General features: G+C 48.3%; 1 protein-coding gene and 1 pseudogene across 3 annotated transcripts; one reads left to right on the top strand and one right to left on the bottom strand.

The window, feature by feature from the left end:
• Window positions 1–40085: 40085 nt before the first annotated feature.
• Window positions 40086–177318, top strand: LOC147700411 (uncharacterized). Of its 3 annotated transcripts, XM_086935825.1 has the most exons (6): window positions 40184–40353; window positions 54688–54814; window positions 55907–56017; window positions 96419–96523; window positions 140965–141075; window positions 175522–177318. In XM_086935825.1, the coding sequence occupies exons 1-6, from the start codon at window positions 40330–40332 to the stop codon at window positions 176382–176384; spliced, it is 1341 nt and encodes a 446-aa protein (XP_086791951.1). In that variant the 5' UTR covers window positions 40184–40329; the 3' UTR covers window positions 176385–177318. The 3 variants fall into 3 exon arrangements, with proteins under 3 accessions (XP_086791952.1, XP_086791951.1, XP_086791953.1); XM_086935826.1 differs by lacking the exon at window positions 140965–141075 and having other exon boundaries at window positions 40086–40353; XM_086935827.1 differs by lacking the exon at window positions 54688–54814 and having other exon boundaries at window positions 40187–40353.
• On the bottom strand, window positions 43631–45442 carry LOC147700412 (uncharacterized; annotated as a pseudogene).
• Window positions 177319–238487: the final 61169 nt, after the last annotated feature.

Here is a 238487-nt window from a genome sequence, read left to right as displayed (position 1 = left end):
AAAAGGCTCAAAGCCGATCCGCCAAACCCAGACTCGCCCACCAAAGGTAGACGCAACATTAACGCATCAATGGACACCATATTAAGCAAATTGGCGGAAGTACACGACTTAGCAAAATCAACAAAGGAAGAAATCTCTGCAATCAGACAAGATATGAAAGAAACAAACATTAAACTAAAAGAAACTGAATCTAGAATCCGTCAACTAGAAGACACAGAGACAAAAGTTTGCAACTCCCTTAAATGCCTAACGGTCACGATGGACTCTCTAACGAAATGTTTGGCAGGGCTCGAAGATAGAAATAGGAGAGGAAACCTAAGAATTTTTGGTATTCCTGAAGGGGAAGAAGATCGATCAGGCTCATGTATCACCTTTTTAGAAAGCTGGTTCACACAAGCCACCAACCTAACCTTCACAATACCCCTAAAATTCGACAGAGCCCACCCGGTGGCAACCAGAATTTTACTGCACCAAAAAAACCAAAACCAATTATATGCAAACCTCTCTGATACCAGCACGTGGAACAGATCTTGGCTTTTATGAGAAAAAACAATCACATCCTCTGGAAAAACAACAAAGTTTTTATATTGGCAGAATGGCTGCCTGCTAAGGGAGCTCCGAGCGCCAGAACAATTACCGGGCAAATACCATCCTTGTAGACCCCTCTGCGTGCTGTGGGTCCCCCCCAGGGCACGAATGTAGGGCAGCGGAGCAGTTTGGTGAGGTCTGTGGTCTCCTAGCTCAAACGCAGCTCCCGTATCGGGCGAGGCCTAGTCAGCGGATCGAAATGCAAATGGCGCCACTCTGAAAGACAACTTGCATGAGCTGAGGAGGTGGGAGTTGCGGCGATTCTGCTACCGGACGGCGGCGGCCTCAGAGAAGCACACTACCATGAGGTACAGGAGCGGTGTGCAGCTGGTCGACGCTGGACACGAGCGTGGCAGTGATGTGATTGTGTCAGAGTCCCGGGAAGTACACAGATATGGCGAGCGGCCCTCGGCAGGAGTGAGAGGCGTTTTCCCTCTGAGGCGGCTGCTGGCTGGGGCTTGACGCGCTGGACTGCCTGGGGTGCGCTCCTGCCGGCGATCCGAAGTGGCACTGCCCGACGTAGAGAAGCTGGTACGGACAGACAGGCGGAGGCGGAAAGCTGCCGAGTGGAGTTGATTCTATGCGGTGAGTGAAGCACTAGAACGGGCCAGGCCTGGTAAGTGCGGGTCACGCGAGGTGCGGGACCCAGCTGGGTGGCTGCGCCTTATGGGGACCGCGCGGCCCGGCCGCGAGGGGTTGCGGCCTGTGCAGTTCTCCTTGCCGGGATTGACCGGCCCCTGTGCTGTTCCTCGGCCCTGGGGGGTTCTTCCGAGGGTCTTCTCCACCTTTCTCTCGGTCACATACTGGACACGTGGAGGTGAGGGGTCACAGGGGGCCTCTCGGGTGCGGGGGCAGTGGGGGTGCCGACCCCGGCACGAAGCTGCGGGCAGTGCAGTGCACCATAAGCAGAGCTGCGGAGGGCTGGACGTGCCTGGAACTATTTGGGCGCAAAATTTAAAAGTTGATCTGTTGAAGGAGTTCTGCTGAGCGGAGCGGAGACACGGAGCACAGACAGTGGGACCTTTGTGAAGGAAGTGTCCGGAGGCTCCGATCTATTGCAGGAAGACGCCTTTTGCGAGCTGAGAGCAGGCATGCTGCAGAGGTGCTGACGGGTGCCGCTGTGGGGGGGAGCTTTGTGCAGTCCAGTCGGGGCTGATCTGCTTATTACCAACGCAGCGGCTCTGTGGCCTTGCGGGGGCATCTGATCACAGTGTCTTTCAGCATAGGCAAATCAGAGCCAAAGCAGGCAAAACTCCAATTTGAAAATAAAAGGTCAACTCGGACTGCAGATGGCATGGGCGACCAGAGTGACTCTAACAGTGCCTCAGGCCTTGCAGAGGGAGCTGAGGACGATACAAGGTCCATATTATTGGAACTGGGTGCAGGGATGAAGACAATAGATAGTAAGATAGATGCTCTGGCAACGGGACTTGATATAGTTAAGAAGAAAGTTGACAAACATGAGCGATAAGACGTTCTTGAGAATTGCTTATCGGATGGGCACGATGCGCAAGCTGAGACACGCACACAGTTACTTCTGATGGAAAAGGTACTGGAGGTGATAAGTGCTAAGAACGAAGAATTAGAAGCTCACTCGAAGCATAACATGCACAATCCTGGTCTATCGTAAACCACGCTCATATCCAAGATGGAGACCTTTATAGATGGAATGCTGCGTAAACTTTTTGGGCCAGCTCTTTCTACGATGATGATACTGGAGAGGGCGCACCACTCCCTGGGGCTGCGGCCTAAATCAGGCTCGGCGCCGCGTCCGATCATTGCACGGCTAGTAAACAAACGCTGACAGGGAAGCCATTTTGAGACAAGCCAGAGCCAAGGATTCAGTAGTTTATAAAGGGGACAGGCTTTCGTTTTTTCTAGATTACACTCCTGCAGTGCAGTCGGCGAGAAGAGAGTGCCATGCCCCAACGTCCCTCCTGCTCTGTACCTTTAAGAATATTACATAAAAGACGCGTAGACCATCAGAACGTTGCTTCACGTTCTTGCGTCTAGCTCCCTCTGTTGTGGGTTCCGTCCCAATCTGTTTTGCCTGACTTCCGGTTCCTGCTTGTTCCGGTTTCTCTTCCTGTACGTTCCTGCCTGCTGTCGGAGGATTGGGAGTCCTTTTCATTCCTTCGGATTTGTCGGCGGTATTTCTCTGGAGTGAAGTCTTTCGTTACCGCTTTCTCTTCGTTGCTTCTTCCCGCCCTATCCTTGAGCCCCTCCCGGCGGCCGGGTCTATTCCCCGCCATCTGGCTGGGTTCAGCATTCACTTTCCTTTCCCCCTGTCCTTAGGTGCTCCGCCCGGCGGCCTGGGGTCCATTCTCCGCCATCCGGCTGGGCGCCCATACAGCTCCTGTAGTTAGTTAGGGTCCCATTTAGTTTCCCTCTTATTCCTGGTGCTTCGCCCAGCGGCCGGGATTGGTTCTCCGCCATCCGGCTGAGCACTGCCTTTGAATTCTTACTGCACACTGGTTGCTGGTTTCCCTGGTGCACTGGTTAATCCATCCATTCCGGCGCCATCTATATATATTGTGGGGATTTATTGTGGACCAGAGTTTGTTCCTATCCAGGCACCTTCTCACAGAATCACGGTAACAGCGCTGTGCGCTGCCTTTTTTCAATAAATATATTTGGTGATTATCTTGCGTGAAGAACTGAATGTATTTTCTGTATAACAGATGTTAATGCAAGATACAAGTTATTGGCTCAAGCACGTATTCACAAGAAAACTCCAAGGTTATCCCCAGAACATACAGAGTAAGAATTACCCATTGGATATTGATACTTACCAGCATAGAGTGGGAAATAGTTATTAAAGATTTTTCCTGTCTTGTTTACAACAGAAAAAACGACACTCCTAATGCTACAATACTATATGTTCTACCGGCTAAAGAATCTAGTGTGGTATGTAGTGATTTCATATGTCAGAAGTGCACAGTCAAGCTCTATTGTTTTCCCCCACTTTCCTTGTTTTGTTTCCCTGTTTTCCCCTGGCGAGCCATACAATACTCTAGTGTTTGATAGAGTCGGAAGGCCGTAGGGGAAGGCTGAGGACTACTCTTCGGATTCCTGACGCTCCTGGGGAAACTGGCCGTGAAACCATTACAGAGAGTTTGTGCCAGTGAAAAAATTGCTGAGAGAAGCATCAGTGTCCTACGCCATGTTATACCCGGCCAAGTTAAAGATAACTCACGAGGAACAATCGCACTTCTTCACTGACGCGAAATCGGCGCTGAAGTTCACCAAACATATCTGTAAGGCGAAACCTCGACAGAAGTCAGTAGAAGAGAAGATGCTGGAATCAGGGCTGGACGAGGCGGATTAGGCTTAGGAAGGCTGAGTCGGGGTGTGGTGGGTTACCCGACGGAACCGGTACAGCGCTTGACTTGGACTCTGACGAGACATCGGGGCTTGCTGAACGGGGGCGGGGGTACAGGGGTGGGGGGATGCAGATTCACCAGCCTTATACTGTTTAGATGCTTTTTGGGACGGGGAGTGACCATTGCTTGTTACGAGGTGCAGAAGACATGCAGAGGGGGCGGACAGCAGTTCTGGCAGCCGCACCTCGGTGCAAGTCCACGTTGCTGACCCTCTCCCCTACGCGGGTGTTCCCCTTATGGTATAATTGGTAACTGGGAGTATTGGTTTGCGGGGGAGGTGAATGGTCTCGACCTGATTGGGAGGTTGAAGTGGGAGGAGGGTGGGGGCAGGGTGCTGGGAGAGGGACGTTGTTTTTTGTTTTGTATTGTGTTCTTTTCTTCAAGTGATGCACGCTCAAAGGTTGCATGTTCAAGAAGATAACACTGTACCATGATGATATACCTAATGTCCCTCTGATGATAGATACGGTACCACTGTTCACGCAACTTACCATACTTGATGGCAGGTAAATGTAGGCTGTGAACCTGGAATGTACGTGGCCTCAATTCTCCTAAAAAAGTGAGGCAGGTAGTGGCATACTTGAATAGGCACATGATACAAATTGCCTTGCGACAAGAAATGCACTTGACCAAATACACTGAGCGGGAGGTGGCGAGTCGTTGGGCGGGTTTTCGGTTGGCTGTGTCCTATTCGCCCTATGCGAGAGGAGTGCTGATTATGGTTAAGAAGGGGGTTAGTTCCAGCCTTTGCACACATACACAGATGAGGATGGGAGATGTGCGATGGTGTGTGGGAGGATGCATGGCAAACAGGTTACTATTGTTAATATGTACGGGCCGATATTAGATGATCCGTCTTGTGTGGACTGCATATGTGGGAAATTGCGCGAATGGCCCGACGCTCCTGTAATATGGGGGGGGGGGGGAGATCTTAATACATATTTGAATGCGACGCTGGACAAATCTACCCCCATATCTCACCGAACCCCTAAGGTTGCTAAGTGTGTTGCGCGAGCCATGGAGGAATTTGGGCTATATAATGTGTGGAGGGTGCGGCATCCGCAGGTGAGGGAGGGTACGCATGCGACGCCTATGCATGGCAGCTGGTCACGACTGGATTATTGGCTGATTGGAGGGGAGATGATGGAATGGGTTGAAGATGTGACGCCTTTGGCTAGAACGTTTTCGGATCACAACCCAGTGAAATTGGATGTGGGGTTTCTGGGGGCTGTACGACGGCCCTTTATGTGGAGATTGCGATCTGAGGCGCTGCTTGACCCCATATATGAGATGACGGTGCGAGAGGCCATAGTGCAATACTTTACATTCAACAAGGGAACTGTGAGTGAGTCTTCAACGCGGTAGGAGGCTTTTAAGGTTACTATTAGAGGGGTGTGCATTGGGACGGCAGCGGGTATACTAAAAGACATAAGAACTCAGCTCCAAAATGCAGAAAGTAAGTTACGCGATTTGGAAAGAGAATACTCGGCTAAACCGGAGGTGGGAACATTAGCCCGAATACAGGAGCTAGTCAGGGAGTATTAAGACCTGGCTGATACGGCGGTAAAGTATATGTACAGATAACACGCAGCAAGGAGGTATGGGGAGGCGGGTAGACCGGGACGCACGCTAGCGTTCAAAATTAAGGAGAGACTGGAGCAACTTCGTGTGGACAGGATAGTTGATGACCAAGGGGGCGAGCATTATGCTCCGGAGGACATTGTAGAATAATTTCGTGGTTTTTACACAGAGCTCTATAAGTCACGAGGTACAGCATCGGAGCAGGAGTCTGAGGCATACCTAGACAATATATATATATTGCTTGTGCCTGGCTCTCTGATGTGCAGAGGAAATATCTATGTCTGCCTATAGATGTGCAGGACATTAAGTTGGCGATTGCTGCGTTGTCCAATGGCAAGGCGCCTGGCCCAGATGGGCTCACGGCTGAATTCTATAAGAAATATTTTGACCTTCTCGCACCACATCTATTGGAGTTGGAGTTGTATGCCGAGGCGTATGACAGTGGGATACTGCCACCTTCCCTGAGAGAAGCATTGGTTATCACTCTCCTTAAGAAAGACAAACCACCGGATAGATGCGAGTCCTACCGCCCGCTGTCGCTCATCAATATAGACGCCAAGATTCTAGCAAAAATCTTGGCCACCAAACTGCAGCCGTTGCTACAGGGCCTGATGCTGCCTGATCAGGCGGGTTTTATTCCTGAAAGATCCACCTCACACATCCTCTGTACGATTTTTTTCCATGTTTCATGTTCTGGAGCCGAGTTTGGAGGCGGTAGCGGTACTATTGGATGCGGTCAAGTCATTCGATTCAGTGGAATGGCACTATATGTACCGAGTCTTGCGGCGCATAGGTTTTCCCCCCCTTTTTATACAGTGGATCAATGTATTCTATACGGCGCCAACTGCGAGGATACGAGTGGGGGGGCTGACATCTGAGTTGTTTTGCATTGCAAGAGGCACCCGGCAGGGTTGCCCGCTGTCGCCGTTGTTGTTCGTGATAGTTTTGGCGCCTTTAGCTTGTGTACTTCGTCAGCGGCACAGGGAGACTGCGCTTAATTTTAATTACAGATCGGTGGCGATATCGCTATACGCGGACGACATGGTTCTCTTCGTACGTGAGCCGACTAAGTATTTAACGCAGCTACTTCGGGAATACGTCCAGTTTGGCTACCTGTCTGGCCTTCACCTCAATTGGGATAAGTCGTACATAATTCCCTTGACGATATGTACTACCCAACCTAGCTTGGAATTCCCGTTGGTGTGGTCAACAGACCCCGTTAAATATCTGGGTGTCTGGATAGGACGAGACCCGGTAGTGGTGGTCAGAGAGAACTATGGGAGGGCATGCTCAAAACTAGAAGATTTGGTGGACGTCTAGATTGCGCTGCCACTCTCGTTAGCAGATTGCATTACGCTTGTCAAAATGGTAGTGCTGCTTAGATTTCTCTATTTTTTTTATGAATATACCGATAGCACTCACAATGGAGTTTTTTTTAAATCTTCGCGGTCAGCTACTCCGTTTGGTATGGGGAGGTAAAACTGCGCGTGTGCAGTGGTCGACTCTCACCAAAGGGTATGAAAGAGGAGGTTTTGCGGCTCCAGACTTTTATGTATACTAATCTGAGTGTGCAGGTCCAATACGTGTACTATTGGTACAGACCCCACACGTTGCAGTTGAGGAGGGAGACGCCCCTCCCATCCCGCTTCACAGCATAATTACTCATCACGTAGGTGGTACTCGGAAGTCGGAAATGAATGCGGTTGACACCGCGGTCTCAGCCTGGCAGAGCATAGGTAGGTTAGCACGGAAGCTGCCGCTGTATGCACCGCTCATGCATCTGGAGCATCATGCCGCTATGTCGGTCATGCATGAAGGTCCCTCCGTGAGATTGTTGCCGGAAGCCGGTATTGTACACATGCGGGATATTTATCCACAGGGTTCGATCATCGCGCCGGAGGCGTGGCAGTATGTCAGTAACCAGTCACTTCTCTTCCGATTTGCTGTGCATAGGTTGCAGCACGCAGCCAAGAGGCGCTACACCACGTATCCACAGGGGCCCCCGAGCTGCTGCCCTTGCAATTCGTGCCTGCCACCCCCACTAACAAAAAAGTTGATATTGAGGCTCTATAGTCTATAGGATGATTAAGGATGAAACTGTGGAAGTGTCAGATGAAAGCTGGGAAAGGTGGAATGAATGCCTGCCGAATCCTATTATGGAGGAGAACTGGAAGTTTATCTGTGGCTTGACAGGGAAACTCCGTCTGAACGGTAATCTTCGAATTCTGCATTTTAAACATACACATCAAGTATACTATACCCCAGCGCGACTGCACAGGTACGGTTTACGTGGGAATGCGTGTTGTGACAGGTGTGGGCAGGACGGGCAGATTTCATGCATCTGGCATTGGGCTGTCGGAAAGTGGGTGAATTCTGGGACGCAGTGGTACGTTGTATACAGGAGAGGATAGCTGTGGATGTACAGTGCACTCCGCTAATGTGCCTGGTCTGTTGTGTGCCGCATGTTAGGGGGTGGATGGTGCTTTCGTACGCTTAGCGTTACCATTGGCAGCGCGGAGAGTGGCAAGCACATTGGGCAATAAATAAAGACCCACGATTAAGGCAAGGCTGACAGATATGGTCTATTGTCGAGATAACCTTACTACGTATGCAGAGGAGTTGCCGAGTAGTTCGAGGCCAAGAGATCTCTGGGAACCTTTAAGATTATATTTACTCCATAAGTCGGTATAATGTCCAACTCGCATAAGACGTTTGGAGGGGTAGGGTGTGTAGTTGGAGTTGCTGCTAGGTACATTTAGACATGTTTACACAAATTGGGGGTGCAGTATGTTTAGGATATATGTCCTTGGGAAGTAGATGTATTGCTTCCTTTTTTGCTGTTTGATATATGTTGATTTCTTAAGTATGTCTTTATTTTATGGCTCGAAGGTGCAAGATTATTGCTCGCAATGCCGGAATCGTCCTTTGGAAGTTAACAGAATCTATGTACGGTTTGCATTTGCGATAGGTGATTATGCTATGACTAATATGTATTATTCATATTTTCTTTTTTCTGTTCCTTATTTATTTTGTATTCTGCTTATTCTTCTTGTGTAATGTCTGAGATGGTGTGTTTTTTGCTTTTCTTTGTTCTGCTGTTTTTTGAAATAAAAAAATAAAAAGTTTTTATATCACAAGACTACATCAAAGAAACGGTAGACACCAGAAAAGGACTTCTAGCACTTCGCCCAAGACTAAGAGATCTGAATTACCAGTTAGGCTTGGCAGGCCAAGCGAAATTTCGTGTATCGATCCAAGGGTCTCATTTTTTCACAGATCACCTACAATTGAAAAGATTTGTCGACGGCTCGGAGGACTCTACCATGGACACGACAGCTGCAAGACCTTCTCCTTCCGTAACGTGCTAATCCTCTGGTACATCAAGGTGTATCTTAAATCTCTCATAATTAAAGTGCATCTTGAATCTCCCATAATTTCATACAATAGGTGCGGCTCAGACCTCTGTGAAATGGCATGATTATATACCAGTCACTCCTAAAGTCCCTGTATAACTTGATGTAACTTACCGTAACTTGTTGTGGTAGTTGATGTAATCCCCATATTGAGATCGGGATAACCCCCTCTTGGTCAAGGCAACCTTTGGATATATATTCCTTATCTAACTCGATACAACCTACTGTAAAGGGTTGCAGTAACTGATGTAACTTCCACACTTAGATCTGAATAACTCCTCTACGAGCACAACGAACTCTAGAACCTGTTGACAACGCCACAAATTCATTACTCAACAAAGAACAAATGGCCAATCTATGAATAGTACACTAATGCTCCTGCAGTGGTACCGCTGGACCACTACAACCCATATGACCTGTACTACACTTGACATCACTCTCTATATACAGAGTTGCACCTACCCACACTCTGCTCACATCCTGTTCACATTCTGTTCGTAACTAGTCCTCAGTTCACAGTTATCAGTTCATAGTACGCAACTCTTAGACTTTAGAGTTTAACGTTTAACCCCTTCCATGCGGCCGCGATTCCCCTGGTGTGCTGTAAACAACACGAACAGGGGCGGGCCGTGACGAACCCCAGCCGTCATCAGCACACGAGCACCGTAGTGCATGACGGCTGGGGTTCGTCATCAGCATGGAAGGGGTTAATAATACTTAGTCACAATGTCTTTTAATTCCTAAGACAGAATTTACATCACAATCTGAACTCATTCCTGGACTTATGGGTCCAAGTAATCTCTGTTCTGGCTTCCATAGGAGGAGAGCTCTCTTCCCATGTCACCACGCCACGTATCTACTGTTGGGGCGGGATGGGAGGGTTAGGGTTGAGGGTGGGATGGAGTAGGGTACTTATTTTATTCTCCTTTATTTGCAGTTCTGTCCATGCTGATCATGTCTGTTTTCTTTTCTCAAGTGCCTTGCCTATTTCTTCAAGTGTGAAATTTCTCTGTAGCTTTTGCAGTGATATTCTTGTACATGTAGGTTCCGCTTCAAAGAGTATGCTTTGCATGCATTTTGTATCCTTTTATCCAACTGCCAGGTTTCATCGTCCAAGTGTAATGTGTTATAATGTTACCTGTGTATACTCACAGTTGGCCTTGACGTATGATATTTGCTACAGAATTGAGATGTTCTTGTTGTTTGACGCCAGGTATCTTTTTCCAAGTATCACACTTCGACATGTTACACTTGCACATAAAAGGCTTAATCCAAGAATTCCACATAATGTTACTCTTTATGATCTTCTCTCAAGCCGAATACAGTACAGTGACATCTTTGTTCATATGTGCGGTACCTTCTCTAGCAGCAAACCTTGCATTCATGACATGGGCTTGCACACTTCGGTATTCACCTCTATGCAACTGGACAGCTACACTCATTGCAAATACTAAAGGAGAACACATCCCTTGCTCATATAGTGAGTCAGCCTCGCAAAAAGTGCGTCAGACTTACAGAATCACTGACGATGCTCATATTGTTCCTGTAATGCCGCAAGTCACCTCGGGCTCATTAGCCCAAAACAATCTCAAAATTGTATCACTAAATGTTAAGGGATTAAACCACCCTATCAAGAGAAGAAAAATCCTTGACTATTTATATAAGCAAAAGGGGGACATATTCCTACTACAGGAAACGAAGATCGATTCTAAACAATGTAAAACCCTTAGAAATAGGTTTTACAGCGATGTCGCCGGTTCTGATGCTGTAGGCAAGGAAAACAGTGTTCTGACCCTAGTAGCCGAAAAATCTAATATAGAAATTGTGGCTAGTACATCTGACACCAAAGGGAGATGGGTCACATCAAAATTGACAAAAGACAACACGGAATTCTACATTACTAATATCTATGCCCCTAATAAGGATGAAGTGGACTTCTGGGAGGACCTAAGAAAACAAATAGATACAGTTCCAGATAATGCCCTGCATGTAGTAGCTGGGGACTTCAACCTCCCACATAATCCGACTCTAGATAGAGTTTCAAGATGTCCTTTCTGTATAAGCAAATCACACAAAGCCTTTGCGAATCTTTCGGGACAATTCAACTTAATAGACACTTGGAGGCTACATAACCCTACAGGGAAAGAATACACTTTTTATTCATCTCCGCATAATTCTTATTCACACATTGACTATTTGTTTATCACAGGTAATGCCATAGCTAAGATCAAACAAACCTCGATTGAACAGAGGGTGATCTCAGGCCACTCCTGCAGTAGCCTATCTATCTCTGACGCAAAACCTGTCAAGAAACAACCCCTTTGGAGGCTCAACAATGAAATCTTAGAGAAAGAAACCCATAGACAAGCCATAGAGAATGCGATCCAGAACTATCTTAAAGATAACAAAGCTGAGGAGATGTCGGACCTTACAAGATGGGAGGCATTAAAGAGCACCATTAGAGGAAAACTCATTAAAATTAGAAGTGCCATGAATAAGGACTTCAATAGCAACCTTGATAAAATAGAAACATAGATAACTATGCTAGAGGGACAACATGTCAAATCCAGAGACACCATACTTTTAAAAGAAATTATGAAACAGAAATACGAGTATGATAAAAATAGTCGGTGAAAGAGCAGGGATATGGATAAATAAACAGAAAAGCATCAAGATCTGCGAATCAAACAAGGCAGGGAAAAGCCTAGCTTCATACTCAAAGTTTAAAATGCAAAAAAACACGATCAAAAATCTTATGGCTCAAAAAGGTGTGACACATTCTGACCCTGAGGAAATCGCAGAAATGTTTAAGAACTTCTATAGCACTCTGTATAGTAAAAATAAAGACTTGGAACCTACAAAAACGCAGGAATACCCAAATAAGTGTTCATTACCTACCCTGTCTGACGTAGAAAAAAGAAGAAATTAACAGCCCAATTACCGCCTTAGAAATTGAGAATTCGATAAGGGCCCTAAAAACCAGGAAGGCCCCGGGCCCGGATGGGTTTAGCGCCAAATTTTATAAGTGCTTCTCATCTATACTGTCTACCCCACTCCTAAACTTGTTCAACAAATTCAGTGACTCTGGCAAGATTACTGGGACACCAGGAAAAGCTATCATAGCAGTAATCCCCAAGGAAGGGAAGGACCCAACACTCCCAAAAAATTGCAGACCGACATCCCTAATCAATTTAGACTGCAAGCTCTATGCTATGATCACCGCTAAACGCCTACAATTTTTTTACCCAAACTCATCCACCCTACACAAGTTGTTTTTAAAAATAGGCTATTGAATGATAATACCCGCATCCTTGCCCATGTGCTAGAGAAAGCCAAATCCACTGATTCACCGTCGGTCGCCATCACTTTAGATGCCGAAAAGGCTTTTGACAAAGTTGACTGGGCCTACTTATAAACTGCACTAGAAAGATTTAATTTGGGTGAAAATTTTAAACGTATAGTCATGGCACAATACTTCAACCCATCAGCCAGGGTACGGGCGGGAGATTGCCTCTTATCCTCTTTCAAGCTGGAACAGGGAACAAGATAAGGCTGCCCCCTTTCACCATCTCTGTTCCTCCTGGCAATTGAACCTTTCCTCTACCACCTTAGGAACAATAAGCAGATTACAGGGATCCGTTTTAACAATTGTACGATTAAGATTACTGCTTATGCAGACGATGTCTTAGTTGTCTCCGAGAATGGAGAGGCTACAATCTCTGCACTTATGTCCTCAATCGATGAATTTGCTGCAGTATCTGGATACAAATTGAATAAAGGTAAGACAGAGGTAAAACTGTTGAACAACCTCATGGGAAAGAAATTATTGGTAATTCCGGTCTGGTTTGGCAACCTAGGAGCTTCAAATACCTAGGCCTACAGTTCACAAAAGATCTGATCACCACCCTACACACCAATGAGAATGCGCTTGTTAAGAAAATCTCCTCACTCCTGGAGGGTTGGTCGCCTAAGTTTTTATCCTGGTGGGGAAGAGCCGAGACATTAAAAATGATGATTGCTCCTCTGGTCAACTACCTAGCTAATATGCTGCCAATGAAGCTTTCAAATTACTTCCTGAGCAGAATCTATAAAATCTCTAGTACGTTCCTTTGGCAGGGTAAGAAACCCAGAATATCTATGAAAAAACTACATTAACCCAAAGAGAAGGGTGGTCTGGGTCTCCCGAACTTTAGGAACTATCAAACTGCTTATCTTTGTAAACAGGGGGCCAATTGGTTACTTCCCCCAGACTGACTATACCCCAGTCTGGCTGGACATAGAAAGATCACTCATCAAGAATATGCCTTTACCTGCTCTCCTCACCATGGAAGAATACTCTACTGGGAATCCTGGACAAAAAACGGTATAAATCTAATCAAAGACCTGTATACTGGAGCCCTCCCAATGGCTTTCTCAGAACTCCAGTCTCGCCACGGGCTAAAGCCAATGGACTTTTATGAATTCCTAAAATGTAAATCTCTCCTCACGATCCGCTCTATCAAACCTTCAGATCGATTGATACTCTCAATGATGCTACAGCTACTAACATCAGGACACACAGCCCCCAAAAATATATAAACTACTTTATCCCAAACCCCGCAAATGCCATAAGAAATGTGAAGAAAAGTGAGAATCCGAGCCAAATTCTAACAACATCCCTTTCGACTGGGAAAAGATACATATCACTCCATTCTTGAACAAAATTTTCCCAATACTTTCACAAACCAAATTCATGTTAATAGACCGGTCTTACTGCACACCAGAAAGGATCTTTAAACTGAACCTCGGTGACAGCCCTACATGTTGGAACTGTAAGTCCCATGTAGGGAACCTTGCCCATATGCGCTTCCACTGCCCTATTCTTCAAACATACTGAGACAAGATTTACGATTATTTAGGCAATATGTTCAATATAACCCCTCCAAGGGAATTATCTTACCTACTTCTAGGTGCTCTGGACTCTAAGATCACAGATGTAAATGACAGATACTTGCTAGATCTCATGCTTACTCTAGCTTGGAAAATTGTTTTGACTAAGTGGAAGAACTTTAAGGAGGTCTCATTTAGGTTGTGGTTCCTTCCTAAGAGGCGCAGACAAGGTTGCACTCCAGACTTCTCTCTGGAGTAAATCACATAGGAAGTTATGGAAGTCCCTTGACGCCTGTTCCTTCTCATATGACCCTCCGTGAAAAGAGCCTTCACCTCCCATAATGCATTAGGATTATGTATACTGTATTCCATCATACTCTAACACTCATGTAAATGTACTTGATGTCTTACTTGTACTGTAATAATTGTTGATATTATCCAAGTATACATCACGACGCCACTGTGACTGCCATGGCAAGGCGCTTGAGTAACTCAGTTATCTATTTAGTTATTTATCAACATTTATTTATCTTATTTTTACTACTACTGTCTGTTTCTTATTATAGGTTGTCTAATTTTTGTCTCTTTTGTACCTTTTGTGGAAAACCAATAAAAACTATTTGAATTAAAAAAAGAAGATAAGATTGTAATGTAATGTAATGTATGTATACTTGTAAAGCGCACTGTTACCTTGTTACGTGGTGTCCTGGCGCTGTATACCGCTGGGGAACCCGTCCTGACTTTCCCTGTGAGAGGGCACCCCCAAGGTGAAGCCAGGCATCCCCGGCGCTGCTGGGGCCGTTGTGGAGATTAAGCAAGCTATTGCCCAGAGTTGCAGAGTGGGACCCATGATTAGAGTAGGCACCGAGGCGAGAATTATCGAGTCCGCGGACATTGACCCAAGACCCTGCCGCGTCGGGAATTGAACCCTAGTCCCGGGCCGACTTCTGCTTCAGGGTCTGCCGCTTCTAACCAGTGAGCCACACTTCTCCACTTGTGATTCTCAGGGGAGGTTCTGCAACATTTGCGTTGAACTGGGCGCTTATGCCGTCAGAGTTATTTAAGCGGTCAAAAATGAAGCAGCACTTTTGAAACTGCAGAGGAAATTCCCCTTTACGGAAGGGATCTAGAACTTGTACAGAGTACCACAAGGAGGTCTCATTGACTTCAAATGCAATGATTGATGAAGAGACATTTCCATGCATCATTTCAAGCCATTTCTCATACATTATAAAATACAAGTTCCTGAATTGCTCTTCAACATTGCTTTGCTTGTCAAGTGGCAATTACTTTAACATTGAACATGTTGCACTGCCAAAGTCACTAAAGGTGTCTCCCAGCCTACTCTAAAGGTGATGTTTCGAATCTACACCAATTATGCTGAACACTTGGCAGACAAGGGTGTTTCCAGACTCTAGTTAGGTCGAGCTGACGTAGCATTCATGCGAAAGCATGAATGCTGTCAGCAAGACAACTAATGCTATCCATATTTGGGAAAGTGGACAGCAGAGTGCCACGCGCTTTCCCAGTGTCGGATTTCACCGCGGGAGCGAGCGCGCTTGCGCAGACCGCAGGGCTTGCATGAAAACACGGCGCGCACACAGGCAGGCCCTATCCCCTGCACGCACAGGCACACGCGCGCGCACACACACACACATGCAGGCACACGCAGGCACGCACATGCAGGCACACAGCCCCCCCCCGCCCCCTCCCCTCTTACCTCACCGGAGTCGGGCTCGCACCATCTGCCAAGGGAGCCCCGCAGAGCACTCGAGCTCCTCTCCCACTCTACCAAGAAGCGGAGCTCTCCCCATAGGCATGGGGGCTTCGCAGTCTCCCCGCTGGTCTTCACCCGGGCCCCCTCCTGGGACCCGGGACTTCATGCGGCACTTCTCATCTCCGGGCTCGCGCTCGCCAAAACGAAACTGCAGAGTGGCGCGCATGCGCAGGCAGCCCCCGCCCTCCCATTCATCATCGGCTGCAGGGTGGCGCTCGGCTGATTCTGGTTTTCCTTTGCATTGAGCACACCCAAAACACCGCCCCCATGCCTGCCATAAGCAACTGCTTCTTTGCGATGCTCTTGTTTTCGCTCACTCCCCCGACCCCCACCCGACTTGTTTTCATTTCGCGGCCGATTTTTGTTTCGCCGCTATTGCTACCCTTGACTGACCCTCCCCATGCGAATGCCTAAAAGGGTGACAAGACTGCACCCAGCCGCCAGCAATGGGATGCCTGCGCCAAAAGCCTACCACCGGCCGATGCGGCCTTCACAGGTTGCTTGCTCCGCGCTGCGGTCTGAAGAGTCAGAAGCCACAGCCCATGTGAGCGGGCTGCACCCCGAGGCAGGCAGCCCCGACGAAGGTGCCCACTCCTGGCCCTGTCACACAGCGGAGCCAAGCCAGCTATGCCCCAGACTGCCCTTCATGTAGACTCACCGACCAGCCATTAGGCGCGATGACAGGAAAAGAAATGCCAGCCCGTTGACAGTGAGGCGCGCACCCGATCCTCACGAGAGTCCAGCCCACTGCTGCCAAACCTCGAGGCCACACCGGCAGCTTTGCACAGAGCGCGCAGGACATGGAAAGCCTGCAGCCTTGGGTAGTGTGACACGGCTGTGGCACCACCTAGTGGCTGCACTGATCACCGCCAGCAGGAAGGCCTCATCACAGAAGCTGCCACCAATAATAAAAAGAAAATACACAAGTTCTGCACCGGCATCTCGAGCGGGTGTCACGGCCCACGGTCTCCAAGTGACTGCAGCACTCCTACGGGTGGCCTGCCACACTGCACCCTCACCAGCAACTGACGGAAAGCGCTCCGGACCCTCAGTCCAAGAATGCCGTGGTAGAAATGCCTGCAAGGAAAGCCGGCACAGAGCTCCCTGAACAGAGGAAGGTGCCTGGAACGTAATCCACTGTAAGCAGCTCCCAACACTTGCCCCAGCTGCTGGAATGCATACAAAGGAGTCGGCCGGCCGTATCACTGGAGAAAGGAGAGATGAGGGACGAGATGACAGCATGGCAATGAAGGCATAGCCCAGCACAGTGTTTTTGCCCACAACAGCCAAACCATTCCCCGCTCCCCGAGGCCTGACGCTTCAGGAGGCTGATCCAGCCTTGTGTGATGGTGCCACCACGTAGCCATTTAGAGGGAGCAGACTGAGAAAAGAGACTGCACTGTTAAACTGCCTCCAGTGGCAGAATTGGTAACATGAACAGCTTATCGTGCCAGGAGTATGCCTAATGCCCACACATACAGGAGTACATGCTGCAGCTACCTTATCCCAGCGCAAACTTAACAATGGAGTGTTCCCATACAGCAGCAAAAGACAGTCAATCCCTGTAATGTCCCCACTCCATAAGCCACCAGCCACCACAAAAGATGCAACTTCGGGAGGGGAGAAACTGAGAACCACACAAGAAGCCACAAGATGCTCACTGCTTCCCCAACATATCCTGTGCTCAGCACAGTACACCCAAAGACTTTGCCAAGAAACCAAAAGTTGCCCTGGACAGGCAAAGCAGTCAAGCTCCAAGAAGAGGCAAGGGGAACACGCATAGAGCACACAACCCCCGGTGGCCGTGTGACGCCACCACAAGCAAGGAAATTGCGCCACCCACCCTCAGTGGTGACTGGACACCATTCCCAAGAACAAGGAACAAGCTCACCAAGCGCCAGTGGAGGGCGCCCACGAAGAGGATGAAGCGCAGGAAGTCCCAGGTGCACCACACATGCACCCAGTAGTGTTCATGAGCAAGAGACCTCTCCACAGAGAGAGTACTGAATGACCAGGTATTCTGAAAACTTTGCAACCCACTGACAGGCACCATGTGAAACTCGCTTTGCTGTGTCTGCTGCTCTCACCCTTTCCCTTGCAGCGGCCTGTGAGCAACACCGTGAGTCACCTCCCTCGCAGCCCCCCCTCCACGCCACTGTTTATATTTAACTATGGCGGGCTGTGCACTGCCCTTCCCCTGCTATCATCTCCCACAGCATGCCCCTGTTTATTGTTTACGGCGGCTAGTAGTGCTGTTAATGGGACAGTCCCAGCAGTTTATGGCACTGCGTGAAAGCTTGCACGGTGCTTTGATAAATCACATAAATACAAAACATGTTGCATTACAAATGCTATAGGTGTCACATTTGCAAAAGGTAAAAGTATTGGCATTGTAAATGACAAAGCTATTAATTTGGCTATTTTCAAAACCAACACATAAATAAAAAAAATGTCATTTACAATACCAATAGCTCAAACTTTCCTAATGCGAGACCTATTGCATTGCAAATGCTTGTTTTTTTATTATGTCCACTACAGCAGTTATGTTTTCCTGTAAGAATGCAGGAGAGTGCACTTTTTTCATATCACTATCAATATGCGACCAAAGATCCTCACATTTCTTGCCTTTGGCGTCATCACTCAGCAAAAGTTCGGTAAACATGGATAATATAGCATTCATGGCCCCTTGGGCTGAGATCCATCAGCTAAGGGACACAGTTGGGATGACGCTTTCTTTGATGCCACACAAACACGAAATGAGAAAAATTTGCATTTTAGTTCCTGTGCATATGAAAACTGCACCAGAATGGACTAAAGTGGCAATAGCATTCTTCATTAACATTGAAGATCGTAAAGATGCTTTCAGCATACCATCTAACAAGGGCAAGGATCTCTTGCAGGGAAGAACTTCAGCTCAAGTATCGATTTTGACAGGTCATCACACAACTTTTTCATATACGTAGCTGAATCACTGCAAATACAATTAATATCACTCCAATCTTTGCTGAACTTGTAAAGAACCTTTTTGCAGAGCTTTCCAAGTGACACTGGGTTCCAAGTCTGGGGTCGTGTTTTCACCACTATCCCAGAAGCTTGGTGATAGCACTCTTTTCACATATACTTGTAATTTTACTTTGCTTTGAATGTTTAATGCCTGGGGCGTTGGCAATTTACCTACTATCAATACTGACTCACTAGAAACTGGGGGCTGATGTATCAAGGGTTTTTACCCATCTCTGTGGGTAAATGTGATGACATATATTGGGAAAGAGTGGCAGCCATTTTACCAATCAGTGAAAGAATCAAACGCAGCCAAAATATCAAATATGATGGTGATATTTCCTGATTCTCTACAGTGTATAAAATAATTAAACAAGACCTAAAACATGCTTTTAAACCCTGTATCTTTAGACAAAGACCACAAACCTGAAAAAAAACCAAAAGGAAGAAGAAACAATATTTTAGCGGCATCCCCAAACAACAAAACTCAAGCAGAATAATATTATCCCAGTATTTTTTTAACTGATAGCTTGTTTAACAAAGCACCATTGTATTGGCCCCGTCGGGAAGACTAAAATGACTTTCACCCTCTTTTTTTTTTGGAATGGCATTTAGTTTAAGGTTGTGCAGGTGTTTTTTCAGTGTTTGTATGTTTTCACTGGTGAGGGCTATTTTTCTTTCAGTGGTGTTGTATCAGTTATTATAGGTTTAAACTTAAAACCAGACAGCCTATATTCAACAGGTAATGAAGGCCCTTTACACACTGGGCTTCTCAGTGAACATGAAGACATCCTCTCAAGAACAGGAGAGGACCTACTTTGGAGCAAGAACCAACTCAATACAGAAGAAGGCATTTCGCAACGAAAAGAGAACACAATCTCTATTGACAGAAATTCACCTTTACCGGTAGGGGCAAGGTCTGACAATGAGGATAGTGGGGAAATTGTTAGGGAAAATGACGTCATGCATCCCTTTAATCCCACATACGAGACTTCACATGAGACCAATTCAAGAATGACTACAAAACCAATGGTCACAAGCAACTGAGATTTGGGAAGATCTAGTGGTTGTCACGCAAAAGGCACTGAAAAAAATTGTGTGGTGAAACAGATCACACATTGCTCAGGGGAGAAAATTTGCAAAGATGAATCCTCTAGTGACAATAACCACAGACACCTCACATATGGGCTGGAGAGCTCACATGGGCTCACTCAAAGTACATGGAGTCTGAAAGAAACAGGATGCAGTACAACACATCAACATCCTGGAATTGAAGACTGTCTTTCTTGCCTTAAAAGCTTTCCAAAGAGAAATATTCGGAAAAACAGTATTGACTCAAACAGACAATGCAACAACAATGTTTTGCATCAACAAACGCCGAGAGACTCAGTCCCCACCCTTATCATGACTAGCCCAAGAACTCTGGAAATAGGCAACACAGAGAAGATGGATATCCAAGCAATCCCTCTGCCAGGGAAGGACAGTGTTCAGGCTGACAAACTGAGCAGACAAGCCTCATGCTCCCACGAATGGAAACTGAACCAGAATGTAGTCGAAAGGATCTTTCGGAAATGGGGAACGCCAACAATAGATCTGTTTGCTACACCTCAGAACGCAAAATGCCAATGCTTTGCCTCTGGACAGTCAAACCACCTGTCCGTGGGGCATGCACTGTTGATAAACTGGTATGGGGCATTTGTGTGTGCTTTTCCCTCGATTCTTCTGCTGCACACAGTGATCAGCGAATGCAGAATGAGCAGGATGATACTAATTTTAATTGCCCCGCAGTGGGCAAGACAAACCTGGTTCTCAGAGATGAGCACACGGAAACAAGCAAAAATTTCCAAAACAACAGGGTTTGTTGTCAATGGATAAAGGAATGGTACTACATCCAGAACAAAAGGTTTGGAGTCTGCCAGCAAGGCTCCTGAAGAATTAGAATTCAGGCATGTAAAGAAGCCGGAAAGCATAAATTGTTGTTCTAAGGAAAGCAAGACTGCTTCCAACAAGAAAATGTAACATGGCAAAATGGAAGAGATACTCATTATGGTGTATTAAAAAATGACTAGTTGGCAAGAAAACTAAAGACAATACAGTATTAAAGTATTTAACACATTTTCAACAGGAAAGAAGTCTTGGACCGGTCTTCCCCGCCACCTCCAAACAGCATCCTCTCTCACAGAATTCAGAAAGGGACTCGAGACCCGGCTCGTTGACTGATCACAGCAGGATCCTAGCACCTGGATATCCTCATGGGGGTTCAGCAAATCCTGATCAATTGATGAAGAGAAGGGCATAGATAATAGGGAGAAGAAATGAGGGGGCTGCAATGCATGGAGCAGACATATCTCACTTAACCTGGAGCTGAAGCCACCCCGTGCCATTCTGCTGGCTTCTCAATGCTCCAGATCCTGCTATCTCCTCAGTCATCGAGGCACCCTGGCCAGCCCTGCCATGATTCGTAGGACCATGCGTGATGTGCTGCTGTAGTCCAGGATTTTTGTTTGAATTCTCAGACTTGTAGTCTTGCTTTGTCTAATTTGAGAATTAAAACAGGATACCAACCCCAGAATTCAAAGAAAAAAACTGAACTGGCACAGCCATCACACATGGACCTGGGAAACGTGGTAGCTTTACTTTGCTGTGACTGGCAGTGGGCACTGCTGAACCAGGACAGGGGAATGGATATGAGATCCCGTAAGAACCCTCTTTTTCGCCAGAGCTGGTGGAGGGTTTTACGTGCTGGTAGATCGCACAGTTGTACTGCACTGAGCAGAAATCAGCGAGGGCGAGGAGATTACAGCTGTTTGTGTTTCCAGTAATGATAAATGGTTTGCAAAAAGTTCTTCAACAATGCATGAGGCAACAAAAAAATGGTTCTGCAAACAAGAGGGCATCGGTGCTGTGGGTGGCACCAAACGAACCATTGATGATATAAGTACGCCCTGGTATGACTTACTGTCTCGTCCCAAAGAGAAGCTGACATGGAGAATCCCTGAGGCTGGCAAGACTTACCGTGGCGTAGCTAGGCCATTTGCCGCCCGTGGCGGTCTCTGCGTTTGACGCCCTGCGGCGGCCGCATGTAAGAGCAGGGAGTGCTGGTGATTCCTGCGTTTGCTGCCCCGCAAGCACTGCAGGTAAGAGCGTGGGTGCTGGCAATTCCTGCGTTTGCTGCCCTGTGAAGGGCGCAGGTAAGACTGGGGGGTGCTGGCAATTCCTGCGTTTGCTGCCCTGTGAAGGGCGCAGGTAAGACTGGGGGGTGCTGGCAATTCCTGTGTTTGCTGCCCCGCAAATGCCGAAGGTAAGACTGGGGGGTGCTGGCGATTCCTGCATTTGCTGCCCTGCGGCGGCTGCATGTAAGAGTAGTGGGTGCTGGCGATTCCTGCATTTGCTGCCCTGCGGCGGCTGCATGTAAGAGTAGGGGGTGCTAGCGATTCCTGTGTTTACCACCCTGCGGCGGCCGCATGTAAGAGTAGTGGGTGCTGGCAATTCCTGTGTTTGCTGCACCGCGACAGCTGCAGGTAAGAGTGGGGGGGAGGCCGCCGCACCCAAAACTCATGCTTCCTGGGGCAGACTGCCCCTCACCCCCTTGCTACTGCCACCAGAAATCTGAAGGAGGAAATGATCGAAAGCACTGTTGCCCCGGAACCAGTGTTGGGAGTTACAGACATCCACACTTGTAATGTTCCTCCTGCAAATAATGGTTAGAAATTCACTTTTCATGTTCAAAAACACACACACATGTGCTTCATTCATATTAAGGTTTATTAAAATTGTCTCACATATTTTTAAAAGCGGACAAATGTATGCATTTTGTATAAAATGATTAACTTTAATACACTGATGTTTAAAACTACAAACTCCATAATGCATTTAAAATATGGAATCGTTTTAATACCATTGTGGGAGGGCAGGTTCGATGAACAGGCGTGGAGGCTGAAGTAAAGGTTTAAAAGATGATTTATTAACAAAAGTATGAGGATTGGTGAGATACAGTTATTGGATGCTCTTTCTCTTCATGCGATGAATCCTGTGAATTGGAATGTTCTGGTGAGGATAAAGGTGTTGTCCTGCTTTCTGGCTGTCCTTGACCGTGGTGGTCACCCCGGAGGCTCATAGGAGGATAAAGAGAGGAAAAGGAGCCGTCAGAATGTGATATGGCACTATATTAGGGGTATACTCCCATCACCACACCTTGGTGCACTAGATTTGTTACGGTGCCTCGAGAGTTCTAACAGCCATGGATGAAGAAAGGAAATAGGAAGAACGAAATCGGGGAAAGGAAAAACGATAAATCTCCTTTGGAGGAGTTAAGTTTAAGTGCCTAAGTCAGGAAAAGAAAGAGTGCACACTCGTTCAACAATAAGGGTTCTTTGTCTGCTGGCGTATCTAGTCACAAAAGGGAATTAACACTATTGCCCCACTGTTATACGCTTCTGTCCCGCTGTCCCGATATTTCCCCACCTACTTCTTCTCCCACCCTCTCCCAGTTATCCCTGAGCCACAAACACTCACCTGGCTCTGCCGTAACTCTCCTGAGTCACGGCCGCTCCCCAGCCACCTCCGGACACCACCAGTCCTCGGACCAATCGTCTTCACCGTCCTCGGTATTCTCCGCCGGCATCCAGGTGTTCTCTGTGTCGGGTCCCGCGTCTTCTCTCCGCAAACCGGGTTCCGCGTCTTCTTTCCTTAGGTCGGGTCCCGCGTCTTCTCCTTTCCTCAAGCCGGGTTTCGCATCTTTTTTCCGTTGGTCGGGTCCCACGTCTTCTTTCTTCAAACCGGGTCCCGAGTCTTCCTTCCTGGCAGTCTCTTTCCCGCGTTCTTCCTCCTCTCCGTCACACTCATTCCACTCTGCTATTATTGGTCCAGAGCATCCTCTTCCGGTTCGCAAAGGCGGGACTTCCGGGTTGTAGCTCTGATCGCGTCCCTGTGGAAACAGAGTAGAGGAGTCTGGATCTCGTGGTTTTGTTGGAACTGTCACCCATTTGGTAAGGGTATCACTCCGCTCGGTATCTTTCTCACAACCATATATGTTTGCTAAGATATTAAAAGAGAATTTTATAAAATCTATTTTTAGTTAATTTTTGGGTAAACCACAATGCATTATGGGAAATTTGAAAGAAACAAGTAATAAAAATGACAAACTCTGAAAAAAATATATTACATGGAAATAATATGTGATTTTTCTGCAGAAATCACTGTGGAACAAGAAGGTTGGGAAGAGGAAGGTGATATGGGGTGGGGGGGGGGCCATTGCAGACTTTGAACATCTGATACTCAACATTTAAGACCAAATTTAGATAAAGAACCACCTCCATTCTCAGGGACAGGAATGCGCCTAACGACACATACATACTCATATTGTTATAACTACTTTTCCTTCATACAGATGCCTAATGCAAAGAAGATTGCTTCAAATACTCAGGAAGAAGGTGAGGCCTATGTCCAGTATGGGTCAAAAACAACAGGGGTATACCCAAATGACCCTTATATACCTGAGCATAGAACATAATTATAAACAAGACAGATGGTATAAAGGAATAAATACACAAACAGTTACTGGGTAGAGTACATTTAATTTACCCTCACCACACTTATTATTCACAATGAATATATCAGACAAAGTTATATCATTCATGGACAAAAGCACCTAATCAATGAAAAACAGAAAATGACATATATCACACCATTCTGTACATGAACAAGAACAACGGATGCATGACGGTACAACGCGTACTGTTACAACGCGTCCCTTTACGACGCAGTTTTAACAACGCAAGTCGTTACAACGACTTGCGTTGGGGGGGCACTGATAGTGAATAGTTTAATTCACTATTCCAACACCAGTCCCCGTGGATAGTAGGGAAGGTGTTGGATAGTAAATTAAACTATCCCCTATCCTAGAGCGCCCTCCAGCGAAAGTCGTTGTAACGACTTTCGTTGTTAAAGCTGCTTCGTAACGGTACCTCGTTGTACCAGTTACGTTGTAAAGGATGTTTCCCAGAACAACATGCAATATAACAAAATAACTCTACAAATAAATATTTACTAGTGTCTTCATACAATTTTGGACAGACCACTAGTAGTAACACACTTCAAAGTTAGTCAAATGATCCAATTTTCTCTAGTCTGGCACCCTATAGTTTTAAAGCGTCACTACAGTTCTATGGACTCCTCCTTATTAGTGCCGTCAAGTCACAACCTAAGGATTTCATTACATTTGTGATTCACAGGAGGCAATGTGTACTGAAATCAGTGCCTTCACTGGGGCAGTCACCACACGCCCACACACTGTGGGTTCATGAGTGTGGATAGAGAAGATGGACAGACATCAGACATTGAAGCAATAGATTGTAAAGTTCTGGGAGATCTATGGATCACCTTGCTACTGCTATGAGTCTTCTATCTTGTAGATCTGGTGATCTACAAATTGAGCTTGGACACATGAGGGGAGATGTTGCCAGAAGGCTTAACCCCTCCCACGCTTGTGACGGAACCGTTCCGTCACGCCCCTCGGGTGGGCTGTGCTGGTGACGGAACGGTTTCATCACGGCCCGCTTGCCGCGCCTGCGCGGTGCGTTCTATTGAGCGGGCGGGGCCAGGAAGGAACCGTTCCGTCACAAGCACAGCTCACCCGAGGGGCGTGACGGAGCGGTTCCGTCACCAGCGCGGGAGCACCCGCGGCCCCCCCACGCCCCTTAGCACTGCGGCGGAATAGCCGCCCCAGTGAAAGGGTTAAAAAATGCAAATGTTTTGTAAGAGATGGAGCTACACATGCTGGAAGGGTTGTGGAGGTGGTGTGGAAGACAGTGAAGAGGTGTCAAGCCACAGCAGTTTGTCTGTGCAAGAGCAGGGAGTTTAAGGCACAGCACAAGGCACATCTGAGGTGTGAGGATGTTTTCACTTCTATCTAGAGAGTGACTGAAAGGCAGATGAAGAAGGAGCGTCCTCTGCTCTAGCTCTGATGGATGCAGGAGTGTGAGCGGGGGAGGCAGAGTGCAGGAGTCTGGACGTTGGTGGTAGTTCGGGAGGTGGTTGATGTATACTAGTCCTTGGTTGTGGAGGGCCTTGTAGGCATGTATCAGGATCTTGAATCATGCTCCACACTATCTGCCCTCGTCTACACCACCTGTGCGTTCAGCTCCAATCATATTTCCCTCCTTCACTTTCTGCCCCTTTCCTTCATGCCCACACTGCTCCTGGCCCAATCTCACTTTTGTCTACACATCTTTCTGGGCTTGCTCTGTATATCTTTGTTCACTTCAATATGTACCACCTCTTTTCTATATGTCTTTGTCGCTCTGTTCCTCCCCTGTGGTGCTCTAAAGTGCCACTTCTAAATGCCACGCATAATGCAGTAAAATGTCACATGAAAATGTCACACACAGGCAAACTGAAAACTAGGCAACGGTGCTTATAGTGTAGGAAGCTGGCTCTGTAAGTTATATTGCCAGTAGGTGGTAATACCGTGCAAAGAGTCCAGGCGTTCACCTGGCTACGCGTTGGCTTCCGCTGCATGACTGGGCTAACAGGGGATGGTCTGATACAGCCTTCAGGTTGCAACTCAGTGAGTTGGGCTTGTCCAATCTCCTATCGATGATGTACGGGGTGCCTGTCCTGTCTCGTCTATCGGAGGTGACGCGTTCTGTGTTCCTGGCCTGGCGGGCCGCGCTCCGCCACACCAAATGGACTCGCACGCTGACACAGCGCACACCCTTGTGGAAGGGTACCTGGCTCAGGGAAGTCAATGTGCTACAGGGCTTCTGGTCGTGGGACCTAATAGGTATTTCCCAGCTGGGTGAAGTCTGGGTGGGTGACCTCATGCGCTCCTTTCGGGACCTTCTGCATCACTCGCAGTTTTACAGATATTTACAGCTGCGCCACGCCCTTCAGATGCACCTCACGACTGGTACACGTCTCCCGGATCACAGCCTACCGGACACTCATTAACAAGACTCCCACCTCACTTGATCGGCTGCGGACTCTGTGGGAGGAATGGGTGGGCTCCCTGGAGGAGGAAGACTGGTGCAATGCCCTTATGGCACCCAGGACGTTCACTGTCTCTACCACATTGCGTATGATACAGCTTTACTTCTTACATGCCGCCTATTTGACCCTGGCACGCCTGCACCACGATGGGTTACAACCGACCCCCGCCTGCACAAGATGTGGTCACGAGCCAGACGACTTTTTTCATATGGTATGGTCGTGCCTATGCTCGGCGCGGTTCTGGGGAGACATTGAGGAGGAACTCACTGAAGTACTGAGGTGGGAGGTCCCACACGACCCGAAGCATGCGATTTTGGGTATCAAGGACGGGTTGGATGGGTCCAGGAATGAAAAATTATTTTACACTACAGCGATGGTGGTGGCGAAGAGGGACATAGCTTCTGTCTGGAAAAGGTCTGACCCTCCCACTGTGGGGAAATGGCGGGCCGGGGTTGACTGGTTCACCACGCAGTTGGGAACAATGTATGCAGCGCGTGGCTGCCCCAAAAGTACCATAGGGTTTGAGGGAAGTGGTTGGGGGGCATGGCTCAGTTTCGTAGGGGATGCTCCGAAACTGTCCTTTTGATTCTGTATGTAATTAACCTTGGATTGTCCAGATCGTTACACACATCCTTCTGTTATGGCATCTTGATGATTGGCTGGTATTTTGTTAAAATCAAAAAAAGAGTCCAGGGGTTCCCCAGAAGTGTACAGGGCCCTCCCTTCCCAAAAACACCTGGGCCCGAAACTGGAACCGAGTGGATCTGCCCTCTCTCTGTCCCTCTTTAGCGTCCTCATCTCCTGTTTTGGCTGACAGCTCGCCTAATTCTCAGGCGGCCGCCATTAACAGTTGGCTGCTTGCTGCTTGTGACCAAGTTACCCCCCTTAGACGGATCAGAACATGTCGCTCCCATGACGCCAATAGATGGTTCAACATCAATCTTAAAACTCAGAAACTTGCGCTCAGGTAGGCTGAACGCCACTGGAGGCGTAGGTACTGTCCTGATCTTAAGGCTCAATACTCGGCCCTCCTTCGTGCTTATAGAAAAGCTATACTCTCAGCCAAATCGGAATATTTTTCCCAGAAGATTCAGCAGGCGGTCAATAAACCTAAAGAGATCTTTACGATCGAACATGAGCTTTCAGCTTCTGATAGAGTCGCCCTTAAGCCCATTCCCTCTCAATCCCTCTGCAATGCCCTCAACGACTACTTCATTGAGAAGATTGCCACGATTAAGCGTAATATTCCCTGGCCTCCGCCTTCCTTCTCCTGTCCCTCACTGCCGCCGACCCTTCCTACCCTTGACCACTTCCCCTTGATTTCCAAGGAGGCCTTTCTGGCTCTGCTGGGGAAAGTCAAGACAGGCTCTCCCACTGACCTTTGCCCTGCCTAGATTCTGAGCGAGATTTTCTCCAGCTGCCCGGAATCCCCCCTCACTCTGCTTAACTCTTCCATCACTCAGGGAACTATTCCAGACCTGTTTAAAGTTGCCACGGTTATCCCCATTCTCAAAAAATTGGGCGCTGACCCCACTCTTCTTTCGAACTTTAGACCCATTTCTTTGCTTCCACTCCTGGGTAAAATCCTGGAGAGCTATATTACTTCCTGTCTTTCCACCTTTATCGAAGCTAATCACCTCCTGGCCGCTAACCAGGCCGGTTTCCGCCCTGCTCACTCCACGGAGTCCGTTGTTCTCTCCGTGGTGGATGAGCTCAGGAGGGGTGCTGACATCAATTCTCCTCAGGCCCTGGTCCTCCTCGATCTGTCTGCCGCCTTCGACACGGTCGACCATTCCATCCTCCTTGACCGTGTCGGGGGCGCCGGCGTTCGGGGATCGGCTCTGGCCTGGCTTACCTCCTTTTTATCGGACTGCACCCAGGCCGTCAGACTGGACGGTTTTTCCGCCCCCACTTGTCCAGTCTCCTGCGGGTTGCCCCAGGGCTCGTCTCTCTCCCCCCTCCTTTTCAACCTCTATATACACCCCCTCATTGCTGCTCTGTAGGAAATGGAGGTCACGGTGTATAATTATGCCGATGGCCTTCAGCTCATTTTTAACCTTTCCTCCTCTCCTGATTCTATTCTTAAGTTCCGTTCCACTCTGACATTCATCTACGACTGGATGAACCTTAATCAATTAAAACTGAACCCTGATATGACAGAGTTGGTCCTGATCGTTGGCCCTTCTAACCCTTGGACTCCGGCCTTCTGGCCCCCTGCCCTTGGCTCCCCCCTTTACCCTCCGCCTCTGTGAAAACCCTGGGGATTAAAGTCAGTCAAGACCTCTCTATGCGTCCCCAGATCAGCTCAGTAGTCTCATCTTGCTTCCTGACCCTCAGAATCATCCGTAAAATTTCCCGTCTCTTTTCTGCTGAAGCCCTCAAACTTATCATTTTGCCATGATTCTATCTCGCCTGGACTATGTTGGTATTCCCGCATACGAGCGCTGTCGCTTGCAGCTTATCCAAAACCAGGTAGCCGGCCTCATTTACAGACTTCTGAAATTCCATCACATCTCTCCCCTGCTAAAGGCCCTTCACAGGCTTCCCATCTTGGAACGTTCCCTATTCAAGATGGGCTGCCTGATCTTTATGTCATTGGCCGGTACGGACTTCATTATGTCCCTAGCAGAAGCCTTCGCTCCTCTACCCAGATCCTCCTTAGCGTACCTCACTACCGAAGGAAAAAACTTGACGGTTCTAGCTTTTCTACCCTTGCCCCCCTTTTCTGGAACGCACTTCCCTTCAACATTAGATCCATTTCCATCTACATGGACTTTCGCAAAGCTCTTAAAACTCACCTCTTCACCCTAGCTTACCCACTGTAGTTCCTCCCCTGCTTCCCTCAGGTTCGTTTTTCTGCAGCGCCAAGAAACCGTTTGGTAGTAGAGCGCTTTAAAAAACCCTTCAACTTCAATGTTAAACCCAAAGTGCTCTATTAGTGGCAGAGTGGGCGAGCAGCCTTTGGCCTAACACAGAGGAGTGCAAGACATTTATTGCACAACAATGATCAGTAATGGACACACAACTCAAGAAGGAGATCCAGACCAATGTTTGAAAAATGTACCTTGTTTGTATTTTATTTTAAGGCCAAGATCTTCATAATGAGGTAAGTACGTTTTGATTAAAAATACTTTTCACTTTGAAAAGGCGACAGAAACTTTTCAGTCTAATCTAATGTTATCCTATGGGGAAAACAATATTGCGGTTAAACAGGTAAGTAATGCACTTACAATCTCAGTCTTCAGAGACAAAAGTCAGGAAGGACCAGGGGTCAGGTGAATACCAAAACTGTACCACCAGCGGCACAGGGGCGGCGGGTGAAGAGCTCAAAATCGGAGTTTGGCCCAATGCTTTTCAATGGAGAAAGGGGGTGCCTGGAGCCACACTGCTTGCAGGTAAGTAAATCTATTGTAGGGGGCCAGGCTTTGAGGGTTAGCCCAAGGACATGGGGGGCCACAAAGCAGCAACAAACATACACCACCAGTGGCACAGGGGCGGCCGGGTGCAATTTCGATGTCAGGCACCCATTGCTTTTCAATGAGGATTCTTCTCTCGGCAAAGAGGCTGCAGGCGTGGCACCGGAGGTTGCAGGAGGAAGACCAACAACAGTGGAGGGAATTTGAGAGGTAAGGTGTTGTAGGGGCACCATCGGTTCAGCTCTCCAAGGCCCAGGGGCTTCGGATCAAGGGGTGCCTTTTAACGTCGGAGTCTTCTTACCGGAGCCGATGGTGGTCAGAGGGAGCCTCAGGATTCACACTGCAAGCACCGTCGTGGAGATCAGGAGAGGTCAGCCAACGCTGGACATGAGGTCAGGATCACTAGGGAGACTTCACTGCACAGGTGAGCCACTCAGACTCAGGCCGTGGGCATCGGGTGCAGAGTGGGCAGGAGACGCAGATCCGCCTGGTTCCGGGGTCCTTGGAACTTGTATCTTCTTGGACAGGTCTGCTGTCCACGGAGGGTTGGAGTCTTTTTCAAAGACTGCAGTCCTCCCAGGGTTTTTAAAGGCTGCAAGACTGGTCACAGGTTCCCAGAAGCGGAAGACAGGCCGGTAGGACTGGGGACAAGGCAGTTGTTGTCTTCAGTCTTCTCTGCATTGTCTTCTTCTTAGGTCGTCACAGATCTAGTTTATAGGTCTGGGGGAGCAACCTAAATACTAGATTTAGGGGTGTTTTAGGGGAGCAGCAGGCAGGGCCAATAGGTACCTTACCTGGGGTGACTACACCCTCTATTATGCCATCCTCCTATAGGAGGCGAGATAGGCCTAGTCGTGATTGGAGGGGTCCCGCCATCTTGAAGATGACGAGCACTGAAAGGTGTGCTTCACCTCGCTTCCCCCACCTTAGGAGTGGAGTTGGCAGAGGGGGGCACACCTCCATCTGGGGCTGCCATCTGCTGCCAGCAGGAGAGGATGGGGTTTGCATTACAAAGGTGGCAGGCCTTTGAAGCTTCTTTCTTTGAGCATTGGCCCATCCTGGGGGAGGAGGTGTGACACCTCTGCACAGAATGTGCATTGTAACTGGTCTCAGTGAGCAGAGGCAACAGGTGACTCGGGGACTTCTTGATCTGATATACTTTGGAACTTCTTTCCCGTTTCTTATTTTTGAATAAAAATGAAGGCATTGAGTATTTTCGAAAATTGAGAGTGACAAATTGGTTTAGGGAGACCCTGTTTACTGGTCATAACATCACGCAAGTTTACCATTTAAGAATGACGACGTTGAGTCGGCCGGGTGTGTTGTAGTCCGTTAACAGTTTCTGAGCCACCACTCCATTTACATCCGGGTTACATGAGACGTTTAAATCTCTTGCGCGATTTCACTCTGCTCCGATACAGGAAACGGGCGTTGTGAGGGTGCCGTCACAACGAACGGACGACTACTTTGTGAGTACGCTCACCTGTTGCCGCTTTATGATGCGGGGGACCCCATCGCAATATAACCGCTAAATGTCGTATAACTTACTTTGTTAGACATTTTATTGATTATTCAAAATAATCTTAGACAAATGCATGGGGTGGAACCAATGGGAAGGGCTTACAGTGGTTTGATGTGGCACAGTGACACGATAAGATAGTCACAATATCATAAGCTTCCTGTTTGTACGGGACATTTTAATCTAATTATGTTGTTCATAACCTGGAGTGGTTGGTTTATAATATGGAACTGGCGAATATGTCTACCTGGGATCCAACAAATATTAGTCACTACGATATATACCGAAGTTAGTGTAGTAGGCCATAGGTATCGTTCACTTACTACGGATACTGTGACTCTTTATCTAAGGTTCTCATTTTTTTTTTTTTTTTAACATCGTTTTTATTGCAGTACCAAAATAATTGCATAGACAACATAATGATGAATAGCAGAGCAACATAGCAGTAAGGCACATAATCATTTCGCCCCCCCCCTACCACGTTATTCAAGTCTCCAGGTAGAAGACTGAGCAACAAATATAATGAGTCCATTTCCTGCTTCAATGTCCAATGTCCATAGCCAGAAACACAGGAAGACGTGGACTGCTTTTAAATTTTCGCCCCTCCCCCACCCCCTATCAACCACCCCCCCCCCAACTCCCCAAACTCCCTAACACCCCCCCCCCCGTGGCAGCGCTACAGTGAAATCCTAGAGGAAAGTAAGGCCTGGTGTGTGCAAGGAGGAGTTAAACATTCGCTAACCGTGTGCTCCCAGGCGTGCTAATGGGGTCGGCCGCTCCAGAGTCCGCATCCTCCCCATCCTCCTCATCATTATCATCCCGAAGTGCCTGCACCATCATTTCCCATGCTGTCGCCCTCTCCATGGCTTTCTCATCATCGGTTCTCCTAGCCATCTGGTATCGCAAAGTGCTTTCACAGGCTGCCCATCTCAGACATTCACCATACCAGCGCTTGTACGTGGGCCCCACTTTCGACTTCCAATTCCTAGTTATTTCTCTCTTCGCCAGTATCAACCCCATATCTATAAATCTGCTCGTTGTCTTATTTTTGGATGTGTGCGGAAACCAGTGCAGTACCTCCACTGCTTTGGTGTACTGTATCTCCCTATCCGTGGCGTTATTTAAAGCCCTCCCAACCTCCTGCCAGTATTCCCCCAAGGTAGGGCAATCCCACAGCATGTGTCCCAGATCCGCCCCCAGTGTGTTGCACCTAGGACAGGCCGCCTGTTCCACTCCAAAGTATTGCCGTAGTTTCCCTGGCGTGAGGTATGCCCGATGAATAATATAAAAATGTATTAGTAGGAATCTAGCGTTCCTCGTGCTCTTCCGCGCCCTCCGCAACAATTGACCCCAAGTGGCGTCAGGAATCTCCAATTGGAGGTCCAGTTCCCACTTAGTTTTTAGAGCTGTGAGCGGCTGCAAGGCCTCCCGCAACATTCTGGAATACAGACAAGTTACCACCTTAAAGGTTCCGGCCGCCATCATCGCATATTGGCACGCCATGGAGGTCGCAGGTTCCTGCAATCCCTCTCCCCAGTGGTCTTGCATGGCGCCCGCTATCGCCGCATGTAATAAATAATCGCCTCGTGGAAGGTCAAACCGCTCCTGTAACTCTTGAAACGTAAGCAATGCACCGTCTTCATACAAATCGCCCAGCACCTGAACCCCAGCCTCTTCCCAACCTAGCAGTCTCGACCAATCTCCACCATGAGGCAGGGCTGTGACCATTCCCAGCGGGATCTCCGGAGCGTACATACAGCGGATTCCCGCTCGTTTGCGCGCCCTGTTCCAGAAAAGTCGGGACGTCTGCTCTTCCACTGTCAGATCCCTGAGCAATAACTTCTGATGCAGCGTGATGTACGCCAGCACATGCCGCGGGGTACCCTCATCTCTAGAATGCTCCGGCCCTCGATACACCCTCGCAACCTCCTGGGTGAAAGTCTGCAGTTGAGCCGCCAGGTAATAGCATTCGAAATCAGGCACCGCCATGCCTCCCTCATCTTTGGGTCGCAAGAGGGTATCCAGTGCTATTCGCCGCCGACCCGTGCCCCATAAAAACGCTATGACCAGCGATCTTAGGCGCCGAAAGACTGAGCCCGGCACCCATATCGGGAGAGTCCTAAAATAATATAATAGCCTAGGCAGTGCCACCATCTTAAGCAAGGAGACCCGACCAGCCAGTGAGAGTGGGAGAGTAGCCCAGAAATCCATACACCCTTTCAAGGCATTAATGCAACGAGTGATATTACCATCTAGCATATCTGCTGGGGTGTGGTATACATAAACGCTGAGGTAGTGCAGGCAATGAGGTTCCCATCGTAGTTCCTGCGCTGTGAGAGGGCACGGCTCTCCCCGTCTCAACGGGTACAAACAAGATTTGGGCCAATTGACCTTCAGGCCCGACATCCGCCCGAATAGTTCCAGCAAACGTCTCGCTCCCAGCAACTCCTCCTCCGCATCGGCCAAGAACATCAACAAGTCGTCCGCATATAGCGAGATGACATGTGGCCTGGCCCTGTAGACCAACCCCTTATAGTGGCGGCCGGACCTGGCCTCCGCCGCAAAAAGCTCCATTGCCAACGCGAACAAAAGGGGGGAAAGGGAACACCCCTGCCTAGTGCCGCGTCGTACCGGATATTGATTCGAGATCAGTGAACCCACTCTAACTCTAGCCGTGGCTTCCGTATACACGACTTTGGTCCAGTTAATATAGCCCTCCCCCAGTCCGAATCGCTTCAACACTCCATACAGATACTCCCATTCAAGACTATCGAAGGCTTTCTCGATATCTATGGAAAGCACGAATGGAGTAGTCCCCTCCGATAACCGAGCCCCCAATAGCCTAGTCAGCCTGCGAATATTGTGGGTAGTATTTCGCGTTGGGATGAAGCCGCACTGATCTTTATGAATCAAGTCTGTCATGTGAGTCAACAATCTATTCGCCAGGATTTTGCTCAGTATCTTGTAATCCATCGTGAGCATAGATAATGGACGGTAAGATGAGAGGGCATCACCCGCTCTACCAGGCTTTAGCAACGGGATCATAAGGGTCTCGCACATTGATCGCGGGAGTCTACCTTGCGATTGCGCCTCGTTGTAAACCAGTTGCAATTGTGGGGCCAGGCACTCCAAGTATTTGCTATAGAACTCTATCGGCAAACCGTCAAGCCCTGGGGTTTTGTTCCTGGCCATCTGTTTTATCGCACTCCCTATCTCCCCGACTGTTATAGGCCGGCCCAACTCCTCTGCTTCCGATTTCTCTAGCTGTGGCAGCTGCAACCCTCCAAGGAAGGTTTCCAATTCTTCCGCCCCGCCCGTCAGCCCGCTCTCATACAGACCCTCATAATATACTCTGAACCTATCCAGGATCCCGGCTTGGGTGTGGCAAAGCCCGCCCCCCTCCTCCTGAACCGCCATGATTGGGGCACCCCGCCTGATCGGGTTGGCAAGCCACGCCAGCATCGACCCTGCTTTATCACCCTCCGCATGCGCTCTCGTCAGATACACCTTGTGGTCGAAGCTACGCAACCGCTCTAACTCCACCGCTAGCGCTTCTCTGGCGCCACTAACCCCCTCCTGGAGCTCAGGATGATTTGGGAGCTCTCTCTCCTTCTCCCTCAACCGCCGCTCCACTCTTTCAAGATCATCCAACAAAGTCTTACGAGCACCAGCAGCGCTCCCGATACAGTGACCCCTAATCACAACCTTAAACGCATCCCACTCCACAGCCCTAGTTGAGGTGGAGCCACTATTCTCCTCAAAATAACGTGTCACTCACTCCCCCAAGGCCTCCCTAAAAAGCAAATCATCCATTGTATCAGGTTGCAGCCGCCAGGTTGGGACACAGTTGACTTCCACCATCCAGTTCAGGGACAACAGCAGAGGGTTGTGGTCCGACATCGTGCGGGCCAAATATTCAGCGCTTCCCACTGCTGAGAGCACATGCGAAGAGCACAGAAACACATCCAACCTAACATGCAAGTCATGCAAAGTAGAATGAAAGGAGTAATTCCTCGTGGTAGGGTGTAGTGCCCTCCAGGCGTCCCCCAGGTCCCAGCTTTCTTGCCAGTCTAGTCGGCGTTTCGCCACCCTGTGTACAGGGGAGGCGTGCAATGGGGTATGGGATCTATCCAAATCAGTATCCACCACCGAATTGAAATTTCCTCCCATGACCATCGGCCCTGCCAAATAGCTTGCCAGTTTGCCCGAAAGCGCTGTCAGGAATGCGGGCAAATCTACATTCGGAGCATACACACTACAAAGAGACACTGTCCGGCCCCTGAGTCTTCCCTCCACAGCCACAAATCTACCCTCTGGATCTACTACTTTTTTAGTAACCTGGAAGGGAACCCCTGCCCGTATCCAAATCAATGTCCCCCTCGCAAAGGCTGAATACGTTGTGTTAAATAGCTGCCCCCTCCACCTCCTCTGTAGCGCTATTCCCTCCTGCTTGGTGAGGTGCGTCTCTTGCAGAAAAGCTATATGCACGCCCCTACGTCTCAGATACGCATGGACCTTGTGTCTACGCACCATGGTATGGAGACCCCGCACATTCCAGGTGACACATTTCAAAGCCCCCGTATTAGCCATACCCCCCTGCACCCGCAGACAGAACAATAACAGTCATTGACCATGCGCTTGTGCCAACATAATGCTGCCCCCACTCCCACTCCGAACAAATGAACCCCACATTCCCCCAAAACCAACCTGAGCATCCCCAACTACTCTCGGTTCCACCCCCCCAGGACAGGCCCCCCCGCAATTGGAAGTGAACCCATCCAAACTGTCACAACTAAATTCCCCTCGAAGAAAGGCACTAATACTCGCAGTCTCCACTGCGATGACCGTAAGGGCCAGTAGGGCGTGGACCGATGCCGGAGGAGTTCGTCAAAACAAATCAGTCCTGCATATCCCGCCCCGTGATCCCCCCATGAAAGACTCACGAAGTCCCATACAGTGGTAAACTGCGCTCACGGGCACAGCGCCCCAGTGTCTGACCATCAGGTCACTCCTCAAGTCCAGCGTTTCATGCCTCGACTATCTCCCCAGATATTTGAGGTGTGACGATGGGGCCCTTGGCACCTCCGAATTCCGAGAGTCCCATCTCCGAGCCCGTGTACTGCTCCTCCGAGTCCGTGCCCTTCCCGGATTGACTCCTTGCCGTGCCAGAGAGGTCCAACACTGCCTGTAGGGCTGCCTTCCTCTCTGTCTCCGTCTGTGACACCGATGGCTTCCCAGTTCTCCGCCGATTCTTGCGAATACGTTGCGACTTCCTGATCGGCTGTTTCTCTCTAGCCTCCTCCGCTCTGGCCCTAGCTCCGTCCGTACCAGCCTTGTACGTGTCCCACCAGGCCCAAGCGTCCACCGAGGTAGTAAAGAAAAGCGACTTGTCGTCCACCACTACTCGCAATTTTGCTGGAAAGAGAAGGGAGTATTTTATGCCCTCCCCACGGAGCTCACGCTTGAGCGACAGGAAATTAGCCCTGAGTCTTTGGGTCTCAAAAGTGTAGTCCGGGAACAGGGTGACTCTGTTATTGTCGACTTGAAAGGGTCCTGCTTCCCTCGCCCTCAGTAGTAGCCAGTCTCGATCTCTGTAGTGAAGTAGCTTAATCACCACCGGGCGAGGTGGCAGGCCCGGGGCCGGAGGTCGGGCTGGAACCCTGTGGGCCCGCTCCAGGGAGAAGAAAGGGGATAGCCCCTCTGGCGCCACTTCGGTGCGTAGCCAATTATCGAGGTAGCCCACCATGTCATCGCCCTCAATTTTTTCCGGAAGGCCCACAAGGCGAACATTGTTGCGCCTACTCCTATTTTCTGCGTCCTCTGCCCTCCGCTCCAACACCTTCAGCCTGTCCAAAGCATCCGCCATCTGTGCTTTCACTGCTGCGTGGTCCGGGGCCAATTCCTGGATGGATATCTCCATATTCTTAACTCTGTCTTTAAGCTTGTCATGGTCCGCTTTCAGGAGACCCAAGCCCGTCGCCACCTGGGCGATGTCCTGTTGCAGGGCGTCTTTCGTGGTCGTGATGGCCTCTAGTATATGGTCCTGCATGCGTTGGAGAGCAGAGTGGTCTCGATCCGCTCCATCCATCGTTTCCGATTCGGCCGCTCCGTCCCCCTTCCCTTTCGGCTTCACCATCCTGGCTGCGGTAGGCCCTGGCTCCCAGGACCCCTTTTGTTCTCCTCGCTGTACAGCAGGACCTCGCCTCCGGATAGCCTCCCGGGCGATAGGATCAGGGATCTAAGACACCTGTAGGGTACTGGACGCTGCTCTGATCGCACCCGTGGGGTCAGTTCCCGGAAGTCCTCTGCCACAACGGGGTCTCGAGGTGCCAGGCTATGCGCGGAGAGTCGGGGTCTTCGTCACAGAGCCGCCGCCATTTTGGGGCCTCCCCAGAGAATTAGTTTGTGGTCGTGTGTCCCCGCAACTCGCCACCAGAACGAGGAAAGGCCACCTGTGCCTGCTGATAAGGTTAGGGGAGGCCCTCCGATCTGGCAATCACCACCAGTACTGGATCAACAGGAGAAGCAGGCCTCAAACCACCTCCGCCGACTGCGACAATGGTCCAGGTCTCAGGGCGCCATCTTAGATCGATGGCTATCACACCCGATGCAGACACTCGAGGTCGATTTTCAGGACGAGGAACAGCTCCAGGTCATTCACCCTGAACGCCGCTGCCTCTGTAGCGTCTTTAAATCACGGATTTTCCAAGTTTTACTGGAATTCGCGTGGATAATCAGGATGATATCTGGGATCGGGCACGGAGCTCCGGGCTCACGCAGCCTACTTCCTCGGCATCCAAGCCACGCCCCCTTTATCTAAGGTTCTCATGTCTTTACATTCTTTTGGTTTATTTTTTTCTATGTACCTAGGGTCTTATCACAGTTCCCATCCAAGATGCTTTCCCCATGCTTCCTGATCTACTTTACGGGAAGACTCTAAAATCGTGTTTATGTAAGTCATCTTTGGATGCATTTTTTAATATTGTTCGAAATGAACATTCATTGCTAAATTTTATGTGGTCAATTTCACTTTCTACATACATGTATTAAGATTTCTTTTATATTTTTTCTACTATTTGACATTAACTAATCTTGCTTGTATAATTTCAGTTTTTCTGCTTGTAATACTTATTCCGGATTCTACAATTGATGAATATTAGGAGACGCCAATTGGATCATTTCTTTTCGGGTTTATACACCTTCAACCTAGAGGTGAATAATCTTGCCTGTTTTACCTTGCATAGTATATACCCTTAGTCTAAATTGGCCATGCTTTCAGGTTTTTCGACCCGAGAATATTTACTTCATCATATATAACACATGTTGATATTTCCTAATATATTGTGTGTTCTTAGCACTGACAAGAGATCCACATTGCTCTGTAACTGTAGAGCTGCGACTGAAGTTTCTTGACGGGTTCATCTACTACTTAAGCAAGGTTATTTCACATTCCGTTACCCAAACTATTTTCTCTTAGACCTTTTGTGAGGTTGCTCTAAGATTTCGAGAATTTCACTTGTCACTTCTGATACTTGCACAGGTCGTTCTTTCTTTTCCTGAGTACTGATTTCATAGCTCTTTGTCATCTGTTGAGCTAATTATTTGGCAGCAACTTGAGTTTTTCAAGCTGTCTCAGTAACATATTTAGTAAACTATGTGATTTCAAACTGCACATTTCTTTTCACTTTTGCGAATTTCTCTTCACATCTCTTTCTCTTTTGCTCTTGGTGTTGCTATTTTGTGGCTTTCAGGTGTAAGACTATTTTCTATTGCACTTTTTCCTTTTTCCCTTTCTTTCACGATATAATTAGGAAGTATGAAGCTCTTTTAAATTCATACGTCAACTGCTGTATTTCATGTTTACTTCTTACAGCCTTGAGGAAGTCACGGTTGTGACGAAACGCGCGTTGGCTGTTTCTGTGCGACCAAGTCAAAGAACTGAAACATCATCTATACCATAAGGAGTTGTATAATTTTTGGAAAATACTAAGATTGTCTGAAATACTTTTACTTGTGTTCTTTGATGTAATAAATCACAATCTAATCATATGATTCTATTTGGTTTACTAAAATCCTTACTTGGAAAGTATTTTCTCATTGTCATATGGTGCTTTTCTTGCTAGTTTAAATTAATTTATCAATTGTATTTATATTATTTAAGAGTGCCGGCATTAGGAATCTACATCAGAATCTTTTGACATTTTCAGGAACTGGGAATACACAGTCACTTTCTTAATTTATTCATGTTTATATTTACAATGATATGAAATTGATGAAAGCATGCACAAGAAAGCCTCCCTGGAGTCACAGTATTAATTGCTTTGAGAGTTGATAAAATTGTAACATGTGTTTTACATTTACATGCATTTTTTTGCAGTTTTATCGAACACGATGAAAAGTATAGACTCGGACACTCCACGGATGGCACACAGCACTAAGCACGCGCCGCACACTATGAGCAGTTGGTCTGCAGAGCATGCGCAGTAGAGCTGTATCGTTCACTGAGCATGCGCCTTGGAGGAGTTAAACCGGTCCTTGCAATCTCTGCGCATGCGCAGATGAAACGAATGGCTCGTGGTCGCGAAACCTCCTCTGCGCATGCTCAGTGAGGCGTCCTTTCTTTGCGCCTGCGCATTTCACTCCGTTCCGTTGGGCGGGAGAGGGCAGTCTCCGAGGGGAGGCGCCGGGGCTTTTGCTTCAGTTGATGTCGGTGCTGCGGCGTTTATAGGACAGAGAGAGAGGGAGAGGTGTGACCCTTGCATCCAGTGACAGTTCACATCCCACCTGTAAAGAAATGTCGCGCCGGGGCTCGGAAACCGTGAGTAAGAGTGTGTACACAGCCCCTGAATCACAAAACTAAGTATGATATGAGGAAACCCAGACTCGGCCTAGGACCGGTCATCAATAGAAGTAGCACTAGAGCAACACGTCGCAATAAAAACACTTCTTAACATAATATTTCAAAAAGGTACTGCTAGACCAATGCATACCTTTTAGAATCGTGTTTCTAATGTAAGTCCTTTGTTAATCCTTAAAAGATAAATATCATTAGCACTCCTTTTAAAAAGATTGTGAAAACATCAGGAGGAGTTACAACAAATTTCATTTTAAAATACCAGCAACCAAACTTATTATAATAATAATAATAATAATAGTTACATTTGAAAAGCACCTGGTTACACTAAGACCAGTGTGTCCCCGCGCTACGGTATCAAAGGAAAAAAACAGCAGCAGCAACTAAAAACTGGCAATAATTAAGAAGCTGGAAATAAGTGCGTCTTCAGACCTTTCCTAAAGATGGGTTCAGAGCAGAGGCGCAACTAGAGCCAAATTTGGGGTGGGGCTAAGAAAAATTTTCGGGGGGGGGCGGAACTTTTAATCTGCAGGCAGAGTGGAGCTGCGGGGGCTCTTAGAAGGGGTGAAACAATTGCAAGGCTAATTAGCATTCAAATGGTCTTTTAAAGACCTGTGAAACGTTCGGGTGTGGCTCTGTGTGCCCGGGATCTGTCTCATCCCGGGCTGCCACACACGACGGGGGGGGCTGAAGCCCGGTGGGTCCAATGGGTGTTGCGCGCCTGGTTCAGAGCACTCCAGCCGGAGTGCCTGAGGAAGCGAATTAGACAACTGGGCTGCTAGATAACAAAACGATCGTCCACCCATCCTGGCTCTTTTAATTTTGGGGACCTGCACCCTGCCTGTTCCCCTGGACCTTAGCAATCTAGTAGGTGCATAGGGAGTTAAAAAACCATACAAGTATGCAGGTTCTTTTCTTTGTAAAATTTGATGACTCACACAGAAAGCCTTGAATTTTACTCTTTCCCTGATATGGAGCCAGTGCAAGGAAGCCAGCCCACTTGTCGCTGAAGCACTCTTAGGGAGCATGAGAATTAATCTTGCTGCTGCATTATGAATCCATTGCAAGCGCCGCAGGCATCTGACAGTAGCACCCAGGTACAGAAGATTGCTGTAGTCCAGGCAGGGGGGTTACCAGAGCATCAATCAATCAAGGCATTTGTATAGCGCACAACTCACCCGGAGGGTCTCAAGGCGCTTGGGGAGGGGGGTCCGCTACTGCTCGAACAGCCAGGTCTTGAGTTGCTTCCTGAAGGTGAGGTGGTCTTGGGTCAGGCGGAGGTCGGTGGGGAGGGAGTTCCACGTCTTGGCGGCCAAGTAGGAGAAGGATCTTCCTCCCGTTGTGGCTCTTCGGACGCGGGGGACGGCGGCGAGGGCGTGGCTGGTCGATCGAAGCTGGCGGGTGGGAGTGTAGAAGTTGAGGTAGTCGTTGAGGTATCTTGGGCCTTGGTTGTGGAGAGTTTTGTGTGCGTGGGTGAGGAGTCGGAACGTGATTCTCTTGTTGACGGGGAGCCAGTGCAGGTTTCTTAGGTGTGCGGAGATGTGGCTGTGTCGGGGGATGTCCAGGATGAGTCGTGCTGAGGCGTTCTGAATCCGCTGGAGTCTTTTCTGGAGTTTTGCAGTGGTTTTGCAGGGAGTTGCCGTAGTCCAGTCGGCTGGTGACGAGGGCCTGGGTGACTATCTTCCTGGTTTCGATGGGAATCCACGGGAAGATCTTCCGTAGCATGCGTAGGATGTTGAAGCATGACGAGGAGACGGCGTTGACTTGTTTGGTCATGGAGAGGGAGGAGTCCAGGATGAAGCCCAGGTTGCGTGCGTGCTCCGTTGGTTTGGGTGCGCTGCCCAGGGCAGGGGGCCACCAGGAGTCGTCCCAGGCGGATGGCGACGATCCCAGGATGAGGACGTCCGTCTTATCTGAGTTCAGTTTCAGGTGGCTGTTCATCATCCACTCGGCTACGTCTTTCATCCCTTCGTGTAGGTTGGTTCTGGCGGTGGCGGTGGCGGGGTCGTTAGTGAGGGAGAGGATCAGCTGGGTGTCGTCGGCGTAGGAGATGATGTTGAGGTTGTGTTGGCGTGCGATGGCCGTAAGGGGGCTCATGTAGACGTTGAAGAGGGTGGGGCTGAGCGAGGAGCCTTGAGGAACGCCGCAGATGACTTCGGTGGCTTCTGATCTGAACGGGGGGAGGCGGACTCTCTGTGTCCTTCCGGCGAGGAAGGAGATGATCCATTTTAGTGCCTTCTCTTGGATTCCGACGTTGCTGAGGCGCTGCACTAGGGTGCGGTGGCAGACAGTGTCGAACGCCGCGGAGAGATCCAGGAGGATGAGGGCCGCTGTTTCACCGTTGTCGAGCTGGGCTCGGATGTCGTCAGTGGCTGCGATGAGGGCGGTCTCGGTACTGTGGTTGGCCCGGAAGCCGGACTGCGAGAGGTCGAGGGATTCATTCGTCTCGAGGAAGGCGGCCATCTGTCTGTTGACGGTCTTCTCGATGACTTTGGCAGGAAACTGGAGGAGCGAGTTGGGGCGGTAGTTTTTGAGGTCGTGGGGTCGGCTGATGGTTTCTTCAGGAGGGCGCTGAGTTCGGCATGTTTCCAGCTCTCCGGGAAGGATGCGGTGTCGAAGGAGGCGTTGATGATGTCTCGGAGATGGGGTGCGATGACGGAGTCGGCCTTGTTGAAGACGTGGTGAGGGCAGGGGTCGGTTGGAGATCCGGAGTGGATGGAGTTCATCATGCGTATATGGTCTTTTCGGTGTTGATCGGGGTCCAGGCGCGGAGGGTGGTGATGGGGGGCGCTGGTGCGGTCAAAGGGTGCGTCGGCTGTGTGCTGAAGCTGTTGTGTATGAACAAGAATCTTCCTCGATTCCGTGGGGAGGGCGTCAAGGGTTTTCCGAAGTCTCCTCAGGATACCAAAGCAGGCGCCTGCCACCCCCGATATGGTAGTCGAAGGACAACTTATTATCCACCCAAATCCCAAGATTCTTGGCTTGTTCGCATGGTATCGGGGTGGGGCCCACTTACTGGGGCCACCACGCCGAGGACCATATTGATGGGGCTTTGCCTATCACCAGTACCTCGGTTTTACTGCCATTCATCCTCAGGCAGTTGTTTGCCATACAACCCGCCAGTTCTTGAAGGCAGGATACAAAATTGGAGGCAGCCCCGGCCTGGGCCTGGGTCAAAGAGACCACCAGTTGGGTGTCATCAGCGTAGGACAGGGCATTAATCCCAAATGTATCTGATATTTTAGCCAAGGGGGCGACATAGAGATTGAATAACGTAGGGCTCAAATAGAGCCCTCGGTGTAGCAGGGTCCCTAGGCGAGCCCGACTGAATGCAGATCGACACCTTTTTTAGAATGTCCTGGGAGGGCACAGTGAAATTATGGAGACCTTGTGTTTCAGACACAGCCACACATTTCTTAACAACTCTTTTACCCTCCCGATTAAATAGAACCCTCGGTGTAGCAGGGTCCCTAGGCGAGCCCGACTTAATACAGATCAACACCTTTTTTAGAATGTCCTGGGAGGGCACAGTGAAATTATGGAGACCTTGTGTTTCAGACACAGCCACACATTTCTTATCCACTCTTTTACCCTCCCATATTGAGTCAGGAAAAGAGGAATAAATCTTTTCAACCTTCTCTGAAACATATTCAGCAACTCGATTACATGACTCTAGAGAGCCCGCAGTAGGCGCTGCAGCAGATGCAAGTGAGGATATCTCCTTAAAGATCTTAAACAGCTCTTTTGTAGAGTTTTCCGCTGTTTGTATCCTAGTATTAGAGTAAGTTGCCTTAGCCTTTCTAATGAGCGAATGGTAGTGTTTAAGGCTGACTTTGTATTCGGCTTCCAGGGCAACAAAAAAATGCTTTCTCCAGCGCCTTTCTAGTTGTTTACAAGTTGATTTAGCAGCTTGTAACACTTTAATGAACCAAGGGGCTGATTTATGTCTGTTAGTCGCCATTTTAGTTGACCAGGGTGCAGTGCAGTCGAGAGCGTCAATTATACACCCCTCGAGAACTTTACACACCCCATTTACATCCCAGCTAGAAGGCGGACCATCCCTTAGTAAGGCCAGGTTGAAGGCCCCTTGCGAAAAGCCCACCCACTTCCTTATCTTTATATCAGACCTAGCTTTCTCCTGCTTTTTTTGCAGGGGCAGCTTCATCACAAACGTGATCAGAAAATGATCTGACCACAACACCAGAAGCGGAGGCTTAATTTCCAATGCGTCCCAGTTGGCGAGGATAGGGTCAAGTAGATGTCCCAAATTATGAGTCGGGAGTTCTGATTTTAACAATATTTGCAGCACTGCAAGTTCCTGGCGCAGCTCATGTGCCCCAGAGTCGAGTGCCTCATCAAAATGTAAGTTTAAATCCCCCAGTACCAGTAGCTTTTCGTACCGGAGAGCTGGTTGAATGAGATAGTCAACAATACTGGGTATGAAACGTGAGTGTGGTCCCGGGGTTTTATAAATCAATAGCCCCTTCATAACATGGTTAGTGGCTGGCCTGATAGTAAAAAAGCCAGCCTCCCCAGCATCTATGCCCGCAGGTACAAGGGAGCACCGAATGTCATGCTTATAGGTAATTGCGATGCCCCTCTCCTTCCTGACATTCTGTCCACTCTCATGATCCCGTAGCCACTAGGGAGTGTCTCCAGAATTTCAGGTGCGGAGTCAACATCCAGCCATGTCTCAGTGAGAAACATAACATCAGTTTGACCCTCTGATAATATGTCGTAGATCTTAATCCTATGTTTTCACAAGGATCTGCAGTTAATTAACGCTAACCTGAGTACAGGGCTTCCCTCCCTGCTGTCTACTTGTTCTGGCACCCTAAATGAGCAGTACTTACATTGCCAGCCCTCCCCCTCCACATTAATACTATGCTAACAGTTGGTGTCCATCGTTGGGCAGAGAGTTCAGAGTTTCTGGGAGCTATAGTAGCGTCTTGACCCCAAACCAGCAGGGGTTCTAGCCCCTTGCCCTGGTCGGGCAGGGACGGGCGGAGACGGGTTTGCCTTTGGCGCGCCAGCGGCACGGCCGCTGTGGCATGTGGAATTCAAGGCAGAGCCCTCCCAGCAACTAAACCGCTGCCCTCCCCAACAGGAAGTACCTGGCTCTGTCTCCCCCGCCCACCGCACAACGGCAACGCCGCGTCGGACCGAGGCAGGGAGACCAGGCAATCGAGCACAGGTAAGCGTGGCCCTACTCACACACACACCCAAATGTATTTTTAAAAAGAGAACAGAGCAATACTCAATGTTAAAATAAGGTTGTTTTTAAAAGTGCTGCTGCTGTCCAGATTGAACTGTTTTCTTTGGCACCCGTATGGCATAATATACAACACTCCAAACCTTCATCCCCTTGTTTCTGGACCCATTTTGATGTATTTGAGTTTGTCTGTAATACCCCGTATCGGAATTTCAAGTATAAAGATTTTGCTAACTGGGGCTGCACCTTGTTGTAAAGAGGATCGAAACTCCAGGTTGGTTTCATCGAGAGGAACCGTGTTGTTAAAGTACCTGTTGCTCGATTATGATTGACACTGTCTCGGATGTAGGCCCAAAAAGTTAGCTTAAGTACTTTCTTTGATGCCATAGACAGTCCTAAAGGTTCCTCCCAAAAATACTTAAGTCCTAATTTATGAAACCAGGAATGAACATGCTTCAGCCATGACAACCATGTACCATTTTTTAACCTTAGAATTTCCTCCAGCCCTTCCTTATAGTAAACGAGCTCTACTGTTGACCACAGTCGCACCCAGAACAATAGTGGTCGTAAAATTGCCTGGCAGTCTATACAAAGCGATACAAAAGGGGATGATTGACAGAGCGTTTGAGCAAATCAAACACTCACCCCCAGTCAACTGATCTGGGTTTAATCCATCACCATTCTTTAGCTCACTCAACCACCCCAGTTCAGACATGGCCATATGCAAATCAGTCTGACCCTGTGCCTCATGGGAACAGTCCAGCCCGAACTGCGAAGCCATGTCTTCCCTGGACCGGAAACAAGCATCCTGGGACCGGTTTCATATGGCCATGTCTGAAATGGGGTGAGCAAAAAAACGATGGATTTAGGCCCTGATCTCTGTACTGGGGTGAATGTATGACATTGTTCTGCATTCTGTCCATCAACTGTTATTTTTGCATTTGGCAGTCTATACAGCATATATTTAGGTCCATTACAATTGTTATGAGTGGTGTGCGCACTGGAAGGCAAAACAATCTTCTAAAAAACATATATTTTTTCCCACCACAAACGTATTACTAATTAAAGGTTCCTATAGTTCTGCCTCATATAGGGATGCCAATTGTGCCCTATACTTGTATACCTCAAGGGCAGGGGATACCGCTTTAGATAAACTGCTCTCATGCTTCTTTACTATTGGTAGAGCCTTTTGGAGTAGAATAGACTTACTTTTCTCCAATTGCGGTTTCCAAGTAATATTGTTGTCCAAAGCAATACCTAGATAAATAAAACTGTGCACATACTCTAGCTTTTAATTTTTGACAGTTAACTTTTTAAAAGACTTTTGTGGATTAATTGCCATGAATTTTGCATTAAGAGTTTTATATTTATTGGGCTGCAAACACGATTCTCCCAATCTAGGGGGGTGCCAGTACCTGCGCTCTTATTTTAAATTCCCAAACACCCAAAGGCTTACAATGTCTAATAGACACCTTTGGGGTATACTGTGAAGCGAAGGGTCTGGAAATAAACTCTAGTATACCATCTTCCAAAATGTGTAAATCTGGAGATTTACATAACCAGGCTTTGAGTTCCCTTTGCTATCTAGAAGAGGCGATTGCGCCAGAAACACAACCTTTAAGGTCAACCGCGTTAATTCCACAATACATAGAGGTCCAAAAGGAAACCCTTGTAAAGAAGTGAGAACTAACAGAAGATCCCATGTAGGACAAAAGCATCGAGTCATAGGTCTGAAGAGCTCAAAACTCTTATGGAGTCAAAATGCAAAAATGTCATAATCCGGAAATTGCCCAACTGAACTACGAAAGGCCTGAATAGCAGCCACTTGTGCTCTTAATATAGCGACTTAAAGACCTTTATGAAACCCATCAAGGAGGATTTGTAAAACCGTTCCAATTTCATAAGTAGAGGAAAAGTGCAGATTCCCATCACGTCATATTTGAAAAATTATCCAGTGCCTTGAATAAGATGAAACTTAGGCTGTTGAGTAACCAACGCTGAGTGATCAAGAACCCTTTTCTTCCTCAACCCTTCCCTTTCGATTTCTAGGTTGAAAGAGATAGAGGAGTCATTGTTAAATTTTATTGTTCGTTAATAAAAAACGTAACTAAAGGATTATTTCATGTTACATTGTCGGTACAGCTCCCATTGAAGACCACTTTTACTGAGGGATGCAATTCATTATGCTAGTAAAATAATTTATAAAAGCACAAAGTGCATGTCTGTCACCCAGGGATGTAAAAGGTTGGTTGCAATAAAAAAATATATACTAGAAACAACAGTTTAATTGCCTGATAGAGGATGATAACAGTGCCGAGTTGGAGATTGTTGGTCTGGGGCATGGATAGGAGTTAGTCAGAGCAGCATTATACTAATGGGTTGTTTCGTGCCACTGGATATTGGCAAATTTCTTAGTACAGTCAACAGATATGGAGTTTTTCTACCGGCTCCCAAAAAAGTGAAATTAAATAATAAGGAAATTGATTAAAATGCCGTATGAGCTAAAACAGACAAATATCACTCTGGGCAGAGTAGTTATTGACAGTCATTTTGACACAAGGGCTATTGTCCACCCCATATGGCTATGTGTTTCATGGTCTGATAATTGAGTCTATGAAGCTGCTCGATGCCATGGGAGTTGGTGGATCAGCAATGAAGCTGAGCTTTTAGGACTTCCCGCACCTCGACAGGGATCTTGCCTCAGAGTGAAAGAAAACATACAGCAGAGGCCTCCAGACAGACACTCGACCCTTTCAAGAGGAAGGTTGGTTTAAGTACGGCCCTCCTTGCGGCATCTAGAGATGGGAGATTGGCAACAGCACAGAATGTGTGGTCATAATTCCCGCTTGAAGTTACATAGTCTGCATGCCCCACTGCCACAGTAGTGATCACACCGCGTAGTCCAGTCTCCGAAAGATCTTTACCGGGAGGGAAAAGGGTGAGTTTTGCCATAGGTACATTATTTTATATAGTGCAGCCGCAGTGTGCCACGTTGTCATGCAATTGATCTAATTGATGATGTACATTCAGCTGTAGAAATAGTTGCGGGTCTCGGGTAATATGAATGCCCAAATATCGAAACTGTCTACTACTACTGGAGCCTCACAATCAGACGGCAGTTGGTCAACCGATCTGAATGGACGTGTGACATAGAGGAGAACATCATCAGCATAAATCGATATGTCCTCTTCCCACCTGTGAGGTATTGGTATTCCCCTGACAATGGGGTCCCCACTATCCAAGTTGCAAGCGACTCTAGGGCCAGTACGAAGCTCATTAGTGACAGGCGGCAGCCCTTGCGTATCCCTCTACCCAAAGGGACACCTGAAACATTACTCCATTAACCCGTACCCAGACATGGGGTCCCTGGCACAAGAGCCTAATCCACCCACTAACGTTTGGTACATAGCCTATCCTAGGTAATACAGTAAAAATATAGTTCCATAGTATGCTGTCAAAAACCATCATAGCGTTGAGGGCAATCACTATTGCCTTTTCTGAGAAGGGTGGCACGGTTTGGCTCAGGACCCCCTAGAGGCGCCAAAGGTTAAGTTGGGTACTGCGATGGGGCATGAAGCCAGATTGATCGTATGAATTATGGACGTAATAACCCCTCTCAGCCTTGTCGCCAGTACTTTGTCTAGCACGTTTGCCTACACGTTGAGGAGGGAGATTGGTCTATATGAAGTACAGAAGGGAGGCTTGCGTATCTACCCTGCGGGTCATTCCAAGTGTGGTGTACTGTGAAGGGAATATTTTTTTTGTGTAACCTGAATGAGCAATCTGAGCCGGCCACATGCTCGACCCCGTCTTCTCCTCCAGCAACCACGTCTCGTTCAACCACGCCACCGAATTCCACTGGACCGATCACTGCTGCGTCCATTTCAATTTCAGGAAAACAACTACCCACCACCAACCACAACAAGCCCCCCGTAGATGCTGGAGCAAGATCACCACCGACCAGCTCACCACCTCCCTGAGCCAAAACCCACCCACCAACACCACGGACCCCAACGAAGCAGCCCGCAACCTCACACAGTGGATCACTGACTGCGCCGATGCCCTCGCACCACTGAAGAACCCCCCAGCAAAAAAGCCTCTTGGTTCACCAACGACCTCAAAGACTCCAAGAAATCCTGCCGTGCCCTCGAGAAAGCCTGGCGCCACGACCAATCAGCGGAAAACATGATATCCCCCAAGAAGCCATCCGCAAACACCACCAGCTCCCATCTCCACACCTCTCTTCAGTTCACTCATGAGAGAACTGACCCTCCTCTCCCGTCCCCCACATCAAAGTCCACGGTTCACTCAAGCAGTTAATATACAGACTGTTCTTAGTAGCCCCTCTGCAGTCATGAAGGTCACCTCTGGCCCCGGGCCAAAGGTATCTAGTCTAGACAGAGGTAGTATGCGAGGCCTCTGGGCTGGGCCACAACGTCGATTCCTGAGACTCACAGATACTCTCCACAGCTGCCACCGCCTTGGCTCTCTCTGATCTCACCTGTGACGTTGAGGGGCAGCTGGCCAACTGTGAGGTTGTTCTTCGATGTCATCTATGTAGCCTCTTGCCAGCTTGTTTCCAAATCATTCTCCTCCGATGGCAGCTTCCTCAAATTTCAGCCATTGCCAGGCTTCTACCAGGCTTCTACCAACATCGCAATAAAGTGTGTTGATTACGCACAGATTAGCCGGGCATAGGAGTATGTAGTGCAGGCCCAGTTGCCTCAGTTTTCCCTTCGTAGATGTTAGTGAAGAACCACTGTTCCAGGAAGCGATTCCAAAGGGGATGATCGACTGAGTGCTTGAGCAAATCAAACACTCACCCTCGGTCAACTGATATGGCTTTAATCCATCATCATTCTTTAGCCCACTCTGCCACCCCAGTTCAGACATGGCTATATGCAAATCAGTCTGACCCTGTGCCTCATGGGAACAGTCCAGCCCGATCTGCCAAGCCATGTCTTCCCTGGACCGGAAACAAGCATCCTGGGACCGGTTTCGGATTCATAATCCTCATCAGCCTGGCTATCTTGAATACAGTGGTAGAGTGAGCAAGGGACCCACGTCTGGGCATACCCTGCCAACTCAGGGCGAACATAGCGATACCAAAGGGGATGATGGACGGAGTGCTTGAGCAAATCAAACACTCGCCCCCAGTCAACTGATCTGGGTTTAACCCATCACCATTCTTTAGCTCACTCCGCCACCCCAGTTCAGACATGGCCATATGCAAATCAGTCTGACCCTGTGCCTCATGGGAACAGTCCAGCCCGAACTACCAAGCCATGTCTTCCCTGGACCGGAAACGAGCATCCTGGGACCGGTTTCGGATTCATAATCCTCATCAGCAGGCTATCTTGAATCCAGTGGTAGAGTGAGCAAGGGACCCACGTCTGGGCATACTCTGCCAACTCAGGGCGAACAAAGCGATACCAAAGGGGATGATGGACGCTCCGTCCATCATCGTCCATCATCCCCTATGGTATCGCACTGTTCCAGGAAGAGCATTGCCAATTGACCCTCCATTTTCTTGAGGAGGCTTGTTACCTGGATGTTTTTGTGGCATGAGCAGTCCTCGTTACTGGAGCCTCTCCACTGTAGCAACCAAGTCCTGAAATCTGACCTTCGTCCCCCCCCCCATTTCCGGAGTCAAGTGAGCCCATGGCTCCTTCCATCACAGTGACTCTGGCGGGCAGTTTCCTCTGGTCCAGCCTGAGTAGCCCCAGGTAAAGTGCCATACCATCAGTTTTTGGACCTGATTTAGATTTCAGCAGATGGGTTACTCCGTTATAATGGTCACGGATATCCTGTCAGCCAAAATATAAATCCCACAGGAGGGGGCGCTAGAGGGCGCACATCGAGATGGCTGCTTGGTAAGCTGCTCCGCCGGCCGAGCTCACAATCCGGCATTAATCTTCTATATCCAGACTTGCCTTCTGCATTACTGCATCGCTGCAGCCTCCCTGACTGCTGTGGAACACTCTGGCTGAGTGTTGAAGACGGGAACGTCGTCATTGCAGAGATAGCTGCCTGTCAAGCGCCGAGCCTGCGCTGACAACGTGGCTGCTCGGGCTGCATACGGACCGGACCCCTGAGGTAGGCCGCTGCTGCGCTAGTGGTGGGTCGGGTGTGCTGGGTGTCTGGTCCGACATCCTGGGCTTGGGATGGAGAGGACTGTGCGGGGGACCTGGGTGTGCCGGTGTGTGCCAGGCCGCTGTATACCCCGTTGTGCGATAAGCCACATTGCCTCTGGGACTCCGCTTGTGCGGGCCTACGCCGTTAGGCCTACTGGGGCTGCGCTGGGACCCTTGGCCTCGCGATCGATTGTGGCGCGGCGGCGGGCCTGCACTGGGCAGTTACAGCGTGCCGTTTTGTGCCCGTATGCCTGCCTGCAATCAATCCTGCGCTTGCTAACCCTGCAGCTCACACTTACAGTTTTTTCATCATCATCATCATCATCATCATCGGAGGGCCCCCCTGCTGTCATCCGCTAAGTGTGCCTGCCATCTCTGCTACCGGTATTGCTGCGACCTGCGGCCCTGAGCTCTGTGCTACGGGGCTGATTACCTGCTGACAATACTGCTGGTCTGACGCCTTTTGGGGAGATCTGCTGGTGTCATTCCTAGCTGGGTGACCCACTGCTGGGGGCAAGCCTGCTCCTTTCCTCCTGTCTCATGAGTGCTGGTGCCTGCCAGGTGTACAAGACCTCTAACACCTGGCACGTGGTGCTTTCCACATCCAGACTTGGTGCAGCTTTGCGGTCTCAGTCCTTTGGGCATTCAATACCTTGTGGGAGCTGCGACCGGCACATACTGCGACTGCCACAGGGTCTCTGCTACCCCGCTACATAAACTCTCAGGGGGGAGTGCTACGTCTACTCTAATTACTGGGACTGCGCCCTATCTGTGGTACTGGGAAAGCTTGCGCTCCGCTGCTGTTGGACGCCCTGTGCTGCGTGGCCTCTATGGGGAAGAGTCGGCCGCGCCTCACTTTTGAGCCTCGAAAAACCAGTAGGTTGGCTGCGCACGCGGCCTCAGACTCTGAGGCGGACTCTCCCAGTGATCATCTTACTAGCATAGATAAAACGCTCCTTGCAGTGCAGGCTAGTCTGCAGTCCATCGATGGCAAGATAGACCACCTCAACCTTCGCATGGATCACATGGCATCCAAACTAGACAAACCAGCGCAGCGTCTGGGGGAAGCCGAGATGCGCATCTCAGACGCCAAAGATGGACTGCAACAGATTACCAGTTAGACAACATCCATGGAAAAAGTCCTCGCCGTCATACAGGCCCGTAGCGAAGATTTGGAAGCTAGGTCACACCGCAAAAACGTGCACATTACGGGCCTGCCGGAATCCACGAATACAAGACACCTCGATACTTATGTGGAGAAACTTCTCCGAGACATCTTTTTTGTCGGAAGAGCTATAACAAGTCCTCATTGTGGAGTGCGCCCATCGCTCATTGGCTGCAAGACCTCCCACCCCCCGGGGTGCTCCACCTCGTCCTATCATCGCCCGCTTTCTCAATTATAGAGATCGGGATGCAGTTCTCCGCCTTGCTCGAGAAAAGGGCACTATCATGCATGAAGGTAACACTCAAATATAAATCCCATAGGATATTATGGGATTTATATTTCAGCGGAAGGGATATCCATCATTGTTGTGCCGGAGTAACCTGTCTACCGAAATGTAAATCAGCCCTTTGTCTTCAGGGAGTTTTTAGGTCTGTAATTGCACCCAGGATCTTCTCCAGCTGGTCTGCCTGGTTCACCAGGCCCCCCCCCATGGTTATCAGTGAGGGCTCCTCTCAGTCATGTATCCCCTGCCGGTGGTGATGCTGGGGCCCTTTGACCAGCTGCACTTTATTTTTATCTGGCCTTGACTTGACCATTGTCCGCCTGTGTCGCAGAGGGTCAGGCTCAATCTGTTCAGGCTCTATTGGGTGCCAAATCCAGTGCCTCCGAGACCATAGGCTTGCTGAAGCCCATCACCTCATGCCACACATGGGTTGGCGGGCCTCGCCCGTCTTGGCAGTCATTTATAAATCTGGTGGGCGGAGTATTCTCAGCCTGGCCGACCAAAAGTCATCCTCCAGGCCAATGGAGATTACTCCATCTGCCAGAATATAAATCTGGCCCTAAGTTCGCATAACTCCATATGTATTCACAATATGTGTTAGCCAATTTTTTTTCGGCATTTTTAATTTGTCGTGCAGTGTAGTACGCTAAATTGGCATCACAGTGCCGTATAAACCCTGCAGTGAAACATGTTTAAGTAAACAAATGGGCTGGTATGAGGAATATCTTCATTTGGACTTTGGAGTTTTATTCTGGTCATAGAAGCCAGGTGTAGATAGGGCAGAGGAGATACACACCATATTTCATCTGGCACTGTGGGCGTTGCACTGCATTACTGGACCTCTGTAACCCAAGACCTAGAGGTTTAAATATTCCTTGTTACAGGAGCAGGTTTTGTTCTATATCATGCCTGACTGTTCAGTGTGAATATGACATAAATGTGTGTAATCACAATTCTTTTAGATGGGAAACAACACTTACAACGCAACTTTTACAACGCACTACCTTTACAACGAAACTTTTACAACGCAACATCCATTACAACGCATGCCATTACAACGCTACCATTACAACGCATACCATTACAACGCATACCTACACTATCTGACACTTACCCTACTGTTGCACCCCCTGGAGTTAGAATAGTAATTGTTACCCCTACACTATCCAATACTTACCCTACTGTTGCACCCCCTGGAGTTAGAATAGTAATTTTTACCCCTACACTATCCAACACTTACCCTACTTTTGCACCCCTCTGGAGTTAGAATAGTAATCTTTACCCCTACACTATCCAATACTTACCATACATGCAATGTAATGGTGTGCGTTGTAATGGTATGTGTTGTAAATGTAGTATGCGTTGTAGTGGAATGCGTTGTAAAGGTAGTTTCAAAGAATTTGTTGTAATGGCATGCGTTGTAATGGAATGCGTTGTAATGGATGTTGCGGTGTAAAAAATGCGTTGTAAAGGTATGCGTTGTAACGAAATACATCCCTTTTAGATGCTGCTTACATTCCAGGATGCTGTTGCTAGTTTCTCACAACAAGAGCGGGAGCTGTTACACAACTGGCAAAAGGATCTTTATGGAAATCTGATGAAAGAAATTCACCAAGTCTTGATGTCACTCGGTAAAGTTATAGTGACTGCATTTTTTTAACGTTTGCTCAGCCTATAAATTACATAACTGTTTGCCTTATTTTGTTGTCTTATAGGTTTGAAAATAATATTTTGCATTTCCCTTCACTATTTGAGTTGTCATTGGGCTTGCGTTTTGTTTATTTGATTTTAGATACACAAGACAAGAAGTACTATAGTGAGCTAGTTTGGAGTTAGGATGGGAACCCACCATCTATGCATTGAACTTGTGATTAAAGGCGGGAGGCATTCAGTTAGAGTTAAGAGTTAGCTTTTGCATCATGAGTAGTTTTTGTCAGATTCTTTCTTTTGCCCACTGTTAAGACGACTTTATTATAACACTGGGAGATATTATAGCAACTCTGCCATGTTTGGAATTAAATAAATGATTTTTTTGCCATTCACATCTCATTTTTGTCTAAGGACTGTTTAAATTTACTTTGGGCTTGCTTTTTTGTTTAATTTATGTAGTTTTATATATACACAAGAAGTGAAGTGCTATGGCCAGCTAGAATGGAGGAAGGATAGCAGCTCACAACCTATACCTTGAGCTTCCGATGTTATGCAATCTTTTAATATCAAACCCAAATATATTGCTTCAGCGGTTAGCACTCTAAGCTCATTTTGTCCGCTTACTTCTTTTGTCCAGTGCTGGGAAGGGGGTCTATTATAACCTTATCAGACGTCATGGCTAGCAGCTCTGTCTTATTTGGGTTAAATGTGAGGACGTTTGTTGCCATCATGTCTCATTTTCTTTAAGGACTCTTCTAGTAGCCAGTTCTCTCCAGGGAATAGCCTTCTATACTGACTCGCCTGCACACTGGAGCCCCAACATACCTCCCCCACTTAAAGACACTAGTAAATACCCCACCTTGTCTCCTTATCTGCTCTGCTGTACACTACTCATGCCTTTTAAAACCCAGGCCCACTAGCATCCCTGAACATCAGCACAGTGGCTGCTATCTCATTAACCCTGTCACAGATTCTGCCTTCACCAGAGAGGTTCCCTACACAATTACTCAAATATAGCAGATAATTGGTACAACTGCAGATCACTTACACATTCCCATTTTTTTTTTTAACAGGTCCTGTGATTGCTGCCACAGTCTTTTCGTTAAGAGCGAAAGAAAATTATGGGCTGTTCCCTGTGGATGTTGGGGACCCTGACAAAAGTCAAAGTGATGACCATTCCCCAAGTGAGTGTGAAGGGTAAACATATTTCTTCATTAATTCTTTTTGCATAGTCCCACAAGTGTAGCAGTGCTTCTCCAATATTGGATCTTTCATAGATTCACATGATTGAATCATCCCCATCTTCGTAGTGGGAGTCCCATGGTATACATATAAAAGCAGTATATAATACTACCATAGGCTACAATGCAATGAACAGTCGCTGCAATAGCCTATCCATTTTCTTTTGGAAAAAAGTAACAAACGTATGTAGCAGCAAATCATATGACTCAACCCTCTAGAACAATCCCAAGAGAGGCTAGGTTCCTCAGATTTTCTACTGCACGTCGTGTGAAAAGGAGTCTCCCTGGGCTCTGCTCAGTGTCTTCTTCAGTTTTCCAGATTTCTACTCAAAATGTCGGATTCTTAAAAAGAAAGGTCTCTTCAGGTCGTGTGGAGCATGCAGTGAAAAGAGACTGCATGCTGCGGATACTCTCAACATAAGGTAAAAGACTGCAAGATTTGTAGGACTTTTTCAACCAAAACCCTTAAGGACAGAGAGGGTATGTTGTAAGTCGTCTCTGAGGATGAGGTGAGCTCTACCTCACAGGCTTCTTGGGACATCATGAATCTCCTGAAGTGTCCAAGAAAAAGGCTTCTAAAAAGTCTCGTCAGGAGGATGCAGGTATCTCACTAAAAGGAAAGCATTAATTTCCGACTGAGGAGAAAAACCATAACATGAAAAATAATCTTCTGAACCACCCATGAAGATTGCAGTCTCTAGAAACCTTATATCGTCGACTGTGTTATCATCTGGGTCTCCGGCGACACAAAAATCACCATCGGAGCGCATTTCATCTACCTCGTCGTTGAGGACCTCATTGTTGAAAACGACATAGTCGACGACAGATACGATTATTTGTATTTGCAGCGTGCCATGCGTGCTTTCACTTTAACAATGGCTGCCCCCACACAGCACTCGCGGGGCACCAGATTTTTCTTTTGAGAATCTGGTCACCCTATATTATACCCTCATAAAATGTGCTGCACCACACTGCATAATTTATTCAAAAATCTAAATGTTAAGAAACACTGTCTTACAATATTGAAAATGTTTTTGGAACAACTCCTCTCTGACTAGCCCTATCTTTTCACCCTCAAATTGAACCAGGTGGCTCCACAAGTTGCCTGTTGTAAAGCGCTTCAATGTATCGCCAGGAAAAGTAAGCACTATATTAATTCATTTACAATAAAAGATGAAATGAGATTTGAACGTTTGACTCTTCTATGTCTTTAGCACCGATGTGCGTAATTCTTTTGTAACCAATTTGGAATTAGGTGTCACTTAACAGTACAGCAGCTTTGGATTACCTAAGAGGCGACCAGGATGGGGGCAACCATGGTGGAGCATGTTGTGGCAGACACTTAAGCTTTTTTAAGAGGTGCCCCGCTGTAGGCATGGGGGGTGTTTTTTGAGGTGACACATTCATTGGAATACTGATGACAATGACTGTCTTTCAGAGACTGTCAGAATTCCTTTACCTGCAAAGTGTGAGGAAGCCCAGCAATAATCTGTGAGGATGTACTGTGTGGGGTAGAACAATCTCAAACCTTACTGTGCCTTGGGAGCCCGCACATACCGTCACTGTCTGCGAGCTCTAATGTAGTCTGCCAGAGTCCCTTCAATTTGTGTGGATTCCTCCACCATGAGTTCCTGCACAGTTAATTGTCCCTACAGTCTGAGATTGTTTTCTCAGCCTCTGAAGAGCAGTGCGTTGCAGCATCTGGGAATTGCTCTTGCAATCGTCAGGCTCCCCACCATCTCTAATAAATCGACCACCACACTCTGCCATTAGTCCTCTACACTCTGTGGTGTGGAATCCCCTTTTGGTGTAGTCAGCGAGCAACTATAAGGTTATCAAGCGACTCCTACCTTCGGAGGCGTCATGCTATGGTCCTGGTTTATTACAATTAAGTGCATTCTGGCAGTTCTAGCCTGGGTTCACATACATTGAACCAATCTGATCACAGCTCTGAGCTGTAGTATTGAATATTGTGGACTTGATGACATGGCGTCTTCTGGTACCTTTACTTTGATGAGCCCCATGGCACTCTTGGGAAGCCTCTTTTCCTAAAGTCGCGCCGCCGCTTGTCTGTCTTTGCCGGCCACCCTTCTCCAACCTTTAAGGAGCCTCCGGCATTCTCTTTGTGTTTCCCTGCTTTTTATGATGATCACATGCATTTTGTGACCAATCCCTCCAACAGAAAAGCATTTAACGAGAATCTGTCTTGCAGCCTGCGAGAAGCACCCCCATCCCCCACATTCAAATCGTCAGTAGTGCCCTAGTAGTTTGAGTATTTGTTTTCGGGTCCGTGGCTCCCAGTAGTGACAACATGGGAAGGTTCAGGCTGGAAGACAAAGAGTTATGACTTAATTTTGATAAACGTTGGATTAAGAGAGATTTTAAGCACATAACACCTTTGCTGTTTTTGTAATTTGGTAATACTTTTATAAGCTGAATATATGTGATGAATATGTATAATTTATTACAGCCCTCAGGACTTTAAGTGGTTCTGGTCACTCCTGGTCTCGGATCCAGTAGTAATTATATATGGACATCCAAACGGTGCCTTTTGGGCCCTAGATTCATGTCCTTAACAGTACAAGGACCATTTCTGATAAATAGTTGAATGATTGTTAAAAACATTAAGGCAATCCACGTCCGCAATTTAATTCCCGTTTGTATTTCACATGTTTTACTTAATCTTTCATTTCAGGAGTGTTAGTTACTTGCACTATGTTGTGCTTCTGCATTTTTTGTGTAGCATATTACTCTTCTGTAGTGCATACTTTGAACTGAGTTGCCCCCATGTGTACATACCGGACCACAATTGAGCGCTCTGTAGTTGATGAAAGCATTGAGAGTTTTTCAGTACCTGTCAACACTAATCCTTTATGGGTTTCGGAGTGGCGTGCTACTCACCAGAAAAGCGCTTCAACATCCATCAGGTGTAACAAGTGCTATATGAATTCAAACCTTTCTTCCCCTTTTATTCCTCCGCTATCCTTCTCACTCCAAATAACTGACTAATATCCACCACTGAAATTGCTTATTTTCCCCATATTAATTCACCACTAATCCATTATGGGCTTCCTGAATAGCATGCTTCAACACCCCATCAGGGGTAACAAGCGCTATATAAATACAAACCTTTGTCCTCCTCTATCCTTTTGCTATCATTCCAAATCCAAATAACTGACTAACCTATCCACCACTTGAAATGTACTTGCATGTTTCACTATACTAATTCAACACTAATCCTCTATGGGTCAGGAGTAGTGTGCTACGCGCCGGAAAAACGCTTTGACGCCTCGTCAGGGGTAGTAAGCGCTATATAATGCAATTACAATGTAATATCCAATCCTTGGCCTCTCCAGAGCGCACAGAGAAATGGTAACATATTCCAGTTGCAATTATTTTTTTTTTTAAACAGATTTTATTTGTCATAGGTCACATTTTTTGCACAGCTCCGGGGTCCGTAGTCTGCTGCACACGTTAATAGATCGGCAATAACATCTTAGACTTTTATAGATAAACAAACACCCCCCACCCCCCCGGTTTGTGCTGATGCTGCCACTTATTTACAGTATAAAATCTTTAAAAAAGCATGCCAAGTCCATCGAGACACTCTATTCTCTCCGCCAACGAACCATCTGTCAAATCGTGGGGGAGGGCGGCCCTCTCTGGCGGCGGGTCCAAGTCCAGCCCACCTCTTCCAGATCTTAAAGTGCTTACGGGGGCACCCCCTAGCCATGAATATAGGTTGATCAAGTCCTATGCAAAAGTCCATGCCATTTTTCCAAGCAGTCAATGGCGGAGACTGAGGCGCCTTCCACACCTTGGCAATGTCTCTCTTTGCCAGTGTAAGGCCCAACAATAACAGGTGGCGCTTTTACCTATTGCCCCCAATCCCGTCCATCACATGCAACAAAGCCAATTTTGCCGCGAACGGGAGCTCCCATGCCAACACCTCAGATAAGCAGGCGAACACCCCATTCCAGAATCTATGCAACGCCGAACACCCCAAGACAGTATGCAAAAGTGTACCCTCTTCTGTACTGCAGCGGAGACAGTCGGGGGAGCGAATCATGCCCGCCCTCCATAGGCGCTCTTGGGTAAAAAATGTGCGATGTAGATATTTAAACTGTATTAGTCGCAGGAGTGTGGAAATTGCCGCCCCCCTCGGGCTTGCCAAGGCCTCTGCCCAGTCCTCTTCCTCCAAGTCCCCTATGTCTCCCCATGCAGTCCTAAGTCTGTATAGGTCAGTGGAGCAATGGTGGACTAACGTCTGGTAGATGCATGAAATTTTCTTATCTGGTAATTCGCCCATAAACACTTTGGCCTCTAGCGGACTAAACTCGGGGAGGGGTCCTAGGTCCGTCCGGTATGGCGTCAATGCGTGCCTAAACTGAAGGTATTTAAAGAACTGGGATCGAGGCATCCCATATTCGTCTTGCAGATTCTGAAAGGACTTCAGGGTTCAGCTCGACATTACGTCCCCCAGGGAGGAGATTCCTATTGCGTCCCAGCCCCGGAAACCCTGCAAAGCATCTAAGCGGGAAAGATGACCATTTCGCCAGAGGGGAGTCTCTCGGGTAAGCACATTCCACCACCCCATCCAGCCCAGTGTTTGCCTCCCGACATACAATACCCCCTGCGTGGCGGAAGGAAGGCACTTCCGAAGCGATGCGGAGTACAACAGTGTATGCACGGACCGTGAGCCCATTAGGTGCCACTCGACCGCGTAGGCCGGGTCACCTCTATCGCCATACCATTCCAGTTGCAATTCTGATTCTGTGCAGTATTTGGTGTGTGAAGCCGGAACATTGTTGTCAAAATCACACCACATTCTCCACTCTACTCCAAACAAAAATACTTTTTAAAAAGACATTGTTATGTTACAAAACCAGTTGCTCTAACTCTCGCAAATGGAAGACCTATTGCATTGCAAATGCTTATTTTTAGTTAGATTGAGGCAGAGCATGGAGATGTTCTTCAGCGTTTTACTCCTCTGTTTGCAAGGACATGAGATAACTGATGTACGTGACTTCTGAAAGTGATGGACAGAGAGCACAACTCCAAGCTGTGAGAAAGTGCCATCTTTCTTGCATGGTATGCCCCCACTTTTTGCTGAATTGCTGATGTACTTTGACTGAGTTAGCCACGGGCTCCTGCCAATCAGGTGCCCAGGGCCTGTGTTCCTTCCCTAAAGCTGTATTGAAGCTAAAACCCAATTGGCATCTTTGGCCACATGTCAACCCCTGGTAAATAGTACCATGGGTACCCAGGGCATTGTGACCAGAGAAGACCCCTAAGGGCTGCAGCACTTATTGTGCCACCCTTAGGGGCCCTGCACCCTGACACACACACACTGCCTTTGCAGGCTGAGTGTCCTGTTACAGAACTAAACATAACTAAACCTGGGTGCCATTCCCACAAACCCACTGCCCTGGCATACATCAATCACCCCTCTAGCTGGGTGCCCTATGCTTGTGGTGTGGGCACAGGTGCATGAGCCTCGTGCCCCTACAGTACCCAGGGCCATTCCTGGGCACTGTAAGTGCAGTGATGCCATTAAGAGTATATGGTGCAGGGAGGTTGTCATTACGAATTCCACAGCACCATAATGGCTACACTGAAGACTGACAAGTTTGATATCAAACTTCTTAGCACACTAATCCCACACCGATGCCAGTGTGGAATTTAATGTAAAATGCACTACAGAGGAAATCTTAGAGATGACCCCTGAAACCTAACCTACAATCCACATCCTGTCTGAGAGGCTGCCTAGGCTGCTACACAGCAAACATGTTGCTGGACCCCTGGGTGGAGAGCCACCGCTCTCTTGGGCCTGCAACAATGCACATCCTGGGCGAGGTGCTAGGTCTCCTCCCCTAGGATGGGCAGGGGGAAGCTTCAAAGGCATACCGCCTTTGTGAGCTTCTCCAGGCCACTTGCTGTACTCATCAACTGGCCACCACCGGTTCTGACCCCCACTCTGGCGGGAAGACTGGTGGGAAACCCTACATGAGGAAAGGGGGTGTGACAGCCTGTGCCAACTCCACCCCTCCGGTGGGAGAGGCGAGGTGAAGCATAACTCCGGGCTTCGGCTATCTTGAAGATGGGGAGCCCTGCCCAATCAGAGATAGGCCCCTGCCCCCCTTCCACAGGAGAGGAACAGGATAGGGGATACTCACCCCAGGGCAGGGACCTATGGGTCCCTGCCCTTGCCCTACCTGTAACGCCCCTAAATTATGTGTTATGGGGCACCCTGAACCTTCCTTCCTCAGATCCCGATTTCGAAACCAGAAAGAAGCCCAAGAAGATGAAGACCTGCAGTGCAGCTGCTAACAAGAGGACAACACCAACTGACTTGGCCCCCGCCCTAGTGGCCTATTGATCCTTGAACCTGTTCCTGCTAAATCCCCGCGTCTCCTGAGGACAGCAACCTCGAGAATCCCGGAGCACCTGCCTTCCTTGACCCTCTTAGAGACTGGGACTCCCATGAGCAGTGGTTCTGCTCAAACAGCAATAATCCTGGTGCCAGCCAGGAACCGCGAATCCAGCACACTCAGCACCCGCCGAGACCGACCTGTGCCTGAGTGGACAAAGACCCAGAGGACGTCCCTGGCGATTCTGACCTGGAATCCAGATCCCAGGGACCCTCCTCGACGGCCCAGATGACACCTGCAGCCTCAGAACCAGGGACCCCTCCAACCGCAACCAGCAGAGGGTAAGATTTCCCGACGTCCAAAAACACCGCTGCACCCGGCGCCCATCGGCTTCCTGTGCCCAACTCCGGGGTGCCTACCTATCCTCCAAGATCCCAACTTACCCCTCAAAGTGTTGGTCGCTCCCGAAGAATCTCCGTCCCGAGCCTGCAGCCTTTGTTCCCTTTTTTCAAGATCTCCATTGAATAGCATTGAGCACCCAACGGCTCAAAATCACCCTGCACCCAGCCGCCCGAGTGCCTTGGGCAGTGCACCCTTTGCCCTAATCTACTTCCCCATTTTCCCTGAGCAAGTGACCAGGAGCCCAACTCCCACAGCCGCGTGGCCTGCTAGCCAGCAGCCACCAACCGGAGGCCCCCTGGCCCCCATTGGATAGCATTGGGCCTAACTACCTCTGCATCTGGCTGTCCCTGTGCCGCTGAAGGTGTACCAAATGCACGAACCTGACCCTGGAAGACCCCTGAGTCTATGCCCAGAACCTTAACTCTACCAGTCGAGTACTTACCTAAGAGCTGATAACTCACTTTTCTTCCATAGGCTAACATTGACTGGTTTCGCTTGGAAATTCTTCAAAGTGTGGAGTTTTGGAACTTTAAAATATTCATCTGAAATCAGCCGAACCACGAATTCCGAATTACTCACCTGCTATCAGGAAAGACTTCAGTGCTGCATCTTTTAGCTCAGTACTGACCCTGCAAAGTAATTTGAACCGTACTTACCAGTAACTTGAATTTCCTTCCGTAAGATATCATTGCTTGCTTTTTGCTGAAAAAGTTTCTGTTGATTTTTGAAACTTACAAATATTCTCTAAAAATCATGTCAACGATAAAAACGTAATTACTTGCCTGTTTTAGATAGATGTCCCAGTGCTGAACCTAGGAGCCCAGCACTGGATTACAAAAGTAACGCAAACATACTTTGCCTGCAAACTGAATTTCCTTCAATAGGATAACATTGGTAATTTCACCTGAAAAAGTTTCTGAGTGTCAACTTTTAAAATACAATAATATTCCTTTAAAATCACTACTGTAACCAAAACGCTTTTACTTGACTGTTTACAGGACATGTCCCAGGACTGAATCTAGGATCCAGTCTTGAGGTTAGAAAAGTAATCTACAAAGTAACTAATTGGATTTAACTTGAAATTCACATTGCTTTCAATATTGCATTGTGTTTGAAATTGTGCTGCCTATTGCAACGACTGTAACTGTTCTAATCAAAAAGTCTATTGCCTATTTGAAAAGTATTTAACTAAAGTAATTCATTCTTAGAAAATATATTTTGATACCTTGTTGGTTCTAAAATAAAAACAACTATATCTTTTGATACAAAACAATTGCCCTAGAGTTCAGCTCTTGAGTGTGTTAGACCATTTTCTGACTGAGTGTGTACAACAAATGCTTTACACTGTCCTCTGATACTTCCTTACTGCTCGACCAAGCTACCACTTTAGAGAGTAAGGTTATAGCTAACTTTAGCCTCTGCCAAACCTCTGGGGACTGGGGACTCTGTGCACACTGTACCTTACTTTGGTCCAGTATATACAGAGCCACTTTCTTACACATGCAGCTGCTTGATAATGGAAGCGTGCTGAGCGTTCAAGAGGGCACAGGCCCTAACTTTCAGGACTAATAAGTATAGACACTGAACAATAATGTCATAGAGTGATGACACACAGTGTGGTGACAGGAAGTGAATCCAGAACCCTACCATATCCTTAATGGTAGGGGGCCTATTCAGCAGTCACGTGTCAGATACAAACTTTGCTATATGCATTAGCTATAACGTTAAATATGTGGGCAACATGGCCAGGGAGGAGACCAGGCAAGACGCGTCTCCCATGAGCTCTGCTGAGAGACCCTTTTCTCCCTCACGTAATGCAGAGGTTCCCAGTGGGAGCAGGCCCAGACGCAGCCCCCATGCCTAGAAGGCAGAAGTCGGGTCGGGGCTCGAATATGGCCGACTGGGCAGAGCAGAGGTGTATACTCTGCACACTTGCAGGGTGAATGGCATCAATCTTCCCTGCAATACTGTGCTAGGCCTTGACTACAGCAATGCCAGCCTGTAGTCTGTGGAGCCGCTCCCATGGTGGAGGCAATGGGCGTTTGGCGGTGCAGGGCACCAGCGGTGGGCAACCCACCTGGACGGCTCGTGGGGTGGGGTACTCCTGTCTGGGCCTCTTCCTCCACAGCAAAAAGATCGTGGAGCAACCCAGTGTGGGTCCCGTAGTTGCAGCGGTGAGAGCGGACCCTGGCCTAGAATACGGGTCAATCAAGTGTCGGCTGAGACTGCCAAACGGCACGTGGAGCAGCGAGGGAGCGGGTGGGCACAGGGCATCAGAGGTTAGGCTGGGCACTGGATGGTGGAAGGGCCCCCCGAAAGAGGTAGAGGAGGCCGGGGTGATCTCCCGCCGGAACTACGGTGGTGTGGACGGCCCTAGCCTGGCGGAGGGCCTGCCAGCTGACAGAAGACTACCCTGGGAGAACCTCCAGTCTGGGTGTGGCGGCGTGGAATGAACAGGGCGTAAACTGGGTCAAGGTAAGTAAGGTTTTATTTGCTTTAACACCCGTTTCTTTCTACTTGTCAGTCTCACTGCTGCAAACTTAGCTGGATCCGTGATGGCAGAGGGGTCCCAGGCGTACCAGTGGCCGGTTCTTCTAGTGGGCTTCCTCGTCTGTCCCAGGAAAGGAGTGGCCTCTCAAATGGAAGGAGACAGAGAAGAGGCCATCAGGGAGACTGCTTTCTGATACCCGCTAATTAACAGGGTGAGGGACACCTATTTCACTCGTGAGCTTGAGTGCACAAGTCGGTAGCGCTCTAGTGAGGGAGTGAAAGTGAGGGAGAAAACTGGGTTAGGAGGGAAAACCAATGAGGGAGGGGTAGAATTGTGTGTTAAAGTCCCTCGAACACTTCAGGCACCATATGGAGGTCAGTGATTCACCCGCCTCCCAACCCAGCCCGAAATGCGGTTCCGCACCTGTACTAGCCACGCTCCTCCGTGAGCGTGGCTCGGGGATGAGTGGAAACGTTGGGCTCCTGGCACTGCCTCCGCCGTCCTGGTCTCTCCTCCCGACCGCTGTTCCTCGCTGTCCTTCTTCAGACTCCTGCTGCACTCCAGGATCGCTGTGGCTCCTCCGCTCTCTTCCACGTCGGTGACGTGGCACGCTGTGTCCTGTGTTTCCTGCTTCTTATCCAATGTCAGTGACGTTCGTAGGGGGCGGGGCCTCGTCGCAGTAGTATGCCCAATTAAAGGCGCCTTGTTCTATTTCTGCCGGTGAGCTTCGGTCGAGTTCCCAGGACCAGTCCTCCTGTGTGGAGTTAAAGGGAGAGGGCAAGTGCTGCCATTAAGAGTATATGGTTCTATGAATTTCTCACTACAAACTCCACAGCACCATAATGGCTACACTAAAAACAGAGAAGTTTGGTATCAAACTTCTCAGCACATTAAACTCTCACTGATGCCAGTGAGAGATTTAATGAAAAATGCACACAGAGGGCATCTTAGAGATGCCCCCTGAAACCTAACCTACCACTAGTGTCCAGGCTGAGAGGCTGCTTTCAGCTGCCACCACCAGACATGTTTATGGACCCTTGGGTTGGGAGCCTGCTGATCTCTGGGGCTTGAAACAATGCACATCCTCGGATGAGGTGCCAAGTCTCCTCCCCCAGAATGGTCTGGGTTCACGAAGGGGATGCTTTAAAGACTTGTCGCCTTTGTGAGCTTTCCCAGGCCACTTGCTGCTCTCAGCAACTGGTCCCCTCTAGTTCTGAACCCCACTTTGGGCAGGAGTACTGGCGGAAAAAACAAGTGCCAACTCCACCCCTCAGGTGGGGGAGGCGAGGTGAAGCACAACTCTCAGTCCAGCCATCTTGCAGATGAGGGGACTCAGCCAACCAGGGACAGGCTCATGCCCCCTACCAATGGATGGTGGCATAATAGGGGGTGTACCCAACCCAGGGAAGGGACACATTGGTCCCTTCCTATTACCTACCTATCACGCCCCTAAATCTAGTATTTAGGGGCACCCCTGAATCTTGCTTCCTCAGACAAGAAGAAACTATAAGGAGAAGAATGACCGAACAGCTGTGCAGCAGCTAACAAGAGGAAGACCCCCACTGACTTTCCCCAGCCCTACCGGCCTGTCTCCATCTCGATCCTGCTCCTGGGAAATCCCGATGAGTCCTGCAGTCAGCAGCCTTGAAAACCCCGGAGGACCTGCCTGCCTTCATCCCCAAAGACTTTGTCTCCCGTGAACACTGGATTTGTTCATCTGCAACCTCTGGCCCTGGCCGGAAACCGCAAATCTGCACCACTCTGCACCCGCCGTCCACTGCCTGAGCTCGAGTGAGCAAACACCACGAGGAGGTCACCCCGCGATCCAGACCTGAGATCCTGCAACACATAACCTGCCTCCAGCCGACGCCTGCAGCCTAAATCCAGAAAGTCCCCCAACCACAACCAGGAGCTGATAAGAAGATCCGACCCCAAAAGGCACCCCTGCAGCCGACGCCCCACGGCCTTGGGGTGGCCAAACCAGCGGTGCCTAACCAATCCCCAATTTACCTCTCGAAGTGGTGGTTGCACCCAGAAGACCCTCATTCCCAAGCCTGCAGTGCTTTTGCAAACCGGAGACTCCCCATTGTAAGCTACAGGACTCCGATGCCAAAACAGCACTCTGTTCCCGGCCGCCCCAGTGCCGCTGAGGGTGCAGTGTTTGTGCTGGACTAAACCCCATTTGCCTTGAGCTTATGTCCAGGAGCTTTGCCCCCACAACCCAGTGTCCTGCTCGTCAGCAGCCATCAACTGGAGGTCCCCTATCCCCCATTGGATAACATTAGGCCTCAGCACCCAGCCGCCCTAGTGCCGCTGTGGGTGTAACAAGAGTACATCCTTGACCCTGGAGGACCCCTAAATCTACCCGCAGAACCTCAACTCCCACTACCAAATGCTTACCTTTAAACCGATAACACTATTTTCCTCCATAGGATAACATTGACTGTTTTTCTTGGAAAAGTTTCTAAGTGTGAAGTTTGAAAACCTAAAGAAATTCTTTAAGATTGCACTAAATGACAAAAATGATTTTAGTTACCTGTTTACAGGAAATGGCCCAGAGTAGTATCCAGGAATACTACTCTGAGTAAGAAAAGTAATCTCCCAAGTAACTTACCAGTCATTTTATTGAAAGGCCTATTCAAGTCTATGTACTGTATTTACAAAGTATTGCATTTCTCTGTAACCATCCTCTAAGTCAAAACAAAGTGCATATACTATTACAAATCCAAACTGTATTACAACTGTATATTTACTGCAAAGTACTTATCACTTACCTGTTCCAGGCCTGCTTGGTTCTTGAAAATAAAATAGCGAAAAGAATATTTTTATACAAAAACAATTGGTCTGAATGTGTGAATTCATTTCTTGCCTGAGTGTGTACAACAAATGCTTAACACTGTCCTCTGATACTGCCTTACTGCTGGACCACACTACCACAATCAGAGAGTGAGGTGCTATCTAACTTTACCTCTGCCTACCTTTGGGGTTCCACTGGACTCCGTGCACACTATACCTCACTTTGGTATAGTATATACAGAGAAAGCTTCCTACAGGGGTGAGCACAGCAGCTGGGTCCTTGTTAAGAGGACTGCCAAAAGAATACGAGAGGCAGAGCAGGGAGACGCACATCGTCGGTGACTAGTGATATTGCAATGGGGCCCGAGGTGACTACCCCCTGGCTGGTGTCGATTGAGTTGCCGGCGGCTGACACTGGTTGACCCTTTCATGCACACGAGCTGCCAGAGATTGTGTGAAGCGCGAGGAGTGAGACTGGAGCCGGATTCCTTAGGCCATGGGTCCAGCAAGCTGATAGCAGATCGGGGACTAGTGAGGGACAGTGGGCTTTGAGTCCCTGGGGAGACCCGTGCCAGGGATTTTGCTGGCGGGAGGTGCACCTGATGCGAGGTACGGCATGCCCCAAGTGTGATGGTTCCCTCGATCCGATGGCAGCAAACAGAGCGAAGACCTATCTCTTCTCGTCAATCCAGTATATCCTACAGTGGCCCAGCCAGCCCCCACCCAACACATACACACACACACACCCAAACACACAGGCACACACAAACACACACTCTCTGCCAGGGAAGGTGCTACCCAGGTATCCCAGGCTTACCCCGAGAGGAACCATGAACCACCTAGGCCCCAGCAATGTCCCTTCTCTTCGCCTGGACTTCATTTGGGCCTGCGCCAAACGGATTCCCGCCTAGAACAAGTGGAATTAACGGTAGCAGACCATGTTCAGGATAACATTATATCTTCGAGCACGCATTCAAAATTTGGAACAAGACCAGTTAGTGCTCCAGCGATCGCTCGATGATCTTGAAAATCGAATATCGTTCCAGGAGGAACAATATATGGATCAGGGGTATTGCATCCACCATTCTCCTTCCCCACCCCACAGAACTAGAAGCTCGCGTCCATGCTTTCTTCGCCCACATGCTTCTGCCAGCCGGTCCTCTTTGTCCGCACACACATTGTGTACTCGGCTGTTAAACAGCAAAATAATCTTTCTCCTAATGCTCTCGCCTGGGTCCTCGATTTCCATGTTAAGGAGAAGATCATGCAAGCTGCCAGGGAACACGAACCAATAATGTTTAGAGAGATACCATTCCCTTTTCCAGGATGTTGCTGCCCAAACACTTTCTCGGGGTCGTGTAGTTCCTATAGAAAATATACATGATCTGCGTGTTTAGAAAACATACCCTGTCGAATTGGTGGCAGACTAACTCTGATCACCTTCACCGGGCCTGTTAGCCTTTCTGTATCCGCTAGCTCACAGTGCCACCATAATATCCTCTTACCAAGGAGAGAATAGTTTCTGGCAGCCTCAGAACATGACAACCCTGATCCCTCAGGACCGTGGAAACAATGTACTTCCTTTCGCTCAGTCACTCATGCTTACTTAGTTTCCCTCAGAGATGCACCGAATAAAACAAGCTGGGCGTTCTCAATAATCATTTATTGAACAGATGATAGTCTTGTGTAAAATTGATGTGCTGCAACAACCTTTAGACAGTATAGGATATATATGATTAACAGTACTACGAACGTAAAATCATGTATACATTCAGGTATATAAAACACATGATAAAAGATGCGTTCTCCTTAGATGCCTCCCTATCTAGATGTACCTAAGTGTACCTAGTATGGGGGTAGGTGTTAAGCCAAGAATTCCTCCAGGATCTAGTCAACCCCATTACCTTAAGTGAGACTGCGGGACCCCGTCCTGGTCTCGTGTTGGACACCCCACGGTCTCCTCTAGCTTTCTTAGCAAGATGTGATGTATGTATACCCATAGGTCTCATACAAAAACGGAGAAGGATGAGGGGGGGCCCAAGGGGAGGAGTTATTTATAGACCAAATGGTATCTTGTCCCCCAACTATACAGTTAAACACAAGAGAGATGCCACAGGTCTTTGTCTTATTCAAATCTCATGCCGAACCCTCACAGTATTCTGCATGCATAGATAGAACCAAAAGGTTACTATAGTTGAGAAGAGACACAGGAGATAGATAGTTGTAGATATAGTTCAAAAGTCAGAACCCATTGGAAAAGTACCCATCAGCCCACTCAATAGTGGAACTTCGTCATCTGGGATTTCGTATTTAGAATGTGGTGTCCAAGACAGCCCTTCCTCAAAGAAATCCTGAGGCTAGCTGTGGACCCAAAGGTTGAACCTTCAACCATAAAGGATGACTGAGTTTAAGGCTGATAGTGTTTAGTTGCAGTGCTCAAGAAAGTTGTGAAAAAATGAATATAACAGATAGGAAAAAGGGTGATCCAAGTGATTAAAAATACCTATCTTGATGTCAATAAGAAAACTTTATTGGGTTTGTCCATCAAGTTGGTATTGTTAAAAGCAGAGTGATAATAGCGAGAAAAATTGCTATTTACCAAAGATGTTTTGTGGTCAACATGTTTCAGCCTTTGTAGGCTTTCGTCAGGACCTAGTAATCACTACTGCAACACTTACTTGTGCTGTGATAGACTACAGACATTCTTAAAAGTGATGTATCATCTCCTGTGAAAAAGGCAAAAAAAGGGGGGGAAGAACACAAAAAACCACACAGAGAGAAGTTATGGTTCTTGAGACATCTGTCACACACATATATATACATTAATACGTGAATTCTTCTTCCACTTACCCCAATTTTAGGGATTTGGAACCTCACCTCACCTGGCAACGGCTCAGGATAAAGGAGGCCACGCACTGTAAGAAACCAAGTTAAAATCATGTGATTTAGTTCATCTCCAAAGTCGGATTAGTGAATCCAAACTACTTTCCAGTTAAATACAAACGGCAGGGCAGAAGGCCACAGGAAGAGTGATGTTTCTGTGGGGAGCGGAGTGGAGTATAGAGATACAACTGTCGCTTATTCATTGGAAAAAACAGAGTCTCAAAACTCACTCCTTTTCTTGAGTGAAAATTATATATGAATATTTAGAGAATATTTAGAGAAAAAGGGACAAGCTCTTGTGCAAGCGCATTCTGTCTTTCCTCTTTTAAATACACAAAATGCTTAAAATACCCTTCAGAAAGTCTAAAAACCCTTCAGACTCATTTCAATCTTTTTAGACAAAAGAACGCGGTGCGGCGGAATAAAACATTTGCCTGCTTGTCGACTCCCTTTCAGGTCCGCAGGCAAATGTTTTATTCCGCCGCACCGCGCTGCACTACTACCTCCCCCTCGGCTTAGTACAGCACGAGGCAACGACGGAGAGGTAAGTGCGGTCGGGGTTGCCTTCGGAATACCACAAGATAAAGGAGCCATGACAGCGCTCGAAAAATACCCGTTCTTTTGTCTAAAGAGATTGAAATGAGTCTGAAGGGTTTTTAGACTTTCTGAAGGGTATTTTAAGCATTTTGTGTATTTAAAAGAGGAAAGACAGAATGCGCTTACACAAGAGCTTGTCCCTTTTTCTCTAAATATTCTCTAAATATTCATATATAATTTTCACTCAAGAAAAGGAGTGAGTTTTGAGACTCTGTTTTTTCCAATGAATAAGCGACAGTTGTAGCTCTATACTCCACTCCGCTCCCCACAGAAACATCACTCTTCCTGTGGCCTTCCGCCCTGCCGTTTGTATTTAACTGGAAAGTAGTTTGGATTCACTAATCCGACTTTGGAGATGAACTAAATCACATGATTTTAACTTGGTTTCTTACAGTGCGTGGCCTCCTTTATCCTGAGCCGTTGCCAGGTGAGGTGAGGTTCCAAATCCCTAAAATTGGGGTAAGTGGAAGAAGAATTCACGTATTAATGTATATATATGTGTGTGACAGATGTCTCAAGAACCATAACTTCTCTCTGTGTGGTTTTTTGTGTTCTTCCCCCCTTTTTTTGCCTTTTTCACAGGAGATGATACATCACTTTTAAGAATGTCTGTAGTCTATCACAGCACAAGTAAGTGTTGCAGTAGTGATTACTAGGTCCTGACGAAAGCCTACAAAGGCTGAAACATGTTGACCACAAAACATCTTTGGTAAATAGCAATTTTTCTCGCTATTATCACTCTGCTTTTAACAATACCAACTTGATGGGCAAACCCAATAAAGTTTTCTTATTGACATCAAGATAGGTATTTTTAATCACTTGGATCACCCTTTTTCCTATCTGTTATATTCATTTTTTCACAACTTTCTTGAGCACTGCAACTAAACACTATCAGCCTTAAACTCAGTCATCCTTTATGGTTGAAGGTTCAACCTTTGGGTCCACAGCTAGCCTCAGGATTTCTTTGAGGAAGGGCTGTCTTGGACACCACATTCTAAATACGAAATCCCAGATGACGAAGTTCCACTATTGAGTGGGCTGATGGGTACTTTTCCAATGGGTTCTGACTTTTGAACTATATCTACAACTATCTATCTCCTGTGACTCTTCTCAACTATAGTAACCTTTTGGTTCTATCTATGCATGCAGAATACTGTGAGGGTTCGGCATGAGATTTGAATAAGACAAAGACCTGTGGCATCTCTCTTGTGTTTACCCAGAGGTCTCCCCAGGGGTCTTACCTTGCTATGTTACTATATCGGCCTAAGGATGACGTAGGGCCTGAACTTTGTACATAGGTTTTATACAGGAGATGGTAATTCTGCTGTGCTTCCAGGAACCCTCATGCTTAATGTATGAGATTTCGAACTAAGGAAAACCCGCAAATGCAGTGTAATATCTAGGTAAAAAGTCAGCCCTTGTAAACCGTGACAAGTATAATGTAGTATAGAATATAGGTGAAGGGTAATGAATTTACCCTATATTATAGTACCTATATGGAATATAACACCGGAGGAGGGAATTCAAAGTGATCACACAACATCTGCAAAAACATAAAATTCATTACCCATGGGGCTTCCCCTTCCGTCTGCACTGCACCTTTAAGGAGAAAATGGTCGCAGTCCACAGGAACCAGGAGGTCCGAGAGACACTGGGCATGCTGCCCCCCTCCAGACTCAGACCCTCCCTCGCAGACTAGCGGCCTTGCTCCGGGTGAGCTGGCATTTCCAATCCGCACGCTCCACCCGAAAGAAATCACGCAAGCAGCAATGTCAAGGCAGACGGGACCATGGGCTAGCCGCATCTGAAGAGGATACTCTATCATAAGCCTGCGCTGAGGGGACTCTGGCCTGGGCTGGGTTTACCATGAGAATGTTCAATTGCATACTGTCTGCTGGAAGTTGGCTCACTTTCTATGAGATAATTACGGTGTGTTAGGGCTCTTATGTCCACTACAGGAGCCTGCCCCTATTTGTCTGGATAGTATCTTGTATCTCAACTTGTATCCTTTTCCTTGTTTTTGACAATGATTTCCGGGACCCGGGTCTCAGCCGAAGCCTGGCAATCCATTATAGTTGTTTTTCAGGTCATGTACTGTCTTCAGTTATTGTTCTGTCCCCCTAGACCCTTGTTGACCACTCATTAGACTCAAATGTCGCATATTTCCTTGTTCCTATCTTGCACACAGGCAGTGGTACACCACATAATTCACCATGTCCACTCTACACATAGTGTAATTTAATATCCAGGGTTTAAACTCCCTTATTAAGTGGCAGGCCTTGTTGCATTGGCTCAGGCAAAAAGAGGTGGAAGTGGCGTTACTCCAGGAAACCCATCTCTTCCAGGTAGACACCAGACGCTTCCATTCATATTGGTATCCAACACAGTTCTACTCTACATATGCCTGCAGGCCTTAAAGTGTGGTAATCCTCCTCTGTAGAGACCTATCTTTAAAGCTAGACAGTACATACAGAGACCGGGAGGGACGACAGGTGAGAATCCGAGGCACTCTAGGCACTACTCGGATGACTATTCTATTTATGGCCTAACGAAAGCAGGGTGGAGTTTTACATTGATCTGTTTCGGAGAATTTCCCACTTCGCAGTTGGTGATATTATCCTAATTATCCTAGGGGGGAGGAGTACAGGGGGGCAGGGCGGCAGGGTGACCGTAACACCCCGTAGACCTGAAGGTGGATCAATCCCACCCCAGATATGGCAATCCTTGCCCCCGTGGGCTGGTGCAGGGATTACTGGACCTCATGATGGTGATGTTTGGCACCATAATTATGTCAAGACCAGGGCTATACGTTCTAATCCAGTGTTCACAAAACCTACTCACGCTTGGACTACCTCTTGGTATTGCAATCTCTGATACCCAGACGATTCCAAAATTGATTTCAAAGTCTTAACCGATCATGCTGATGATGGTAGGGCCCAGACTTGCAGAGACCATTCTCAATGCCATGAGTAGTGAACGAGGTGGTGCTTCAGGACTCAACGCTGCACGACCACATCAAAGACACAATAGAAAACTACTTTGCAGCAAATGATACTGGCTAAGTGTCCCCTGTAACCTTTTGGAATGCGGCTAAGCCGGTTTTCCAAGGGGAGTTCATGTCTTGCACAGCAGTGTTCAAACGTGCGGCTAAACTTCGCGATCAAGAACTTGAAGTTCATATATCACAGGCTGAGGTGCTGCACAAGAAGGGGGTTTCCACAGGTCTCTGCAGGAGCTCTGCGGGCTTTGAGGGGAACCTAAACAGGTACTGATAAAAGAAACAGCCAAGAAGTTACTGTATGTCAACCAAACTTACTATGAGCGAGGTGACAAAGCTGACAGGATCCTGGCCCATACGCTGCTGGTGCTAGTGGCACACAATCATAGCAGGGAGAATAGGGATGAGGAGGGCCAATTCCACTAAAAGATGGTGGATGAGATTCATTTCGAGCTCAAGCCATAGACGGACCAGTAACTTCAGGACGAATTTCTGAGTGACTTCACACCGGACATGGTAGCTGAATTGAGCTTGCTTGAGGAGGACATCACGCCTGAGGATGCCCGGTCTAAGACATGCTTCTCTACTGATATAACCCCTTGCAAAGGTTTTCAGCTCCTTTCTGGTGTCCGGGGTGGTGATACATGCCATTCTAGGCTCACACTTTACCCTTCTTTTGAAGCCCAACAAGCTCCCAGCACTCTGCTCATCTTACAGGCCAATTGCGCTGTTGAAGTGTGATGTCAGCAGTTTTACGTCGATTCTTGTGTTCCGGCTCAATCCTATATGACCCACCCTGATCGCTACTCAGCAATCGGGCTTCATTCACCATAGGCAAGAAAATGAAAACATGAGGCTGGCTGTGGCACTCCTGGAGACTGCTGAGCGTCGCTGACAAGCAATGGCCCTTCTCTCCCTGGATGCTGAGAAGGCTTTTGATAGAGGGGTCTGGGCTTACCTGTCGAGGGTCTTAGACAAGGCACGCCTGGGCCCAAAAATAAAGGCCTTTATCCGCACCAACTACAAAAACCATCCGCCAAGCTTTAAATTAATGGTGCACTCTCTCCCGACATTCCTTTGACAAAGGGTACGAGGCAGAGCTACCCACTGTCCCCCCGATGTCTTCGCCTTGGTCATAGAACCATTGGTAGCTAAGATTCAGTACAGTACTTCAGTACACAATGTGGTGGTGGAGGGTAGGGAGCACAAACTATCCCTCCTTGCCAATGACATACTATTTTTCATAACCGAGCCTGCCACAACCATTAGGGCATTACTGGAGTAGATAGACCGCTTTGACTGGGTATCATGCTTTAAAATCAATTACTCCAAGTCCCAGGGCCTGGGGCTGTCAGAGCCTCTGAATATCTTTGGCGATCCTGTCCAACAAAGGAGTTTTACATTGGCGGAGTCTTTTATCCCAAGTCTGGGAATTCACCTCCTGGCTCAAACGAGCGCCCTTTAAAACAGTATTCTGCCTCCATTGCTCACAACCTTGTTCAAGGATCTCTACTGCTTGGGCAAGCTATAATTATTTTGTCTGGGTTGACTAAATAGCCTCAACATGAATTTCATGCCCTGACTTACACATCTTGCAAACCCCCCCTCTTCTAATCCGAAAATCGACCAAATATCTGATCCATAGCAAAATGCGTCATTTCGGTTAGGAGGCAAATCCCCACGGGTGGCAAAGTCTTACTTACCACAACCCACGACTGAGGGGAGTCTGGTTTTCCCAGAAATTTCAATGTACATTCTTGTGGCCAGATATGTACTTTCCTTAAGTGGAACCATGATCCCGAAGGCAAACCTTGGGTGTTGATGGAACAAGCTTTCTCGCCAGTCCCCCGTCGGAGAACTTCTGTGGCTTTCAACCTCGGCCAGGGTAGGCTCCCTCCCCCCCCCCCCCCCTCCCCCCTTTACCACTGATGGGCAAGTTGCTGATTCACTGCCGATTTGTACAATGAAAACATGCATCCCCAGCCTACCCATTCCGCTTGACCCCCCTGGCCAATCACCCCGACTTCTCAACTGACAGATCGGACCCGGGTCCCTTTTGTTGGGACCAGGGACAATCACCTGCCTTGAAAGACTTCTATAACGGGGACCTGAGGACGGGGCAGAAACGCATTAAGAAAAATGCATTGACCCGGTGGGACACCTGTAGAGTTGCGCAGGTGCTACACTGGGTGGGAAGGAATCCTGCTTGTAGAGCATCACAGACGAGTAAACCTCAATAGAACCCAATATACCAATAATATTCGACGTAAGGGCATATCCTGGCTGTATCTTTAAATTTGATATCTCATCCCTTCTAAGAAACAAGCTTATGTGGCACAGTTGGAGAGGGAACTGGCCATAGACATCTCTTTGGAAACCTGGGGGGCTATTTGGCAGAGGGCTTCCAAATCCTCCATTTACCTACTCTATAAAGAAAATGTCTGCAAAATACTGACACGCTGGTACCTCACACCTGCGCGCCTTCACAAGATGTTTTGGGGTTCTGAGCTGTGCTGGAAGGGTAGCAGGGTTAGGGGTACCTTGTATACATGGTGGTCATGCCCAAGAATTCCAAAATTTTGGAATGAGGTCCTCCATCACTAATGTCTCCTTGCTGTCAGAGCCACTATTTGTTCTCTTGGAAGACCCAGAGACCTTCAGCTATCCCCCATGACAACCCCTTTGGGCCACATGCCTGAGTGTGGCCCAGATGTGGAAACAACTGCAGGTCCCTTCGCTTCATAGTAATTGTCTGCGATGGGGCTTGACACTACCTGGCATTCCTTCACTACATCTACGAAGAGACAGCAAGGCTCCGGAGGGCTACCTATGATAATGTCAAAGATTGCCAGCTTCCAGGGTTTGTGAGATGCCTTACTTAGCGACGAGGGGCCAGTCACCCCCAGGAAAAATGGACTAGAGGTTACTATATTGCACTGTGGTTTTGTTTATGGTTTATTTTCCAGTAAAAGGTAGGGGTGTTTCCTTGTGCAACAAATTTGAGTCGCTAGACGGTGTGACTGTCTATGTGCAAAACATTGAAATGTTGAAAGTATCCACTGCTGTCAAGTTCAAGTTCAAAAGACCTTTATTCGAATTTCATAAAATCCATAAAAGTACCGATTAGAGCAACAATTCATTAAAATAAGATACATACAAACAGATAGAAAAAGTTTTTGTGCAAAGGAACGTCCCAGAATTTTGTACAGTACAATAAGTTTCATTTCATTACATTAGATACAAAGCGCAAAGTGACACCTGTTATCGATAATTACTGATATCAGGGGTTTTCCATCGTCTTACGTGCTCGTATAGCCATTCTTAAGAAAGTGCTGGTGCGAAAAGTCAATTCTTCAGTGTCCAAAGTAAGCAGCATTATATATGAATCTTTGAGGCTGAGTGGTCTGTAATTTTTAAAATAGGGGGTTAAAAGCCATTTGATGAATCTCATATAAAATTTACAGAAAACCAAAAAGTGCAAATCATCTTGAGTACTCATTCCATCACAGGGACATGGGGTGAGATCAGCACTGTGTCGATACCCCAGAGGAAATTACAACAAGAATTTAACAGTTCCCGCCCTCAATCGGAACAATAAAGCTCTCTCCCAACTGGACATAGGGAGGGAGAGATAGGGCGGGAGGGTTTGCCCACACAGTCCATTTCCAATATATTTCGTAACACTTGATTTCTGGGATTCTCTTTCGAAGCGACAATTTCTGTAAAGTGCATAGAGTGCTTTTTGAACCTCCACCTTGTCCTTTGGTTCAATTAACATTGAGTCAATAAACAAGGTACCTCTGTCAATTTCATTAAGTGATTTAGAAACTTCTGTAAGCCAGGGAATGTTCATGCCGTGTTCACAATTTAGGCAGTCCTTGATAATATTTTGTGTGAGGACAGCAGCTTCATTTCTCCAGATCCTGATCCAGAAAAGAGCCGGTCTGGCTCTGATAAAATCACTTATAAATGGAAGATTTAGTTCTTTATGACAGATGAAATCAGATGAGGAGATCGGGGCACCCAGCACTTTTCTACAAAAGCGGTTTTCCTCTCTTTGAATACATGTACTGCTTCCTAACCCCCACACCTCTGCTCCATACATGGCAACAGGAGAGCACTGCAATTTAAAAATCTTTAAAATAGCCTTAGTGGCACCAATTTTCTTTGGGCGAGGGAGGCTCAACACGGAATTGTTGGCTTTCGAGAACTTGCTCGTGGCGTGGGCCAAATGCCCACTCCAAGAGCTGTTCGCAGCGAAAACCAACCCTAAGTAAGGAAAGTGGGACTGACAGGAGAATTTTGATGGTATGACATAATGCTTCAAAATCTGCTATTAGTTTCTCATTGTTACCAGTGGGGGACAAGCAAGATTTTATCAAATGTGGGTATAACGTTTGTACGCTATCTAGAATAGCCCCACAGTCAACTCCTCTCCATTTCAATCTAAGACCATCAATTGAGGGTGTAATATCCCTTGCCCCGTTTAGATTCATGTAAATTGGGCTAGATACAAAATTTAAAATCACCAACAAAGGATTATGGTCACTAAAGGAAGTTTGCACCACAGAGGTGTTTGCTATGCGATCAGTTAAGAGTGGTGATGTAAATACATAATCAATAGTAGAGCTACTATTCCCACTGATAAACGTGGGAACATGGGGGAAATTCGTATTATGCCCTTCCCTCATAGCATCAGCAAGGTTAAATTCAGTTAGTATTTTAGACAATTCTAATCCCCTGCGATCTGCTGAGTCAGAGCAAATGGGAACATCAGACCCGTAGTTCTTTGTTAATTTCACATTAAAATCGCCCCCTATTAGAATACCAATGTTAGTGTCTACTATTGAAGAACATTCAAGCATACTTAAAACCTTTGATAAAGCCAAAAAATGTTTGTTCGGTACACAATAGAAATCATTATTGTAAAAATTAATTAAATAGATCAAGGTCTTTGACTTTAGCTTGTATTCGAGAATTTGTATGTTGGGATTATCAGAGTTATCAATCTGCAAATCTCTGATTATACCACCTGCCAGAATTCTAATCCCTATGAATAAGCCACCCACTGCTCGACCAAATCTAGGTTTGGGTGATGTTAAGCTGAAACAGTGGTATCCCTCAATATGCAAATTCCCCACAGCCCATGTTTCTTGAAACATAAGGATATCCACATCATTAATCACCTCAATCCATGCAGGGTCCAACAACTTAGCTTCCAGCCCTGCAACATTCCAACTTAAAATCGATAAACCATAAGCATTACAACATTTACCCAATCGACTCCCAGTATTCCTAATTTTGTGATGAATTGGCTTATTTGAGGTGGGCAAAATGGGCAAAATGCTATTGGTAGGCGTGATTTCTGTAAGATCAATCAGGTCACGACAAACTGCATCTAGAACCGGAGGTCCCTCCAATGTAATAGTTGCAGCCTGTCCATGTGCATGTGTTTCATTGTTGTCCGCTGTTCCCAGTCAGTCCTGATCATCTAAATTGGAAAAATATTCAAAACGATTGTAGGTTGGGATGTTGAATGTTGTTGGTGTGAACTGATAGGGATCAGGAGCTGGATAAGACCTTTCTCTATAATTTTGTTGGTGCATGGCTGGGAACTGTGGATAGTGAGGAAAGTGAGGGGCGGGAATTGACATGAGTGGCTGGTTCCGCAAATTGTGGCTATTCATATGATTTACAAAGGGCTTCTGATTCTGGATAAAAAGCGGTGATTTAATCCTTGCTCCAAAATTCATGTTGTGATAAGGGATTACAGGATGACTTGCCATAGTCTGTTCAGGAGGTATCAAATGCCTATAAAAATAACCTAATGGAAGGAGTGTGGTGTTAAATTCCCAGGGAGAGGGCGATGGGGCGCTGGCAAGTGTTTTTTCTGCCCATTCTGGGTTTTTAAAACTTATGGTAACACGGTCACCCTCAAACTTTTTCCTGAGTGGGCCTATCCAACCTACTCGCTGAATGTTAATGATCTCCCTTGCACCATCTATGGGAAAATTGCAATTTTCCAATTAACCAGTGGAGGGTTTTGTTTTTAAGAGATGAATAAGTTTCATCCTGGTCCTTCCGTAATTTGGTGACATTTACCAGCACCAGCACATATGCTCCACATTCTGGTGGAAGATTGATACGAGAGGGAACTTGCTTGGTTGTTTTTTGTGGTGGTTGTGCCACAGAGGAACTGCTTGCGGAATTCTCAGGTTGGCCATTAGTAGTCACATTTGGTTTTTTAATATTCTGGTCCGTCCTTTTATCCAGAGCGGTGTTATTAGTACTGAGGGTAACTATTGGCTGGCTAATGGATGGGCCTTTCGATGTTACTGATGTAGCTGATGGAACTTTAGGTATAACATTAATGTTTGTGGTTAGTGCTTGTGGAATATTGGGTTTTGTGGCAACTGTTTTATTTGAACTAGGGTTTGTGGCACCATTTACAGCGCGTTCTTTATGTAGATTCTTAATAGGAATACTCAGCTCGGCTAATTGCTTTTCGATTCGAGTAAGCCTACTCTCAATCGGCGATAAATAAATACTCAGTAATTCAGCCAACCTTTCTAGCATACGGTCATTGGCACTTTCAGGGTTATCATTGATAGTATCATTGTTAACTGACATTCTGCCCTGCTGCTCGATCTCTCTGTCAGCCTCCTTAGTAATGTCTGTAGCTCTGGTTATATTTTGGTTAGGGTTGGAGTAGGATCCTTTCCCGTTTTTTCTTTTAGTCGGGCCATGTTTCCTAACCTTTATGGACCGGGGCTTTGATGCATATGCCTTATGTTTTTGGAAGGCCCCCTCACGTCTACCTCTTAATTGTCTTGTGTTGTCGACAGGTATTTCTTCTGGGGTGGGGTTGATAAGTAGATCTGGGGTCTTCTCCAAGTCCATGCTAATATCTGTATCTGAGTCTATCAAAGGAATAGAGGCTGATAAATTAACCTCACTTGGTATAGTATGGATCTCAGCACAGATATTTGCTAAGGGTCTAATATTGTTTGGGAAGACCTGAACGGGTGTAGTGGCAGCAGCAATAAGGCCAAGGGAAGAGCTTTTAGCGTGGGCCAGATCTTGAGAGATCCTGCGCTCTAAAAGTGAGATACCTTGATTTATGGCATCATTAGCCTTAGTGATGAAATTATCTATGGGGCCGATTACTGAACTGCCCCCCGCAGCAGCTGTTTTGCTGCGACTGCCCCTTGGAGACATAATGATGGATGCGTATACTTGGCCGGATGAAATAGAAGCTAACGTTTGGTGTACAAAATAGTAGTAATGTACAATGAGCAAAACAAGTATGTAAGAGCTAGGGCGAGTGAGAGAACAGGATTACCACTCAATTGACACAGTAAGATAATTGTGGACCAGCATGCAGGTACACCCAACTGCAATATGGGACAAAGTCAAAGTCAGTCAGTGGCACACGTTTCTCATGCAGAGTGTGTCTTTTGCAGTCCAAAACGCATAAACTAGAGTAAAAGTACCTTACGGGGAAGATGTTAGGGGGGTAGCCCCGTCCCGTCCTCTTCGTGCCACTTAGGGCCACAGAGGGCCCGCCCTTGTCCCGGGCTTCTCCCGGTCGCTCCCGCGCGCGTCTCGCGGGGCGAGAGGGGTATCAAGCTTTTTCTAGCGCCTCCGGGCGCTCCGGGCGCGTCACGGGCGCGCTGCCGCCCCAGAGGCTGCTGGGGAGTGTGGTTCCGTCCCTCCGTGTGCCTCCCGGCGTCTGGTGAGGAAGAGCGCTGCTGCCGTTTCCCTCACGGCTCGCCCTATGGCGAAATGGCAAAGTTTTATGGCCTCCTGGTGTTCCCCCTTGGCTCCCGGGGGTCAAGCTTTTTCTAGCGCCTCCTGGCGCGTCACGCGCTCGCTGCCGCCCCAGAGGCTGCTGGGGAGTGTGGTTCCGTCCCTCCGCGTGCCTCCCGACGTCTGGTGAGGAAGAGCGCTGCTGCCGTTTCCCTCACGGCTCGCCCGATGGCGAAATGGCAAAGTTTTATGGCCTCCTGGTGTTCCCCCTTGGCTCCCGGGGGTCAAGCTTTTTCTAGCGCCTCCGGGCGCTCCTGGCGCGTCACGGGCGCGCTGCCGCCCCAGAGGCTGCTGGGGAGTGTGGTTCCGTTCCTCCGTGTGCCTCCCGGCGTCTGGTGAGGAAGAGCGCTGCTGCTGTTTCCCTCACGGCTCGCCCGATGGCGAAATGGCAAAGTTTTATGGCCTCCTGGTGTTCCCCCTTGGCTCCCGGGGGTCAAGCTTTTTCTAGCGCCTCCGGGCGCTCCTGGCGCGTCACGGGCGCGCTGCCGCCCCAGAGGCTGCTGGGGAGTGTGGTTCCGTCCCTCCGTGTGCCTCCCGGCGTCTGGTGAGGAAGAGCGCTGCTGCTGTTTCCCTCACGGCTCGCCCGATGGCGAAATGACAAAGTTTTATGGCCTCCTGGTGTTCCACTGCTGTCAGTAAGTAATCACTGTACACCTTAATGCCAAAGTGTGTTTAATTTCTCAAAATTCAAAATAAACTGGTGTAAAAAAAAAAAAGTTATGTAAATGTATTGGCATTTATATAGCGCACTACTTACCCGTAGGGTCCCAAGGCGCTTCGACCGCTGCGAAACCCTTCCTGGCTTCCCTGAGAGATGGTCCCTGTTGGACTTTGGCCCTTAGGGCAGGTTCACCCCTAGACTTTTTGCGTGAAATGGTGACCTGGCAATGATGATTTTAGGGATTCTGCGCACTTTCACTGTGTCCCAGTGGAAAGTGCGTGCGCACTCTGAGTGCATGTGCTGAGCTAGGCCTGCCCGCCCATAGGAATGCATGGGGAATGTATGTGTCCCTGGTAGTTCCTGATGCGTGGGGTGCACAGGCTTGAGTCTGGTATGTGTGAACTCGTGAGAGTGAATGCTGCGAGATGGTGTATGCAGCATGTATGTGTCTAGTAGGGAAGCGCCATTTCTAGACATGGCTGTACGTGTGCTGTGAGGGTGCTGTCGTGTGATTGGCTGGAGCTGGCTGGCATGCCAGGCTCCAGGAAGTCTGGATGGGTCTGCCCGGTGGTGAGTGGGAGATTAGCATGAGTGATGTGTGGGAGGAGTGTACCTGTGTCCTGGAGGGGCTGGGTTTTCCCCACACAATGCTGGCTCCGCCCCCCTGTGGTGTGTCTAATGACCCAAGCCCTGCCAGTGAATAGAGAGGGTGGTTGAGGTAAACAGAGTACTCAAGAACCAGCTGCGACTGGTTCCGCCCCCACTCTGCACCCTCAGACAAAGGGAAATGGTGTATAAAAATGGGGCTGTGTCCCCACAGATGTTGTTCTCTTCTAGGATCCTGAGGGGGCTGTTGCTGCTGCTGCTGGGCCAGAGGACCGCCACTTGGGGTGTCTCCCTGCCTGGAGACCCAGTGTGCTGGCTCTGGGCCCAGCCTTGCCCCCCCCTGCCCCCCTGGAGGACTTTTGCTGGACTTTGGGCTGTCCTCTAGCGCTTGGAGCGCTGGAATTGCCTCTTAGCGCTTGGAAGCGCTTTTGTTCTGCTATAGCGCTTTGGAGCGCTTTCTTGTGGCTTGTAGCGCTGGGGAGCGCTTTATTTGAAGAGGCCGGTGCCCACCCGGCATTGGCCGCCCCAAGCGAGTGCCACCTCGCTTATTCTCGAGTGTTTTGTCGCCTGGCAGGTGCCCACCCTGTCAGGGACCTTGCCGCTGTTTTTATAATTTACCTCGAGGGAGGCCACCCCTCGGTAAATTCAGCCCCCGCCTAGAAGCACCGGAGACGGGCCGCCGCGCTGCCCGCGACGACCCGGAAGTGTTTCTGCCGGCCGGCCAATCCAAGAGCGGGCCGACCGGAAGTCCCGCCCCGCACCCGCGACCTGGAAGTCAGGCAGGCCGGGGGCAGGAGAGAGGCAGGCGGAAGCTGCTGCCTGCAGGGAGAGCCCCGAGGGAGAGACAGAGCCTGGACGTGTGCCCCGGGCGGAGCACGAAAGAGGAGTTCCCCGCCCGCCAGGAGTCAGAGGCAGAAAGTGCTGCAGCCTGCAGAGACCGGTGAGTGCCCGGGAGGGGAGGGGGCGTCGGGGCGCATTTTCGGTGCCCGCCCCTCCCCCCTAGTAAAAGGCTCGTGGGGGCCTTACCTGTTGTTTGAGCCTGCGAGGCTCAGGGCAGCAGTTGTTTTCAGAGCCCGAGAGGCTCGTGTGGGCATTACTTGGTTCGCTGAGTCCCCAGGAGGGGGACTCCAACTACGCCCCCATTTGGTGTTCAGAGCCCGGAAAGGGGCTCCAGGCCTTGTGTGCAGAGCCCAGTGGGGCTCAGGGGGGCATTTGTTCTTCGAGCCCACGAGGCGCAACGAGGCTGCATCTGTGCATTCAGAGCCCAGAGGGGCTGCATTGATTTACTTGGAGCCCTGAGAGGCTCAGGGGGCCAATTTAGTTCTTGAGAGCCCAGCGAGGCTCCAACATTGGCCCCATCATTGTGCTACCCAGTTGCCCAGCACTTTGTGGGCAACTGCCACGTTTAGGCCCTGACATTGGGGACACATGGACAGTCACAGGTGGTGACTTGTGAGATTGGCGCAATTGATATTGTTTTTACACCTCTGAATGAATGTCATGCATTGCATCATGGGTATGTTCTTACACCCCTACAGGTATTGTGATACATAGGTGGTTGTTTTCTCCCTAGTGCAGGTGGTGCTAGTGAGGTCCTGTTACCAGTAGTTACTGGTTGTGTGCTATTTTGTGCTAAAGTAAATTTATATTTTACCCTCTAAGTGCTATTTCTGAAAGTGCTACTTCTGATTCCTGACAGTGGTCCAGGTGGCCCTGTCTTGTACAATATCCCCTGTAAATTCTGCCCGTGCCTCTGGCACATTGTAAAGTGTGTGTTTTATCTAATGTATTTTGGTGTAATACAAAGGCTATTTTTATATATAACCTTGTGTGGAGTTTCCTTTGTGGTGGGCCTTGGGTGTTGTTGCTGGGGTGCGTGCGCAAATACTTAGCCTACATCGCCTCCAAGTTTAGCCTTGCTGCTCGCGCCACGTTACCTAGAGGGCGAGTAGGGGTTATCTTGGCGTGTAACTCCCTTGCCCTGACCTTAGGAATGGTGATCCCTGACTGACCTTGACGCGAGTCTTGGCCAGCCAGGATCCCATTTCTAACATTGGCGGCAAGCGGTGAGGATAAGGATTTGTGTTTGCGTTGTACCACAGTGGCAACTGGCCACTACAAAGCTCTGCATTTTAGATGACCACATTTTAGGGGATTATTGTTTTTTGAAGTTCCATTATTTTCTCCTCCTGAAGGTATCATTGTGCAATTGTGTCCAGTACATTTGTTCCCCTGCCCCGCGCCCAGAGTTTGGTACCTGTGTCACGTGTGGTCAGGTTGAGGAATCAGGGGTGGTAGAAACTGCCTTACCAGTCCGAGGGGGGGGTTGTGTGTGAATGAATGGTGTGTGGCACTAGGCAAGTGAGTGTGAGTTCTCTGGGAGAGAGAGCTTGCTGAACCTTTGTGAATTGTGTACTCCTGTGTTAGCTCAGGCCCCTAGGTTCCCTGTGTAATCTTTTCACCAGAACGTCCGCCAAAATGGAGCCTGCTTTTGATTTCTGTGATCTGTTTGGATACAGTATGGGAGAGTTGGTAAGGTTCTGTGGAGAGAGAGGCATAGGAGTGGATGAGTCAGATACTCAGTCTGAACTTAGGAGCAGCCTGATCCTATGGCAAAAGGGTCAGTGGGATCTTGCGCGCAGTGAGGAAAGGGCCCGGGTCTCACACCATGAGGGTGGTGGGTCTGTGGGGAGCCCTGAAGATTCAGAAGAGGAGGAAGAAGATGATAGCACAGGGATGCCAGCAGATAGTGAGGACCCCATAGATAGGGAGTCCCTTGCTGGGTCCAGTGTAGGAGGCAGCGCCTCATCCCTTTCCCTGTCCCCAGAGGAGCTGGAAGATAGGAGGAGAGAAAGGGAGCACCAGCTGGCTTTAGAAAAGCTCAGGTTGGAGCATGCCCAGGCTATGGCACAGCTGGGTGTTAGAAAGCAACAGCTGGAGGTTAAGAAGCAACAGCTAGAGACTGAGAGGGTCTTAGCGCAGGAGGAGGCTGAGAGGGCCTCCACCAGAGGCAAAGTAGCTCTGGAGGGTGGACTATCCCCTGCGCGCAGTGTTGCTTGTCTGGATTCTCCAGGGAGGGTTGAGTCCAGTGGTGGCAGCTACATAGATTTCAGTGTAGGAAATCCCACTCCCAGTTCCCCGAGTATGGTTCCTGTTTCCCCAGAGGAGGAGAATAGGTTGAGGTTTAGGAACCTTAGGAAACCGTCTCACCAGTCTTGGGTAGATTTTGAGGATGACTGTTGTGGAGCCCTGTGTGATTGGGTACGGGAGCCCACGAAATGTGATTGGGACCTATTGTTTGATATGTTTCTCAGAGAGCAGTTGCTCAGTGTTGTTTATCCAGGATTGCGCCAACACCTAGTAGGGTGTGGATTGTCTGAACCATACGATCTTGCAGAGGAAGCAGACCGCTGGGAGAGGGCCAGAGGTTCTTTAGAGTCCCTAGTGAGTGAGTCTAACAGTAGTGGTATAGGTATCTTCCAGCCCAGCGTGGTGGAAGAGGCTCAGTGTAGCCCAGCTAGGTCCCAGTATAGTGAGAAGGGTGGAGGGGCTGACTACCTGGCTCAGTGGAGCAGGAGTCAGTGGGTGGCTGAGAGCCCCCAGAGGCCCGAAGCCCTGTCTCAGAACTTGGGTGGTTTCTTGAGGGAACACCAGGTTGGGGACCTAGGCTGTCCTGTTAGTACACTTGAGGAGGATCTCCTAGTGAGTAGAGAACCTGGAGCGTCTGTAACCAGAGCTCCTGTGGTTCTAGAGTCCGGCAGTGCTACTCCAGGAGGGAGTGCACAGAAGTCCGAAGTGAGGAGTGATTGGGGGATGAGTTTCCCAGTGGATGCACCAGTGGACCAGAGACTAGCCAGTTGGGCTAGATCTTCTTGGGGGGACCCGGGTGGCGCCACTTCTGTGCTGGGGGATCTTTGCGCACTGTCAGGTGGACAGGAGGCGGGAGATCTGCGTCAGGCAGACAGTCACACGACACATGGGTCATGTGCCAGCCTCAGGGGGATTGCGTGTGAGTCCCCAGAAGTCCTGGAGTGCCAGGCAATTATTCCGCCAAAGGTTTTAGACCGGAGGTTGGGAGGCCAGGTTCAGGTTCAGCCTGACCTGAAGGGTAGGACGACTGTAACCAGTGTCCTGACCGGTTCTTCCAGAGGAACTTCTCCAGTTGGGAGAGGGCAGACCTCTGGAAGGGGGTGCAGAGGGTGGGAGAGCCCACCTCTGACCCCGGTGCAACCTGAGGGGTTAAACCCTGGGTTGGGATGGCGTGCTAGGTGTACCCCTCGCCGGAGGAGGAGGAACCCTAGAAGAAGAGGTAGGGGGAGGAGAGCCTTCCCTGAGACTCCTGGTCCACCTGAGGTTGTAGACCAAAGGCTGGTGAACCAGTGGCAGTCTAGTCCTGTCTTGCAGACAGGAAGAGTGGAGAATGGCTACTACGTACCAGGGGTTACTACCCCCCACTCTGTGAATAGGCAAGGACCGGTGGCACCTGGGTGGCCCAGGGCCTGGTCCTGGCCGCGGACAGCTTGGGAGTACCAGTGGGGTAGCCCACAGGGGTGTGGAATTTAATAAAATATCTCCTTGTCCATGGGGCAGGTTGCTTCATAAAACTACTTGCCCTGTAACAAAATCCACTTGTCCCTTTTGTGCCATGTAATACGGTGACAAATTACGGCAGCAATCTCATTATATAAGAGTTCTGATATAACCTCTCTAATTATGCCAGGGCTCGTACCATAGTAGGGTTGCATACTAGCAATTCCCTTATGCTGCCACGTTTCTGCAAGTCCACATACTGGACTGAAGGTATTGGTAAGAAATAGTTCAAGGGTTGGAATGCCCGTTTGAGTCTGTGCAAACCTACTAACGTGCGTGTTGGGTTTGCACCAACTCTTTTCAAATATTTTCCCGTACTGAAAAAGGTTGGAAATTTACTCCTGACAGTCGCAGACGTAAATCCTCTTCCAGCGCTGGGAAAAAAGTGGTTAGAGGAAAAGTGAACTTGAAACATTAAGATTTTCATATGAGCCAATCTACACATGCACATGTGCTCATGCTAAAATGCAGTTCACAAATAATTTCTAGGAGTACTATTTCTTGGCCTACTTCTGTAAATTCTTGTGAATTCATGGAAACTATATATGCACTTAATGCAGGGATATATGCCATGGATGCACATTTGAGACTTTCGTTAATAATTGGGCTTCTAATTAGGCCTGGCGTTAACCATGACCTATTGTGTTTAGTAAAATTCTGTCTCTCTCTCGCTCTCTTTTTCTCTCCGTCTATCAGATGACTTCACTGTCAGTGACAGTATTCTGCTCTTTGACAAGGAGCATATTGGCACACAAAGTAGTTGTGTTCAGTGCCTGGAACTGCTGTGGCAATGTGTGCTTTTTGAGACCAAAAACATTTTTTGTTTTGCCAATGCTTGTTAGAATGGTGAGGGCCCAGCAGCTCCCACACGGATACAATTTTAGCAAAAACCATGCCTGAACAAGTCACGCACTGACAAAACCAAAAGGCTGACCACCAATTTCAGACCTACTGGCTTTGCCAATGCTTGTTTATTTTTGTTTCCGGTAATCGTATTTTAACTGGTTACACTGATTTTCCATTATGAATATTTTTTGGGAAATACAAGCATACATCAACATGTTGCTAAATGATGCTGCAAAGATATGGTATCTAAAATCTTACAGTAGCAAAATGTTTTTTTTCCTACTTGCATTTTTTTTTAAACATTTTATTTTGAAAGCAAAGAATTATCACTCTAGCTTTGAAGCTTCAGAACATATTTGCATATAATCAGAGAGCATTCTGGGAGCATTATACATAGCCTCATATTACTAAACTTTGAAAACATGTATACACATTTATACTGAAACCACCGTCAGTAGTGCAGGCCGAGCTTACAGCGTTTACTTTTAGTGCTCACCCTAATAATAAAGGCTTTGCATTAAAGAACCATAAATACAAGCTTGAACAGCATTTAACACATGGACACAAATATTACCTTAACTGCAGACATTTCCCTTTCCAGATCCATAAAGTGATACTGTAAACTGGCAGCCAAAGGGTTTGTGCTGTAGGGGGTTGGGCCTACTTGTCCCAAGGACAAAATACACTTGAAAACTTGTTGCCCTTGACCCCAAACAGTATGTCCTGGGAGTCGGGCTATAGGAATTCCACATCCCTGAGCCCAGTTGGTCCAGACAGTGTGTTGAGAAGGAATCCCATGGGTTCACCGTGGCATAGAACAGGAGGGTGTCCCTGCAGTTGCGGGCCCGCGTCCGTGTTCTATCGCCCCAAGCAGGGAAGTCCATCACGGTGGTGATTGTTCTACCCTGCGTTTTGGCTGGAAGGGGGTTGTGTTGGACTTTGGCCCTTAGGGCAGGTTCACCCCTAGACTTTTTGCGTGAAATGGTGACCTGGCAATGATGATTTTAGGGATTCTGCGCACTTTCACTGTGTCCCAGTGGAAAGTGCGTGCGCACTCTGAGTGCATGTGCTGAGCTAGGCCTGCCCGCCCATAGGAATGCATGGGGAATGTATGTGTCCCTGGTAGTTCCTGATGCGTGGGGTGCACAGGCTTGAGTCTGGTATGTGTGAACTCGTGAGAGTGAATGCTGCGAGATGGTGTATGCAGCATGTATGTGTCTAGTAGGGAAGCGCCATTTCTAGACATGGCTGTACGTGTGCTGTGAGGGTGCTGTCGTGTGATTGGCTGGAGCTGGCTGGCATGCCAGGCTCCAGGAAGTCTGGATGGGTCTGCCCGGTGGTGAGTGGGAGATTAGCATGAGTGATGTGTGGGAGGAGTGTACCTGTGTCCTGGAGGGGCTGGGTTTTCCCCACACAATGCTGGCTCCGCCCCCCTGTGGTGTGTCTAATGACCCAAGCCCTGCCAGTGAATAGAGAGGGTGGTTGAGGTAAACAGAGTACTCAAGAACCAGCTGCGACTGGTTCCGCCCCCACTCTGCACCCTCAGACAAAGGGAAATGGTGTATAAAAATGGGGCTGTGTCCCCACAGATGTTGTTCTCTTCTAGGATCCTGAGGGGGCTGTTGCTGCTGCTGCTGGGCCAGAGGACCGCCACTTGGGGTGTCTCCCTGCCTGGAGACCCAGTGTGCTGGCTCTGGGCCCAGCCTTGCCCCCCCCTGCCCCCCTGGAGGACTTTTGCTGGACTTTGGGCTGTCCTCTAGCGCTTGGAGCGCTGGAATTGCCTCTTAGCGCTTGGAAGCGCTTTTGTTCTGCTATAGCGCTTTGGAGCGCTTTCTTGTGGCTTGTAGCGCTGGGGAGCGCTTTATTTGAAGAGGCCGGTGCCCACCCGGCATTGGCCGCCCCAAGCGAGTGCCACCTCGCTTATTCTCGAGTGTTTTGTCGCCTGGCAGGTGCCCACCCTGCCAGGGACCTTGCCGCTGTTTTTATAATTTACCTTGAGGGAGGCCACCCCTCGGTAAATTCAGCCCCCGCCTAGAAGCACCGGAGACGGGCCGCCGCGCTGCCCGCGACGACCCGGAAGTGTTTCTGCCGGCCGGCCAATCCAAGAGCGGGCCGACCGGAAGTCCCGCCCCGCACCCGCGACCTGGAAGTCAGGCAGGCCGGGGGCAGGAGAGAGGCAGGCGGAAGCTGCTGCCTGCAGGGAGAGCCCCGAGGGAGAGACAGAGCCTGGACGTGTGCCCCGGGCGGAGCACGAAAGAGGAGTTCCCCGCCCGCCAGGAGTCAGAGGCAGAAAGTGCTGCAGCCTGCAGAGACCGGTGAGTGCCCGGGAGGGGAGGGGGCGTCGGGGCGCATTTTCGGTGCCCGCCCCTCCCCCCTAGTAAAAGGCTCGTGGGGGCCTTACCTGTTGTTTGAGCCTGCGAGGCTCAGGGCAGCAGTTGTTTTCAGAGCCCGAGAGGCTCGTGTGGGCATTACTTGGTTCGCTGAGTCCCCAGGAGGGGGACTCCAACTACGCCCCCATTTGGTGTTCAGAGCCCGGAAAGGGGCTCCAGGCCTTGTGTGCAGAGCCCAGTGGGGCTCAGGGGGGCATTTGTTCTTCGAGCCCACGAGGCGCAACGAGGCTGCATCTGTGCATTCAGAGCCCAGAGGGGCTGCATTGATTTACTTGGAGCCCTGAGAGGCTCAGGGGGCCAATTTAGTTCTTGAGAGCCCAGCGAGGCTCCAACATTGGCCCCATCATTGTGCTACCCAGTTGCCCAGCACTTTGTGGGCAACTGCCACGTTTAGGCCCTGACATTGGGGACACATGGACAGTCACAGGTGGTGACTTGTGAGATTGGCGCAATTGATATTGTTTTTACACCTCTGAATGAATGTCATGCATTGCATCATGGGTATGTTCTTACACCCCTACAGGTATTGTGATACATAGGTGGTTGTTTTCTCCCTAGTGCAGGTGGTGCTAGTGAGGTCCTGTTACCAGTAGTTACTGGTTGTGTGCTATTTTGTGCTAAAGTAAATTTATATTTTACCTTCTAAGTGCTATTTCTGAAAGTGCTACTTCTGATTCCTGACAGTGGTCCAGGTGGCCCTGTCTTGTACAATATCCCCTGTAAATTCTGCCCGTGCCTCTGGCACATTGTAAAGTGTGTGTTTTATCTAATGTATTTTGGTGTAATACAAAGGCTATTTTTATATATAACCTTGTGTGGAGTTTCCTTTGTGGTGGGCCTTGGGTGTTGTTGCTGGGGTGCGTGCGCAAATACTTAGCCTACATCGCCTCCAAGTTTAGCCTTGCTGCTCGCGCCACGTTACCTAGAGGGCGAGTAGGGGTTATCTTGGCGTGTAACTCCCTTGCCCTGACCTTAGGAATGGTGATCCCTGACTGACCTTGACGCGAGTCTTGGCCAGCCAGGATCCCATTTCTTACAGTCCCTTAATGGGTATCTCCAGGGTGAGACCAGGCATCCCCGGCGGTCTGGTGGGGCCGTTAGTGAAGATGAGGCAAGCTAATGCCCAGAGTTGCCGAGTGTGATCGCTGATCAGAGTGGGCACCGAGGCGAGAGAATTATCGAGTCCGCTGACCCTGGTCCAGAAACCTGCCGCGCCGGGAATCGAACCCTGGTCCCGGGCCGTCCTCTGCTCTCGGGTCTGCCGCCTCTAACCAGTGAGCCACACTACTTCACTGTAGACAATGCGTGCATTCGAAACTAAATTGTACATTCGTGCCTATCTCATTGTGAATATTTTGACAATACAGTGATTTATATGTAAAATTGTATTGCATGCAATTATAATTGTTTAACCATATATGTGTGAAATGAAGTAATTAATAAATACATAACCCGATTTACAATTGAATATCTATTAAACAACTGAGAACTTGCTTCAATGAGCTATCCAGTGTTGACCTGTTAACATTTATACATCAACTTTTTCACATTGATATCAGGAATGACAGCTGATGTTAAAGTCAGTTATTTGTGATACGTTATGGGAGGTTTGAGATTATTTTAATTGTTTTCATCTCCTGATGGAACGATTAAATATACTCAAAAATAGAAATGTGAAAAGGACATTTTAGGTTTCATTTTAACTTTGGAAACTCACATACATGCTTTCCCCAAAGTAGCTAAAAATAACTAAAAATGACAATATATTTCAGCGGAAAATTGATACTTTGTAGTTTCTCATAAAAGGCACTGACTGAGCAAATAAAATGTGTTTAATATATTTTTCTTTTTGTTAAGAGTGGTTTGTGATACCCATTAGTTACCTAGAGTAAAGGCGTAAGACATCCTCCCTCTACCCATGTGCAGTTGCCGATCAGACTCCTGCCCCCCTGATGGCCGGTGGGCTCTCTTGGAAATGGAGCTCGTACGACTCCCAGGGTTTTCTCACCGCCCTGGCCGACTCCTGCCCAGTCATCCTTGACTCCCAACGATATCGATGGTTTAGAACAAGACATCGGTTCCTGGCTAGAGTCGGCTAGTAACCTGTTTGCCCCCCCTAGTAAAATTTCCACGTACCAGACATCGGAACTCCCATAGGTGGTTCTCTGACGACCTAAAGCCCAAAAACTAAAAACACGCCAGTTAGAACGCACCTGGAGACATGATTACTCTGACTCAGCCAAACAGTTCTATCTGGCTGCACGTAAAGATTTTAAAGCAGCTATCCGATCAGCTAAAATGGAACATTATTCCAATAGGATTTCCTCGGCAGCCGACAAATCCAAGGAGGTATTCAGAGTCCTGAATGAGCTAACTACAGACGACAGAACCCTCCCAGCCCAGACCGCCACTCAGGAGGCCTGTGACACCCTGAACTCCTTCTTCCTAGAAAAAAATCATTACAATCAACAAATCCATCCCTCCCCTTCCCCAATCACCACCACGGATAACTCTTCTAACAACCCCTCGATCTTCACCACCTTCCCTGCTCTAGATTACACCTCCTTAGCGGAACTAGCCACCCGCGTGAAATCTGGCTCTCCGAACGACTGTTGCCCACCGTCTGTCCTGCGCAGCATTTGTCTTAATTTGCCAGATTGTATCACACTCTTACTCAACAGATCCCTCAGTTGCGGCATCTGTCCCATTTCCTTTAAGGAGGCCATCCTGGTACCCCTTTTAAAAAAACCTGGTGCTGACATGACGGAGCCGTCGAATTATCGCCCCATCTCCCTCCTCCCATATTTTTCCAAACTCATGGAGGCACATGTCACCCGATGCCTGTAAAGCTTTATAGAATCCTCCTGCTACCTCGAGCCGCCTCAGGCTGGCTTCAGACCTGCCCACTCCACAGAGGCCATCATTGTGGCAGTCCTTGACACACTCGGGAGCAATGCCGACGCAGGGATCCCCCAAGCCCTCGTCCTACTGGATCTGTCGGCCGCGTTCGACACGGTGGATCATAACATCCTTCTCCGCCGTGTCGAGCAGGCAGGCATCCAGGGCGTTGCTCTTGAGTGAGTCAAATCCTTCCTTACTGGAAGAACACAGGCGGTTCGCCTGGGCCCTTACACTGCCAAAAAAACTCCTACGTCCTGCGGAGTCCCCCAGGGCTCCTCCCTCTCCCCGCTTTTATTTAATTTATACCTTCGGCCACTGACTCAGTCTCTTCTGAAATGGGACATCGTCACTTATAATTATGCCGACGATCTACAAATCATTTTTTCTCTCAATTCAACAGACGCCATTAAAACCTTCCACGGAGCCATGATCCACATCCAACTCTGGATGAACCAGAACCAATTGAAGTTGAACCCTGGTAAAACCGAGCTCCTCCTCCCTGGACTCAGTCACACCTACTGGGGCCCGCAGTTCTGGCCTCCGGAGTTTGGCTCCCCCCCCACCCCAGCTAAAATAGTAAAGAGCCTGGGTGTAATCATCAACGCCGAACTCTCCCTTAAGGCTCAAGTTGGAGCGGTGGTCTCCTCCTGTATGCACCAACTTCGGAGGATCCGCAAAGTTCGTCACTTTCTTCCCCCTGCAGCACTTACCCAAACTGTCATTTCACTGGTACTTTCCCGCTTGGATTTTTCTAACGCCATCTATCACGGTCTTCCACAATTCTTGATGCAACGTCTCCAAGTTGTTCAGAATCAAGCTGCCCGCCTGATTCACGGAACCCCCAGATGGCTATCTGCCAAGCCTCTGTTCATCAACCTCCATTGGCTTCCAGTCGACCGAAGGGCCGCCTTCAAGGTGGCTTGTCTCACCTTTAAGGCCCTTCACTGCTCTGGCCCCGCGTTCCTCAAATCTCTCATTCTCCCTCACTGCCCAACACGTAACCTCCGTTCAGCCCGCCGCGATTTGCTAGTCACCCCTAAAAGCAAAACTAAGAAATTCGGTGGCCGTCGTCTTTCTACCTAGCTTCTGTCCTCTGGAACCTCCTTCCCTTCTCAATCAAATCCTCCCCTTCCTTCCTGAACTTCAGAAAACTGTTAAAAACTCACCTTTTTCCAAAACCTAGGTAGAACTTTGCCATCTGTGCTCCCCCCTCATTTGCTCTGTCTATCAGCGCCAGGAAGCTTCGGTGTCAGTGCGCTTTATGAATTGCACCTAAGATAAGATAAGATAAGTATTCACGCCTACGTTATGTGATGCAAGTGTATATATGCTGAGCAGGTCCCAGTGCAGGTATGAGCCCCACACATGGTCCCATCCTGTGTCGTTCACAGACAGAAGGTGCTACACAAACCTCGCGAGGCCCCGTTGCAAGTGTATGTGATTCTGTGACAGCAGCCTTTGATTATTGTTACAGATAGTTTTTGTGGTGGTTCATTAGATACTCCCACAACTCTGTTCTCAATGAAGGTGACACGTGTCATCCCCTCAAGCGGTAGGGAAGATGGGTACCTGCTGTAAAATGTGTAAGGGGATACCGTTCACTCATTTCCACTGTGACTTGTGCACTGGTGTCCAAGCGTTCCGCATTACAGAACCAACCTTTTGGTTCCTTCTGCCCCAACCTGCATATGCCTTCTGCAGTGAAAACAACACCGAACCTTTAAAGAGGGAATGCAACATGCAAGACACCTCTGTATACCTTCTGCAGTGGAAACCATGCTGAACCTTTCGAAAGAGGAAATACAACAGGCAAGACCTTGATGAATAGAATTGTCATAATAAGATTGCGCAGGGTCTTGTATCCAGAATGAAAATGTAATGTTTCATAAAATCAGTGTTTCTTCACTTTCAAAACAGTTCCTACATCAACTTAATCTCGTATTCTAATGATATTTTATTTCCATTGACATTTTTCTTTTTTTAATTTCTTTTTTTATCTGTAGCAATGTCCCCATTGGACGTATTCTCCATCAGCGCACAGAAAACCCAGTTTCTGTGTAATTCTCTGAAAACAGACGAGAGAGAGAGCCCTGATCTCCTTGACACAGGTAAGAAGAACTGGTGTAAAAGTTGTGAGTTTTTCAGGTTCACAAACCTGAATTTCAAGATAACACAAGAGTAGGAAATTAAATGTCTGTGAAACATGAATGTAACAGAATTTATACAGCGCACAGCTACTCAAAAAGTGTGTCCTGGTGCTATTCACTGCGAACAATCATAACCGATAACAGTTTAAAACTGTCCAATAATGCTTTTTTTTTATAACCAACTTTATTGCGGCAAGACACATATCACCACAGTGCGCAAAAGTTTGACGTACATGTACATTAGTACAGCAAGCCCAGACATTCGGATTACATAACATTACAAGGTCAAATCGACAAACCATAGTAGCTAAACCATTTCCCTCATATTCCGATATGCTTGTGGGGGCAAACACTAGCCTCTACAATCAATTTCTCTTGGTGCGCGCACACATCTATCCCCCTGCGCCAGCTTCTGACAGTCAGTGGTTTTTGCTGTTTCCAAGCACAGCCTACGTCCCGTTTGGCGACCAAACAGGGCACCCCTAAAAAGGTTCGCTCAGCCCTGGTGCCACCAAGCTTCTCCATCAATCCTAAAAGCACAACACAGGCGGTAAGATCCAGGGTGTAGCCCAGGACACAAGAGAGCACTCGACCCACCCTCTCCCAAAAGGGCGAGTCATCTGTAATATCCTGTGCCTGCAGAGCCTGGTGCAATTGGAGGTAATGGAAGAACTGCGAATTGGACAGGGTATATCTAGCCTTCAAGTCCTGGAAGGCCACAATGCTACCTCCCCTGTAGACATCCTCCAAACATGAAATCCCAATACTGTCCCAGGGGACAAAGCCCTCCAGGGTCTTGAGTTAACTAAGCCAAGTTAGCAGAAGAGCCACACTCCAGCAGGTACAAGAAGGTAATATAGTGGGCAGATGCAGAGTATAAGTTGTGTCAAGGGCTCTATCACCAGGGTGAAGAGCAGTGGGGATAGAGGACACCCCTGGCAAGTGAGAACACTGTCCCGGGCACACGTAATTAGGATAAAACAATGATTGAAGAGTCTCGTCTTGTACCAATATCCGTGGTCGACACCAGAATGTTATTCAAATGTATTTAATGATGCAACAACGAACAACAACCAGCCAACACGTGTTTCGTCACATGAGGAAACTATCCCGTGACTTCTTCAGGGCTGTGTGGCGTTGCAGAGTATCATTTCGGTGTCAAGAGGCTGGCGAAAGAATCCAACCCGGCAGGTGGGGTCGGAAACTGATACAGAACCAGTGTCTTCCCCCCTACAGCACAGATACTAGAGATCAGCTCCAATAGTACGGTGTACCCGCCCTCCTACTTTTGTGCGACACTAAACGGATCTAAATAGTATTCCTCACGGCTACTCAAATATTGCCATATCTTACTCCGGCACACCCACACGTCTTATCCAGACGTGTCACACTTGTTTAGAGGTCCGCCTCCAATTAGTGGCCACAACGCCCTTGTTGTAGCCCTGTCCCGCAGGGGTCCACCACTTTGGGATCCCCTCCTAGCAAGTTCTGCTACGTTGATCATTTGGTCCTCTCCGACCCCCTGGTCGGGATGGATACTTTCGCTGGCCTCTAGACACTGAAATGATAGTCTGCAACGCCACAAAGCCCTGAAGAAGTCACGGGTTAGTTCCCTCATGTGAAGAAACACGTGTTGGCTGGTTGATTTTCGTTGTTGCATCATTAAATACATTTGAATAACACTCTGGTATCGACCACAGATATTAGTACAATACGAGACTCTTCAATTATTGATTTATTCTAATTACGTGTGCCCAGGACAGGGTTCTCATTATTGGTGTGGGTTTTTTGACTCACACATTTACGGGGGTTACAGGGTATTTCCCCAGACCTGGTAGCAACGTACACACTTTAGCCTGAGCGCCAATCTTCCTGTCTTTTCTAAAAACCCTACACCGAGATAACCCTTGGCACGTGCCACGTTCAATTGGAAACGCAGAAGACCGGACCCCATTTACACGGACCCAAGCGATCGGGCATGGTAGAGAAGATGAATCATTCGGCAGAACCCTTGTCCTATCCTGAACTGCTGAAGGACCCTACCTATAAAATCCCATGACACTGTATCAAAAGCCTTGGTGAAATCAACAAACAAGACAACCAGGGTGCTGTCAAGGTCCTAAGCCCAGGATAGCGCTGCATGGACCCTCCTAACAAAATTAAGCGTGCTACGACCCGGGATGTATCCACTTTGATGTGAATGGATCAAATACGGTAACGCCGGGGCCAACCGTGTTGCTAGCGCTTTCGCATAGATCTTGCTGTAAACGTTAATTAGGGATATCGGGCAATAATTTGAACAGTGGTCTCTAAGGAGATCCTCCTTAGGCAAGACCACAATTTTGGAGCTAAGTCAGGCGAAAAGTACCTCTGCTGCAGTGCAGCTGTATAGAAATTCAGACGATGGAGAAATAGTATGTCACAGAAGCGTTTGACATATTCAAACGGATACCCATTGGGCCCAGCCGTCTTTCCGGCTTTTAGTCCCGACACCGCGAAAGTTACCTCCACTAGAGTAGGGTCCTGGTCCAATTCTGGGGCCAAAGCATAGGACGGTGGGCTGGGTTTGCCTAGACAATAAAAGCGGAGCATAATCGGAAATTCTCCGCTGGAGAATGTGCACAAATTGGACCAAAAAGAGATCCACTGCCGACAGCCACAGCAAATCTATGCCGGATTCCGCTGCATGTGCCACTGGTTGGTGAGTATAGTCACGCTGGGTAGGATGCCAGGAGCGCAATACATCGCAGAGGCCCAGTGAGTCCGCCCACGAGAGCAAACGGGTCGACTAGGAACACCTACCTGAGTATGGGGCAGTTGAGGCATTCGGATCAGGATCGGGGACTGCATTAAAATGTAACCCAACCACGTAAAGCCCGGACGGAGAGTCAGGAGGAAGAATTGCAGTGAATGCAGGGAGGGCCGCAACAGGGGAGAAGGGACATAACAGGACACGAAGTTGTAATACCTAGATTCCAGGCGGCCCTCACTACCCACATAACATCCATGGGTGTCCGTGTGCTGTGCCGTGACTGCCAGGGTGAGGGTTTTGTGCAACAGTATGGCAACTCCTCTAGATAACACGCATAAAGCTGGAGTGGTAAATCCTGTCATAGCCGAAACGGCCCAAGAAGGGGCAGCTTAGTGCCAAGCAAGTGCTTATCCTGCAAGAAGACGACCACTGGTCTATATCTCTTGATATACCGGAATACTACAGAATATTTAATCTGGTTCAGCAGGCCATTCCAAAGAACACTGTCAGTTTAGGGGGTTCATGACATAGACGGTAAGCATGAGGTGAGCCCGGCCGAAAGACACGATAGCTTGGGAACCTGCAGTGCTATCCACATATATATGACAGTAGTAATGTGTATGCTTGCCGTAAACAACCTGAAAGGAAAGAACATTGTTGTAGGAAAGTAGGATCTGCTTTCATGGTTAGTCCCACTTATTGCTGGTGTTGTTCTGTTTTCTGACTAGTCTGTCTGGGATCCTGCCAATCAGGAACCCATTCACTGTGCTTCCTCCTTAAATTTGACACTGGTAAGTACTTTGGTACCTTCCCAATTGGCTACTAGTGTACCCATGTAAGTTCCTAGTATATGATACTAAGGTACCCAGCGCAAAAGTACACCAGAGGTCTCTCATGAGCTGCAGCATGTTTTATGCCACCCATGAGAGACCACTCAAACTGTGACTGCCATTGCAACCTGTGTACCCCTTCGCCTGCTTCCACGACCCAGACAGCCGGGAAACATCATTTTCAACGAAGGCTTTTCTACGCGTGACGTTTACTACGAGGCACTTACCTCGCAAACGTCTTTTCCACGCGTATGCCTTCAACGACAGTCTTTACCACGCATATACGTTCTGGCTAGGGGGGAGGCGTGGAATTTCTTCCAGTCGTTCAGCGTGGGATTGGGGGGGTTGGCGGGGGTCGGCTGGGGGAGGGGCTGGGGGGCCTGGGGGGGTCTCCCCCCCCAAAAATAAACAAAGGAGCGGGTTAATTAAATAAAAAAAAAACGCCCTTCAGTACCACTGAGGTAAAAGGAAAGTGCCTCCCCCAAAGACGTGCCGTTACGTCAAAATAGCAGTCCTTTTTTGATTTTGGAAGACGTGTTTTGACGCTTGTTTCGATGGTGGATGGAAGTACGGGCTGCTGGTGAAAGACAGGAAGGTGTCAGGTAAGAAAATAATCTTTAAAATTTGTGTTTAAAGGACGTTAAAATGCGTGGTATAATCCTTCGTTGCAAATTCCAGCGTGGTAAAGCCACTTGCGAACTAAAATTCGCGTGGTATTGCCATGCGTGGAACTTGTATTCGTGGTAAAATCATATATTCACCCATGAGAGACCACTCAAACTGTGACTGCCATTGCAACCTGTGTACCCCTTCGCCTGCTTCCACGACCCAGACAGCCAGACTGCCTCCGCTGATCGCCCCCTCCTTGCCTCGCGTGGGGAGTGGGACGGGCGGCCATTACACCTTGGGCGGGTCTGGGCTGGGCGTGCAGTCCTCTGGCTCCTCCCCCCCTGGCAAACTGCTTAAAGGGCTGACGGCGGACTACCTGCAGTGATTGCAGATCTCCCGAGGCTTCGCCGGGAGCAACGGTGTTTCTTTTATTCCCTGCTGACACTTTTAATTGACTTGTGCCTACCTGTGCATTTCGCTCAGCGCTCAGGAACCAGCGCCTACTAACTTCTCGGCTGCCCCTTCGCCTGCTTCCACGACCCAGACAGCCAGACAGCCTCCGCTGATCGCCCCCTCCTTGCCTCGCGTGGGGAGTGGGACGGGCTGCCATTACACCTTGGGCGGGTCTGGGCTGGGCGTGCAGTCCTTTGGCTCCTCCACCCCCTGCCACACCCCACTCGAAACTCCCCCCACATGTGTCCCTATATAATCACTTCCCCTTACCGACGGCGCAGCGGGCGCGACGAAGGCGCGCCGAAGTTGCGCCTAAGTTAAGCCCGTCTGCGCCCGTCCGCGGCCGACCGGGGCTAGGGGCACATCACCCTGCCCAATTTATTTCTTACACTTCTTCCCAGCTTCACAAACTCCAGGGTCCGTGGGCTTTACCTTCATCTATACACGCACGGATATCCCAGCTTGATTTATCCTCTGCTTCTCACTGTTCCTATTCATTTACTTCTCCCACTCTGGTCCCTCCCTCTATAGAGGCTGCTAACACAGCACCAGTTAAGACCCTCAAGGCTTATTATCTGAATACCAGATCGGCGGTGGCTCATTCACATGAACTATCAGTGCTGTTAGATCTCCACGCACCAGATCTTCTCCTCTTAACCGAGACATGGTTCTGTGATGATTCCCTACCCACTTTGCTAGCCACTTTGCCCCTCCCCCTACTACGCACTCCGAGCGGATCGTTCATCTGGCAGAATGGGGGGTGGCGTAGCTGTCATTGCCCGTTCTGATCTTCTATTTCAACTGCTCTCTCTTCCCGATATTGCCACCACCGAGTATCTTGCTATCCGAACCACGTCCACATCCCCCCCTCTCACCTGTGTTCTCATTTATCGTCCTCCCCAGTCACCTCTACGCTTTCTCCCTGATTTCCAGGAGGTGCTAGCTACCCTCTCTGTCAATAACTCTTCTGTGCTACTACTGGGTGATTTCAATTTCTGGCCCTCTGACCCAGCAGAGTGTTTATCTTCGAGAGAGTTCTCAGACACACTTTTATCTCTTAATTTTGTTTCTCACGTATCCTCCCCAACTCACGTCAAGGGGCATATCTTGGACCAGATTTGGTCCTTGAATTGCCCTGTCGACTCCCTCTCTATTTCTCCTTGCACTTGGTCCGACCATCACCTGATTTCTTTTGCTCTTTCTATTAGTTCTACAGCTAGGGCCCCCCTTCCTAAAAATGTCTGGGTCCGCTCGTGGAACAGAGTTGACCCGGCAAATTTATCGGCCCTTTTAAGTGCTTCCTACCCTGCCTTACACGGTCTTTCCACCTTGGCTCAGGCTAACATCATTGAACAATGGCTTTCCTCAGCCAGCGAGTCTATTGCCCCCTTGAAACGATTGACCTCCAAGCGGGAGAAAGATGCCAATCTGTGGTTTACCGATGACCTTAAAACCATCAAATTATCGGTACGCCGTGCTGAGAGGGCCTGGAGGAGAAACTACTGTCCCATCTTAAGAGCTGATTTTACCACTCTATTAGCTCACTATAAGAATGCTATCTTGGCCGCCAAAACGGCCTATTTTTTCTCCAAGATCCTCACAGCCGAGAACCAATCAAGGGAAATTTTCTCGATTGTTCAGAACCTAGCCTTCTCAGATCGCACCTCCCTTAAGCCCTCTCCTTCCCAAGCCCTCTGTCACTCTCTGAATAGTTTTTTTATCGAGAAAATTGCCGCTATCAAAGCCAATATCCCTTCACCTTCCCCCTCTTTTGTTGATCCTCAGTGCCCTCCTCCGCAAGGACAATTAAACTCTCTCCCCCTCCTGACCAAGGAATCCTTCACATCTTTAATCCCCCTTGTAAAATCTGGCTCTCCCCTTGATACCTGTCCCGCTCACATACTTCGTCATATTTACACCTCTTGCCCTGATCCCCCCCCTTCACCTTCTTAACAGCTCCCTTTCTCAGGGGGTTGTCCCTAACCCCTTGAAATCAGCTATTATTTTACCCATTTTAAAAAAACCTGGCGCAGACCCCTCGATCCCAGCCAACTATCGCCCCATCTCTCTCCTACCATTTTTGGCCAAGGTGCTCGAGCGCCATGTCACCAGGTCTCTGAGCACCTTTGTGGAAGAGAATGGGGTATTTGCTTCCCGTCAGGCTGGCTTCCGCCCGCACACTCTACGGAGTCCGTAGTCCTTTCGGTCCTTGACAACCTCAGGGAGGGGAGGGATACCAATCAATTCCAGGCGCTGGTTCTCCTCGATCTCTCTGCCGCCTTCGACACGATGGATCATACCATCTTACTTTCCCGTGTCGCGGCGGCGGGGATCGGGGGCACGGCCCTGGTTTGGTTATCCTCCTTCCTGAGGGACCGCACCCAGGCAGTTCTCCTGGGTGATTTTTCTGCGGACTTTCGGAAGGTTGTGTGCGGGGTCCCCCAAGGTTTCTCCCTCTCACCTCTTTTGTTTAACCTTTACATTTCTCCCCTCATTTCTTCTTTAGAACAAATGGAGGTCGCCGTATATAACTGTGCGGATGACCTCCAACTTGTTTTCAATCTGTCTTCTTCTTCTGCCTCTATTTCTAATTTCCAGTCTATTATGATTTTCATCAGGGACTGGATGGATTTCAACCACCTGAAACTCAACCCTGATAAGACCGAGTTGGTGCTGACGGGTGGTTGCTCCAGTCCCTGGTCTTCACTTTTTTTGGCCCCCTTCCCTTGGTCCCCCTCCGGTCCCCTCTACCTCTGTCAAAACCCTAGGTATCAAACTCAACTCCCACCTTACCCTTCACTCCCAGGTTAGTTCTGTGGTTTCTTCTTCTTTTCTTTCTCTTCGTACCATCCGCAAGGTCTCTCGATTTTTCACCTTCGAGGCCTTGAAACTGATCGTCCTTGCGATGGTCATCTCCCGCCTGGATTATGGCAACGCCCTATATGCAGGTATACCTGCATATAGTCTCAGGCGGTTGCAGATGATCCAAAACCAGGCGGCTCGGTTGGTCTTTAACCTTCCCAAATCCTCACATGTCACTCCCCTCCTGAAAATCTTACATTGGCTCCCGGTTCGGGAACGTATCCAGTTCAAGCTTGCGACTATCACCTACCAGGCTAGATTGGGCACGGCCCCTGCATTCATTTCCTCGGAGATTATCCCCTACTTGCCAGCCAGGGAGCTCCGATCCTCTTCCCAATTCCTTCTGACAGTCCCCCGGTTTCGCCGGAAAAAGTGGGGGGGCTCAAAATTCGCCACCCTTGCCCCAACCCTCTGGAATTCATTACCCTTAGAGCTCAGATCCCTAACCTCATATCCCCAGTTTCGAAAGAAACTTCAAACTTATTTCTTCAGTAAAACTTTTATTTAGTCCCCTGTGACCAGTCCTCTTCCCCTTGTTCCTTGTGGAGATCTGCCAGTTACAGCGCCATGAAACCGCTGGTGTAAGAGCGCTATATAAGAATTTTTAAACTCAAACTCTGTGTAAGTTGGTGCTAGCACCACTTACAACTGATATAAGTTTCCTTATATCTGAGGTCGCTGTACTTAAAACCTTTAAGTAACACCTATGGCAGGCTCTTCAGTCCTGAGGACAGGGTGCTTGCTTACAAGTATGAGGGTGCCCCTCTACAAACCCCAGAGTCGATTCGCCAGGATTTGTAAATGCTGTCAGCCATTTAATACATATAGTGGACATCAAGTCAAATACAGGATGTCTAACTATATATTGGCTGCACCGAAACCGGTCATGCTTGGTTTTAAACCTGTTGGAATACTACCTACCTCAACACTGATTCCAGAATTGGATGTAGGATCCAATGTACTGTGGGGCTACCCTAGGGTACCCCCCTGTATTCCCGGTACCAGCCTTTTAGCGTCTAACAGCAAGCTAGTGCTACTGCTGACCACAGCCACTGAGCTGAGCTTGAGCAGGGGAAGGCAGGACAAACGGTTTCCTGCCACAGGGATCACCTACCAGAGAGGACTCAGTGTATTGGGTTGTGGTGGGGGACTTTGTCAGCGTCACCAGACTGCTTTGAAGGGCACATTTGGTGCCCTCCCTGCATACTCCACTGTGAGCCAGTTCAGGAAGCCATTGGCTCCCGCTCTGGCACAAAACTAGACAAAGGACATGGGAGTATCCTCCCCTCTCTCCAGCCCCTCCTCTGGGAGGGAACCTTGAATCGTTCCAACCCTTTCCCTAGGCTACTTAAGGGCTTACCTGTGGGTGGCTGTTCAGATTTGTCGCGGGACAAGATTCATACCCGAAACACTTCAACTTCTAGAGTCTAGTCACTTTGGACTTCAGTGGACTTCGCCTAGGAAACAAGACAAAACCAAGGAAGACTCCTGCTGCTCCTGGTCTTGTCGTCCTGCCTGTGCTTCATCCAGGTTCCTCTCCAGGCCTGTGGGCATCAAGGACACCCGGAATAATCTCCCCTGGAGTGAAGGAGTCGCTCCCCTGCATCTGCAGGCACCACAACAAAGCTGACCGGTCTGCTGCTCCTGACGTCCCACGGACTCTGAAAGGCTCAGCAGCACAGGTGATGGTTCTGCACCTCCCTTGAGACATGACCTGTCCTCCAGCAAGTTTGAGTCCAGTATCCCTCGTCGGAACCGCTGGAACAGAACCTGTGACCTCCAGAGATCATCGGGCTTCAAGAAGCTCCAGCCTCTATTCGTACCAAGATCTTTCTCCACACTGTGTCCTCTGCACCGTGGGCCTGAATCTTTGGGGTGCTGCTCGAGGTCCTCTTGCAACTCCTGTGCCTTAGGCCTGTGGGTCCTATCGAGGGTCTTCTTTGGCTTCAGTAGGCTCTTCTGCTTGCTCAGTGCCTGCTCCAACGCTCCTGCACTTGGTGAGTCCCTTGGACCTTGCTGGTCCCAACGCTGCACCTTTTTAGTTTACCATGTCTGTTGCTGCTGCCAAGGCTTGTTGGTGGTGTTGCCAGACACCAACAGCCTACTTCTTGACTTTCGATGTGGGGCAGCTCGTGAACGGCTCCTGGTATTCCACAGCGTCACCTGATCCCCACAGCTACAGCGACAAGGTCACAGTAATCCCTCCTGCATTATTATTATTATTATTAAATGGAATTTATAGAGCGTGCTGACACCATGGCTTTCCTGGCGCTATGAGACATCGAATTCCGGAACTGAGGTTTTGTGCAGGGTTAGCAGGGTGGGGGAAAAAAAAAAGTTTTTAGCAACTTCCTAAAATGAAGGAGGGAGCTGCTTGATTTGATATTCAAGGGAAGGGAGTTCCAGAATTTCGGAGCCAAAAAGGCGAACCTTCGTCCAGCGAATTTGTTAGTTCTAGTTTTGGGTGTGATGAGTGATTTGAGATGGGTAGAGCGAAGGTTGCGGTTTGGACACTAGGGGGTGATCAGGGAGATCAGGAAGGCAGGACTGGGGCAGTTGAGGGCTTTATACGTGAGACAGCCCAGCTTGAAGGCCACCCTTTGTTCAATTGGTAGCCAGTGGAGTTTGTACATCATGGGTCTGGCAGATGGCCATTTTGGAGATTTGAAGATGATCCGGGCTGCCTGGTTTTGGACCACCTGAAGGCGGTGGAGTAGGGTTTTTTGGAAGTCCGTGATAAATGCTGTTGGAGAAGTCCAAACGGGAGAGCACAAGAGAGATGACAACCTGAGTCAGGGCAGGTGTGGGAAGCAGATGGCTGACCTTCCGGATCTTTCTGAGCTGGAAGGAGCAGGATGAAATCACGGAGCTAATATGAGGTCGGAGGGAGAGTTCGGCGTCGATCATTACGCCAAGGCTTTTTACAGAGGTGGAAGGGGTCGGCGGAGGGCCCAGTTCGGAGGGCCAGAACTGGGTTCCCCAGGAGGAGAGGCTGGAGCCCGGGAGGAGGAGCTCGGTTTTCCCGGGGTTTAGCTTCAATTGGTTGGAATTCATCCAATCTTGGATATGGAGCATTGCAGAGTGGAAGTTGTCTATTGCATTGGGGGAGTTGAGTGGAAAAATGATCTGCAAATCGTCGGCATAGTTAAAAACTGTAATGTCCCAATTACGGAGTGAATGGAGAAGGGGACGGAGGTACAGGTTGAACAGGAAGGGTGACAGGGAGGGGCCCTGAGGGACTCCGCAGGTTGTGGGGGTCTTGGGTGCTGTGTAGGGGCCCAGGCGGACGGCTTGGGATCTGTCAGACAAGAAAGACCGGATCCAGCCGAGTGCGGAGTCCTGGATGCCAGCCTGTTCGACACGGTTGAGCAGGATGTTGTGGTCAACCGTGTCGAACGCGGCCGAGAGGTCCAGGAGAAGGAGAGCCTGGGGGGTTCCTGAGTCGGCATTTCTTCTCAGCGTGTCGAGGACAGCTAGGATGACGGCTTCAGTCATTGGTCTTCCGTTCCTCTTGGTCACTTCCGAGTGGCATAGACTCTGTCCCCTCTGCTTGAAGGTACTCCTCTTCAAGAATCCACCCTTGGATTCCACCAGACTCTTTCATCTTCTTCACCTGCTGCGTCTTTTCTGAAGTCCTCAATTGTGGCCTATGGCGGTTTCCGATGTCACTTCACACCTATGCACCCGGCTTCCCTGGTGTGGGTATCCAGGTTCCTGGGATATCCAGGGATGGGATGACTCTCCAACCTTATGTCTTCCATGGGGTATCTTCATGGTCCACTGGGAAGGGTCCTTTGTCTTAAAAACTGCAACTGCGACTTTCCCATTGACTTGCATTGCATAGGCGGCTGTGTTGTGTGTAAGAAAAGGGGGTATCCCCGACTAAAGTTCCTAAATCGGGATGATTGATTCGTTTGGAAAGACAAAAATTTAGGCGGCTGTGTTCCACTCTACGCACAGGTTTCGTGGGGTTTCTGGGTACTTCACCTCAGGTGGTTCCTTGTGTCCCCAGCTCTTCTGAGTCTTCTGTCCAAGTCCCGACTTTGGTAGCAGTTCGCATTCCACTTCTTTAGTATATGGCTTGGTCTCCCCCTGGAGACCACTGTGTATTTGTGCTTATCTACCTGTTTTACATTTTGAATATTGTGTGTATTGTGTTGATATCTCCGGGTAGGAAATATACCAATATATTAGTGCGTGTGTGTATAATAAATATAACTATTTTTATAACTACACTGTGTGGTTCTTTTTCATCTGACCTACACTATATGATTAGTTCAGGTAAAACAAGCTGCTTTACACTCCTTCTGGACTAAGCATGTAGGCTGCTCTCCACAGCTACCATTTAGAGAGCTTTCTATGGTTGTCTGAGGCCACTAAAATCACCATAAGGGTTGTCTGGAGTAGTGCAAGGTGCTTCCCTTAAATAAGTGTGCCCCATATGTAGGAGAGTAGGGTCTACTTCCTATGGTCACCCCCACTTTTTGCTGTGATTTTCTGGTTTTTCGACTTTAGTGTGGCTGTGGGACTGCTAATCAGACCCACAGCCCAGCTGTTCTCTCTCTAAATTTATACCTTGTACTTTAGGTACATACCAGATTGGATATTGGGTCACCTTTGTGAGCCCCTGTATAGTGTACCATATGTACCCAGGGCATAGGTGCATCCAAGGCCTACCTAGGGCTGCAGCATGTATTATGCCACCCCTGGGTGGCCATCTAAACTGAAACCACGGGCAGGCCCTAGTGCTACTTGATCTCTCGGCCGCTTTTGACACGGTCGACCGTGACATTTTGGTCGACCGTGTCAGAAATGCTGGCATCTCGGGCCTGGCCCTGTCTTGGATTGTGTCCTTTCTCCAACTCCGCTCCCAATCGATACACCTGTCTTCCTTTTCTGCTCCCCGTATTTCACTTTCCTGTGGTGTTCCCCAGGGCTCCGCTTTGTCCCCTCTTTTGTTTAATCTACCACCTTTAACTATGCAGATGATCTGCAACTTATTTTTCCCATTGACCCCTCCCCTCTCTCCTGCTCTAATTTCCAAACCACAATGCTTACCATCTATGAGTGGATGAACTTCAGCCAGCTGAAGCTCAATCCTAGCAAGACCGAGCTGGTTTTGATTGGCGGGCTTCCACATCCCTGGACTCCCAATTTTTGGCCCCCTGCCCTTGGTCCCCCTCCCTGCCCAGTCAACTCTGTGAAGAGCCTAGGTGTTACTATTTCTAGTGACCTTTCGATGCGGCCGCATATCAACGCTGTTACCTCGGCCTGCTTTTACCATCTTCGCAGAATCGGGAAGATCCGAAGGTTCCTATCACCAGAGGCTCTCACTCTTGTCATCTTGGCCCTGGTTACCTCACGTTTAGACTATGCCAACTGTCTATACGTGGGGATTCCTGCATACCATCCTCAACGACTCCAACTGGTGCAAAACCAGGCAGCCAGATTAATTTTCCAGCAGCCCAAACACCAACACGTCACCCCGATAATAAAAACCCTACACTGGCTCCCAGTTGCGCAACGTTGCATCTTTAAACTGGGATGCACCATTTTCAAATCTCTTTTTGTCTCCCCCCCTGTCTTTATTTCTCTCTGTCTGCACCTCTATGCTCCTTCTCGACACCTCAGATCCTCTGCCCACAATCTTCTGATCACTCCTAGGTTCAAACGTAAGAAGCACGGTGGTGCCTGTTTCTCTTTTCTTGCCCCGTCCACTTGGAATTCCTTTCCTCTCTCAATCCGGCTCACTTCCGATTATCCTACTTTCCGTAAATCCCTGAAAACATATCTGTTCCGTCTTGCTCAAGGCTAACTGTACCCACTCCCTGTGTCTTTTTCCACTGGTCTTCGAGCGCCAAGAAACCAATTGGTGTATGTGCGCGGTATCAAACACTTTTAACATAACATAACATAGCAGATCACTCAGCTTGAGTAAGGTGGTGTAATCACCCCTTACTTAGATATAGTATATCTATATCTACCATATATATAGAAACATAGTAACCTATAAGTCACTCCTATGGCAGGCCTTAACAATCCTGGAGGCAGAGTGCTTGGTTTTATGTGAGAGGGTACCCTAGCATGAGCTGAGCCCCTCTGCAGCTTTCGCAACCATCTCCTTATAGCTGTTCTATGATATAGCCATACCATATACTCTTAAGTGCATTATAATCCTCGCGGTTAATGCTAACTTTGGTTTGGCTTTATCAAAACATGTCGTGTAAGGTGTCAAACACTTTGGAATACTACCCCCCGCGCCAGTTCTGGCGGCAGTGGGAGCATTCCACCCTTCTAGAGGGAAAAGACATGTATGTTACTGCTTTACCCAGTTAAAGTTAAACAGAGCCCCAGCATCATAATATGGATGCTGCTGCCACAGACACAAGTCTGACCTCCTGCTGCTGGGGGAAACTCACTCCAGCAAGGGAGGCCTGGACAATAGGTTTCCTGTCGAGGGAGGTGCTAGCACCTCCCCAGACAGCCTGTAGTGTATTGGGGCAGGGTGGGTTGAATGGAAAGATGCTTTTCCAGACACTGCCTGGGGCACATAAGATGCTCCATGCATAGCCCGGTTCAAACCAGTTGCTGGGGCACTCCAGCCCCGCTGTGGCGCGAAACTGGACAAAGGGAAAGGGGTGTAACCACCCCCTTTCCAGGTCCACCCATAGGAGGGACCTAGCAGGTAATCCAGCCCCTAAAATCAGTATAAGGATAGGAGCTGTGTCTGGATACTTTAGATTATCCTGGAACGAAACTCTTTTATGAAACTCTTGAACCTTCGACGTTCTATATCGACTAGAAGACTGAAGACATCTCTGCAAACAGGCACCACCAGTAACTTGCCGGTTCGCTTTGTCGACGCTCTTGCCGGAACCCGAAGACTTAGCGACTCAGGAACTGGACTTCCAGACTTCTCCGATCCACATCCACAGCAAAGCTGAGACCCGTAGCGGGCACGAGAGACGTGGGACCGGACACCCTGCACATCCTGCATTTTGCTAACTGCTCGACTCCCGAGGTACCCTCGCAGTTGTGCATTGGAGAACGAGAAGCCCCAGACCCAAGCGCCATTTGCACCAAAGCTCAGCCCTCCGCATTCCACGAGTACCGCGTGGGGCCTGCTCCTGCATTTCAGCTCGACGCGTGTTCCCGGTTGCTAGCCTGCTGCCTAGTTAGCCCTCTGAAGACTTTCTTTTGAAACTACACTGCTTTCCTGGTTGCTCCAGGCTTGCTCCAGCTTCCCTGCAAAGGAGAAGCTCCCCAGACCTTGCTGGTCTGACTCGAAGCCAATCTTTACTTCCTGCGTAGATTGTGTTTGCCAAGGCTTGTTGGGTCCAGTCCGGCTACCGACACCGCAGTCAACTAGATCCTTCGTGGGACAGCTCAAATACAGCTTCTGGTCTTCGTCGACGTCTCCTCTCCTGGTTCTCGTGGCTGCAGAGACAAGCTTCACCTGAAATCTCCTCGACATCGCCTAGTTCCTGGCTAGTGACCCAGACTCTGTCCCCTCTGCTTTTAGGTTCTTCAGTTCTTCAATCGACCCTTGGATCCACCCGGACACTCTTCCTCTGGTCGCCTGCAGCACTTCTTCGCAGATCTCCATAGGAAGCATCGACGAAACTAGACACCAAAAGACACCTATGCACCCGGCTTCCCTGGGTGAGGTAACTCGAGTACTCCGGTGCTCCCGTGGATATTGACTATCCAAGTGTCCTAGTCTACAGTGGTTTTGTCGTAGTTCATCCGGAAGTGCCCTAAATCTATAACTTTGTAACTTTTACGTTCTCCATTCTAAGTCAATGGTAACTCGCGACTGTGTTTATACACTGCACGCGTCTCCCATGGGTCTCCTTCTTCCTAACCTTAGGTTGTCTAGTGTAGCCCCAGCGCTTCCCTAGGCCCTAGGCCTATTCACTATTTCTGAAGTGGTTCTTATACCACTTACTTAGTATACGGTTTGTGAGGCCCCTAGGGCAAAACTGTATGTTCGAGGCATATGAGATGCAAATCGTACACTTTTGCAATAGATCGCCACCTGGTGTTGGGCTCGGATGATTGCAGGTTGTTGTCTTCTTGGAAGAAGTCTTTGTAGTCACGAGATAGGTGACTCCTCCCTTGGACAATATATATATATAAATCTTTATTCGGCTTGTTCACAGTGGAAAAAACCATAAAAGAACACAGAATAACATACATTGTAAAAATACACAAGTTACAGACAATTCAGATAAAATTCATTTCATAGTTAAAAAAGAGAAAATTATTCAAAGTGTGCAAGGTGCCGGTTGTGATAGATATGACATGGTTTTTTAAAGGTTTTTCCTATGTTTCACGATACACTTTAGGAAGCTGCTGACAAAATAACAGACATTCACTGTTTCTAACATTTGCAATCTTAAAAGAGCAGGTCGACACTGTCTCAGTCCCCAAGATTTGAGTATCGGTAAAAGCCAGATCTTTCTATGGGCTTGATGGTATTTACAAAGCAGGATCACATGCAAGTTCGACTGCGCTGACAAGCCGTCACAGGGACAAGGCGGCAATATAGCATCCCAACAATTTTGTGTCGGAAAAGTGACCATTCTAAAAAAGATGTTTAGCCTAAATCTCGTAATTAGCATTCTCTCGTAAGTTGTTAGCTGTAGTTCAAGATACGGGTGAATGACAAAGGCTACTTGGATCATATTTGCATGGATCACTGCCGTCTTCGAGGAATTGGATGTAAGTCTTAACAGTTCGAGGTGACTTAGAGCTTTCTGTTTCAGATCTTTTTTTGAAATGTCCGTAATGGAAGCCGGGTCAAGATAATAATTCTCAAGGCCTAAATCATTGAAAAAATTCCTGACATATAAGAGCCACTTTATTTTCACAAAATTATCCAGGCTCATTGAGTCTGCGATGATAGCTTGTGACAAGGCATTTTTATTTGACAACCAAACGCGGCGCCACAGCATCAGGGGTTCTATTTTAATTAGATCCTCCAGATAAGGAATGGCTAATTCTAGGTGCATTGCGTAGATTGAGGTGCCTTTGGGGGTAGCTAACAAAAATCTTAAGAAGGTGTTTTCCACCTTCTGGATGGGGCTGGTGTCTGTATACCCCCAGACTCCTGCACCATATGTTGCAATTGCCTGGCATTTGGCCTTGTATATCTTGAGGAGCTCTACTGATGGTCTTTTGCCTAATCTCTGAGAGAAAGATATTAATGCGGCAATTGATCTCCTAAATAAGAGTGCCCTAGTGTTAATTGCTTGCTTCCAACTAAGTTGATCATCTATCATGACCCCCAAGTAGGGATAGTGGGGGGTACGTTCTAGCTTTTGATTATTCAGCAAGGTAGGGTGTGTTCGTTTTTGACCTCTGCCAGCTGTCATGACGAACGTTTTTTTCACATTCACCTTTAAATCTAAGTTGCCCATAAAGGACGTGTATCTGCTCACTGCTTTCTGGAGTTCTCTGGGGGTTCGTGCTAAGATAACCGCGTCGTCCGCGTAGAGCAGGGCGGGGATCAGGCGGTGGTTTATGCGTGGGTTTACGCGTCTCCCATGGGTCTCCTTCTTCCTAACCTTAGGTTGTCTAGTGTAGCCCCAGCGCTTCCCTAGGCCCTAGGCCTATTCACTATTTCTGAAGTGGTTCTTATACCACTTACTTAGTATACGGTTTGTGAGGCCCCTAGGGCAAAACTGTATGTTCGAGGCATATGAGATGCAAATCGTACACTTTTGCAATAGATCGCCACCTGGTGTTGGGCTCGGATGATTGCAGGTTGTTGTCTTCTTGGAAGAAGTCTTTGTAGTCACGAGATAGGTGACTCCTCCCTTGGACAATACTGCGCATGGTCATCGACTCCATCCTCAGATTGTTTTTTTCCGCCACTGGGTTTGAATGAAAGTTTTCCGCTCCGGCTAGAAAAGACTTTTTCAGCAACTTCGAAGCGTGAAACTTTATACAAACATTTTCGACATCGAATAGACTTTTCGACATCACCAGCTACATTCCGGTGCGTCGACGCGGGCCGTTGGGCCTATCTGCGCCGTACGGCCTACGCCTCATGTCGAGCAAAATTCCCTCATAGCGACCATCACGGGGTCTGCAACCTCTGTCTATCGCCGGAACACGACGAGTCGACCCTCAATCGAAGAAGACCATTCGGGATCGGAGAGCACGTCGACACGAGATGAGGAGATCAGCGCCAGCACCAGAGGCCATCTTTGAGGAGGAGATCATCGGAGAGGACGTCTCCGAGGACGAGGATCCACTCGAAGATATCTCCGAGAACGAGGCTCCACTCGTCGCTGAGGAAGACTCGCCTGATTTCCAGATCATATCAGGGGCAGAGGACTCAGACGATTCGATTCCATTTCAGCAGCCTGTGAGTACTCTTGCCCCTGCACAACATACACTACCCAAGCCAAAGGCAACGGTCGGCACTCCGCCCATGGGGCCCAGTCGAGACTGAAATTTACCCTCAGACGCCCCACCTTCTGGCTCGTCTCCGAGGAAAAACACAACGCCTTCCGGTGCCTTGGCACCGACGAAACCACATGTGCCAATTCCACCTCCTCCATTGGCACCGAAACATCCTTCGACACCGAAGCCAAAACGCCCTTCGATGCCCAAAAACAAAGATCCTTCGGCACCCAAATGACTCATTGGTGCCTAAGCCAAAGACCGTACCGGATCCGAAAGCTTCGACTCCGAAACCTTCCGGTTCCAAGAATAAAGATGGAAAGCCAGAGTCCGGCGCCGCAGGGCCAACGAGACCTTTCTCCACTCCAAAATCTCCAACCTCGGTACCAAAGACTCCAAGGCCTGATATAGAGACACCTAAACCCTCTAACAAGCCTACCAAGCCGAAACCACCTTCGGCACCGAAAAATTTGCCACAGGACTCGATAACGCCTCCTACAGCAAAAAACACTAAACAACCCCTATCGGCACCGAAAAAAATCGATGCCGAAGAAGATTGTAGAGGAGGAAGAACTGTTTAGACCAGATCCTAAAATAAGAAAGGTCCATATCAATCCAAAAACTGGACATGTGGAAGCAATTCCTTACAAGAAAAGACCAGCAGACACACCACTTCTACCTGTGGTTCCTGCCAAAAAGAAGGATTGTGCAACTTCTCCAATGCACCCTTCCTCTCCTTCACTTTCTTCCTCTCCTATCCCTCCTTACATTGAACCTACAGCTTCTCCTGTTCAATCTCCTGCATCATCACACCACACTGACGAAGAGTATGATCTAGGGGGGGGGGGGGGGGGGAATGACGTACCAGAGCCACATGCATACCCTTTAGATGAAGATATCAATCCAGAATATCCTAAAAATGACGATATATATGGTTTTCCACCACACAATGTGCCAGACATTCCTGATCCTCCGTACTACCCAACAAAACCTTCCCCTCCAGAAGATAGTATTGGGTTTAATCATCTATTAAATAGAGCTGCCCTTTACCACGGGGTTCCAATGCACTCTGATGCCATTGAGGAGGATTTTTTACTGGATACATTTGAGCAGTCACAAAGGTCTACGCAAATACTACCCATGATCAAAGAAGTCATTAAACATGCTCCAGAAATATTTAAAGACCCGGTACGATGTAGGATATTAAATCCAAGAATAGAAAAGAAGTATAGACCAGCACCAGCTGATCCAGTCTATATTAAGAGACATCTGCTGCTAGACTCTATGGTAGTGTCTAATGCACGTAAAAGAGCCAATTCCCAGACCTCAGGGGACACACCCCCGCCTGACAAAGAATCTAAAGTTATTGATGCGTCAGGGAAACGGATTGCTGCGCAGGCAACAAACATATGGCGCATAACAAATACACAAGCCCTACTCTCACGCTATGACAGGGCTCACTACGACCAATTAGGAAAACTAATGGAGCACCTCCCAGATCAATACAAAGATCTGGCAGCCGAGCTCATAGAAGAAGGCAAATTAATATCCATGCCTCAATTAAATGTGCACTAGATGTAGCTGAAGCATCCAGAGCAGTCAATACTAGTGTTATACTCGGATGACATGCGGGGTTACGCATTTCAGGTTTTAAACCAGAGGTACAGACTACCATCTTGAACCAGCCCTTCAATCAAAACCAATTGTTCGGGCCGGAAGTAGACAACACACTATAAAAGATGAAAAAAGATACAGACACAGCTAAGTCTATGGGTGCTTTACAATCCACACAGACTAGAAGTTCTTTTCGCCGCTCCTTTTATAGAGGAGGCTCTGAGCAAACCGGCACATATACAACATCATCTTTTAATACGCACGCACAAACCTCCTCTAACAAAGGCTACTTTAGAGGAGGATAAAAAGGCAATAATAACAAGGGAAGAGGTAGAGGTAATAACAATAACCGCTCCTCTTCCACTTCCAAACAGTGACTTCCCTCTGCTTCCCCTACAGCATTCCACTCCTGTGGGGGGCAGACTATCACAGTTCCTACCTGTCTAGAATTCCATCACAACAGACAGGTGGGTAAGGCAGATTATCCAACATGGCTACTGCCTAGAACTCACAGCAAACCCCCCAAACATACCACCCAGGCAGCGTCCAATGTCCACAGAACATATGACTCTGCTTCAACAGGAAGTTCTAGCACTTCTACAAAAGGATGCTATTCAAGTAGTTCCTTTAGAGGAACGGGGAACAGGAGTTTACTCCCTGTCCTTCCTAATTCCCAAGAAGGACAGGACACTAAGACCAATTCTCGACCTCAGGCCCCTCAACTATTACATACAATCAGATCATTTTCACATGATCACTCTACAACAAGTACTCCCACTACTACAACAGGGAGACTTTATTTCAACACTAGACCTAAAGGACGCCTACTTTCATGTTCCTATACATCCTGCTCACAGGAAGTCTCTAATGTTTGTCATACAAGGACAGCACTATCAGTTCAAAGTCCTTCCATTTGGGGTCACAACAGCATCACAAGTGTTCACAAAGTGCTTAGCAGTAGTAGCAGCACATCTCAGAAGACAACAGATACATGTCTTCCCTTACCTCGACGATTGGCTCATAAAAGCAAAATCATTCAACCAGTGTGTCCAACACACAAAACAAACAATTCAGATATTGCACGACTTAGGGTTTACAATAAACTACACCAAGTCACACCTAGAGCCTTCGCACGTTCATCAGTATCTAGAAGCTACCATAGACACATCTACAGCTCTAGCGTATCCCAGTCCAGCCAGGATACAGAGCATTCAGGCCTGAGCCTCCATTTTTCAACACCAACAGTCTCTCCAAGCCAGAGTGTTCATGAGACTGATAGGCATGATGACGTCTTGCATCTTCATAGTTCCACACGCAAGTCTGCAAATGCGCCTTATTTATTTTATTTATTTATTTTACAGATTTATAGAGCACATGGCTGCCCATGGGCGTCCCAGCGCTGATAGACAAGAACCTAGTGAGAAATGCTTTGTGGGAAAAGCCATGTTTTAAGTGCTCTGCGGAATGAGAGAAGGTTAGGTTGGGCTCTAAGGTTTGAGGGAAGCGAGTTCCATAGTTTAGCCGCGTTAAATGAAAACAGTCGGCCGCCTGAGCGGGCTTTTCTGATCCTGGGTACCGAGGCTAAATTGCAGTTAGAAGAGCGGAGCGTTCTTAAGGTGGTGTGGGGTGAGATAAGGTTTTGGAGTATGGGAGGGGCCTTGCCGTGCAGAATCTTATGGGTCGTGCAGAGTGCCTTGAATTGTATTCTCTCTTGAATGGGGAGCCAATGTAGGGCCTTCAAGGAAGGTTTGGCTGAGCATCGACGATGGGTTCCTGTAAGAATGCGGGCTGCCGCATTTTGAGCCGTTTTGAAGTTTTGCTAGAACTTTTTTAGGGGCCCACAGGTATAGGGCGTTGCCATAGTCCAATCGGGATAGTACAAGGCCGTGGATGAGGAGTTTGCGGGATTGTGCCGGAAGCAAGGGTAGTATTTTCCTTGCTGATCTTAGCAGGCCGTGACAGGTTCCAGCAGTTTTCCGTGCTTGGGCTGAGAAGTTGAGCTCTTCATCTAACCAGATGCCCAGGCTCTTAATTTCTGATTTGGACACAGGGGGAGGGCCCATGGCTGACGGCCATACGGAAATGGAGCTGTATAGAGATGTGTTGCCTAAAAACATTATCTCGGTTGTTTCGTTGTTTAACTTGAGGTGGGAACTACTCATCCATTTCGTTATTTCGATCAAACAGGTGTGAAGGTTGGGAATGGAGTGGTCTTGCTGGTTAAGGGAGACCACCAGTTGAGTGTCGTCAGCATAGGTCAGTAGTTTGATACCGTAAGGGGCGACGACTTTCTCGAGGGGGGACATATAAACATTAAAAAGGGTTGGGCTCAGAGATGAGCCCTGGGGTACCCCGCAGTTGATGGCTGTAAGTCTGAATGTAAAGGTGCCCTCTGTCACCTGGAAGGATCTGTTTTTGAGGAAGGATTCTAACCAGGCCAGAGCCGTTCCTGTGATTCTAAGATGTTTCAGTCTTTGGATCAAGATTGAGTGGTTGACGGTGTCGAATGCAGCGCTGAGATCCAGGAGGATCACTGCCACTGATCCCCCTGAGTCTATGATCTTCCTTGCCTCTTCGACCACCGCCAATATTGCGGTCTCGGTACTCTGACCTGGCCTGAATCCCGTTTGGGAGGGTTCCAGTAGTTTGTTAGATTCGAGGTATTGGGAGAGATTTTGGTTGACATGTTTCTCAGCTATTTTGCTGATACCTGGGAGTAGGGAGATCGGCCTGTAGTTGCCGAGTTCCAGTGGATCAAGGTGGGGTTTTTTGAGCAATGCTTTCACCATTGCTCTTTTCCAGCTGGGAGGGACAATGCCTAGGGTGAGTGAATTGTTGATCCGTTTTGTCAGATAAGGTAGAATAGTAAATCCGACTAGTTTCAAAATGTTAAGTGGAGCAGGGTCAGTTGGGCTACCACTTTTAATGGAACTGAGTATGAGGAGGGTGGTGTCCGTTGTAAGCGGGGTGAAGGCTGACAGCTGAGTGGTGGGCAGGTTGACGTCCGGGGGGGCAATAAGGGCGTCCAGGGGGGTAGGGGGAAGTGAATTGATGATGTTAACAATTTTTGAGTTAAAAAATTCTGCAAGTTCATTGCAGCGAGTAACTGAGGGTTCCACCGGGGGGGGGGGGGGGGCTCTGGTATTTTGAGGAGTTTCCTGGCTATTTGATACGTTTCTCGGGCTGAGTTGAGGGATGATTTAATTTTCTCCTCAAAGTAGTTGATTTGTGCGGCTTTGATTGCTTTTTTGTAGTTGAGAAGGGTAGTCTTGTATTCGATTTTCCTGGTGTGGTCAAAATTTTTCCTTCATTCTCTTTCTGATCTTTTGCAGGCTTTTTTTAGGAGTCGCAATTCATCAGTGAACCAGGGGGCGGTGGCTTTGTTCCGTGGATTACAGGAGATTTGTTTGGGGAGAGTTTTGTCTAGGGTGTTGCCTATTACAAGAATGTCTAGCACAGCAGTGGAATCAGGCTCAAGGTCAGCTCACAGACCTGGTGTTGGTAGACAGTCGTACATATCGCTCTCTGCAATGGTGGAACACCAAAAACTTGACAAAGGGACGGCCGTTCCTAGAACCTGTTCCACAGATAGTGCTCATGACAGACGCATCCCTCACAGAATGGGGAGCCCATCTCTTACACTATACCACACAAGGCCAATGGAACAACCAACGAAAACAGTTCCATATCAACCATCTAGAGCTGCCAGCAATTTTCCTAGCACTCAAAACGTTTCAGGTACAAGTACGAAACAAAGCTGTCCTAATCCGGACGGACAATATGACAGCCATGTATTACATACAAAAACAGGGGGGACACACTCTCTTTAACTGTCCCAGCTTGCACAGAACATTTGGAGATGGACCATTCCTCAAAACATACACCTGACAGTAGAACACCTTCCAGGAATTCACAATCAGATAGCAGATCTGTTGAGTCGACAGTCACAACAGATTCACGAATGGGAGATACATCCACAAGTTCTTCAACCATTCTTCCAAATGTGGGGGCATCCACAGATAGATCTGTTTGCCACCCACAAACATGCAAAATGCCCAACCTTCGCCGCCAGGTTTCCACACCCACAGTCGGAGGGGAATGCGATATGGATGAACTTATCAGGCAGATTTGCGTACGCTTTACCACCTCTCCCACTCATTCCACTAGTAGTGCGCAAGCTCAGACAACAGTCTCTCAAACTAATACTAGTAGCTCCCACATGGGCACGTCAGCCGTGGTTCACCACACTACTAGATCACGCCATCCCTGTTAACACAGAACCATGGAGAAATAGGACACCCAGAACCAAGCCAACTGAATTTTGCGATCTGGCGCCTGAAGTCTTAGAGTTTGGTTACTTAAACCTACCACCAGACTGTATGAACATAATTAAAGAAGCTAGAAGACCCACTACCAGAGCATGTTATGCCGCTAAGTTGAAAAGATTTGCAATATATTGTAACAATAATCACATTGATCCACTGGATGCTTCTATCCAAAATATTATTTGCTACCTTCTACACCTACAAAGGTCCAATTTAGCGTATTCTTCCATACGCCTGCATCTGGCAGCAATTGCAGCCTATTTACAGAATAGACAACATCTATCTCTCTTTAGAGTACCTGCAATCAAAGCATTTATGGAAGGATTAAAACGAATAATCCCACCTAGGTTACCACCTGCTCCAGTATGGAACCTAAACTTGGTCCTTGCAAGACTTATGGGACCCCCTTTCGAGCCTGTTCACAAGTGTGAATTGCAATTCCTAGCATGGAAAACTGCTTTCCTTGTTGCCATCACCTCTCTCAGAAGAGTTAGTGAACTACAAGCATTCACAATACAAGAACCATTTTCCAGATACATCCTAACAAAGTGGTTCTTAGGCCTAATCTTAAATTCCTGCCAAAAGTTATTACTCCTTTTCACCTTAACCAATCAGTAGAGCTACCGGTGTTTTTCCAAAACCCGGACTCTGTTGCAGAAAGGGCTTTACACACCTTAGATGTTAGAAGAGCTCTGTTATACTACACAGACAGGACTAAATCCTTCAGAAAGACTAAACAACTATTTGTATCTTTCTCTCCCCCACACAAAGGCAACCCCATCTCTAAGGGAGGAATTGCCAGATGGATTGTAAAGTGTATACAAATATGCTATCAAAAAGCTAAACATACAATAACGGTTCCTCCTAGAGCGCACTCCACTCGCAAACAAGGAGCCTCTATGGCTTTCTTAGGAAATATACCACTAGAGGACATATGCAAGGCAGCAACATGGTCTACACCACACACCTTCACTAGACACTATTGTGTTGATGTGCAAGCCAAGCTGCAAGCTGCAGTAGGCCAAGCTGTCCTTAGAACACTGGTTCAGAATGCTGCAACGGATACAAGCGACCACCGCTAGGGGAGACACTGCTGCACAATCGATGCATAGTGTACGATCTGCAGCTCATATGCCTCGAACGGAAAATGCTACTTACCAGTATGCATCTGTTCTTGGCATGTAGAGCTGCAGAGTCGTACACGCCCTCCCGCCTCCCCGGGACTTGTATCCGTTCCAGTTCTCATCTTACTTAGATGCACACGCATGGACATCCTTTCTCTTTACTTCTACTAACTCCATCATTTCCCATCATGGCGAAAAACAATCTGAGGATAGTGTCGATGACCATACGCAGTATTGTCCAAGGGAGGAGTCACCTATCTTGTGACTACAAAGACTTCTTCCAAGAAGACAACAACCTGCAATCATCCGAGCCCAACACCAGGTGGCGATCCATTGCAAAAGTGTACGACTCTGCAGCTCTACATGCCAAGAACAGATGCATATTGGTAAGTAGCATTTTCCTTGTGCAACTTATCGTATGCTAATTGAGTAACTTGTGATGTACTTCGATCTCTGACTTCATAAAGAGTGCAGAGGGGTTGTGTTAGAAATAAATACTTATATATTTGATATATACCTGGTGTGGTATCCTTTCATTTGGTATTCAAGGGATTATAATTGGTAAACCAGCTTGCTTCACATGCTCTCTGACGTTTTAGCCTAAGACTGCTGGTCCATGCTACCACTAGGATAGCTTGTCTATAAGGTTGACTTTACAACCACCATCAATAAGGGTCTTTTAGATTAGTGCAAGGTGCCACTAGAATAGTGGACATCATATGCCAGGCTAACTTCTCACACCATATACTAAGCCAGCCTCCTACAATTGTTTAGATAAAACAGTAAAAATAAATAACCAGACCGTAAGCCTAGCAAACATACTCCCCCACGAATGCCCCCCACCCCACACTTCACCCCACCAAACATCTGTCAACCTAAACAAATTACCCAAAACAGCAAAACGGGGGTGGGGCAGGAGGGGAGGATTTCTGTGACCTTTAAGCACCCATATGTGAGGATCTAGTACCTGACAATGTATTTCAACATATGCAAGTGACATTGCAGTGAGGAACACAACAGAAGCAACACAGATGGCCAAGACAGGACCACAATCTCTATGGCCCTCTCAAGGAGGAGGCGATGTCAGCCAGCATCACAGTCAGATTCACTCGGCCAGCCTCTCACAACAAAAAAGAGCAACCAGAGAAAATATATGATAGTTGAGTCATGGCATTGCGGACAGCTGAGAGGAAGAACCCACGTCCACCTCAACAAATGAAAGTTCATGAGAGTATGCAAAAGGTTCTCGCCTGCCATCGTTGAGGCAGTATCCTCTAGAGCGGAGACAGATCCCACCATATCAGGATAACGTCTCAATCTTTGAAATTAAGCACCCTCAGAATCACAGGCCGCAGAGGAGATTTGTACGCTGCAATCTAGTTTCGGCATCTTCCGCTCTCTTAATTAGCGATGACACCGAAGCAGACAGCTTAGACATCTGTCTTTTAAGGGAGGTGATCTCGTCTTCAGCACTGGAAACTCGTGTCTCCACCTCTGTAGTTCTGTCCACCACATTCCGGAGATCCTGGCACAACAGGGAGAGATCCACATGGAGGCTGTCCACCTTAGACTTCACTGCATCTTTGGAGTCTTGTATGGCCTTAAAGACCACATCTAAGTCCGCTGCTCCCCGCTGTGCCAAGGCGGTCGCCCGGTCCTCGGGCCCCTCTTCTGTCTCATGGGGGTCAGTCGATAGGACCGTATATTGGCCCATTTTTATCTGGAACGGAGTTTGCAGCAGTACTTTCCCACATCCCATTCTCCAGGGCTAGGAATTCAGGTCTCTGGCTGATGGGGGAGAAAAGCGTGGTCCCACGCCAGCTCTGGGGTGGGGGTGGCACAGTCCACCCTAGGCCAAACAGGCAGCAAGTCTTCGATAAGCAGGGAGAGGGGGGACCATGGGAGGGCAAGATGTTGAGCACAAGCAAGGATGTCAAAAATGATGGCCCGCGTCCCATCCTCCATCCACCATCCACACAGCACCGCATCACCCCATGGCACTCAGTGGCAATGCCTTAATCCCTTGCTGTTCTTCAATGACTGGGTACAGCCCCGGAGGGCTCTGATCCGCTGTGTGGTTGGGAGGCCGGTCCACATTCCCCAAGCCCTCACCACCAAGGGCCGGTGTGTAATGCTGCAGCTGAGGGCTCCGGGAGCTGCAACCAGGTTCCAGTGAGCTCATCACCGCTCCACCAGGTCCAACCAGGTAGGCCATTCACACCTTCCCTGGCTCCCGGGAGTGTTGTTGGGGCACCACCGCAGTCACTTATAGCTCTTCCCTCCTCCGACTCCCAAGTGCGCTCTATAGTTGGCCAGCGTAGATGTACGGCCTCAGCCCCGAGGGCCAAGCTTGGCAGACTGCCACTACCTCCTACGCATGCAATCGTCCTCTGTCCACCGCACTGGCCGCACCACAGTAGCCCTGTACATCCAAGACCCAGGAGAGAAGAAAGAACAAAAAAAAGGGGCCTCCGCCCAGCCGAATTGCGGCACTGCCCTCACTCAGCTCTTGGGCTCCAGCAGCATGCCCCTCCACCTCTACCCCGAGCCCATCCACAGCAAGGAGCACCGCAGGCCAGGTTCCACTGAGCGGATTTGGGAATTTCTGGCAGCGGACGGACGAAGGGGAAGGTCTGCCCCCACAGGGACGGGCCTCAGCAGTCAGGAACCTTGTGGTGCGTCCGAAGCCAGGCCCAAGTGGCCAGTCCCACCGCAGGCCACCACAAGGCCTCATCAGAGCTCGGGAAGGCAGAGCTCGCTCCCAGGCTAATTTCCGCTCCTCTGCTTGCCAGTCGCCCAAGCTGGTCAGAAGACTGCCTTGCTACGCCGGGAAGCAGGCCCGCAGCTCTGCAGAGCTCGGTGTTTCAGCGGAAATGCGGCACAATTCTAGCGGCTTGATTCTCTGGCAGGCCAACGTGCTGCAGGTCTCCTAACAGGAGGCACTTCATAGGCCTGGACGGAGGCCCCTCGTCACCGCTGGGCACTGCGATGAGTCCCGGTGCCCCACTAAGAAAGACGTCCGCGTTGTCGGGTAGGATGGCAGCTGATAGGCAGCAGGCGACGGGAGCGGTTCTAAAGCGCAATCGCCCCTATAATGCATTTTAGTGGCTGCAGTGATATCATAAGTGAGTAGACCAAAGGCTGTCATTTATAAATATCCTCAGAATTCCGAAGTGGCAATATAGTATGAAATACACATGTGTTTTTTTTATATTTTTGTATGAAATGATTTATAAATTGGTTTTGGTACTTTTCAAGTAAGGATTTAGCAGTTTAGGCTCAAACTCAATTTAAATATTTGTATTTTTCCTGAGATTGTAGGTATATCTGTCAGTGTTTTTAAGATAACCGTTTTTTTTTCTGTGAGGAAATAGATGGAAAAGTTACTTATCTGTAATCCTAGTTCTCTGTCATGAGTTCACAACAACAGACAGCATTTTATTGTCCTGAAGAACGATTTTTTGAATGAACAAATATGCCCCTTATGACAGTCAACATTTTATTGTCCTGAAGAACAATTTTTTAAATCAAGAAATATGCCCCATAGTGGCATATTCCCATGTTTGAAAAATCCTATTAACCATATATATAAAAAATCTACACATGACTGACAACACCACTGTTGTGACAATGCTGGGGGCGTGGTCTGGCCACGGAGTAAGATGGCCGCCTAGGAGACGAGCTCCGCTCCGATGAAAACTCGGAGCGGGGAATGCGGCGTTTCGGAGGCGGCATGCAACACCATCTCGGTGGCCCTAGATGCTGGGTCTCTCCCAGACTGCTCCAGTATTGTCATCATGGCGGGGGAGTGCGGGGACGGCGGATCAATGGACGATTACTGGGCCTGGAGGCGTGGCATCCTGGCGAGCCGGGGCTGCTCCTTGCACTCGGTGGCGTCCTCCACCACTGCAAATACTGCCTCCCTCCCGCCCCAGAACTATCACCACGTCTTGGAAGTTTGCGGCGGGGACAGCGGATTGACTGACTACTCTCGGGCCTAGAGGCGTGACACCAGCCTCGGCCTCGAGTGGCAGCCCGACCCCACCTTCCATTCCCTTAGCAGGATCGGGCTATTTCTGGTGACCGTTGGCGCTCTACGACACGTCGCTGCACTCACTGCCTCACCCAAATCGAGCCCCCCGCCGGGCGCGAGCGATGGGCACCAACCGGCCCGCCAGCAAGAGTGAAGGCTCCATAGCCCCCAGCCCATATCTGGCACGGTCAAGGGCCCTCTTCTTCATAGCGTGGGGCAGAGGAACTAGGAGATAAGCGTTGGAACCCCTGCAGAAGATACAAAAGCACCCCCCCTCACATCGCCGCACGGACTGCCCCCTCACCCCGGCGCGAGTAAGAGGCGTGTTCGTAGACACCCGCCAGCAAAAGTGAGTATGCCATAACCCTCCGGCCCCTCTCTGGCATGGGGGCCGCTCCACAGCATGGGGTAGGGGAAGTGGGAGATTGGCGGTAGAATGTTCACCGGAGTTACAAGAGCTCCCTCCTGAGGTGGGACCCATCTCGACGGACTTAGGAGATGGGGCCCTTCTGGTTTGTTGTTTCGGAGCAGCGAGACTGACTAGCCCCACCCTCCACAACTGCACCAGACCCGAAGAAGTACGAGCGTGTCATACAGGCTGCCCCCTCCGGCGCGGAAGGTAAGCGCTGTCATCCCACTTAGCAGCACTACGCCCCACGGAATACAACCAGGGAGCACAGTTCTCGGCTCCCGGCGCCTAGAGTGGGGACGTGGACGCATGAGACCAGCAAAAGCCCCCTTCTCAGAGGTGCAGGAGCACACTCTTGAACTGGGAGGGGTGCGACAACACAAAGTACCGGGCACAAATGTCCACGGCAAAACTAGGAAGCAAGACCTCCAGGCAGCTTTTATTCACGGATGCGCTAAAGCAACAACGGTGCACCATGGCTGAGAAACTGACTGCCTCCCGGTGAGCGGCTCCCCAGCCCCCTCCCCCCCCCATCATCCATGACCCCGGCAGCAGAGGTCACTATGGACCGCATCCTACAGGAGATTTTCACAGTCAATCGCAGGTTGGAGGGTATGGATTCTAATATCTCTAAACTGGAGGATGAAGTCAAATCCATACGAGCGGACCTGGCTGGGTTCCACTCCCGTGCGGAGGCACTGGATCAGAGGCTGACTGTGGTGGAGGGCCAGCTGAACACAATGTCAGACAGGGATCAAGAAATCTCTTTCCTCCGCAGCAAGCTCGTAGACTTGGAGGACCACTGCCACAGGGATAAGGTCCGCTTCCTTGGATTTCCGGAATCCGTCGAGTGCCCCAACGCTTCTGAGTTCTTGTAGGGCACTCTCATCAAGTGTCCTACAAGTGTCCTACAAGAACCCCCCCTGGAGATCCAAAGGGCCCACCGCTTATAACTGCCCCACAAGGACTCTGACGTACACCCACAGCTGCTTAGTGCTGGTTTTCTACGCTACGATCAGACGAGGCAAATCCTAGCAACAGTGCGTGCACAAGGATAGTTCACCAAGGACAGCTACGGCATCTGAATGGCCGCCGACTTCTTTAAAGAAACATATGTTACAGGATTCCAACATATCCTGCCTGTTCCTTACGGAAACTTGGCTGTCCGATTCATCCTCTCCTGATTTGGCCAATGCCGTACCTTCCGCCTATAACATTTATAGGAAAGATAGGTCATCCGGTAGAGGTGGTGGAGTGGCTATTATAGTTAAGAAGAATATTGTATGCCATACGTTCTCAGTAGATAATATACAGGGATGCGAAGCATTAGGCTTTACTCTCCAGCTCTCATCTTCTCAGGCCTGTACTGGTATCCTGGTCTACAGATCACCAGGATCGGTGGGGCTGTTTTTGGAAGAACTACAGGCAGCTCTATCAATACCATGCCTTAGGTCTAATCACTGCATTTTATTAGGTGACTTAAATATCCATATGGATAATAGTGCAGATCCGGACACTTTAAAACTGCTAGATATTACTTCCATGTTTGGCCTATCTCCTTATGTGGCAGGACCGTCTCATAATAAAGGCCACACGCTTGACCAGATATTTTCCACCGTTCCTATCTGTGTCGACCCTCCCATGCCAGTTCTGTGGTCAGATCATTTTCTCATCACCTTTTCCATCTCTGTCATGGCTCCATCACGGTCCCAACCAGTAGGGTCGCTAAAGCCTCTCTCCAAACCTTTCCATCTTCTTACCAGAGAGATGCTTTCAAATGTTTTAACTAGCCTCCCGTGTCCCACCTCTAACAATGTAGAGGAGTACATCGATCTCTTCCATAATTGGTTCACAGACCGTCTAGAGAGCTTGATTCCAGAAAAGAAACATACTTCTGCAGACAAGAGAACATCTGCTCCTTGGTTTACCCCTCACCTGAAAAAAGCACGACAAGATCTCAAGAAAGCAGAAAGAGCATGGAGGCGATCCTATGATCTTTCTGAGAGATTAAATTTTAAGACGCAGACTCGGGCCTACCATAAATTAATTTGGGAAGGTAAAAAGTCCTATCTTGAATCCAGAATCAACGAAGCGGAGCATTCTAGCAAGGAAATTTTTAGGGTGGTTAAAGACTTCACCTCTCCCTCTGCTTATACTCCGACCCATGTTCACTCCGAAACTTGGTTGAAGGAATTAGCTGTCTATTTTGTACAGAAAATTACCTCTATTCAATCTTCCCTCCAGGCCACTTTCCAGCAGCATACGAAAAGTCTGGGATGTCCCCTGCCAGATCATGGCCCCTTTCTGTCCAATTTTCCCCCATTAGATCTAGAGAGTTCTCTTGCTATTCTGACAAGTCTCAAATCTGGATCTCCTCAGGATCCTTGCCCTGCCAAGTGTCTAGCAAACATGGCACCTGTTCTTAATGACTTGATAAACCCCATCTTGAATCTGTCACTCTCTTCCGGGATAGTTCCCAAAGCATGGAAGAGTGCCATGATCTTACCACTTATAAAAAAAACGGCGCTCGACCCTGCAGTTCATGCAAACTACAGACCCATCTCCTTACTCCCTGCTCTGGCGAAAGTGACAGAAAGGTTTGCTCACAGATCTATTTCCAATTTTATCGAAGAAAGGGGTCTGTTGCATGGCACTCAATCCGGCTTCCGTGCAAATTTTAGCACGGAGACCGCGCTCCTTGAAGTCACAGATGCCATCAGGGAGGAGTTGGATGCTGGTAAAAAAGTGGTATTGATTATGCTGGATCTGTCGGCGGCGTTCGACACCGTTCCCCACGCACTTCTTCTCTCCAGACTTTGGGACTTTGGTCTGCGGGGAACGGTGTGGAACTGGCTCAAGTCCTTCCTAGCCGACCGCCGGCAGACAATCTGGGCGCCACCTTTCTCTGCTGAGATGTCACCGCTTGAAGTGGGGGTCCTGCAAGGTTCCATCTTAAGCCCCCTCCTGTTTAACATCTTTATGGCCCCCCTGGCGGTGACGGCGGAGTCTTTTGGCGCCCGGATTGTCAGCTATGCTGATGACACCCAGCTCCTCTTTGTAAGTAACAGGGATGGTCAGTTTGATGGTGTCCAGGTCAACGGATGTTTGAGTGCTATTTTTGAGTGGTTTGGATGCCATGGGCTGAAGTGCAACGCCGACAAGTCGGAGTTGCTCTTCTTTGGCTGTACATCTGAACCCGATTGGAAAACCTGGTGGCCGAAAGACATGTCTCCTCCCACTAGCTCGTCTGCGAAAGCCAAAAATCTGGGAGTGGTGATTGACAACAAGCTATCTTTCGGACCACATATTTCATCTCTCACTGGGAAATGTTTCGGCATCCTGCGGATGCTTCGCAAATTTCTCCCCCTAGTCTCTATCCAGCACAGACAAATTATTGTCCAGGCACTGATTTGCTCCAGGCTGGATTATGCAAACATTCTGTATTTGGGACTTCCCAAATATCTGGTCAGGCGTTTGCAAATCGCCCAGAATTCTGCGGCCCGAGCCATTTTTGGCCTTCCAAGGAAAGCCAGAGCTACGGATCTTCTCGCCACATTGCATTGGCTACCAGTTGCAAAAAGGATTTTATTCAAAACACTGACCACGACTTTCAAGGCCTTGCATGGCATAGGCCCCAAATATATCTCCAAACGACTGTCTTGGTATACCCCTCTCAGATCTCTTAGATCCTCGTCCTTATCAAAAATGAGTGTTCCCACTATCAAACGGGCAAGAGTAGGAGGACGGTCTTTTCGGCACTTAGCCCCTCATGCATGGAATGATCTTCCAATTTCTTTAAGACAGACTTCCAGTCTTCTGTCTTTCCGCAAGGCCCTTAAGACTTGGCTCTTCCCGTAATCTTTGAGGCTGTTTTTATGTCTGTATGCCCTTTTGGTGTTATGTTTTTTTTTTCCCCATCTTCGGTTGGGAGTCTTCGTCAAAGCGCCGGGATACTCCAGTGGAGTGGCCGTGCGCTATAGAAGTGTACAAATAACATAACATAACATAACAAATGAAAGCTGCAAAATATTCCTATCTTTGAGGCTCGACTCCGACAGTTAAACATTAAGTCTGGCCTATTCGAACCTGCGAGATTCCGCATCACCAAAGATGGCAATTCTAGGGATTTCTACCATCCAGAGGACCTCCGCCTCTTTCTGGACAATACAACAAGTCAGGACATGACACGCACACAAGCGACTTAGAACTTTCCCAACTGTCTGGCCCCTCTCAGTCAACGGAGAGCAGGAGACGGACCTATGGAGGAATATGGCACAGTGGCAGGGACCAGAGCAGATTGGAACGCACACAGGAGGACGGAACCTCCGCGGTACATGCTGCGGCTACTTTCGCCCATGAATCGCAGAGGGACAAATCTCGTTCGCCTTTCAAATCAACAACTGATCTTGAACGGGAGCGCGGAGGGCCTGTGGCGGAGGGCTTAGTTTGATGACCCCAACTACAGCTGGTGATGCGGCTGACGGCGCAGTGGGAAGATATTGGACAAACGGCCAGCTGAGTATCCTATACACTGTACTGTGTTGCGGGGTATCTTAGGCCCTGGAGGGCTACACTGTTTCACCTCACTCACTCACACTTTCTACCTGAGGTATGAATGTTTATAGAGATTTCTTTGTACTGCACCAATACAAATGTAAATTTCATTGTTTGTACAGCGGCGTTGTTTAATAGTGCCACTTACGTTTACGTTTACATGAACGCATATCTGTGCTCATCCCAGGCCGATTGCACCCGCTCGGCTATGCACATCGATAGTGACTGCAGCCCCATGCCTGACACAGACGCTTTTTCAGGGGGCCACAGTATTATACATCTCAGTATACATGTTCCTGCCTGGCAGCGGATTGCGAGCCCCTAAGTCCCTGTGACATCACCATCTACTGGAGCCATGCAGTGCCTCTCCGCAAGTAGGGCGTCACTTATCCTCATACCCCATCCTGGGCCGCTGGTCTCTAGTCTTTTTAGGTCTCGACTATTTATCATTTAAGTGATAAATGGACGAGAGTATTGAGGGCCAAATAAGCTTTCAAACCAACGGCGGATTTGCCACAGTGCATGCGCTCCGTGCGCGTTCACAAACCAGCTACGTCACAAACCACCATCTGTCTCTCAGTGCCTCACACACTTCAAAGGCTACGCTCCCCGCCCCCGAGTGCACTTCGCACTCTCCGACTTCCCCTCCCACCTTCCACGGCCGCTCTTCCTATTCACACGCTCGTTACCATTTGCTCCCGAGCCGCATTTCTCCTCCCCCCCTAATCACAGCAATGCCAAGAGCTTGTTTCCATCGGGTCCACCCCTTTCCCTGCGCTTCCCTTCATTCCTAACTAATCTTAATGTAAACCTGTTTAGTTCTGTGTAAAGCACGTTAATAAGTGTCCGGGTGTCAGTGTGCTATATAAAAATTTAAAATAAATCCATAAAGTAAATGTTAACCCTAGATATGGAGTTGCATAGCTATCATCTCATGAGGATAAAACAAATCACTTATTGATGTGGTATTCTGTCAGCGTGTGCAATGATACATCACAGCATCACTCAGCACCACCACATCATCACTCAGCGGTACCCCAGCATCACTCAGCGCTACCCCAGCATCACTCAGCACCACCACAAAACCACTCAGCACCACCACAGCATCACTCAGCGCCACCCCAGCACCACTCAGCGCCACCCCAGCACCACTCAGCGCCACCACAGCACCACTCAGCACCACCACAGCATCACTCAGCGCTACCCCAGCATCACTCAGCGCTACCCCAGCATCACTCAGCGCTACCCCAGCATCACTCAGCGCTACCCCAGCATCACTCAGCACCACCAGAGCATCACTCAGCGCCACCCCAGCATCACTCAGTGGCACCACAGCACCACTCAGCACCACCACAGCACCACTCAGCACCACCACAGCACCACTCAGCACCACCACAGCATCACTCAGCACCACTCAGCACCAACACAGCACCACCACAGCACCACTCGGCACCACCACATTATCACTCAGCACCACCACATTATCACTCAGTACCACCACATTATCACTCAGCACCACTCAGCACCACCACAGCATCACTCAGCACCACCACAGCACCACTCAGCACCACCACAGCACCACTCAGCACCACCACAGCACCACTCAGCACCACCACAGCACCACTCCGCACCACCACAGCTTCACTCGGCACCACCACAGCACCACTCAGCACCACCACAGCATCACTCAGCGCAACCCCAGGTTATAGGTGTCACATTTGCGAAAGTTATAACTATTGGCATTGTAAATGACAAAGCTATTATTTTAGCTATTTTCAAAACAAACACATAAATAAAAAAATTGTCATTTACAAGACCAATAGCTCAAACTTTCCTAATGCGAGACCTATTGCATTGCAAATGGTTGATCTCTCTAGTCCTTCCTCCGTATAATTGTGATTCTCCTCACGGCAGCGGCCCACTCCGCTCTGGGAGATTGGTACCCCCCCCCCGGAGCGGCGATCCGCCAAGTATAGACCCGCGTTAGACAGATTAGTGCTCACAGTGCGCGACGGGCCGAGAAGGTAATACCCGCTTCTGCTGTCCCATTGTTCTCTCCACACCCTCCCATTTCAGCCCCCCCCCTCCTTGCAAAACATCTCAACTGGATACCGAGTGCCTTAACTGCGATAGCCTAACACCTCTCTACTGCGCCTCCACTGCCGACTGGGACACCTCACAGCACACTCTGCTTTACAGGACCCCTTATTGCTCATTGGTAGCCCTATAGACTTCACAGATCTACACTGTCCAGTAGGTGCCAGAGGGTCCCCGTGTTCCCTCCTCTTTCCCTCCCCTCTTTTCTCTGTCTCTCCCTTTCTTTTTCCTCTTTCCTTTTCCCCTCTTTTTCTCTTTCGTTCATCCTTTCTCCTTTGGGTTCCTTATAACGGGTCGTTTCCCCCTTACTACTTAAAACACGTCCCTGCCTGTAATCCTACACAGCAAGCTATACAACCTCTCGGGAAGACCGAAGCCATCACCCCCACCCTCACTGGGATTCATTTACATATTGCACCTGACCTGTCCCCTGCAGGGCTCACCACTCACTACACAGAGCTGGCTGGTGAAGGTGGTTGTGTTTTGGGAATGATAGCTATGGTAGCTGTATCTTTCTCGGGAGGGGAAAGAGCCTTTTTCTGCGGCTTCCTCCTAGAGCGCTGGCAGGTGAGGAGTGAGTATGTTGCGGTAGGTGAAATAATATTTCTGGGGATAGCTATCCGGGCCAGGAGTTTTACTGGCAGTGACCAGCGAAAGAGCCCCCTGTATTTCTTCGCACGTAAGCAGACTTTCCATTACATCAGACTCGACTGTAGTGAGCGTAGGGAGGTGGAAGTCCTCTAGAGCAGAGGTTCCCAAACTTTTGACTCCTGGGGACCCCCATAGAGTCACCACTGGAAGCCGGGGACCCTCAAGCAATTTGTAGGATTTAAATTTTAAACATTAAAACAGTAATTTGAAAACAATTAACACGTGTGCACACAAAACAAATACTCAAATTACTAAGGATTTTAGGGGCAAATTTACAAGCCCCTATCAACATGAGAGCATCACTTTTTGCGAAGTTCCCCCGGCGATAGGGGCTTTGCCTTATTTACAAGGCAGCGTTAAGCCACTTAGCGCGGCTTAACAGTGCCTTGTAAATAAGACCCCCTTTCCCCCAACGCTTAGCGTGAAAGGGGTGGGTAGTGGGTGTTATGGTTGGCGTTTCTCCTGGAACGCCCATTGATTTTGACGCTGCACCCTACTTACAAGGGCATCGTAAATGGGAGGGAACGCCAAAATTAAGTCCAGGGAAAACCTGGGCTTAACTTGGCGAAACAAGGAGAAATGCTTATTTCTCCTCGTTTTTGCAAAACGCCATGGATTGTTTATGTTCAGGAAGTTCCCCCTTCCTGCACATCAACAATCTTTAAAAAACAATGGTAATTAGTAACGTCCATGTGTGCTGCATTAAGCAGCACACATAGTAGTGACAAAATGACATTTCAAGATTGTTTATGTGCAGTAAGGGGGACCATCCTGTACATAAATAATCTTCCCCTATTAAGTGTAGTGCCAGCGCAGTGGAAATGCAGGGCTGCACCATATTCTTGTAAATATGGTGCAGCCCTTCATTTCTGAAGTGGCGGAGTGTGTTGTTAAGCCAAGGAGGCTAATGACACTCTCCGCCACTTCTGTTGTATTTTAAATAGAAAGAATTTGCAATAAAATGAAAAAAAATTAATGGGAAGGTTGGTGCTGCATCTCCGTGACTAACTTTTCAATGGTTGGTTTTATTCCGCAGTACGAGGCTCCTGCTCCTGCCAGATCCAGACTGGAAACCCAAAGCAGCCCCGGCAAATGATTTCAGACCAGTCCCCAAACGGTGCACACCAAGTGCAGGGAGTGAACCTGACAACTACAAAGGGTGCTTTGGGAGGCTCTACCCCCATAAAATTTAGGAAACAATGGTGCAGTCTACAACACATTGATCATTATATATTGAATTGTATTAGCTTTTAAAGAATAGTAAATGAAGACCTGGCTATGCACCAGAATATGACAATCTTTCTGGGAGGGGTTCTTCAATGATTCCCCCACTATCACCCCCCAAAAGTGCTTCTCATCTCTCCATTGCATCTCTCAAACCATTGTAGGATGTTAGAGAACTTTACATCACACACATGTAGAGACAGTGAATCATACGTGTAAATCAGTGTATAGAAAATGACTACAAGGTGTAGAATTCACATGCCATTTATACTGGTAAGCATTTTTAAAGAATGCTTGGTCTGGAGAAGCACAAACCCTGGATTCAGAACATAACACAGGGGTTAGCATTGACTTTAACAATAAAAATGTATTTCCACCCAAATAAACCTTTTTAGCATAATCAGGATAATGAAAGCCTGAGAAAAAACGTAAGTCACTAACTTGTACCTTGTATTTTGCAAGCAGCTGTTTGATGTCAGTTTATGGGTCTCTGTGCTAGGTTACGATTGTCACTTAAGAACTGCACAGTAGCAAAAGAATCTCTGTGACAAAAGCAGTAACCCACTGACCTATGCATATAAAATACTGTTTTTTAGAATGCATGTACACGTTCTTTTCAGGAGGCATATTAACCCTCTGTGAGATAAGTCAAAGCTGCCACTGGATAAAACTCTCATCTCTCTCCAGCAGGGACATTAATCACTGGTGTTATCTTGACACTTTTATTGTTCTTTGAAAACTGCTAACTATACAAGATACTTTGCAATGCTTTTAAAACTGCTGGCTGCGGACCCCCTGGGATTGTGTCAGGGACCCCTGGGGGTCCGCGGACCACAGTTTGGGAAACACTGCTCTAGAGCGATCAGCTCCATCAATGAGAGTTCTGGCTTCCGGGCAGATTCTAGGTCTGAGTAGTAGTCTGCAAAGACTTGGGCTATCGCTTTGGGAAATTGATGGGTGGATTCCACTGAGTCATGGATCTCTAGAATTATCCGATTCGCTAGGGGGTAGGACACTAGTCTGTGCAATATATTTCCATTATTATCACCCCACCCGTGTACTCGAGCAACTGAGGACCCCCATAAGAGTTTTGCGTAGTCTAACAAAATCTGTCTTATTTCATCCCACACTAGCGCCAGGTAACGCAACTGAATTTCATCTGATGAGCCAGTTGTGTCTCTCCTGCTGGATCGCTTGGGATTCGAGGAATGTGAGCCTACTGTCTCTTCCTGTACGTTGGGCTTTGAGGTGGCTCTTGGAAAGCCCGCCGATCGTGGCCTTACCCGCCACCCACAGGGTGCCCGGAGACGAGACGGAATCCAGATTCTTAAGGAAATATTTGCTCGATTTCAGCTTTGATTGTTTCTTTAAATTTCCGGTCTTGGAGGAACCAGGTGTTCATCCTCCACATTGGGCGGAGAGCAGCGGGTGGTTCGCCCAGGGTCAAAAGTAGTGGTGAATGGTCTGAGATGCCCAGAGGGAGGATACTTATTTCTCTGACTTTACTACACTCGGGGGCAGGCATAAACATCATGTCAGTGCGAGAGTGGCTGTGGTCTGCTGCTGAAGTGTGGGTGTAGTGGGTTTTCGGCGGGTTCCATATTTGCCATACATCACAAATACCCATGGCTTCAGCCCAGTCTGTAAGCTGTTTGGCGTGAGAGGTGCGTGTGATGCAGGGAGCCCCCATGGTATCGAGCCTGGGTTGCATGACAGCATTGAAATCCCCCCCTAAACCCGTTGACGACAGTATTTCACCTATGCGGTTTAGGGTCTGTGAATGGGTGGCGCGGGGAATGTACATGGGGAGGACATTAAGGGTTTCTTCGCCTAGAGTTCTGGAGAGGGCAACAAAACGGCCATTGGCATCTCTGTTAATTTGAGTAAGTACGAAAGGTAGGTTACGTTTTACGAGGATGGCGACCCCACGAGAACCCCGTGCGAAGCCTGTATGCCAGGATCTATCAAATCCATATCTTGCAAGGAAGGGACAGAGATTGCCCAGGAGATGGGTTTCCTGCAGCATCCTATCCATTTCTTAATGTTAAAAACACAATTCTGGAGATGTGCATGATTTAAAACACCCTGTGGCTCATATATTTCAGTCTCCCTACTCCCATGGAACCCCCTGGTTATCCAGTGGGTTACTGCACCAAAATAATTCCTACTTCATTACATGAGAAACAAATGAGAGGGCACTGACCATGGCAAAATCAAGCTTCATCTCCATAAACTGTCAGATGAGAGAATTTCTAAGCACATGAAAGACTAAATGTGAAAGTGGAAGCTGATGGATCAGCACTACCTCTAGTCCAGACGATTGAGGAGCTTCTTGTTGTCCATCATCATTCACGTTATGGCCTGAAATCCATGTATTTGTGAATGTGTGAGCTAGCCAGCATCAAATGAATCTACGCAGAGACTGATGTAATGAAAGGAGCAAGTAGGTGACAGAGGAGTCGGCCGCATCTCCAGCTCCTGTGTCTGACTCTAAAAGGAATGGGTCTAGCGAGGATAGCAATGAGGTGACAGAGGAGTAGGGCCCATCTCCAGCTCCGGTGACTGACTGAGAGGAATGGGTCTAACGAAGATAGCATTGAGTTGACAGAGGAGTCGGGCCCCATCTCCAGCTCCTGTGACTGACTGAGAGGAATGGGTCTAGCGAGGATAGCAATGAGGTGACAGAGGAGTCGGGCCCATCTCCAGCTCCTGTGACTGACTCCGAAAGAAATGGGTCTAGTGAGGATAGCAACGAGGTGACAGAGGAGTCGGCCCCATCTCCATCTCCTGTGACTGACTGAGAGGAATGGGTCTAGTGAGGATAGCAATGAGGTGACAGAGGAGTCGGGCCCATCTCCAGCTCCTGTGACTGACTGAGATGAATGGGTCTAGCGAGGATAGCAACGAGGTGACAGAGGAGTCGGGCCCATCTCCAGCTCCTGTGACTGACTGAGAGGAATGGGTCTAGCGAGGATAGAAACGAGGTGACAGAGGAGTCGGGCCCATCTCCAGCTCCTGTGACTGACTGAGATGAATGGGTCTAGCGAGGATAGCAACGAGGTGACAGAGGAGTCGGGCCCATCTCCAGCTCCTGTGACTGACTGAGAGGAATGGGTCTAAGGAGGATAGCAACGAGGTGACAGAAGATTCAAGCCCCATCTCCAGCTCCTGTGACTGACTGAGACTAATGGGTCTAACGAGGATAGCAATGAGGTGACAGAAGAGTCGAGCCCCATCTCCAGCTCCTGTGACTGATTGAGAGGAATGGGTCTAACAAAGATAACAATTAGGTGACAGAGGAGTCGGGCCCATCTCCAGCTCCTGTGACTGACTGATCGGAATGGGTCTAGCGAGGACAGCAACGAGGTGACCGAAGAGTCGAGCCCCATCTCTAGCTCCTGTGACTGACTGAGAGGAATGGGTCTAACGAGGATAGCAATGAGGTGACAGAGGAGTCGGGCCCATCCCCAGCTCCTGTGACTGACTCCGAAAGGAATGGGTCTATCGAGGATAGCAAGGAGGTGACAGAGGAGTCGGGCCCATCTCCAGCTCCTGTGACTGACTGAAAGGAATGGGTCTAGCGAGGATAGCAACGAGGTGACAGAGGAGTCGGGCCCATCCCCAGCTCCTGTGACTAACTCCAAAAGGAATGGGTCTAACGAGGATAGCAATGAGGTGACAGAGGAGTCTGGCCCCATCTCCATCTCCTGTGTGCTGAAAGGAATGAGTCTAGCGAGGATGGCAATGAGGTGACAGAGGAGTCGGGCCCATCTCCAGCTCCTGTGACTGACTGAGATGAATGGGTCTAGCGAGGATAGCAACGAGGTGACAGAGGAGTCGGGCCCATCTCCAGCTCCTGTGACTGACTGAGAGGAATGGGTCTAAGGAGGATAGCAACGAGGTGACAGAAGATTCAAGCCCCATCTCCAGCTCCTGTGACTGACTGAGACTAATGGGTCTAACGAGGATAGCAATGAGGTGACAGAAGAGTCGAGCCCCATCTCCAGCTCCTGTGACTGATTGAGAGGAATGGGTCTAACAAAGATAACAATTAGGTGACAGAGGAGTCGGGCCCATCTCCAGCTCCTGTGACTGACTGATCGGAATGGGTCTAGCGAGGACAGCAACGAGGTGACCGAAGAGTCGAGCCCCATCTCTAGCTCCTGTGACTGACTGAGAGGAATGGGTCTATCGAGGATAGCAAGGAGGTGACAGAGGAGTCGGGCCCATCTCCAGCTCCTGTGACTGACTGAAAGGAATGGGTCTAGCGAGGATAGCAACGAGGTGACAGAGGAGTCGGGCCCATCCCCAGCTCCTGTGACTAACTCCAAAAGGAATGGGTCTAACGAGGATAGCAATGAGGTGACAGAGGAGTCTGGCCCCATCTCCATCTCCTGTGTGCTGAAAGGAATGAGTCTAGCGAGGATAGCAATGAGGTGACAGAGGAGTCGGGCCCCATCTCCAGCTCCTGTGACTGACTGAGAGGAATGGGTCTAACGAGGATAGCAATGAGGTGACAGAGGAGTCTGGCCCCATCTCCATCTCCTATGTGCTGAAAGGAATGAGTCTAGCGAGGATAGCAATGAGGTGACAGAGGAGTCGGGCCCATCCCCAGCTCGTGTGACTGACTCCGAAAGGAATGTGTCTAATGAGGATAGCAATGAGGTGACCGAGGAGTCGTGACCCCATCTCCATCTCCTGTGTCTGACTCTGAAAGGAATGGGTCTAGTGAGGATAGCAATGAGGTGACAGAGGAGGCGGGCCCATCTTCATCTCCTGTGTCTGACGCCGAAAGGAATGGGTCTAGCGAGGATAGCAATGAGGTGACAGAGGAGTCGGGCCCCTCTCCATTTCCTGTGACTGACTGAGAGGAATGGGTCTAGCGAGGATAGCAACGAGGTGACAGAAGAGTCGAGCCCCATCTCCATTTCCTGTGACTGACTCCGAAAGGAATTGGTCTAGCGAGGATAGCAATGAGGTGACAGAGGAGTCGGGCCCCATCTCCATCTCCTGTGACTGACTCCGAAAGGAGTGGGTCTAGCGAGGATAGCAATGAGGTGACAGAAGATTCGAGCCCCATCTCCAGCTCCTGTGACTGACTGAGAGGAATGGGTCTAGCGAGGATAGCAATGAGGTGACAGAGGAGTCGAGCCCCATCTTCATCTCCTGTGTCTGACTCTGAAAGGAATGGGTCTAGTGAGAATAGCAATGAGGTGACAGAGGAGTCGGGCCCATCTCCATCTCCTGTAACTGACTGAGAGGAATGGGTCTAGCGAGGATAGCAACGAGGTGACAGAGGAGTCGGGCCCATCTCCAGCTCCAGTGACTGACTGAGAGGAATGGGTCTAGTGAGGATAGCAATAAGGTGACAGAGGAGTTGAGCCCCATCTCCAGCTCCTGTGTCTGACTCCGAAAGGAATGGGTCTAGCGAGGATAGCAATGAGGTGACAGAGGAGTCGGGCCCCATCTCCATCTCCTGTTTCTGACTCTGCAAGGAATGGTTCCAGTGAGGATAGCAATGAGGTGACGGAGGAGCCGGGCCCCATCTCCAGCTCCAGTGACTGACTGAGAGGAATGGGTCTAGTGAGGATAGCAATAAGGTGACAGAGGAGTCGGTCCCCATCTCCAGCTCCTGTGACTGACTGAGAGGAATGGGTCTAATGAGGATAGCAATGAGGTGACGGAGTCGGGCCCCATCTCCAGCTTTTGTGACTGACTGAGATGAATGGGCCTAGCGAGGATAGCAATGAGGTGACAGAAGATTCGAGCCCCATCTCCAGCTCCTGTGATTGACTGAGGGGAATGGGTCTAACGAGGATAGCAATGAGGTGACAGAGGAGTCGGGCCCCATATCCAGGTCCTCTGACTGACTCCGAAAGGAATGGGTCTAGCGAGGATAGCAATGAGGTGACAGAGGAGTCGGGCCCCATCTCCATCTCCTGTGACTGACTGAGAGGAATGGGTCTAGCGAGGATAGCAATGAGGTGACGGAGTCGGGCCCCATCTCCAGCTCCTGTGACTGACTCTGTAAGGAATGGGACTAGCGAGGATAGCAATGAGGTGACAGAAGATTCGAGCCCCATCTCCAGCTCCTGTGACTGACTGAGAGGAATGGGTCTAGCGAGGATAGCAATGAGGTGACAGAGGAGTCGGGCCCCATCTCCAGGTCCTCTGACTGACTCCGAAAGGAATGGGTCTAGCGAGGATAGCAATGAGGTGACAGAGGAGTCGGGCCCCATCTCCAGGTCCTGTGACTGACTCCGAAAGGAATGGGTCTAGCGAGGATAGCAATGAGGTGACAGAGGAGTCGGGCCCCATCTCCAGGTCCTGTGACTGACTCCGAAAGGAATGGGTCTAGCGAGGATAGCAATGAGGTGACAGAGGAGTGGTGACCCCATCTCCAGCTCCTGTGACTGACTCTGAATTAACGTTCTGTTTTCTCATTATTACAGAAGAAGAGTTCAACATAGTGATGGTCTCAGACAGCATCAAAGAAGAGCGAGGCCCGTATCCCATGACTGATCGGTGCTCTGAGAAAGTAAAAAATGTTTTCCTCCCGGCAGGTAAGTCATCTTTTTACATAGAATGAATATGGTATAAATCTCAGGTATGAATCATACTGGGCCTCAGTTTTGAGTGACCCTGCCATTAGGAATAATTACGATTCGCTGCTGTGAGCACGCTGGCACAGAAAGAATGTAAACACAAAAGCAAAAATAACAACATCCTGCTTCACACAGGCAGAAATGATATTCATATACTGCTTAATGTGTACAGTAAACCATTATATGATCTTGTGCTTGCATCCAATGTCCAGTTCCACAGTTAAACTCATGACACCATGGTGGTGTTTAACCTGCCCAAAGGCGAGGGCGTTGCTGATACCAAAGTATCCGGGTCTACATCTTAATTTAGGGCCCGATGGATGATAGCTTCCCAGATCTGAAATGGGAGAAAATGAATTCTTGGGTATCGGTCCCAACTCTTTGAGGAATTCTAATAATTATTTGCTGCCCTTACGTCGGGAGAGAGAGTCGTCACTTTTGAGGACAACATTTAAACCCTAGTTGTGTTTTTAGAAAGGTTGGTGACAATGGACTACCAAATCAAGTCGACAATGCCTTTTATAAGTTATCATCTGCAATCCCAAAGACACATCACACACCTTTCGGGTGAACACCATAATGCGCATGTTGCCAGGTCTATATTGAGTGCCAAACTCCACTGCTCTAATGTTCTGCTTTTGGTAACCTCCTAAGCCAACGTTAAAGAGCTGCAGGAGTTACAAGATTTAGTGTGTCCTCCATTCTTGGAGATCTTTATTAGCGGCTGATGGTTTATAATAGAATCAACTCTCAGTCCCTCTTACTGGGAAATAAAGCAGTGCATGGCCCTTCCCCTGAGTATTTAGAAGACGTCTGCAGATCTTCAATCCATATAAAGATTTAAGACCCAATGGTAAATGTTTTTTTTTCTCCCTCGTTTTAGGGTATTTATTAGGCACATTGATGCCAAGGCTGTCTGGCGCTAAGCTAAAGAGTAAATATAAAAAGGCAGCTACCATGACCTAAGCATCGACTGGCCAAGGTTTAAGGCTTCTGCCAGAGAGGAACAAAGCGCTTTTAAAGTTGCAGATGTACCACAAGCAAGTTTCAGCATTTGGCAGCTGCCACTGAAAAGAACCTACCACCTACTGATAGATAACTTGTAGAGGTGCGAACCAGAATCCCTGGTGAGAGATCAAAGGTGCGGGCCATACTGCACATGACTGTACCGCTGTAGCCTAAATGCTTTGTATTATATTATCTAAAATGCTGTGTGCTGCTCTGCTCGTCAACCAGTTTTTTCCACAATTCCTCTCTTTCCTTTTCCGGATTCACATTTCCCTCTTGTGTGAAAAACAAGCCTGAAAGGGGGCAATTGAGATGCTTCAGTGAATGTAAACATGTTAAGGTGGGCCCAAGCTTTCTTGTCTGGGGTGATGAGGGCCACCTTTAATACCGAACTTGTAACTTCAGTTTTGCCATCCTGTAGCTCTGTACATAACTGGTGTTACTCTTACTCAATTTAATAGATCCAATTTATAACCCTTGGAAGGATGATTTTTTCCTGCTGTGATCCAAACATCTAGCATGCAGATGTAAGCAGTGAGCAATTAACTCTCAGAACCATTTTGCTGACCTCACGTGGAGGCCACTACTCTTCTTTTTCTGTTTTGATACCTCCCCACCATGTTATATTTGAATTGCTGCCTTTTGAAAATGCTTTGTGACCCATTATAACTTAGTAACAACCTGATTCATACCAGCTTCTGATGAAGTCCTTTCTGATAGATACATCTGCCAGTGGATTCCTCACCTTGTGAATATCCCCTTGCGTCAGCAACATTCGGAAATTCTTTTTGTAGCTTCGCGTCGACGTGGATGACGTCATAGAGGCACGGCATCGCGCGCGACTCCGCTGACGTCACCGACACCATAATAGGCCCACGCCGGCGTGATGACATCAGTTCCCTTTTTTCCGCGTCGTCGACGCTAACGGTTTTCAAGGCATCGTCTGTAGCTGTACAGTAACTTTGTGGTTTTCTCTGTGTTCCATTGTCTTCTGTCGAGATGTCGTCGAAGAAGACCGGATTTAAAGCTGGTCAATCACTGACCCGCATGAGTGCTGCGTCTGGTGTCTGAGCTCCGACCATTACGTCGAGGAATGCCATTCTTGTAAGAAGATGACTCCTAAGGCCCTTCGAGAAAAGGAGACGAAGCTCCTCGTGGCGAAATTGAAAAGTAAGAAAGAAAAGAAGACTTCGAAGTCGCGAACTCAGCGTTCGAGGTCGAGGTCTCGTTCGAGGTCGCGCTCGGAGTCGTCTTCTGCTCATGCTTCAAGGTCTTCGAAGAAGAAGCACAAGAAGAGGAGCCATAAGTCCAGACATCATTCAGAGAAGGACTCGAGTTCGAGACCGAAGTTGCAGGTTAAGCTGTTTCGGAAAGAGGTGGCTTCGGCTTCGGAAACACAGGACTCCGAGGGTGAGGCTTTGCGTGCTGATTCGCCCGGGTCACCGAAGCAGATAGTGAATCCATCTCGGGTTCCGTCCAATCCTTCTGGTCAGGAGGATGAAGGTGAGGTGGAGGAAGTTGGTGAAGGCGAAGTTCCGTTGCCTGCGGGTCCGTCGACCCCGGTGCACCAGCCTGAAGAGGAGGTCGACGTCGTGACGACTCCTCTCCCTCGAGAGCAACCGGGGGGCTCTTATCCAGCCTTTCCGGCTCCAGGTCAGGATCCAACGCAGTTTCTGAATGCCATGTTTGGAGTTTACTCCAGGACAATGTACCCCTCTGGTGCACCGGTTGGTCCCGCGGGTCCTTTGGCATTTAACCTGGGTGTCCCCCAGGCTTATGCTCCTGTGCCCTTTATGCCATTCATGCCGGCCCCAGCACCGCATTGGCATTTTCCGGCGCTGATGAAGCCTTCGACGCCATCGACACCAAATCCATCGACGCTGATTCCATCTACGCCGATACCCTCGACTCCGATGCCGAATCCTGTTCGACCTCTAGTTAAGCTGCCTCGTCCGACTTAGGTTTCGACGCCGGCACTGACTGCGGCGGAGTCGTTCATGGATCCGTCGGCTTCGTTTATGAAGGAAAGGTCGAGGCGTGAGGCCCAGAGGCTTATGGAGGAGGAGAGGTATCGGGATGAAGGCATGGAGGAGGGTGAGCTACAGGATTCAGAGGATCCTTTTGATGACTTGAGGGAGGCTAGTGGCCTGGAACTGAATGGGATTTGGCCTCTGTCTCTGATGTACCATCTAGGGATGTGACTCCTTACCATGTCGTTATTAAGAAGGCGGCGGACTTGCTGAATATTAATCTGCCTACCGCTGAATATAAATTAAATCTTCTTACTGAGGTCCTTCATTCACCTTCCTCTGTGATTGAACCAATGCTTCCATTCAATGATGCTTTGGCAGAACCTATTTATGAAGTGTGGAAAAAACCTCTGACAGCCCCTGCCGTGTCCAGTGCGGTTGCGAGGAGCTATAGGGTGACACCTAATGACCCGGACTTTTTGTCTACACACCCCCTGCCTGAGAGTTTGGTTGTGCAGGCTGCCTGCTCAAAGAAGTCTGCGGGTGCTTTTTCGCAGGTTACTGGGGAAAAAGAGTCGAGAAAGCAAGATCAGGCGGCAAAGAAGGTATTCTCCTCAGCCAGCATGGCGTTAAAATCTACTAATGCAACTTGCCTGATGGGATGATACATCCATGCCTTGATGGATTCCGTGAAACAGTTGGTGCCAAAAATTCCTGAAGGGGATAGAAAGGACTTTCAGGAAGTAATTTCGGACACTCCGGCTGCTGCAAGGCAAGTGATTCAGATTGGGCTGGACACGCATGATTCGGTGGCAAGAATCATGGGCTCTTCAGTGGCCACTAGGAGAGCTGCATGGTTAAAGTCATCAGAATTCTCTGCAGATGTTCAGTCTGCCTTGATGGATTTGCCCTTTGATGGGTCAAGATTGTTTGGCAAGAAGGCTGACGCTGCTTTAGAATGGTTTAAAGACAGCAGGACTACAGCAAAATCTTTAGGTCTTCAGACCAGGGGTACTCCTGGGAGGTGTTTTAGAGGATTTGGCAGGTCTTCCTTTCGGTCCTACAAGCCATCTCAGCAGCAGCCACAGCAGCAGCAAAATACGCTGTACAATTCGTACAGAGGCAGACAGAGAGCTCGCCCTAGAGGTCGTCAAGCCTCCTCCTCCTCCTCTTCCCTTCCCAGCCCCCTGCCAACGCAGCAAAGCAGCCCTAAAGTCGCCATTACGGATCATGTGGTTCCAGTGGGGGGCCGGCTTACCCATTTCCTGCGAGATTGGGAATTGATTACATCAGATCTTTGGGTTCTCAATCTCGTGGAGAATGGGTATGCTCTTCCCTTTCGGGAATTTCCCCCAAATGAATTTCCTTGCCAGGGTTATTGTTCTGAGGACCACTTGCTTCTCCTGCAAGAAGAAGTCCTGGCTCTGTTCAGAAAGGGTGCGATAGAGGTGGTTCCAGAGCAGGAAAGGGGTCAGGGGTGCTACTCCCGGTATTTTCTGATCCCCAAGAAGGATGGCAGACTTCGTCCAATCCTGGATCTCAGGATCTTGAACCTTTACCTGAAGCAGGAGAAGTTCAAGATGCTCACCCTTGCACAGGTTCTTCAAGTGCTGCTGTAGGAAGACTGGATGGTGTCGATCGATTTACAGGATGCGTATTTTCATATTCCCATCCTGAAGTCGCACAGGAAGTATCTCCGTTTCACGGTTGGGTCGCAACACTACCAGTTTGCGGCCCTTCCGTTTGGTCTTACTACTGCACCTCGAGTCTTCACCAAGGTGATGGCTGTGGCGGTTGCGCATCTCAGAAGATCGGGGTACCGGTATTCCCGTATCTGGACAATTGGCTGATCAAAGCAGAATCTCCAGAGATAGTGCTCCATCATCTGCAAGAGACAACTCAGTTGTTGCACAGGTTGGGTTTTTCGATAAATGTACCCAAGTCTCACCTGGTGCCCTCCCAGCGCAACCTGTTCATAGGTGCGGTACTGGACACTACTGCGTGTCGTGCATTCCCTCCTCAAAGGATTCGCGACATACAGGAAATGATATTTACAATGGAGCGGTCGTTCCAGCCCTGAAGGTTCTACGTCTGCTCGGTCTGATGGCTTCTTGCATTCTGTTGGTCAACCATGCACGCTGGCACATGAGGGCACTCCAGTGGTGCCTCCGCAGGCAGTGGTATCAGCACAGTGGAGATCTCAGGGAGTCAATCAGGATCTCCAGAGAAACTGCGGCGGATCTGTCTTGGTGGAGCGTGGAAGGCAATCTGTCACAAGGAAAGCCTTTTCAACTACCTCCATCGGTGGCCACAGTGATAACGGATGCATCCACTCTAGGGTGGGGTGCTCATCTGGGGGATCTGGAGGTCAAGGGTCTTTGGTCTCCAGAGGAAAGGTTGCTTCACATCAACCTTCTAGAGTTGCGGCCCATACGTTTAGCGCTCAAGGCCTTCCTCCCTTCCCTTCGCGGTCAGTCAGTTCAAGTCCTGGCGGACAACACGACTGCGATGTGGTATATCAACAAGCAGGGAGGAGTGGGGTCGCAGTGTCTCAGCAGGGAGGCTCTGCGTCTCTGGTCCTGGGTTCAGGACCATCAGATCTATCAGAAGAACAAGTTACTTACCTTCGGTAACGCTTTTTCTGGTAGATGCAGTATCTGCCTGTGGATTCCTCACTGACCCACCCGCCTCCCTGTTATCCTCTCTTCTATACCTGAGTTTATTGTGCTTCACACTCTTGACATTTGTGTACTGTGTATACTGTGTATATATGTTCGAGGCATGTGGGCTGCTGAATTCATATCTGTTCATAGATCGCCGCCTAGTGTTGGGTCCGGATGATTGCACATTGTTGTCCTGGAGAAGTCTTCGAAGTATCACGGGATAGGTGGCTCCTCCCCTGGACTACAGTGCGCATGGGCATCCTCTCCATCCTCAGATTGTTTTTTTTCGCCATTGGGTTCGGATGTTCATATCTTAGCTCAAGTTAGGAAACTTTTTCTCAAAGCCAAAAGGCTTTCGCGAGCGTCGGTATCGTTTCGATCGGTATCAATAACATTTATCTACAGTACATCTACTATCGGACGGCTTCCTTCACCTCTCGCATCGAGTTTCATCGACGATGGAGAGTCGAGGCCTTTTCAAAAGGTGTCAGCTTTGTAACGCCAAATATGCACACAACGATGTCCACCCTGTGTGCAACAAATGCTTGTCACCGGACCACAATGAAGACCAATGTATGGCCTGTGCCCGGTTCAGATCAAAGAAGACTCTTCGGACCCGACGCGCGGCTCGATTGGAATCAAAGAGGCCAGCGCCGGAACCAGATAATATCTTCGGGACCGGAGACGCGGAAGTCGTCGAGATACCGGACCAAGATGAACCATCGGAGCAGGGATCCGCGCATGGATCCGACTATGAGGCCGATGAGGAGGACTATCTGGAAGAAGAAGAGGATTATGAAGTCGTCAACGAGGTAGGAGACGACGACGTTCAGGCCCTTGGGGCCGAGGAAGATAGCTCTGAAGAGCTAGGCCCAACCGTCGATACGGGGGCCGATGGACATAATATCGATACGGCTCAGGTCGAGGGATCGTCACGAGGCCTTACCCAAGATCTACCTTCAAGTTCAACAGCCCCGCAAAAAGGCCCGGCTTCAAACATTTTAATTGAGCCATCGGTTTCGAAACCAACATTGGTTGATCTCAGCAAAACGAAACCGAAGCCAGCACAGTCGAAATCGAAACCAAAAGTGCAACTGGCTCTAGTCTGCGCCAAGGCCTCAAAACCCTCGGGGCCAACGAAACAGTTGAGGGACTTCGATGCGGGGAGCTTCCAGAAGTCCCTCGACTCAAGTAGCAGGGCGCCGAAGGCCAAGGTGAAGGTCGTCGAGTCGAAGACGTCGGCACCGAATAGTGCCGCTACACAGCTCGAATAGAGACAGAGCACCAATCCTCCATCAATGACGGGGCCGGAGACGAACGTCGGTTCCACGTCAGATGCCGACGCGGCGCATGCGGCGCATAAGGCCCAAGTCATGGCCCTACACGTCACGGAGTCGATTTGAAGAATCAGAGACAAGGCTTTAACGGCAGGACCGAAGAAAGCCACAACTACCAAGTTGGTCACCGCGCTCGCAACGTCGGCGCCAATAAAATACGGTTTACCACCGGCAGTGCGGCCGAAGATGTTCGAGCCGAAACAGTGCATCGGCCCCATAAAAACACCTGCATTGACCCAAAGGCCTAAAACACAGACCGAGGAACGAGAACCGAGGCAGTTCATCGACTCGGAAACGGGGAGACTGTCTATCTACAAAAGGAAAATAGTCCCTGAAAAGCCCATGGAGTCTTTCAGGATTCCTCTAAAGAAAAAGAGGGGATCACCTGCGTCTCCAGTGATGGTTGAACACTTGCAGACATATGAGCAGGAGCCTCCATCCTTTTCCCCTACATACTCAGATGCAGGGGCAGGTGACAATGATGATGATGGTGATGGCGATGTGATGGACACTGACCGTGATGATCAGAACCAGACATGGGCAGACCCTGCTGACCCGGGAGACCCGCATCACGACCCGGATACTACGGCCTACAATGTCAAAACGTCTCCAAATGAAGACACTACAGCTTTCAACGCTCTGATTGAAAGAGCTGCGTCAAATCATGACGTTGAACTTCATAGTGATACTGTGGAAGTGGACTTCCTTGTGGACACATTCTCCACGTCCGAAAAAAGTGTAAAGACACTACCAATGCTCATGGGTGTTCTTAAACACGCCAAAGACATTTTCAAAGAAAATACTAGAGCAAGGGTAGTTAACCCGAGGATAGAAAAAAAGTATAGGCCGGCACCCGTGGATCCTGCCTATATTAAAGGTCAATTGCCTTTAGACTCTATGGTAGTTGCAAATGCAAGAAAGAGGGCAAACTCGCAAACAGGAGATGCGCCTCCGCCTGATAAGGAATCAAAGATACTGGAAACATCTGGCAAAAGAGTGGCAGCACAGGCTGCAAACATCTGGCGTATCGCTAATACTCAGGCGCTTCTGGCCAGATATGACAGGTCCCACTACGATACTCTTGAGACATTGTTACAGCACCCCCCAGAACAATTCAAGGAAGGAGCGGAGCTGTTGGTTCAGGAAGGAAAGCTAATCTCCAACGCTTCCACCAAGTGTGCACTAGACACAGCTGACACTGCAGCTAGGGCTATCAACACTAGCGTCATGCTAAGGCGACATGCTTGGTTGAGAATATCCGGTTTCAAACCAGAAATCCAGACCACCATTCTTAATCAGCCAGTTAATACTGACTTCTTGTTTGGCCCAGAAGTTGATCCCACCCTAGAAAAAATAAAAAAGGACACGGAAACTGCAAAATCCATGGGGGCTCTGCAGTCACAGCAGTTTCGGGGTGGTTCCTTTCGTCGCTCCAATAACAGAGGACCGTCAAGGGGCCAAAACACCCAACAAACGCAGTATAACAAGGGAGGTACACAATCCACCTACAATAAAAATCCCAGAGGTGGATATAGAGGAAATAACATCAAGGGCAGAGGAAGAGGAAACAACAACTCCAGATCCTCTGCCAATACCACACAGTGACGCCTTGTCACTGCCCCCCGACCATCTAACACCTGTCGGGGGGAGACTACAACAGTTTCTGTCTGTATGGAAATCCATCACCACAGACAGGTGGGTAAGAAATATTGTACAGTACGGGTATTGTCTAGAGCTTACAGCTACTCCACCCAACATACCTCCAAAACACCGTCCTATGTCCGCAGAGCACTTCCACTTATTGCAGCAAGAGGTAGTCAGTATGCTGCAAAAAGGAGCCATAGAGCTTGTGCCTCTAGCGGAACAAGGGTCGGGGTGTACTCTCTGTACTTCTTAATCCCAAAAAATGACGGGTCTCTAAAGCCCATACTCGACCTCAGGCCTCTAAACCAATACATTCTGTCACAGCATTTCCACATGCTCACCTTACAGCAAGTCCTACCGCTTTTAAGTCAGGGAGATTTCCTCGCAACACTGGATCTCAAAGATGCGTACTTCCACATACCTATACACCCTTCACACAGAAAGTATCTCAGGTTCACCATTCAGGAACAACAATACCAGTTCAAGGTCCTCCCCTTCGGAGTGACGACTGCACCCAGGGTATTCACCAAGTGTCTAGCGACAGTGGCGGCACACCTCAGGAGACAGCACATACATGTCTACCCTTATCTGGACGACTGGCTTATTCAAGCAAAGTCAGCCCAGCTGTGTGCCACCCACATGTCCCACACCATTCACCTCCTTCACGATCTGGGATTCTCACTGAATTACCCAAAGTCGCATCTTCAACCCGGCCACGTACGGCAGTACCTGGGCGCGACAATAGACACTCTGGCGGCCAAAGCTCAGCCAAATTCAGTGAGGATAAACGGCATGCAATTGCTAATACAAAAATTCAGACCTCAACGCTCGCTTCAGGCGCGAGTGTTCATGCAGTTGATAGGCATGATGGCCTCGTGCATCTTCATAGTCCCGCACGTGAGACTACATATGCGCCCGCTTCAGGAGTGCTTGGCACGTCAGTGGAACCAGGCTCAAGGGCAGTTGAAAGACCTAGTGTTGGTGAGCGGTCGGGCATACAACTCTCTGCATTGGCCGACCGTTCCAGGCGCCTGTACCACAGATAATACTGACAACGGACGCGTCTCTCCAAGGATGGGGAGCTCATGTACTCCATTACACAGTGCAGGGACTATGGACGACACAGCAGAAGAAGATGCACATCAGCCGTCTAGAGCTGATGGCAATCTTCATGGCGATGAAAGCTTTCAAGGTACATCTGTGCAACAAAGTCGTGTTGATCCGGACGGACAACATGACTGCCATGTACTACATACAGAAGCAGGGAGGAACACACTCTCCACAGTTGTCTCACCTGGCTCAGAGCATGTGGAAGTGGGCCATTCAGAGGAACATCTTCCTCATGGCGGAACACCTCCCGGGCAAGGACAACCAGATGGCGGACCTGCTCAGCAGGCACAGCCACCAGATGCACGAGTGGGAGATGCATCCATCAGTACTCCAGCCGTACTTCCAGCAGTGGGGTCATCCAGAGATAGACCTATTCGCCACAAGGGAAAACGCAAAATGCCAAAGCTTCGCCGCCAGGTTCCCACATCCGCAGTCACAGGGCAACGCGATATGGATGAACTAGTCAGGCAGATATGCGTACGCCTTTCCCCCAGCACCACTGATACCGCTAGTGGCACGCAAACTGAGGCAACACTCGATGACACTCATCCTAGTTGCTCCAACGTGGGCACGCCAGCCATGGTACACCACGCACGTGGAACTTTCCGTGGTGCCGCATCAAAGGCTGCGACTAACACCCAGACTTTTGACGCAGAGCCATGGCGAAATTCAGCACACAGATCCGCAACAGCTCAACCTGGCGATCTGGCTCCTGAAATCCTAGAATTTGGATACCTCAACTTGCCTCCGGACTGTATGAATATCATAAAGGAGGCAAGAAGACCCACGACTAGAGCATGTTATGCGGCAAAATGGAAAAGGTTTGTTATATACTGCAACAATAATGACATCAACCCCCTAGATGCGTCTATTCAGAACATTATTTGTTATCTGTTGCATTTATACAGATGTAATCTGGCTTACAGTTCCATCCGCATACATCTATCCGCAATAGCAGCCTACCTGCAAAACAGGCAGCACCTATCCCTATTCAGAGTACCTGCAATTAAAGCCTTTCTTGAGGGACTCAAGAGAGTGATCCCTCCACGACTTCCACCTTCACCAGTCTGGAACCTAAATCTGGTCCTCACAAGGCTCATGGGGCCACCCTTTGAACCTCTACATTCATGTGAGATTCAATTTTTGACCTGGAAAGTGTCTTTCCTAGTGGCCATTACCTCACTCAGAAGAGTTAGTCAACTCCAAGCGCTAACCATTCAAGAGCCATTCATACAGGTTCACCCAAACAGAGTTGTTTTACGTACAAACCCCACTTTTATGCCAAAGGTGATTTCGCAGTTCCATATGAACCAAACCATAGAACTGCCAGTTTTCTACCCAAATCCAGAACATGTTGCAGAAAGGTGTCTGCACACATTAGATGTGAAGAGGGCCCTCATGTACTATATAGACAGAACTAAGGATTTCAGGAAAACAAAACAACTGTTCGTCGCCTTTGCTCCACAGCACAAAGGCAATCCCATTTCAAAATCAGGAATAGCCAGATGGATAGTTAAGTGTATAGAGATTTGCTACGCAAAGGCTAAACGCACACTAACCATTCCTCCGGGAGCACACTCCACACGTAAGTTAGGAGCCTCCATGGCTTTCCTGGGAAACATTCCTTTAGAGGAAATATGTAAGACAGCCACATGGTCCACTACACATACATTTACAAAGCACTACTGCGTACATGTACATTCAAAACAGTAAGCAGCTGTAGGACAGGCTGTTCTCAAATCTTTATTTCAGACTGCTGCAGCTGGCACGGGTTAGTGTTAGTACAGCAATATCGCCACGTGTCATCGTCCAATACAGGTCTAAATCAGTCTGCCATGCTAATCGCGCCTTAGTGTATGTGTGTTGTGTGCTCGCTTGTGTTAGTTTGTATAGATTGGACAGCAGTTTCCGGGGAGAAGCAGTTTTAAGGACATACGTGAGCTCAGGAACCTCAGGGGGCTCTGCCATGTCCCCGCCCAGCAGGTCACTGAGAGTGCGGAGCACCCTGTGGAACTGGAATCGAGTCAGGAGTGGGGGCGTGTCACAGGTTCCCAGGGTTTGTTCCCATGTCTTTGCAACCCCTTCAATGAAAAGGTCACCCGCCGTTTTTATGTTCAGTTTCTGTAAGGCAGTAACTACTCCCTTCTCCTTAAGCGGGGGCAACCATCTGGCCCAGTCTACTGGCATCTCCGGCGAGTATAGCAGCACGCCGTTTTGCATCTGTAAGAGGCTATGCCATGCATGATTCGTGGCTGTTACAGAGTCCAATAGGCCCGTTCTGCGATCAAGCGGTTGGAAGATCGTATGTGGGAGTGAGTTAGGGCTTGCAAAGAGAGTCTCCATGCGGACATACGGTATGTTCCGGTCCCCATGTAGCCAAGTGTGTAAATGTGACGCCTGAGCTACACGGTAATATGCCTCCAGATCCGGGGCTCTTAAGCCCTCCCATTGAACATGGCATAGTGAGTATCGTCCACCAGACACGCGGTTGCCCAACCGCCCAGGCCAGCCTGGTCATCTGCTGCTGCAGCCGTGCAAAGAATGATTTGGGGAGAACCAATGGGATCGTCATGAACAGAAACAAAAATCTGGGGAGCACTACCATTTTCATTATTAATATGCGTCCCATTAAGGACAAAGGAAGCTTACTCCAGTTAATGACGTTGTCTTCTAGCTAACTGACAGCAGTCCCATAGTTAGCTCTAAAGAGGATTTCGGCATCCGTGTGTAACTGAATCCCCAGATAACGGACCGAATCTGTGGTCCACTGGAGCGGATATTCCATTGGTGTTGGCTGAGTGATCGGTGTCAGTGGAAAAGCCAGCGATTTAGTCCAATTGACCTTCAAGCCAGAGAGTGCCCCAAAACGAACCACCTCCCTGAGCACCGATAGGTTATTATCAGGGTCGCGTAAATACAGCAGGGTGTTGTCTCCGTACATCGACACTATGATCTTATAGCCCTGGAATCCTATGTCCTCATTTCCGTGGTATTCTCGCAGAGCGCATGCCAGTGGTTCAGCCACCAGAGCATATAGGAGGGGCGAGAGAGGGCACCCTTGCCTAGTACCTCTACTGATGGGAAAAGAGTCCGAGACCTGGTCTCCCATGCGTAGCCGAGCCTGCAGGTCGTGATATAGTGCCCCATCATCTGTAGGAACGGCTGCCCTAGACCCATGCGCTGCAGTACCATACGCATGAAAGGCCACTCCACCGAGTCAAAGGCCTTTTCCATAGCTAGAAATACAGCCAGTGCTTTCCTATCTTGTCGCACATGCTGAATCGTGCCCAGGACCGTACGTATATTGTAGACTAGGTTCCTACCAGGGATAAATCCAGCCTGCTCCGGGGCTACCAAGCGATCAGCAAGGAGCGCTAGACGGGTGGCCAAGGCCTTGGCAAACAGTTTGGTATCGACATTCAGCAGCAACAGAGGTCTATATGAACTGCACTCATCATGAGGCTTTCCCGGTTTCAGTATTGCAACAAGGAGTGCCTCCCTCATAGAGTGTGGCATGCTGCCCTCCACGCATATGTCATCGAAGAGAGTCGACCGGTGCGGGAGTAGTTGATTCTTAAAAGCTTTGTAGAAGCCCGCCGTAAGTCCGTCCGCTCCCGGAGCACTGCCTGACCTCATGGTGGCCAGCGCTTCAAGGATTTCATCCTTTTCAATAGGATGCATGAGAAATTCCCTGTCTGAGTTGGTCAATGTGGGGATGTCAATTTGGCCTAGGTAGACATTAATTTCATCTTCCAGATCACCGCACTTGGAGGAGTACAGATCTGAGTAGTATCCTTTGAAGACATCAGCTATGTCCCTCTCGTCTGTAAGCGGTTCTTCAGCTGCAGAATTCACCACCGTGATGTGCTATCGCCGTCTTGCACCCTTCATGAGATTGGCCAGAACCGCACTTGGCCGCTCCCCTTCGCCATACACCCTGACAGTGGCATATTTGCCCATGTGTCTAACCTGCCTGTCTGCTTCTTCATGATATTCTGCAAGCAATGTCTTAATCTCTTCTCCCACTGTGTTGTCTACCAGGTTGCTCTGTCTGCGCTCCAGCTTGCCTAGTTGTTCCTCAAGGTCAGCCAGTCTCCGCCGAATGGTCTTAAGTATGCCCGAGTGTTTCGACATCGCAACCCCTCGGATATAGACCTTGAAAGCCTCCCAGACCACCTGGAAGCTATCCACCGAGCCAATGTTAGTTTCGAAAAATACATCTATGGCCTCAGCCAGCTCTCCCCTAAACACCGGGTCCAAGAGAGAATTAGGCGGAAACCTCTATGTGAATGGCGGTATGGATTTACCTGGAATGCGTAGTTCCAGCAGCACTGGCGAGTGATCGGACAGTGTTCTGGGCAACACTCTGCAGTCTCTAATTCAGTCAAAGTGGGAAGAGGGAGCTGTAGGAGAGTAAAGTCTGCAATCCTATGATCACCCAGATTTTTTTGCTTTTGTTTCACTGGTTTACGACTTTCTCTGGCTGTGGGCCTGCCAATCAGACCCACAGCCTGGCTGTTCTCTTTCTAAATTACAACATGTACCCTAGGTGCATCTACCAATTGGTACTGGGCCACCTTATCAGACCCTGTAACTCAGGGCATAGGTGTACCCAGGGCTGCCAGGGGCTGCAGCATGTATTATGCCACCCCTGGCTGGCCTCCTAAATTTGGCACAACTGGCTGCATGACAGCTGGGGCAAAGTCGTGTAATCACCCTTTGCTGTAGGTGTAGTATACCTATACCTAACCCTAAAATGGACACACAGATTCCTATCAGTCACTCCTATGGCAGGCCTTGACAATCCTGAAGGCAGAGTGCTTGGAATCGTGTGAGATGGTGCTCTGGCATGAGCTGAGCCTGTCTGCAGCTTGCGGAACCAAGTCCTAATAGCTGTTCCATGATATCGCATACCATATACTCTTAAATGCATTATAATCCTCGCGGTTAAATGCTATCTTTGGTATTGCTTTATCAAAACATGTCGAGTAAGGTGTCATACGAATTGGAATACTAACCCCTCGCCAATTCTGGCGACGGGGTTAGCATTCCACCCTTCTAGAGGGACACGACATGTATGTAACTGTGAACCCCGGTTAAAGTTAACTGAAGCCTCAGCTCCACAAAATGGATGCTGCCACCACAGACACGAGTCTGACCTCCTGCTGCTGGGAGTCCTTCCAGCGAGGGAGGCCTGGACAAAGGGTTTCCTGTCCGGGGCGGTGCTAGCACCATCCCAGACATGGTTTTGTGTATCCTGGGTAGGCAGGGCTTTTCAGGAAGGTGACTGCTGAGTGGCACCCCGGTGCTCACTACGCATAGGCCAGTCAGAACCAGTTCCAGGGGCACACCAGCCCCTGGCCTGGGGAAGTCCGGCAGGGGAGAGGGGTGTAACCACCCCCCTCCTGGTCCCACCCATAGGCAGGACCTAGTCACCGGGTCAGCCCCCTTTTTTAGTATAAAGATAGGAGCGGGCCCCCTGTTCAAATTAGATCATCTTTGGAATCAAGACACGACTTTCTTCGAAAGGACTTCAAGATTTCTTCTTCAAGATTCTCCCTTGTGGCTAAGGAGTAGTCACCCTGCATCCGCAGGCACCATCCTAAAGAAACACTGCGGTCTGCTGCAAGTCCTTCTTCAAGAATCCGACGACCCAGCTCGACGAGACCCGGCTTCCCTGGCACCTCTGACCTCTACTCACGTCTACAGCAAAGCTGAGAACCGTGAGTGCGACGAGACCTCGAGGGACCGACGATCGCCAAGACTGCACGACATCTTTACTGCAAGCCCACCGTGTCCTCCACTGGTGAGTGCTTTGGGGTCCGAGAAGCCCCAACCCTGCGCAGCTCCAGCATCCAAGATCAGCCTCCCTGCATCTCCACGATCTGCGTGGGGCCCTTCTGCTGTTTGCTGTGCACCGCGTTGTTTGGCTACTAGCCGGCTGGCTTGTGGCCTTCTGAACGACGCCCGACGACATCACTGCTGCTGGTCTGGTTGCTCCAGACTGGCCCTTGCTTCCTTCTTCAAGAGAGGCACCCCGGACCCTCCTGGTCCACTCCAGACGCCATTTTAGGTCCACCGCGTGGGCTTGAATTTGCCAAGGCTTTGTTGCCCAATCCTGGGTCCAGCGACGCCGACAGCTTCTATCTTCGTGGGACAGCTCGATCCTCCATCCTGGTCGCCGACAACGCCTCCTGGTCCGTGAGATCTTCGAGTACAGCGTCACCCACTCACCTTGTCGAGGTGGCTACCATCCGGTGCCCTCCTGGTGCCCACTGACTACTGGCTAGTAGTCTCGAACTTGGTCCCCTCTGCTTTCAGGTGTCATCTTCCATCGATCCAGGCTTGGATCCACCGAACTTTCTTCACTGGTCGCCTGCCAGCAACTTCTTTCTTCCAGGCTCCTGGTCCGTCAACGAGGATTCCCGACGTCTTTTGAGTCCTATGCAGCTGCAGCCCCTGGGCTAGGTAACTTCGGCATTTCGGTGCCCCAGCATAGCCTCACTATCCAAGGGTCAGAATCTACTTTCGTTTTCCTCCTACCAGGTCGGGTTCGCCCGAGAACACTAACTTTTCAATTCCTAGCTACCATAGACTTTGTCCCGCATCTCGCGTGAGAGTGCACACACTGCACCCGAGTCCCCTGGGTCTCCTAGAAGTAATCTAACGATTCCCTAGTCAAGTCCCAGCGATTCCAAAAGCTATTAGTACTGTACTTACCTGCTAGTAATTTCGCATTCCACTTTTCAAGTATATGGTTTTCCGTGCCCCTCGGGCATTTGTATATACTGTGCTAACTTAAGTATTTTTGTAAGAGTTTTGGTTTGTGCTTAGTACCCTGTCCTCATAAAGAGTACAGGGCTGTTGTGATTCTTAATAAATAACTGTTTATTTTCATAACACTCGTGTGGTGTCCTTTCACTTGGTGTTCAAGGGGTATATGTGTGGTAAACAGCTGGCTTAACACGCCCTCTCGAGTCTTTAGCCTTAGACTGCTCGTATCCACGCTACTAGGATAGCTGGTCTATAAGGTTGACTTACAACCAATCATCAATAAGGGTTGCTGGACTGATACATAGTGTTCACTAGAATAGTGAGCACTGCATATCAGGCCACCTTCTCACATTGGTGAGCAGCGGTTGGGATTTGAGCTTGCTGTTGTTTTACCACACGTATCCTAAGAATATCTTGTTGAAAGATCACATAAGTACTGTTAGGTACATATAACTAAAGCTTAGAATACTCTGAGTTCTACTGAACCAGCTGTTGTAGCTCCTCAAGGCTTAGCACACCTTGGCTGCAACTCTTAGCAAGGGATCAGTAGGTAACACATAGTGTAGGTAGGTGCATCACTTACACCACACTAGAAACAGTATGTCGGACAAAGGAGGAAACTCTGAGTCTCCCCTTGTGTCAGTTGACCCTCCACAGGTCATCCCTTCAAGATATACTGTGCTTAGCTTCCATGAGTTACGACAAGTATGTACCTCTAGGAAGATTAAGCAGGGGGCTAACCCCACAACTGCCTTTCTGATTGGTCTCTTAGAGACTTATGATGCAAGGAGGGCTGGTAACCCAGACCCTTCTAATCCAGATGGCAATATGCCCTCCTTACAGGGTCCCTATGATAGCCATGACCATCCCCTTCAGGGGGCAGATGATGCTGATGATGAGGATTTGGTGTCAGGGGATGAGGCAGATAAGGGACAGGTAGAAGTCAGCAGACTAACCAGGTCCAACTTAAGCAGACATGAGCTTGGTACTAGGGGAGCCCTGGGGCCACTCTCAGGTCAGCTTAACATTGGGAATGGACGAGCTAGGTCTCTATCCAGAGGCTCTGGCAGATCCCTTCACACCAATGGCTCTCAACACTCCTCTCAGAGGGGGATGACATCTCCACAGAGGAGAGTGTATGCAGCTAAAGAAAAGGCAGCCAATCTGAGGATTGAAAGGGAAGAACTTGCCCTGGCCAAAGAGAGGCTTGCCTTTGCTAGAGAGCAACAGTTGAGTGGGGCAGTCCCCACTGGTGGCAGCATTGTACCTAGCAATAGGGAAAGGAGTTTTGATACAAAACACCTAGGTAAGATAGTGCCCCCCTTTAAACAAGGGGATGACATCCACAAATGGATTACTGCTTTGGAGAGGGCCTGCACTGTGCAAGGTGTTCCCCAGAGTCAGTGGGCAGCTATCTTGTGGCTCTCCTTTGAAGGTAAAGGTAGAGACAAGCTCCTCACCACAAGGGTAGAGGATGCTAATGATTACCAAGTCTTGAAAAATACACTGGTTGATGGGTTTGGCCTAACCACTGAGCAGTACAGAGTGCTGTTCAGGGATACCCAGAAAACTCAGTCTCAAGATTGGGCTGACTTTGTAGATTGTGCCACTAAGGCTTTTGAGGGCTGGTTGCTGTGCAGTAAGGTTACTGATTATAAAGGATTGTACAATTTGATGATGAGAGAACAAATTTTAAACAATTGTCAGAACCAGTTGTTGCATCAGCATCTTGTTGACTCAGATCTGACCTCTCCCCAAGAATTGGGAAAGAAGGCAGACAGATGGGTTAGAACAAGAGTTAAACAGAACCAGGGCCAGAATCAAGGTGGTCAGAAGAAAGCAGACCAGAAGGGTAAAGATTCTAAGGGGGAACAAAATGACCAGAAGTCTTCGACAGGTCCCCAACAACCCAAAGAGGGTGGGGGTCAGGCTCCCCAAAAGAAGAAAGAAGGCCAATCTAAAAGGTGGTGCCAATACTGCAAAAGTAAAACTCACTGGTTTAGTGAGTGCACCAAGAAAGGAGGAGGGCAGACTCCTGCCACTGCAGCCCCTAAGGCACCTGTGCCCCCTAGTACAGTCAGCAGTGGTAGTGCACCTCCCAAGGGTTTAGTAGGGTTAACCCTGGGTTCTGAGGGGTGTGACAACTTAGTTGGTACACTCACTCAGGCTGTCCTTGTCAGTACAGGGGATATGGATATGTCCCCTGACATAAGTCCCAATACTTTGGGCAAATACAGACAGACACCTTTCATTAATGGAAAAATGGCTCAGGCCTATAGGGACACTTGTGCCAGTGTCACAATGGTGACACCTAACTTTGTGGACCCTGGACAGATCATGCCAGGTACAGAATTCCTGGTGACCAATGCAAGCAATGTCACTACCACTCACAGTATGGCAATTGTAGCTTTCTCCTGGGGAGGGGTAACTGGCCAAAAGAAGGTTGTAGTTAGTTCAGACCTCCCAGTGGATTGTTTGTTGGGCAATGATTTGGAGTCATCACAATGGACAGAGGTGGAGCAGAGGACTCACATGGAAATGTTAGGCTTGCCAGCACATGTGTTTGCTGTGACCAGGTCACAGGTCAGGAAATGCCCCACTGAACAGGTGCTGGATCCTGGAACAATGGACCAGACACCTTCCAAGAAAAAGAGCAGTAGGGTTAAGGCTGTGCCTTCCCCCTTGCCCCAGGTTGTGGATCAAGTCTCAGAGGAGGCTGACCTACAGGAATTGAGGGAAACTGAGCCTAGAGAGTTTGAACTTGATCAAGTTGAATTCTTGGGTTCAGGGGGACCCTCAAGGGAAGACCTGGGGAAGGACCAGTTAGACTGCCCTTCTCTTGAACCCCTCAGACAGCAGGCTGCTGCTGAGACTGCTGGGAACGCCACAGGTACCCACAAGGTATACTGGGAAGATGGACTCCTGTACACTGAGTCAAGAGACCCCAAGCCTGGCATGACCAGGAGGCTGGTTGTACCCTTGTCTCAGAGAGGTTTCCTACTTACCTTGGCCCATGAGATTCCCTTAGCAGGTCACTTAGGCCAGACAAAGACTTGGGACAGGCTTGTCTCACACTTTCACTGGCCTCACATGAATGAGGATACCAAGGAGTTTTGTCGCTCCTGTGTCACTTGCCAAACCAGTGGTAAGTCAGGTGGCACAACAAAGGCCCCCCTTATACCAATGCCTGTGGTGGGGGTGCCCTTTGAAAGAGTGGGGATTGACATTGTTGGTCCAATGGAACCCCAGACAGCATCAGGGCACAAGTTTATACTGGTGGTAGTGGATCATGCCACCAGGTATCCTGAAGCTATTCCACTTAGGACCACCACAGCACCTGTGGTGGCAAGGGCCCTAGTTGGAGTGTTCTCCAGAGTGGGCTTCCCTAAGGAGGTTGTCTCTGACAGAGGTGCAAACTTCATGTCAAGCTACTTAACTGCTATGTGGAAGGAGTGTGGTGTCAATTACAAATTCACTACACCCTATCATCCACAATGCAATGGGCTTGTTGAAAGGTTCAACAGGACCCTAAAAGGGATGATTCATGGACTACCTGAAAAGCTCAGGCGTAGATGGGATGTCCTGATTCCCTGCCTTCTGTTTGCTTACAGAGAGGTCCCACAAAAGGGGGTTGGCTACAGCCCTTTTGAACTTTTGTATGGGCATTCTGTGAGAGGCCCCCTGTGTTTGGTGAAGGAAGGATGGGAGAGACCTCTCAAAAAGCCTGCAACCAACATAGTGGACTATGTACTTGGTCTCCGCTCCAGGATGGCTGAGTATATGGAGAAGGCATCTGAAAACCTTAAGGCCAGTCAAGAACTTCAAAAAGCTTGGCATGACCAAAAGGCTGTCCTGACTGTTTACCAGCCTGGACAGAAGGTGTGGGTGTTGGAGCCAGTGGCCCCAGCAGCACTCAAAGACAAATGGTCTGGGCCCCACACAATTCTTGAGCAAAAGGGAGAGGTCACCTACCTGGTGGACCTTGGAACTCCCAGGAGTCCCCACAGGGTACTCCATGTCAACAGGCTCAAAGCATATGTCGACAGGAAGGACATGAGCTTGCTCATGGCCATAGATGAGGGACAGGAGGAAGAGAGTGACCCTCTCCCAGACCTGCTCACTCAGAATCCTGATGATGGGTCAGTAGATGGTGTTGTCTTTTGTGGCAGCCTCTCTGAACATCAGCAGAAAGACTGTAAACAGGTTCTTCAGTCTTTCAGACATATGTTCTCTCTGACACCCAGTCAGACCAATTGGTGCACCCATGAGGTTGACACTGGTGACAGCCTGCCAGTAAAGAGTAAAATCTACAGGCAGCCTGATCATGTTAGAGACTGCATAAAAACTGAAGTGCAGAAAATGTTGGAGTTGGGAGTCATTGAACCCTCAGATAGCCCTTGGGCTAGTCCAGTAGTTCTAGTGCCAAAGCCTCACACCCAAGATGGTAAGAGAGAGATGAGGTTTTGCGTAGACTACAGGGGTCTCAATGCAGTCACTAAGACTGATGCCCACCCAATACCAAGGGCAGATGAACTTGTAGATAGATTGGCTTCTGCCAACTACTTAAGTACATTTGACTTAACAGCTGGGTATTGGCAAATCAGGTTAGCTGAGGATGCCAAGCCCAAGACAGCATTTTCAACCCCTGGTGGGCATTATCAATTTGTGGTAATGCCCTTTGGTCTGAAAAATGCACCTGCCACCTTCCAAAGGTTGGTGAATCAAGTCCTTACTGGGCTGGATGACTTCTGTGCAGCATATCTAGATGATATTGCTGTCTTTAGCTCCACCTGGGAGGATCACCTGGTCCACCTGAGGAAAGTGTTAGAGGCTCTGCAAGCAGCAGGCCTCACTATCAAGGCCACCAAGTGCCAGATAGGGCAGACACAGGTTGTATACCTGGGCCACCTTGTAGGTGGAGGCCAGGTTCAGCCACTGGAGAGCAAAATACAGTCAATCAGGGACTGGGCTCCTCCAACCACCCAGACTCAGGTTCGAGCTTTCTTGGGCCTGACTGGATACTACAGAAAGTTTGTCAGGAACTATGGTTCCATAGTGACACCATTAAATGAACTGACAAGTAAAAAAATGCCAAAAAAGGTTCAGTGGACAGCAGGCTGTCAAAAAGCATTCGATGACCTAAAGCAGGCCATGTGCACAGCACCTATCCTTAAGAGTCCAGACTACTCCAAACCATTCATTGTCCAAACAGATGCTTCTGAGTTGGGTGTGGGAGCTGTTCTTTCTCAACTGAATTTTGATGGTCAAGACCAGCCCATTGCTTTTATAAGCAGAAGGCTGACCCCCAGAGAGAAGAATTGGTCAGCTATTGAGAGGGAGGCCTTTGCTGTGGTTTGGGCCCTGAAGAAGCTGAGGCCATACTTGTTTGGCACTCACTTCAAGATTCAGACCGACCATAAGCCCCTCTTGTGGCTAAATCAGATGAAGGGTGAAAACCCCAAACTGCTTAGGTGGTCCATTTCCCTACAGGGGATGGACTTTACAGTGGAACATAGACCTGGTACTGATCATGGCAATGCCGATGGGCTCTCCAGATATTTCCACTTAGAACAAGAAGACTCACCTGGTCAAGGTTAGCTTATTGTCCCAAAGTTTGGGGGGGGGGGGGTCATGTAGGAGAGTAGGGTCTGCAATCCTATGATCACCCAGATTTTTTTGCTTTTGTTTCACTGGTTTACGACTTTCTCTGGCTGTGGGCCTGCCAATCAGACCCACAGCCTGGCTGTTCTCTTTCTAAATTACAACATGTACCCTAGGTGCATCTACCAATTGGTACTGGGCCACCTTATCAGACCCTGTAACTCAGGGCATAGGTGTACCCAGGGCTGCCAGGGGCTGCAGCATGTATTATGCCACCCCTGGCTGGCCTCCTAAATTTGACACAACTGGCTGCATGACAGCTGGGGCAAAGTCGTGTAATCACCCTTTGCTGTAGGTGTAGTATACCTATACCTAACCCTAAAATGGACACACAGATTCCTATCAGTCACTCCTATGGCAGGCCTTGACAATCCTGAAGGCAGAGTGCTTGGAATCGTGTGAGATGGTGCTCTGGCATGAGCTGAGCCTGTCTGCAGCTTGCGGAACCAAGTCCTAATAGCTGTTCCATGATATCGCATACCATATACTCTTAAGTGCATTATAATCCTCGCGGTTAAATGCTATCTTTGGTATTGCTTTATCAAAACATGTCGAGTAAGGTGTCATACGAATTGGAATACTAACCCCTCGCCAATTCTGGCGACGGGGTTAGCATTCCACCCTTCTAGAGGGACACGACATGTATGTAACTGTGAACCCCGGTTAAAGTTAACTGAAGCCTCAGCTCCACAAAATGGATGCTGCCACCACAGACATGAGTCTGACCTCCTGCTGCTGGGAGTCCTTCCAGCGAGGGAGGCCTGGACAAAGGGTTTCCTGTCCGGGGCGGTGCTAGCACCATCCCAGACATGGTTTTGTGTATCCTGGGTAGGCAGGGCTTTTCAGGAAGGTGACTGCTGAGTGGCACCCCGGTGCTCACTACGCATAGGCCTGTCAGAACCAGTTCCAGGGGCACACCAGCCCCTGGCCTGGGGAAGTCCGGCAGGGGAGAGGGGTGTAACCACCCCCCTCCTGGTCCCACCTATAGGCAGGACCTAGTCACCGGGTCAGCCCCCTTTTTTAGTATAAAGATAGGAGCGGGCCCCCTGTTCAAATTAGATCATCTTTGGAATCAAGACACGACTTTCTTCGAAAGGACTTCAAGATTTCTTCTTCAAGATTCTCCCTTGTGGCTAAGGAGTAGTCACCCTGCATCCGCAGGCACCATCCTAAAGAAACACTGCGGTCTGCTGCAAGTCCTTCTTCAAGAATCCGACGACCCAGCTCGACGAGACCCGGCTTCCCTGGCACCTCTGACCTCTACTCACCTCTACAGCAAAGCTGAGAACCGTGAGTGCGACGAGACCTCGAGGGACCGACGATCGCCAAGACTGCACGACATCTTTACTGCAAGCCCACCGTGTCCTCCACTGGTGAGTGCTTTGGGGTCCGAGAAGCCCCAACCCTGCGCAGCTCCAGCATCCAAGATCAGCCTCCCTGCATCTCCACGATCTGCGTGGGGCCCTTCTGCTGTTTGCTGTGCACCGCGTTGTTTGGCTACTAGCCGGCTGGCTTGTGGCCTTCTGAACGACGCCCGACGACATCACTGCTGCTGGTCTGGTTGCTCCAGACTGGCCCTTGCTTCCTTCTTCAAGAGAGGCACCCCGGACCCTCCTGGTCCACTCCAGACGCCATTTTAGGTCCACCGCGTGGGCTTGAATTTGCCAAGGCTTTGTTGCCCAATCCTGGGTCCAGCGACGCCGACAGCTTCTATCTTCGTGGGACAGCTCGATCCTCCATCCTGGTCGCCGACAACGCCTCCTGGTCCGTGAGATCTTCGAGTACAGCGTCACCCACTCACCTTGTCGAGGTGGCTACCATCCGGTGCCCTCCTGGTGCCCACTGACTACTGGCTAGTAGTCTCGAACTTGGTCCCCTCTGCTTTCAGGTGTCATCTTCCATCGATCCAGGCTTGGATCCACCGAACTTTCTTCACTGGTCGCCTGCCAGCAACTTCTTTCTTCCAGGCTCCTGGTCCGTCAACGAGGATTCCCGACGTCTTTTGAGTCCTATGCAGCTGCAGCCCCTGGGCTAGGTAACTTCGGCATTTCGGTGCCCCAGCATAGCCTCACTATCCAAGGGTCAGAATCTACTTTCGTTTTCCTCCTACCAGGTCGGGTTCGCCCGAGAACACTAACTTTTCAATTCCTAGCTACCATAGACTTTGTCCCGCATCTCGCGTGAGAGTGCACACACTGCACCCGAGTCCCCTGGGTCTCCTAGAAGTAATCTAACGATTCCCTAGTCAAGTCCCAGCGATTCCAAAAGCTATTAGTACTGTACTTACCTGCTAGTAATTTCGCATTCCACTTTTCAAGTATATGGTTTTCCGTGCCCCTCGGGCATTTGTATATACTGTGCTAACTTAAGTATTTTTGTAAGAGTTTTGGTTTGTGCTTAGTACCCTGTCCTCATAAAGAGTACAGGGCTGTTGTGATTCTTAATAAATAACTGTTTATTTTCATAACACTCGTGTGGTGTCCTTTCACTTGGTGTTCAAGGGGTTTATGTGTGGTAAACAGCTGGCTTAACACGCCCTCTCGAGTCTTTAGCCTTAGACTGCTCGTATCCACGCTACTAGGATAGCTGGTCTATAAGGTTGACTTACAACCAATCATCAATAAGGGTTGCTGGACTGATACATAGTGTTCACTAGAATAGTGAGCACTGCATATCAGGCCACCTTCTCACAGGAGCGAGCCAGTAATCTATCCTGGTATGGACATTGTGATATGCTGAGTAGTGCGTGTACCCACCTTGCTGAGGATTACGAGAACGCCATACGTCCCCCAAGCCCAGGCAAGTCATTGCACTTTGCAGCTCTAGAGCAGCAGCCATAGGTCTGCGAGCAGGACCGGTCGATCTATCAAGAGTCGGGTTCATGTTGAGGTTGAAGTCTCCCCCCCACAGCAGCATGTTTCTCTGGTCAAAGTGTTAGGCCTTGGCAGCAAGAGTCTTATAGAATTCCGGTGAATCGAAGTTGGGGCCATAGGTGTTGACCACAGTGAAGTCTATGGCAGGGCCGTGGCATCTAGATATAACAAATCTGCCTTTAGCATCTGTCTCCAGGGTTTGTATCTGTAATTTGGACTTAGGGTTTACCCATGTCAAAACCCCTCTGGAGTTGGAGGTGAAGCCCGCTACGGAGATATTACCCTCAAGCCCCCTGCATCTGAGCATGTGCCTATGTGTAGGGAGATGTGTCTCCTGGAGCAGGGCAATGTCTATATGTTGGCGCTGTAGATAACTGAGGACTTTCCTGACTTTGAGGTGGTCGTTTAGGCCACAAACCTTCCAAGTAAGTGCCTTTAGTCGAGGTGTGTGTGATGTCCCGCTATCTGAGGTGGAGTCAGCCATAGCACACTACCATTGGGCATAAATGGAGCAAGCTTACGTCAATGCCTATCACAATCACAGAGTGTAAAGTCAGATAGATCAGATCCCCAAAAATAACGTAACAATTCCCTCTCATACAAGTCCAACCCCCCACCCACAGCAGACCAACCCCAATTCGGCCTTGCATGATTAGACCCTCAGGTCCCCCCACCCTACCCCGTTATACAACAAGTGAAGCCCAACTTTAATGCATACAGCGCAGGGGCCGAGGTCGCCAGGCAAACAGTAACCAAGTGGTTTCAAAACGAGCCTGAGAGCCGCCTCGCGCACCGCCGCCATAAGGATCTAGAAAGTTCAAAAAGTGTCTTTACAGCACTGAATAGTCACCCCGGGTCGGAGCACGGGGAGCACAGCTGCCCCCAACCGCGGCACCCGCACACTCCTCAGCGGGTATCAAAATTTAGCCACCAGCCCCCAAGACCCGGCACATGGAGATATGTGTATCAGAACAGTCTCACCGTATGTCTGTTGTGGAGGACGTCTCCTAGGTCACCTCAGATAACTGGTCGCCTGAGCCGATGCGCAGGTATGTCCAGCCCGATTATCAGGCTCAAGTACCTTCACTAAGTGGAGGGGGGGGCCAAGACGGCCCGCTCAGTACGCTGGTATCTGCTTCACTTCCGTTCGTCGAGTTGACTCCCGCCGACCTCTGCCTCGGGGCGTTTACCATTGTCTCTTCGATGGTGCTTGGCCCACCCTTTCAGGGCCTGCTGTAATGCTTTGGGTCCGTGAAAAAATGGGAGTGACCCTGTCGGTTTATCCTAAGCTTTGCAGGTTATAGCATGGCATAATCCAGACCAAGTTCCCGGAGCTGCTTTTTATGAGGCGCAAAAAGTCTGCGCGCTTCCTGCACCCTAGCAGTGAAGTCCGGATACAGGGATATGGCGGACCCTTCATATTGCAGGCTTTTCTTATCGCGGGCAAGTTTTAGGGCAGTGTCTCTATCCCTATAGTTCAAGAGCTTGGCTATTATGGGCCGCAGCGGGGGCCCCGGGCGAGTGGAGGGCTCTCTCAATGATGAACACCGGTAAGAAAACGCCCTCTCCCAGCAGAGTGACCAAGAGTTTCTCCACAAATTTTTCCATGTTCCCTGTCTGCGTAGTTTCCGGCAGGCCCGTGATTCGTATGTTGGATCGCCGAGAGCGGGCCTCCAAGTCCTCGGACTTATCTTGGATGACTTGTAGTAACCGGTTAACGGTCTGCCAGTCTTTATCCAGCTCCATTTGGGCCTCCTCCACCTCCGTGATTCGACGCTCAGACATATCTAGGCGCTCCGCGTGCTTGTCCACGCACTCCGCCATGCAGTCCATGCGGTATGTGAGGGCATCTATTTTAGTGCCAATAGCTGTTATACTGTCTTGCATGCCCTTCTCCATAGACCGCAGCATAGTTTTTATATCCGAGTAGTCTGCACCTTCAGCGCCATTCGTGGGGGAGACCTGGGCTCCTTCCTGCGGGTCGCTCGTCTTTGTGCGGCGGGTCTCGAAGTGGAGTTTGCTTTGGGTCTTGTCGACTTTCCCCATGGCGGCAATGCCGCTGGAGCGATACTGCACCTCAAGGCTTCCAGGCCGCGTAGGTTCCAAAATGGCGGTCGATGTGTCAGGAGCCCGATGTAGGGGGTCGAGTGTTACTCCCTTTCAGTTGTTGACCTCCAGGACCGCCCCGGGTGTCGAGGGTCTTGCGATTGCTTATATCGCCACAGTCTTTCGGTCAGGAGTCTGGCTTCCGTAGCTTGTCGGACCTGGGCGCTCGCCCCAGGCCGCACGTCGAAGCACGCCGTGCGGTGTCTGATTCACTCGAGTCTGCTGTTTGGGGCCCAGTTGACAGCCCGGATCCTCTAGGGCGATAGCGGCACGGAGCAGCGCCCCGAAGCGCGGCCCAGCCCCCAGCGCCTTGGAGCGCTGCCCAGCCCCCAGCGCCTCCCCGGGGACAGTCAGCACCAGCGGTATCAATAATGTTGCCGAAGACTCGGCAAAGATCAGGATAAATTACGGATTTTGCTGGCGGCGGCGCGGAGCTTGGGATTTACGCGTCCGCCATCGTTGCCGGCAAGCTCCGCCCCCTCCGGCGCCCTTTTTCAACATGCTCAATAGGATGTTGCTGGACTTTATCTGGGGCACTGCTAGGCATAGGCTGGCGCTAGCAAAGTTATACCTGCTGGCGGATTGGGGCGGCCTGGCTGCTCCTTGTTTCGAACACTACTACCTTGCCGGTCAGTTGCAATGGGTTGCTCGCTGGCTGACGGATAGGGGTAGGGATGATACAGCCACAATACTGCCGCCGTACTCGCTAGAACAAATAACCAGACTTTTCCATCCTGTTGCTACAGTTACACGGCCGATGCCGCTCCTCTTAGCTGTGGCATACAAGTGCTACTGGAGGGCTCTATATCTCACCCGCAATATTGTCCCTTATGCACCGGCCATACCTCTGGAGGGGTGCTTATGGCTCCTATGCTTGCGGAATGGTGGGAGGCTGATATTCGTACACTTGGAGATTTATACCGGGATGGTGAGCTCATGCCATACGAGACCCTGGTGGCAGAGGAGGGGCTCCTGCCCGGGGGGGGGGTTTAGCGCACCGCTCTCTGACAGCGAGTTTGACTGCCAAATGGGGGGACGTCACCACTATCATATACTGATTTCCCGAAAACATCGGAAATTCTTGGGCTTTCAGGTGGCGTCAGAGTATTTCCAGGACAAAGTCCTCCGTTTCCGGCCTAAGTCAGCCCCCGCATTTTCTCGAAATGCATGACGGTGGTAGCAGCCTTTCTGCGGAAGCAGAAGATCTTCCTCTTATCTGTACCTGGATGACCAGTTGCTAAAGAGCTTGTCTCATCTAAGGCAGGAGCACCTCCAATCCTGCAATCGAGTGTTAGGTCGTTTGGGCCTACAGTCAATTACAAAAAGTCAATCCTCAATCCAACCTAAAGAATTCACTACCGGGGTGGCATTCTGGATACCGCATACGCAAGAGTGTGTCCTTCGGAGGAGAGGTTATCCACAATCAGCGTAGTGTGCCGCACTCTCCTCCGCACACTTCGACCCACGGCCAGACAAGTATCCTCTCTATTGGGATCAATGGCATCCTGCAGCTTCATCGTCCCCAATGCCAAGCTGCAAATGCGGCCTCTCCAGCAGGCATTGGAAGATCAGTGGTCTCAGATTTTAGACTGCTGGGAGGACACAATCACTCTACCCTCAAAGAATCCCTAAAGTGGTGGATACCACGTCCTCATTTGATTTAAAGGGTCCCTTTCCACCAGGACCTTCTCAGTCACACAATCATCATGGACGCTTCCCTCCAGGGATGGGGAGCCCACATGGACCCTCTCCAAGTTCAAGGTTTGTGGTCAGAAGCTGAGAAGAGTTATTACATCAATATGTTCGAACTTAGAGCTGTACATCTAGCGTTCAAATCATTCTTCCCTTCCATCCAGGCATAATCCCTATTAGTCCAGACAGACAACACCACGACCATGTACTACCTGAACAAACAGGGAGGAACCAGGTCAAGACCTCTATCGCTGGAGATTTTGACCATACCTGCAATCAATCTCCCAGGCACCCTCAATGTACGTGTGGATGCCCTAAGTCGCAACGTAGTCGCAGCTCACCACTGGTTGCTAAATGACGAGGTAGCACAGGCCATTTTTCAACGATGGGGATCTCCGGACATCAATCTGTTTATGGACGCCAGAAACTCAAAATGCTGCGATTTCGCATCCAGATATCCCCAACCAGGCTCCAGAGTGAATGCGCTTTTGATCAATTGGTCAGAAACATTACACTACGCCTTTCCGCCAGTCCCACTCATTCCTCTGCTAATCAGCCGGTTCTGCAAGGCCAAGACCATGATGATCCTGATCGCACCAGATTGGCCTCATCACCAGAGGTATCCGGACCTTCTTCACCTATCCGAGACCCCACAAGGGAGGTTGCCGTGCCATCCGGACCTATTATCCAATCTCGGAGGGAGGGTGTTCCATCCCAACCTTCCATCTCTGAGATTGACGCATGGCTCCTGAGATCATCTAATATGGACATTTAGGTCTCCCTTCGGACTGTATGAACATTCTGAAAGAATCAAGGCGGCCATTTACGCAGAAATCGTACGCTTTCAAATGGAAGCAGTTCTACCTATGGTGTACCACCAATGGTCATAATCCCATCCTAGGACAGGAATAGGTTATTCTTCCCTACCTATTGTACTTGGCTAAATCAGGTCTTCAGTTTACCTCTATAAAGATGCATTTTGCGGCCATTACAGCATACAGGAAATCGCCCAGGTAGATTTCCGTCTTTCAGGTGCCTGTGGTTAAGATTTCCCTGAACGGCTGAAACAGTCTATCCGCTGGTCAGGTCTCCCTCTCCCCCTTGGAAGCTTAATGTAGTCATTTCCAAATTGATGGGTCCTCCCTTCGAACCCATACATAAAACATGCCTGCAGCACCTTACATTGAAAACCGCATTCTTAGTGGCAATTACCTCTACTCGCTGAGTTCTAAGGAACCTTATCTCATTTTCTATGCCAACAGGGTGGTCCTGAGAACCCTCCCTAGTTTTTTACCTAAGGTTGTTTCGGATTTTCATATTAATCAGTCTCTTATACTTCTACAATTTTCTTGAACCCTTCTACCCCTCCTGGGAGGGCATTCCATTCTCTAGACCTCAAAAGGATTTTGAAATTCTACCTAGATAAAAGAATGGGCATAAGGAAATAGGACCGTTTATTTGTAAATTATGGTTCCATTCACACTGGTTTTCCTTTATCTAAACCATCCATCTCCAGAGGAATTGTCCCGTGCGTTACCTTCTCTTACTAGCTAGCTAACAGACAACTCCCTGGTAGACCAAAGGCTCATTCCACCAGGGGAAAGGCCTCCACTATGGCCCGCCTCAGAAATGTACCCATTGCACAGATATGTAAAGCTGCCACATGGCGATCAGTACACACCTTTGCTCGCCACCATTGGTTAGATTCTGAAACTTGGGTGGATTCTCAGTTTGAGCCAGCCTCTTTAAGGAACCTGTTTGGGTAAATTGTTCTTATGGTGATTATGACTATTAATGAGTATCCCCTGGAGGAGAAGGATACGTGACTTACCTGTAATCCTAGTTCTCTTCCAGGGGTATACTCATCAAAGGCATAAGCAACTCGCCTGCCTCCCCGGACGAATACCTTTGTTATAGTAACACTCTGCCTCCTTTTATCACTACACATGATGGTACGCCGTAAAAAAGACCTGACCTGTCACCTGTGGGGCATGATGGGAGCATAGAGGTCTTAAAGGTACAGCGCCAGTTTTATTCTGTTGTGGGTTCTCTATGCAGCCTATGGGCTAACTGCCTGCTATTTCTTTGTCTTTTTCTTTGAAAATAAAGGATATGTCAAAACAGCAAAGAAGTGCATAGTCTATATTACAGAAATGCTAAACAGATATGGTTTTATTTTAAATGAAAAATCCAATGCAATGTTGGCATTTTAGCTTATTGATGGTTTAGGCTGCATGTGTGTGCGTATATGTATGTATATATGTATATATATATATATATATCGCCACATACTTCCAAGATGCTCGAATGTACAAAAAAGACGGCACTCCAAGTCAGCGTTTCTACCAGGATGGTTTATTTGGCAGACCCCCCTACCCCCTCGACAAACTTGTTTCACCTTTTCGGCTTCGTCAGTGTCAGCCATTACTAGTGCGATACACCGTTTTATTCCCAACCACTCCTCCAAACATCAAGAGTGGACTAATGCACGCCATGGTGTTAATGGCGGCCATCTTAGAATGTGCAACTTTGCAAGTCATATATACACATTTAAACATTATATACAGGGGAAAGAACGGTTATTCAAAAAGTGCTCGTGCAGAAATTAAAAAACACAAGAAACAAGGTATATACATTGCATTGTCAGTCATTTGCACATATACCTACTTTTACATAAAGTGCTGCAAACCATATTGCTTTTCGATCATTCACTTTATACAGATTTGACATGTTTTAGGAATATTTCATTGATGTACAGTATTGAGCCCTGTATGGGCTAAGCAGACAAGTTTTGCCATCCCTGTCTCATTCTAGACATACCGCCCTGTATGGGCATACTCTATTCAATGATTTTATATTCATCCCAGATAAGTTTCTAGCGGCTGGAAAGACGCCCCATATTGATGATTCAAAAATGGGTTTATCTTGTTGCAGGGTTTATCTATGTTTCGGTAACAGCTTAGGGGGTGAGCTACTTTTATTCCAAATGAACCCAAAGTTCTTCGTCATTATTTAGCCCTCTTGGTTGCATACTTTGGAGATCAATTATATACCTGGACTCCATCATTCTTACCGATCTCACCCTATCCCTACCTCGTTCTTTTCTATCCAGTTGGCCTATTAGGTAGAAAGACAAAAGGTCCCTATTGCTTTTGTGGTGGGTCTCAAAGTGGCGTGCCACAGGATAGTTTTTGTCTTTATTTGTGATGGCACGCATGTGCTCCAAGATACGTTTTTTCGCTGGGTTAATTGTGCGCCCAATGTATCTTTTGGAACACGGACATACCAGGCAATAAATTACAAACTCAGAGTTGCAATTTAAAAATTTCGTGATCTCTCTTGTGGGCCGTGGGTCATTTTGCCTCCCCTTTAACTTAGTTCTTTTCTTGCTGTACTTGCATGCTTTGCATTGCATGCACGGAAAGAAACCATTAATGGGCTTAGATTTTAGTGTTCTGGGTGGTTCCTCGTAGTGGCTCTTAATGAGATGGTCGCTGAGAGACTGACAACGTCTATAGGTAATAGACTGTGTCGTTAGTAATACCTTTTTCATGGTTGGGTCAGTACCTAGGATATGCCAGTTTTGATTGAATATCTGTACCAGTTCGCTTGATCTCATGTTGAAACTGGGAAACTGGTAATCATCCTCACTGTATACTATCCTTAAAATATATATATATATATATATATATATATATATATATATATATATATATATATATATATATATATATATATATATATATATATATACATATATATATGGTAAAGTTTTCTGATTCAGTGCTCATATTTAAAGAGACAAAGACCCACTCACTTGCAATAGATATAGTAAAGAGACTCTTGTTGATTACACAGTGCATGTGTTTTACAAGATAATGGAATACATTATTATCATTCAAAATAACTCATGATGCATTTTCATAAACGATTAATTTTCAACATTGTTGCTGTGAAGCCCAAGTGGGCATAATTACAAACAAAACGCTGTCTTGATACTGCAACCAAGATTTCAATCTATATCAACGTCAAGCCAAAATAGGCTAAAAATGAAAATAGAATCCTCATACTGGAAATGACTCCATCATGACAACAATTGTCCAGAGTTGACATTTTAGTCCCGCTCAAGTGAGCATAAATGTATATTCACGTCCGGATCTTGCATTTTGTCACATGCGTCATTCTGCAAGAGAAACAACATATATACTCTGTTTAATACCAGGGGAACTGCCTCATAGTGAATTAAAACCAATCAATTAAAAACAATCTAGGAGGAGCATGCGTAAGGGTCAGACAGATTTCATGATTATCTAAGGTGAATTGACATTTCCTCGTCAAAATTTAATCCCCCAGGTATCATGGTGTTGTACTTGATAATCATTTTGGACTCAAGTTTTCTCAATTCAATTAGCCGGTTCCCACCTCTTTCTCTTAGGGGTATTGAGTCCAACACACAGAATTTCAGCGTCGGGCTACGGGATACTGCTTATCATTATTGGAGATGGCTCTCAAGTGTTCAAGCACTCTTAGTTTGGCTTTTTTGGTGGTACTGCCAATATAGAAAAGATTGCATGGACACTTCAGCGCGTACACTGCAAACTCAGTGTCGCGTGTGAAATGCCGTGCGATCTTAAATGGTGATTTGTCCTTTCTAAGCTTCACCGTTTTACAGTTTTGGCTGTATTTGCAGGCCTTGCACTTCATGCAAGTAAAGAACCCTATTACTGGATTTTTCTTCAAAGGCTATATATATATATGTTTGAAGGTACTACGTACTTAAGGGTTTCTTAAACATACATACATGTATTTTGTATATGCTCTGGGGTCTCTGCACGTGGGCGGGACTATTCAGTGCTTATGACTTTGATGAGTATACCCCTGGAAGAGAACTAGGATTTCAGGTAAGTAACTTATCCATATTCGCCATCCAACCAGCAGAAAATAGGTATGCTTAAAGCATACAAAGCACCCTTTATTCCTTTACTACATTGTTTATTTGTGATTTTGTTTGAGATGTCCTTCCGGCAGAGTTTGTATTAAAGATTGTTCCTATAATGTCAAGCCTTGTGGCTTGCTTTAAAATTCAGATGGACATAGTGAGACAAGCACACAGGCCAACTTGCTACATGCCAGATCTTCTAATATCAGAAGGAAATTGATAGGTGAGTTGTTACAGATGGTTTATGATGAGTTGATAATGTAGGCTGAGGCATTTGGGCAGGAAATATCCCGACCGATGTAAAGTGCGTTACTCAGAAAGGTAGCTTGCACTTACCATTGTGGGATACGTAGCACTTTTATGTCACTGGTCTCTGTGATATTAGCCAATTACTGCACATAATTGTTATTGCTTAGCACTGGATTTCCTGCAGGGAAAATTGATAGCAGTTCAAATACAATAACTGGACATGTGGCTGTTAAAGCTTAATACTTTCCTTATATTGGATCAGCAACAGCTTCCTGAAATAGGGCTGTGCATCTTCGATATATTTCATAACCACATAGTGATTATTTTCTTATCAACTTTTGTCTTATACTTTTTTTTACTTTACTTTTCATTCTGCAGCACACCAATCCGAAACAGGAAGGATGAATGAGAAAGAGTTCCAGACATGCTCACAAGGAGAATACCAAAGATTTGACACAAACGAGAGACTCTTCAGCTGCGTTATATGTAAAGAGAAATTTACCAATGAGGAACTTCTTGAGACGCATCAAAGAATCCACTCTGAGCTGAAATGTTTTCCCTGCAACAAGTGTGAAAAGAGTTTTACTAAGATGTCAAATCTTATAAATCATGAACGAGTACATACAGGAATGAAGCCATTTCAGTGCACAGTGTGTTTGAAGAGCTTTGCTCAAAGCTCACATCTAATAGGCCACCAGAGGACACACACGGGAGAGAGGCCCTATCTCTGTACAGTGTGTGAAAAGAGCTTTGCTGTTAAGTCTGATCTTCAAAAGCACCTTAGAACACACACAGGAGAGCGACCGTATCACTGCTCGGATTGTGAGAAAACCTTTACTCGAAAGCAGCGTCTTCTAATGCACCAGAGTGCACATACAGGAGTGAAGCCCTTTCACTGCACAGAGTGTGAGAAAAGCTTTACTCAAAAATCATATCTTGTACAGCACCAAAGAAAACACAGCGGAGTGAGCCCATTTCGCTGCATGGACTGTGAGAAAAGCTTTACACAAAAGATCAGCCTTATAAGGCATCAGAGAATCCACACTGGCGATAGGCCTTTTCAATGCACTGTGTGTGAAAAAAGCTTTATTCAAAAGATAAGTCTGGTAATGCACCAGAGAATCCACACTGGAGTAAAACCCTTTAACTGCACTGACTGTGAAAAAAGCTTTACTCAGAAGTCACGTCTGCAGAGGCATCAAGGAACACACAGGGGCGAGGAGTCCTTTCATCGCACTTAGGGAAATCCTTACTCAGAAGAAAAGCTTTGGAAAGAACCAGAATATCTGAATAAGAAAGATGATGCCCTTTCTCTGCACCAACTGGGAGATAAGATTCATTCGCAAGTCACACCTTCATCAGCACCTGACAATTCCCAAGGGAGAGGCCTCTTGCTTGCAGTGAGTGTGGCCAGTGCTGTATTCTAAAGGTTGATATTCAACATGACTGGCATATTCCAACAGGAATTAGGTTGTTCCTGTTCTTTACATATTAGAGAAACTTCATTACTTGATTAATAAAACCTGAAAATTCACACAGAAACAATGAGATTCCCCAGCACCAAATCTTTGACATATGGGACAAAGTTTGTAGTTCCTAAATAATTCTAGATTCTGCATCATAGGATTTTCATTGATGGTAGTAAAGGCTTCGAATTCTCTGCTGCATTATGCTGACCCCGCAACACCTTTTTTCATAGTTTTCTTCCACGAAAAAAGCATTAAATAATGTCTGTTCAGGGGGTTGCATAACACTGTGGGAAATATTCAAGCTTCCAATAGTTTTGAGCTCATTTACATTTAATTACATTATGAATTATATTTCTGTTAATTTTGTTACATTTGGAAAATATGTGTCAAGCACAGAAGGTGTTATAAACCCCAACACAATGTGTAAACGACAGACATTCATAAAGAATCTTTACAGATAATTCACAAAAACTCAGTTTCCTTGGGAGTGGGGAATGCTGACACCTATTCCAATATCTCTCTGTTACGCTGTTGCCAAATCTGGATCCCAGCTCATCTTTGATTTGGACTTCATTGTAGGACCAGGCATAATCAGCACTGTAAAGATAATATGGACATCTTGTTGGAAGGAAACCCAGCCTCGACCTCATGTTCTTGTCTTGTTCATCCTTGGCATTAAAGAACTATTGTCCCTTTTGTCATTCCACCTGGGCTGTGTCTTCTCCAGTGTCCAAAATGCATATATAACTTTTCATATATGTTTGTCTTCTTTGGTGATGCTCATTTTAGAGGGGAATTGTGTCATGGCTTTTTATCCAAAGTCTGGGAATTATTTCCTTACCCCTGGCATCTTTATTTTATTTATTTATATAATGTGTAAAGCACAACGAATACCGTTAGTTGTCTTGGCGCTATAGGAACTGAAAAAATTGCTGAAACACCTTTGGGTTGGGCTGTTCACATCTGGATGCGACAATCGTTTGACAGGACCAGCCTTTTTTTAAACCTCTCATCAGAACAAGTCCCTGTACTGTCTAAATACTCAGCCAGCCAATCCTTATTGGACCACCCTGCCTATCTTGTGTCAAACCTGGACTTAATACAATGGCATGCAACTATATCAACATGGAGGGTATGCCATGCAAAGCCATAATGTGCCTTCATCCATCCCTTCAAAAATCCAATGAGCTGCAACACCTCAACATCTGATGGAAATCCAATGGCCCTCAAGTAGGCAAGTCTCATATAGTTCTCTGTCTGTTGTATGCAACTCACAAGTATTCCTCAATTCATCTCTTTACCCCGCCTCAGCTCATTGGCCAGTCTTGTGCATCCAATCTGCTGCTGAACTTCACCCTCTGTTTGGTTCACTGTAGACTCCAGCTTCAGTAAGACTTCATTATTGTCAGCTCCTTTTCAGCCCCTATCATGATCCCCTCTTTTTGATGCAGCATCTCCAACATAATTGGCTTCAAGGGTGCAGCAGGCCTGGTTCTTGTGAAATTTTATGGATGTTGCTACCTGTGAGGAAAACAAAAAACGAAATCAGAACCACCTCCTGAGTACTTTTAGGACCCCACTGGGACTCTGTATACTGCAAACACCCCGTTCCTAACAGAAATATCCCCCTTGCCCGTCACAACAATAAATCTCTATGAAGCTAGGAAAATCGGAAATACAAATAGTTGTAAAACTCTAGTAAACAACCAATATTAGGTCACCTGTTATATATGTGCATTATAAGGTTTGCAGACATCCACTTCATTTTCCTGCTGCTTGTAAGATCAGAGTTTACTTGGTCTCAGCTTATCCTGCATGGCTTTTTCCAACCATTTATCTGTCACCATGACTTAGGTCCCACAAACCGTGCTAATTCTGGGAATCAGATCATGTCCATGTCTCCTCTTGGGTTCTACTGCTGTCGCTCAACACCTCAGTTTACATCCACCCCTCACATCCGGGTACAGAACTTTTTCTGCAGGTTACATGAGGCAGGGAAACTACTGGCACTGCGCAGCATGTGTTGTTTTTACTTTTCGGCAGGGGACCAGGAATTTAACAACTTCAGTGCCAGAGAAGGCATCTATTGGACCTACAAACAGATTCCTGGGTTGCTTAGTAGGCCCCCGCCGTCCTGTGTTCTACAAAAGTATAGGAATTGACCTGCCAAGAGCCTGCACTAATGAGTTCTCCTATAGTCCGGGAAGCCCCAGCAGAGGTGCCATCTTGCTGTTTCCAACCCTTGCCCTGCATTCAGTATTGTTTATTTAAGATTATGGGCGGGTTTCAGGTGCCCTTCTTGAAGTTTACCTTGGAGTCTAGCCATCTGTAACTCAGTACGGGGAGTTTGAATGTTCAAAACTATGTTATGAAAGGCTGAAGATGAAAAGTATTTTCTAGGCTATGCAGGATGAGAACCGACTCTCTGATTGACTCGGAAACATCAACAAAAACTGTGTCCTGATCCCCAGCATTCAAACCTGCTTGTTGAAGAGGAGAGCGCCCGCCTCAGCTTCTTTTTGATTGACAAAATCTTTTGAGAGGGAAGTTGTAGATAGGCTTAAACAGAGTCGATCTGGAATCCCAGAAATTCCATCGACTAGGAATGGATCGGACATGATTTTGGAGCATTAATTATGAAACTCAAATCCTGTATCAACTGAATCGCCTAGTTCAAATGGAGTAGTACCTCTTTCCGATCTTGGGCCATTATAATCAAATCATCTTGGTAAATGATTAAACGTACCCGTCTGAGAGATTCATCCACCGGTCTCATTAATTTGGTGAAGCACCAAGGAGCTGAAGAATCCCAAAGGTAAGGGCAGCAAACTCACACAATTGCCGATCCCAGTGGAACTGGAGAAACAGCCCATGCGGAAGAAAAAAAGCTACCTTGAGATACGTGTCTTTTAGGTCAAGCCCGACCTATCAGTCATTTTCCAGAAGGAGATCCTTCAACAAGTGAATGCCTTCCATCTTGAAATGATGATAGACCACCCAAGCATTGAACTGTGTGAGGTTGAGGACCAACCTGTAACCACCCACTTTCTTCCGCACCAAAAAGATTGTTGAGAAAATCCTTAGGATGCGGGTGAGTCAACAAGATTGCATCCTTGCCATGAACGTTCTAAGATTTCAGCATCAACAAAACTTGTCTCTTGTTGGGAAAAGGCTGGGGGAAGGAAGTCTCCCTTGCTGCCTTGGTGTCCCATAGAATACCAGTATGAATCCCTGCATCGTCTCTAGCACCCATAGGTCGTTCCTAATCTGTCACCAGTTTGATAGGAAATAACATACTCTGCCCCCCTAGGGTGACCTTTGAAGGGGGGTATAATGGGTACCCAAGTATGAGGAGTCTGCATTTCCAGCTGCTCCACCTCGATAATTGGCTTTGTTAATAGCCGTCGACCCTGGCGATGTTTGGCAGGATAGAAGTTCCCTTCTCTGCCTCTGGGTTGGAAGCCTCTGTAGGAGGCTCGGCTGAAACCATAGCTTGATATCTGTAAAATGTATTATGAAAGACCTTTTTAAGAGAAGACTGTGCCTTGTCCAAAGTCGAGAAAGTGGCCACAAATGTTCCCAAATACATTACAAAGTGATCACCAAATAGTTGTCCATTAGCCAGGAAGCCTGCCTCTGAAGGAGCTAGTTCTGTCAACTTTAAGTGAATGCGCATAAGAATAGAGCGATAGCACTCTGATGATATCGCACAATTGGCATTACCCAACAAGCATAAGGCCCACTGGGCACAGCCCAAAAGGACATCTGGATCCACAGGAGAGTCTATCTCCTTAGTCTGAACTGCCATTTTCAGGATCTTGGTTAGAGGACCTGTTAAATCCAACACCTTGTCCTGACAGCCATGTCAGGTGCAGTCTATCCCTTTCTTGGGGCTCTTAGAATACTTCTTCATAAAGATTGCCATACTCAGGTCCATCTCAGGAGTGTCAAAAATCTTGGAAGGAAGTGTGTAGTATCTATGCTTAGTGCTAGGAGCTACTCTCAACGTCTGACGTTTGCCACACCGTGCCTGACCTGTGCCTGACTTCTGCACAGTACGTCTCTTGTTACATTCATCGTCAACATGTGGTTCTTTATGTCTTGCCTGTACTGTACGTGTGACGTGTGACGTCGCACATTCATTCCTCGTCCGTATCCTGGCAACACATCCTTTTGTGATGAGTCCTGCTGCTGCCTTCCCCCGCCTACCCCAATACAGAAGCCTTTCTGCACATGGATCACAGTGATTCGCTCACCATTGTCTTCTATGCCGACATGACTTCTGTTTTCAATTTCAATTTCAAATCTTTATTTCGATCATAAAAGATCATAAAAGATATACAGATGATAAAATAATCATTAAAATGCATATAAAACCCAGTAAAAACAGTATACAAATTTACTTAAACAATACAGTTCTGAAAAATGGGTTAGCCCAAATGCAAGGGAAGTGGAAGAGGTGTTCATAGTGTTGTGGTATCCTTAATTATTCGAGCACATTCCCGCCACATTGCAGTCAGAAATTTTGCCACAGCAAACACTGTTGGCGGAGATAGATCCGACTTTAGTACTCTGTAGGCCGGAGCATATGTTCGGAATCCCAAGTTTTTTAAATGAGGGACCAGCCAATGTCTCCTAATTCTAGTATAGGCTCCACAGAACAGGACCACGTGCAAGTCATTCTTCGATTTGTAAGCACATGCCGGACACGCCCCTGTCTCGGATCCACATGCCCAAGCCTTTGTGAAGGACCTTAGGGGGAGAGACCCATACCTCCATTGCAGGAAGATCTTCCTTGTGAGCACCGGTGTCATGCCATCCAAAACACATTCGTGGCTGTACGAGTCTTTGATTTTAATGAAGAGATCTGTTAAGGACCCCTCCCGAGTGGTATCCAGTGTTTTTTGAAGCATGTAGTTGTAGAACAAAGTAGACAATGCTTTTCTGGACATCCTCGTGCACGCACTTTCCGGATCCGACCATAAGTCAGGCACTCCAAGAGTCACACACATTCTCCTTATATACTTTAGCCAAGGAATTTTGGTGGCATTAGGTAACATGAGAAATTCCTGCAGCTCCGCTCTGTAGTTGGCAAGATCCTGGCTGCTCCAGAGGCGACGCCAGTAGATCAGAGGTTTGAGGCCCAGTTCTTCCGCAATAGGTCTCAGAGCCAGGTCTAGTCTCAATGGGAGAAGTGGAGTACTTGGGGGGAGGGCAACCAGCTGTCTGATAAATTTATTTTCTATAGTTTGAATGGTGTGTGTCGAGGTGTGGCCCCACAGCTCACCTCCATAAGTGATTCCCCCCCGAGCCTGGGCTTTATAAATCTGAATGGCAGGTGCCAGCGGGCGAAGTGGGGATTTCCTAGCGATTCTCGTGATGCCTCCCACCCTCTGCGATAGTTTCATACTAGCTTTTGTTATGTTGGCCGACCATGTTAAATTCTGGTTTAGGGTTATCCCAAGATATTCTATTGTGTGTACCCTTTCCAGACATGCTGTGCCCAGGCGGGGATTTGGGCGATTATTGGCCTTTGGGTTGAGAATCATGAATTTAGTCTTTGCAGGGTTGATTTCAAGCCCCCTTTCGTTGCAAAAACCTAGAAAACCGTCCAGCACCCTCTGCAGCCCCATAGGTGATTTGGACAGCAGCAGGGTGTCATCCGCAAACATGATTGCAGGCACCCTGCTGACGTTCAATTTTGGTGCATCGATGTTACTAATTCCCCTTAGATATTCTTTCACCCCGTTCACGAAGAGGCAAAACAGGGTCGGGGCTAGCACGCAACCCTGCCTCACCCCTCTGCGAACGGGGAACCTGTCAGTCAGCTTGCCACCTTTCCCGCACCTAACTCGTGCATAGTTATCTTTGTGGAGTCTGATTAGGATTTCAAGGATGTCTCCCGGGACGCCCAGCTCGGCCATTACCTCCCACAATTTTGCCCTTGGAACCAGATCGAATGCGGCGCGTAGGTCCACAAAGACCGCGTACAGAGTGCCGCCCTCGATCAATGCTGTCTTCCAGTAGATGATGTTTAGTCGAAATAGTTGATCGACTGTGGAGACTCCTCTTCTAAATCCTGCTTGGAGTGGACTGAGGGTGTCTGTCTCATCCAACTAGGTCTGTAGCCTATTGAGTATTAACCTACCAAATAACTTCTGCGATACATCAATGAGACTTATTGGGCGATAGTTGGCTGGAAGCAAGGGAGATCCCTTTTTAAATATCGGGACCACCTCCGCCCCCAGCCAAGTATCAGGTAGTTCCCTCCCCTCAAGGACTGCATTGAATATCAACAGAAGGTAGGGGGCCCAGATACCTGGTTCCTGTTTAAATAAATCTCCCGGCACCCCGTCCAGCCCCGGTGCCTTACCAGAGGATAACCCTGCAATCGCCGCCCTTACCTCTTTTTCAGTGAAAGGCTCCAGGGCCTGATTACTTTGCGGGATTTGGGGTGGGGATTCCAAGGATTCAGCCTCCGGGGCGTATAAAGACTGGTAGTGGTCTTGCCACACACTCGGCGCAATGTTTGATTCGATTGCCGATGGGAGGTTTTCAGAACCGTGGTTGACCACACGCCAAAATTTATGGGAGTCCCTGGTTGCTAGTGACTCAGAGCTTCTCCCAGTGTTGGAGATCCCATTCCACCTTGGCATTTGCCACGAGTGTCTTATACGCCCGCCTTCTGGCGCGAATCTCCTCCCGCGATCCTCCCGCTTTAATTGTAAGCACAAGGTCACGTTTGGAGTTTCGGCATGTGGTGTTAAACCAGGTGTCTTTGTGTGTTCCCCTGGTCCTGGAGGGTCCACTACTAAACAGATCCACCTCTAGGGTTTTAATTAAATGTTCGTGTATGCTCCGAAGTTGCTCTCTATTTTCCTGAGTACTCGGTGGCGCCTGCGAGGCAAATGCCTCTTCTAGAATCGGTATGATCCTGGCATAGAGGATCGCTATCTTATCGTCCCTGATGGACAGCTTCTCCCATCTTATTCTCTTTCTGTTATTTTCTAGGATATGTACTGCCCTGGCCCTTTGGTCATCCTGTACCCTGTCCTCAATGCGAGGGATGACATATTCCAGTTCCAGGGCGTTATGGTCGCTGTCTTCTCTGGGTATCACTCTAAAGTCTATGACCCGTTTCCAAGCAGATAGCTGTACAAGGAGATAGTCTAATCTTGATTCTCTCCCTGTTTTGTTGTATGTACATTTACTCGGGATGTCAGATTTGACGCGGCATTACAGGCCCTAAGGCCATGGGTGAGGGTAAGTGTATTTATCTGCACGGCTAATGGTGTCCATGCTCTCGGTGGGGGGGCCTCTGAGGGAGGAACCTGCCAACTTGAATCCTCCTCTAGGGAGGGTCCATCAAGTAGACCCAGTAGTGGCCCGAAATCCGAATTAAAATCCCCCCCCCCCCCCACTACGTAGGGCGTACCTCCAGGAATGGCCTCCAGGAAAGACGACAGTTCTTCTATGGTTTTTGAGACGCTAGATATAGGGAGTGGTCTAGAATAAATATTTATTATAAGTAGTTTGAGCGATCTGGGCCATTCCAAAAGGACGGCCAGTATGTCTTCTGAGTCCACATCTTGGCGTGTGGCTAGACAACCCAAATGGGATGCCACCCAGATTGCGAGTCCTCCCGATGGGCGACCCCTCCCTCCCCATTTTGCAGGTATCGCAAATATCTCAAAGCCCCGAAAGGTGTGCTCCTCCCTTGCCCAGATCTCTTGAAATAGGCATACACTTTTGGAATCAATTAGGGCAGCCCACGATTGAGAGTCTATTTTATTAGTCAGTCCGGCTACATTCCATGACAGCAGCTTTAGTGTGGTACTCTCTTGTTTGGGTGGCAAGCTGGCTGCTCTCCAGTGTACCTGGGTTTATCATTAAATTATTATCGTATTTTGGAGATACCCCCCGTATGGGCCCTTGTCCCCTATGGTCATCAAGTGATTCGGGTACCATTTCGACTCTATGTTGGGGATCTCCTAGCTTTGTGCGGGCGGCATGCTCTTCCCCTTGATTAGTGTTAGATAATATAGCAGGCAGCTTGTCCCCGCCGCCCTCTGTAATATTTGGTGTAGCTTGCCCATAGAAATGTGCCCTGCCTTTGGACTCGACCTGTCAGTCCACCATTTCAAGGCAATCATACCGATTGAAAATTGGGAGATACGGGAGCTGGTAGTATCTAGGGGGCCAGGGTGCTCCTCGCTCTCGTCCACCCCTTCCCAACCCTCTCCTGGTGACAGTTTCCCAGCCCTCAGCCTCGTCATGTATCATAGCATGCCCCGGTGCCGTTCGCCTGTGGTGGTATGGGTCCCTCCTCCCTCCTTGATTGTACTGCCAATTCCCCAATGAATCCTGGGGGCACCCCCATCTCTGTTCATTAGCTATATGGGTATTTGATGGATAAAAGAATGAGAGAGGGAACGGCTGGATATTATTCCCCTCATCGTCCGGAAAGCAACCACAAATATAGGAGACTGTTCCTGATTCTTTAAAACTGACCAGTATGCAGTCGCCGCTGATTGTTTTGGGCCTCTTCCCCACCCAGGAGACTCTTCTCACCATACGAATGTCGCTAGTCATGCCTCTAGGGAGCGGCCTGAATGTAGATAGCCAGTTTATGACCTTATTTTTTAGCGAGGCCCCTGTTTCAATGGCTGCTGGTTTTAGTTCCGGTACCCCGGCCAGAATTACAGTGTATGTAGCTACCTCTGGTGGGAGATTCACTGTTATAGTTTTTTGTGTCTTCTGTAATGTGATATTTGGGTGTTGGGAATTAGTTTGTGAGGGGTTAGGAAGTGGAGTGGCTGTTGACTGTGAGTGTACTGCATCGGTGGATGTTGCTAATGGCTGTGGGCATGGGGGAGGGTTACTGGTTTTTGCACTAGCCGCCTGCTGGGTAGTGGATTTTTGCTTGGGATTTGGGTTCAGGAATTTGGAGGTTTCTGTCCCCTTTTTCTTGATCTGGTTCTGAGGCTCCGAACCCTTCCTAGTTTTTGGATCTACGCTTACTGTGGGGGCCGTTCTTCTCGGCTTTCCAACTATCTACAAACTGGGTGGTGGATTTCTCAAGGTTGGTCAGCCTTGCTTCTATCCTGGTCAGGCGAGCTTCTATGGGGCAAAGCAGGGACCTGAACAGGGTACCTATATCTGCGAGTGTGATATCCTCTCCAGCTGCCTCCAAGGTGTCATCCATTGTGAGAGGTGGAGGTTCAGTGGAAGCATTAACAGGTGGAGGAGGCTCTGTTCTGTCTAATATAAGGGTTTCCACTCTAGTGTTATCGGGGCTTCCCTTATCTTGTGTGGTGCCTAGTCTCGGTGTTTTGGCCTTCCTCTCTTTGTTGCATGGTCCCCCCATCTTCCTTTTTCGTACAGCCCCTTCCCTTGCTCCCCTAACTCTACTTAGTGAATCAGCTGTGTCGAGGGTATGCAATGCCATCGGGGCTTCCTCCCTGGATAAGTTTAGGGGTTGTGGGGGGGCTTCCTCCGTGATTGGGTTTAAGGGTTGTGCTGTTTGGGTTAGTGGGAGGTTCAGTAGGCTCATGTCTTCCAGATCACTTAAGGTTTCCTCAGAGAGGTCCAAGTTTGCGAGTGGGTATTCACCCCCACACGCCCCGGCCAGTGATCCATTTGCATCTAACCTTCCCTCAGGGGTCTTGGCTGATGCTAATATGCCCATAGATGATCTCCTGACCCACTCAATTTCCTGGGAGATGCGTCTTTCTCGGACTGTGATGTCATCATTCAAGAGAGATCCTGCCTTAAGAAAATAGTTGTCAATTTTACCTTGGGCGGATCCAGCCGCGACCGGTCCAACCGCAGCCAAAGTTGTTTTGCTCCTGGTCTCCATATTGCTCATTATGGAGCTGCTATTATACAGCTTGGGTAAATCCTGGCGCCAGTACGTGGGCAAAGAGAATGGGAGTAAAGAGGGGAGGCCCGGTCCGGTCTCTGCCGTCCTCATGCGGCCTGCTCTTTGCCCGGTCTTCGCTCCGCGCTTTGCCCCGCGCGCGTCCCTCGATACGTGTCTGACGCCCCACTGATGTTGATAGAAAGGGGGCGTGACACCCAGGGGGCGGGAGGCGTGGTCAGCGGGAAGAGCCCCAGGTGCGGCTCCAGGAACGCCGCAGGCTCCTGGGACTCGCAGTCCCACTCTGAAACAGCTCGCCCGATGTCAGCCCCAGCTAGTCCGTGAGATTAAGGTTTTCCTCTCCCTTGCTGGAAGGCAGCAGTCCTCAGTGTCCTCTTGCAAACGACTACGAGCGGCTCCCGCGGAGCAGGGGCCGCGAGTCGTGATGTAGCACCCAGGGGGCGGGAGGCGTGGTCAGCGGGAAGAGCCCCAGGTGCGGCTCCAGGAACGCCGCAGGCTCCTGGGACTCTCAGTCCCACTCTGAAACAGCACGCTCGATGTCAGCCCCAGCTAGTCCGTGCGATGAAGGTTTTCCTCTCCCTTGCTGGAAGGCAGCAGTCCTCGGTGTCCTCTTGCAAACGACTACGAGCGGCACCCCTTCTGTTTTCACTTCAAGCTTCACCCCTCATAAATCCTGAGTTAGAGATTGCAGCAATCCTTTCACTATTGTTTCCAGTACATTGTGAGTAAACTTTTCGCAGTGATTCATACACCCTTTTCGCACGTTAGCAAGCAAATTACAGTAATTGTTTACACTATGCTCTACTTCTCTGTGAATCAGGGATTTGCACACTTTTAAGTTAACCCTTCTCTGCGGACCAGTCATTTGCACACGTTTAATTTAATCCTCCTGGCGGATCAGTGATTTGCACACTTGTTTCTACACAGTACTTTTTCAAGATTGTTTATCGAACTGCAAGTTTTCTGTCACTTTGCCTTGTATGCTTTTGTGTTACTTTTCCTTATTTTCTTTTCTCTTCTTTCTATGCCTTCTTTTCTCTATTGTCTAATACCACGTGTACCATGCAAGCTCTTGCACCTCCTCTTTCATTTCTAGACAGCCTCGGTAAACCACCTGTTACATGGGGGGTATGATTCGATGCTTTTGAAACCTACCTTGGGGCTATTGGAGCTTTGAGATTTAGTGCTGAGCGTAAAAAATGTTTATTAATCCACTTCCTGGGTTTTGAAGGAAGGTCCATTTTTAAACATTTACCTGATCTAACACACCAGGCTGGAAACAATATAGATGAATACCAAGATACTATTACAAAACTTAAGACTAGGTTTGACAAACAACCTAGTCTCATGGTCCTTAGACACAAATTCTTAAAAGAAAGCAAGGGGATGGAGAAGATGTTGATGCCTACATTTCAGTCTTACATAGACTGGCATAAGTTTGTCAATTTTAGATTTTCACTGTTCAACTAATAAGAGATCAGTTTGTTTGCCATTGCAAAGACAAACAAATCAGACAAAAATTGTTATCTTTGGGAAAACAGTCACTAGAAGAAACGATCAAGGTTGCCAAAAGAATTGAAATTTCTTTGATAGAGTTAGATGACAGAGTTCTTGAACCTGTTAATGTGGTGGTTGGGACTGGAAAGTTAAAGCAAAAAGATTTTTGTAGTGCTAAGTCTGCTAATGTCAAAAGTAAGATTCAATCTGACAGTACCTGTTCAAAACCTATGTGTTTTCGTTATGGTAATCCTCCTCATCAAAAAGGGGGAAGATGTCCCGGGGCCAATGTCGTGTGCAATTTTTGCAAGAAAACGGGTCACTTTGCGAAAGTATGTTTAAAAAAACAAAGGAATCAAAGGAAAGCTGTGGCATATATGGTGGAGTTTGACTATGAATCTGACTCTGAAGTTGTTTCAATCGTTACTGATGTGCATGTGGATGTTATCTGAAGGTTCTGAACCTATTGAGGGTGATCAATCAAACTGTAAAGTAAGTTTATTGTGTGTGGTTAATTAAAACCTTTACAATTTTGATACATAAAAAAAATATTCGAACTGGCATTAAATAAAAGTACATTGACGTTCTATGATGTCCTTATTCTTTAAAAAGCAATTGTAATTCTGAGCCATTTGTTGCTCTTCAGGCCTTCGGTTTTATGCCGTTGGTCACCATTTTTTCAGTTTTCAGTATTAGGAGGCTCGCCTTCTGGAGGAATCTGGCGGCCCTGCAAGCTGTCTGCAGCTGGTAACTATTCAGTGCTAACATGACAGCAGGCCGACATGTTCTGATTTGAAATAAACGAAATATATGAAATAGATAGTAAAGTCTCAAATTGGTCAAAGATGGGCAAATGCACAATATATGAGTCAATGTTTCTTCTGTTCGGCCACAGAGTCTGCAGAGTGATGTCGACCATGTTTGCTTCCATGCAGGGATCTGGTCTTTTGAAATGTAAGTTCCCAGCCGTAATCGTAGAAGCATTTGTTGGATGGATGCTGTTATGTGGTTGACTAAGTATGGCTGCGGGCTCATCTCTCGTATGTGGCCAGCACCATCCAGCCATGTTTTTTCTTTGCTAATGCGGCTTTATCTGTAATCCAGGATTTTTGTTTTGCCGCGCGTTGGCTGCTTTTTTAAAGGCCGCGAAGGTGTAATTGGTGTTCCATGCCTCTTGAGATTTGTCAATGCTTCTTCAAGTACTGTTTTCCATGCATTTTTTGCTTGTGTTTGGTTGTTTATTTCGATCCAACAGAGACCCATCAACGTGTCCTCTTGTGCTGCTCTTAGTTTCCAGCACATTTTTAGTGTGGCAGCTTGTCTGACTGGGTGCTGATTTAACAACCCAAATTCAAGGCGTACTTGCGCTTGTGGTGCAAACTTCCGAATCTGAAAGATGTATTTAAACAGCTCTTACTGTTGTAGATTCAGGAAGTGTGCGTCTTTGCCTCTGAATAATTAGATCTTGCTAGCTCTTATCACCAAATTGAATTGCACCCTGAGTCAAATACTTTGACCGCTTTTGTTTCCCCTTTAGGTACCTTTCAGTACAAGCGGATGCCTTTCGGCTTAGTGTCCGCTGCATCCGTATTTAAGCGAGTGATGTAGAATTTGTTAGGTGGTATTGAAGGTGTGTTGGTTTTTCAAGACGATGTTCTGATCCATGCCAAGGATGTTCACTCGCATGATTTTATCTTGTGTAAGGTCTTAGACATTTTCGAGGGACATGGAGGTGTGCTTCAGTCCAAAAATTTAAGTTCCTGAGAGAAGAGGTTGAGTATCTGGGTCACCTCATTTCGGAAGAGGGGATTAGACCCAGGCAAGGTCTCTTAGAGGCTATTCTTGATGCCACCACACCTGTTGACGAGACTGGAGAGAAATCACTGTTAGGTCTCTTTGAATATTACTCACGGTTCATCCCAGATATTGCTACCGTTGTACTGCCCTTCAGTAGTCTGCTCAGGAAGGGGGTAGAATGTGCTTGGTCCAATGAGTGTGCTTCTGCCTTCCAGAAAGTTGTGGTGTGCTTGAGTGACAGTAAGCCTCACAAGCTTTTTGACCCTGATGGTCCATCTTGCATAACAGTTTATGCCAGCCAAGTTGGTTTGGGCGCTGTTTTGACTCAAAATGTACTTAATGAAGAGAACACTGTTGAGTTTGCTTTGAAATTACTTAGAGATAAGGAATTGCAGTATTCCATCATTGAAAAGGAACTCTTGGCCTGTTTGTGTTTAAATTGCAAAATTCTGCCCCTATGTTTGAGGTAGACGCTTATAGTTGAGAACAGATCACAAACCTTTGGTCAACATTCTTGGCACAGGGACCAACAAGTGTTGTACCCCTAGAATTTTGATAATGGTTTCGCGTCTAATGCGATATCAATTCGATGTAATTCATATCTCTGGTGGTATATCTTGTAGAGCTGATTTCTTGTCCGCTTTCCTTAGAAAGGTGTTGAAGGTGATAAAGATTTTGTGTGAAGAAGTCTCTGAGGATTGTTTTGTAGCTGCTGTGGAAATACGGGAGCTTAGTCCTTGCTCTGAGGAGAGTTGGATGAGTGCATTAAGGGATGACGAGGTGCTGCAACAAGTTTGCGATTTTGTCAAAAGTGGTTGGCCCAGGGACAGAGTTTTGTCTCCTTTTTAGGTCGAGGACCTAAAGGCTGCGCTTGCGCAGTCTGGGGAGGAGATTTAATGATTGTTAGAAGGGCTTTAGAAACCGCGTCCCTGGCCCGTCTCTCCTCCATTGGCTGGCTTCGTAAACGGAGGCCAGCCATTGGAGGAGAGATGCGTCACTCCAATTTAGCCCCATCTTTTTCGGATTTGGGGGCGTAAGTTTTGCTGTTCTTTAGACAGTGACGTCGTCTCTCACTCAAAACAGCAAAACCACGCCCCGAATCCGAAAATGATCGGAAGCTTGCGGCCGCCATTTTTTTCTCGTCTGCGGTGAGGATCGATCGTCTTAATCTTGTTGTTTGTCTATTCTGGAAGCTTTCGTTGCTGTTGCCCATAGTGAGCACTACTTTTGGTAGGGGTATAACCCTAACATCTATGCGACTGACCTCTTTTTGGAGGGGAGGGGGGCTTACTCTTACAATTGAAGACCGCAGGCGGTAATGAAAATGAGCTCTCTGGGGGCTAAAATACTTTAGGGGTTATTCGGCTTGTAGGACGCGTAATATGGGGATTTATAAACCCACGTTGACTGGTGAGTTACCGTCCGTCTTTCCATTACTATAGGTACAATTATATACCTCAGCTTGCGCCACGCGACCCTTCTACACAAAAGAATGGCGGCACCTCTGGTCTTACGGTATGGAACCGAGACATTAATGACAAGCCGGTGTAAGGGGGGGTGGGGGCACGCCTCTCATTGGCCAGCGCCCGAGCCTGTCACTGCCTCGGGATTGGCTAGAGCCCTTTTGGGAATCCTCCTGCAGCCGCAGGCGCCACATTTCTCTGTGCAGGTCAGCAGAGCCCTCACCCCCAGGAGAGCCCGCCAAACAACAGAAGAGCACGCAGCCCAGGCACCGCCGCAGCGGGAGCACCACCAGCGCCTGAGCCTGGGCAGCAGCAGCGCGTGCACAGCTCCCTCCAGATCCGGGCATCCACAGCCAGGGCTGACTGACCGCTGCACAGCTCCCCGCGGCGCACATGGAGCCCGTGCTGCCCCCAGCCTTTCCAGCCTCAGCAGCCCCCGGGCCCCCGAGGGCAGGCCAGAGAGGCAGCAGAGCCCAAGCACCAGCAGCCGGGCGACCCTCGGTACGCTGCTCCAGTGGCGTAGTCTGGACACCCCTCAGAGAGCCACTGCAGCGGGACAGCCTGGGTCCAGCTGATATACCAGCTCCGCCACAGTTTACTGCAGCCTGGGGAGCAGCAGAGGCCTCCGCAGAGTCTGGGGGTACCACCACCAGGAGGCCAGCCACAGCACAAGGGGCCCAGCCCTTAGCAGATCTCGAGTATGAAGGAAAGGCGCAGCCCCCAGGCCCCCGCCGTGGTGAAGTGTAAGCTGGTCCTGGTGGGGGACGTGCATTGTGGGAAGACGGCCATGCTACAGGTGCTGGCCAAGGACTGCTATCCAGAGGTAAGTGTGCAGGGACACGTATGCATGCAGAACATATTACCCAGACATCTACCCTCCACCCCCTCTAGCCCCATCATCATAATCCGACCCCAGTTCAGCCCGTCTGTAACAACGTCATTTTAACCCGGTCGCCTTAATCCCGTAGTAGCAGACATCCTTAATCAGTCTCCCATTTATTCTGTCTGTAACCCTCCCGCTTTACCCCCTATCACTCCCAATGAGTAGACCGGGCACCTTACACAGTCCCCCATTTAGCCCCTTGCAAACAACAGATCACTTCAGACAGACCTGCGATGTGGCCTTTTAAACCATGCTCATTTAGCCCGACCGCCTTAACTCTTCCTCTTGGACCACCGAATCAGACTACCTTTAGGCTTTAACCCGCCTTTAACAAAACCGCTTGTGCCCCTCATGATCAGACCACCTTGACCCCCTCTTTATTCCTAACAACTCCTGCATCCATGTCTCCTTAACCCCCTCTCTGAGTCCCCTTAAATATTTTCAAACCAAACCACATTTCCCACCCCTGAAACTGGGCCAGACTTTTTTAACCAGCTCTTCATAGCGTCCTATAGCCAAACTGCTTCACCTCTGTGTCGGACAACCTTTACAATTCTGTGTTTCCAAACCGCTTTAACCGGGCCATCTTAACACCATAACTAGAACACTTGAGAACTTCTCAATCCACACAGCCTTTACCTTCTGGAGACCTACTCAAACACCCAGACTACCTTGAACCTGCCTGTTCTAAAACCACCATCAACTAGACCCAGGCTGCTTTATGTCTCATGAGCCAAGTCCAGGCCTCATCAGTAAGCAGTGGCATAGCCAGGGTGTCCCTGGTTTGGATGTAAGCCAAAAACGCGGTGTTGATCTGAGTCCAAGCTGCCTTAAGACTGCGATGCAAACCCACACCACACCACACCACACAAGACATTATAGCACATTTACCACAACCATTACCCTTACAGCGCATCACATACATTCAGCAACATTAGCATTACTGCAAGTACCACAGTTGCGCATTGCAGCATCACTACAATGCATTAATGCACGTGTGTGTGTGTGTGTGTGTGTGTATACACACACATATTTCTATAAAACGTTTTACTACTACTTGGCACTAACCTTCTCTTGATCCTAAAGGAACCTTAGTCCCCTAAACCCTTGCCATCTATTAACCCTAAAAAGCCCTTGCTATCCCTACAAACTACCCATCTCTGAACGTTAACAACCCCTTGCCACTACCCATGCCTAAACCCAACAAATCCCTTCCTATCCTGAGTCCTACAAATCCTCCTTACTACACTAAAACCCCTTACCTATACCCATCTCTGAACCCCCAAAAAACCCTTACCACTACCCATCCCTGAAACTGTGAGCTGCCTTTAGGCCAAATAGTCAAGCATCCTTATTGCTGTAAGGTCTTTGTGGTCTGGGTCCTAGACACATTAAGGTCCACATCTTGTGTTCCGGCACCCTTAAGGCCCCCATGATCAATGTCCCACTCTTTTTTTTTTTTTTTTTTCACTCTCTCTCTAACTCACTTCCTCACTCTCTCTCTATCTCACTACCTCACTCTCTCTCTATCTCATTGTCACTTTCACTCTCTCTTTCACTACCTCACTCTCTCTATCTCACTACCTCACAAACTCACTCACTGTTTCTATCTCACTACCTCAGAACATCCCTCTCCCTCACTACCTCACTCTGTCTCTCACTACCTCACTCTGTCTCTCACTACCTCACTCTCCATCTACCTCTCTCTCACTACATAACTCTCTCTACCTCACTACTCCACTCTATCTATCTCACTACCTCACTATCTCACACCTTCTCTCTCCCAAAACATCACTACCTCACTACCTCACTCTCTAGCTCACAACTTCACTCTCTCTCTCTAACTCACTACCTCAATCACTCTCTATCTCACTACCTCACTCTTTCTATCTCACTAACTCACTTTCACTCTCTTTCACTACCTCTCTCTCTATCTCACTACATCACAGCATCACTCTATGCTTATATCTCACTACCTCACAACATCCCTCTCCCTCACTACCTTACACTTTCACTACCTCACTCTCTATCTCACTACCTCACTCTCTAGCTAACTTACTCTCTCTCACTACCTCACTTTCTCTCTATTTCAATACCTCACCCTCTCTCTCTATCTCACTACCTCACTTTCTCTCTGCTAATGCAATGGGTATCACATATGAAAAAAATAAAAGCTAATGCCAATAGAAATGACAATGCCATTTTATTTAGGGATACAAAAAAGATTTAAAAAATAATAAGCAATACCAATAGCTCTACCTATAAAATTGCCAAGACCATTGCATTGTAAATGCTTGTTTACAACCTTATTGGAAATTTGAAGCAGAAATATCCTTATAGGATGGGGTTTTGCTGCAGTCAGATGAACTTATTCCTCCTCACAGTTTTAGGAGGATTATTATCTCCAAAGCTAATGAGGGCCATTTGGGTGCATCCCTCACCAAACAACGCATTTGTGAGATATTTTTGTGGCCCAGTATGGATACAGAGATTTGTCAAGGCGTGGAGAGTTGGGTAGTGTTTGGGTCAGCAGACAAAAGTTTGAGAGTTGTCACTCCGCCTCTTCTTCCCATTGAATGTCCTTTTGGTCATGGGTCAAGGTTGGTGTGGATGTTATGGGTCCTTTTGAGTCTTTGCTTGGTGTTTCTCGTTTTATCTTTGTGCTGATCCATTATGCTTCTAAGTGGCCAGAAATCAAGTTGTTCAAGGACCCCACTGCATTCAGCCTGGTGTTTATCAAGGAAATTTGCACGAGAGAAGGATTTCCTGAGGTACTAGTTTCAGACAATGGGACACAATGCATGAGTGGTGCATTTGAGTGTTTTCTTGTCTCTTGGATCATTAAGCACTTGAAGAGTTCTCTTTATCACCCACAGACGAATGGGCTTGTGGAATGTATGAATCGAGTTGTGGGTGAGTGCGTGAGGTGAGCGAAGTCTGGCAACCATGATGTGGGGAAGTCTTTGGACAGCATGTTATGGTTTTATAGGACAACTCCCCATTCCACAACCAAAATCTCTCCTTTTTAATTATTGAGGGGGAGGATTGTCAATACAAGTTTTAAACCAGGATTGATGAACAAGCTGATCAAGTCTGTGTCTGATGTGGAGTGTCTTATTGATATTGTGAGAGAGAATGTATTGATCTCTCAGACTAAGCAAAAATGTTGGTTTGATCAAAAGAAAGCTGTCAAGACTGACCTTGTGGGTGTGGGTGATTTGGTGCGCACCAAGTCCCCTGTCCATGTCATAAAGGGCTCGAACAAGGTTGGTGTCCCGATTACCGTGATAAATGCTGCCCAGGTTGAAGGTGGGAAATAGTGAAATGTGGGCCGAATTGTTAAAGTCAAGAGGAGGACTAATCAGGAATATGCGGGTACTTTTGGTGCTAGAGATGCGGATGACTCCAGTATAGTTTCTATTAGAAGAAGCTCCAGGACCAGGGTCATCCCCAGTAGGTATTGCGTGTAACAATGTTTTTCTTTGTATACTGTATTTTTGTTCTGTTTTTTTTTATCCATAAGGAAGGAGGATAGGTAGTATCTATGCTTAGTGCTAGAAGCAGAGTGTTATTAGATCCCTCTGCCGCTCACTCCCAGAGGTTCTAATGTTGTTAGAGACTGTTTTAGTTCAAAAGCACTGTGGGCAGTTGGAACTGGATGAGGAGCTGGCTGTAAAGTCCTGTCTGCCCTGTAGTTATGCTGGAATAAACCTACTCAAATCAACATCGCTCCTGCGTGGTTACTACAAAGTGCGAGTGCATTGTGTACGTAGTTTTGCTCTGACCTCCTTCTTGAAACGTTTACACAGCCAGAAGTGCACATAGTCCACTATCTCTGAAGAGGGACACTACTTACTCTGAAGACCTCAGGTGCCCAGTTTCTTCCGGGTCGAAGTCCCGGAGATTGTCCTGGTTGACTTGTGGCTCACCAAAGTGATTTTTGCGCTTGCATTTTAGAGCTGGCGGAGAAGATTCACCCGGAGAAAGATCTGACTTGGAGGATAGAGATTAGGCATCAACTTGTTCTGCATTAGAGGGCAGCGAAGTGCTAGACTGATCCAGAGGATCCAGGAACCCATATCCATGATCAAACAGAGCGTCCTTTGCCGTTTTGTACAAGGCTTTTTTGTGTGAACAAAATAGGTCAGTTGTACTAGGTGCAGACAAGTTGCGCGTGGCCACAGGGTCCTGTATTTCTCTTCCAGGGGATCCTCATCAATAGTCATAAGCATTAGAATATTCCCGCCCATGCGCGGGACCCCGGAAACACTATATTATATGTGCCCCACATATATATATATATATATACATATATATATATATATATATATAAACGTGCAATAGCAGCCAAATAACATCAGAGCTGAAATATGCTGTGAAGAATTTCCACCATACATGAATAATAAGCATTAGAAACATGAGAAACAACACCAAAGATTGTTTAGAAACTGTTTTAATGCTCAGAAAGCAGTAGAAATTCTCATAACTCACTGGAAGCATAGAAAGCTCCCAGGCTGCATTGCAAACACACAGTCTAAAAAGACTGAAAAGCTAACCTGTAGCTGCATAGCAATAAACTGACACCGTGCCTTTAAGGCACCCCTGACCCCTTGTATCCCATCATGCCTCAGGGGTGACAGTTAGGTCAGTTGTTCTTTCCGGCTCCTTCAGGAAGGATCCTGGTTACACAGCTCCACTAATTTCTGTTTTCTGACAGAAAATTACTTCACTTTGAACAACTTTTTCACTTACTTTGACATTTTTTATCTTGTCAAGTAAGGAACTGCCTTTTTAAGTCAGTTTACTGGGCATTTTCAGTTGAAAATGCCTTCACTTTTTGATAAGTGTCCTTCTTGTGGTAACAAGAAAGCAAAATCAGACAACCACGATGTTTGTATCCTGTGTCTGCCTGAAGAACATGATCCAGGCACCTGTCCTCACTGCGAGCACCTGTCAGGAAGAACTCTCAAAGACAGGGAGAGAATTCGCATCTATGGCCTGGATCATAGGTCATCCAGAGGAAGGTCTCCGGGGAAGAAGGGTTCCAAGAAGACTAAAACATCTTCAAAACACAGGTCTTCCATCCCTTCAGCCTCAGCGTCCGGCTTGGCGCTGAGGAAAGAACCACCGGTGGATCGTTTGGCTTCAAAAAGGCCGTCGACGGCGGGCTCACCGTCGAAAAGAAGAACAGGTACGTTGAAGGATCCAATTCCGTCGTCGAGATCCCCTCTGCCGTCGTCAACCGGGCGACGATCGGCGTCGAGAGATGTGACTCCGCCGCCGTCAACCGGGCGACGGTCGGCGTCGAGATTAAAGGCCCCTCCGCCGTCAACCAGGCGACGATCGGCGTCGAGGGAGGTCCAGGCGACGACCGGCGTCGAGAAGTGTGACCCCTCCGCCGTCGTCCAAGAAGCGGCGTTCGGCGTCGACGACCAAGACCCCTCCGCCGTCGACAGTAACTCGTCGATCGGCGTCGAGGACGCAGTCTCCGTCAGTGTCTCGTCGACGCACGGCGTCGAGGGTGTCCAATACCCCTCCGCCGTCGTCGCACAGGCACTCGACGAGACAGAAGACTCCGTCGACGGCTGGTCATCGCCGTTCGACATCGAGACAAAGAACTCCATCGACGGCCGGTCATCGCCGTTCGACGTCGAGGCAGAGAGCTCCGTCGACGACGGAACATCGTCGTTCGACGTCGAGAGAGAAGCCTTCGTCGACGACTGGACATCGTCGTTCGACGTTGAGAGACAGGGCTCCGTCGACGGCTGGTCATCGCCGCTCGACGTCGAGAGACCATAGATCCTCACATCGATCGCCGTCAAGGCATTCGAAGTCGAGATTGTTTGACCCGCCGACCCCCCGAATGCATTCGGCGGCGAGAGAGGAAAGCTCGACGTCGAGGCATTCAAAAAGAAACTCTGTGATCATGGTACCGGAGTCAGCTTCTCGTCATTCTACTTCACGGTCTTCTGGCTCCTCAACTGCATCTTCAAAGTCCAGAAGTCGCCTGAGCGTCGGCCAGATCCTTCGGCTGAGCAAGTCAGACTGTCACCTAGATGGTACAAGTCTTTGGACCATTGGCGAGATTCTGGGGCTGCCAAACGTATGCAAGAATATGCCAGCCTACAACACAGGTCTCCTCTTCAGAATCTGGTAGAGGAGATGGACCAGTGTAGTCCTCCCAGGCGCAAATCACCTGTGAGAACACCAACCAGATCTCCCAGAAGATCCCGATCACCAAGAAGAAGACCTCGTTCAGAAGATCGGGTCAGATCTCGCTCTCCTAGACGGGAGGAGCGTTTAAAAAGATCGCGGGAGAGGAGGCACAGTGCTCACCGTAAACGTCGACGAACTCAGTCTACTTCATCTACCTCTTCTGCCAGGTCTTCCAAGAGGGATTACTCCCCTACGTTGATGGACAGTCCTACGTCCAGATCCTCCCCAGTGGATGACATTGGCACGTATCTGGATGTCCTGCAAAGAGGAGCACTGAAACTGAACATTGAAATGTCTGTCCCTCAGATTACAACAATAGTAATTTTTGAGACTTTACACAAAAAAGCTATCTCCCGTCCACTGCTGCATTTAGTCCCGGGGATTATGTATCCTGTCAAAGAGGTTTTCCTAACTCCAGCGGCTATCAGAGCAGTGCCAGCCCGCATTCAGAATAAACACAAACCGGCCTCTTCTGACCCGGTTTTTGTAAAATCTGACCCTCCAGCAGACTCTGTAATTGTGGCAGCGGCGAGGAAGACGCACGCAGTTGCCGGTTCCTCTTCAGTCCCCCCAGACAAGGACAGCAAATCTGAAGACTCCTGGGGTCGCAAGGTTTGCAATTCAGCTGCATCCACTCTTAAGGTTTCCAATGCGGCTGCGCTTTTGGGTCGATACGACAGAGCCTTATGGGACTCCATGGAAAGGTTCAAATCCAAACTGCCAAAGGAAGACCAGCAGGATTTTGAAGAGACTGTGACAGAAGGATGTCTGGTGGCGAATCAGATGATAAGCACGGCTGCGGATGGTGCAGTTCTTGCGGCGCATTCCTATTCACATGGGGTTTGTGCCAGGAGGTCGGCCTGGTTGCGCCTTACAGGCCTGAAGCCAGATGCTCAGCATCGCATCCTTAATCTTCCCTTTTCGGGTTCCTCTCTCTTCGGGGAACATGCTGACGAAGAGATGACCTGGATGAAGACGGAACTAGATACATTGAAAGCGGTGGGTTTGGAAAAGAAAAAGGAATTCAAACGCTGCTTCAAGACCAACAGGGGGAGAGGGGCTCAACAGAGGGTTCAAATCCCTCAGTGGTACCAAAGTAAGAACCAGGGTAAATCCCAGTTTCGAGGCAAAGCCAACAGAGGTAGAGGAGGTCACCAACAATCCTCTAACACCACAAGAGGAGGAAAGGCCTGAGCAGTGGCTTCCTCTGGCGCCGTTGCCCACTCCAGTGGGAGGAAGTGCTTCACAACACCTGGCAGAGTGGGTCAGCATCACAAAGGATCAGTGGATGCTGAATATACTGCGCAATGGATACAGGCTACGTTTCCGTGCGCCTCCGAAGAGCATTCCTCCAAAGAACTCTTGCCCTCACCAGCTAAGCTTGCTCCGAAGAGAGGTGAAAGTTCTACTACAAAAAAGAGCGATAGAGGAAGTTCCTCCCGCTCAAAGAGGAAAGGGAGTTTACTCCAGATACTTTCTTGTCCCCAAAAAAGATCAGGAGGACAAGTTCAGACCAATACTCGTTCTGCGACTATTAAACAAAGTCATCGTCAAAGAAAAGTTCTGCATGTTAGCGCTTCACCAAATATGCCCACATCTTCAAGCCGGAGATTGGATGTGTTCGGTGGATCTGCAAGATGCGTACTTTCATATCCCAATTGCTCAACAACATCGCAAGTACTTGAGGTTTGTCGTAGGGAACAAACACTACCAGTACAAGGTGCTACCCTTCGGTCTCAAGTCCTCACCACGAGTCTTCACCAAATGCATGGCAGTGGTGGCGGCTTTTCTTCACAAAAAGGGTCTCTTCATCTACCCTTACCTGGACGACTGGCTCCTAAAATGCCCATCTCCGGTACAGGTAACGCACGATCTACAACTGTGCCTGCACCAGTTGCACAGTTTCGGCCTCCATGTGAACCTGGAGAAGTCAGTCCAGCGGCCTACACAGTCCATCCACTACCTAGGCTCCGTTCTGGACACAAGATTGGGAAAAGCGTTTCCTTCGGAGGAGAGACTTTTTTCCATGAGTCAGAAATGTGGGATTCTGCTAGAGTCTCGGCTTCCAACAGCCCGACAAGTAGCATCCCTGCTGGGTTCGATGGCGTCCTGCATTTTTCTCATCCCAAACGCCAGGCTGAGAATGCGCCCTCTACAGCAGGCTCTAGAGGACCAGTGGGACCAAGCGACAGGGCGTTGGGAAGATCGTATCACTCTTTCCCAAGCGACGAAAGATGCCATCAAATGGTGGACTCGGAGAAGGAATGTACTGGTGGGAGTACCGTTTCACCAACCTCTTCCATCCCAGTCTATAGTGACAGATGCCTCTCTACAAGGCTGGGGAGCGCACATGGGTCCGCTTCAAATTCAAGGCCAGTGGTCTGCGCAGGAGCAGACATACCACATCAACATGCTGGAACTCAGAGCAGTATTCCTGGCTCTCAAAGCTTTCTTTCCAGCGATAGAGTCCAACTCAGTCCTAGTTCAGACGGACAATACAACCACCATGTTCTATCTGAACAAACAAGGAGGCACACGATCTCGCCCACTCTCTCGAGAGGCTTAGACAATCTGGCATTGGCTTTTCTCTCGAGGCCTCACAGTAGTGGCAGTGCACCTTCCAGGCGAGTTGAACATAAAAGCAGACGCACTCAGCAGGCACTTCGAAGATCAGCCAGACTGGGTGCTAAACGACGAAGTGGTAGAAGAGCTTTTTCGTTGCTGGGGTCGTCCAACCATAGACTTGTTTGCAGACGATGAAAACGCCAAATGCCACGCCTTCGCGTCCAGGTTCCACCGGCCAGAAACGCAGGGGAATGCTCTACTGATGGATTAGTCAGGAACATTCGCTTACGCGTTTCCTCCCCTGGCTCTGATTCCGAAAGTAGTTTCCAAGCTCCTCAGATCGAACATGGAAATGATCCTGATAGCTCCGGATTGGCCACGGCAGTGCTGGTATCCGGACCTTCTACATCTGTCTGTGTGTTCACACAGACGACTCCCTTGCAGGCCGGCCCTGTTGAGCAAGATGAACGGGAGGATAATGCATCCCAACCTCCCATCACTGAACCTAACAGCATGGCTCCTGAGGTCCTGCAATATGGACATTTGAACTTGCCTCCTGAATGCCATAGTAGTATACAGAAAATCACCTGATCAGATTTCTTTTTTTCAGGTTCCAGTGGTTAAGGACTTCTTCCAGGGGTTGAAAAAAAGTGTATCCCCCTGTGCGAAACCCTTCTCCTCCATGGGAATTGAACCTGGTTCTATCCAGGTTAATGTCCCCTCCTTTCGAGCCCATCCACAAGGCCTCCTTAGAACATCTTTCTTGGAAGGCGGCCTTTTTGATGGTGATTACCTCTGCGCGCAGAGTAAGCGAGATACAAGCGCTCTGTGCGAAAGAACCATATACTGTCTTCCATCACAATAGAGTAGTCCTAAGGGCTCATCCATTTTTCTTGCCTAAAGTCATTTCTGATTTTCATATAAATCAGTTTATTTCCCTCCCTTCGTTTTTTCCAAACCCTACAACCCCAGCCGAGCGGTCACTGCACTCCTTAGATCTTAAGAGAGTGCTCAAGTTCTATTTGGAAAGGACTAAAGGGATTAGGAAAACAAATCAACTGTTTGTGAACTATGGTTCTATGCGGACAAGTTTTCCAGCGGCCAAGAGGTCCATCTCCAGATGGATTGTCTCTTGCGTTAAATTGGCCTATCAGCTTGCAGGCAAGCCTTTGTTGGGGTCACCCAAAGCGCATTCCACTAGAGGGAAAGCCACTACAGTAGCTTTCTTGCATGACATTCCAATGTCAGAAATATGCAAGGCTGCAACCTGGAAATCGGTTCATACCTTTACGAGACATTACTGCCTTGAATCTGATTCCAGGGCCGATACTCAAGTAGGGCAAGCCTCCTTGAGGAATCTGTTTGGATAGCCTATGGCCTACTCAGACTTGTTGATGAGATTACTGTCTTATCATTCCTTTGCCCGCAGGGAAGAGGAGAGGCTCGCTATTCTATTCTATTCTAATGCTTATGACTATTGATGAGGATCCCCTGGAAGAGAAGGTGTGGAAGCGAGTCTGAAATACAAGGGATAATTAATGATAGGAAAGACAGACACAACCACAGAATTTGTCAGCTCAGAATATGGTACATTTATTAGCCACAACAAATACAATTTAACGTGCAACACGGTGACAGTCAGCATAGAAGCTAGAATGTCCAAAGATTTATTGTGTTTGGTATACTTTATAGACTCAAACCACAGGACCACCCATATGACACATGACAATAGAAGTATTATACGTAGCACAGTCCACCATGATTCCCACAGCCAATGGGCACAGAACTGTAACAAGAAATCTCCTTGTAAGGTCTGATACATCTGATGCATACATACTGTAGCTAACCATGTGATCTGAATGGGCAGTATTGGGGTCAGTCAATCAAAATGCGAGCTGTCATGGCCTGGTATATTTCCATTCAAAACTGCGACATAAGCAAGGCGATGAGTAATATTGCGAAATCTGTTATTTGCTAAAAATTATATTGTGCAACCAGTGTGTCACTTCAAGCGGTGTGTCACTTATCTCGTCTGGGCATAGAGAAATGCAAGGACAGCACTTCTCTGATTGTGAAAGGGTCTGAACTATCCAAGATGGAGACTACAGACAAAGGCTAAGTTAAGAGGGCCTGAAGCTACAATCATTTGGTATCAAAATCCAAGATGGCTTCAGCATTCCCAAATCTGATACCAAATCAATATACCCTGCGTGCCAACATAATCATATCCATGGCAGGTACCTCAGCCACTGCCTGTTGCTCTGGCTCATGGCTGTGCTCATAGCCACGGTGCATAGAGCGTAAGCAGTAGGAGACAAGGGATGTGCAGCAGACTGAGCAGATCTGTATCATAAAGCAGAGTGTCAATAACACAGCTGCTATTATGATAACCGCCTTTATGATCCATGAGCCCTCTTCCTCATCCCTAACATCCTTTATGTTATGGATTGCCCTATCTATGTTCCTGCTGTTGTCAGGTATATAAGAACAGCATTTTTGACCTGTGCCATGTCTGAGAAGTGGACCATACGTGGTATTATTGATGCAAGGTAACAACGGCCGTACCAACCTGGAGGCAGGTAAAAGTATGCCCATGGTCCGTAGACAAAGAATAGTCCCTTGTAACCCACCAGTCCAGGTGAGGACCCAGTATTGCTGTCCTTGATGGGTGACAGCCTTGTGACGTGTGCGCAGTTACTTTTGCCCATAAATATTTTGTCCACTTTCCTAGGTCCCATTATTCTCCTCATCTTGCTTATCCTGTCCTTACATGCCAACAGTCCTTGTTTTCCGTGCAGTAATTCCTGTAACACACAGGGGTAGGGTATGCATGACTACTGTGTTGAGCAGTTATGTGCTGTAGCTATGTCTGAAGGTAATTTATGTATTCTGTCCCGCTGTATCCCTTCATCATATAGGATGCAGGATGGGGCTTGGGACAGTTCTTCTTCTCTAAACCTTGGTATATTACCTTCCTTGTTACTACTCTGCTGATTGTCATTTTCCTCAGCCCTGTTTCTGCATCTCCTGTCAAATGTGCTAATCATCTCCGTTTCTGACCTTGTAGGGTGCATATTCCCGCATGGTGCCCATTTCATCTTAGGCCCCCTGGCACCCTGTCTGACACCCGCCATATTAGAAACATTCAATGTTGGAGCTGCCATGAGACCAGTGTTTGGTGGTGCAACTAACACTGACATATTGTGTTCAGTGGAGAGTAACTCATGCATCAGAATACAACCCATGTATTTGGAAACTGGTAGTACAATGTAGCTCATGCTGTGTTGTGCATCTGTTGGTAGGTGGGTACAAACATAGCATCCTGAAATGTTCATGATCTTTACATACAATTTCAGCATTTCAACATATTTATTGTTATCATATCCTTCCCACAATTCTCTGTCATCCCCTTCTGTGACCTCCTTCTTCCCCAACAGAATTTGATCTGGCACAACTATGTTTCGCTCCTCATGTTGTACAACTGTATTATTCTCATCCCCCACTTTGCCATGAAGAAATGGGATGTCAAACTCCTCTGCAAACATTATAAACATTGTTGTCAGAACTATCCCAGGTACTGGTGATAATACAGCTGCCAGAATATATGGCCATCTACGCTCATTTGTCCTTGGCCTAGGCATTTTAAAAGCCTTTATGGGATTAATAATAAGCCGTTATTTTCACCCCAATTGACGTCTGTAACAATATGTAACCCACTGTTTTCTATGGCAATTATAATACTTTGTAAAACTTCAGTTCGTGCTGTTGCTAGCTCCTGGGCTGATGGTAGGAAGCCAACTATTGGGAAGGAAAGGTCATTCAGTATAAGTGTCTGCAGCCCGCTCAATATTGGGGGATTTGGCACTGCTACTCTCTGAACAGTTGTTACCTCTACTCCTGGTGACAACGTTGCCATTATTAGCAATCAATAAAATGTGGTTACAACATCCATTATTGCCCCCCAGCCAATGTGATGTATGCCAGATATGACACTGTCCAAGATGTCAAGGCGTGTGTTTGCCAGTTCCTGTGTTGGTGCTTGGCTGCAAAATGTGGGAAATGTAAGCTGTTGCAATATCAAGTCCGTCATCTTGCTCATCAGTGGTGGTTTTGGTACAATCAACTGGATTTGTCCCTTCTTCTCCACTCCTGGCCACAATAATCGTATGACTATCACCAAGGTTGACTCTTGCACCTCTATTGTCATTTGCATCAGTCTACCACTCCTTGTTGTGATCAAAGGTGGTCCAGATGCGATGGTAGTCATGTAGCTGAATATATTCTATTTTCACAGTTCAATGTTCCTCTGGTGCTTCACTAGTCCGTGTTGTGCTCACAGTTCTTAATTAAAATATATTTGATACAGACACCAGCACCATTTGAAATCAAACACGTCGGTGCCTTTGCTGGGTCTGACAGAGGTTACCAGTACATAACAGACAATAGGCCCTTGAAGGAGACAGGTGTCTCTATGATGTCATCTGGAGGATGTGTCTGCCAGGCACAGCAGATAGTTGAATTGGTCGGTCTGTTGGAGGGTTGGCCTGCAGCCAGCAGGAGATCTCTTCTTCCTTATCCCCTGTCGTGCTGGTCGGGCTGGTCCTTCCTGGTGGATGGAGGTTGTACCTATGGTCCGCCTCAGGTGCTGCTGGTGATGCTGCCGGAGCTCGCCGTCCGTCGTCCTGGTCCGCTGCCCGCTTGGTGTGAGAACTGTGGATCCACGAAGTCAATCCCTCGCACTTCACTGCGGTCGCGGTGGTCAAGATGACGGTGAAAGGACCCTTCCACCTGGGCTGAAGACAGTTCCGCCGGGTATGGGCCTTTATCCAAATCCGGTCCCCAGGCTGCAGGTCCTGGTGGTGGAGTTGCTGCTTCTGGAAGAGCCTGCAGGACCTGGCGGTGAAGATAACGTAAAGTCTCTGTTAGTTTCTTACAGTAACACAAAAGCAAATCGTCTACTATTGGCAGAGGCGCAGTGGACATATGACCCGCAATGTTCATGGGTCTGCCAAACAACACTTCATGTGCACTTAGTTTTGTTATCCTGTCAGGCGTACTTCTCATTCCTAGCAGAGCTATTGGTAGTCCATCCACCCATGACAGTTCTGTAGAAGCGCAGATTTTCCGTATCTTATTCTTCAAGACCCCGGATTTGCCTCTCCACTTCACTGTAGTTTCTATGTGACCCCCAGACCCTTGCATAGTCCCCCTATTACCTGGGAAATGAACGCAGGCCCATTGTCTGAGTCCAGAAGTGTTGGGATCCCAAATCTTAGGATAAGTTCCTTCAGGAGACATTTAGCGACTGTTGATGCATCACAGTTCTTTGTGGGGTATGCCTCCATCCACTTACTAAACATACAGAAAATGACCAAGACATGCCTGAACTTATGGGAGGGTGGCATGTCAATGAAATCCATTTGTAGGCTTTCAAACGGTCCCTGGGGTGGAGGGAAGTGACCAGGTGCAGTGCGGGTACCCTTTCCAGTGTTATACTGTGCACAGATAGTGCACTGCCTGCAAAGTCTCTCAGCTGTGTGACAAAACTTGCCATGAAACCAGCATTGTGAAAACAGTCTAATCATTCCGTCTCTCCCCACATGTGAGGGGCCATGGAAGAGACGTGCCATTGAAGGAAGCATTGATGAAGGCAGGCAGATTTTCCCATTGGGCCCAGTCCATAATCCCTCCTCTGTTTTCACACACCCTCCTTTTGCTCACTCGGCTATCTCCTCAATGTCAACTTTTTTTCTGGATGTCTAACATCCACCTCTCTGTTGCTGCCCACTAGTTGTACCATTGCTAGCTGGCAGCCTGTCAGTGCTATCCTCTTTGCTTCTCTATCAATGAATGCATTGCCCTTTGACACATATTCTCTAGATGATGTGTGTGCAGCACATTCTATGATGGCCTCAGACCTTTGGATGGTCTTAGTAATGCTTGGAGGAGGTCACTTAACAACATTGCATGTTGTATTCGTTTGCCTAAGGATGTGAGGAATCCCCTCAAGGAGAGAGACAATATTTTAATAAACACAGAATGTTATTGTAATGCCAGACCTAATTAGATACCCAGTTATGAAATAAAATCCACCCACGTTCTTTCATTAAGTGCAGATATACAACTGTTGTTAATTCACCAGGTCTTGCAGAAGTAGGCCAAGAATCAGTACTCCTAGAAAATATCTGTGAACTGCATTTCAGCATGAGCAAATATGCAGGTGTAGTTCTGCTCATGCAAAAATCTACACCTCCACTTGTATCCAACCTCAGAAGAAGTATTATGTCTGTCTCTTTCAGGAGTAAAATCCAACATGTCTCAGTATGGGAACATTTTTCAGAGAAGAGCTGGTGAAAACCCTTAAAACGTGCAAGCATTTTTGCACATACTCCAAACGGCATTTCCGTCCTGTAACTTTTTCCTTACCATTACCTTCAGCCCCTGTATGTAGATCTGTGGAACGTGGCAGCATAAGGTAATAGTTAGCATTCAAACCCTACTATGGAAGGAGCCCTGGTATAATCAGAAATGCTATTTTAGACATCTTATATAATGATATTGCTGCCATAATTTGTCACCGCATTACATGGCACAAAAGGGACTAGTGTTTATGTTATAAGACACCTATTCACACACACCCCTAGACTGCACCTGTATATTAAGACATATTAAATGTGGGCATACAGTATCCTTGAAATACCATAATATGAAGCACAGTTATTCAATGCACACTCTCCCTCTGTATTTGCATATATTCATTACTAAAGATCAATTAATAAACATAATATTACAACTCTGTGTCCGAATCCTTGGTGGGCCCTTGCGAATACACTGCTTTTAAAAAAAGCATTTTAGCATATTCACATTACAATATAATTTGTTATATTTCGTTGAAGAACCTAGAAATGAAAACATTAATATTCATTCTTTTAGATGCATATATAAAATAGTACTTTTCCTTGCGCCATTCAATTAGGTACAACCATTATAATCTTGCCCCCTTCCCGTACTTTTCTAGCCGTGCCCACTGTTTAAGAATTTTCAGTGAGTCGGTGCTGTTGCTGAAGCATGAACCAGAATTAGAGCCATTTCTCCATCGTGGAAAGGTGTGCCTCTTAAATCACGCTAAACATTTGCATAATTATCTGTAGCTAGCACATATGCAGTACTTTTTTTTTTTTTTTTCTTCCAAACACTCCCTGTCCATGACCCATTGCTAGGTGAGAATAATTCTGTGAGAAATCAGTAGTGGTGCAATGTGTGGGCCAGATTGTCAGAATAATAGAACATATTTGCACCAGTGGATCTTTCTATCCAGATATGAGAGGATGAAAACCTCTAGCATTACACTCTGTAGGGGAATAAAAAAGTATATTATCTTCACAAGCAAGAGAAGAATGAAAACATTGTGCTTTTGTGTATTGGCATTTACCTTACCCGACCAAATTGTGTGATCCTGACCATTTCAATCCTGGGAATTTAATCATCCCCCCTCAATATGTTTAAATGCATACATTAAAGACTAGTACTTGAAATACTGACAATACTTATCAATGCACTGCAAGAACATGATCTACCAAAATGAAACAGCTCTACATGTCTTTAACATTTCTGCTATAGACTGTTCTCCTGAAAGTGATGCTATGCAGGGCTACCTCCCATCAATTGAGTAACCTGACCTTTGAGCAAATGTTGCCTCCTGTAAATTAACTCTAAACAACTATAAATTGTAAGTCATTCCATTAATATACATTTAAGAATTTGCATTCCCTTCCATTCTCCGCTGCGAATAATACATTTCTTTTTTTAAACCGGTTCTGTTCATACTCACAGAAAACTGTTGTAGTGTGTGGTTTAGTCTTGGCGCAATGCCCAGAATCTGTGGCCAGGCCACGATCATTATTTCAAAGCCAGTCCAAAAGAGTTTTCTTTAACCCTTCAATGCATCGTATCATCGATGGCCATGCTGGCCATTTCTCAGTACCCTTTGTTCTACACATAATTTCAGAAAGCCTTGGTAAAGGACATGAGATCTACTCTGTACCATGATACATGTACAAATGCCACTTTATTTTCCTTCCCCACATGTGGAGAAAGCAAATGTCAATGCGGTGCGTTGTGGGCACTTGGAAAGAAATCAGAGAATGAAAATATTTGCGATATCCAAACTATAACATGGAGAAAGGGGGCTGCGGGCCTCAGGACCTTAGCCGATTAAGAAGCAGTATTGAACGTTTATTTTTCTGTGCGTCATTGTAACAGCTAATTTTTCTTTCCGCAGAACTTGAAAGGAGGACAGGCTGCTTCCTGTCCCATTGTTACAAAAGAAGCAGTATTTGAAAGATCCTGTCTAAAGTTCTATTTCGTTTACTTCCTCATTCAAGAGTTTGTGCACAAGGTCTGTTCTCCATGAGATAGCTCGGTGGGTTGTGCCCCTGTGGTAGAGAATGCGAGTGCAAACATATATGTTTGGCACGGGCAGATGTATCCTTTCCAAAGAAGCGTGCTCACTCACATATATTTAATCTAACTGAAGGGATGTGTCTATTTTGAAATAACGGGGCTGTCGACACTGCCTGGGAGCACCGAAAATAGACGTGTCACCCTGTCTAACATGACAACCAGGTGCTAAGCAGCCATAAATGTCCTCGGATTTGATAAATATTGGAAAGGGTCTATTTGAGCAGTCTAGAAATATTATTGTATGAAAATAGCAACAGAAATCGGTGTCCTTTTGTCAAAGTCAGATCAGTCAAAAATGTAGCTGTACAGTCAAATTTGACCATTGATGAACACTGGTATTGACAACAAAAAATCACAAAACTCAAGAAACTTAATCCAAATAAAGGAAAACAGTAAATTACATATTCCTTCCCTGTGTGAAACCAGGCATTCACCCCCTCCTTTTCACACCATCTTACACCTTCCACCCCTGGAGCCAGCGAGTGTCGCAGGCAAGACAGGGAATTGCAGAATTACACCCTCCCTGAAACATCAGTAGTCTTGTGCTGCCTATTTTCAGGGAGTCACTGCGTGGTCAAGGAACAAATGCAAAGTTTTGCCTTCGCCGGAACTCAGTCGAGGAGGTGACAGTGCAGCAAGTATAATCTAATCCAAATATAAATCACATCATCAGAGAGAGAATACCAGGGGAGTATCTGCAGTTACAACCCCTTGCGACGCTGGGTGTGCTCAAACTGCGCCTGCACCCATGGGCCCACTTTCAAGAATTATCACCGAATCCTCCTGACCCTGCTCCCACTGAGCAGGGTCCCCGGACCTATCAGTCTGGTTGGAGCGCCACTGGCTGCCTATGAACAGAAATCTGGAGGGGATGCAAATCACCAACCCTCCACCAGCCCCTCCAACCAAGGTCCCAAAGGGGCTCGTCAGCCCACTCATGACTGAGTTCCCTCAGAACTCTGGCTAGCCAATACGGGTGCTCCATTTGCAATGGCACCCAATTTTTCCTTTTCCGTCCCCTGACATGGTAACTGTAAGTCCAGTCTTTTTTTTTTTTTTTATTCTGTCAAGTAATGCCATTTTCTAATAAACAAAAATGGAACTCAGTCCTAAGCGTAAAGCCACCATGTAAGCAGGTGAGTCGTTTCGGTGGGGCTGGCAGGCAACTGTCCAAACTATAGTTAGTCAAAGGATTTCCCATGACAAATAATAAACAGGAAGTGTGTATGGTGTGCGTGATATGTACAGTGGGAGCAGCGCAGGGTCTTTACTCAGTAATCTACAACCACGATGAACAAAATGCAATCGTACCAGACAGATGATGGGAAAGGGTGCGCGTTACATAGGTGACATTGACACACACAGGATGGTCACAAACAGTTGCACGTGCTTTTCAGCCAGCTTGTCAGCTATGCCAATTCACAGAGGAAGCCAAAGGAAGCCATTCGCCATGTATTCATACAAGGCAGCCGATACCAGTTCACCAAAGCACTGAGTCATGAAAAAAGTATATGAAGTCTTCGGGTGCTATGATTCTGGCGTCCCATAGACTGAACAGGAGACAGGAAAGGGTGGTGAAAAAGATCAGTAACTCCACGTCCCCTTGCAATTCTCCTTGGCCCCAATAAACTGGGAGGAGAGGGCGGCTGGACAGAGAGAGTTTGAAAAACACACAGAACACATGCAGATTTTCATGCATATGTTGACCATACAAGGAAATAGAGAAAGTGAACTCTCTTTCGCCGCCAGATATTCACAATGAACAAATGAACAGATAGAACAGATAAACAAGTAACAGTTAGGGCCACCGCAGCAGCGCCGCAAAATGTGCATGTGTGGTGAGTGTGGTCAGTGTGTGTGGGTACCGGACAAGTAATGTCTACACCACTGGATGATAACAGAGCAGACAACTGATTAACACAGTGTCAAGCTATTCGTACTATGGCAGCCAGCCAGCATATTTGGGTAAATCGGAGTGTCAGGAACAGTCACAGTTGAGTCAGTTGAGTCAATTAAGTCAGTCACTAAGCGTATTTACACCAGAATGCTAAGCAAGGCACATATCACTTCATACATATGTAAATGAGGCATAGAGCAAAGATAAATCAGGACAATAAATCAGGACACCCCCCTGTATGTGCCGAGGTCAACCCCAAGGCACAGACACCAAACGCCAGTGGCCGGGGGAAAGAGACCCAGACCACCAGAGCACCAGAAACACGATCAGAACAACAACAGAACCACGCTTGCGTACCTGGCCCCAGATCCAGCAGGGCAGAGGAACCACGCCAGGCGCCACCAGAAACACGGGGAGCAAACTGCTACAACCCACAATGGGAGCTCACAGGAAACCCATGAAAGGAGAAGGCCCCCCTGCTCAACCAAAATCAGAGGACAAAAACCTCAAATAAACACTCACCTCCAGTACACGAAGTCCGTCAAACCCACTGACCTCTGCTCCAGGCAATCAGTGGCAGCTGTCCAACCCCAGACTGGACTCTCACTGGTAAGACAGGAATCTGCAGTAGTACGCCTTCCCTCGGACCTCAAGCCAACACGAGTAGGCGTCTGGGAGTCACTGCGTGCATGGAACTTTGTGAGGCACACCGTCACACTGGGGTCGGACAGCGACCGGAGCCAAATACTAGGATGCAAGGAGAAAAACAGCAAATCACAAAGGAGCCCAGAGCCACGAAGGGACCCCTAGGTCCAGAACCGGCCGAGAAGGGAATCAGAGGAAGAATCACAACTCAAACCAGAGCATCAGGGACGCAGTCATCAACAGAGTGGTGGCAAAACAAAAAACAAATAATAACAGCCACCAGAAAGAGGCAGATAAAAACACACCAACATCGTCCCAATCCACGACATATCACAGGGACCAGCCAGACAAACAGGGCAGAGCCAAGAGGAAATACCACAAAAACTGAGCTGAGAAAAAGATCAGAGGAACAGAGCAGGAACCAGAAATCAAGAGGAACAAGGCCGCACACGAGCAGGCCGGCCACCGGCATCCAACGGAGCGAAGCAGAGAGATGCACAGAGAAAAATCAGAGTCATCGAACCTCAAAACTCCAGGCTCCAGAGGAAACCCGCGGTCGAGCCGCCCGAGATCAGCGATGTCACCACGAAGTCCGGGGCTGCATTCTCCACCAAGATGTGGAAGCGAGTCTGAAATACAAGGGATAATTAATGATAGGAAAGACAGACACAACCACAGAATTTGTCAGCTCAGAATATGGTACATTTATTAGCCACAACAAATACAATTTAACGTGCAACACGGTGACAGTCAGCATAGAAGCTAGAATGTCCAAAGATTTATTGTGTTTGGTATACTTTATAGACTCAAACCACAGGACCACCCATATGACACATGACAATAGAAGTATTATACGTAGCACAGTCCACCATGATTCCCACAGCCAATGGGCACAGAACTGTAACAAGAAATCTCCTTGTAAGGTCTGATACATCTGATGCATACATACTGTAGCTAACCATGTGATCTGAATGGGCAGTATTGGGGTCAGTCAATCAAAATGCGAGCTGTCATGGCCTGGTATATTTCCATTCAAAACTGCGACATAAGCAAGGCGATGAGTAATATTGCGAAATCTGTTATTTGCTAAAAATTATATTGTGCAACCAGTGTGTCACTTCAAGCGGTGTGTCACTTATCTCGTCTGGGCATAGAGAAATGCAAGGACAGCACTTCTCTGATTGTGAAAGGGTCTGAACTATCCAAGATGGAGACTACAGACAAAGGCTAAGTTAAGAGGGCCTGAAGCTACAATCATTTGGTATCAAAATCCAAGATGGCTTCAGCAAAGGATTAGTTACTTACCTGTAATCCTAGATCTCTTCCAGGGGTATCCTCATCAACATCATAAGCAACCCTCCCGCCTCCCCGGGCAAAGAACATTCTTTAATAAGGAGATATTGTTAACCTATTTGTTATTGAGTTTGTTTTCAGTCTCCGAAAAGAACAACTGACCTAACTGTCACCCCTGAGGCATGATAGGATACAAGGGGTCAGGGGTGCCTTAAAGGCACGGTGTCAGTTTATTGCTATTCAGCTACAGGTTAGCTTTTCAGTCTTTTTAGACTGTGTGTTTGCAATGCAGCCTGGGAGCTTTCTATGCTTCCAGTGAGTTATGAGAATTTCTACTGCTTTCTGAGCATTAAAACAGTTTCTAAACAATCTTTGGTGTTGTTTCTCATGTTTCTAATGCTTATTATTACATGTATGGTGGAAATTCTTCACAGCATATTTCAGCTCCGATGTGATTTGGCTGCTATTGCATGTTTTATATATATATATATATATATATATATATATATATATATATATATGTGTGGGGAACATATAATATAGTGTTTCCGGGGTCCCGCGCATGGGTGGGAATATTCTAATGCTTATGACTTTGATGAGGATACCCCTGGAAGAGAACTAGGATTACAGGTAAGTAACTAATCCATCTTCACTAGGGCTTCCATTTTTTACAAATTTTTACAGATAAATGCAGATGGAAAACAATGTTTTCCTGTCTGTATTTATTTTTAAAAGCAGAAAAATACATAAAATAGTGCTTTTTGTGAATGACTTTCAACACTATCCTTCATGAATTTGATGCCAACATAGACAGCATGGGAGTTGAAAAAACAGGATGGGATTTCCTTAAATGTAGGCATGCGTTACATATATTTGTATATACTGCTAATATTTACATGTGGGTGTAGTGTTCTGCTATATTGGTTGCTTAATATGCTAAAGCGCAACAGGCATTAAAGTATGAGTGCATATTTATCAGTTAAATGTGGAAATACACCAAGTTACGACTCCATTTATTCTGAAAACACAAAATAAATATAGATAAATACCATTAAGATAGCATAAAAAATAAATATGGATAAATACAGACGTAAATGTAAAAACCATTAAGCCAGGAGCCCTAATCTTGACCCATCTCTCGGAGTGCATATTGCTTTAAAAAACGTCTAAAAGGTTGCAAAGTAACGGTCAGAGACTTATTGACAGACTCTTCAATAGAGTTGTCTATAGCCTCCAACAATTGTTCTTCCAGTTGGTAGTTAGAGGAGTCCTCATATTGATACGAGCCCTCTAGTCATTCTGGATAAAACTAACATAACATGACAAGAATATAGATATTGGCCCTGAACCCACTCAGGCAGTCACAGTAAGGAAGAGGCCCGGGGAAACCCCAACAGGCTAGGAGCAGAATCCTATTTTGGGCTAGTCTGCCAAAAGTTAAACTGGTCTTTTACAAATGGAGGGAGAAGCTTGTAGCACCTAGAACCCAGCTGTATTAATTTTTGTCAGCCCCATGAGGGCGTAAGAGGAGTTTGTTTAACAAAGCGCTGAACCATGTATCCTGTCTCCAACGGGCAGCGCTTGAAAAGACACGGGCGCCTCACACATGTACCACCGGGTACCCGCAATAGAAAGAGGACTGTGCCTGCTACTCTTTAGGAAGCACTGGTGCATCCTCCCACCCCTTGCTCCTGCTCCATACCAGGTACAGCCGTCCCTTGAAAAAACAAGCTTTTGCAATGCAATTGGTCTCGCCTTTGGGACCTTATATGTAATTAGCTATGCAGCATATTAGCCTGGGTGCTGAAACATCTAAAAATGTGGGCCCAGCAGCAGCGCGCATGGGGGACTGCATTGTCCCAGCTTGAGGTTTGTATGGCAGCTGGAGTGGATCAATGTGTGGGAGAGTAGGTTGATGGTGTGTGATGTGCTGCAACGCTAGGCGAGACCTAAAAAGGCTCAGGACAACAATTTTACACCCGCAGTTGCTTGTGGACGGGTTTGAATGGAGTCGGAGAGCTTCAGTCTGCTGCCATTAAGTCTGAGAGAACCATAGCGGGACCGACAGTCACATGCCAGCCACTGAGGCACAGGGTCAGACTGATTTGCATATAGCCATGTCTGAACTGGGGTGGCAGAGTGGGCTAAAGAACGGTTGTTAGAAATGGCTATTTCTGGTTGGCTAAGGCTGACGCCAAAGCCAGGCAGAAACCACCATTCTAGTCAGGGCAAGGAAGTCACACGCCAAGATAACCCCTGCTCACCCCCTTGGTATATTGGCACAAGCAGTAAGGCTAAACTCGGAGGCAATGTGTAAAGCATTTGCGCCAGCGCACAACAGCAACAACATACTAGGCACACCACAAAAGGAACTCCACACAAGGTTATTATAAAATAACTTTTGTATTGTAAACACACATCAGATAGTATCACACATGTACATTGTGCCAACTGGCACAGGCAATATTCACAAGGGATTATGTACAGGACAGGGCCACATGGGCCACTGTCAGAATCAGAAATAGCACTTAGAATAAGGAATAATAAACATAAAATGGTAATCAAAAGCTCACAACCAGTATCCACTGGTAACAGGAACCAGGACCTTACTAGGACCACCTGTACTAAAAAGAACAACCGCCTAAGAATAAAATACTCGTAAATCATGAAAATGGCCCCCGAGCCTCTCTGGGCTCTTCACACGTTGGGGCGACCAACTGCCAACCGGGGCCGCCCTTGAAGCCCTCGTGGCTTCACGCTGACCATAAGCGAGCTCGCGCTAGCGGGGGGGGGGGGCGGACACCGACAATGTGTCCCGGCGCCCCTCCCTTTCCTCTGCCCCACTCACCGGTTTACTGGCGAGCGGCGGCTCTCCTCCCTCGGGGCTCCCTCAGCACACGACGGGAGCCCCTGCAGCCGGCCACGCTCTTTCTCTCGGGGCTCCCTCTCGGTCACGGGAGCCCCGCAACGGCCGTCATCTTCTTCCTCGGCTCTCTCGGCTCCTCCAGCAGTCCAGAGGACAGGGACCAATCCGGACACGGCGTTTGGGGCAAGCCTCTGACACACTCGGGAGTCAGCCAATGGCAGTGCGGCTCCCGGGACAGGCTTTCAGTGACGCTCCGCTTCTCAGCCAATCACGGCACGACCACGGCGATGACGCTGCGCCACACGGGCCTATCCCGTCGTGGCGTTGGTGAGGGGGCTCGGCTCCTCCAGCCAATGGGAGCGCAGCGGCTCCGATCTTCACCGCGGCAGCCTCCGTTTATGAACGGCAACTTCTGGGGGTATTCCTGGCCCCGGGCAGCGGCGGTGAACAGGCGGCAGATGAGTTTTGAGGGCGCAGGTCACGGGAAGACCGCCCTCTCGGCCTCACAACCGCGCCAGAGCCGGATTCACGAGGGGAGGCACCACAGACCTCCAAAAATATCGAACTCGGGCTAAATAGCAGGTCAGAGAGCAGCTCCATGCTGCAAAGGGTCAAAATAAAGCGCTCCAAAGCGCTACAGGCAAACAAAGCGCTTCCAGGCGCTTTTAGGCTATCATAAGCCCAGGCAAAAGCAAGAAAAGTTCTCTGAAGGGAAATACAGCTCCTCCATGCTGCCAACGGTCCCAGAGATTCCCAGGGGCAAAGCAAAGTCCTCCCCATCAGCCCAGGCAAGTCAGAGGGGTCCCCCAGAAGTCCTCCAGGCATCCAGGAAAGTCCATCAGAGGTCCAGGGGCTGGGCAGGGCCCGGGGATTCCCCTGGGCCCAAGCAGCAGCATGCCCCTGGCAGATTCAAGTCAGAAACAAGAACAAATTGGAAGGGGACACAGCACCTTCTTATACAGGGAAAAGTCTTTGAAGTCTTTGTGCAGGCAGTGTGAGAACCAGCTAGAACTGGTTATAGGGAAGTCCTGTCAGTATCAGGGACAGAGGGGACAGTCACCCAGCGGGAGGTGGAGCCAGCATTGTGGTCAGGCAGGCACAGCCCTTCACTATCAGGTGCTATCTCCTCCCACTTCCCTGGCAGCAGATGCTGCCTTTCATCCACGGGCTGACTCAGACAACCTCCTGGGCTCTCCAGCCCCTGCCATCCTCCAACCAGACAGTCAATCCACAAGCAGGCCCAGGCACTCCTGGACCAGGCTCACCAGCCAATCACACGCCAGACACAAATTACACAAATATGCCAACTTCTAAAAGTGGCACTTCTAGACTAGACACAATCATGCCGCATATACCATTTCGCAGCATTCAGTCTCACGAGTTCTCTCATACCAAACTCGCCCCTGCACTCTCCCCACACATCAGGAACTACCATGGGCATACATATTCCCCATTCATTCCTATGAGAGGGCAGGTCACTCACCACACATACACAGAGAGCTCAAGCACTTTACACTGTACCACAGTGAAAAAGTGCGCAGAGGCCTAAAATCACCACCACCAGGTTCCATAAACAGGCTAGGAAAAAGCAAAAAGTCTCGGGGTGAACCTGCCTAAAGGGCCGGGTCCAACAACGGTGATGGATTAAACCCAGATCTTTTGACTGGGTGTGAGTGTTTGATTGATTCAGATGCTCCGTCCATCACCACCCCCTTTTGTACCGCTTTTGGCCGCCCTAAGTGTGGCAGGATATGCTCAGACGTGAGTCCCTTGCTCACTTTGCCACTGGATTCAAGCAAGCCGGGCTGAAGACGGTTGGAATGCCAGAAACTGGTCCTCGGAAGCTTGTTTCCGGTCCAGGGAAGACATGGCTTGGCAGTTCGGGCTGGACTGTTCCCCTGAGGCACAGGGTCAGACTGATTTGCATATAGCCATGTCTGAACTGGGGTGGCAGAGTGGGCTAAAGAACGGTGATGGATTAAACCCAGATCTTTTGACTGGGTGTGAGTGTTTGATTGATTCAGATGCTCCGTCCATCACCACCCCCTTTTGTACCGCACAGCCCCGGGTTCTGAGCTGTCAGAGCAGCGATCACCATAAATAAAAGCAATCCAATTGTATTTTTACAACTTAAAGAACGCACGGCTACCATTAGGAACTGTCCCAGGACAGGTGGAGGGAGGGGGAAGCGCTGGGACGACAGATTCCAGCTGCCTCCAAAGATAAGCCCAGCGGTACAGAGTGGAAACCACACGTACAAGTATGTCAATAGTGCAAGGCCTTACCTGAGCCCCGGGTCTGCTGAGATGGACCAGAACCGCCAAAGACTCGTGGACTTCGGTGCCACCGATCACGCCGCAGCGGGCCCGGACGACAGCCACCTTCTTCCCCATTGCGTGAATGCGCGCACTGCATGCACAGAGACAGACGGAAGAGTGGTGTGTGCGAGCACTGGAAACCAAACACCCTCCTATCCACATGACTTCCTGTTTTTCAACGTGCATGTTAATGCGCACTACTTTAAAAAACAAGCATTTGCAACGTAATAGAACTCGCATTTACGCGAGTCCTATTGCATTTGAAAATGGAATGCGGGCGGGCAAAAGACACAAACGGGAGGGCGGGGGTGGTGGTGGCCCGAGAAGGCACGGACTGCGAAAGGGGAGGGACTGTGCCACGGGAACAAAATAGTTTTAAAGTAAAGGGGCCAATAGCCTCAGAAGTATACAAATGATGACATGAACGTCATGAGGAGGAGTAACAAGTTGAAAACCAATCAGAAGGCAGCATTTAGGATGTAAGACAAACAAAAAGGTGGGCTGAGCTTACACGAAGCTACCCCTCTAGAGTATATACTACATGCCTCACAAAGCGAACAGCGCATGCGCTGCAACCCTAGGCGAGACCTAAACACACAGTGAAGCTGCAATACTAAAAGACAAAGGGCGATCACGTCCGCAAATAGGGAGTGCGTTGGAGATCCGATAACTCTCACCTGATACGACGATCATTGAGGAAAAAATCTCATGAACAGCTGCATACCGCCCACAATGGTGCGCTTCAAACATCATGTCGCTAAAGCACTAATAAATCAGATTTAACAGTATTAACATCAGTACAAAAACGCACTTATCTTATAGCTGCTGGATTAGCAGAGAAAAAGTAAGCACAATGAGGACAGCAGATTTTATAGGCCATGCCAGGCCCTGATTGGTTGATTGTATGGTGAGGTCATGAGGCTGTATTAATTTGTAAATAGGGGACCCCTACTTATGGTGGAGTTTGCTAATTGTAGGGACTAATTTAAACAGGTATAGAAAGAACTTGAATAGCAAACGGTTGAATATTTACTGCCCTAATTTAGTCCACATATCATTTACATTTGAAACACATGGCATTCAAAGGAAAACACATAATGAATGACAAAAAAGTTAGATATAAAATTTATTTTTGGTAATTTTTGTGGAGTAGAAAAATAATTATTTTATCCATTAATTTTTGCTCTTTTCTTTTCTTATTTCATAAAAAAAATTTTTACTTTATTAACATACATAGGTATTACATACACAGAAAAAAATATACATAAAATAACATACACAACGTAGTTTAGGTCGATGTTTTTTAAAGGTGTAGGCTATATGTTGTTAAACAACGCGCGTTTCGGCCAATGGCCTTCATCAGGTGACCGTCCTACATATATGACACAAATATTTACAGGACAAAAAGATTTACACAAATATCTGAAAAGAAAACAACAAAGACAAAAGATCATTTCAGTCATTTGATATCCGTAATTTTAAAGCAATAAATTGCAGTATCTAAATAAATGTAAACGTAGACAGTAGGGTCAGGACAAATTCATAATAATTGGGTTGTAACAGCTTCTTACTATTTTTTGATCTGAATGATTTGAATAAATTATCTGTAGAGTTTTAGTGACATGTACTTCTATATGACTATTATATATATCCTTCTCTCATGGGGTTTCCTTTTTATATATTTACTCTAAAAACTAGTTTGCTTTGCAACACATGATATGTACAATTTTTACAATACGATGTTTTCTTTAATTTATTTTGGTACACAAGTGAACAGGTTAACTCAATTAATAAGCTGGATGCTTGGTGCACAATGCATAGTCAAAAATGATATGAGATAACATTCCCTTTGCAAAACTGATAAACAGAAAAAATACTAAATAATGAGAATTCAATGAATAGAAACAAGTACAAAGAGAAAGGATAAGTGAGGATATAAAGCAAAACGAAATTAGAATTATAGCAGTTCATCTCATCTATGTATCAAGACGAAAGTGACAGTTTAATGGGAAGAGGGTGCTTATGGGGAAGCCACACTTACTTCTAGAAAAGGTCTCACAAATGGTGAATCAATAGCCGACTATAATTGCTATTTAAACGCCTTCTCTGTTGTTTCTTAGAGAGGAGCTAGAGGTTCTGATAATGGTCTGCAGTAGGAGAAAAAACCCATCTATAAAATTGTTTTCATCCTCAAAATCCGAACAGCAAAACGTTGGATGTTAAGACTAGGCTCCAGCTTTGTTCGAATAAGGCAAACATAAAACTCTCTATATTGCTATATTGGGGTAAGTTTATGTACAAAGGTACATGCTTCTATTGTCATTAGTTTAAGATGGAAAGGGAGTTTAGTTTAAATGAATAGACGTTGGGGTAGATTTAAGTAAGTAGACCCCTCCTTTCATGAGATAAAGTAGATAACGCAAGACAATAGTACCTTTTATATTTTTCCGGACCGTCTTAAATATCTTCTTGGTTTACTATATTGAGATCCTGAGATATTACTAAAGGGTAGAACATACATAGAGTAAGTGATACGAGCCAACATGTGAATACATGGTGAAACTGAAGGTATATCCATAATTATACCTGAGATATAGTAATTACCTTAATGTCATGAGGCTGTTCATGGGAAATTAAGTTTTTGTGGTTTACTGAAATGTTAATTTTAATTTCATTTGCTGCTGTGTTTTTGCAGTAAAGTGAGAGAAGCTAAATCTGAAACCTTGGGTCCTGAAATAGAATCTTTAGGGAAGTCTTTTTGCTCCATTTCCTTTTAGGTGACTTTGCGAATTTTTTTTTTGCACTGTTGGAAAACCACCTGAAATGGCAGTTCCAAACTGTACAAGCCTTCTTAAGTGATATTAGTAAAAGTGTTTTCCTGGGAAGCCTGCAAAAGCAAACCTCATCACAAGTACAACATAAAGTTAATGCAGGAGCTGCATCGTCATTCTTGTGTGTCCTTACTGCTTTCAGGTGACTGACACGCTTGAAAACCATCTGTACTAATTTGATGTAAGAAGAGAGGAAAAAAGCAGTTAATACTAATACTACTCAGGAGGAGATGGGACATTTGAAGAATGACAACACTGTAGAATTATTGACCTCAGGGCCAGTGAGTAATTTACCCTCCTCTGACTAGCGTGCTAGCATGGCAGGAGAGCGTACGTAAAGAGGGTAAGCGACAATAAGTAGCATTATTGACTTTTTGTAGGTTGGTGATTTTGTCAACATTCCTCACAGACAAACCAATGTTCACATTTGGTATATTTGTAGCATGGCAAGACCAAGGCAGCCTTGCCTTGCTTCCTTCCAAAGTCATTAGATTGAGTACCATGACATATAGCGATTATTGCGCCCTTCAACAAGTTGATTGGAGATGGATGGTGTAACAGCTCATATATTAATTGATTTAGTGGCGGCTTTTGACACTGTTGACCGTCCATCACTGATACAAAGGTGGGTTGGATGGGGATAGTCATTCAGGCCCTTGGGTGGATGCAAACCTCTGATACAGTCATAACTCCGGTAGTTTCAATTTCTCTTATTCACCATGGGGTTCCTTACCCAGTTCTATGTTAATGGGCATATGTGTTGCCCCTCTTGCAGTTTTAATTTGATTGGTTTTGATCGATCTGCTTGTACAGATAACACACCTCATGTTCTGGCTGAAAGAATTGTCACTATCATCTGCTGTTTTTCTCTCTTATGTAAATTGTCAACTGGACGTCTCTCCATCAAATAACACAAGCTAGTGGTTTCGCCACACTCGATGTCGTTCCAGATCCTGGGTGATCACCTTTCTATGTTAACTATTCCTAAACACCCACTAAATGTTCAAACAGTACTCAAAATAGGAGATGCACAACAATGGGTGTTCCGGCAGGTCGTCATAGTGGTATAATGGCAACTTTTACTAATGAACTGCCTTCCTTCCTTTTGATAATACAAGTGTATAATTTCATGCATCTGGACTGGCTTATTGAATCTTGGATTGCTAAACTAATTTTGCACTAAAATTAAAATAAGGCGAATTATTCTGGTGTATCGATCCGATTTGAGTATTGATGGATGTCTCTCCATTCCATAAAACTTAATTCCGTGACCTGATTTATGTAGGTTGCTCCCAACTCATACTCCTCAGTCACACAATCTGGGAGTCATTTTTATTTCACTCTCATCCTTGTTTCTGTTATTCCCAAGGTAGCCTCTACTTGCTTTCTTATTCTAAAACCTTTTTTAGGCTGCTGTATCATCTCACCTGGATTCTGGGGGTTCCCTTATTTCTGAGCCTTCCTAAATAGCCCTTAAGAAGTCTGCAGCTGGTCTAGAATACTCCAGTCGTTCTTCTTTTAGGAATTAAGAAACATGACCTTCTGCTTGTCCTTCACTGTCTACCAGTGAAAAGGTTTATTGCTTTTAACATCGTCTGCCTTTTCTATTAATCAATGCATGGAAAAGTCCAGTTTACTTAAGTTTGAGTTTCTCTTTTTACAAACCAAAATGTGGGCCAAGGTCTGCATCTTTGACGTATCTCAGTATCCCTTCTAACCGCCTTCCATGAACCAGCACCCATTCCTTTTCTTCCCAATTGCTGCTTGTAAATTTCTTGTGTTCTGCACAAAACTCCTAATCATCTTGTTTTTGGGAGCATATTTGCCAACTCAAGTCTTGTCCATGTAATTTGGTTGCTTTCTCTGGTTTGATCGGTACATCATCAGGGTCGGGACACCCTCGGGTAAAAGTCTGGTTTAGCAGCTTTATATTATTCATTCACAGTGGTGTCCAGCCAGATCTGCCTCCCTGATGAGAAGATCTGACAGGTAACTTCAGAAGTTCAAGGGAGGCAAAAGCTACCAATATTTTCCCCCCGGGGACCAGCGACCCACTATAATTCTGCATAGGGATGGTACCTTGCGGCATTACCTCTAACTCTATGTGGTGGGACACTGGGCTGGACATGTTATGGCTCATCACAGATCATTCATCCTTGGTTCCCACCTTGCAATGATGGTCACATGTTGGCTATATCTTTGTGGGATGACGCTTCTGCCTGCCCCATCCGCTGCTCAGTCATTACTGACTCTTGAACTACAATGTGGGGGATCCTTAGCAACTCTCCATCGGTGCTCTGTGGGATAAATCGAATCCATCCCGGCTGATGCATTTGCTGGTTTTGAAGCAATATATTTTACATGGAAAGGCCTCCCTCCCTCAGTGTGATCCAGATTGTAGTTAACCAAAGAGACAACAATCCAGTCTTTTGTGAGGAACAAGAGGACACCAATTTCCCACAGCTCTGCCAGCTAACAGTGGCTCCATGTGAGTGGGCACTGCATCAGGATCTTCAGGTTTCATTACTATTAGTTTCCCACATTGAAGGGATGAACAAAAGCAGAACACACTGGCCGAGATTTTTAAGAAATTCCTCCAGGAAATCACCATCTCGATATCTCTGAGTACCAGAGCAATCCATCCATTGCTGCCACTACATTTTATTTGAGTGCCACGTGCACCCAGTTATTTTCTCGGGAGAGCAAGGGCTTTGTTATCTAATGGGCATTCTAGTGCTTGAAGTAGTGGACATGCTTCTCTGTTCTTATCCCAGATTCTAATACAGAGAATCTTCTAAAATATCAGCGAAAGCCAAGGCTGCTTAGCCATTTTGGTGGCTCCAGCTAGGCCTCACCAAGGCTGGTACTTGTATTTGCTCCATCTGCTTTAGAGGGTGTAAGTCTGCCACCCCAGAAGAGAGCTATGTTCCTGAAGGGAAAAACTGTGCTGCACCTGTTCCAATTGTTGCTCGTCGTGAGCACATCCCTCCTGATAAATTGACCTTTTTACACCTAGGGATCACCTCAGAGAACCTAGATGACCTGCCGCTACCAAAACTAATCCTCCACCAGGACCCAGTGCAAGAACAAATGACTGAGGTTCTACCAGTGGCAATGGACCTCAACCATATGCAAGCCCACTGGATAAATTAATGGTTTTCATTTCGCGTAGCTGAGAGAGAGATGATGGGTATACCTGGAATACAGATGTCACAAGCACTGGGGACTACGGCAACAGGTCAGTGGGAGTTCTTCCCTATGACCAATGAGGCTGTCAAGGGATATCCAGCAGCTTTTCAGTACTTGGGCTCTTTAGTAAGGTGCTTGAACGCCCATTGGGATCCAATGCTGGCCATGGCCTGACAGATGCAGAAACCTTCTCAACCTGTAATCTCTGGCGACAGAAAACGTCTCTTTTTGTTGGGCATAATATTGCCCAGGCCTATAGGTTACCTGTGGGAATTTGGTACCTCAGAACCTTTTACATTGTTTTGTAGAGACAGGGTAGTTATGAGAAGCCACAATGCCTTCTATACAAACAGAAATGCTACTGGAATGCCACCTCAGCAAGGCATTTTTTGTGACTCCGCTTGGCAGGAGACCTTACACAGTTTAGATGCCAAATGCATCCTGTACTTTTATTGAGACTGGGCCAGAGACCAGCATTCATCAGACTAGCCTTTTAAAACCCTGGGGTGGTTCAGCGAGTTTGTTTCCAGGTAGATTCATCAACCACCCTTTGCTACACTTCACATGCAGACCACCTTCCGTTAGATGTCCAGGTGCAACACACCAGCGCTAAATTGACACCTGGTGCATTCTACAGACAAGTACTTCGCAGACAAGCGCCATCCAACTTCACAGACTCCCTCTTCTTTCTACAGCACGCCCCTCTTGAGACCATCTACTGGAGCAATGGGAAGAACCATCAGGGTGTCTAGGCCTGGGCTGTCTTCTGCCGCCCTTCTCTTTCTCATTCCTAATCGCTGTAGTATCTACATACAGATTGGGACTGGCAAAGAGCCACGATATAAGAGCAAAATAAGTTTACCTTTTTTGTTGACACGTCCTCTTCTGTAAACTCTTTCCGATTATCAACAACCTGCCAGAGGTCTCTGCTGTGTGTCAATTTACGCTGACCTTTTCATTTTCAAGGTTTTATGTGTAGGGGTGGGTGTGTACTTCATTAGATGCAAGCATGCATGTCCAATCCCAGCACTGCCAGCACACACGCTCTGTTGTAACAGCTTTAGAAGCAGTGTACAGTCTTGTCACTAGAAAGTGGGAGACCCATAACAATCCCTGTAGTATACTTACTCCGTGTACTAGCAGCCATTGCTCAGCCTGGCTGTGTGAAGTGGTCTGAGTGGAATGTGGGCGTGGTCAAAGAATAGACAGTAGAGTGGGTCAAGCAGGGTCTGTGGAGGGAGGGGGGGGGGGTATGACAGCTGATGAGGCTGACCAGGAAGATACCTGGTTCTTGGTGGGGCATCGTTTGACTGCATCCTGCTCTGTAACCTGGCTTCATACATAGGCTACTGCATACAGTCTGGGACCAGCCTGTTGTTTGGGAATCCTACAGTAACATGATATTGGTTTGTGCTGCTTTGAATATTGTACACGCTGAATGTTTCTTCTGTTGGGAGAGCTGCACGATGGAAGTTGTCGGGAGCTTTGCTCCGGAAATTCAGAACCGGCCTCAAGACATGGTTGTTGGAATGAACAGAGCACCGCGAAGCAGCTAACAACCCCAGCGCCTTGAGACCCTCGCGGGTAATTTGCTGCAAATCATAAACCCTGATTGATTGGGCAACAGCTGACAGTGTTGGATTTTCTCTGCTTGCCTCCTGTGCTCCGGCAGAGCATCTCATGTTAGCACTGAGCTGGTTGAACTTCAGGAAATAAATTCGGAGCAAGTCACAAAGACTTCAGTTCTCAAACAGGGAGGCGATGAGTTTTTCCAATAGCTCACACCAGCTTTATCTTGCCTCCTAATCCGTTAGCACGACAACCATAATCAAATGTATTTACAGCATCAAATATAGAACTGTCCTCTGCCAACAACATTCAGCACACGTTGACATTATTTTACTTTGTGCAATGACAGGAGTGCAAAGAATGTGGCTGGCGTTATTAAACTGACATCCCTTTTGTGTCATGAATGAAGCAGTGCTGGTGAAAACAGATCTGCCCTTACTCAATAAACCCCCATGGTGAGAGCGAAGGCTGCTGTAAGGAAGGCTGTCCAGAGGGGGTGGCTGGAGGGCTCAGCAATAACTCCACTTTTAAATATCAGAGACATGGGACCAAAGTGGATTGAAGTACCCTTGAAGCCAAAAGGGAGATCACAGACATATTGGAAGAGATTGGGGAACGTTCAAATGAAGGTTAGCAACAAAGAGGTCTCCTGTAGTCTTACAAGCTGGTCCAGGCTGAAAGGACAGCATGGGGACTGTGTCCACTGATCCACTAACCGGTAAATATAACAAAAAGGGCGCAGACCCATCAACTCATCCAGAAAATGGAAACCTACACAGGGATAAAGAGGCAAAACCTATCATTCCCTGGAGAAGTGTGGCTCAATGGTTAGAGCGGCAGACCCTGATGCAAAGGTCTAGCCAGGGACCAGGGTTCAATTCCCCGCCTCGGCGGGTCTTGGGCTCAAAATTCCACAGACCTGATAATTCTCGCCTCGGTGCCTATTCCAATCATAGAGTCCCACTCTGCAACTCTGGCCCATAGCTTGCTTAATCTCCACAATGGCCCCCACAACGCTAAGGATGCCTGGCCTCCACCTTGGGGGTGCCCAGGAGTTGACGCCTCACAGGTAAAGCCAGGATGGGTTACACAGCGGTATTCGTACAAGCGCCTTGAGACCCTTGCGGGTGAGTAGTGCGCTATACAAGTATCAATTTACAATTTACAATCATTCCAACCATGACTCTGAATGGTGACAACTACCATAAACCAGAATAATGCTGCAATATCCAAAATTGAGAAGGAACCAGGGGCTACGGACAACACCACATTCATGTTCCCTTGTGACTTGGTGGCATCAGTCCTAGTAAAGCAGATCATTCTCCATTCTCCACTGAGCCAGGAGGTGTGCTGCCCAATGATAGGGACAAACGTCTGCCATTCCCATACCTCCATCGTATGGGGATTGTTTGCATTTATCTGCTGCGATGCATAGTGGCCTACCTGCCGATAGAAACCCCTGGATCATGGTTGCTAGGGTTTTGAACCCTTGGGGTGGGATCACTAGTGGGACGTTTTGCAGGGCATGAAGAAATTGTGGAAGTACCATCATTTTGAACAGTGCTGTTCTACCTAGGACTTGGAGTGCTTGGCCCATCTAAGGAGATCTTTCTTTATGTTTGTCATAAGAGGGGAGAGATTAAGGCTGCATGTCAGCTGTGGGACAATTGGGATGTGGATGACTAGATATTGATAGCTGACCCGCTTGAGGGGGCGATAGCTTTGCCAGTTACTGCTTTCATGGTCTCCTTCAAGTGTGACCAGCAGAGATTTAGTCCAGTTTACTTTACGCCCAGGCTACGCCTTGTATAGGTCAAGAATTTGGATAAGGTGGTGTCCTGAGATATGAGGCTTAGTTATATAAAGCAGCACATCATTTGGATTGAAGGCCATTTTATCCTCTGTGCCATTTTCCATATCCATCCCTATACTTGCACAACACATCGGACTAGCCAAGTGAAGTGTTCTATTGCTAGGGCAAAGAGAAGGGGGAAAAGAGGCCATTCGCTGAGAGTACAGAGTAGAGAATCTGCATGTAGTAGCAGAATCTATGTCCAAAACTCATTTGTAGCAGGATTCATTCAAGTAAGGGCTAGTTAGACGCCTTCTCAAAATCTATTTGTAGAGCGTGCATGAGCCATTAATCTGCTGGAGCCTTGTCCGAGCCACGTGGATGTTGGATGTTTACGGTGAGCATCACGCCACATTGATTATGATAGATTATGGATGGAAACTACCAAATTAATCTATTTGAAAGGACTTTAGCGAAGATTTTCTCCTCCGCATTTAGGTAGGTAGGCCTGTATGAGCCACAGTGGTATGGAGAGCGGTCAGATTTAGGAATGAATGAACGTGTACTGTGCACGGCTACTCAGAGAGTGTCCCTGCGCTTTCATGTGTACAGAAGAGAGGTGGGCTCTAGAGGCTGAAAAGGGATGTTTTCAGATGTTTAGGGAAAACATTCTCAAATGAAGTATTTCTGAGGTGAACGTGTAGCTGATTCCAGATGAAAACCACTGGCACAGAAAAAGAAGAACCCCCACGCCTGGATCCCTTAAAGCGTGGGACAGCGATCAATGGGCCTTCCCAGAATGAAGAGCTCTGCAGGGAGAATACAGTAGGATTCTTTTTGTCAAATACACAGGACTAACTGTGCATGCACGGTAAGTAAGCAATAAAGCTTTAAAAGTGATTTTTCTGTTGACCAGTAGCCAGTGAAGTTTTTTTCAAGAAGGAGGATACAGGAGAGTGCCTGGAAATATTGAAATGAAGACGTGCTGCTGTGTTCTGCACTACCTGCCGGTGTTGTATCAGAAAAACTGGAAGGCCAATGTATAAACATGATGCTTGTTCTGGGCCCCCCACGGAAGTAAAACTAAGAATTCTTTCAGGGCCTTCATTAAACAGAAGCACACCCTTACAACCAATGAGATTTGGCCCATATAGGAAAGGTATTTATCAAATACAACACCCAAGTTTCTTGTAGCGCCCGTGGGTGACGGAGGGGTAAAGCCACCCAAAGGCCACTATCCCAACCAACCAAGAGACGGATTGGGCCCAAAGAGGAGGATTTTCGTCTTTTCAGCATTACATTGCAAGGGATTTATTTTCAACCAGTTTAAACCACTTCTCATACAGACGAAAAAGGAAAAGAGAAGCTGGGTATCATCAGCATAGGAAATAATCTTAATGCCAAGTGATTCCACTAGGGGAGCAAGCGAGGACATGTAAACATTAAATCATGCAGACCCGCAGTAGTGGCCTGCTTTGACCCAGGGAAATGTAAACAGTGCACTAGTAAGGTTTATGGATCTTGCTGCAAAAAAACTAGGGGAGGGGATCCATCAACAGCGTCATCCACTAGAAAAAGAACTCTCTATGCCACCTCGTAATTTCGATGCCGAGTACGCATCGGAATTACGAGGTGGCGTCGCGTAGGATTCTCTCAAGATTGGAGCAAGCTCTGAGAGGAGTTTCTGGCTCAAAGAAATAGGAACCAGTGAAATTCTTTTAGAAATGTGACGCTACCACACCAGAAACCCAATGTGGTTTGGAATTCTCACCACATAGAAAAAATAGTTCCTACACAGGAAATAGCCTTGAGAAAGTCGCGGGACGACCTCCCGGTTGCGACAAAACACCTGTTGGCTGTAGAGAATTATCTGGGAAGACTTGCACACATTAAAGTGACCAACAAAGAAGGATAATTTCTTGCGTATTATTCATGTTTGAACTTGTGGAAACACACTACATACCTATGTTACTCTGATAATTGATATACTTGTGCTAAGGAGTGTCATATGTTCTAAGGTGAGAGGTGACTAACTCCTTTTTGTAACTCAGTGCTAGGTTGAGGAGGAGTATTTCTGCCTGCTAGTCGGTTCACAGCGTGATCTCTGCTTGGGGCTTACAGCTTTCGCTAATATTCAGCGAACACTGTTGCTATTTCACTCGATTTACAGTGCCTGTGACCGTTAGGGTCTAGGATCTCTAGAAAAATGGCTTCCAGGATTATTCCAGTGTCTAACCAGTACAAGGGTTTCCCAGAATTGCCTCCCCACTCATACACCTTCCTAGTTGATGCTCGCCAGTGCTGCTGGCCCTTGTCTACTGCAGTTTGACTTAGTAAAGCCCTATCTATTTCCAATTGGCAATAGAGGCCCTGTGAGATTTCCCTCAGGCAGCGTTGTTCTAAATTCTCAATGCGAGTCTCAAGGTCAACCAATTGCTTCAGTTTATCCGGTTCCTGCCGTTGAATATAGGCCTTGGCGAGACCTCTAACGGTGGCTTTCCCGGCTGCCCAAAACGTGCTTATAGAGTCTACTGAGTCCTAGTTCAATTTGAAATATGATTACATTTCTGTAGAGAGATATTCTGAACAGTTATTATCAAACAAATGCCAAGCATTAAGGAGGCAAATAAGGCAACGATCTCTCTGTCTGGCGCCCATCCTAATAGTAATTTGGGAGTGGTCTGAGATACCTCCTGATGGGATTTTGGCCTCTGTTGTATATGGCATGTCTAGTGAATGGAGAATGAGTCATTCTATCCAGGATTGGGTCCCGTGTGCTGCCCAGGTATGTGTCTACCAATGCTCATGGGAATGCCATGTTCTCCAAGCATCACATGACCCTAATGAGGCCACCCAATCTCTTACCCTCCTGCTCTACCTGCTCAGTCGGCCAGGGTGTGCCTGTGGAGTCCATTAAAGCATTAGTTGAAGCATTAAAGTCACCCCTGATGACTGTGACCCCAGGCAGAAGATTTAGTACAATTGCTTCAGTGACCTCCAGTGTGGTTATGGCTAGCTTCAGCGGCACGTATATACTATGACAGTTACGCTGGTGACCTTTCAACAGACCTGACACTCCCAAATATGGGTCAATAAGAAGCATACTGGTCAGTAATAACAGTGGAGACCACAAAGGGAAAGTTCTTATGTATGAGAATGGGCACCTCTCTGGATCCACTAAGGGGTCCCGCAAGAAAGAATCAGTCGTCTCCAAATCACTGCAGGAAAGGCAAGCAAGCGTAATCTCACTAAATTGGCCTCTTGCAGCATTACAGTAGCTGGGACCAGATTTTTAATGTGCCACAGAAGTGTGGCTCTCTTAACATGGTCATTTAGACAGTAGACATCCCACAACATTGTGAGAAGCATTGTTGTGCGGCTCATGGCTTGGTATTTGAGCTCATACATGTGTGTTGGGGATCTAGTTCTGGGACCAGCCAGGCTTATTAGTTGTTATTTATCTTTACTAGGAGTCTGATATCTGTTAATGGATGTGTATCAGGGAAACATTTAGAGAAAGCTTGATAACTAACCCATCCCCCGACAAACGTTCACCCCACACTTCCAATCCAAAGCATTTGTTACCCAACAAAACCTCTCTAAATACACCCTTGACACCACCTACACAAGGCTGTAGTTAGTATGTGGCCCCTTACATAGGGGACAGCTGATAATAGTGTGTGCCATTTGCAATACTGTCGCTGGTATCCCCAATGTGTCTAATAGTTTGACAGAGTTGGAAATTGTGCCTGCTTTGTTTGCGGTTAGTTCTCTGCCTCTAAGGAACCACCCTATTCTTGTTTCAGGGTCTTCTGAGCCCGGCATGTCTGTGGTCTTAGTACTTGTCGTGGCTGCCAGTGATGAATCTTCCACACTGATTCCAACCGGGGCGGGCTTTCATTGGTCCTGGAGGAATCTGGGGTATCTCGCTTGGCTTTGCGCTCTGCGTGAGGGAGCTCGCCATCTAGATCGCTGTCTTGTTTTGCAAGGAGGAGATAGTGTTTCTGCCTCTGTAGATCTTGCAATGGAGGTTTGTATCAAACCAGAATTTTCTGTTACACTGCTCATTCCCATGCGTACTCTGGTGTGTCAGAGAGTGTGACTTCACTCTAAGCTTGGTGAGAAAAAGCATCATATATTGTATGTTCATACATTGGAGTTTCTGCTTCAAATGATGTCCTCTTGTGTTGGATTCGTCTAGTATAGTCAAGACATAACATGATGCAGGGTGGCTGAAAACGCAGCTCTCCCTTTTTCTGTGCTTCGTGCAGGATTGCCTCTCTATTGCGGAAGTTGAATATATGGGCAATAACAGGACGCGGCATCTAGTTCTCCAAGAACTTATCCAGCTCGCTGGGTCCTGCCGCCTAAGGGATCCTAAGAAAGCAAAGGTTGTTACGTCAAGAACTATTTTTGGCATCTTCAGCTTTCTCCTCTAGGGTTTTTGTTGCAAACATCAGCTTCGACACATTAGACTGAATGAAGTGACCACATCAGTTTAGACTGTCGAAACTCGGGCTTCTGATTGAGCTACTCTACATGCACCGATTCTGGCATAGAAGCCGCAACCGACTTCTCCAATTTTTAATTCCAAAGTCTCCCAGGGCACCTGTGTTTCTATGCAAGTTCATACCAGTGTCACTGACTTCCAGCATCAGCTGAGTGGGCAGATGTCCAAGGTTTATGCCATTCTGCCTCATATGGGGGGGAGGGATGTGAATGTGTCCATCTTTGTACAGGCTTGCAGGTGTGGGCTCTTGTCCTTCCCCATGTTCCAGCCTGTTGAGTATTTGAACATTTCACTGTAGCTAGTTGTGCGTTACCGGTCTTCTACAGGGTGAATACGTGTGACATGTTTTTCCCACAGCCTCAGCGACACCCCCTTCTACCACCACAACAAGTCCCCCAACTCCAGGATAAAGCACATTTGTCTGGGAAGTCCTAACGCTAAGGTTCGCCGCCTGTCCCACTTGCCCTGTCGGACAGTCAGGTTTGGGCACTACGAGCAGCCAGGGTGTACGGTGTGGCTAGCTGTACAAGGTGTCTCTTCAGGCAGTGCTGGTTACAGGGTAACCTCAATGTTTTGCTAGCCTCACCAGCTAAGTCGGTTGGAAGGTGCAAGTGAAATAGCTGTTGATTCCTTCAGTGAGTGGGAGGGCTGGGACATCGCAGGAGGAGAGTGAGGGGAGCAGAGAGAGGGGGCCCATATCCCGGCCCTGGCCGTGGTGGTGGTCGGTGTCTCCCACTCCCCAGAATGTATAGATCCATCAGGGTACTCACACTCCCCTGCTGAGGTCCACTTATGAGCGGGATTGTGGAAACTTTACCCACTTAGTCTTCACTTTAGCACTAATTTGTAACTTTGGCCTGAACTGGAAGTCTCTAAACTGGCCTTACCAGACCTCTGGAGGTATTTCAGGCGGGCTTCTGGTTTTGCCCTTCTCCACAATGGCTCACAGCGGCGTTTACAACCCCTCCGAGGGCCATGTCCTCTCCACCTACAGGCCAGGGACCTCTGCCTCGCGACTGGGCACCACGGCTGCCTTGCCACGGCATGGTTTTGCGGACAGTGCCTCCCAGATACCACACCTGGGTCATATAAGGCTCAGTTCAAGTCTTTGTTTTTTCCTTTGGTTGGGCATCTGCAGCATGGGTTTATCCACTCTCAGCCGTCCTTTGTGGAGGACAGAATCACCGGTGGTGGTGGGATGGAACAGGATAAGAATGGAGGCCCCGGAGCGCTCTTACAGCGCGCTTACCATCTTGATCAGTTCGGACACGTCCATTGATGCACATAAATGTTAAAGAGCAGTGGTGATAAATCTAAACCCTCTTGGTCTCTGCAATCAATTTTTGTAGCTTGGGAGGACATTGGAGGAAGGAATACTGGTGATTGAACCAAAAGTCTTTTATCCATGATAAAACTGCACCATTGAAACCAATTTCTATAAGTCTTGCAATTAGAATATTGTGATCTATGGTATCAAGGGCTGCCAAGAGGCTCAGGATAACAACAGTCCCTGGTCCTTTGGTGTCCATTAATCTTCGTCGGTCATCTAGGATTGAAATCAGGACAAGCTCTTTGCTCCTGTCTGTGTGAAAGGCAGCCTGACTGGCATCAAATACATTGTTATTTATGTTCTTCAAAGTCCTACAGTTGTTTAAAAAGTATTTTTTCAATACATTTTTTAGATAGGGATTTAATGATATGGTATAAAATTATTAGGATCTATTATCCTTAAAAAAATTCTTTTTAGCAAAAGGTTGATGGCTGCTTCCTTCAGGACTGGTGTATAAAACCAGTTTTCACAAATCAGTTGGAAATTGGCTGAATCTAATTTGTCAATGATGGTGCCAGTTTCTGCATTCATTTGGCTGGGCAAATAACTAGAAGAGAAACTTCCGGACGACCCTTTTGAATCAAATCACCTCAGTAAAACTAAGTATAACCCTTGAGGTTTCAAGATGATTTGTCCTTTACTAAATTTCCTAATGATTATTTGTAATTGGGCAACAAATATCTGTACATTTTCACTTAACTCAAATTTATGGGATGCGGGCATGCATAAGCCCCTGCATCAAAAGATGTTGACAGCGCCTACCTGATCACTTGGTTTCACAGGGCACTTAATGGAATGGTGCAGAAGGTTTTATTAAGGTCGTTAAAGCCAGACTTTAACGCTACGTGAGGGATGTTTTACCCTAACGTTTGAGTGAAGCATCTAAATGAAACAGGTTAGTGTTAGATTCCTTACCTTACAATATCCCTAGGCGTCAGGCTGGATCCGGAAAGTTTTCATCAGCAGAACCCTTGCACATCGGTAGGCGTCGTCTGCGGCTCCACGTTCGTCGTTGGCGTCGTGATTGCCGGGATGACGTCGTCGGAGTACTTAGACGCCGCCCTCGCGCACTGATGTCAGTTCTTCTTTCCGCGCCATCTAGCGCAGATCCGGGAAGAGCAGTACTCTATTCATTTTTTGACTAACTTTTTGGTCTATTTTGGATCTCTTTTTTCGAGTCGACTTCGACTCCTGGTGCCGTCGGGATGCCTGGCTTCAAGCCGTTCGACGCCTGTCACCACCTGATGTCGGTGACCGACCCCCACCATCAGTGTCTCTACTGCCTTGGGGTCGACCATGACGACAAGTCGTGCCCCGACTGCCGGGCTTTGACCTCGAAAGCTAGGCAGGAGCGGTCCCGCAATCTACTCAAGATCCGGCTGTCGGCTCCACGTCGCTCGAGGTCCTCGTCGAGGAGGAAGTCGAGGAACCGGTCGCAGAGCCGCAGTCGTCGCTCGACGAGTCATCGTCATCACTCGTTGGGCTCCAAGTCCTCTGGTAAGTCAAGGCATTCAAAGAAAAAGTCGAAGAGGCATCATCGCTCTTCAGATTCCCCTCGCCGATCGCGCGACGCGGCCGAGCGTTCGGGCGACACCGCCCGCGCAGGTGCGTCGAAACCCCAGGCACCGCCTCCAGGCCCATACCCTTCGGTCCCTGGCCTGCAAGCGACGCCAAAGGAGATTCGTGATTTCCTCATTGCCATGAGGTCTCACTTCCCTCCGTTGAGGCCTGCCAGCACGCCTTCGAGCCCCGCAGACCCAACTGGGGGCCTTGGCGGGCTGGTGGTTCCGGCCCCGGCATCGTCGGGTGCTTCGGCCCTGGTGCCGTCGTCGACTTCGGTCCCAACGCCACCGACCCCCGTGGGATCCGCACCTGGATCCCGGTCGACGCCAGTTGACCTTACGACTCCTCCGCTGGCGCCGACCCCTAAGGAGTCGCTCCCGGTGACGTCGGCCCCAGTTTCAGTCCGAGACTGGCGTCGGAACGGCACCGCTCGCCGCTGCCTCCGGCATCGATGGGTGAGGCCTTCACCTACAACCTACTCTGTCATTCCAGCCTGTTTACCAGGACACAGATGAAGGGGAGGACTGGGAGGACTGGGAGGCATCTGAGGGCCCTCTGGCACAGCAGTGCCAGTTGAGACAGGACTGGGCAGATGAGCTAGTGGAAGCCAGTGGTTTGGACACTTCACCCGACACTGTATTCATCTCTCCTCCCTCCGTGGCTACGGAGGAGGGTGCTACATATGGTGTGGTATTGAGCAGGGCGCCAAGGCCTTGGCTCTTGAGCTCCCTGCTGCGGCCATGAGAACTAACCTCCTCACTGAGGTGCTTCAGCCGCCAGTAAGCTCCTCGGAGCCTCTACTGCCGTTCAATGAAGCCCTCACGGACGTTCTGATGGGCACCTGGTCCAAGCCCTCCACAGTGCCCCCTGTGGATCGGAACGTGGCCTGACGCCACCGCCTGGCTCCGGGCGACCCTAGCTTTCTGTCTGTGCACCCCACACCCGAGAGCCTGGTGATCCAGGCATCTACCTCCCAGACCGCATTTCCGACAGCTCCCCCGGATTGGGAATCCAAAAGGTTTGATCGGTTTGGGAAGAAACTGTTCTCTTCACTGAGTTTGGAGTTGCGGTCTATCAACACTGCTTGCCTTTTGGGCAGTTATACCCACTCTTTGTGGGACACGGTTGCAGACGTGCTGCCCCAGTGCTCGGAGGTGGCCCGGGCCTGGCTCGTCCGAGGCTTGCGGAGGGGCGGGATGTGGCGCGTTATTCCATCAGGTGTGGACTGGATACTAACGACTCGCTGGGAAGGACAATTTCCACCACAGTGGTGGTTCGCCGCCACGCCTGGCTGAGGTCCGACAATTTAGCGGGCGATGTCCTGGCCACGCTCATGGACATGCCCTTCGATGGCCGTCGCCTTTTCGGCGACCAGGCAGACAGTGCGCTTGAGCGTTTCAAGGACTCCTGGGCTACGGCCAAGTTCTTGGGCTTGTCGGGCCAGTGCCAGGAAACTTCTGCCTTTCGCCCCTTTCGTTGCCAAGGAAGGGGCGCCCCACACGTCCTGCCAGCCACAGGCCTCAGAAATAGCCTCAACGCTGCCGCAGATGTGGTAACCGCTGTGGTAGTGCCGGGTGACAACGGCAAGGTCAGTCCACATCCGCTCCCGCAGCAACTGCCTTAAAGCATTCCTAGTACAAGCTTTCAGGCCCATTAGACGCCAGTGGGGGGCAGGGTCCGCCATCACCTCCTCCACTGGCGCTCCATCACATCGGACAGGTAGGTGCTGCAAATCATCCGAAGGAGCTACTCCCTCCCCTTCGAGGCGACCCCTCCATTCATGCCACCGCAGGATCACCGCATGTCGGGGGATCACTTGCATCTTCTGCAGGAGAAAGTTATGGCCCTCTTGGCCAAGGGGGCCATCGAGCGCGTTCCTGGGCCAGAAATATGACATGGTTGCTACTCCCACTACTTTCTGGTACCCAAGAAGGGCAAAGGAGGCCTACACCCTATCTTGGACCTCCGGAGCGTCAACGGCTTCCTCCGGAAGGAGAAGTTCAAGATGCTGACTTTAGCTCCGGTCCTTGCTGCCCTAGACTGGATGGTGGCGTTGGACTTGCAGGACGTGTATTTCCACATCCCCGTTCTGCTGGCCCACCGGCGCTACCTTCTGTTCACGGTAGGCCACGAGCACTTTCAGTTTACCGTGCTCCCCTTCAGCCTTACCAGCGCCCCTCGGGTGTTCATTAAAGTGATGGTGGTGGTCGCAGCTCATCTGCGCAGATCAGGGGTTTCAGTCTTCCCTTTCTCGACAACTAGTTGTTGAAGGCGGGCTCGCCCCAGACAGTTGTCTCCCACCTCCAGACCATGGCCGATCTCCTGCACTCGCTGGGGTTCTCTATCAACGTGCCGAAGTCAGGCCTGTGCCCCTCTCTGAAGCTCCTTTTCATTGGAGCGGTTCTGGACTCAGCGCAGTTTCGGGTTTATCCTCCCAAACAGCGAGTTTGGGATATTCAGGCTCTGATTCTGATCTTTCAGCCTTTATCCCGAGTTTCGGTCAGGTTGACGCTGCGGCTCCTGGGGCTGATGGCCTCCTGCATCCTTCTGGTGCATCACGTCAGGTGGCGGATGCGGGCTCTGCAGTCGGACCTGAAGTTTCAGTGGGCACAGCATCAGGGTAACCTGTCCGACCATGTTTTAATCTCGGAGGGCACTGCGAGTCAGTTGCAGTGGTGGCTCACGAACCGCGATTGGGTCAGCGGCAGATCCCTTTCCCTACCCCAACTGGATCACCCCATCCCGTGACGGATGCATCTGTCCTGGGACGGGGGGGCACATGGGAGAGGCGGAGATAAGAGGCCTCAGGTCTCCGGCGGAGATAAGAGGCCTCAGGTCTCCGGCGGAGTTCCAGCTCCATGTCAACCTTCTGGAGCTGCGGGCGATCCGTCTCGCACTGAAGGCATTCCTTCCCTCTGTCCGGGGAAGTGTAGTGCAGGTGTTCACGGACAACACCACCGCCATGTGGTACTGCAACAAGCAAGGCGGGGTGGGGTCCTGGACCCTGTGTAAGGAGGCTCTGCGCCTCTGGACATGGCTGGAACACCAAGGTATCACCCTGGTGGTTCAATGCCTGGCAGGTTCCCTGAACGCCAGGGCGTCTGAACTCAGCCGCCGGTGTATGATGGATCACGAATGGCGTCTGAACTCGGACGTGGCACAAGGTCTCTTTCGGCAGTGGGGAGAGCCTTGGTTAGATCTATTCACCACCGAAGAGAACGCGCAATGTCTTCAGTTCTGCGCGTTGGAATTTCCAAGGCGGCACTCGCTCGGAGACGCTTTTCGTCACAAGTGGAGCTGCGGTCTGT

This window comes from Lissotriton vulgaris, chromosome 8 (assembly GCF_964263255.1).
Source record: "Lissotriton vulgaris chromosome 8, aLisVul1.2, whole genome shotgun sequence".
NCBI classification, from domain to species: domain Eukaryota; kingdom Metazoa; phylum Chordata; class Amphibia; order Caudata; family Salamandridae; genus Lissotriton; species Lissotriton vulgaris.
The sequence above is the reverse complement of the archived record's forward strand: the minus strand, read 5'-3'. Positions and strand labels throughout refer to the sequence as shown.

Bases quoted from the DNA above. Each gene is read 5' to 3' on its own strand.
- LOC147700411 (XM_086935825.1), top strand. From the start codon at position 40,330: ATGTCGCGCCGGGGCTCGGAAACC. The intron at 40,354-54,687 runs GTGAGTAAGAGT...CATCCCTTTTAG, and splicing joins CGCGCCGGGGCTCGGAAACC to ATGCTGCTTACATTCCAGGA. The intron at 141,076-175,521 runs GTAAGTCATCTT...TTCATTCTGCAG, and splicing joins AAATGTTTTCCTCCCGGCAG to CACACCAATCCGAAACAGGA.